This window comes from Schistocerca gregaria, chromosome 8 (assembly GCF_023897955.1).
Source record: "Schistocerca gregaria isolate iqSchGreg1 chromosome 8, iqSchGreg1.2, whole genome shotgun sequence".
In the NCBI taxonomy this organism is placed as follows: Eukaryota; Metazoa; Arthropoda; class Insecta; order Orthoptera; family Acrididae; genus Schistocerca; species Schistocerca gregaria.
In genome coordinates, this window is record NC_064927.1 from 165,228,810 (window position 1) to 165,483,553 (window position 254,744).

A 254,744-nucleotide genomic window follows, 5' to 3' on the forward strand; every position below is an offset into this window, starting at 1 on the left:
GCGATCACTCTCCTGTACACTACCGACTTGGCCCCATCCGATTTTCATCTGTTTCCAAAACTTAAATAACAGCTCCAAGGACATCACTATGATAGTGGTGAAGCGGTGCTAGCAGGTTGAGGTTGTGACTCCGTCAACAAAGGCAAACATTCTAAATTGACAAACTGTTCTCTCGTAAGAGGAATATGTTCGTCGCCGGGGTGACTATGTTAAGAAATAAATATGTCGACATAAAGAATAAAGTTGTAGCATGTTAGTAATGCTTGTGTTATTTAAAAAGCTTTAAGAGATTACACATAAAAATTGGAAGCATTAATTTTCAGCACACTCTTTTAATAATGGGCAATAGATAGTCAAAAGACGCTACGGACTTTGGACAATAATGCAAGAATTTATCTGGGCTGTGTTTCTTGTGTAACATACACTACTGGCCATTAAAATTGCTACACCAAGAAGGAATGCAGATGATAAACGGGTATTCATTGGACAAATATATGATACTAGAAATGACATGTGATTACATATTCGCGCAGTTTGGGTGCATAGATCCTGAGAAATCAGTACCCAGAACAACCACCTCTGGTCGTAATAATGGCCTTGATACGCCTGGGCATTGAGTCAAACAGAGCTTGGATGACGTGTACAGGTACACCTGTCCATGCAGATTCAACACGATACCACAGTTTATCAAGAGTAGTGACTGGCCTATTGTGACGAGCCAGTTGATCGGCCACCATTGACCACACGTTTTCATTTGGTGAGAGACCTGGAGAAAGCGCAGGCCAGGGCACCAATCGAACATTTTCTGTGTCCAGAAAGGTCCGTACAGGACCTGCAACATGCGGTCGTGCATCATCCTGCTGGAGTGTAGGTTTTCGCTGGGATCGAATGAAGGGTAGAGCCATGAGTTGTAACACATCTGAAATGTAAGATCCACTGTTCAAAGTTCCGTCAATGCGAACAAGAGGTGACCGAGTCGTGTAACCAATGGCACCCCATACCATCACGCTGGGTGATACGCCAGTATGGCGATGACGAATACACGCTACCAATGTGCGTTCACCGCGATGTCGCCAAACAAGGATGCGACCATAATGATGCAGAACCTGGATTAATCCGAAAAAATGAGGTTTTGCCATTCGTGCACCCAAGTTCGTCGTTGAGTACACCATCGCAGGCACTCCTGTCTGTGATGGAGCGTCAAGGGTAACCGCAGCCGTGGTCTCCGAGCTGATAGTCCATGCTGCTGCAAACGTCGTCGAACTGTTCGTGCAGATGGTTGTTGTCTTGCAAACGACCCCATCTGTTGACTCAGGGATCGAGACGTGGCTGCACGATCCGTTACAGCCATGGGGATAAGATGCCTTTCATCTCGACTGCTAGTGATACTAGGCCGTTGTGATCCAGCACGGCGTTCCGTATTACCCTCTTGAACCCACCGATTCCATATTTTGCTAACAGTCATTGGATCTCGACCAACGCGAGCAGCAATGTCGCGATACGATAAACCGCAATCGCAATAGGCTACAATCCGACCTTTACCAAAGCCGGAAGCGTGATGGTACCCATTTCACCTCCTTACACGAGGCATCACAACAACTTTTCACCAGGCTACGCCGGTCAACTGCTGCTTGTGTATGAGAAATCGGCTGGAAACTTTTCTGATGTCAGCACGTTGTAGGTGTCGCCACCGGCGCCAACCTTGTGTGTATGTTCTGAAAAGCTAATCTTTTGCATATCACAGCATCTTCTTCCTGACGGTTAAATTTCGCGTTCTTCGTGGTATAGCAATTTTAATGGCCAGTAGTGTACTTGACTAGGACGATTCATAGTAAGTGGGTGAATATATCACTTTCGTATTGGATTACGTCATCTAGGAGGACGAACAACGCATAATACTACTGCGGCACTATAGTTAATTTTAAAGTGACATCTCATCATCCGAGGTGCATCTCGTAAAAGCCACGAGTTCTTCTAGAAAGTGTGACACCCAGTTGTTATTTTGACTAGACTTCATCCACCGCGATGACAGTCAATTGTGGTACACTTCGGCAACTATTGCATCCGTGAACATTATCGAAAGGAGAAAATCGCCCTGTGTGGCATCTGTAAAATGTCTGCCGTGTGCCGTCAAGAAGCTGTCGCCGTCCCACTGTAGTTTTCAGTGCGACCGGTCTCGGCAGGTGGGAGAAGGTGACGCCAGTGGGGGGTCTCGGTATTTGGCGGACAGACGGGCTGTGCGAGCCCGGAACGGAGAGCTGGGATGGCCTCCATTCCGGCTGTGTGTACCGTTAGGCGTAAGGAGCGCGCCTCGCCGCGCCGTGACGTCACGGGGCTCGCGAAAGACGGCGCGGAGTCTGCGCAGGACCAAGGAGGACAGGCAGAAGTCGCGACCGAGGCAGCGGCAGCGGGCTCGGAGCTCCACGTGCAGCTACCCCATCTCATGCAACGTTTCGCTCTCTCTCTATATCTGTTTAATTTCTTCATCTATCGAAAGTATCTGGATACCTCTATGTTATACGGAACTGACCACTAGATACCACGAGAGATTCAAAAATGGCTCTGAGCACTATGGTACTTAACAGCTGTGGTCATCAGTCCCCTAGAACTTAGAACTACTGAAACCTAACTAACCTAAGGACATCACACACATCCATGCCCGAGGCAGGATTCGAACCTGCGACCGTAGCAGTCACGCGGTTCCGGACTGAGCGCCTTAACCGCGAGACTACCGCGGCCGGCTATCACGAGAGGTGGGCTTGCCAGTCCAGAAGGAGGCGAAGAGTATTGTCATTGCAGAAGCAATAACAACAGAACGGGTCATGAGGTAGTAATGTCTCCGAACTTCCGCTAGTCAGTGCATGTCGCCTGATCAATAAATCTATCAGGGACATTTCAACCCTCCTTAGGCGGCCCAAGTCATGTATTGGTAATGTGACTGTGAGTGGAAATGGGAAGGAACAGGCACAGTTAAATCATGACCAGGCAGGGCTCCGGTCCTGACGGGCAGCAACCACGGATTATTGTGGATGGTGTGATACACCCGCCTAACCCGCTGGGCGGAACAGATAATAGGATTGTGGAAAGCGCCAAGGACTGAGATCTGTTTCTGCTTCTAATTGTCATTTATCGTAATTTATTAACCTTTACATGCAAGGCGGCACATAGCCGAATCTATACCGAATGCAACTCTTTCACGGCTGAAAGCCTCCAACAAGAAATCTCAACAAGATAAAATCCAATTGAGATAGCAATAAAATAATTTAAAGAAGCAACATATAAAAGGTGCAATACCAATGCCCGAGGCCCACAATTAAATTTCAAAATTTAGAAATATATTACCATAATCTTTAAAAGCAGAAGGCCGCAGTATTTAAGCTTGAAAGATAAATTTAAAAATTAATGTTGCAAAATCTTAAGAAACAAGCAATATCCACAAGCCTAAAATTTAAAATAGCTGACAACAGATAACTAAACTCCTATGGCACTCAGCAGGCGCCCAGAGAGGTCGGTCTGCCCTCGTTCACTTAGATGAGACAGGTGGTGAGCCCAACTATACTTGATCCGTCGGAACCCAACGAGGGGACAGCCACGGACCGACCTTCACAACAACTTGCTTCACGTCAATCAATACATGAGAACTCAAACCGGCAATGTTAAAAACGTGATAATCCACAATGGAGTTTGTATTAGCTGTCAAAATCACACACCATCTTGGATAGCGACAACAGGTGAGGAAAGGAGGCTGCCTGAATTTCCGTCAGTGCCTAGTGCAGGTAACCAGAACACTAACGGCCACTAGGCAGAAAATTCCACTGGTGCACTCAAATCGTAGTCGACCAAAATAGTTAGTTGCACGGCATGGCGGCTAAATCTCAGCAGTAGAAGCACTCGGTGTGGCTCACCGGAAAACCTCCCCAACAGCAAACCAGCGAAGCGAACCATGACAACACGAATAGACGTGGCTTGGGTAGTTGAAACCACTCCTCAATTTTGACGTCCTGGGTCGGTAAACCACGAAGCTCGTAGCGATCGGACAGCTCCACACACGCTCCGACACTGCGCAGGGGCTGCCACAGCGGCCGCAGCCGACTGCACCGCGCGTAGATAACTTCCCTCGTCCCCAACAACCGACTGACTGACTCCAGACCCCTTGCCGGAAACAATATGAACCAAACCGAAGATGGTACACGGCGCAAATATCGATACACATCACTGCTGCCACACGTAGAAGGAAGAAGAACCACAACGTAACTGCAACATGGGTGAGAAACCAAACATAGAAACACAGAGAAGTTCACTAAAACGCATAGTTGGGAGAGGGCACGGCTCATGGTTGTTGTAAGAAATCGCATGAAATCAGTTGAAAGACTCTATCATGAGACCCAAACTACCACCAGAAATCCAGCTAGCACAATGACGGTGCGTAAGGATTTAGAAAGATTGGAGTACTATGGTCGAGCATCTCCTCGAACGCTACACATTTGTGTAGTCTCTGCTAAGGGAAACTTGCGGTGGTACAAAGGGTGATACCACTGAAGTGGCTGTTTGGAACAGAGTGATTTGGATTGATGAGTCGCGCTATCCCTGTGGCAACCCGATTGAAGATTTGGTTTTGCGGGATGCCTGGAGAACCTTGTCTGTCAAGATGTGTAGTACCTAAAATGAAGTACGGAGGAGCTCGTGTTACGGTATTGGAGCGTTTTTCACGGGTAGCGTGTGCTTATTGTGATTAAGAGAACGCTAAATGCGGAAAGATATGTATGTATTTTACAGCAATGTGTACTCCGTACAGTACATGGACAGTTCAGAGACGATGATTGTATCATCATGACAGATCAGCCGATCATAAAGCATCGTGGTTTGTCGGCAATAACATTTCTGTACTGAACCTAATGGAATACCTGTTGGGTGAGTTAGAACGTCGGCTTCGCTCCAGATCTCAGTATCCGACATCACTACCTCTTCTAGTATGGCTTTTGAGGAAGGACGAAATGCCGATCCTCCACATACATTGAGAGGCTTCATCGAAAGTGTCCCCAGCAAATTGGAAGCCGTCGTTGACGTGAAGGGTGCACACAATCCATATTAATGTCCATTGATGTATTGCGGACACATCTGATCACAAAGTTGGAGGTTACTTTCTGCCATTACAACTCATTCCCTCTATTTTTACTCCCGCAAATGGACAGATGGAGAAACGATTACCGCCATGTCTCTGAGCGAGTCCTAATCTCCTTTACGTTGTCCTTACGGGCCGTGGGCGATGAGTAAGGCCACCTATCACAGCATCTTCTTTCTGTAATTCTCTCCCGATACAATTAGTAAGCCAATAATCATTTACAGATTGACATTTCGCCTAACTAAGACAATTATGTAAGAATCGGAAACAATGAAGAGGAAATAGTCATTGGGAAGCGAATGAGACTGAGTCATAGACTCCACAGATGCTATTCAATAGGTATATTGAGCAAGCAGTGAAAGAAACGAAGGAACGATTTTGAAAGCGAATTGAAGTTCCGAGAGATAAAATAAATAATTTGTGGTTTGCCAATGTCACCGTAATTCTGTCACAGGCAGTGAACGACTAGGAAGAGCGGATGTATGAAATGGATAGAGTTTTGAAAAGAGGTGCTCAAGTGAATATCAACATAGGGAAACCAAATATAATAGGTTGCAGTCGATTAAAATCACGTTATGATGATATAATTAAATTAGCAAATAAAACGCCAGTAGTAGAGGAGTTTGGCGATTTGGGCATCAAAATAATTGACGGTGGTCATAGTAGAGAGAGTATAGGACATAGACTGGTGACAGCAAGAAAAACGTATCTGGAAAAGAGAAATTTGCTATCAAATGGAATGTGAAGTATTAGGAAGAGTCTTCTGAAGATTTTTGTGTGAAGTATAGCCTTGTACGGAAGCGAAATATCGACGAAAAGCAGTTTAGACAGGAAGAGAACAGAATATGGTGGTACAGAATAATGCTGAAAACTAACAGGTTATGCCAAACAACTAACGAGAAGGTACTTAGTAGAACTAGGGAAAAAAGACATTTTTGTCACAAATTGATCAAAAGAAAGGATCAGCTAATAGGACATATTGTCAGTTTGGTGATGGTGTGAAGAGTTGGGGGTAAAATTTATAAAGTGAGAACAAGGCATGAATGTAGTAAGCAGGTTAAAATGGATTTAGGTTGGCGCAGTTATGTAGAGATGGAGACAGTTTAACAGAATAGACTAAGGTGGAGAGCTAAGGCTTAAGACTGAATACCACTATATCAAACAAGGAAGTTAACTGAGACACATATCATTTCTGTGAAATGGTAGAAAAAGCACCCGTTTATGATCCTAAGAATAATAATTTAATTAGAAATAAACCAGAGGTGATTATGAACATTTTTATGTAAGAAAGAGTCTCGTGTCCTGTCGTCATACGATCTGATCCAGCATGTTTCCTATAACTAGTGCACTATGAGCAATTGTTGGAAATGAGTTACAAAGTGGAACTAGAGCTTTCCAGTGTACTATCTTTATCGTATAATTTGTTTCTCTACACGTGAGAGTTTTGTCCTGCATGTTCTACACTCATGTTCATAAATTAAGGATAATTGCAGAATGTGGTGCCACACAACGTGGCACTACACATAACTGGCGCTAATAGCGCAGGCACATAGGAAACACACACGACACAGATATGTAACATGGATACCACCATGTACACGCACACAGGCCGCACAACATGTTGGCATACTCTGGATCAGGTGGTCGAGCAGCTGCTGGGGTATAGCCTCCCATTCTTGCACCAGTGCCTGTCGGAGCTCCTGAAGTGTCGTAGGGGTTTGAAGACGTGCAGCGATACGTCGACCGAGAGGATCTCTGACGTGCTCGATGGGGTTTACGTCTGGAGAACAGGCAGGCCACTCCATTCGCCTGATGTCTTCTGCTTCAAGGTACTCCTCCACGATGGCAGCTCGGTGGGGCCGTTCGTTATCATCCTTCAGGAGGAAGGTGGGACCCACTGCACCCCTGAAAAGGCGGACATATTGTTGCAAAATGACATCCCGATACACCTGACCTGTTCAGCCTGTGTCAAAGACATGCAGGGGTGTATGTACACCAATCATGATCTCACCCCACACCATCAAAGCACGACCTCGATACAGGTCCCTTTCAAGGACATTAAGCGGGTTGTATCTGGTTCCTGGTTCACCCCAGATGAAAACCCGGCGAGAATCACTGTTCAGACTATACCTAGACTCGTCCGTGAAAATAACCTGGGACCACTATTTCAATGACCATGTACCGTGTTCTTGACACCAGGCTTTACGGGCTCTCCTGTGACCAGGGGTCAATGGAATGCACCTTACAGGTCTCCGGGCGAGTAAACCATGTCTCTTCAGTCGCCTGTAGACTGTGAGTCTGGAGACAATTTTTCCAATGGCTGGGGCAAGGTCCCGAGCAAGGCTACATGCATTACTCCGTGGCCGTCTGCGGGCACCGATGGTGAGATATCGGTCTTCTTGTGGTGTTGTACGCTGTTTACGTCCCGTACTGTAGTGCCTGCACACGTTTCCTCTCTGCTGGAATCGTTGCCATAACCTTGAGATCACACTTTGTGGCGCACGGAGGGCCTGTGCTACGACCTGTTGTGTTTGAGGAGCCTCCAGTCGCTCTAGTATTCTGCCCCTCATACCATCATCAATAAGTATTCTTTGAGCCGTTTTCAACACACAGTCACCATTAGCACGTCTGAAAACGTCTGCACACTTACTCGCAGCACCGTACTCTGACATGCACCAACACACCTCTGTATGTGTGGACTACTGCCAGTGCCACCGTGCGACGACCGCAGGTCGAATGCACCGCATGGGCATACCCCGAGGAGATTTAAATCCACAAACCGCCCACCAGAGCGTTGTTTCACCATGTATCAGCATTATCCTTAATTTATGAGCATTAGTGTACATCAACAGCTACTCTGTAATGCATCGCTGAGGTTAATTTTTGCACTGCCTACTAATTCCCTCTCCTGTTCCACTCGGAAATGGAGCGAGTGCAAAATGTTGCCTCTAACATCCCTTATTCTGTTCTTACAGCCCTTAGGCGAGGAGAAAATTGTCGGTAGCAGATACGACTGCAGTCTGTCACAAACATACGTTTTATAAGCTTCGTCTGGTGTAGAGAAACAGCTGAAATCAGTTAAATTTCCAGGTCGGGATGGAATCCCAATCCGGTTTTACAGAGAGTACTCTATGCAACGGCTTCTTACTTAGCTTGCATTTATCGTGAAACTCTCGCCCAGCGCAAAGTTCGAAGCGACTGGAAAAAAGCGCAGATGGCTCCAGCAAAATTACAGATCAATATCGTTAACATCAGTTTGCTGCAGAATTCTTGAACACATTCTCAGTTCGAATACAATAAATTTCCTTGAGACGGAAAAGCTTCTGTCCTCGAGTCAGCACGGTTTTAGAAAGCATCATTCGCGCGAAATCCTGCTTGCCGTTTAATATTGTGAACTGTGGATGAAGGGGAACAGCAAATTACATATTGGTAGATTTACCAAAAGTAATTGATACGAAGCTATACTACAAAGTGTTAAAAGAAGGTGCGTGCATATGGAATAAGTTACTAGATGTGCGAGTGTCTCGAAGACGTCTTAAGTAACAGAGCTCAGTACCCTGTCCTTGATGACTAGCGTTCTTCACAGACCAGGGTATTGTCAGGAGTGCCCAGTAATGTGATAGGACAGCTATTATTTTTTGCATACGTCATTGATCTGGTGGACAGGGCGACCAGCAGTCTGCGGCTGATGCTGATGATGTTGTGCTGTACAGGAACGTGTTGTCGCTGAGTGACTGTAAGAGAATATAAGATGAGACAAAATTTCTAGCTCGTGTGATGAATGGCAGCTGGCTCTAAATGGAGAAAGATGTAACTTAATGGAGATGAGTAGAAAAAACAAAACTGTTATTTTCGATTACAGTCCGTCGACGATACATCTAGGGGTAACATTGCAAAGCGATGTGAAATGAAACGAACGTGTAAGGCTTCTAATAGGGAAGGCGAAAAGTCGACGTCGATTTATCGAGATAATTTTGGGAACGTGTGAATGGTCTGTAAAGGAGGCCGCATATACAACGATAGAGTGACTCATTCTTTAGAACTGCTTGATGTTTAGGATCCACATCAGGTCGGATAGAAGGAAGACGTCGAAGCAACTCAGGAGCGTGTTGCTAGATTTGTTATCAGTAGTTTCACACAACATGCAGGTATTATGGAGATGCTTCGGGAATTCAAGTGGGAGTCCCTGGAGTGATGGAGATGTTATTTTCGATAAAACACTACTGAGAAACTTTGGAGAACTGCCATACATTTCACATAAGCACCACGAAGATAAGAGAGGAGAAATTAGGGCTTATATGGATGCATACAGACATTAATTTTTCCCTCGTTCTATCTGCAAGTAGAACAGGAAACGTAATTACAAGTAACGGTACTGCCCACTCCCCGACATGTACCGTATGGTAGCTTGCGGAGTATGTATATAGATGAAGGCCGTGTGGTTCGTGCCAAGAATTGCCATCTAACGCTCAGAGCATTTCCATAACACTACCGTACATATGGGACGTGCCGCTGGTAGCAGGCTGTAAGTTTACTGACTTGGCGATGTAACTGCATTCTCTTAGTGGCACACGGAGAACTGAAGTCTCACAACTGGAAATTCCTTTAAATGTCAGCCCTATAGTTCAGTGACGAACACAACACCCCTGAATTGAATTTTCCATTCTTCCACATTTATTCAGATTAACGTCTGATTCGAGCGATGAACAGTTCACAAAACATTAGGAACTGATTAATAAGCCTCATCTAATCAGTACCATCTCCCTCACGATAATATTAATACACTATGTTAGCTACCGCTTGTAACAAGGTTCACACAGTGGCAATGAGTCAAATGTAAATTTACGTCTTGGGGTCGAGATAATACTCACGACTGAAACAAGAAATTCACAAAAGCCAAAGGAATCTTAACACACTGATGTTCGTGTGTTTATAGGTAATCCAAGAATTTGAATGATACTGAAGTAAACGGAGTTAACGAGATGAGTGACACGGAGATGTTGCTCAACTGAAGTTCTTTTCAATAACATACTTCTACGTCCATAAAATTGTATATTCTGGTGAACAGTTTTAAAAATTGCAATTAATGCTACTTTTTGTACGAGAGAGAAGCTTTGGAAAGTATCGGTATGACGCTATCTAAAACGGTAACAGATGACCTGACATTGTCCAGCAACAACAGACAAGAATCACTGAAATACTTACATGAAGTCACTGACAAAACAAGTCAACAAGTATCACGTGAAGGAGAAAAGCATGGAAAGAAAGAAAAACAACAGACACACAAAATATGGAAAGGTGAAAAGAGTAGAACAATTCAAGGAGCTTTAGGAATATGTGCGAACAGGAAGATCAAAGAGGGCATCCAACATCGAAAGAACAGAAAGCACACAAGGCACACTAAAATAAGGGAAAAGTATCAAGGCAGACCAAATTCAGGCACTTCAATAAAGTTTTACTACTAGAAAGACTTTACACTTCGGAAACAACCACAATCGTTGCATCGTGTATCACATAGACAGAAAAACTAGAACCTAAAATAACCAGAAAAAAATATGTATAGACTCACAGACACGATAAAAAAAAGGCTGCTAAACGTTCTATAACAGACACAGAGAGAGGATTTTTGTTATAGTTATCACCTCACTCAAAACACCTATTGACTTCAAGAAACAGAAGAAGACCTAAGACAGGGAGGAAATAATAGGTAAATGTTAAATGAAAGAGGCAAATTCAGAAACTAAATTTAAAGTAGAAAAAGAACAAAAAACAGAAAACTATGGACAGAACAAAGGAAAAAGAAACACAGTCAAGGAATGAAGAGATTTTGGGAAGAGAAAAAAGGGAAGGAAAAGACAAAAAATTGAATAATCATATAATATTCAATGTCAAACACTGTTTTAAAAGACCAATAATATGTAATAATAACAACAACAACAATAATAATAAAAAAAATAGTGACTGACTTGCCAAATTCAAGTGGAAAAGAAATAATTAAGAATCAGTATTTTCTATATGAAGGAAGTCTTTCACCTGCGCTTTTTAACGTAAGTATAGGTTGTGCCTTAATGAAATGGAGAAAAACAGTTTAAACGCAAAGGATAATAAACTGAACACAATAAGTCTTTAAAGATGTTTACCTGGTGACCTATTCATCTAGCTGGTGACCCATCAGAGGACACGGAAGATAGACTGCAATCTGCCGTTAATAAATTGGGGCACATGAGCTCCGTCTACAGTTTCCTGCTCTCAAAAAATGAAACCAGTACATTTGAATTCATGGCAAAATAGCCACGTAGACAAGAAATAACTGTAGATAATAAAGCATTCGAATTGTATTCTCATGTTAACTGTTTACGCTGGCATATCAGCTAAAACTATAACTAAGATGAAGAGATAAAACTAAACGGGTTTTGCTTAACAATTCAGCGCAATGTTAAAGGGAAACAATAGAGTCTCAGCCGCGCGGAATGGCAACCTGGTTAGAGGCGCCATGTCACGGATTGCGCGGCCCCTCCAGCCGGTGGTTCGAGTCCTTCCTTGGGCATGGGTGTGTGTGTTGTTCTTAGCATTAGTTAGTTAAAGTTACTTTTAAGTAAGGTGTAAGTGTAGAGACCGATGACCTCAGCAGTTTGGTCCCTTAGGAATTCACACACATTTCAACATTTGAATAGAGTCCCAATTTTTTTGTGTAATTACGAGGTAAAACACGAATAATGATCAAGAACGATGAGAGAGCCATACAGAGGCGACAGCAACGAAATTCCTTAGACCGATAAATGGATATATACTGAAGTGCCAAGAAAGTGGTATAGGCATGCGTATTTACATACAGAGATGTGTAAACAGGTAGAATACGACGCTGCGGTCGGCAATGCCTATATAAGGCAATACGCGTCTGGCGCAGTTGTTAGATCGGTTACTGCTGCTACAGTGGCAGGTCATCAAGATATAAGTGAGTTTGAACGTGGTGTCACAGTCGACGCACGAGCGATCGGACACAGCATCTACGAGGTAGTGTTGAACCACGGATTTTCCCGTACGACCATTTCAGAGTGTACCGTGAATATCAGTAATGCGGTAAAACCTCAAATATCCGACATCGCTGCAGCCGGAAAAAGATCCGTCAAGAACGGGACCAACGACGACTGACGAGAATCATTCAGCATGACAGGAGTGCAACACTTCCACAAATTGTTGCAGATTTCAACGTTGGGCCATTAACAAGTGTCAGGGTGCAAACCATTCAACGAAACATCATCGACATGGGCTTCCTATGCCGAAGGGCCACTCGCGTACCCTTGATGACTGCACGACACAAAGCTTTTCGCCTCGCCTGGGCGAGGGAACAAGTTGCCTGGTCGGAGGAGTCTCGTCTCAAATTGTATCGAGGGGGTGGACGTGTACGGGTATGGAGACAACCTCAAGAATCCATGGACCCTGCATGTCAGCAGGGGTCTGTTCAAGATGGTGGAAGCTCTGTAATGGTGTGAGGCGTGTGCAGTTGGAGTGGTATGGTACCCCTGATACGTCTAGATACGTAAGCATCCTGTCTGATCACGTGCATCCAGTCATGTCTATTGTGCATTCAGATGGACTTGAGCAATTACAGCAGGAAAATGCGACACACCACACGTCCAGAAATGTCGCAGTGTGGCTCCGGGAACACTCTTCTGAGTTTGAACACATCCACTGGTCACCAAACTCACCAGACATGATCATTATTGAGCATATCTGAAATACCTTGCAGTGTGGTGTTTAGAAGAAATCTCCACCACCCTCGTACTCTAACGAATTTATGGACAACCCTGCAGGATTTCCTCCAGCTCTACTTCAGACATTAGTCGACTCCATGCCACATCGTGTTACGTCTCTTCTGCGTGCTCGCGGGGGCCCCTATACGATTTTAGGCAGGTATACCAGTTTCTTTTGCTCTTCAGTGTACACTATACGAAATGATAACAGCTGAAATAATAAAGAAATTGCTGAAAATTTATAGTAGCAACGATAAATTAAAACATGGCTGGAGTAGTGGAAAGAGCATGTAAACAGGTTGTTGTTGTCTTCAGTCCTGAGACTGGGTTGATGCAGCTCTCCACGCTACTCTATCCTGTGCAAGCTTCTTCATCTCCCAGTACTTACTGCAACCTACATCCTTCTGAATCTGCTTAGTGTATTCATCTCTTGGTCTCCCTCTACCATTTTTACCCTCCACGCTGCCCTCCAATGCTAAATTTGTGATCCCTTGATGCCTCAGAACATGTCCTACCAAACGGTCCCTTCTTCTGGTCAAGTTGTGCCACAAACTCCTGTTCTCCCCAATTCTATTCAATACTTCCTCATTAGTTATGTGATCTATCCATCTAATCTTCAGCATTCTTCTGTAGCACCGCATTTCGAAAGCTCCTATTCTCTTCTTGTCCAAACTATTTATCGTCCATGTTTCACTTCCATACAGGGTTACACTCCATACAAATACTTTCAGAAACGACTTCCTGACACTTAAATCTATACTCGATGTTAACAAATTTCTCTTCTTCAGAAACGCTTTCCTTGCCATTGCCAGTCTACATTTTATATCCTCTCTACTTCGACCATCATTAGTTATTTTGCTCCCCAAATAGCAAAACTCCTTTACTACTTTAAGTTCCTCATTCCCTAATCTAATTGACTCAGCATCACCTGACTTAATTCGACTACATTACAATGTCATCGGCGAACCTCAACGTTTTTATTTCTTCTCCATGGACTTTAATACCTACTCCGAATTTTCCTTTTGTTTGCTTTACTGCTTGCTCAATATACAGATTGAATAACATCGGGCACAGGCTACAACCCTGTCTCGCTCCCTTCCCAACCGCTGCTTCCCTTTCATGTCCCTTGACTCTTATAACTACCATCTGCTTTCTGTACAAATTGTAAATAGCCTTTTGCTCCCTGTATTTTACCGCTGCCATCTTTAGAATTTGAAAGAGAGTATTCCAGTCAACATTGTCAAAAGCTTTCTCTAAGTGCACAAATGCTAGAAACGTAGGTTTGCCTTTCCTTAATCTTTCTTCTAAGATAAGTCGTAAGGTCAGTATTGCCTCACGTGTTCCAACATTTCTGCGGAATACAAACTGATCTTCGCTGAGGAAGGCTTCTAATTCTCGTTAGTATTTTGCAGCTGTGACTTATTAAACTGATAGTTCGGTAATTTTCTCATCTGTCAACACGTGCTTTCTTTGGGATTGGAATTATTATATTCTTCTTGAAGCCTGAGTAAGCTGGTTAGGACATAAAAAAATAACTAAAATATTGTACCACTATTGGCCAAGGGACAAAGGGGTATTACAAAGTCTAGAAAGCGTGGAAATAATGGGGGAGGGGAGGGGGGGTAAACGTGTCATAAGCTCTTAAATTCCTAGAAAGGTACCAATAAGAGGAAGAATAAGAGAGCCATATTTAACGTTTCATACATTAAGAGCGCTTGCAGTAATGAAATTACTCTGACCATCAGAGCTTTTAAAGAGCGTGAGTACTTTCTTGCTGTACTTGGTGCAATTCTACACAGCCATTCTTCTCTACAGCCGTGGTGCTGTGCCGCCGCTCATAATTCGGTGTGAGAATGTGAATTAAACTTGACCCTAGCTCCAGAGCCTGCGGAACCTGCTCTTTACCCGGTTTGTGCGTGGAGGTAGGCGGACCGGACAGGCAGTAGGCATTTGGCGGAAGTTCCTCATGTTGTGACACACATACTTTCCACACTATTCCACAGTACCGTTGGCCGCCCTGTTTTCCAAATTTGCTTTAGTAATCTTCACCGTTCTGGGATACTGTTGGTAGCTGAGGAAGTTTCTATAAATCTGAATACGACAGACTTTGGCGTCATATGTACGACTGTAGTTCCACTCCACTTTTAATTTGCATAGCATTCTCTGCGTCTACGACTATGTCATGAGTTTACGTTCCTCTGGGCCCGCAGTGTGGTATAAGTCTTGTAAATCCAAGTCCACTGTTTCAGTTGAATTACTTCATTGCGATAGGCCTATTTTGGCTATTAATTGCAATTGTCAAGTTATTTGTGAATAATTTATGGAATTCTATCATTATTTGCTTCAGTATTTTGTGTTTGTATGTTATAGCTGTATCGTGTGTGTATACATTTGTACTTACGTCTAGCTGTTCATGACTTCTGTATCACATCGATGATTACTGTCGCTTATTAAACTGCTCTCTATGATTTTGTAATCTGTGTTTGTATTTTAGTGAATTCATGATAATTTGTTGGTGCTTTTTAACATCAGTGGATGCTGTCCTAGGTATTTTAGTTTGTATGTTAATTAATTTGTAACACCGTATTGAATAGCTGCAAGAACGGTGCTTTATAGTTAAAAGGCTGCTTTATATGGTCTATGGAGTTAATTGACTGATCGTTCAATCTTTGCTGCTAATTTTATCATTGACTTTGAAATATTCTTGTTATGTCTATGTTTATCCATTATCGTAATTTAAGATTTCAATAAAATTTTCTACATAATTTTTAGATTTATATCTGGTTGCTCGTTTAGTATGTTCTGTGGTTGCTTAAATACGTGCAGACTTTTAACATAAAAACAATATACGAAATTTCATTGATATCTTAAATTACGATAACGGATAATACAGACATAATGAAAGACAAAATTATCATCAAAGATTAAACGATGAATAAAGTAACATCATCGACTATATAAAGAAACTTCGTTACCATGCAGAATAGTTTATTCAACTGTCAAATATGCTATTAAAAATTCGTTAATATATAAATAATAATTAAAATACCTTGATCACCGAATGATGTGAAAAGCGATCATCAAGCTGTTACAAATTGGCTAAAATAAAAACACAGGTCACAAAATCATCGACAGCAGTTTAATAAGCGATAGGACTCATCGATGTCATATAAAAGTTCAAAATGGTTCTGAGCACTATGGGACTTAACTTCTGAGGTCATCAGTCCCCTAGAACTTAAACCTAACTATCCTAAGGACATCACACGCATCCATGCCCGAGGCAGGATCGAACCTGCGACCGTAGTAGTCACGCGGTTCCAAACTGAAGAACTTAGAACCGCACGGCCACACCGGCCGGCGATATAAAAGTCAGGAACAATTACACATAAGTACAAACCCATACACACACCGTATAGGCATGTAAATACAAAAAAATTGCAGCAAGTCGTGATTACGTTCTATGTATTATTCTAATAGAGCTCGAAAATGGCAACTCTAGCTGGCATAGGCCCATCAGAATAAGAAAATCAGTAGAGACACAGGGATTGCTTTCATATGTAGGTTATATACATACGTAACTACTATATATATATATATATATATATATATATATATATATATATATATATATATATATAAAGAGTGTTTACATAATTACCCTGTAGAAGACTAGCCATAGTCGAGGTGTTTATTTTCACATAAAATTGTTACTTTCTCAGTAAAAACTAATTACTGGGTCTGTGCTAGATCTACTTTTTGTTCTATGAAACAATAGTGAGGAGAGATCATCAAATATGTAGAAAATGTCATAAAATAAGGACACAGAACATATATTTACAAAAAGAGGTATATGTTAATGTGCTTTTGACAGATTCTATGTGAAATGGCTCTCATGAATGTGGAATAAGCCAAAAAGGCCTTAAAGAGATTTTCATTTAAGAGGTAGTAACATAACATGGCAATGTACAGTACACTGAGTAGCGTATGGTAGGTCACACTATTTTAATCGCACGTCAACGAAATTTGAATCAGTTTACAACACTTGTCTACACTAATCACATTACTATACTAAAGGAGTACAGAAGTCAGATTTTAAGTATCAGCCACGTTATTTGATAGCATTAATAACATACTGCTGGACACAAAAAGTGAAGCACCCAGAAGAATGGTCTAATGTAAATTTACACAGGTACAAAATATCGGCGGGTATGTAAATCACTACAGCTGCAATTATATGTGGCAGGTAGAACCGCCACCAGCCTGCATTAGTGATGTCCGTATTTAGCATTGCTACCAGGCCTGGTACGATATGAAACGAGTGTAAGCAGCGACAGATGTTGAGTAACAGCTTTGAAGAACAACGAGTTGACGCGTACTTGTGTGAGACGGCGTTATCAGTACCCTATTCAGTTTGAAATGGGCCTTCATTTGGCCGACTGGTCGAATCGTGCAATATCCAGATTTTTGTGGCATTCTGGTGTGACAGTGGTCAATGTTTTACTGCAGGGGAACATGATTGCAGGCATACTCATCGTCAAGGTTACAATCAACCGTATCTGAACATAAAATGCCTCCCTTAAATGTGTGAGAGGAGGGAAGCATTTTATCACTGGCGCCGACTGACTGACAGTCTCTGTAGTTCAATCTATAGCTGGACAGCGGTAATAGTGAATTCTCAATCATACCATCTGAACAACTTAATAGTTTGGGCTTCCACCATTCACAAGTACGATGACGAGTGAAAACTAGAAAAGTTCAGTAACAGTTAATGAAAGTTCACGTAATAACTTAGCTGCCACATGTGATGAGATACTCATCGACGGTTGAAACCCGGCCATCCTGATTTAGGTTTTCCGTGATTTCCCTAAATCGTTTCAGGCAAATGCCGGGATAGTTCATTTGAAAGGGCACGGTCGATTTCCTTCCCAATCGTTCCCTTATCCTAGCTTGTGCTCCGTCTCTAATGACCTAGTTGTCGACGGGACGTCAAACACTAATCTCCTCCTCCTCGCCGGCCGCGGTCGTCTCGCGGTTCTAGGCGCTCAGTCCGGAACCGCGCGACTGCTACGGTCGCAGGTTTGAATCCTGCCTCGGGCATGGATGTGTATGATGTCCTTAGGTTAGTTAGGTTTAAGTAATTCTAAGTTCTAGGGGACTGATGACCATAGATGTTAAGTCCCATAGTGCTCAGAGCCATTTGAACCATTTTGAACCTCCTCCTCCACAGCCCCCAAAAGAGCCTCTCACACACAGATTCCGAAAGACAGTAGGGCAGACTGACTGACTGACTGACTCTCTCACTGTCTCTGATTCCTTTACATGCCTCTTCCTTACTGGCTCTGACTGACTAACTTCGACTCTTACTACTTCCTTATTAGACTCGTGGTTCATGTGCCACTTTCTTTTATACAAACCTAACCAACTGAATACATCGTGAGACGTAAGCTTTACAAAATAACAATTAAAAGTCATTTGATGATTTTCGTTGCTTGCAAAAACGTATGGCCCACATACTGCCCTCCGTGTTCTGGTATTGAATTTGGAAATGTTTGCTTAGTTTCATATACAATTTCAATGAATTTTACAGTGCAACAATTTAAATTACATATTAGTTAATTATAAACAAGTTACTTTGAATAAGATATCATTATCGGCGTTTTAGGTTGCTATCAAGTGCAGCTATCATTTTAATTAATCATAATGAATAAATGTCGTAGCTTTTCAGAAATAGGGGAGAAGTAAATTATTAAGAATATGTGGTGCAACATGGCTGCACAGTTCATATTACTAAATTTCAAAGTCGGTTTATTAACAAACGGCTTACTCCACTTAGTTGCTAATAAAAATCGGGTATCATATTAATGTGAAATGTATGTACTAATTTTTGAAAGGGCAGTTTACTACTGGAACTGGATATAGACATAACAGTATAAAACCCAGAAAGTTAAAATTCGGACTAAACAGACCTCTTCAGAGAATGTTGACATGAGGAAGGAAATTTCAGGTAGGGATGGGAAGATAGTGCCATTTAAAACATCACAAGGCAAAATCGTCAAATTGTGTGCCAAGCTCATTGATAACCCCTTCATATCTGCACCTGCCTTCCGTGAACAAGTGTTGGTCTGCCTGCAACATTTTGTATCATCCCACACCACTGGTCGGAGACTAGGAGCAGTCGAAATACTGTCCCATGCTAAGTCTGCTGTTAAAGCCGCTACACAACCGGCACTGGCGGGAAGACAGCATTTAGTTCCAGCATGGTGCACACAGAGAATTTATGACCAAAATTTAAAGAGATTGTAAATGGTGCTCTGTTCAAGTATACGCCTGGTAAGTGGGTTAAGGACGGAAAAGACCCACCGGCATTCAGCTACAAAATTCGGTAAATGATGAGGAAGCAAAGGCAGTCTTGGATCAAAAGAGAACGAGAAAACGACGACAAGCAAAGGTTACTGGAAACTGGGGCGCCTGTGAAAAGATCTATGCAACAACTACCACCATCATACCCTAGAAAAAGATCTCGCTGAAAATCCGTGATAATTCACGTCATGAGCAAAATCGCGAAGTGAGTCTAAGGTTTCCATATAGTCACTTATTGACAGTCTGGTGTGGCAGTTGAAGATACACACATCAAAAAAAAGTTTCCCATCATCTCGGTTCCGAGTGTTGCGGAACCTGTACAGAAAATTGGCATAAAGATCAACATAAACACCATTTCTGCCCTTTCTTATTGCTCATGAAAACCAGATATTGCGTTGTACCACCATACAGGGAGACCTTCAGAGGTGGTGGTCGACATTGCTGGACACACCGGTATCTCTAATACCCAGTAGCACGTCCTCTTGCATTGATGTATGCCTGTAATCGTCGTGGCATACTATCAAGAAGTTTTTCAAAGTACTGTTGGTCCAGATTTTTGCACTCCTCAACGGCGATTAGGTGTAGATCCCTTAGAGTGGTTGGTGGGTCACGTCGTCCATAAACAGCACTTTTCAATTTATGCCAGGAATGTTGAATAGGGTTCATGCCTGGAGAACATGCTGGCCACCCTAGTCGAGTGATGTCGTTATCCTCAAGGAAGTCATTCACGATGGGGGTGGAAATTGTCGTCCATGAAAACGAATGCCTCGCCAGTATGCTGCCGATATGGTTGCACTATCGGTCGGAGGATGGCATTCACGTATCCTACAGTCGTTACGACGCCTTCCATGACCACCAACGGCGTACGTCGGCCCCACATTATGACAACCCTCAAAACAGCAAGGAACCTCTACCTTGCTGCACTCGCTAGACAGTGTGTCTGAGGCGTCCAGCCTGATCTGCATGCCTCCAAACACGTCTCCGACGGTTGTCTGGTTGAAGGCATTTAGGTCACTCATCAGTGAAGAGAACAAGATGCGAATCCTGAGCGTTCCATTCGGAGTGTTGTCGAGCCCATTTGTGTCGCGTGGCATGGTATCGTGGTTGTTCAAATTCAAATGTATGTGAAATCTTACGGGACTTAACTGGTAAGGTCATCAAAGGTTACACTCTACTTAACCTAAATTATCCTAAGGACAAACACACACACCCATGCCCGAGGGAGGACTCGAACCTCCACCGTGTTGTGGTTGCAAAGATGGACCTCGTCATGGACGTCGAGAGTGAAGTTGCATCATGCAGCCTATTGCGCACAGTCTGAGTAACACGACGTCCTGTGGTTGCACAAAAAGCATTATTCAACATGGGGGCGTTGCTGTCAGGGTTCCTCCGGGCCAAAATCCACAGGCAGCGGTCATCCACTGCAGTAGTAGCCCTTGGGCGGCTTGAGCAAAGCATGTCATCGACAATACTCTGTATCTCAAAAAATGGTTCAAATGGCTCTGAGCACTATGGGACTTACATCCGTGGTCATCAGTCCCCTAGCACTACTTAAACCTAACTAACCTAAGGACATCACACACATCCATGCCCGAGGCAGGATTCGAACCTGCGACCGTAGCAGTCGCACGGTTGCGGACTGCGCGCCTAGAACCGTGAGACCACGGCACCACCGCGGCCGTCCTCTGTATCTCCTCCATACCCGAACAACATCGCTTTGGTTAACTCGGAGACGCCTGGACACTTCTCTCGTTGAGGCCTCTTCCTGGCACAAAATAACAAAGCAAACTCGATTGAACCGCGGTATTGACCATGTAGGCATGTTTGAACTACAGACAACAAGAGCCGTGTACCTCCTTCCTGGTGGAATGACGCTGCTCATGCGTGGTTGTTTATATCTTTAGGCGTGTTCAGTGACATCTCTGAACAGTCAAATGGACTGTGTCTGTGATACAATATCCACAGTCAACGTCTCTCTTAAGATGTTCTGGGAACTGGGGTGATTCAAAACTTTTTTTTATGTATGCAGCTAGACGAAAGTCGAAATTTTAAATTAAACGTTTCAGAAACTGTTCACGCTGGAGGATCGTACGAACATCCCGTCGTTCGACAATACAATAGACTCCCGTATGGACGACGCAGTAATAAGCATATCTGGCGTAGAGAAACAACAGAGATCACAACAAGTAAGTCGCCAGGTCGGGATGGAATACCATTTCGATTTTATAAAGAATACTCTATGTCAGTGGCCCGTTACTTTTCATTTATCGCTAATCTCCCACTTAGTGCAAAATACCACCCGACTGGAAAAAACCGCAGGTGACTTCTGTATACACGAAGAGTGAAAAAAGGACCTGCAAAATTACAGACCAATATCGATAACATCGGCTTATGCAGAATTCTAGAACTCATTCTGCGTTCGAATACAAAAAATGTCCTGGAGACCAAAAACATTACGTCTACGAATCAACATGGTTTTAGAAAGCATCGCTCTTGTAAAACGTGGCTTGCCCGTTTCTCACATGATATACTACTAACTATGGACGAAGGGCAACAGTCAGATTCTATATTCCTAGATTTTCGAAAAGCTGTGACATGTTTGCCTCACTCCAGACCGTTAACGAACGTACGAGCATACGGAATAAGTTTCCAGATATTGGAGCCGCTCGAAGACTTCTTAAGTAATGGAATCCATTGTGTTGTCCACGACGGCGAGTGTTCATCAAAGACAATGGAATCGTCAGGAGTGTCCCAGTGAAGTGTGATACGACTACTATTACTTTCTACATACATAAATGTTCTGGCGGACAGGGTGGCCGGCAATCTGAGGCTGTTTGCAGATGATGCTACAGTGTACGGGAAGATGTCGAAGACGAGTGACTGTAGGATTACACAAGACGATTTACACATCATTTCTAATTGGTGTGATGAATGGCAGCTTGTTCTAAATGTACAGAAATGTAAATTAACGCGGCTAAGTAGAATAAACAAACCCAGTCAGAAATGTTCGGATACAGCGTTATTAGCGCCCTGATGAAACAGTCATGTCGCTTACATATCTGGGCGTAAAGTTGCATACAGAATGGAACGAGCATGTGAGGACTGTGGTAGGGAAGGTGAATTGTCGAGTTCAGTTTACTGTGAGGATCTTGCGAAAATGGGGATCTTCTGTAATCTAGGAGACCGAATATATGATGCCAGTGCGACCTTTTCTTGCGTACTACTGGAGTGTTTTGGATCCACACTAGGTCGAAATGTAGGAAGACACCGAAACAAATCAGAGGAGGCCAGATTAATGTGTTATAGGTGGGTTCCAAATGGACTCCCCGTATTAGTCAATATGCAGCCAATAACACGAGAAATTACAATCATAATGGAATTGGTTGCATCACATGACATCAGTTACACCCCGAGGAATTGGAACGCTAAGTCGACTCGTGAAATGAACGACATTCGCCGCTATTGCAATTTCCGCGACGCAAGCGTGCACCATGATGTGACTGACGTACTACGATGCTTCAAACGCTGTACTTAGGTATTGCTACTGTATCTACCCTGTCAGTACGTGGACTGGATGAAAACAAGAACAGTCTTCTCGAACGTGCTTTATTGAACTTTTCGGCAGTACTACAACGGATATAACGGTAACGAAATACCAATAGCCAGCGGCCGGGGTAAATAAAATTAATGTGTTTAAAAGGGTCGCAGAGAGAGAGATTCACGGCATTTGTACGATGCTGTACATCAATTACATGCCGGGTACAGGGCATTTAATTTAACGTATTTAGTGACTGCGACACAACTGGACCGTTGTAGATGGCGCAACGCATACATAAACGTACACTAGTACAATACATTAGTTTTCTCCGTAACACAAAAATGTACGCCGGTGTGCAATCACATGTCTCAACGGCATATCGCTACAGTGCATGTTCGAAGATATCGCCATTTGCTTGGCGACACCACCGTGCGCGCTCCAACACGGATCCACTCACGGCTGTCAGTGTTTGTGCCGTTATTGCAGCGTTGCAGCGGTAATACGGGATTTCACGTTGGCCATTGTTGTTGCAACCTGCTGATTCACCACATCTTCCACATGTCCCAGAGGAAAAAACGTTCATGGGGGGGGGGGGGGGAGGAGTGGAAGGGAGTGTGATCCAGGAACCAAGTCCATCGGTGTGGGAATTAGTTTAGTGCCTGTCGTGACAGCCTGGCATTATGCGCGGGGTATCCATCATGTAGATATAACATTATTTTATGCAAATTAAAGGCTAGGCCTTCTGTCAGTTCAGGTAAGGTACATCTCTGGAACCGCTCGTATCGTCGCTCGTTAAGAATGCCATCAACGAAATACGGGCCAACGATGTGGTGTCGTACAATACCATATCATACACTGACGTTCCACTAACGTTGATGTTCAACTCGGGGAATCTACTATGGATGTTCTGATGACCAGTAGCGCATATGGTGTAATTTGACTCCCATGGTTTGTAAACGTAGGCATCGTCGGTAAACAGTACCCTACGCAGAAATTCATGGTGTTGCCGCAGAACCCACTGACAGTGATTGTGAACGTCGTTGCCATGGAGGCGTCACGTGATATGGGTGGCATCTGTGCCTGCGCAGAATATGCATCGCACTTGTTTGAGGGATTCCCATGTGTCTCTCCATTTCACGAATACTTAATGAGGGTTTATTGCAGTGGCCGCCAGAATAGCTACCTCTGATGCTTCACGTGTTACGCCTCTACTAAGGATCAACGTCCTTGGAGGCAACCACCCTGTCGCTTGAAGGCTTCTAACAACATTCATGAAGGTAAGGCGCGTCGGATGACGTCTATGAGGGTACCACTTGGCATAGATCTGTGCCGCACATATGCCAGCTTGGTGACATTCTCCGTATCGTAATATGATGTCAACCAATTTTTCATTTGCGAATAACACGTCGAATGCCTAGGACGGATGGGCAGGTAAATTAATATCACAATTACAACAGTGACACCAATTATAGTGTACAGTAAACTGGTGCCACGTACCTGTACGTACTTCCAAACAGAACAACCTGCTTGATTGTGAGACGGTCGCCCACACAGCGCCGATGGCCGTGCGACCCGGTACACAACTACAGAGGCGAAGGGTTGACCCGGGTGGTGTAACGGGACGTCGTACAGCGGCCGGTAGTGCTCTGTAGTCTGTACGTAGATAAATATAAGGGGCCTTAAAATAAAAAAAAAACGAGCCGGAGACGTAATTACAGAAACCAGTACCTGTATGCTAGAAGTACTGACCCTGGCAGTTGAGGTACATGTCCTAATGTGACACAAGGCGGTGAATGGCTGTCTCATAAAATTCCCAGGGCTGCGATGTTAACCAGTTCCGCACGTACAGCTGGACATCGTCGTCCACACGAGTGCAGGAAAGGTTATGCTGACGTTCTCTTTGACCAAGATGACCCCCTTGTGATTCACGTCCTGCAATACAGGACAACAGCGAATGCACAGCGTTACTCGCAAACATTGACCAGTCGTCGCCAAGCGATCAAATCAAAACGACTAGGCAGTATCACCTATGGGATCATTCTGCTCGACGACAATGCAAAGCCTAATACGGCCAACACAGTCGCGGCACTCCCGCAGAAAATCAAATGGGAGGTGCTCGACCACCCTCCATACAGTCCGGATGTCTATACCTGCGATTACCCCATCTTTGGTCCCCTTAAAAAGACTCTGAGGGACAAACGATTCACCTCGGACGACGGCGTCCAGATGTACGCTCGAATCTGGTTCACATCGCAGCCCCGGGAAATTTAAGAAACAGCCATTGACCGCCTTGCCTCACAATGGGACAAGTGTCTTAAGAACCAGGGTCAATACTTCTAACATACAGGTGCTGGTTTCTGTAATTATGCCCCCGGCTCGTATCTCTTCGCCCCATTATACAGCACGAACGAGGAATTACGACATAACCGGCCGTTGTGGCCATGCGGTTCTAAGCGCTTTAGTTCGGAACCACGCTGCTGCTACTGTCGCACGCTCGGATCCTGCCGCGGGCATGGATGAGTGTGATGTCCTTAGGTTAGTTAGGTTTAAGTAGTTCTAAGTTCTAGGGGACTGATGACCTCAGATGTTAAGCCCCATAGTACTCAAAGCCATTTGATTTGAATTACGAAATTTACAGATTAATGTTTGTTGCTTAGCTGAGTGGTTACATGTTTACCTGCCGTGCACAGTGGGCTCGGGTTGGAGTTTTTCCTCCTTTCATCACCGACGCGCAAGTCGCCCAGTGTGGCGTCACCTGAAATAAGACTTGCACCCGGCGGCTGAACTTTCCCGAATGGGATTTTCCGACCCTCATTGCTACAGAATCATTTCATTCATTTTTCAGTGTTTGTGGTACGAATTGGTACCACTATTTAAAAAAAAATCTATATTACAATGCATAATTATTATGCAATATATCCCACCAGCTTAGTGATTAGTGGGTCCTAAATGATACGCTGTTGCATCTTATTTGCAGCTATTACAGTTACTACAGTTAATTTGTCAACTACAGACAGTGTAAACAGTGCAGGTTAATGGGCAAAATTACGATTTTGTTAAACTATACACTACTACCTACTTGCCTGCAGCGTTACAGATGTGTCAGTGTGGATATAAACCTACTACAATGCCTTGCTCATCGAGCTAATCCCGATGAACGTGCCCCCGATACTGGACAGGCCAAAACTGCTAGTCGCTGCAGGTTTGTATTCTAGTGTCTACTTCTTATCCTACTAATCGTACGTCTTACTATTTGCAGTCCTCGTGATAACAGTGAAAGTAAGAATACGTATGTCAACCACATCGCGATTATGAGCGATGTGCGTGTCTCACTTGCATCATGGGAAGTGCAATAGCATCGAGTAAAACTGAAGTGATATCAGGTGTTCCTGGGACCTCTGCTGTTCCTGATCTATATAAATGACCTGGGTGACAATCTGAGCAGTTCTCTTAGGTTGTTCGCAGATGATGCTGTAATTTACCGTCTAGTAAGGTCATCCGAAGACCAGTATCAGTTGCAAAGCGATTTAGAAAAGATTGCTGTATGGTCTGTCAGGTGGCAGTTGACGCTAAATAACGAAAAGTGTGAGATGATCCACATGAGTTCCAAAAGAAATCCGTTGGAATTCGATTACTCGATAAATAGTACAATTCTCAAGGCTGTCAATTCAACTAAGTACCTGGGTGTTAAAATTACGAACAACTTCAGTTGGAAGGACCACATTGATAATATTGTCGGGAAGGCGAGCCAAAGGTTGCGTTTCATTGGCAGGACACTTAGAAGATACAACAAGTCCACTAAAGAGACAGCTTACACTACACTCGTTCGTCCTCTGTTAGAATATTGCTGCGCGGTGTGGGATCCTTACCAGGTGGGATTGACGGAGGACATCGAAAGGGTGCAAAAAAGGGCAGCTCGTTTTGTATTATCACGTTATAGGGGAGAGAGTGTGGCAGATATGATACACGAGTTGGGATGGAAGTCATTACAGCATAGACGTTTTTCGTCGCGGCGAGACCTTTTTACGAAATTTCAGTCACCAACTTTCTCTTCCGAATGCGAAAATATTTTGTTGAGCCCAACCTACATAGGTAGGAATGATCATCAAAATGAAATAAGAGAAATCAGAGCTCGAACAGAAAGGTTTAGGTGTTCGTTTTTCCCGCTCGCTGTTCGGAAGTGGAATAGTAGAGAGATAGTATGATTGTGGTTCGATGAACCCTCCGCCAAGCACTTAAATGTGAATTGCAGAGTAGTCATGTAGATCATGTAGATGTGTTTCGTTCTTTTCACGTGTCAACTTCCCGTTCCAGCTTCTCTGGTTGTAATTGACGTAATACGATGCATCCAACGCCATTATTTTGTGGCTCCTCATGTAATTAACTGCATGTGGAATGATATGGGATGTCAGTTTAAGAAAAACATAAGTTTGACTTGAAACTAATATTTGCACACGGTTTAGAGTGTCGCATAGTTTTTACATTCATTAGCCCTTGCCGTACATTCATACTTGTGAATTTCGTTTGTCAATATCTGTTGTGATTCCAGAGTTATTGACGGTGAAAAGTGTAGGTGGGACAGCCTGTATATACATTATACAGGGTGAGTCACTTAACGTTACCGCTGGATATATTTCGTAAACTACATCAAATACTGACGAACCGATTCCACAGACCGAACGTGAGGAGAGGGGTTAGTGTAATTGTTTAATACAAACCATACAAAAATGCACGGAAGTATGTTTTTTAACACAAACCTACGTTTATATAAATGGAACCACGTTATTTTTCTTAACACATCTGAACATATAAACAAATACGTATTCAGTGCCGTTTGTTGCATTGTAAAATGTTAATTACGTCCAGAGCTATTGTAACCTAACGTTGACGCTTGAAACCTCTGATGGTCAGTTGCGTGTTGTAACAAACACGGGCCACGGTCGGCGAGCAGCATCTGCAGGGACATGTTTACGATGACGACCGTGTTTACGAGTGTGGCTGTAGTGCACTGTCGTGGTTTGGTCTAGCTGTCGCAGTGTCCGCGTGTAGCGCTTGCTGCTATTGTTATTCTGCATTCGTCTCCGCGCGCAGACCAACTGTAGTACACCGTGTTACCAGAAGTCTGTGATAGTGTAGTGTTGTAGGAACTGTGACCATGGTGTATTCGAACTCTGAAAAGGCGGAGATGATACGCATCTATAGCAAGTGTCGACTAAATGCAGCTGAAGCCTGCAGGGTGTATGCAGAACGGTACCCGTTCAGAGACCATCCAACGTGCCGCACATTGCAAAACATCTACCGCAAACTGTATGCAACAGGTATGGTCGTAGCACGCAAACGGGTCCGTAACAGGCCCGTTACAGGAGAAGGGGGTGCAGTTGCTCGAAAATGTCCCACTGGAAACGCGTCGACGTATGTGGTATCAGCATAATGGTGCACCTACACATTCCGCAATTAACACTAGGCTGACCCTTGACAGGATGTTCGACGGGCGTTTCATAGGACGTGGAGGACGCATAAATTGGCCAGCCCGTTCTCCTGATCTTACACCTCTGGACTTCTTTCTTTGGGGTACGTTAAAGGAGAATGTGTACCGTGATGTGCCTACAACCCCAGAGGATATGAAACAACGTATTATGGCTGCCTGTGGCGACATTACACGAGGTGTACTGCGGCGTGTACGATATTCATTACGCCATAGATTGCAATTGTGTGCAGCAAATGATGGCCACCACATTGAACATCTATTGGCCTGACATGTCATTCCACTCCGTAATTGAAAACGGAAACCACGTGTGTACGTGTACCTCAACCCTCATGGTAATGTAGATGTTCGTCAGTGAAAATGACCAATAAAAAGGTGTTAGCATGTGGACGTAATGTGCTGTTCCAGTCTCTTCTGTACCTTAGGTCCATCACCGTTCCCTTTGGATCCCTACGTAATTCGGTGCTCTCCGATACACACGATCGAACAGCGGAGGAGTGGTACTCAAGCGTCAACTTTAGGTTACAATATCTCCGGATGTAATTAACATTTTACAATGCAACAAACGACACTGATTACGTATTTGTTTATATGTTCATATGTGCTTGCAAAACTAACGGGGTTCCTTTAAAAAAAACGTAGGTTTGTGTTAAAAAAACATACTTCCGTGCTTTTTTTAAATGTTTGTATTAACCAGTTACACTAGCCCCTTTCCTCACGTTCGGTCTGTGGAATCGATTCGTCAGTATTTGATGTGATTTACGAAATATATACAGCGGTAATGTTAGGTGACTCACCCTGTATTCCCTATGTTCAACCGAACGTTCATTAGAGTGTCGTGTAAAAATTAGTAGTAAATCGGCCACGAAATTTTCGAGATTTACGGTAACAACGTTTTTCCTATATGTATTAAATATGTATTTATACATTGTGTATATAACGGTCAAACAGATTTTTTTAATGAAAACATGTAACAGCAGAACTGCCAAACGTTGGCTGATATTTGCTTTTAAATGTTTTTCATACCAAAAGTACCATAACCATTCAGAATTAGAAACACAAAAAAAAGAATCAAATCGGTCGAGCTGTTCTCAAGTGATGAACTGTCACAACTGATACTAATTTCCGACTTTTCCGGTGGACTCACCAACATTTATCTTTCATATAAACCTTTTTCTGATATTACGAACACAACAGAGATAAAAATTAGTAGAATCTGTGGTGCCGTTCTTAACTGAAGACATGTCATACATGAGGCATTTGTTGTTAATTTTCGACGTTTACGTTCGAAAAATTTCTTGTTATACAAACATTGTCCTGACAATATCGAACACAACAAAGAAAAATCAACCAAATCGGCCAAGTCGTTCTCGCGTGATGATCTTTCATACTTGCGGCAATACAATTTTATTTATATGGATTATTATTTACTTTTACTCATTGCAAGAATATAAATCGTCACATGCAAGAATGTTAGTAATAATAGGTTATATTTTAAGGACTAATCTACAGTTAATTTAACTTTTTATGAAATTTCTGTAGGAACATTGTCCAATTATCTAAGTTATTTACAGTGTAACTGTTACTGATTAATGTTATTTAACGTGCAGTTCACTTATTTCCTTTCTATTTACCATGAAGTTAACCGAAAAAGTAATTACTCTACACATAAATTTTCTATTGAACGGACAGTTTAAAGATACTATCCTCAGCAAATAAAATACCGAATTTCAAAAGCTTCTGCATCGTTACCTGGTAAGCAACAGACGCATGTTTTTCAGCGCGCTACTACCTAAGTGTGTGATTTCATTTTTGGCCAATATATCAACATCTACGCCTCCACCTACACATCTACATTTACATCCACAATTTGCAAATCAAGTGCGTGGCAGAGGTCACTTTATGTTATTATTCTTATTAGGTTTTCGTCTCGTTACAATCATGTGTCGAACGCCAGAAGAATGCTTCCATGCCTCCGTGTACGCTATAATTAGTCTGAACTTGCGTTCGCGGTCCACACAAGAGTCATACGCTGGAAACGTCTGTCTCCTAGCGTTTGAAACTTGAGGTTTCTTCAGAGAGTATTCCAGTCAACATTGTCAAAAGCTTTCTCTAAGTGCACAAATGCTAGAAACGTAGGTTTGCCTTTCCTTAATCTTTCTTCTAAGATAAGTCGTAAGGTCAGTATTGCCTCACGTGTTCCAACATTTCTGCGGAATACAAACTGATCTTCGCTGAGGAAGGCTTCTAATTCTCGTTAGTATTTTGCAGCTGTGACTTATTAAACTGATAGTTCGGTAATTTTCTCATCTGTCAACACGTGCTTTCTTTGGGATTGGAATTATTATATTCTTCTTGAAGCCTGAGTAAGCTGGTTAGGACATAAAAAAATAACTAAAATATTGTACCACTATTGGCCAAGGGACAAAGGGGTATTACAAAGTCTAGAAAGCGTGGAAATAATGGGGGAGGGGAGGGGGGGTAAACGTGTCATAAGCTCTTAAATTCCTAGAAAGGTACCAATAAGAGGAAGAATAAGAGAGCCATATTTAACGTTTCATACATTAAGAGCGCTTGCAGTAATGAAATTACTCTGACCATCAGAGCTTTTAAAGAGCGTGAGTACTTTCTTGCTGTACTTGGTGCAATTCTACACAGCCATTCTTCTCTACAGCCGTGGTGCTGTGCCGCCGCTCATAATTCGGTGTGAGAATGTGAATTAAACTTGACCCTAGCTCCAGAGCCTGCGGAACCTGCTCTTTACCCGGTTTGTGCGTGGAGGTAGGCGGACCGGACAGGCAGTAGGCATTTGGCGGAAGTTCCTCATGTTGTGACACACATACTTTCCACACTATTCCACAGTACCGTTGGCCGCCCTGTTTTCCAAATTTGCTTTAGTAATCTTCACCGTTCTGGGATACTGTTGGTAGCTGAGGAAGTTTCTATAAATCTGAATACGACAGACTTTGGCGTCATATGTACGACTGTAGTTCCACTCCACTTTTAATTTGCATAGCATTCTCTGCGTCTACGACTATGTCATGAGTTTACGTTCCTCTGGGCCCGCAGTGTGGTATAAGTCTTGTAAATCCAAGTCCACTGTTTCAGTTGAATTACTTCATTGCGATAGGCCTATTTTGGCTATTAATTGCAATTGTCAAGTTATTTGTGAATAATTTATGGAATTCTATCATTATTTGCTTCAGTATTTTGTGTTTGTATGTTATAGCTGTATCGTGTGTGTATACATTTGTACTTACGTCTAGCTGTTCATGACTTCTGTATCACATCGATGATTACTGTCGCTTATTAAACTGCTCTCTATGATTTTGTAATCTGTGTTTGTATTTTAGTGAATTCATGATAATTTGTTGGTGCTTTTTAACATCAGTGGATGCTGTCCTAGGTATTTTAGTTTGTATGTTAATTAATTTGTAACACCGTATTGAATAGCTGCAAGAACGGTGCTTTATAGTTAAAAGGCTGCTTTATATGGTCTATGGAGTTAATTGACTGATCGTTCAATCTTTGCTGCTAATTTTATCATTGACTTTGAAATATTCTTGTTATGTCTATGTTTATCCATTATCGTAATTTAAGATTTCAATAAAATTTTCTACATAATTTTTAGATTTATATCTGGTTGCTCGTTTAGTATGTTCTGTGGTTGCTTAAATACGTGCAGACTTTTAACATAAAAACAATATACGAAATTTCATTGATATCTTAAATTACGATAACGGATAATACAGACATAATGAAAGACAAAATTATCATCAAAGATTAAACGATGAATAAAGTAACATCATCGACTATATAAAGAAACTTCGTTACCATGCAGAATAGTTTATTCAACTGTCAAATATGCTATTAAAAATTCGTTAATATATAAATAATAATTAAAATACCTTGATCACCGAATGATGTGAAAAGCGATCATCAAGCTGTTACAAATTGGCTAAAATAAAAACACAGGTCACAAAATCATCGACAGCAGTTTAATAAGCGATAGGACTCATCGATGTCATATAAAAGTTCAAAATGGTTCTGAGCACTATGGGACTTAACTTCTGAGGTCATCAGTCCCCTAGAACTTAAACCTAACTATCCTAAGGACATCACACGCATCCATGCCCGAGGCAGGATCGAACCTGCGACCGTAGTAGTCACGCGGTTCCAAACTGAAGAACTTAGAACCGCACGGCCACACCGGCCGGCGATATAAAAGTCAGGAACAATTACACATAAGTACAAACCCATACACACACCGTATAGGCATGTAAATACAAAAAAATTGCAGCAAGTCGTGATTACGTTCTATGTATTATTCTAATAGAGCTCGAAAATGGCAACTCTAGCTGGCATAGGCCCATCAGAATAAGAAAATCAGTAGAGACACAGGGATTGCTTTCATATGTAGGTTATATACATACGTAACTACTATATATATATATATATATATATATATATATATATATATATATATATATATATATAAAGAGTGTTTACATAATTACCCTGTAGAAGACTAGCCATAGTCGAGGTGTTTATTTTCACATAAAATTGTTACTTTCTCAGTAAAAACTAATTACTGGGTCTGTGCTAGATCTACTTTTTGTTCTATGAAACAATAGTGAGGAGAGATCATCAAATATGTAGAAAATGTCATAAAATAAGGACACAGAACATATATTTACAAAAAGAGGTATATGTTAATGTGCTTTTGACAGATTCTATGTGAAATGGCTCTCATGAATGTGGAATAAGCCAAAAAGGCCTTAAAGAGATTTTCATTTAAGAGGTAGTAACATAACATGGCAATGTACAGTACACTGAGTAGCGTATGGTAGGTCACACTATTTTAATCGCACGTCAACGAAATTTGAATCAGTTTACAACACTTGTCTACACTAATCACATTACTATACTAAAGGAGTACAGAAGTCAGATTTTAAGTATCAGCCACGTTATTTGATAGCATTAATAACATACTGCTGGACACAAAAAGTGAAGCACCCAGAAGAATGGTCTAATGTAAATTTACACAGGTACAAAATATCGGCGGGTATGTAAATCACTACAGCTGCAATTATATGTGGCAGGTAGAACCGCCACCAGCCTGCATTAGTGATGTCCGTATTTAGCATTGCTACCAGGCCTGGTACGATATGAAACGAGTGTAAGCAGCGACAGATGTTGAGTAACAGCTTTGAAGAACAACGAGTTGACGCGTACTTGTGTGAGACGGCGTTATCAGTACCCTATTCAGTTTGAAATGGGCCTTCATTTGGCCGACTGGTCGAATCGTGCAATATCCAGATTTTTGTGGCATTCTGGTGTGACAGTGGTCAATGTTTTACTGCAGGGGAACATGATTGCAGGCATACTCATCGTCAAGGTTACAATCAACCGTATCTGAACATAAAATGCCTCCCTTAAATGTGTGAGAGGAGGGAAGCATTTTATCACTGGCGCCGACTGACTGACAGTCTCTGTAGTTCAATCTATAGCTGGACAGCGGTAATAGTGAATTCTCAATCATACCATCTGAACAACTTAATAGTTTGGGCTTCCACCATTCACAAGTACGATGACGAGTGAAAACTAGAAAAGTTCAGTAACAGTTAATGAAAGTTCACGTAATAACTTAGCTGCCACATGTGATGAGATACTCATCGACGGTTGAAACCCGGCCATCCTGATTTAGGTTTTCCGTGATTTCCCTAAATCGTTTCAGGCAAATGCCGGGATAGTTCATTTGAAAGGGCACGGTCGATTTCCTTCCCAATCGTTCCCTTATCCTAGCTTGTGCTCCGTCTCTAATGACCTAGTTGTCGACGGGACGTCAAACACTAATCTCCTCCTCCTCGCCGGCCGCGGTCGTCTCGCGGTTCTAGGCGCTCAGTCCGGAACCGCGCGACTGCTACGGTCGCAGGTTTGAATCCTGCCTCGGGCATGGATGTGTATGATGTCCTTAGGTTAGTTAGGTTTAAGTAATTCTAAGTTCTAGGGGACTGATGACCATAGATGTTAAGTCCCATAGTGCTCAGAGCCATTTGAACCATTTTGAACCTCCTCCTCCACAGCCCCCAAAAGAGCCTCTCACACACAGATTCCGAAAGACAGTAGGGCAGACTGACTGACTGACTGACTCTCTCACTGTCTCTGATTCCTTTACATGCCTCTTCCTTACTGGCTCTGACTGACTAACTTCGACTCTTACTACTTCCTTATTAGACTCGTGGTTCATGTGCCACTTTCTTTTATACAAACCTAACCAACTGAATACATCGTGAGACGTAAGCTTTACAAAATAACAATTAAAAGTCATTTGATGATTTTCGTTGCTTGCAAAAACGTATGGCCCACATACTGCCCTCCGTGTTCTGGTATTGAATTTGGAAATGTTTGCTTAGTTTCATATACAATTTCAATGAATTTTACAGTGCAACAATTTAAATTACATATTAGTTAATTATAAACAAGTTACTTTGAATAAGATATCATTATCGGCGTTTTAGGTTGCTATCAAGTGCAGCTATCATTTTAATTAATCATAATGAATAAATGTCGTAGCTTTTCAGAAATAGGGGAGAAGTAAATTATTAAGAATATGTGGTGCAACATGGCTGCACAGTTCATATTACTAAATTTCAAAGTCGGTTTATTAACAAACGGCTTACTCCACTTAGTTGCTAATAAAAATCGGGTATCATATTAATGTGAAATGTATGTACTAATTTTTGAAAGGGCAGTTTACTACTGGAACTGGATATAGACATAACAGTATAAAACCCAGAAAGTTAAAATTCGGACTAAACAGACCTCTTCAGAGAATGTTGACATGAGGAAGGAAATTTCAGGTAGGGATGGGAAGATAGTGCCATTTAAAACATCACAAGGCAAAATCGTCAAATTGTGTGCCAAGCTCATTGATAACCCCTTCATATCTGCACCTGCCTTCCGTGAACAAGTGTTGGTCTGCCTGCAACATTTTGTATCATCCCACACCACTGGTCGGAGACTAGGAGCAGTCGAAATACTGTCCCATGCTAAGTCTGCTGTTAAAGCCGCTACACAACCGGCACTGGCGGGAAGACAGCATTTAGTTCCAGCATGGTGCACACAGAGAATTTATGACCAAAATTTAAAGAGATTGTAAATGGTGCTCTGTTCAAGTATACGCCTGGTAAGTGGGTTAAGGACGGAAAAGACCCACCGGCATTCAGCTACAAAATTCGGTAAATGATGAGGAAGCAAAGGCAGTCTTGGATCAAAAGAGAACGAGAAAACGACGACAAGCAAAGGTTACTGGAAACTGGGGCGCCTGTGAAAAGATCTATGCAACAACTACCACCATCATACCCTAGAAAAAGATCTCGCTGAAAATCCGTGATAATTCACGTCATGAGCAAAATCGCGAAGTGAGTCTAAGGTTTCCATATAGTCACTTATTGACAGTCTGGTGTGGCAGTTGAAGATACACACATCAAAAAAAAGTTTCCCATCATCTCGGTTCCGAGTGTTGCGGAACCTGTACAGAAAATTGGCATAAAGATCAACATAAACACCATTTCTGCCCTTTCTTATTGCTCATGAAAACCAGATATTGCGTTGTACCACCATACAGGGAGACCTTCAGAGGTGGTGGTCGACATTGCTGGACACACCGGTATCTCTAATACCCAGTAGCACGTCCTCTTGCATTGATGTATGCCTGTAATCGTCGTGGCATACTATCAAGAAGTTTTTCAAAGTACTGTTGGTCCAGATTTTTGCACTCCTCAACGGCGATTAGGTGTAGATCCCTTAGAGTGGTTGGTGGGTCACGTCGTCCATAAACAGCACTTTTCAATTTATGCCAGGAATGTTGAATAGGGTTCATGCCTGGAGAACATGCTGGCCACCCTAGTCGAGTGATGTCGTTATCCTCAAGGAAGTCATTCACGATGGGGGTGGAAATTGTCGTCCATGAAAACGAATGCCTCGCCAGTATGCTGCCGATATGGTTGCACTATCGGTCGGAGGATGGCATTCACGTATCCTACAGTCGTTACGACGCCTTCCATGACCACCAACGGCGTACGTCGGCCCCACATTATGACAACCCTCAAAACAGCAAGGAACCTCTACCTTGCTGCACTCGCTAGACAGTGTGTCTGAGGCGTCCAGCCTGATCTGCATGCCTCCAAACACGTCTCCGACGGTTGTCTGGTTGAAGGCATTTAGGTCACTCATCAGTGAAGAGAACAAGATGCGAATCCTGAGCGTTCCATTCGGAGTGTTGTCGAGCCCATTTGTGTCGCGTGGCATGGTATCGTGGTTGTTCAAATTCAAATGTATGTGAAATCTTACGGGACTTAACTGGTAAGGTCATCAAAGGTTACACTCTACTTAACCTAAATTATCCTAAGGACAAACACACACACCCATGCCCGAGGGAGGACTCGAACCTCCACCGTGTTGTGGTTGCAAAGATGGACCTCGTCATGGACGTCGAGAGTGAAGTTGCATCATGCAGCCTATTGCGCACAGTCTGAGTAACACGACGTCCTGTGGTTGCACAAAAAGCATTATTCAACATGGGGGCGTTGCTGTCAGGGTTCCTCCGGGCCAAAATCCACAGGCAGCGGTCATCCACTGCAGTAGTAGCCCTTGGGCGGCTTGAGCAAAGCATGTCATCGACAATACTCTGTATCTCAAAAAATGGTTCAAATGGCTCTGAGCACTATGGGACTTACATCCGTGGTCATCAGTCCCCTAGCACTACTTAAACCTAACTAACCTAAGGACATCACACACATCCATGCCCGAGGCAGGATTCGAACCTGCGACCGTAGCAGTCGCACGGTTGCGGACTGCGCGCCTAGAACCGTGAGACCACGGCACCACCGCGGCCGTCCTCTGTATCTCCTCCATACCCGAACAACATCGCTTTGGTTAACTCGGAGACGCCTGGACACTTCTCTCGTTGAGGCCTCTTCCTGGCACAAAATAACAAAGCAAACTCGATTGAACCGCGGTATTGACCATGTAGGCATGTTTGAACTACAGACAACAAGAGCCGTGTACCTCCTTCCTGGTGGAATGACGCTGCTCATGCGTGGTTGTTTATATCTTTAGGCGTGTTCAGTGACATCTCTGAACAGTCAAATGGACTGTGTCTGTGATACAATATCCACAGTCAACGTCTCTCTTAAGATGTTCTGGGAACTGGGGTGATTCAAAACTTTTTTTTATGTATGCAGCTAGACGAAAGTCGAAATTTTAAATTAAACGTTTCAGAAACTGTTCACGCTGGAGGATCGTACGAACATCCCGTCGTTCGACAATACAATAGACTCCCGTATGGACGACGCAGTAATAAGCATATCTGGCGTAGAGAAACAACAGAGATCACAACAAGTAAGTCGCCAGGTCGGGATGGAATACCATTTCGATTTTATAAAGAATACTCTATGTCAGTGGCCCGTTACTTTTCATTTATCGCTAATCTCCCACTTAGTGCAAAATACCACCCGACTGGAAAAAACCGCAGGTGACTTCTGTATACACGAAGAGTGAAAAAAGGACCTGCAAAATTACAGACCAATATCGATAACATCGGCTTATGCAGAATTCTAGAACTCATTCTGCGTTCGAATACAAAAAATGTCCTGGAGACCAAAAACATTACGTCTACGAATCAACATGGTTTTAGAAAGCATCGCTCTTGTAAAACGTGGCTTGCCCGTTTCTCACATGATATACTACTAACTATGGACGAAGGGCAACAGTCAGATTCTATATTCCTAGATTTTCGAAAAGCTGTGACATGTTTGCCTCACTCCAGACCGTTAACGAACGTACGAGCATACGGAATAAGTTTCCAGATATTGGAGCCGCTCGAAGACTTCTTAAGTAATGGAATCCATTGTGTTGTCCACGACGGCGAGTGTTCATCAAAGACAATGGAATCGTCAGGAGTGTCCCAGTGAAGTGTGATACGACTACTATTACTTTCTACATACATAAATGTTCTGGCGGACAGGGTGGCCGGCAATCTGAGGCTGTTTGCAGATGATGCTACAGTGTACGGGAAGATGTCGAAGACGAGTGACTGTAGGATTACACAAGACGATTTACACATCATTTCTAATTGGTGTGATGAATGGCAGCTTGTTCTAAATGTACAGAAATGTAAATTAACGCGGCTAAGTAGAATAAACAAACCCAGTCAGAAATGTTCGGATACAGCGTTATTAGCGCCCTGATGAAACAGTCATGTCGCTTACATATCTGGGCGTAAAGTTGCATACAGAATGGAACGAGCATGTGAGGACTGTGGTAGGGAAGGTGAATTGTCGAGTTCAGTTTACTGTGAGGATCTTGCGAAAATGGGGATCTTCTGTAATCTAGGAGACCGAATATATGATGCCAGTGCGACCTTTTCTTGCGTACTACTGGAGTGTTTTGGATCCACACTAGGTCGAAATGTAGGAAGACACCGAAACAAATCAGAGGAGGCCAGATTAATGTGTTATAGGTGGGTTCCAAATGGACTCCCCGTATTAGTCAATATGCAGCCAATAACACGAGAAATTACAATCATAATGGAATTGGTTGCATCACATGACATCAGTTACACCCCGAGGAATTGGAACGCTAAGTCGACTCGTGAAATGAACGACATTCGCCGCTATTGCAATTTCCGCGACGCAAGCGTGCACCATGATGTGACTGACGTACTACGATGCTTCAAACGCTGTACTTAGGTATTGCTACTGTATCTACCCTGTCAGTACGTGGACTGGATGAAAACAAGAACAGTCTTCTCGAACGTGCTTTATTGAACTTTTCGGCAGTACTACAACGGATATAACGGTAACGAAATACCAATAGCCAGCGGCCGGGGTAAATAAAATTAATGTGTTTAAAAGGGTCGCAGAGAGAGAGATTCACGGCATTTGTACGATGCTGTACATCAATTACATGCCGGGTACAGGGCATTTAATTTAACGTATTTAGTGACTGCGACACAACTGGACCGTTGTAGATGGCGCAACGCATACATAAACGTACACTAGTACAATACATTAGTTTTCTCCGTAACACAAAAATGTACGCCGGTGTGCAATCACATGTCTCAACGGCATATCGCTACAGTGCATGTTCGAAGATATCGCCATTTGCTTGGCGACACCACCGTGCGCGCTCCAACACGGATCCACTCACGGCTGTCAGTGTTTGTGCCGTTATTGCAGCGTTGCAGCGGTAATACGGGATTTCACGTTGGCCATTGTTGTTGCAACCTGCTGATTCACCACATCTTCCACATGTCCCAGAGGAAAAAACGTTCATGGGGGGGGGGGGGGGAGGAGTGGAAGGGAGTGTGATCCAGGAACCAAGTCCATCGGTGTGGGAATTAGTTTAGTGCCTGTCGTGACAGCCTGGCATTATGCGCGGGGTATCCATCATGTAGATATAACATTATTTTATGCAAATTAAAGGCTAGGCCTTCTGTCAGTTCAGGTAAGGTACATCTCTGGAACCGCTCGTATCGTCGCTCGTTAAGAATGCCATCAACGAAATACGGGCCAACGATGTGGTGTCGTACAATACCATATCATACACTGACGTTCCACTAACGTTGATGTTCAACTCGGGGAATCTACTATGGATGTTCTGATGACCAGTAGCGCATATGGTGTAATTTGACTCCCATGGTTTGTAAACGTAGGCATCGTCGGTAAACAGTACCCTACGCAGAAATTCATGGTGTTGCCGCAGAACCCACTGACAGTGATTGTGAACGTCGTTGCCATGGAGGCGTCACGTGATATGGGTGGCATCTGTGCCTGCGCAGAATATGCATCGCACTTGTTTGAGGGATTCCCATGTGTCTCTCCATTTCACGAATACTTAATGAGGGTTTATTGCAGTGGCCGCCAGAATAGCTACCTCTGATGCTTCACGTGTTACGCCTCTACTAAGGATCAACGTCCTTGGAGGCAACCACCCTGTCGCTTGAAGGCTTCTAACAACATTCATGAAGGTAAGGCGCGTCGGATGACGTCTATGAGGGTACCACTTGGCATAGATCTGTGCCGCACATATGCCAGCTTGGTGACATTCTCCGTATCGTAATATGATGTCAACCAATTTTTCATTTGCGAATAACACGTCGAATGCCTAGGACGGATGGGCAGGTAAATTAATATCACAATTACAACAGTGACACCAATTATAGTGTACAGTAAACTGGTGCCACGTACCTGTACGTACTTCCAAACAGAACAACCTGCTTGATTGTGAGACGGTCGCCCACACAGCGCCGATGGCCGTGCGACCCGGTACACAACTACAGAGGCGAAGGGTTGACCCGGGTGGTGTAACGGGACGTCGTACAGCGGCCGGTAGTGCTCTGTAGTCTGTACGTAGATAAATATAAGGGGCCTTAAAATAAAAAAAAAACGAGCCGGAGACGTAATTACAGAAACCAGTACCTGTATGCTAGAAGTACTGACCCTGGCAGTTGAGGTACATGTCCTAATGTGACACAAGGCGGTGAATGGCTGTCTCATAAAATTCCCAGGGCTGCGATGTTAACCAGTTCCGCACGTACAGCTGGACATCGTCGTCCACACGAGTGCAGGAAAGGTTATGCTGACGTTCTCTTTGACCAAGATGACCCCCTTGTGATTCACGTCCTGCAATACAGGACAACAGCGAATGCACAGCGTTACTCGCAAACATTGACCAGTCGTCGCCAAGCGATCAAATCAAAACGACTAGGCAGTATCACCTATGGGATCATTCTGCTCGACGACAATGCAAAGCCTAATACGGCCAACACAGTCGCGGCACTCCCGCAGAAAATCAAATGGGAGGTGCTCGACCACCCTCCATACAGTCCGGATGTCTATACCTGCGATTACCCCATCTTTGGTCCCCTTAAAAAGACTCTGAGGGACAAACGATTCACCTCGGACGACGGCGTCCAGATGTACGCTCGAATCTGGTTCACATCGCAGCCCCGGGAAATTTAAGAAACAGCCATTGACCGCCTTGCCTCACAATGGGACAAGTGTCTTAAGAACCAGGGTCAATACTTCTAACATACAGGTGCTGGTTTCTGTAATTATGCCCCCGGCTCGTATCTCTTCGCCCCATTATACAGCACGAACGAGGAATTACGACATAACCGGCCGTTGTGGCCATGCGGTTCTAAGCGCTTTAGTTCGGAACCACGCTGCTGCTACTGTCGCACGCTCGGATCCTGCCGCGGGCATGGATGAGTGTGATGTCCTTAGGTTAGTTAGGTTTAAGTAGTTCTAAGTTCTAGGGGACTGATGACCTCAGATGTTAAGCCCCATAGTACTCAAAGCCATTTGATTTGAATTACGAAATTTACAGATTAATGTTTGTTGCTTAGCTGAGTGGTTACATGTTTACCTGCCGTGCACAGTGGGCTCGGGTTGGAGTTTTTCCTCCTTTCATCACCGACGCGCAAGTCGCCCAGTGTGGCGTCACCTGAAATAAGACTTGCACCCGGCGGCTGAACTTTCCCGAATGGGATTTTCCGACCCTCATTGCTACAGAATCATTTCATTCATTTTTCAGTGTTTGTGGTACGAATTGGTACCACTATTTAAAAAAAAATCTATATTACAATGCATAATTATTATGCAATATATCCCACCAGCTTAGTGATTAGTGGGTCCTAAATGATACGCTGTTGCATCTTATTTGCAGCTATTACAGTTACTACAGTTAATTTGTCAACTACAGACAGTGTAAACAGTGCAGGTTAATGGGCAAAATTACGATTTTGTTAAACTATACACTACTACCTACTTGCCTGCAGCGTTACAGATGTGTCAGTGTGGATATAAACCTACTACAATGCCTTGCTCATCGAGCTAATCCCGATGAACGTGCCCCCGATACTGGACAGGCCAAAACTGCTAGTCGCTGCAGGTTTGTATTCTAGTGTCTACTTCTTATCCTACTAATCGTACGTCTTACTATTTGCAGTCCTCGTGATAACAGTGAAAGTAAGAATACGTATGTCAACCACATCGCGATTATGAGCGATGTGCGTGTCTCACTTGCATCATGGGAAGTGCAATAGCATCGAGTAAAACTGAAGTGATATCAGGTGTTCCTGGGACCTCTGCTGTTCCTGATCTATATAAATGACCTGGGTGACAATCTGAGCAGTTCTCTTAGGTTGTTCGCAGATGATGCTGTAATTTACCGTCTAGTAAGGTCATCCGAAGACCAGTATCAGTTGCAAAGCGATTTAGAAAAGATTGCTGTATGGTCTGTCAGGTGGCAGTTGACGCTAAATAACGAAAAGTGTGAGATGATCCACATGAGTTCCAAAAGAAATCCGTTGGAATTCGATTACTCGATAAATAGTACAATTCTCAAGGCTGTCAATTCAACTAAGTACCTGGGTGTTAAAATTACGAACAACTTCAGTTGGAAGGACCACATTGATAATATTGTCGGGAAGGCGAGCCAAAGGTTGCGTTTCATTGGCAGGACACTTAGAAGATACAACAAGTCCACTAAAGAGACAGCTTACACTACACTCGTTCGTCCTCTGTTAGAATATTGCTGCGCGGTGTGGGATCCTTACCAGGTGGGATTGACGGAGGACATCGAAAGGGTGCAAAAAAGGGCAGCTCGTTTTGTATTATCACGTTATAGGGGAGAGAGTGTGGCAGATATGATACACGAGTTGGGATGGAAGTCATTACAGCATAGACGTTTTTCGTCGCGGCGAGACCTTTTTACGAAATTTCAGTCACCAACTTTCTCTTCCGAATGCGAAAATATTTTGTTGAGCCCAACCTACATAGGTAGGAATGATCATCAAAATGAAATAAGAGAAATCAGAGCTCGAACAGAAAGGTTTAGGTGTTCGTTTTTCCCGCTCGCTGTTCGGAAGTGGAATAGTAGAGAGATAGTATGATTGTGGTTCGATGAACCCTCCGCCAAGCACTTAAATGTGAATTGCAGAGTAGTCATGTAGATCATGTAGATGTGTTTCGTTCTTTTCACGTGTCAACTTCCCGTTCCAGCTTCTCTGGTTGTAATTGACGTAATACGATGCATCCAACGCCATTATTTTGTGGCTCCTCATGTAATTAACTGCATGTGGAATGATATGGGATGTCAGTTTAAGAAAAACATAAGTTTGACTTGAAACTAATATTTGCACACGGTTTAGAGTGTCGCATAGTTTTTACATTCATTAGCCCTTGCCGTACATTCATACTTGTGAATTTCGTTTGTCAATATCTGTTGTGATTCCAGAGTTATTGACGGTGAAAAGTGTAGGTGGGACAGCCTGTATATACATTATACAGGGTGAGTCACTTAACGTTACCGCTGGATATATTTCGTAAACTACATCAAATACTGACGAACCGATTCCACAGACCGAACGTGAGGAGAGGGGTTAGTGTAATTGTTTAATACAAACCATACAAAAATGCACGGAAGTATGTTTTTTAACACAAACCTACGTTTATATAAATGGAACCACGTTATTTTTCTTAACACATCTGAACATATAAACAAATACGTATTCAGTGCCGTTTGTTGCATTGTAAAATGTTAATTACGTCCAGAGCTATTGTAACCTAACGTTGACGCTTGAAACCTCTGATGGTCAGTTGCGTGTTGTAACAAACACGGGCCACGGTCGGCGAGCAGCATCTGCAGGGACATGTTTACGATGACGACCGTGTTTACGAGTGTGGCTGTAGTGCACTGTCGTGGTTTGGTCTAGCTGTCGCAGTGTCCGCGTGTAGCGCTTGCTGCTATTGTTATTCTGCATTCGTCTCCGCGCGCAGACCAACTGTAGTACACCGTGTTACCAGAAGTCTGTGATAGTGTAGTGTTGTAGGAACTGTGACCATGGTGTATTCGAACTCTGAAAAGGCGGAGATGATACGCATCTATAGCAAGTGTCGACTAAATGCAGCTGAAGCCTGCAGGGTGTATGCAGAACGGTACCCGTTCAGAGACCATCCAACGTGCCGCACATTGCAAAACATCTACCGCAAACTGTATGCAACAGGTATGGTCGTAGCACGCAAACGGGTCCGTAACAGGCCCGTTACAGGAGAAGGGGGTGCAGTTGCTCGAAAATGTCCCACTGGAAACGCGTCGACGTATGTGGTATCAGCATAATGGTGCACCTACACATTCCGCAATTAACACTAGGCTGACCCTTGACAGGATGTTCGACGGGCGTTTCATAGGACGTGGAGGACGCATAAATTGGCCAGCCCGTTCTCCTGATCTTACACCTCTGGACTTCTTTCTTTGGGGTACGTTAAAGGAGAATGTGTACCGTGATGTGCCTACAACCCCAGAGGATATGAAACAACGTATTATGGCTGCCTGTGGCGACATTACACGAGGTGTACTGCGGCGTGTACGATATTCATTACGCCATAGATTGCAATTGTGTGCAGCAAATGATGGCCACCACATTGAACATCTATTGGCCTGACATGTCATTCCACTCCGTAATTGAAAACGGAAACCACGTGTGTACGTGTACCTCAACCCTCATGGTAATGTAGATGTTCGTCAGTGAAAATGACCAATAAAAAGGTGTTAGCATGTGGACGTAATGTGCTGTTCCAGTCTCTTCTGTACCTTAGGTCCATCACCGTTCCCTTTGGATCCCTACGTAATTCGGTGCTCTCCGATACACACGATCGAACAGCGGAGGAGTGGTACTCAAGCGTCAACTTTAGGTTACAATATCTCCGGATGTAATTAACATTTTACAATGCAACAAACGACACTGATTACGTATTTGTTTATATGTTCATATGTGCTTGCAAAACTAACGGGGTTCCTTTAAAAAAAACGTAGGTTTGTGTTAAAAAAACATACTTCCGTGCTTTTTTTAAATGTTTGTATTAACCAGTTACACTAGCCCCTTTCCTCACGTTCGGTCTGTGGAATCGATTCGTCAGTATTTGATGTGATTTACGAAATATATACAGCGGTAATGTTAGGTGACTCACCCTGTATTCCCTATGTTCAACCGAACGTTCATTAGAGTGTCGTGTAAAAATTAGTAGTAAATCGGCCACGAAATTTTCGAGATTTACGGTAACAACGTTTTTCCTATATGTATTAAATATGTATTTATACATTGTGTATATAACGGTCAAACAGATTTTTTTAATGAAAACATGTAACAGCAGAACTGCCAAACGTTGGCTGATATTTGCTTTTAAATGTTTTTCATACCAAAAGTACCATAACCATTCAGAATTAGAAACACAAAAAAAAGAATCAAATCGGTCGAGCTGTTCTCAAGTGATGAACTGTCACAACTGATACTAATTTCCGACTTTTCCGGTGGACTCACCAACATTTATCTTTCATATAAACCTTTTTCTGATATTACGAACACAACAGAGATAAAAATTAGTAGAATCTGTGGTGCCGTTCTTAACTGAAGACATGTCATACATGAGGCATTTGTTGTTAATTTTCGACGTTTACGTTCGAAAAATTTCTTGTTATACAAACATTGTCCTGACAATATCGAACACAACAAAGAAAAATCAACCAAATCGGCCAAGTCGTTCTCGCGTGATGATCTTTCATACTTGCGGCAATACAATTTTATTTATATGGATTATTATTTACTTTTACTCATTGCAAGAATATAAATCGTCACATGCAAGAATGTTAGTAATAATAGGTTATATTTTAAGGACTAATCTACAGTTAATTTAACTTTTTATGAAATTTCTGTAGGAACATTGTCCAATTATCTAAGTTATTTACAGTGTAACTGTTACTGATTAATGTTATTTAACGTGCAGTTCACTTATTTCCTTTCTATTTACCATGAAGTTAACCGAAAAAGTAATTACTCTACACATAAATTTTCTATTGAACGGACAGTTTAAAGATACTATCCTCAGCAAATAAAATACCGAATTTCAAAAGCTTCTGCATCGTTACCTGGTAAGCAACAGACGCATGTTTTTCAGCGCGCTACTACCTAAGTGTGTGATTTCATTTTTGGCCAATATATCAACATCTACGCCTCCACCTACACATCTACATTTACATCCACAATTTGCAAATCAAGTGCGTGGCAGAGGTCACTTTATGTTATTATTCTTATTAGGTTTTCGTCTCGTTACAATCATGTGTCGAACGCCAGAAGAATGCTTCCATGCCTCCGTGTACGCTATAATTAGTCTGAACTTGCGTTCGCGGTCCACACAAGAGTCATACGCTGGAAACGTCTGTCTCCTAGCGTTTGAAACTTGAGGTTTCTTCAGTCTTTCTGTGACGCTCTCTCGTTAGTCAAACCTATGACCATTCGTGCTTCCCTTTTTTGAATACTTTCTATTAGTCCCATTCGGTATGGTTGCCATACACTTGAGAAATATTCTAGATTGGTCGCACATGTATTCTTTTCAGAGTGACTGTATTTTTCTCGGCATTCGATCAATGCACCAAAGCGTATCACCTGATTTATTTGTGATTTAGACTACGTGCTGTTTGTATATCATATCATCACAAAGTGTTACATTCAGATGTTTGAGTGAATTGACCAGTTCCGACACACCGATACTATAATCATACCGTACTACATGTCTTCATTTTCTGAAGTGTACAATTTTACACTTCTGAATATTCCGAGAAAGCTGCTAATCTTTGCTTTAGTATGAAATATTATGATCTGACGCAATATTCTTACAGTTCTCGAGATACCACTTCATTCCAAACAACTTCATTATCTTCAAACAGGCTGACATTAATATTCTCTATCAGGTCATTAATACACAGCAAGAACAGCAAGGACCCCAAACATACTTTTCTGGGAAACGCTTTAAGTTACTTCTGCAGCTGTGAATGATTCTGCACCCAGCAAGGTAAACATGCTATACGTTCCAGCAAGAAATCGTCGATAACATCACTAGTTATTTTCGATGTTCACTATAATCGTACTTAAGTTAGTAAGGTTTCGGGTGATACTGACAAGGGAACCTCCCCATCGAATCTGTGTTCAGTTTTTCAAGGTCTATCCACTGTGCCAACTTATAACTAAATCTGAGGGGACTGCGATGGGGAGGTTCCCTTGTGAGTCAAATGCTTTCTCGGTAACGCTTCCCTTTTCCGCGTAATCTTACTCAAAGGTCTTCCTCACGGCACAAAAATTTAGTTTACACACAAGAGGCAGTGAAATGAAACCAAGACAGATGAAAAAAAGGAAGAGTTCAAGTAGGATTCCTACTCTGAAGATTTAGTACAATGTTAATGATGCATATAGATAATACCGCAACCGCGACTTGCGTGTCTCGAACTTGCCCCAGACATCCAACCGGAGAAACAGGACTACAGTTTAACGTGGAATGCGGACAACGTGCTGTGCCCTGCGACTCCTACCAGAGGTGAAGGCAAAGTTAAAACAAAGATTCACAAATCCGTGTCCGATCGACAATCTATCCGGCAACTTCTCTGTTTCCACGCACGCTCTTTACCGCTAGGCCACCGGGACCAACAAGTATGTGAGCAGTTCATTCATAGTTTTTGACAAACGCATTTGCGAGTATCAAACGATGTGCTGTCTATAGCCGTATCTTTTGATTGCACTGATTTACAAGCTTAAATTATTTACACCGCCAAGAGACCGCGGAACGCACTGTTTGACATAAATTTCAACAAGAAACTTCGACTGGTTCCTGAGAAAAGTAGGTCATGAAAGACGGAAAACAAATGAAAAAAAGTGATATGATTATGAATTTACAATTTTCATTTTTTTCTTCACTTGTACTGTAAAACCTTGCTACTTGGTAAATTTCATGATTCTAGGTCAACGGAAAGTACGCTATATATCATGAGTGAGATTGCGAGTATTGAAATTTAAGGCATAAATGGTCCCATCTTATGACTGCATGACGTAGAAGTTGAAATTTTTTGCAATGCAAAGATCTTAGTACCTGACGTATATTCCAGCTTGACGCGTCTACCTGTTCCTGAGAAAATGGGTCTTAACAGACCGACAGACAGGCAGATACACAACAAATGGCAAAAAGAGTTTTCTCTTATGTCATAAATACCTGGGGTACAAGGCTTCGCTCAGGGAGCTGTTATGAAGTTGAATGGTAGTTGGAATAAAAAGGCCGACCGCTGTGGCCAAGCGGTTCTAGGCGCTTCAGTCTGGAACCGCGCGACCACTACGGTCGCAGGTTCGAATCTTGCCTCGGGCATGGATGTATGTGATGTCCTTAGCTTAATTAAGTTTAAGTAGTTCTTAGTTATAGGGGACTGATGTCCTCAGATGTTAAGCCCCATAGTGCTCAGGGCGATTTAGAATAAAATGATGAACTTTAAAGCAATAGTCTGGCAAAGAAACATATTGAAAACATGTTCTAACTATTTTACAATAATTGTTAAAGTATAAGAGGTAAATTTTTTATTGAAAACATGTTCTGGCTATTTAAAATAATAATTGTTTAAAAACAATATTTTTCATTTTATTATTCGGGTTATGTATGTACAGATTTTTCGAACTGCCTATTCGAGAGAAAGCTATGTATAGTTGACAGTGAGAGAATCAGAAGTCTTTGAGCTTGATGCAGCAATATTTTAAAGTTTGTCCTTGCTCTTTGTTCAAAATGGTTCAAATGGCTCTGAGCACTATGGGACTTAACTTCTGAGATCATCAGTCCCCTAGAACTTAGAACTACTTAAACCTAACTTACCTAAGGACGTCACACACATCCATGACCGAGGCAGGATTCAAACCTGCGACCGTAGCGGTCACGCGGTTCCAGACTGTAGCGCCTAGAACCGCTCGGCCACTCCGGCCGGCTTGCGCTTTGTTAATTGTAAAACTGTAATGGCAGTTCAGTAGAGTTCAGTGATTTTCTGGGGATAAATGATGTGTGTTCTTTGTACATTCCAGTCATAAGTTCGGCTTCGATGATGTTATTCGATAGCTGGTTGATGACCATTCTTGTTCCAGTACAAAGTTTTAGTTAGAGATTTCTGAGTAGTATGATCGTAGATCAGCTTTTAAGTCGCAGGAGGTGTATTTGCATTCCTGGTACTTGAACTGAATTTGGAAATTCTCTAGAGAAGGTCACACTTTCTTTAACGGTTGCCATCGTGTCGATCGATTTGTATATTCTCTCTTCACTGGCGGTTTTCGTTTGAATATTAAAGTTGATTCGTCGACAATATTACTTTTAGTTTCCTAAATTACCCTTTCAAATAGCCAGTCCGATTTGGTATAGTTGTGAACAATATTTGGATAAATTTGGTCTACAAGTTCGTTTTCAGCAGTGACTATGTTGCAGAAATCACTGTTGAGTTTATCGAGGCCGGTCGTCTGATCAGTAGGACATATGCCTTCGCCTATTTGTAGAAGTTGTTGAGCAAAATGTGCTGTTGTTTCGTCTTATGATAGTTCAACTCTAATGTTTTTTGTTAATCGCTCTGTATGTGTAGTCAGATATATGATTTTTTTAAGGCATGCACTGCTTTCGTCCGCTGTCGTTGACTTGGGGATAACTGGACATGTTTGTCGAAAATCTTCTAAGAGTATGAGTAGAGGTGTTCCCACCGCTTCAGAGTTTCCTCGCAAGTCTTGTAATGTTGTGTCCATGGCATCGAGGGATTTTTTATGTGACAGTGTGCATTCGCCTTAGAAGATAATTTTAGCACCCCGTCCAGATATTTTTGAATTTTACATACGGGGAAGTGTTTTTCCTCTGTATTCGCAGTGTTTGTAAGGTGCAATGGGCAGTTTGTCCTCCTTTCGTAAGTACGGCTGCAGTGCTCGATGATGACGGAGCATGTGCGATGTGTTGTTTAGCACGTATTTCCGCCAGCAGTAGATTTATTATAATCCCAAGTTGCACTAAGGTCTGGCTGTTTATTGTTGAACATTTATCTTCTAGACAAATGAGCGTTTCATTGAAAATGTCTTCGTTGAATTCGACGATCAGTTCAGGACGAGTGTATCGGATTTAATACAATATGTCATGACTTATACTCTTTTTGGAGGAGTCCCATAGCTATTTTGGATTCGATGGGTTACATGGTGTTAGAAATATGGCGAATAAGTCTGTCATTTGTTCAGCCCAGGCTGTGAGTGAAGTTCCTTGTGGTGTTAATTCCCAATAGTTGTCGTTTTCCAGTAGTCCTAAACGTTGGCATGCTTCTTTGTACATCTGGAATAGGTAACCGTCAACAGTCTTGGGATATGTGAAACTTATTGGTCACCGTATTTCATGTAGCTACATCCAGGGAGATTCGTCGCTGCTCGGATGTACGTCTAGTGTTCCAGTTTTCATCACTCATGAATGATCTTCTACTGGAATTCCTTGTTTTCGTCGTTGAAAGATTTTTCTTGTTACGTCCCACGTATAATAGACAGGGATGTCGCCACATACGAGTAGTAATGTTTTCGCGAGTGGATCCGTTTGACACAGTTGGTAAAAAGCTGTTAATGCTGTGTTCTGTGGCGGTTCGCTTGCAATTTTTTTGGCAGTGTCTTTTGTGATGTAAAGCTCTCTGTCCATTCTCCAAGAGTACTGCTAGATGTTGCACAGTTGGTCCGCGTTCGTGTTTGGGAAAACCGAAAGTCTACCACGCTGCTTCGTTACTGTTCATATATCTTCCCTTTTTGTACATGAGGGTCTCGTCATTTCTGTTTTGTTGTTCGCTGTGTTTGGCTATTTGAAATACTACCACGTCACTGCATTTGTTCACGTACTTACAGACGTATTTGATGGATTTCACTGGATTGCAGTATTCTATGTTTATGTGTGCTTGGAACATTTTGAAAAAGTAGTGTATTATGTGGCGCTACCTACTGACTACCTCTTTCCAGTTCGTTGCTGCCTCGTAATCGTATATTTGCTGTGAAGCCACAGTTTTTGGCCGATCGACTTTTGTATCTGGAAAAACAGACATAATATCTAATGGGATAACAGCAATCAGTGATTTTATAATGTTACTTAAAAACAGTCTTTATTGCAAATTTTTTATTTATTTTTTATTCATATGACCGGTTTCAGTTCATTCAGAACCCTCTTCAGATCTGTAAAAATAATGATACTAATTTACTATTTCACGGGAGCAAATCTTTTTCATCCTATCTAATCAACATCAAATGTACCAGACCGTACCTGATATTTCAGTTACAGGAGTTAATCCGTCCAAAACCAGCAATTTTCACATGCTATGTCACATAAAATTGGTTGGCAGAGTCCACGTCATTTATATTAATTATAACACTATTACCGACAGGTGGCGTCTGGTACATTTCTTACATTCCATTTGCACATACTGTATTCAGTAGATCTTTTTTAATTAAAAATACTTAATTAAAATATGTAATTTGCTTCCGTGAAATAGTAAATTAGTATCATTATTTTTACAGATCTGAAGATGGTTCTGAATGAACTGAAACCGGTCAAATGAATAAAAAAAAATTTGCAATCAAGACGATTTGTAACATTTTGTATCTGGGATAACCATTATATGGGGTTTTTGTATCGTCCAAGTATGGTTTCCGCGTTTTTACAGCACTCACACATGGCGAATTGAGGTTTAATCGTCGACATGATTTGTGAATCACGTTTTTCACTACTTTGTTATACAGTTCTGAACCTTGTGCACTGGGAAATTCAGCTCGGATAATTTTGTCGATATCCGTAGGATGAATTCTGTCGTGTAGCCATATGAGATTATGTAGGGCAGTCCTAGTTTGTGCCAGTCGATTGTGTACAGCCAGCATGTAACGGTTCCAAACATGTGATATTTTGTGACGACTTTAACAAATGTAATTTGTTTTTCTCGGAAAACTTGTGTTATTAGCATAAGTCGTCTCGCTGCTTGGCGACACGCCCGTATCTTAGTTGTTTTTGGTTTTTGCCCACGATGCGTTGCATGTGAATGTTATGAAGATGTTAGGTCGTTCATATTTTCTTATGTAGGTCGTGGCATCTTGAGTGAATTCGTGCATGTGGCTCGGACTTTCTATGTATGATGAGGGTAAGATTACCGTTGTTCGAATATCATCAATGTTCCCGTCATTTATGATTGCGTCTCGAAGGTGGATGTATTCTTCTGAGCGTAGTTTCTTCTGGTTCAGTTTTATGTAAGCATCTGTTCGCTTCTATTTTTTCATACATATCTACCACAAACTGTTAGAATAAACGGCGAATGTTGAGAATGTGATTGTATGTTTTACTGTCCCCAATCATTAAGTGACTTTTTTGTTTGTTTATTCGCCTGTTTTAGGTTGGATTTCCGTGCAGAAACATTAATGGATATTTGAGGGCATATTATGAACGACGTTTCTCTGCAATGCGATGAAGTCATTCTCTTCTTCGTTGTACATTTATGTTAACGGCTTGCGTATTCATTGTCCGCAATAACGATCGCGACTTCGTCTATCTGAAGTGCATTACATCGACGATGTTTGCGTTCTTCAGATGGTCTTTTGTCGGCTCGAATTACAAATTTATAGTAATGAGAAGTCATTCGCTCTAGTTTTCAACATGCGAATCAGTTGATTGTATTCATGTGAAACCCCCTGTACATCGCTGACTACTTCTCGTTTCAATTCACTGACATTTGTTGACGGTTAATTTCTGCTTCTTCATTTTCGATGAGTGTACATGCAGGAATTTCCGGTTTTCGGTGAGTAGTGATAGTAATGACCCCACGTTGTGATAAATTTGTGCTTGCGTGGAGTAAACATAATCGATTTCATCTCTGTTAGTGTTGATCGAAGTGACACCGAAAGAAGTTATTTAAAGACAGGCGTTGTACGCTTTTATGTTTTGAACAAAGTGTTTTGATTCTGGATTTTCCCGTCTCATGCAATGGAAAAATTCCATCGGAAGTGCTTACAGCGGTGGTAAACCAATTTTTCCATACCTGCAACAGAATTCTGATGTTTCTCTACCGTATGTTTCCCTGTTGCAAAATTGGCAGATGTTATCCATTTTTCCGGTTACGTCGTGTTTGTGTTTATTACATTCATTCGTCGGGTCGTAGAGGAATGTTTCATTTGTTTGGTTGCATTCTTTACATCTCCTCGTCTGCACTTTTCGTAGGGTGATATTTTCGTGGCTGTCGCAATTATTACTGTGTCGCAGTTATTGGTTTTTCAGTCCGTTAACTTTGTTGTTCTCACGGTGCTCATTCTCGTTCGTTGCGAACTTAAATGTGATTCGCTCTCTTCGCTTGTTTCGTCTTTTTAGTTATTTTTCGTCGTTTTGCTTCAGAACTGGCAAAATTTCTTCGTATTTTATGTTTGGGCGTTGTCTACAATATTAATCAAACCAACTTTTTATTTACAAATACTTCACTCGTTCCTGTTCACAGCGTTAAACGTTACTCGATATTCCCTTGGCACCGCGTTAAACACTTTCCATATCTTCCGCTACGACAGCTGCGGGTTCAATGTATTTCGTCATTCGGTAAATATCGTTCAGAGCTTGTGTATTCGTTAGACAACGTTTCTTGGAAATTACCAAGACGCGTAACTTTTAAATACTCTTTGTCTAAGACGGCCGGTGTGGCCGAGCGGTTCTACGCGCTTCAGTCTGGAACTGTGCGACCGCCACGGTCGCATGTGCGAATCCTGCCTCGGGCATGGACGTGTGTGATGTCTTTAGGTAAGTTAGGCTTAAGTAGTTCTAAGTTATTGGGGACTGATGCCCTCAGCAGTTAAGTCCCATAGTGCTCAGAGCCATTTGAACTCTTTGTCTAATATTTTCCAGTCCACAGTGCAACGGTAAACAGACGATATGTCTGCGGTTATGAATCCGCTATCCATGCTCCCGCATCGGTCAACAAACAACCCCCCATATCTGCTGCCCACTCGTATGTCGAAAGTCGCTACCTATCGTTACACACCTAAAATCTGTCTTTCGTAGAATAACAACACAGTTAAATCTTATCAATATTTTCAATTTAAGCATTCACAAATGATTTTAAGATAAACAGCAAATATTAAATAAAATCCATTCAGATTCTGAGAATTACAGATATTTATACTGTGATGCTTGACGTTATACCATAGTCTAAAACATTCAGTGACGACACTCACTCTCATTTTTGTTGTAAACTGCGACAACAGCGCTCCAGGCGGAAAGGAATCTACATTTCTTAATGCGGTATAGCACGAGTGTGAACTGAATCGTTATATTGAACATAGTTCTTTAATAGGGAGTGTACGTAGTGGCACAAAAATCGACGTTAACTAGAAAATGGCACTACATTTTTCTTCCTTCAGTTTCCCAAGGACACTGGAATGTGTCAAATTGCTCATTAGGGGATAGCGTTTTCTCCATTTTCTTCGGAAGTACAGATATTTACTAAAGAACAAAGAATAACCAGTTAGCAATGGATGACCCGACCTTTAGCAGAAAGATGTGAAGTTTTCGTCACTACACTTCCAGTCAAATCTGTGCATGTCGAAAATGGTGAACTTTTATGGAATGTGATACCTACATTACTTAACTTGCCAAATAAGAAACCACGACTGTAACTGAAGGTAAAACCACCCTGACATGATAACAAGACGGCAAAAGCAGTAGAAGTTTTTTCCGGCAAAGAAGAAACCAGTTCCACATCTATTGCTGCATTTGAGCCACAAACACCAAGAAGCTTAAATACATTCTGTTTCAAAGCAAAATCAATTACATTACAAAATTTTCGTGTATTAGGAAGTATAGTGAAATGTCACGGAAAGTGACTATGATAATAAAACAGGCAACAGAAGTATGTGCTTCTAATGAATGAAATATATGTTTAAATTCTCCTTCTTTCAGCAGAGTAAGCTGCAATTATAAATATATTCGAAAGCATTTCCTCATGAATAAATTGTAGCTTATGACAGTGAACCGCCGGCCGCGGTGGTCTAGCGGTTCTAGGCGCGCAGTCCGGAACCGCACGACTGCTACGGTTGCAGGTTCTCATCCTGCCTCGGGCATGGATGTGTGTGGTGTCCTTAGGTTAGTTAGGTTTAAGTAGTTCTAAGTTCTAGGGGACTGATGACCACAGCAGTTGAGTCCCATAGTGCTCAGAGCCATCTTTGACAGTAAACCAGTGAGATTCGGCTGTTTACATTTATTTCACCATCATTCATGTCTCGATAATTTACTAATTTTTGGAACGAAAATATGATAGTAAAATGTAAACTTTCACGGCCGGAACTGTCATGATTAATAAAATTCTTTTCCGGGCTATTATGCCGTGGTCTGATGGATTTCGCATTGTAACCCAACGTTTCGTCCCCATCTGCGGAGGACATCTTCAAGGGGGTTCGTGGCTTCTGTTAACTTCCGAAACACACACTGTCTCACTACTGACTGCAGCAAATTTTTGTTTTCGCGTGCTCCCGCGCATAGGCGTGACGTCACATGTTTTGAATACGCGAGCGCAATTGGCCGTTGTCGGTTGCCGCCGTCCGCTGTTGCTATCATCCCATGGCGGAAGACTGGTACACATCTTCTTCAGCACCGGCATCCAGATGTCATTCAATATCACGCCCTCCTCCTTCCTATTAAAATTCCTGGGGTGTTTCATAATCTCTATAGCCTCTCTGTAAAGCCTTTCATGATATCCGCTTGTGGCTGCCAGTACTTGAGTTCTATCAAAATAAATGTGGTGGTCTCCTGACTGCAAAGCGTGTTCCGCAACAGCTGATCTATCAATCTCTCCCCTTCTACAATTGCCCTTGTGCTCTTCTAGTCGTTTTTTGACCGTTCTTTTTGTGGTACCCACATATACCTCCCCACAACTACACGGGATCCTGTAAATTCCTGCTTTTTTCCAGCGGTTTACGAGCATCCTTAGCCAATCTCAGGTGTTCTTGTATCTTCCGGGTAGGTTTGTAAATCACCGCGATATTCCGTTTTTTCAATATTTTCCCTATGCGGTCAGTGACGTCCTTAATAAAAGGCAGGAAAACTTTCGATTTTGCAAGCGCTTGTGCATTGCTATGATTTTCACGCGGCGGTCTTAACGCTCTTTTTATCTCAGCAGCCGAGTAAGATACAAGAACACCTGAGATTGGCTAAGGATGCTCGTAAACCGCTGGAAAAAGCAGGAATTTACAGGATCCCGTGTAGTTGTGGGGAGGTATATGTGGGTACCACAAAAAGAACGGTCAAAAAACGACTAGAAGAGCACAAGGGCAATTGCAGAAGGGGAGAGATTGATAGATCAGCTGTTGCGGAACACGCTTTGCAGTCAGGAGACCACCACATTTATTTTGATAGAACTCAAGTACTGGCAGCCACAAGCGGATATCATGAAAGGCTTTACAGAGAGGCTATAGAGATTATGAAACACCCCAGGAATTTTAATAGGAAGGAGGAGGGCGTGATATTGAATGACATCTGGATGCCGGTGCTGAAGAAGATGTGTACCAGTCTTCCGCCATGGGATGATAGCAACAGCGGACGGCGGCAACCGACAACGGCCAATTGCGCTCGCGTATTCAAAACATGTGACGTCACGCCTATGCGCGGGAGCACGCGAAAACAAAAATTTGCTGCAGTCAGTAGTGAGACAGTGTGTGTTTCGGAAGTTAACAGAAGCCACGAACCCCCTTGAAGATGTCCTCCGCAGATGGGGACGAAACGTTGGGTTACAATGCGAAATCCATCAGACCACGGCATAATAGCCCGGAAAAGAATTTTATTAATCATGAAAATATGATAGTTGTTTCGTTAATTAACCAGAAATATAATTACGAACAAGCATACATGTTACGGCTGGCTGAAGTCGTTCCAAGTATCAGCAGGTAACAATTTTCACAGCAGTAAGTGTCGCGACTGCATATGTTAGACTGTGATTATACGCAAATATAAGTTCATGAAGTAAAGAAACCGATGGAAAAAAATTGCAACACCAAGAACTTTTGCGATATGAACGAAAGTTAACAGGCGTATTTCTGTATCTGATACATGACGTCTATTCAAATTTTGCGCCACTCGCATTAGAGTGGCGGTAGTAGCGCCGTTATGAGGATGCAAATCAGGTTTGCTTTTAAAACACTCTTTAAGGGTCATAAACTGTAGTTACCTTTAAGGCGACAATGACGTCACTGTTAGCGTTTCAATGAGTCTTATCGAGGTCAGGTGACAGGGATACGAGAAGGAGGATGTTACTTCTACGATATTGCAGAAAGACTCGACAGGAATGTAGCCAGTGTACATGATTGGCAGCGGTGGTCAAGAGAATATACAGTTGCTAGGAGTCCGGATAGAAAGCTGACGCCACCGAGAGGGAAGACCTTCGTGTTCGCCGTATGGTTCTGGAAGATCGTACTGCATCTACAGCAACAATTTGAGCATCAGTTGGCAGCATGGTGAAACACAGAACTCTTACAAGTTGGTTACTTCAAGGACAGCTCAGAGCCAGACGCCTTGTAGCGTGCATTTCACTGACCCCAAACCACCCTAATTTGCGAATCCAGTGGTATCAAGCGAGAGCTCATTGGAGGGCAGGATGGAGGTCTCTTATATTTGCTGATGAAAGCCTGTTCTGCGTCGGTGCCAGTGCTGGCAGTGTGTTGATTAGCAGGTGGTCAGTTGAGTTCCTGCAACTAACCTGTCTGCAGCCTAGACACACTGGACCTACACCTGGAGTTTTGGTCTGGAGCGGGATTTCGTATGACAGCAGGAGCACTCTCGTGGTTATCTCACGCATCCGGACTGCCAATATGTGCGTCAGTCTGGTGATTCGACCTGTTGTGCTGCCATTCCATGGGTATTTTCCAACAGGATAACGCTAGCTCAGATACCGCTGTTTTAACCCAATATGCCCTATAGTGTGTCGACATGTTGCCCTGGTCTGCTGTCTCGAATCGAGCATATGTGAAAAATTACCGGACGACTATTCCAGCGTCATCCAGAAACAGTATTAACTGTCCCTGTACTGACTGTCAATGTCCAACAGTCATGGAACTCCATCACACAAACTCACATCCGTCAGCTGTACAACATAATGTATCCACATTTGATTGCGCTGCTTTCAATGTTCTGGAGGTTACATCGGTTGTTAGTGTACTAGCATTCACAAAAAAAAACTTTAACATTGCTGATAAGTTTCAGTAACCGTCTCAGAATTATATTAGAACAAATAAGCCCTCGGTCACAAATATTGAGTCGAAATTGCCCAGGTTTCGACGCTACTATGAGCATCGTCTTCAGAATTATACTAACTGTTCAAAAACATATTAGGTTTATAATACATTAATAAATTTAAAGTTTGTACTGACTGGGAAAAGATGCAGTACTTACAAGTCATATATTAAAAAAGATCTAAGCCGGAAAGGCGACGTCATGAATAGTTGTAAGTAAGATGGCTAGCCGCTAAGGGCTGCTCGTACTTTAGTGAACAAGGGTTGCAACAAGACTTGTAAGTACTGCATCTTTTTCCAGTCAGTACAAACTTTCATTTTATTAATGTATTATATACGTAATATGTTTTAGAACAGTTAGTCTAATTCTGAAGACGACGCTCATAGTAGCGTCGAAACCAGGTCAATTTTAACTAAATGTTTTTGACCGAGGGCTTATTTGTTCTAATACCAGCATTCACGTTTGCAATGGCTTATCTCGTGCTTTCTTTAACCTGTGATCTTGGATGTTCATTACTTAAATATATTACCTGACAAATGCATTCCCAAATTTTCATTACTGTACATAAACCATTTTTTGGTGTTACGATTTTTTGCGTCGGTGTATGTACTGATATTTCGATTGATAGTGTTATCTTCGCACAGTCAATATTGTTACAAACTTTCCCTAAAGCATTGGTCCCAAAATAGGGCATTGCGCATATATTTTTAGTTACTGGAGAACAAGAAGCTTGGTTTTACGTTTTGCAGACCACGTGTATAGATTCTCCGAACATTCTCGATGCGCGTTGCATTGTTTTTTGTAGACGCGGAAGCTTTCGGCAGCGCCAGCTGTGGATCAGTAGGACGCAGCCGCCAGACACCAGCTACCAGTCAGCACCGCTGCCTCTGGCGCCGCCGCGATCTCGGTCGCGAAGGGGAGGGGGGGAAGGGGGAGCCGTCCCTCCCCCTCTCCCCACCCACCCAACGCCACATCCTTTCTCCAAGTTCAAGGATGCGGGGCTCTTGCCCCTCATTTCAATAGCGCCGGGTGCGTGCTGCGCAGGACTTTACCACAGCCTCGCTGCTCGCGTTCGTGCTTCCGCGTGTTGCCTTATTTTTTTTTAAAAAAAAAAAGATTCGTGCGACGAGCAACTGAAGATGCCAGAAGCCGAAACGTCGTGCTCTTGCCGAGAGTGCTGCTCGCGGTGAAGGACGCCTGTGTTGTTGTTGTTGGTGGTGGTGGTGGTGCTGCTGCTGCTCGGACAGCCCCTTGTTGACGTGCTAGGGTCTAGTGTGAGAAAGTGATTTGGACTTTTCCCAGCTGCACTTTGTCTCATATATGACGACGCGCGGGAGGTGAAAACTAGCAGTGAAGACTTGTGCGCGCTTAAAACAGAATCGGCCACTGGACAGCAGATGAAGATGGTTTCTTCGAAATGGAATGTGACTGGACGTCTCGCAGTTCTTCTGGTATGTTACACCAATGTTTCATTTTTAGCAAATTGCACAAAGCTACTGTCTTTACTAACGTGCACGGTATAATATTCTTACATTTATACTTAACAAACACTGCAATATGTTTGAACAGGTTTCATACTGGAATCTCCGAGTGAATTTTTTTTTAGCTCACTGGAACAGGTCGTTACCAGAAATTCAAAATAGTATATGTGTATGAAATCACAATGTAATTACAATTTCCCGCTGATGCGCGTTATAGGGATGCTAGTGTTAAAATGTGTTGCTTATTTGTAGTAATGAATATGAATCTGTTCACACCTGTAGTTCGGTCACTGTAGAATATTTCAGCAAAGATTAGTCAGTCGTCAGTTTCATAGGAAAACCATTACTTAGTTTACTTTACCAGTTTCGATAGTTTAAACTGTCGTCTTCACAAGTTAAATGAGTTCAGGTCATTGGTAAGTCAACGCTACATAATCAATAAAACAGAGTGGCATAGCTAAAATATATTCGCGATGAGTGACAAACAATTAACTCTCCAGTCTCGATGTCATATACATTACGTGCGACGAATGTCAACCCCCTCACTGATATTTGCGATCAGTGAGGGGTTGACATTCGTCGCACTTAATGTATATGACATCGAGACTGGAGAGTTAATTGTTTGTCACTCATCGCGAATATATTTTAGCTATGTCACTCATACATTTTTAGTGATGTCACTGTATTTTATTGATTCTTTAGTAAAGAACACTGCCATGCGATTCTTATTTCGATGTTGGTTTACCAATGATTTGAGCTTATTTCACTTCTGAAGATGATGTTTAAACTGTCGAAATTGGCAAAGGGAACCAAATTAAGGTTTTCTTGTGCAGCTGACGACCGACTTCTTATCTATGTTGTAGTAAATATGAACTTAAATCAACTGAGTTGTAATACAACTCAATGAACAGAAGAAAAATGACGTTTAAAGCATTACTAAACAACTTAGTGTCATATCCTGTTTTTTGTTTCCTAACTCTCTGGAAAGTTGGAATTTCCGGGAACACCTTCATCATCATTAATCGTAGCTAAATGCTAGATATTCGTTCATCGAGCAGCTGCACAAATGAACGCTGCGGCTGGCAGACTTGAAAACATGATGTTATAGTCACGAAAATTACCGATTAGTGCCGATATGTATCGAGCAGAACTAGAGAGCAAAGTGACAATACCACGGGAACAGACGGTAGCACTTGTCGTTTATATTACACTTCGTGGTCTTATTGTTTTGTTTTCCTATTGTAAGTTTTGTCACAAGTTTTTAAAAATTGAAACGTTGTTTTAATAGTTTGGGGGGGGGGGGGGGGGGGTGTATAACGGAAGAGGTGCGTTTCGGCGCTTGAAATTTTAGAAATTATGCACTGCTTGTCATATTGGGTACAAAATGTACCAACCAACCATCAAATTTCAATCAAATTTGCATAAAACGTTATCGGTGTTCATCTCGCGTCAAATTCGAGTTAAGAATCGAGCTATCGAAAATGATCATCATCTTATTCGTTACGTGATATCTGTCAGTACCAGACTAATATCAGTTTCATATGTAATCTAATTTGTTTGCAAATGGTTTCTATTGGCGTTAGACAGTATAATTCGCTCGATTTGTCATCTCAGTTACAACTAAGATTCTACTGAATGTGTTTATTGTGAAGTGCTTAAGACTGGCGTGCTTTGCTAGGAAATACCCTGTTGTGCAATATGTGTAACGAAGAATTGGTTGTTGTGGCCACGTTCAGTGGACAGCTTGCTCTCCAAACAACACACATCCTCGATGTTCTTTTTCGCGATCGTGCACTTAATCGTTCGGATATGGCTGCCAGGGCTGTGCCAAATACCGAAATTATTCCGCAATCAGTCCATCGAGCGTCGATATGCACTGTGTGAAACAGTTACCGTAGACCAACATTTTTTCGGATTGGTGATGAGCACTAAAATGTTTGTTGCGTTACTTTTTGTTTTGCAAGTTTTCATTATTATTTCCCTTGGACATGATGATGTAACAACGTTGATAGAAATCGAGCTGTGAAGTATTGTTGAAAGAGGGAAAATTAACTGTAGTGACAGTACCGTGTAGGATGGGTTAAGTGAAACATTTGCTTTATAAACACCACACATTTCGCATGATATCCATTGCCTCGGGAGTCACAATTTCTCGGTACAGTACACTCTTGGTGACAATGGAAAGGAATAGGAATTACTCGGAAGCATTTAAGTCTGATGTCAAAACCTGGAGCTAACATCGAACTATGGAAAATCTGTCGTTGAAATTCAAAGCCACACTTCATGCCCCTATTTTAGACGCTTTTAACCTAGTTTTTCTGTTCAGATCAGTAAGATAATGAAATGAAAAGCACTGAAAAATATTCTTAGATATCTCACTTGGAGACAGAGCCTTGGAATTTTCTACGTGAATTTTTACGAGATATTAGCATCATGCTTCGAGGGTCTGCGAATTGAGTTTCCAGCGCTGACGCAAAGCAGCCATAGCAAGTCAGTGACTGATCATCATTCATTTTCGATATCCGCTGCAGATCCAGTCTTATATGAGAACCACACACTCTGGTGCACTGCTCCAATATAGGTACTTATGGTATTAGTAATCTGTTTCAAAAAAAGCTACAGTTTTGTCAGTATCCTACCAACAAATCGTATCTATCATATATATCGTCTGTAACTAAGCATACATGAATATTCAACTTCGTATCCACACAAATTGTTACTGCCGAGTTGTATTCCTGTCGCGTTGGTTAAGTAGTCGAGACTAATTAAACGTGTGTTCAGAGCCTCAAGTTTTTGACGCACGCAGCCGTACACTTTCGAAAGGCTTGTTTTTGTATCCAACATTTTCTGTTGAAGCTCTTCCTGGTATCACCCGATCGTTGTATAATCCGTCGGACAAGGTGGAACAGTGCTGTGCTCTTGTGACGGGAAAGCTCTAAGCTCTCCGTTGGGCAGTCGTGGTCTAGTTCCACTCAGTCGCTTCAGGCAAATTCCAGAATAGTTTCGTCGTGAAGGCCGCGGAAGAAGCGTCCTACTCTGCGCTTGCTACCGGAGTACTAATATCGCAGTAGTCGGGAACGTAAATATGAAACCACGTTGATATGTCAATAATGTGAGAAAAATACACCGAAGAGCCAAAGAAACTGGTATAGACATGCGTATTCAAATACAGAGATATGTAAACAGACAAAATACTGAGCCGCTGTCGGCAGCGCTGGTAAAAGGCGTAAGTGTCTGGCGCAGTTGTTAGATCGCTTACTGCGGCTATAATGGCAGGTTATCAAGAGTTAGGTTAGTTTGAACGTGGTGTTATAATCGGCGCACCAGCGATGGGCCACAGCATCTTCGAGGTAACGATGAAATGGGAATTTTCCCATACGACCATTTCACGAGCGTGCCGTGAATATCAGAAATCCGGTACAACATCAAATCTCCGACTTCGCTGCGACCGGAAAAGATTTTATAAGAACGAAACCAACGACGATTGAAGAGAATTGTTCAACGTCACAGAAGTGCAGCCGGCCGCGGTGGCCGTGCGGTTCTGGCGCTGCAGTCCGGAACCGCGGGGCTGCTACGGTCGCAGGTTCGAATCCTGCCTCGGGCATGGGTGTGTGTGCTGTCCTTAGGTTAGTTAGGTTTAAGTAGTTCTAAGTTCTAGGGGACTTATGACCTAAGATGTTGAGTCCCATAGTGCTCAGAGCCATTTGAACCATTTGAACAGAAGTGCAACCCTTCCGCAAACTGCTACAGATTTCAATGCTGGGCCATCAAGAAGTGTTAGCGTGCGGATTATTCAAAGAAACATCAACGACATGGGCTTTCGGAGCCGAAGGCCCACTGGTGTTCCCTTGATGACTGCACGACACAAAGCCTTACGCCTCGCCTGGGCCTGTCAACACCGACGTTGGACTGTTGATTACTGGAAACATGTTACATGGTCGGACGAGTCTCGTTTCACATTGTAGACGTATACGGGTATGTAGACAACCTCATGAATCCATGGACCCTGCATGTCAGCAGGGGACTGTTGAAGCTGTTGGAGGCTCTGTAATAGTATGGGGTGTGTGCAGTTGGAGTGATATGGGATCCCTGATACGCTTAGATACGACTCGGAAAGGCGACGTGTACGTAAGCATCCTGTCTGATCACCTGCATCCATTCATATCCATTGGGCATGCCGACGGACTTGCCCAATTCCAGCAGGACAAAGCAACACCTGACACATTTAGAATTGCTACAGAGGGGCTCGAGGAACACTGTTCTGAGTTTAACACTTGCGCTAGCCACCAAACTCTCCGGACATGAACACTATGGAGCATATTGGGATGCCTTGCAACGTGCTGTTCAGAAGAAATCTCCACTCACTTGCACTCTTACGGATTTATTGACAACCTGGCAGGATTCATGGTGTCAGTTCCCTCCAGCACTACTTCAGACATTAGTCGACTCCATGCCAAGTCCTGTTGCCGCACTTCTGCGTGCTCGCGGGGGACCTACACGATAATAAGCAGGTGTACCAGTTTCTTTGGCTCTTCAGTGTATTTGCAGTTAGAAAAAGAAGTGTGAGCATAACAGTTGCCCTCGAAGATACAACAACTATAATGATGTATGCAGAAATGGATTTTACATTTGGGGACTACAATTCCTTGTGACACAAGGGCAATCCACAGTTAAGGGCCTTTTATTTTTTGGAAAGTGAATCAAATATATCATCAGTTTTCAACTTTGTAAAACAATAATTCCTTTCCCTTTGAACGATATGACGTCTGAAAATGTGGGCACGGCTAGAAAATGAGGAAAAAGACAATGCAAATCGAAAAATAAAATTTTCCAAAGTTTAAATTAATAACGATGTTGCAACGTTTACAGTACATCGGAAATATAGGGCGCAGGAAGTGGTGACGTTTACCATCACTCTCCATGTTGCGATATGCAACATGATTCTTGAACCTCAGAAGACGTCTCTGCTCATTGATGGTAGTGGTACACTGTATGCGCACATTGTATGCGTAGCTGATGATAGAGAAAAGAAATGAAGCGGTTGATTTCGCTACTGGCACTGCTTTTTTCCGAACAGTCCCCTACATGATCGCAAGACAGAACGTTACCTTTGGGTGTGAAGGTCATAACGACAATCTCATATCTCGGTGTTAAACAGCGAAAGGATTGTAATGAAACCCAGGATACTGGCATACAGTGCAGCGACGGGAATGTGTGCTCTTGCTTGGTTCTTCGAATCATGAAAATTAGAGCCATCTCCTGGCTTCGAATATTCTCCTATCGATGTGGGAGGGAGGGTGCGAAAGGGGGGGGGGGGGCAAGGCGCGGGAATCGTCAATGAGCAACTTGGACCTTGCTGATGCCTTTAGCAAAGAAAATTGACGATCTGAATTTTCGCAAGAGTACTGCAGTGTACTCGTCCTTGTTTTAAATGATGCTCTACGAAACGAAACGAAAATTCGAGACTTCGTTATTCGTTTCTGTGACGTTTATTGGTATATCCACTTCTGCCAGAAGTCTTCGTATTTTTGCTCCATGTTTTATCGAATTTAGTAACTGAATGATGGGAGAAGTCGATTCCTGTTACGGATATCAGAGGCAGTGGGCGTACGGTATTGTGATACTATCGAATACTGCTCATCGATCTCGGAGATTACATTATTATGAAGTTACCTTGAAAATATATACTCTAACTACAGAAATCGAAACTGTCGACATTTTTATCAAAAGTGTGCAAAGCCTGACAGAAAACTACATAAAGAGCCAAATACACTACTGGAAATTGAAATAAGAACACCGTGAATTCATTGTCCCAGGAAGGGGAAACTTTATTGACACATTCCTGGGGTCAGATACATCACATGATCACACTGACAGAACCACAGGCACATAGACACAGGCAACAGAGCATCCACAGTGTCGGCACTAGTACAGCGTATATCCACCTTTCGCAGCAATGCAGGCTGCTATTCTCCCATGGAGACGATCGTAGAGATGCTGGATGTAGTCCTGTGGAATGGCTTACCATGCCATTTCCACCTGACGCCTCAGTTGGACCAGCGTTCGTGCTGGACGTGCAGACCGCGTGAGACTACGCTTCATCCAGTCCCAAACATGCTCAATGGGGGACAGATCCGGAGATCTTGCTGGACAGGGTGGTTGACTTACACCTTCTAGAGCACGTTGGGTGGCACGGGATACATGCGGACGTGCATTGTCCTGTTGGAACAGCAAGTTCCCTTGCCGGTCTAGGAATGGTAAACGATGGGTTCGATGACGGTTTGGTTGTACTGTGCACTATTCAGTGTCCCCTCGACGATCACCAGAGGTGTACGGCCAGTGTAGGAGATCGCTCCCCACACCATGATGCCGGGTGTTGGCCCTGTGTGCCTCGGTCATATGCAGTCCTGATTGTGGCGCTCACCTGCACGGCGCCAAACACGCATACGACCATCATTGGCACCAAGGCAGAAGCGACTCTCATCGCTGAAGACGACACGTCTCCATTCGTCCCTCCATTCACGCCTGTCGCGACACCACTGGAGGCGGGCTGCACGATGTTGGGGCGTGAGCGGAAGACGGCCTAACGGTGTGCGGGACCGTAGCCCAGCTTCATGGAGACGGTTGCGAATGGTCCCTGCCGATACCCCAGGAGCAACTGTGTCCTTAATTTGCTGGGAAGTGGCGGTGCGGTCCCCTACGGCACTGCGTAGGATCCTACGGTCTTGGCGTGCATCCGTGCGTCGCTGCGGTCCGGTCCCAGGTCGACGGGCACGTGCACCTTCCGCCGACCACTGGCGACAACATCGATGTACTGTGGAGACCTCACGCCCCACGTGTTGAGCAATTCGGCGGTACGTCCACCCGGCCTCACGCATGCCCACTATACGCCCTCGCTCAAAGTCCGTCAACTGCACATACGGTTCACGTCCACGCTGTCGCGGCATGCTACCAGTGTTAAAGACTGCGATGGAGCTCCGTATGCCACGGCAAACTGGCTTACACTGACGGCGGCGGTGCACAAATGCTGCGCAGCTAGCGCCATTCGACGGCCAACACCGCGGTTCCTGGTGTGTCCACTGTGCCGTGCGTGTGATCATTGCTTGTACAGCCCTCTCGCAGTGTCTGGAGCAAGTATGGTGGGTCTGACACACCGGTTTCAATGTGTTCTTTTTTCTATTTCCAGGAGTGTATGTAACTCAGGCGTCGCCACTGTATTCTAAAGGCTAATACTTTCGCGACGCGACCGCTCTTTTCTATCGTTTGCTGTTCGTTTCACTTCCTCTTCTCGATAACTTTCAAATACTTATTCTTAGGCCGTCCTCTTCCTTTCTTTCCCAGCGCTTTCCCTTCGAGGATATTAACGACGAAAGTATTATGTCCGATGCCATGTCCAGTAAATCTTATGTTTTCTACTTGCTACGTACGTTTACTTCTCGTAAGATTTCCAGGTTCGTTTTTCTCTCCGTCCACCATGTTTTAGCCACCTCGCCGTATTCACATTTCATCTACTTTAAGTCAATTCTTTTCCAATTTACCTAGAGTCCAAATTGCACTTCCACAGAGTGGTGCAATGTATACAAATGATTTTCTGATAGCCGTATTCATGTGTTGGTGTTTAAAACGTTTTTCTTAATTATAAGTGTTTGTTTTGTCAATACAATCCCCTGTGATTACACTACAGAGATAAAATTGTGTCACGTGATGAATTTGATGTCATCATTTTTTATTCTCTTTTTAATTTGTGTCACAGTTTTCCGTACTACCATTACTTTTGTTTTCCGTTTGTTGATTTTTAATTTCCGTAGTTTAATAACGTCTGATAGGACTTGCCGCATTATATTCATTGTTTTTCGTAGTCTGCAATTATAACGATGTCTCCAGCAAATCTGATGCAACGTAACTTTTCTCCACTGTCTGTTATTCTCTATGTCTTCTCCTTCATGATGTGAAGAACTTCCTTAATGGACTCATTACATGAATTCCCCTTCTAATGATGGTCTCTCCTCTGCCTCACTGATGTTCATTTTTGAGCTTTTGTTCTGTTACGGTTGGTTAATCATTCTTCCAGTCAAGTCCTACTTTTTCATAGTTCTGTGTAGTAGGTCCCAGTTCACATTGTCAAAAAGGTTTTTGTAAGTCAGTGACGATAAAATAGGTTCACCTATTTCTATCCTTCCTTCTCTCCAATATTATGCACAAGGCCAAATCCAGTTCCCTCCTTCCTCTGTTTCCGCTAATGGTCAATGTTCTTATTGACTTGTCTTTTTATCCTGCTCTTAAGTATACTAATCAGTAAGCCTTGAAAACAAGTGAAAACAATGACCTTAAGTATGTGTGTATGTTTTGAGCGTAACCCACCGTTCATTTTAATAAAAGAATCTCTGGCACAACACTGAAAAATGGTGATGGGGTAGTATGAGACTACAAAATGTATTTTATTCAAAATGGCGATACGCGAAGTTTTTCTTAAAGTTATTGTTTGCCAAATACACTCCTGGAAATGGAAAAAAGAACACATTGACACCGGTGTGTCAGACCCACCATACTTGCTCCGGACACTGCGAGAGGGCTGTACAAGCAATGATCACGCGCACGGCACAGCGGACACACCAGGAACCACGGTGTTGGCCGTCGAATGGCGCTAGCTGCGCAGCATTTGTGCACCGCCGCCGTCAGTGTCAGCCAGTTTGCCGTGGCATACGGAGCTCCATCGCAGTCTTTAACACTGGTAGCATGCCGCGACATCGTGGACGTGAACCGTATGTGCAGTAGACGGACTTTGAGCGAGGGCGTATAGTGGGCAAGCGGGAGGCCGGGTGGACGTACCGCCGAATTGCTCAACACGTGGGGCGTGAGGTCTCCACAGTACATCGATGTTGTCACCAGTGGTCGGCGGAAGGTGCACGTGCCCGTCGACCTGGGACCGGACCGCAGCGACGCACGGATGCACGCCAAGACCGTAGGATCCTACGCAATGCCGTAGGGGACCGCACCGCCACTTCCCAGCAAATTAGGGACACTGTTGCTCCTGGGGTATTGGCGACGCCCATTCGCAACCGTCTCCACGAAGCTGGACTACGGTCCCGTACACCGTTAGGCCGTCTTCCGCTCACGCCCCAACATCGTGCAGCCCGCCTCCAGTGGTGTCCCGACAGGCGTGAATGGAGGGACGAATGGAGACGTGTCGTCTTCAGCGATGAGAGTCGCTTCCGCCTTGGTGCCAATGATGGTCGTATGCGTGTTTGGCGCCGTGCAGGTGAGCGCCACAATCAAAACTCCATACGACCGAGGCACACAGGGCCAACACCCGGCATCATGGTGTGGGGAGCGATCTCCTACACTGGCCGTACACTTCTGGTGATCATCGAGGGGACACTGAATAGTGCACGGTACATCCAAACCGTCATCGAACCCATCGTTCTACCATTCCTAGACCGGCAAGGGAACTTGCTGTTCCAACAGGACAATGCACGTCCGCATGTATCCCGTGCCACCCAACGTGCTCTAGAAGGTGTAAGTCAACTATCCTGGCCAGCAAGGTCTCCGGATCTGTCCCCCATTGAGCATGTTTGGAACTGGATGAAGCGTCGTCTCACGCGGTCTGCAAGTCCAGCACGAACGCTGGTCCAACTGAGGCGCCAGGTGGAAATGGCATGGCAAGCCGTTCCACAGGACTACATCCAGCATCTCTACGATCGTCTCCATGGGAGAATAGCAGCGTGCATTGCTGCGAAAGGTGGATATACACTGTACTAGTGCCGACATTGTGCATGCTCTGTTGCCTGTGTCTATGTGCCTGTGGTTCTGTCAGTGTGATCATGTGATGTATCTGATCCCAGGAATGTGTCAATAAAGTTTCCCCTTCCTGGGACAATGAATTCACGGTGTTCTTATTTCAATTTCCAGGAGTGTATTTCGTGTTTCACCGATAGTTCAGCACGAGAACATAAAATATATATTTGGACGTACCCTGTTTTTTATGAATCCTCAGTAAGTGAAGTAAGCTCAGATGATTATTCTTTTGTCTCTATTCTCAGGGACTGAGAGAAGTGCCGCAATAGTACGACAATGGACGCTTATTTTGTAGGACTGCTATTAAAATCCCCGTCCAGCCAACCAGATTTAGATTTTGCGTTATCACTTAATGCGGATTTTGGCATGGTTCCTTCGAAAGGGCACGGCTGATTTCTTGAATATAGGTCCCCAGTACGAGCGTCTGGTAGATGGTATAGGTTTAATCTCCCTTCCTTTCGTTCTTTTCGAGTGAATTTGAAAGTGTGCTTAGTGTATCGTCCTTCATTCTCCCACGACTGTGCCTTCTTCAGTCGCTATTCTCATGTTTACTGCTCTGCTTCACCTTCCACTCAACTATATTTATGCATATTCTGCGCTAAATAATCGATGCATTGCATACGACAAGTAGCCCAAGTGCATTTAGAATAACTATACGTCCTCAAAACCTCGCATTAGAACAACTATACGTCCTCAAAACCTCGCATCAGTAACTAATTCCTCATAAACTGGTGTTCTTCTCTTGAAACTTCATTTCAGTTTCTTCACTAGTTCTTAGGCATACGATCGTAACAATGTAAAACTGGGAGTTGTGTCGTGTATCTTAGTTCCATACAAACTGCACCATAGCCTTTTAAGGCTACTACATGACGCTCACTATTAAAATAACTTCTTTGATGCTGTTACAGAAACACTGTGTTTCTGATGACTGAGCAAAATACGACAAGAACCGAATCCGATGTACTCGACAGTTAACTCATACTGCGCCACTAAAAGATTGATCTAATTGTGAGATAATGTACGTGAGCAGAGAGGACAGTTCAAGTACATTCAGACATCTAAATGTCTGAATGTATTAATGAATGTATTAATTACTCCAAAACGTTTTTCGTAATCTAATTTTACTTATCAGAGAAGGAGAAAAGATGAGGCTATGTGTTTCTTTTGATAGCACCATAAGCGGTGAAATCAACACTACCTTTAATTTTTACTGCGGTAATACACGTTTGTTATTGTTGAGTCTTAATATTACGTCCTATGTACATAAGTTTTATTAGCAGTACATACAGAATTTTTATATCTAAGCTCACTTAGATTATTTAAATTTGTAGCGACCATATTTTACAACACTAAAAATAAAATATATATTTACTATCTTAAATAGTTTCTTAACACATATTCATCCGCTTCTAAAACATCCAAAGAAGGAATAGGTCTGCAGCTGAAAGTTTCACCCCAAAACGAGAACAACGATGTGGCTATAGTAGTTTCCTGTTCCCATCTGGATATTTCCTTTCTGTCTGCTCTCGCCATCTAATCATTTAAAAAATGCGTGAGTTGTCCTTTAGAGGATTTGATACAATGTACACGTGTAGCAGCGACAACACCTCTACACAAACACATCTAAAACATTCTCCCTTGTTTTCTCGAGGAAGTGCAGCTTCATCAAAAATGTCTTTTTAATGTAACCTCACACGAAAACAAAATATAGTACCACCTCCGGTAACCTGTAGCTTCACTTACTTACGCAGGCATTCTGAAAATACAAAAAAGTTGATAATTTTAAATTTATAAAGTATTTAAAAAATTTCTAAAGGGAATATGCATTTTTATTGTAGAGTTATCTACGCCATTGTAAAATTGAAACTGATGTTGATAATTACGATACATGTGCAAATCTAAGACAAAACTTATAACCAAAGGTTTTGCCTCCCTCTCATGTGAGCAACTGTATTCATGAACAAAATTTTCGTATAATGCAAATTTCTCGAGTAGTTTCGATGTCGCAAGTTGAATGAACTGCCCGCACACTTCGGAGAAATGTATATGGAAAGGTCGGTAGTTTCCGTAACTTTATGTAACAGCGAGAATTAAGAAAACGGACAAGGTGCAGATCGCTGGGGATGTGTAAAAGCGTGAGGCAGCAGGCTGCCAATTCGAGCAGAACGCGCTCCTCTGGAGAAAGGAGTGGTGGGTGGGTGGTGGTAGGTGAGGGAGGGGGGGAGGGGACTACGCCCGCTATCAGACGTCCTGCGCCAGGCCAGACTTTCGCTTACCGCTGCTCTGCTTGCACCGCGTAATACTCGTCACGTTTCAACACTTGTTGATGCACTACGCTGTTTCCCTTTCTCTGTATGTTTACGTGAGAGACGTTTTCCCTCTTTGGAAATGCCAGTCACATAACACTCGATCATACAGATACAGTTCCAACACGTGTACGTGACATGACAACACTTACTGAAGCTGTATTGACATCTTCAACTTTTGTAGTCCTGTCTCCCTCAGTTGCGTCTAATATTACGGTATACTGATAATTTTTACTTATGGACCGTCTGACAGCAACTGAATAAAACACGATTTTAGTGCCACACGCGTTTCGCCTTTATTTTCTGGAAGGCATCATCAGTGGCAGGTTGCGTGGACAATTTCTTACATATTACGCTCCTGTTGCAATTTTGGTGTTGTTCTTCTTCTTATGAATGCCAATTTGCGTTTTTTCTCCACATTCCACAGCACTAGGAACTGTCAGATACCAAAACATTGCATTGAAACAAGCGTTCAAATGAAGGCGAAACGCATGTGGGACTAAAATTGTGTTTTATTCAGTTGCTGTCAGACGGCCCATAAGTAAAAATTATCAGTGTACCGTAATACTTACTGAAGCATTTATCAAACTTGGAAATGTACTCGTTTCAACTGAGAGGGAGCGATGTCTGACGTTTTTAAACTATTAATACATTTTCATGCATACGACAGATTCTTTTATGTATTCAAAATTTAAGTTTTGAGTAGAGTGGAGTATCTCTGCCTGGAAAGAAACTATTTAAAAATCTTGTATGTTTCTCCAGAAAAACTGTTTTATGAATGATGTGACAGTATTTTAAAGGTACGGATAGTATCAGCAATCACCTAGAAGCATTTCAGAATAACTTTGTTGCCCATTTAAAGTGCAATATTTTTGTAGGCTGATCGAGTTGATATTGAAGAATGAGACATTGTCAGAAGAATAAAAATTGTCCATAGTATGCCCAGTATATAAGAAGGGAAGCAAAATGGCATATGGTGACTACAGCTTGCTGAATGTAACGTACAAAATACTGTCTATCATTAACCGTAGAAAATTAGTACCACTCATAGACAGCAATATACAGGAATACCAAGCTGGCTTTCGACCAGACCGATCGACAGTAGATTACATTTTCACTCTATGACAATTGTTTGAAAATCACTCGGAATATGACAATTACATCTACAGGCTATTCGTCTATTTTTAAAGCGCATCCACAGGAATAGCCTACACAATGTCTTTCGTGACTTCTGAATCCCGAAGAAACTAGTGAGAATGTTGCAAACTTGTATGGATGTGTCAAGGGCAGAAGTGCGTTTCCGAGGATTCACGCCAGAAACATTCGTAATTGAGACAGGTCTCAGGCGAGGGGAGCCTCTCACATGTGCTTCTGTACAATGTCATCTTAGAGAAAGTAATAAGGGAATGTAGGTGACAGGAGTGGGCTGGAGTACAAATGGGTGGTAATATCAACTGTCTCGCATGTGTGGATGATGTAGTACTGTTAAATGACTGGAACCATGAGTTGGCGTAAACGTGCAAGGAGATGGACAGTTACGCACAGTAGGTTGGGCTAAAAATGAATGAAGACCAAACGGAATTCTTGGAATTAGGGAGAAGACAATAGCAGCAAGAATTTCTTGAGATACGTGATATGAGGTTCAAGAGATTTCACCTCTTCAAATACTTGGGATCTGGGTTTACCTGCAACAACAGCATAGAAACATAGAAATCGACTTTAACGAAAGAGTAGCAGTGGGAATGAAATGCGTGTGTTCCCTCGGGGAAATGCTCAGCTCAAAATCAATAACAGAAAATATCAGAATGAGAATGTATAATACAGTGGTATGTATGGTTCAGAAACCTGTATCACGACTAAATGAGAAAAGAAGACAGTATTTATATTTGAAAAACAATAATGGGGAAGATTTGGGTAACCAATCTTGGGTAAAGGAGAATGGAGAAGGAGGAAGAATGAGGAAATATACCTCTTGATAAAACAACAAAAAATCCTGAAGAAGCTGAAGAGCGTAACAATCCAGTGGGCGCGCCATGTATCCCGTATGCCAGAAGAAAGCTAGGTGGAGAAAGCGCTTGCGGGCAAACCAAACACCATATGTACCATAGGACGACCAAGGCAGCGATGGAAGCGCGACCTGGCTGGGGACCTGGCAGTCCTGCGGTTTGAAGACACCTGGAAGAACCGAACAGAAAACAGAAAGGAATGGAGGCAGTTTATGAAAACAGCGTGTGGTCCTCAGGGCCTTCGATAGCTGATTATTTGTGTATGCATGTCGCTCTAGAAAAACTGATTGTTGCAGGGTAGTATTTTAAAGGTTTAAGCAGTGTCAGTCATCACCTATTAGGCGTTTAGAATAATTTTATTTCCCATAGAAAGTGCAATTTCATTTTAACTTATGAATGGGCATGGCTCTATGCGTAGTCACTTTCAATTCCCTTTTTCATTCCTTACACACGGAAATTTAAAATGTATCTCCCTTTCACCAGAACAAGCACCTGCTTAGGGGTAACAACAAATACCCTGGTTAAAAGTAGACAAAATTAAACTGACAGGTAACGTATTAAGCTATGCCATACCTATCTGATCACAGCCGAAAACTGTTACGGATAGTAGTGAAGTCGCAATTTACACGTGCAATACGCATATTGTAAAATTAGCAGGTGACTATGACACTAACAAGGTGACTAATTACTCTCGTGCCTGCGGATGTATTAATTTTTATGACTTTTATAACTACACGCTAATGTTAACTGCCTTGCAGGGGACAGAACCACATTCCATTATTAATCTTTATCTTCCACAATTACTTCACCGAACTGACAAGACAACAATATATATTTGCTTCTTATACGAACATAAAGTGATACCCAGTGCCCAGAGACGGTATTTTAATCATGCTAGGTGACCCACCTTCTGCAGAACAAAATTTTATGTTTCGAATCCTGTGCTCCCCCTTGGCGTTTTCCAGAATCTAAATAGTGCTACGTGCGACGGTTGTTTACTTCAGTATTTATGTGAAATCTTGTGTTATGTTGACAATCAGAATTACAATATTTTCCAAATTGTGCACATAAATACTTCAAATAATTATCAGATCAACACAAGAACTTACATTGCACAAATATGCAATACTTCAGTATTTATGTGAAATCTTGTGTTATGTTGACAATCAGAATTACAATATTTTCCAAATTGGGCACATAAATACTTCAAATAATTATCAGATCAAGACAAGAACTGACATTGCACAAATATGCATTTTCATTGTCAGCAGATTTCATGCCATTACCTCTGTTTTTCAATGAACATCGTAAGATTTATGATGATAACAAAATTTATTAATTGTGATCCAAAATAATTTCCTTTTTGCCAACTCCATTGTGAAACCGCTTTTTGTACATAGAGAGAAAATAATAATAAGAATGGGAGATACAACACGATATCAATCTCTACTCTCTTCATACGTTATTGATTTTGAACGACGTTAATCTACTTTTATAAGTTTCGTACTAATAGACTGTAACAAATGGAAGAACAGTGATATCAGCTGTAAATCGCTGTGGTGTCGTATTAACGTCGTTCGGAATGTTATTTGATAACTTATTCACAAACAAGCCGCCCCAGCAACTGTCGAATCATGTGATATAAATTGTTATCGTAAGACCATAACGTTCAAGAAGGCAAAGTAATCGGTGTTCCTCCAACCCTGTCACAATAAATTCGCGGGTTTCCCAGTACGAGATGATGCAATCCCTGTCATTTATCGCGTTGTTTCATCCCAGTTGTTATCAGTTGCCCCTCAATATTTTTCACGCTATACAACAAAGTCTTAACCGTATAGGGGCGAGAATTTTCGGTTTAGAAAAGGGAGCTATTAATATTGTTGTGCCTGTGAACAAGACGAGGAAGTGGTTGAACCTGCTTGTCCAGGAACTCAGTTCAGGCATTTCGATTGGCAGTACGCCGCCAAACGAAAAAAAAGTTTTCCGAGCATTTAAAACATCGACAAAGCATCGTAGATCCTACTCCAGTTTGTTGAATTCCTCGCATTCTTTGTAGGGATACTAAACATACTTTTGTTTTTTTTTCCGCAAAGGATGAACTTTAGTGTGTCTGGAGGAAGTCATGTTCCATCGCTAACCCGCCGTATGAGTGTATAACACCCCTTTTACATCGTTATTGAGAATGTTATGCTATCAGCCTGTCATGATTTAGAGCAACATGTTTCGGTACTACGTTATCCCATTATCAAATGCTATAAAACAAGCAATAAAAAGCAATACTACATGTTCTGACAACCACACAAAAATATTTATGTGGCCCTGTAGAACAGCATACCTTGAAGTTTCTATGCCATTAGGCACCGTCAAAAGTTCTCGTAAAAGCCCAGCAGAAAACAGCTCAGTCGAACGTAAAACTCTTCTTAGAACATTTCATGTTGGATTGTTGCGCTTTCAAAGCGAAGTTGTAAACCGAAGGCAGCTGCTTTCACCCTCAAAGGTAGCACTTTCCTGAGAGTGTAACAAGCGAGCATTAGACGTTCTAAAAAGAATTTTATGTTTGACAGTGCATGTTTTCCGCTGGAGTTTTACCTTTGACGGTACCTACTGGCAAAGAAGCTTTAAGGTATGTTTTTCTACAGAACCATATAAATTCTTTTATGTGGTTGTCAGTAGATGTAGTACAGCCAATTATTGATTGGTTTCCTTGTTTTATAGCATTTAATAATGGGGTAACGTAATCCTGAAACGAGTTGTGCTAAAAATATCACACATTTGACAACTTGTGGCTGATTCATGGTACAGTTGTACGACGGCGTCAAACAGATAAACCTTGCTACACAAGGTGAACTCAATAGTCACTTCGATGTACCACATCTGCGGGTTCTCTGAAAACGAGTCACCGAGAAGAGTTACCGGCAACCGCGTTGTTTCACACCACAGACAATCATCAGAAGCTACAAAGACACAGCAGTTAACTAAGTTTATTTGACTGATGAGCTTTTATATCACTTGGAACAGCGCCTTCTCGAGGTGTACCTAGAAACTAAAGAGTTTTTAGTCGAAAAGAGTCATTCGTTTTGCTGCGGTCAGTCAGTCAAGAAGTTAAGTCCGCCCCGGGAACTAATCCTGGTAATTCAGTTCGTTAACGGGTTGGATCAACCACAGATATCTACTTCTAGCTATCGGCCAGTGACGGTCAAACCTCCGAACAAAAGCGCACTGGCGTTGCTGCCAATTTTTTCGCATACGTAGGATACGAGCTGGCCAGTCCTATTCACCATCGAGTACACGTCACACCAGGTTCTCAGCCAGTAGCTGATGGCAGCCCGCCGTACTTACACTAGAGTAGCCTTGATGGCGACATTACTCTTCTGCCGTTTGCTCAGTCGACTCTGAGGAAGGTTTCGTGTTATCTTTTGGCCGCAACCATTGGCTTATAATCTAGCTGTTGTGGATACCACAGCCGGTTTCTGGCATACACGGGTGTCATTGTAGTCAATATATACCACATAAGAACGCTAAGCTTGATGTTTCTGCAGGAACATCGAGCGCAGCGTTTTTGCGTGTCTTTTGGTTCTGAACTGTTAGCATGTTTTGTTTGTCGAGTTGTTAGTGCAAACTGCAGGGGGCCAGCCGGGACGGCGTAGGAACTATTTTTATAGTTATGAATCTCTATTGAATCTCTACACGTGTGCATGAAAATACGATGCCCTTACTAAGACGCTCGTCTCGCGGAATATTCTTACGTGATTCCTATCTCTGCTAACGGTATGGCCCATATGCCATGTCCTTTTTTGTTCGGCCGTGCATCTTTTGACATTTCCTTTTGCAGTTTCAGTATACACTTGTCCTCAAATGCAGGCGAATACGCGCCCTGGACTTAACCTGACGCCACGAGAACTATCAGGGCAGAAGAAAGGTACGTTTCACCTCTATCGCCCATCTGAGCTGTTAGTGTATGGAAATTACCCACATGTGTTGGGTTCAGTAGGCCACAGAGAAGTTTAGGAGTAAATGCTCTGCCGCTCGAACACGTCCTCATGTATGAGGTTTATCATTTATAACTACAGCCCCAGCACACATTGCAGAGAGAATCGTTCACCGAATGCTACTCCTTCTCATAAGTCAGTTGTGTAGTTCCTTTGTGAATGAAGATAGCAGATGGTGAGACGGCACTGCTGGTGCTGATTCATCGTGTTCTACTTCCTCGGCAGCCCGTGGTTTGTGCTGGTCCTGCGGTTTCACGCCCCGTCAGTGACCAGATGGGACTAACTAGAGCAAGGTCAGAGTCTTGTCTCTATGTTTTCTGTAGCAGATACCATGCTGCCGAAGCTCTGACCGAACAAACATGGTGCGGCACGGTATACAAACACATCCAGAAAGAGTCCATATATCGAGATGCGATTCTAGTTAAGTTAACACAGACGACGGGAAGTATTTTGTAACCCATGAAAGTAATTTTAACGCTTATATCGGCGTAATTGTAATATCGATATTGTTTTTAATGAATTTTATGAATTATAAACTTTTTTCCGTGGCACTGAAAAGGGCCTTCGAAGAGTACTTCAGTGACGTAACGTATGTGAAGCTTGATCAAAAAGTAAAAATATAACCGCACCGTAAACAACTGCTCTTGCCCGCATCTCGTGGTCGTGCGGTAGCGTTTTCGCTTCCCACGCCCGGGTTCCCGGGTTCGATTCCCGGCGGGGTCAGGGATTTTCTCTGCCTCGTGATGCCTGGGTGTTGTGTGATGTCCTTAGGTTAGTTAGGTTTAAGTAGTTCTAAGTTCTAGGGGACTGATGACCACAGTAGTTAAGTCCCATAGTGCTCAGAGCCATTTGAACCAAACAACTGCTCCGCGGTCACGAGAAGATGCCACACCGACTTCTGCTCTAATGTAGCATACGTAAACAAATACGAAGTCGTGTACGGTCCGTGTATTTACCTGTGCCCTTGAAACAAATTAGTATGCGTCCACTATTGTACGACCACACAAGTGGCTTGTGAAGTTAATCAGAACTTCATATTGTATACGACAGCGGGAAAAATAGATGTGGTTTTCGTTTATGCCAAAGCCCATGTGGTGTTAAAGCAGCATTTCGTTCGTGTGGTGAGAGGTATTCCGATCAAGCCAAGCAGTCACGATTTTTCTTTGCAAACATTGTGTTATCTGCTTCTGTAAGTAAAGTTGACACGTTAAACACACCAAACTGTGTTTCCAGTAAAGTTATATGTTCCTTTTCCCTTAAAAATATGTATCATACAAGGGCGATAGCAACTCATTTCGGACTCTACTTTAGCAATTTAGCAAGCCATTTGCAATTTCTAGGTGCCAGTTTTAACTACCCGGCAAGATAATAAGTTTTGTGATACCGTAAGTTCAATTTATGTTTATAATATGGACAGCATCATCCTGCTTCCAGTAATTTGCAGAAACTGAGGCTTTGTACTAAATTGTCGACTAAGAGCGTAGGTAGTTTGAAACACAAAGGTGTACCCTCGACGTGAAATAAACATCCGCTGCATCAAACGATGAACAACGCTTTTATTGATTTAAAGAAGAAAATATTTCTCTACAAATTCACAACTTATTCATTTATTTTGTGGTGAACACTGTAGATTAAATGTAACGAACACAAATAAATATGCAATTCGGTTTGAACTTTTCTTCCTATTATAAGTAAAGTAATATGTTTCCATTTTCAGTTGCTCCATTTTTAAATAATAATTTTAAACTAGCATTCTTGGATGAGGGCCAGTATAACAATCACAGCATGAGAACTGAAGATGCCCACACGAAGAATTGACGGGAACCGTGATTTTACCTAGCCAGTCAATGTAACAGACACGGTACAGGCTCGTCATCGCTGAAATAAGTATCAACTCGAGTGAACAACAACATTTTGTATAGCTTAATAACAGCGTTTAATCAACTGATATTTTATCATGTGATTTTTCCACAGTTAAATTTCCCATATGTAGAATGATTTCCAGAAAGTGACTAACTGCATAACATAACTATGGGACTTAACCTCTGTGGTCATCAGTACCCTAGAACTTAGAACTACTTAAACCTAACTAATCTAAGGAGATGACACACATCCATGCCCGAGGTAGGAATCGAACCTGCGACCGTTCCGGACTGAGCGCCTAGAACCGCAAGACCACCGCGGCCGGCAAGTGCATAACAGTTTATGGAGATTTTGCTGTATTGTCCTGGAAAATTTGTATGAGAAAAAATCAGATATGACAAGGAATGAACGGAAATATCACGATGTAAATTGTGGAGCTCTTCTTACTGCATGTAGACAAAATTGAAACAGTGCAAGTAGATTTGTGAAGTTTAGTTGCTTAGTAATTTGTTTAAATGATTAGATTAATGCACGCCGAAGACTGAACGTAGTGGGCTGTGATTACTACGGTGCAATACAACACTCATGGGTCTTGAATATTAGGTTAAATGTCGAGGAACCTGAGTAATGTGTGCTGAAGTAAGATTAGGTGCTGAAAAGCAACGCCTACGATTTTTTTATGTGAAACCTATTAAAGCTTACTAAATAAAACAAACATTATTAGCAATCTGCCTCTTTAATCTTCACGTCCGCATATTTGCAGCCTTCTCCCGTTAATGAGCTCCGAGTTGTATCGTCTAACAGGGCCGTCTGTAACGTAACTATCTCGGTGCGTGAGAAACAGCTTGCAGAAATGGAGTTTAGAATTCGAAGAGTTCGTCCGCACATGGAACACCCTCTCCTTTAGCATGGCAATACCAGACTACCCTGCGCTCCGGCATGTGCAACAATCCGACGCCTTGTGTTCGCTGTCATCGATCATCCTCCATACAACCCCGGCTTGGTCCCATCCTATTTTCATCTGTTTCCAAAACTTAAAGATCATCTTCGAGGACTTCACTTTGATAGTGATGAAGCTGTACAATGTTGTGGCTCCGTCAACAAAGTAACACTTTCTAAAATCTTTAAGAGTTTTCACATAAAAACCAGGAGGTATTACTTTTCAGCACGCTCTCGTACATAGAATAAAAAGTCTGCTTCAGTTGCCTAGTGCGTATAAAAGCTGTACAGAGCGATCTGAAAAGTGCTGACTTTTATCATGTGTAGTAAGTGAGTAATGTGAGCTAATGTATTAATTTTACTACTGCCGCAGACTTCATTTTGAATGAATGAAGTGTTAAACTTACTACATATTCATCTTATAAATTCTGACATTATTTATTTAATTAATTAATTCATCGATCATATTCAACAAATCTCATCAATAAAGAGAACATCGAGACTTCTGGAACGAGTTAAAGTTACATCAACAAAAGACGAGCAAATCTTAGAAATTTAATCCGTGTATTGCATTAACAATAAAATATCACCTACTGCTTAATGATTTTCACAATTAGCTAATTCTATTTGAAAACAGAGTTGCGATTTTGAAAAAAAGTCGGTTGTCTCCTCAATTACACTGTATAACTTCTCTTTGTCTGCTATTAGTAGCGCAATATTTACTTGGCTGTAACGGTATTTTTCAAAGAAAATTTGTACCCAAGTCTGTATATACTGAGGCTTTTTTTGCACATTACTAACTGGCATGCAGTTTTGTTACAAACTCTGTTACTTCCCAGGTAGTGAACATTCCTTTCGAGCCTCCAAATATATACATTTGGACAATTTGTACAAATAGTGGCTACTGAAGCATTTTTTAATTTTTAAGTGGGAAGGAATCCAATTTCTTGCTCAATTTTAAACGAGAGCTTGTTGAATATCTACCAAGCAGAGTACATAGCTGCATTCTGAACGCTGTAAAAGAAGGCAAAGTCTGTATGAAAATTATTGGTTTTGTTTGTATTGTGATCGTGTAAATTGAAGTTCAGTAAAGCTGGAACTAATTTTTATTAAGGGAAAACAAAAATTTTTGTCAGCAAATAGTTTGGGAAGATATGTCTGAAAGAACAGACACCACGCATCATATAACTGATTCGCTTCGAAAGGCAATGAATCCGCCACCTTCAGTGCGAATGCACAGTTACGTTCGACCTTCCGCAGAACTGTCAAAGAAGCGAGCATGAAGGACATGGATGTGAACTGTGGACAGGTTGCACTAGGTGGGAAAGTGGGTCGGCCAGAAGGCGTACCAAGATAGTGCGTGCAATTGTGATAAACACTGTGTCAGGATGGTGCAGTGGTTAATGCAACTGCATAGCAAGCAGGAGGTCCCGCGTTCGAATCCCAGTCCGGTACAAATTTTTCTGCCGTTGCTGCTGATTCCGCACGTCGGTAGTTACTTCCATTTCATTTTCTTACTTCCCCTCTCCACCTTCAATTTACCTAATAATTGCGGAAGACGTCAGAGAGTGAAATACGCAAAACATTACCTGCAAGCTCTAATTATTGAGAGAATAGCCAGGAGATGCAGTACAACTCCCGCTGGGGAAAATCTGCGACTAGGCTACACTGGAAACCGTCGTTCCTCTCTCCTGTGAAAGTAAAATCGGCGCTCGCGCTGACCACCGGAGACTTCAACGGCCGGTAGAGAAACGAGCCCCGCGGACAGCAGAACGCGCCGGCCGCCTGCTGCTGGTGTTTTGCGGGCCGGTCTACCACCGCAGGCGCGGTGTCCCACTGACCGACCTGCGGGGACCGATTACCGAGTAGCGGGACGCTGAGGCGCGGGGGAACCGGCCCAGGCAGGCAGGCAGGCGAGGCAGAGCAGAGCCACGCAGAGCAGCCAGCTGCTGTCCGCATTCCACGCCGCGACCCGGACTGGCCGCCGCCGCCGCCGCCGCCGCCGCGCGACTTTCTCACAGCCGCCACTACCTCAGCCTCAGCTCCGTTACTGAGCCGCTGGGGAAGCACGCGCTCCTGGGATACGCACAGTGGGAGCGCACTCTCGTTACGCCGCATCGAATCATTTCCCGGCCGTGCCTGTGTGCTCTTCCCGGCCCTGTTGTCGATGTCTTTGCCCGTTTCCAGTGTGCAGTACTGCGGCTTGGGGTAGGAGGGTTTCTGCAATCTGAAGCGGGTAGATCCTGTCTTCCTCTAATCTTCCTAAATGGGTTGTGGATGCGTCCTAAGAGGCTGGCTCAAGGACGAATGAATTGCGCAAGATGGCAATTGTCTCCTATTCATTGCTTATAAATACGAGGGTTGCCCAAAAAGTAGTACACGGCATTTTTTTTCTTCGACATTTCTTCATTGAACGTAATGAGAATTTCACACACGAACTTTTATCTATACACCCTATTTTCCACGTAATGTCCTTCCTCTTCTATAGCCTTCAGCCAGTGCGAAACAAGGGCGTGTATGCCTTGTCGGTAACAGTCCTTGTTCCGGTGGCGGAGCTTCACTGTGAGAGTCACCTCATATTCGTCCTCAAAATATCTTCCACGAATGGCATGCTTTACTGGCTCGAACAAGTGGAACTCGGACGTGTTCAGCAGTCCTCAGACTTGTGTGATGCTGAGCATTATCGTGTTGCAGCAAAATATATTGATTGCTGTGACGCCGAAGTCACCAAAAGCGCGTCTTGAGTCTTGTTAATGTGTTGAAATATGCTTCTGAATTAATGGTAGCACCTGGTGGCATTACAAACGGCCGTAGTGGCCGAGCGGTTCTACGCGCTACAGTCTGGAACCGCGCGACCTCTACGGTAGCAGGTTCGAATCCTGCCTCGGGCATGAATGTGTGCGATGTCCTTAGGTTAGTTAGGTTGAAGTTTTTCTAAGTTATAGGGGACTGATGACCAGAGAAGTTAAGTCCTATAGTACTCAGAGCCACTTGTTGGCACCACATCAATGAGAATCACAGCTTCACAGTCCTAGAACACGGCGGTCATGAAGCAGTTGCTTTGAATTTTTTTCTACTGTGGGGAGTGGGAATGGCCTCATTCCATCGACTGTCATTTTATTTTGGGCTCGAAGTGTTGAACCCAAGTTCCATCAACTGTCACAAAAAATGGTTCAAATGGCTCTGAGCACTATGGGAACCGAGCGAGGTGGCGCAGTGGTTAGCACATTGGACTCACATTCGGGAGGACGACGGTTCAATCCCGTCTCCGGCCATCCTGATTTAGGTTTTCCGTGATTTCCCTAAATCGTTTCAGGCAAATGCCTGGATGGTTCCTTTGAAAGGGCACGGCCGATTTCCTTCCCAATCCTTCCCTAACCCGAGCTTGCGCTCCGTCTCTAATGACCTCGTTGTCGACGGTACGTTAAACACTAACCACCACCACCACCACCACTATGGGACTTAACATCTGAGGTCATCAGTCCCCTATAACTTAGAACTACTTAAACCTAACTAACCAAAGGACATCGAGCACTATGGGACTTAACATCTGAGGTCATCAGTCCCCTAGAACTTAGAACTACTTAAACCTAACTAACCAAAGGACATCGAGCACTATGGGACTTAACATCTGAGGTCATCAGTCCCCTAGAACTTAGAACTACTTAAACGTATCTAACCTAAGGACATCAAAAACATCCCTGCCCGAGGCAGCATTCGAACCTGCGACCGTAGCATTCGCGCGGTTCCAGACTTAAGTGCCTACAACCGCTCGCCGCTAGGCCACACCGGCCGGCATCATCACCTGTCACAATCCGGCACGAGAAACTTGGTAACACACAACTGATTTACGCTGGAAAGAAAATTAACTCCAATTGTGGCTACCAGGTGTAGATCTGACGGCGCTGTACACTGTGGTATAGCGGTACGACACAGTGTCATTTGATCAGCCTTAATGTGAGTTGACGTTATGACTGTCGAGAAGAGAGACCGTCCAATGTTAGTGAAGCACTTTCGTGTAAACGACATCAATTACAGTGCTGCACTGAAAGAGTATTGCCGACTGAAAGGCGCGAGGTGAAGTCCGATGACATTAAATGGTTTAAAGAAAATGATAATGAAAGTCGAAAACATGGGTGTCCTCGGTGTGACACTTGGAAAAGGAAGGCGTCCTATCCTGGTGAAAGTTGACGTAACTAACCATACTGCATATGCCCCGGGTAACGCAAGTACTCGCGCAGTTTCACGAGAATTGTGCATTCCGTGGTCATTAGTATTAAAAGTTTTGCGGTCTATTTTACACTGGTACCCGTAAAAGATCAAACGGTGCAGCAGCTGACATCTCACTATCCGCAGCAACATTCTGAATTTGCTCTTTGATTTCTAGCAAGGTTAGAAGTTGATGCCAGTGTCGGGGCAGTATTCTAAGACGTGACGAGCACACTATAGGGAGCAGTGAATACACAGAACTACCAAATTTGTTTTAATATTAAACCGCGTGTTTTGCGCGAAGAGCCATAGCACTCGCTGTATGTGAATGTGTAGTGTGGATTCACAAGTAACTTTGTTCACGGTCCGTTCCTGTTTCAACAAAATACACAATGAGGGCCTGTCAGGTATACCGTGAGGTCTGCGTGTTATCGAAATCTCCTTGTAGAGCATGAGATTCCTGAGTTGGAAGGGCGCAACTGTGTGGAAACCACTGTTTTCATGCAAGATCGGGCAGCACTTCATGCCGCTCATCCAGTGGAAGCCCTGCTTAATGCAGCCTTCCACAAACGTGAGGAAGAGATTTTCCAGACACATGGCCTTCAAGGTCACCTGATCTGAATCCATGTCAGTTTTGACTCTGAGGAAATCTAAAAAGAGCGTTTACCAGGCGCATGTTCGTTCCCTACCTGACGTGAAGGCCAGTATATAGAGACACGTTGTTCAGATTCCACATGAAATTCTACGAGCAACATTTGATCATGTCGATCTAGGGATGCAGCATCTCGTCTTTACCTCCGATATACAACAAATGGTATAAGCGGTGATTAATAATAAAATCCACATTATGCTTTTCTTGGTTGATTGACATTTGCTGACTACGTGGATATGAAAATATTTGTACACGTCTTTTTTGCATTCATAGCTCTAGCTTTGCAACTGAAGACCAAAATCGGAAACATTTCTTGTCCAGCGTAAAACGGTTCAGTATTAACGCATTAGAATATCTGCGTGGTTTCGCTGCCATATACATTCAAACCACTATGCTTATTTTTAGGTAGTGACAATAAGAAACTGTAGGACTAGTACCTATAAGTTTGATGGTGAATATATGTGATTAATATTATAGTTTACCTAAGGACACACAGAATGACATCCCCATAAATATTTTAAAGTCCGATATATCGCTAATTTGCAGCATGCCATAAAACAAAACTCCATGTTTCTATCGTGATACTTCCGTTTTGGCACACGAGGAGGCCATTTCGCAATGCCACCGAAACGTAATTTATAAAACCAGAGGCGCAGTGATACGATAAATCGCAGCAGAAATCTTAAAAATAACGACGGTTGACCGATAACGGGAAAACAACGATATCTGAGCTGTAATACTGGTCGCAAACAAGCGAAATACCATGCATATATCGCTTAAAAGCTTTACGTTCATTCCACATATCGACAAAAATTGCCAAGATTCGTGTGAAACTTGTTTACAAGATAAAAGGATCTGTCTCTACTGACGACGGAATTACATTAAATATATACAAGGCGCTTTCGGGCAAACGTGTAGCATCATAGTCAAATATATGTTGGAGTCGATGAATGCTGGTCACAAAAATTCCATTTCTCCCCGAAACTTTCTGGCAGATTAAAACTAATTGCGGGATCGACATCAGAACTCGGGAACTTTGCCTTCTGCTAGTAAGTGCTCTGCCAATTGACTGATATCTAACGTTACTTTTGCTTCTGAATATTTCCTCCGTTAAGCATGACATGCTGTGTGTTATAGGCCAGGAACTCTTCTATCGTACTATAAATTGGCCTTATTTTCGAAACTCTCGTGTTTTGTTTAGTAGGTGACGCCTTCCAGAAGTTTATAACATATTCATAATAGACGTTTCTTCATCCTATTTGATTGGCTTAACAGTTCACCGGCCTTAAGTATCGTCTATGAAACATTAATAAAATACTACAGTTTTAAATTAAAAAGAAAACGTGGAAACCAGTATATTCATTGGTCGCTCCTTTTGTCATTATACAGGGTGTTACAAAAAGGTACGGACGAACTTTCAGGAAATATTCCTCACACACAAAGAAAGAAAATATGTTATGTGGACATGTGTCCGGAAACGCTTACTTTCCATGTTAGAGCTCATTTTATTACTTCTCTTCAAATCACATTAATCATGGAATGGAAACACACAGCAAACATAAAGTAACAGCGTGACTTCAAACACTTTGTTACAGGACATGTTCAAAATGTCCTCCGTTAGCGAGAATACACGCATCCACCCTCTGTCGCATGGAATCCCTGACGCGTTGATGCAGCCCTGGAGAATGGCGTATTGTATCACAGCCGTCCACAATACGAGCACGAAGAATCTCTACATTTGGTACCGTGGTTGCGTTGACAAGATCTTTCAAATGCCCCCATAAATGAAAGTCAAGAGGGTTGAGGTCAGGAGAGCGTGGAGGCCATGGAATTGGTCCGCCTCTACCAATCCATCGGTCACCGAATCTGTTGTTGAGAAGCGTACGAAGATTTCGATTGAAATGTGTAGGAGCTCCATCGTGCATGATCCACAAGTTGTGTCGTACTTGTAAAGGCACATGTTCTAGCAGCACAGGTAGAGTATACCATATGAAATTATGGCGGTGAATCGAGGAAGTACAGTACATACTGACGAAACTAAAATGAGCTCTAACATGGAAATTAAGCGTTTCCGAAAACATGTCCACATAACATTTTTTCTTTATTTGTGTGAGAAATGTTTCCTGAAAGTTTCGCCGTTCCTTTTTGTAACACCCTGTGTAAAAATATTGTATAAAATTACATTTTTCTCTTTACCAATGAATCTTCTTGTTGTCTCCCTCTTCACAATGTCCGAGAACGAAAAAGATATCTAGTATAGCGTTTGTTTCAAAGATTTACTTTTTGTGACATCGGAATGTGAGGTTGTGGTTCATATACCGACCCACACACATCGTTTAATCAATTTTTTTCTTTGGTCACTAATTCGACTCGTTCGATGCGACTCACCACGAATTCCTCTTCTCTGCCAACCTCGCCGACTCAGAGTAACACTTACACCCAACTTCCTCAATTATTTGTTTGGTTTATTCCAATCTCCGTCTTTCCCAGCAGTCCTTAAACAGTTCCACCTAGAGCCATAGAAATTGTTCCCTGGTGCCTTAACACATATTCTATCATCCTGTCAGTGTTTTCTATATATTCCTTTCCTCGCGATTGTGCAGGAAACGCCGCGCGGGATTAGCCGAGCGGTCTGCGGCGCTGCAGTCATGGACTGTGCGGCTGGTCCCGGGAGGTTCGAGTCCTCCCTCGGGCCTGGGTGTGTGTGTTTGTCCTTAGGAGAATTTAGGTCCAGTAGTGTGTAAGCTTAGGGACTGATGATCTTAGCAGTTAAGTCCCATAAGATTTCACACAAATTTGAACATTTTCTGCAGGAAACCTTCTCATTCTTTACCTTATCACTCCATCTGATTTTTAAAATTCTTCAGTAACACCACATCTCAAATGCTTCGATCCTCTTTTGATCCTGTTTTCTCACTGTTCTTGATTCACTAAAATGCAGTTCTGTGCTTCAGATGTACATTCTCAGAAATTTCTTCCTCAAGTAAGACCCATGGTCGATACTAGTACACTTCTTTCGGCCAGGAATGCCCTCTTTACCTGCGCTAGTCTACGTTTAATGTTCTCCTTGCTTCATCCATCACTTGTTATTTCACTTCCAAGGTAGAAGATTTCCTTAAATTCATCCAACTCCTGGTCACCAATTTTGGTGTTATCACAAATTTCATTTTCACTGCTCCTGATTACTTTCGTCTTTCATCGAATCTCCCCAGGTCGCCAAATTTGACCGCATCTCAATATTATTGAGACTTCGTGGTCTACTTTCGAGAGAAGGGCGCGTGATCGCTATCTACCCCTCATATGAACTTGGTACTGTTTTGCAGAGAGTGATTCAAGATTACCTTCAAAACCGTGCAGGACCTGCACTTAGCCACTAGAAGCTGTTTTCAATGCCAACTGGTTTCCAGCACCGTAACAGGCAGGGTTTTGTGTTTTTTGTTCTTACCGTATTTTTGTCTACCCTTATATGAGTAAACCACATTAGTACCCTTCTTCCTCTGCCCATCATTTCATCGCCCCATACATACCACAGTTTCCTCAATAATGCGCTGACTCGTATCCAGAGCATTAGCTTCTTTTGAGGCGATACCATTTCATTCTACGAATCCCATCATTTGCCTCTCATCATTTGCAGGGTGTGACTATGTCTCTATGATTTTTCTGGCTATGCTCTGTTTTTACTGTTCAGATGGCCACATCGAATTTGCGTCAGGCCCTATGTAGATTGTTAGCTCTCAGTAGGAGGTTTCACACAGGCACCCTCCCGGTCGCTACTCAAATGTGTGTTCAGCTGTGTCGCGTTGCTTCATAGGGACAGCATTTATTAAATCATATTTTTGTGGCCTGTGCCACATTGGATACATTAACCATGGTATTTCGAAAGATGCCACTGTTAACGCCGATGATTAGTGTGTTTCTACGAAACAGAGAGACGGCCACTGGATGGGGAGGGAAAGAGGGCATTATGTTTAACATTTGAAGGAGTATCACATTTTCTTCTCTTCATTTTCTGCCCTTTTAATTTAATGTACTTGCTTTATCCAAATTCAAAGAATTTACTATCACTTCTTCTATGGTGCTCTATCACGGCAGGGCCGCACGGGATTAGCCGAGCGGTCTTGAGCGCTGCAGTCATGGACTGCGTGGCTGTTCCCGGCGGAGGTTCGAGTCCTCCCTCGGGCATGGGTGTGTGTGTTTGTCCTTAGGATAATTTAGGTTAAGTAGAGTGTAAGCTTAGGGACTGATGGCCTTAGCAGTTAAGTTTCATTATATATATATATATATATATATATATATATATATATATATATATATATATATATATATATAACGGCAGGCTATGTTTGGCTGTCAGGATTCTTTTCTTTTTACAAGTCGAATCAGCATTGACCGCGGCTACGTGTTTACGGCTTCCATTTTCGTATCTCTTCCTACATATAATTCATTTTCGTATCTCCTTACCTGTGGGCCATTATCGTTATTAAAGCCTATTTTTGACCCCGGAAAGCTTTACTTTCAAGGACTGTTTAGACATAATGAGTGTTAAATGTGCTTCAGGTTTTCACTTAACTCACAACAACGACGCAGTTGTTAGTTTTACATGAAAACTGTCTCTAGAGAAGTTATAAAGATAAAGTGATGAAACATAGTATCAGTGTTTGATCACATACGATTTGTTTTGCCATTGGTGAAAACTTACACATTGAACTTATATTTTAGATGATTTAACATATGGATGAGAGCACTACATAGCACATCTGCCTATGATACAGTGATGTGATGGAACATTAAATTTTGTATTATTTCCGTTTATACAAATTTATAAAACGAAGTAAAGTATTACATAGATGAGTGATTGTTAGCGAATTTTGTTTTATGTTCTTAAGATTCAACACGAGATTTGAGGTACTTTATTAACACACAGAGTGACTCAAAATACTCATTAAGTTTGCTATTTATGTTGCTAAGTGTGTAATTTATACTAAATGAGAGTCTAATATAGTAATATCACAATATTATTTTAGTTATTCATACAACTGAACTGGAATAATCTACTGTGAAATGACGGTTGCAACGGTTTGGGGATTAGTAAGTGAGGGAGAGGGGGGCAGGTAATACTATAAAACTATTTAGTAACATCGGTAAGATTTGTGACGCTTACCTCTTAGGTAATTAACTTAACGGTCCAGTAATTGTCGTTGTTATGTGTTATACAACTTCCTCATCATAGAATAAAAAAAATCGATTTCCTTTAAATCAGCCATGGAACACAACAGAAAAATTTTATTTTCTCAGATGATAACTCAACCCTACAGTTACCTGACATTCTTTAACAACGGGTTACCGATACAACTCTCATGATTGGTGTAATACAGTTTTTGATAGCAGAAGAAGCAGAAAGTCACTATATGCATAAAAGTCATTTCTATGTTTGTATCGTGTGTGATACTAACTTGAGAAATATCTGCTATGCCTTTCTATTACTATATTTTGCCCTAATGAAAAACTTAAACAGAAGGTAAATAGGAAAATCGAGATAACGTCCCGCCCAAAACGCGATCATAAGAGACAGCGCAGAACGGTGGAGAGCGCACGTGTTAAAATAATAATAAAAATAAATATCGTTTCGTTTGCAAATGAGCCAACCGGTTTTTACCCTGAGTGGTTTAGAGAAACCAGGGACATCCCAAATCAGAATTCCTGCTGAATGCTAGTCCGGTGCCCCGGATATTGCTTGATTTGCTCCGAACTGTGCCAATTCAGTGTCCCGCTGCTGAACGAAATGTCTCAGCTACGACGATACTTCTGCGTAAAATTCCTTTAATCGTACATACTTCAGCATTGGAACCATTTGTGGAACTAGATGGTGCAGCAGTTCTAAGAGCTAGATTGACACTGACTTCTGCCGGAATGTGTTGCGAGAACTTCGGAGAAACCTCCGGTTAACACGGCATGACAGTCTGCTTTCCTCCCCTCCAGACATTCGGGTGATTCCGTCCGAGTCCAGCGTAGGGGAAAGCTTTCCCTCTGCAATGATTGTACTCATCCGGTGAGTATGTGCAGAAGCTTGTATGACCCACGTGACAGGTGAACACGAAGCTTTAGCCAGGACGTTCATTAACCAGAAACGGCGGAACTTCGTCAGGAGTGCGTCACGCGATCCACCACAAATGACCTAGCTTGGCGATGCACCTATTTTCTTATTTTCTTCAAAACCTGTTGTATTTAAGGCATCCACGATAGTAGCTAGGTTTCCGCTTAACACAAGTACACCAACATACGCTCAGTGGTGGCCTAAAAGCCAAAACTGAACTCCGCGGTCAGTCTTTGAAGACCACAGCCTACATACTGATTGAGGTTAACGTAGTCTTTATAGTGCAACATATATAAGACCGCCCTTCTGATCATATAAGCGACAATCAGGCCCGACCTACCACCATGTCACCCATTAGCCAATGGCGTCGCTTGGATGCGGTATGGAGGGGTGGGGAACAGGACACCGCACTCCCGGCAGTTGTTGGTTTAGTGTCGCTATTACTAGGTCAAGTAACTCTTTAGTTGCCATCAAGAGGCTGAGTGCAACCCGATCCAATCCTCCCACCAATGATAAATTCGTGCCGTCACTGGGAATCGAACCCGATCCTCCGCATGGCAGTCTGGGTACTCAGCCATCGAGTGGTCTGAATGCGTAGTTTGTGTGTTTTTTACGCTTTTTTTAAAATAGGAAGCTTCATTCTCAATTGCCTTTTCCCCACAGAAAAACGATACAGGCAGCCTCGTGTGTAATGGAGGTGTAGACAATTCTCATAAGGATACATTACCAACTTAACATCACATTTTAAGGAGAAAAATACACACTTTCAAGATATCAGCCGCAGTAATGGGTCCCATCCGAAAATTTGTGCTGTAATCGTGACAGAACGCAGTTATCATCACCATCATCTTCGTATCCTTGCAGGGAGTCGGTTAGGATGTTCATGAACAACTTTCCTCCATTTTGCACTCTCTTGATGTATTTCTTGTCTTGATATTGTTCCTCAGTTTTCTGTTCTGGTCTTCAGATCTACCTCAATCTGATCCAGTTATGACGTTCTGAAAGTACAGCTTTTATACTGTCACACAACGGCTACTTCTCTCTCGCTCTACATCACTGCAGCCGCCTAATCTCAGTTATGTGTAATGTTACCGTCATTAGGGTTTGTCTCATCTTGCTTGTAGCTATACGGGTTGTATGTAATTATCATTTACTTATGTCGATTGCCTTACCGATTTCCGAGAATTTACTGACAGTCTGAGATACGGATTTTTAACTTGGGAATTCACAAGTATCGATTGAACTCAGTCTTTACGTGTCAGTACATGCACAATATAGTTTTGTCTTACTCGTCAGTAATAAGATCTGAAGGTAGTAGCTGTTACAGCTAAGGCAAAATGGCTTCAGGAAGAAATCGAGAAAGAAAATCCAGAATTCTCCTTTTTGACATAATTCCGTCCTTTAAAACAACACTTTTGTTTATCACTGTCAAAAGCTCTGTACAGTTTCGGCCAGTAATGTTGTGACTCTTCACAACAGAGATCCCTGTTGTATTATGGAAGTTGTCAGTCTCAGTTACTTACTGGTTATACTTATATGCATGCTTTCAAACACGGCCGTAGTTATTTCTTAACTTCGTGCTCTAATGCGGATGCTTTCAGTGGTACCTTTATTGATCATCATAAAGGCAGTCCGTTATTAAAGCGACAGTTAGAAAGTGCAACTAGCTTCTATTAGGTCTTGGGAAAGTAACAGAGTATCATGTCATTGGCTAAGCCAAGGAAATAAGCAAAGTCATATGGCAATGCTGGGATAAAAATCCTCAATGCTTTCAGCGTCTACCCCATTGGTTCTGCTTTCTTTCTTTTCATATTACGGTGTGACATTGAGAGAATTCGTGTCTTTAGTTCGTTTCGTATAAGTCAATGCCAAGAGTTTTTTTCTAGAGTGTCGTGTTGTACTTTAAACTTCATTGACGGTGAGAGAGAGAAGAGAAACCGTGAAAACTGGTGGTGGCAGGTAGCTCACGTCTCTCAGGCAGCTCCAAAGAGGCCACAGAGCTAAATGTCTGCAGCCGTCTAACAGATCACATTAAAAGTGTCCAAGAGACTCAGCTGAGATATTTTGTTTTAAACTGAGGTGACATCGACATGACATACAGTCTTCTGATTAGGAAACTTATCCCATGTCCTCTCCTGACTTTGCCAGTGCAAGGCGAGGGATGTGGCCCGAGTGTTATCGTATTGCGAGTCAGATACAAAACGCGTAGTAGAGATTAGATTAAGTTGTAACAATTTTAATAGATGTTGGGAGTGCACAACTACCAGGGCATGGAGGCGGGTTTGGGATACCAAATAAAACCCATGATGCCCGACGCTTGTGTGGTGGCGCCAGCAGTACGAGGTGCATTCAAGTTCTAAGGCCTCCGATTTTTTTTCTCCGGACTGGAAATAGATAGAGATATGCGCATTGTTTTAAAATGAGGCAGCGTTCATCGTCAATACGTCCCAGAGATGGCAGCACCGTACGGCAGATGGAATTTTACCGCCAGCGGCGAGAATGAGAACTGTTTTAAATACTTAAAATGTGAACGTTTTCCTTACTTGAACAGCGTGCAATCATTCGTTTTCTGAATTTGCGTGGTGTGAAACCAATTGAAATTCATCGACAGTTGAAGGAGACATGTGGTGATGGAGTTATGGATGTGTCGAAAGTGCGTTCGTGGGTGCGACAGTTTAATGAAGGCAGAACATCGTGTGGCAACAAACCGAAAACACCTCGGGCTCGCACAAGCCGGTCTGACGACATGATCGAGAAAGTGGAGAGAATTGTTTTGGGGGATCGCCGAATGACTGTTGAACAGATCGCCTCCAGAGTTGGCATTTCTGTGAGTTCTGTCTACACAATCCTGCATGACGACCTGAAAATGCGAAAAGTGTCATCCAGCTGGGTGCCACGAATGCTGACGGACGACCACATGGCTGCATGTGGCATGTTGCCAAGCAATGTTGACGCGCAACGACAGCATGAATGGGACTTTCTTTTCGTCGGTTGTGACAATGGATGAGACGTGGATGCCATTTTTCAATCCAGAAACAAAGCGCCAATCAGCTCAATGGAAGCACACAGATTCACCGCCACCAAAAAAATTTCGGGTAACCGCCAGTGCTGAAAACATGATGGTGTCCATGTTCTGGGACAGCGAGGGCGTAATCCTTACCCATAGCGTTCCAAAGGGCACTACGGTAACAGGTGCATCCTACGAAAATGTTTTGAAGAACAAATTCCTTTCTGCACTGCAACAAAAACGTCCGGGAAGGGCTGTGCGTGTGCTGTTTCACAAAGACAACGCACCTCCACATCGAGCTAACGTTACGCAACAGTTTCTTCATGATAACAACTTTGAAGTGATTCCTCATGCTCCCTACTCACCTGACCTGGCTGCTAGTGACTTTTGGCTTTTTCCAACAATGAAAGACACTCTCTGTAGCCGCACATTCACCAGCCGTGCTGCTATTGCCTCAGCGATTTTCCGGTGGTCAAAACAGACTCCTAAAGAAGCCTTCGCCGCTGCCGTGGAATCATGGCGTCAGCGCTGTGAAAAATGTGTACGTCTGCAGGGCGATTACGTCGAGAAGTAACGCCAGTTTCATAGATTTAGGGTGAGCAGTTAATTAGAAAAAAAATCGGAGGCCTTAGAACTTAGAACCTCGTAGTTTTGGAAGGGCGTCCAACACTCGTGGCTGGTGACGTTGTCGGGTCCCACGGCAGACCGCAGCTGCTGGCGGCTCCCGATCGCCTTCCCGCGTATGCGTCATTTTTGTTCCCTTTGGAAGGTTCCAAGCGCTACAGTTTCGCCTATATAAACAAGTCACTGTGCCAGTGCCGTCATTTCGTTCTTGTGCTTCTGATGAGGATGTGTATTAGGAATGTAGAGGCCGATCAAAAAATTACCGTTTAAGGGGCGTTGCTGCAACGTATATGCAACGTAGCGCGACTTCTATGCTGGTATGTAAGCGCCGAAATCTAGGTAAGTAACTAGTATACCATTCGAGTTGCTGGCCTTTGTGGCCGAGAGGTTCTAGGCGCTTCAGTCTGGAACCGCGCGACCGCTACGATCGCAGGTTCGAATCCTGCTTCTGGCATGGATGTGTGTGATGTCTTTAGGTTAGTTAGGTTTAAGTGGTTCTAAGTTCAAGGGGACTGATGACCTCAGATGTTAAGTCCCATATTTCTCAGAGCCATTCTGAACTATTCGAGTCCTTCCAAGGTGTGCGCGGTAAATATGGAAAGATGAACTATGGCGTTGTTATTACATAATGTTTCGCGACAGGACCAACGTGCTGTTATTATTTTCTTGGCTCGCGAAGGACAAACTCTAGTAGTAATCCAACGGAGAATGAAGAATGTATGTGGGGCAGCGTGGCTGTCGAAAACCACCGCCTGCAATGGTGCCTGAGGTCCGTGCTGGCTGTGCTTCAGAAATGTTTCAAATGGCTCTGAGCACTATCATCAGTCCCCTAGAACTTAGAACTACTTAAACCTAACTAACCTAAGGACATCATACACATCTATGCCCGAGGCAGGATTCGAACCTGCGACCGTGGCAGCCGCGTGGTTTCAGACTGTAGCGCCTAGAACCGCTCGGCCACAGCCGCCGGGTCGCGCTTCGACACAAGACGCGTATCCATCTGGGAGGCCAACCTCCAGTGCGAGACAGTCGAGCTCCGATCCTATTAGTCATCATATTTCTCACGCGATTATCGCGCCTCCGGCCTCTTATAAAAGGACCTGAAGGATCTACAATGCTTCTCGGACGGGGATGTAAATCAGGCAGTTACCGACTTCTGCACGCTGCAGGTGACGGTGTTTTACTAAACGGGTATTTTCAAACTTGCGCGTCAGTAGGATGATTGTCTCATTGCTCACGACAATAGTAAAATTACATATGAAGAGACGTCCATAATCGTACTTAAGAAACTATTGGACGCTTACACCAACAGCTTTTAACCCACAATTAAAATTCATTCTCGTTTGATATTATTAACTCAAGGTGACAAGTTCAACTGTTGAAGCATTAATCATGTCCAAGATAGTAGTTGGTTGGTATTCATAACTAAGAATTGAGTTTGGGCGTGAATACAATGTAACTTAGAAGCACAGGCTGGTAAACTTCTGACAGCACTCTAAGTGCCTTATATGCTGATGACACTCAATATTCTTCTTACAAATTTTATGTTTGTTAATTAGTCTATAGAAATGTCATTTATATTTTGGACTGTATTCTCTCTTCAAACGTAAAGTTCACGATAGTTATTTTCTCTATGTTTAATTTAATTTTATTACATATTGACCACTTGTAAACTTGCTTGATGGTTTCATTTGCTTTCTCTACAATGTGTCTTATTTTAGCAAGTGATTGTTGGCATAGGAAGGCCATGTAATCAGGAAAACTATAAACCCGTGATGCGCTGCTTGCAAACAACCTATACTGACATACGGACCACTTCACAGTTATGATTTAAGTCAGCTGTGCTATCCTGAGGAAATCATTGATTAACTTACTTTGGTTCTGAATGTACTCCCGGCGGAGGTTCGAGTCCTCCCTCGGGCAAGGGTGTGTGTGTTTGTTCTTAGGGTATTTATGTTAAGTAGTGTGTAAGCTTAGGGACTGATGACCTTAGCAGTTAAGTCCCATAAGATTTCACACACATTTGAACGTTTTCTTCTGATAAGTACTTGACTAAAGCCTTAGCCTTATTTGAGGTTTATGTTATCTCTGATTTTTGTATTCAATCTGGTAGGTACGACCGGAAGCAGTCCTTGGTTTCTCTTGTTACTCCTACTGGTTATAACTTATTTAGAAATTCTTATGGTCAGCGGTACCAGAAGCTGTGAACAGGCTTGTGACGCATTCATCCTCATGAATAACTTTAAGTACCATTTTTGCAAAAACTTTGTTCAGTGCTGTATCCTTACGAAACTGAATCATCGGAAGAGATAGAGAAAGCACAAAGAAATGCTGCATGATGCATAGCGGTTTTGTTTATACGTGCAAGAGCGTCACACAAATGCTTAACAATCTCCAGTGCAAGATGCTACAAGAAACACGCTGTGCCTCGTGTAAACGATGTCGCTCGGCATCCTGAGAGCTTACGTTCAAAGAGAAGTCTAATTTCAGAGACGTACCCGACTCACGCAATTATAGTTGATGATGAATTCAATTCACCCTCGATATGTTGGCGAATATACATGATTAAACTATGGACTACTCATGAAACATCACCAGAATTAGTGCTAAAAGCATTCTCTGAAAATTATTTCGTGCAGTTAGTTCATGAGCCCACTCGAAATGTAAACGGTTGTGAAAACACACTTGGCCTCTAAGCAACAAATAATCCTGAGCTAGCACCGCGCATCAAAACGGATACAACGATTACTGAGCACAGGGTTGTCGCAGCGAGACTGAATACCGTCACTCCCAAATACGTCAAAAATAAACGAAAAGTATACATATTCAAAAAAGTAGATAAATATGCACTGGACGCGTTGAGATGAGACAACCTCCACTCCTTCGACATTAATATTGAAAGTGCAGATCAGATGCGGGTTGAATTCACAGAAATACCAGTAGTATCGACAGAAATTGAGAGATTTATACCAAATAAATTTACAAAAGAACGAGTCGATCTACCAGAAACAACGAAAAAAGCATGACAAATTTAAGTGAACGGATAATCCCCAAGATTGTCGAAACCTGGTGGAAAATCCAAAGTGATTCTAGTCGTACGCAAAGTAAGCTATCGGAAATACACAATCAATTCCTCCTCTTGGCGATAGTAATGGAAATACTATCGATGACAGTGTTGCTAAAGCAGAGTTACTAAACACAGCCTCGCGGAATTCCTTCACCAAAGAAGACGAATTAAATATTCCAGAATTCGAACCAAGAACAGCTGCCAGTATGAGTAACTTAGAGGTAGATATCCTCGGAGTTGCGAAGCAACTTAAATAACTTAATAAAAGCAAGTATTCCGATCCAGACTGTATACCATTTAGGTTCCTTTCAGAGTATGCTGATATAATGGCTCTATTCTTAACAATCTTGTACAACCGGTCACTCGACGAGAGATCCGTACCCAAAGACTGGGAGGTTGCACAGGTCACACCAATATTCCAGAAAGGTAATACAAATAAACCACAAAGTTATAGGCACATATCATTAACGTCGACATGCAATAGGATTTTGGAACATGTATTGTGTTGGAACATTATGAATTACCTCGAAGAGAAGGGTTTATTGAGACGAAGTCGCCATGGATATACGAAACATCGTTCTTGTGAAACACCACTAGCTCTTCACTCACACGAAGTGTTGAGTGCTACCAACAAGAGATTTCAGACTGATTCCGTATTTCTAGATTTCTAGAACGCTTTTGACCCTGTGTCTCACAAGCGGCTAGTAATCAAATTGCGTGCTTGTGGAATATCGTCTTAGTTATGCGACTGCAGTGGTGTTCTCGTTTCAGAGAGGTCACAGTTCGTAGTAACTGACGGAAAAACATCGATTAAAACAGAAGAGATTTCTGGCTTTCCTTAAGGTAGTGTTATAGACCCTCAGCTGTTCCTTATCTTTATAAACGGTTTAGGAGACAATCTGGGAGGCCGTTTTAGGTTTTTTTGCAGATGATGCTGTCGTTTGTAGCCTAGTAAAGTCATCAGAAGCTCAAAACCAATTTAGATAAGACATCTGTATGGTGCAAACATTGAAAATTGACACTGAATAATGAAAAGTGTGACGTCATTCACATTAGGGATAAAAGGAATCCGCTAAACTTCGGTTACACAGCAAATAAATCCAATATGAAGGCCGTAAATTCAACTAAATAGCTAGGAATTACAATTACGAACAACTTAAGTTGTAAATAGCACGTGGAAAATGTTGAAGGGGGGGGGGGGAGGGGATGAACCAAAGACTTTGATTTATTTTCATAACTCTTAGAAGATGCAGCAGATCTACAAAACAGAGTGCTTACACTACGCTTGTCCGTGGTCTTTTGGAGTACTTCTGCGCAGTTAGGGATGCTTATCCGGTAGGATTTACGGAGTACACAAAGATAGTTCAAAGAAGGCCAGCACGTTTTGTATTATTCAGAAATGCGAGAGGGAGGCTGTCACATACATGATACAGGTTTGGGTTGGAAATCATTAAAACAATGGAGTTTTCTGTTGGGGATGAATCTTCTCACGAAATTTCACTCACCAACTTTCACCTTCGAATACGAAAAAGTTTTGTTGACGGCGACCTGCATAGGAAGGAACGATCGACATAATAAAATAACAGAAATCAGAGCTTTCTTCCACGTGCAGTCAGAGAGTGGAATAATAGAGAATCAGTGTGAAGGTGGTTCTATGAACGCTCTGGAAGGCACTTACGTGTGATTTGCAGAGTAGCTATGTAGATGTAAATGAAGTGCAAGATATTTCTTCATCCCACTTAATTCCCTTGTATTGATCATGAGCCTAAAATTGGAAAAATTCTATTTCACAAGCAGATGCTCTGACTGTCTTTCTTCGTGTGTAGTTTCTGCAAATGCTTTAGGAAAGGACTAAAAATCCGAATATATTATTTACCCTGACATTGAAGTAACACTTATTTTATACAGCCTGGGCAATTTTTAACTAACCATGGTTTTTTTCTTAGCAACTAAACGACTGGATCTAGTGCCACCTTTTTAAAGTGACGCGTTTTGTCTGCAGAGAAATCACGCATACCAAGAGTGGGTCGTGTACGGTAAAAGTGAGCCCACAGCGGTGCAGCCGATAAGTGAGCAGTGCGGGAGAAAGCACTGTGCCCGACTGGGGAAAACAGTGGCAAGGGGAAACCGCCATAGGTCTCCTCTGATACAGTAGAAACTTCGCAGGGTGAAAATAAAGGGGCACCTATTTCGGCTTATGTGCCAACATTATAGAGTTTTAGAGAAAATGACGGTCAAACTTCAGATGCGGCTTCATCGGCCCACTCGCCTATCATAAAATCAAGTGAGCGCTGTGCCTAAGGGCATAGTTTCGGAATTTCGCGCCACGTGTTCAAATGCAACCTTATGAATTTTTTCTCTTTTTCTTGTGACAGCGTAAAACACAGTTGAATTTTTGGCAAAAAAATAAGCATGTGAAATGTTATTACAAATAGACTGCATCATCACAAATCTTATAACAGGTACAGCAATGAAATGGGCGATTTGGGAGCCATGGAACTAGCTCATTACATTAGGAATCAAAAAGACCTTGCCATTGACCCAGATATCGATGTTCAGTCGAGTCGGCGTCTTGGACCAGTGAACAACGCGCTGTTGTCGTGAAGACGTTTGACAAAAATAACAGTTGATTCGTGTATGTCGTGCTCATCACAATATCGAACATGATGCTCCAGTCACGTCGGCACATACTATTAAAGTTTCAGTACAGAACTTGGGGGAAACGGGTGATACGGTTCGCAAGACGTGTGTAAGTCCAAAACGCGGGTACACACCACAGGATGTTGTTAGAGCGGAAGTGTTCAGACTTAGTCCCCGGCGTTCAACACGTAAGCGTGCTGTATGACTTATGATATAGGATCGCAGTGTAGGGCGAATATTCCACAAGGAACTGCAATACCACCCATGTAAAATTCAGATAATGTAAAAACTGAATGCGGACGACATCCCACAGAGATTACGCTTTTGTCTGGAATTGTTGGAATTCATGAGCGACAACCCGGGCCTTTGTGATGATCTACACTCCTGGAAATGGAAAAAAGAACACATTGACACCGGTGTGTCAGACCCACCATACTTGCTCCGAACACTGAAAGAGGGCTATACAAGCAATGATCACACGCACGGCACAGCGGACACACCAGGAACCGCGGTGTTGGCCGTCGAATGGCGCTAGCTGCGCAGGATTTGTGCACCGCCGCCGTCATTGTCAGCCAGTTTGCCGTGGCATACGGAGCTCCATCGCAGTCTTTAACACTGGTAGCATGCCGCGACAGCGTGGACGTGAACCGTATGTGCAGTTGACGGACTTTGAGCGAGGGCGTATAGTGGGCATGCGGGAGGCCGGGTGGACGTACCGCCGAATTGCTCAACACGTGGGGCGTGAGGTCTCCACAGTACATCGATGTTGTCGCCAGTGGTCGGCGGAAGGTGCACGTGCCCGTCGACCTGGGACCGGACCGCAGCGACGCACGGATGCACGCCAAGACCGTAGGATCCTACGCAGTGCCGTATGGGACCGCACCGCCACTTCCCAGCAAATTAGGGACACTGTTGCTCCTGGGGTATCGGCGAGGATCATTCGCAGCCGTCTCCATGAAGCTGGGCTACGGTCCCGCACACCGTTAGGCCGTCTTCCGCTCACGCCCCAACATCGTGCAGCCCGCCTCCAGTGGTGTCGCGACAGGCGTGAATGGAGGGACGAATGTAGACGTGTCGTCTTCAGCGATGAGAGTCGCTTTTGCCTTGGTGCCAATGATGGTCGTATGCGTGTTTGGCGCCGTGCAGGTGAGCGCCACAATCAGGACTGCATACGACCGAGGCACACAGGGCCAACACCCGGCATCATGGTGTGGGGAGCGATCTCCTACACTGGCCGTACACCTCTGGTGATCGTCGAGGGGACACTGAATAGTGCACGGTACATCCAAACCGTCATCGAACCCATCGTTCTACCATTCCTAGACCGGCAAGGGAACTTGCTGTTCCAACAGGACAATGCACGTCCGCATGTATCCCGTGCCACCCAACGTGCTCTAGAAGGTGTAAGTCAACTACCCTGTCCAGCAAGATCTCCGGATCTGTCCCCCATTGAGCATGTTTGGGACTGGATGAAGCGTCGTCTCACGCGGTCTGCATGTCCAGCACGAACGCTGGTCCAGCTGAGGCGCCAGGTGGAAATGGCATGGCAAGCCGTTCCACAGGACTACATCCAGCATCTCTACGATCGTCTCCATGGGAGAATAGCAGCCTGCATTGCTGCGAAAGGTGGATATACACTGTACTGGTGCCGACATTGTGCATGCTCTGTTGCCTGTGTCTATGTGCCTGTGGTTCTGTCAGTGTGATCATGTGATGTATCTGACCCCAGGAATGTGTCAATAAAGTTTCCCCTTCCTGGGACAATGAATTCACGGTGTTCTTATTTCAAATTCCAGGAGTGTAATAGTGGTCAGTGAGACCAATTTTTATGTGTTAGGCTTCGTAACAAGCAACGCGTTAGATACTGGTCACGTGAAAATCCTGAAATGCTTCACGAAAAGCCACTTCAAGTCAGAAAGTGTAGTGTGGTGCGGGGTATTATCGTTTGGAATCATAGTGCCTTATTTTTTTTAAGACGATCGTGGAAATACTGCTACTATGAATGCAGAACGGTATGTTCACATCCTGAACTTTTCCAAATGCGACAGCTCTCTGCTCTTGCTGCAACTGCAAACATATTCTTCCAATAAGAGCCGGCCACCATAGGTTGTGGCATTCGATTGATGAGCTCCAGAACGTCTTTCCTGGTCAACTCATCTCCAAGAACAGAGACATTTTCTAGCCTACAAGATCTTCTCAACTTTGAGCGTGTGAGTTATTTCTTTGAGGTCATATGAAATCCCAGATCTTCTGGTGTGATCCACCACACCCCATCCAGGAACAGGAGGATAAAATCCTGCAGCAAGTTAATCGAATTCCAATCCTAGTCCAGCAAGACGTAGTGTCTAACTTCCGTAAAAGACTTGAATTGTTGGTGAAGGAACATGGCGGCATCCAACGTGATGTCATTTTCAAGTGATCGGCATTTTAAATTAGAAGCATTTTAAATTCACGTCGTATTTCTTTCATATGGCTGTGAATAAATTTATATCGCTGTCAGAGATTTCAAAATCACCTGTTTCACTGTTGCACCTGTAGTTCATATAACTAACTGTAACTCAAAATGGATAACATATAAATTCTACTATGATTTTCATTTGTCTGCTTAAAGAGAACCAGTACATTTACAAAAACTTTCAATGTATGGCAATTCGGAGCATCACGAAAAACATGCGAAGGCACAAATACCACAGTTACATTTCGTTGTGTGAATATCATGACCTGGCTATAATTTTGAGGTAAACCGGCGCTACCACACCTAAACTGACTGCCAGAGTTTTCATAGCCCAGGCGGCCTGAATGAAAAGATCTAGCCCTAGTTGATGGGCGGGATGAATACTGATAGGTCATGTTATTATTCAGACCGTGGGAATGGCTGGACAACGACTCTGCTTGGAGGAAGACAGTGATTTGAATGGATCCGGGGGATGGTGGTAGATATCGCAACACAACTGAAAGATTTAGAAACCTTCACAAAGAGATATAGTCTGAAGTTAGCGCAGAACAACGCACTTTCATCCGAGAACAGCCTCCAGTGACATACACACATCAGGGAGGGATCGGAAAGTTTCTAGTCAAACAAACACAGAATGACAGAAATTTCATAGTACCGATTTATTTTTCAGTAAAATACCCGTGTACACTAGCCATTTGTGGACACGTTCAGATAACTTCTACAAACCATTCACATAAAAGGACTTAGATTTTGAGTCCACCAAGCGTTCACAGCAGTCCCCGTTTTCAAGAAGGGACGTCGAACAGACGTGCAGAAATAGAGACCTATATCTCTAACGTCGATCAGTTGTAGAATTTTGGAACACGTATTATGTTCGAGTATAATGTCTTTTCTGGAGACTAGAAATCTACTCTGTAGGAATCAGCATGGGTTTCGAAAAAGACGGTCGTGTGAAACCCAGCTCCACGAGACTCAGAGGGCCTTAGACACGGGTTCACAGGTAGATGCCGTGTTTCTTGACTTCCGCAAGGCGTTTGACACAGTTCCCCACAGTCGTTTAATGAACAAAGTAAGAGCATACGGACTATCAGATCAATTGTGTGATTGGATTGAGGAGTTCCTAGATAACAGAACGCAGCATGTCATTCTCAATGGAGAGAAGTCTTCCGAAGTAAGAGTGATTTCAGGTGTGCCGCAGGGGAGTGTCGTAGGAACGTTGCTATTCAGAATATACATAAATGACCTGATGGATGACATCAGAAATTCACTGAGGCTTTTTGCAGATGATGCTGTGGTGTATCGAGAGGTTGCAACAATGGAAAATTGTACTGAAATGCAGGAGGATCTGCAGCGAATTGACGCATGGTGCACGGAATGGCAATTGAATCTCAATGTAGACAAGTGTAATGTGATGCGAATACATAGAAAGATAGGTCCCTTATCATTTAGCTACAAAATAGCAGGTCAGCAACTGGAAGCAGTTAATTCCATAAATTATCTGGGAGTACGCATTAGGAGTGATTTAAAATGGAATGATCATATAAAGTTGATCGTCGGTAAAGCAGATACCAGACTAAGATTCATTGGAAGAATCCTAAGGAAATGCAATCCGACAACAAAGGAAGTAGGTTACAGTACGCTTGTTCGCCCACTGCTTGAATACTGCTCAGCAGTGTGGGATCCGCACCAGATAGGGTTGATAGAAGAGATACAGAAGATCCAACGGAGAGCAGCGCGCTTCGTTACAGGATCATTTAGTAATCGCGAAAGCGTTACGGAGATGATAGATAAACTCCAGTGGAAGACTCTGCAGGAGAGACGCTCAGTAGCTCGGTACGGGCTTTTGTTAAAGTTTCGAGAACATACCTTCACCGAAGAGTCAAGCAGTATATTGCTCCCTCCTACGTATATCTCGCGAAGAGACCATGAGGATAAAATCAGAGAGATTAGAGCCCACACAGAATCATACCGACAATCCTTTTTTCCATGTACAATACGAGACTGGAATAGAAGGGAGAACCGATAGAGGTACTCAGGGTACCCTCCGTCACACACCGTCAGGTGGCTTGCGGAGTATGGATGTAGATGTAGATGTAGAACAACCATTGTGACAAATGGTTGTCCTTTGAGGTCTCTTTTTAAGCTTGGGAAAATAAAAAGGTGTGATGGAGCCTAATCTGAGAATAAGGCCAATGACGTAACAATTCGAACTCGCAGTCACCAGAGTTTCCAGTGTTGGGGGGGCTTTGTGCGCCGTTGTGTTGTCCTGACGCAAAACAACTCAGAGCACCAATTTTCCGCACCTTTTCTTCTTTATCTCTTCCCTCAAAAGACGCAGGTGGGCGTAATAGTATGTGCATTGATAGCCATGACCTTTTGAAAGCAATCCACCAGGATTACCCCTTACGCATCCCAGAAGACCGATGCCATCATCTTACTGGCTGATTTCTGCACCCGGAATTTTTTTGGGCTTAGGGGATGAAGGATGTTTTCACTGTCGTGTCTGTAGTTTTGTCTCTGGATAATAGAGGTGAACGCAAGTTTTCGTCCATTGTCACGTACCTTGCAAGAAAGTCGTCTTCATCAGGTTCAAATTGGCGGACAATTTCTTCACAACACTGCACATGCTCCCGTCTCTGATCTGCATTCAAGTCTTTGGGGACCCACCGAGATGAAACTGCCCGTGTTTCCAAAATATCCACAACAATGTCATGAGCACGCCCATGGGGATTCAATGTGCTGCAACTTTGTCCGACAATCCTGCAAACTCGTAGCGTGCATTGCAAAAAATGGTTCAAATGGCTCTGAGCACTATGGGACTTAACAACTGAGGTCATCAGTCCCCTAGACTACTTAAACCTAACTAACCGAAGGACATCACACACATTCATGCCCGAGGCAGGATTCGAAGCTGCGACCGAAGCAATCGCGCAGTTCCGGACTGAAGCGCCTAGAACCGCTCGGCCACCGCGGCCGGTTCGTGAATTGCAGTTATTGTTTCATCAGTGGCAGGTCTTCTGCTCCTTGGCGCATTTTCCGCACTCGTTCTTCGACGTTTCAAGCCGGACACCCAGGTTTTCACTGTTTCATAAGACGGAGCGCTCACCTTTAGCGTATTCCGCCATGTCCTCCGCAATTTCCTTGGGTGCCATTCCCTTCAAATGAAGATATTCAATCACAGCACGGTCCTTAATGCTCTAGATATTTGCCATTTTGCTGAAACTACGGTGCACAACGCATCGTTGGGGCAAAATTAACAAGTTGGAGCCGCGAAATTTGACTTGCATGCCCACAAAGGGTAATCATAAAAGTAGGTGGTGTTCAGGAAGAGATTTTCACTCTGCAGCGGAGTGTACGCTGATATGAAACCTCCTGGCAGTTTGGAAGGTAGGAGACGGATACTGGCAGAAGTAAAGCTGTGAGTACCGGGCGTGAGTCGTGCTTCGGTAGCTCAGTTGGTAGAGCACTTGCCCGCGAAAGGCAAAGGTCCCGAGTTCGAGTCTCGGTCGGGCACACAGTTTTAATCTGCCAGGAAGTTTCGTTTCAGTAGGTGGTGTTGTTTGTGCGAGACATTATGGTAACTACCTCGGGCTAGAATCTTTCCAACAGCCCCTCGTAAGCACTTCAGAGTGAAAATCCGGAACCATGAGAACTAGGTTTCGGCAACAAAAGGAGGAGAAGGCAGCATTCGGCGAACTTTGCCACATGGCTGGCGCTGCTGGTCTCCTATAGTATCACCAGACGAGCGAAACGACGATCTAATCCGAGCATCATTATTAGACTGTATCCGAAGTCACGAACCGTTGAGCTTTGCCGTCGCACGACGGAGCGTACGTACGGACAATAGGTGTTCGCAGGCGAGACGGTAGCTAGTGGACCTTCCAAGATGACATTCCAGAATAGCGGCGATGCTCAGGGGTTTTGTTAGCTGGTGAGCACCACACAATAGTGTGTATACGCCTGAAAAAAGTAGGTCTTGAAGTGCCGAATCTTGACGCTGCTGTGGACGTCGTACAAGTGGGTCGCCAGCAGTCGGGAGCGGCGTTTATCTTCTCGTAACATAGAGGCTGCTGCCATCGCCTTGTCGTCCTAGAGAGGGGTCCGTCATGGTGCAATTGGTTAACGTCTTCTTCACAGCCCTCTCTCCTGTCTCATTTCCGACTGGCGTTCCGGCGCCGCAACAATGCTCTGTGAGGTTCTGTTGATCACGGTGACTGGCTCTCGAATATGGAGTGGAGTGCTACTCATTGCAGGAACTTGCAGACGTGCATTTAATGTATGAAGTGGCAGCGTATAATGCACAGAGAGCCAAACGAATGTGAAGAAGTGGGTTTAGTTCCAAGAGCCGCTATAACTGGAAAAAATTTAACGTTAAGTGAAACATGGCTATTCAAGCTACAGACAGCTGAACAAGGTTTTCAACAAAGAATTGTTCCACAGTAGAATTTGAGAACTTGATGTCAGATCGTGTGGGAGAAAATTCATCAATAAGCAGTCGGCAAACCAACTGTGAAACGCACGTTGAAAGAATATAGTCTGAAGGGTACTGGCGGGGCAGCGTTTTCACCAGTTTCGTAAAGAAGCAAAGATCTGTCGACGCTTTATGCAGCGCAGTATGGCAGTGCCGCAACTACTATACTATACGAAGGATGTCCAGAAAGTACGTTACGATCGGTCCCGAAATGGAAACGACTACGAAAATCCGATAAAGCTTTGCACAGATGTGTTGGACAGTGTCTCTAGTATGACACTAGGTAGCATCATGTCGCTCTTTTCATTTCTGAACTCACAGTGAGTGCGTAAAGATGTCTAAAAATAGTGTCTCCCGCCAAGTACGAGGGCCTGGTGAGAAATTTCCCCTGAAGTTATGCAGCCAGTATTACATAACTATCGTGCGGTTTCTTCTTCAAAACAATTCTTAGCCGCATTCTGCAGGGGCAATTCAGCCCGTAATTATCTCCCTCTGAGTTTCATCGCTGCTCACATGAACCGCTGCCTATGAAGACAACATTTTGGCACAGACAACGAGCTGTAGGCCAGTGTAGAGAACTGGCGGAAAGCACTGGTGGCTGCCCTCTATGATGAGGGTATTGGAAAGTTGGTACAACACTACGACAAATGTCTATGTCAGAACGGCGACTACGTACAGAAGTACCTGGAAGGTGTAGCTAACTGTTATAAATAAAATATTTCGCTATCAATCGGAAGTTACTTTCTGGACAGCCCTCGTATTTCGTTCACAGATGATCCTTCGGCGACGGTGATGCTGTTTTCAATTGCCGCATTAGCGATATGTGGAGTGATGGTATTTCGTACATCACGCTCGTCCAATCTCTCTTGAACACTGGAGTCCGAAAGAGCGGGGGGGAGGACGGGGGGAGGGGGACGAGCGGGGGCGGGGGGAAAGGGGGTGAGGGGCTGGAGGGAGCATTTGCCTCTTCCTGGAATTTGAGGTATCGAATTCTAACACAAGCTGTTCACGGGAAATTGTAACTTTTCCTCGGCGCGGTGATGGTTTCGTCACTGACCAAGTTACGAGGCGAATATGATGGTTCACAGACCATTGCCAAAACACTACCCCTTCAGAAAGATACCATTCCAGCACGCTGGCCCGCGGATTCAGGCACTATATTTAACGTACAATAAACATGACTGCAGAATACCTGCCCAAGATCCAGCGCTTGTTATCACATTTAATCTTTCTCCTGCTGCTGCACTAATTAATTGCAACAATAATTTACTATTTTTCTGTGGTCAAATAAGATCCATCACAGATAGCTGAGACGCCATTCAGCTTTTAATTCGCAAAGCGATCGTAGTATTCTCTGAAGAACACGGTCTTGTTATACCTTGGGTGAGTTTATCTGTATCATCTACAGACAAAAAAGAACCCGCCACGTTAGCGGAGAGCGCTAATGCGCTGAATCGTGGACTCGGGTAGGCGTGCCGGCCCCGGGTCGAATCCGCTCGGCAGATTTACGACGAGGGCGGCTGTGTCAGCCAGCCTGGATGTGGTTTTAAGGTGGTTTTACACATCCCACTAAGTGAATACCGGGCTGGTCTCCATGTTCTGCCTCAGTTCCACGGCTCGCAGATATCTGAAAACGTTTGTACTATTTCATGGCTTACACTCGGCGCAGACAGCTTCGGTGCACTAATTCCTTCCGGGGGTACTGGAAGGCAGGAGGAAAGGCATCCAGCCACCCTCTGACACTAACATTGCCAAATACATAGTAACAAGGCCGACCTCACGTTAAAGTGGGACAAAGGTCCAAGGAAATGATGATCTATAGAACAAAGAGTATCAATGTTGTTTTCTGCTCTAGAAGATAGGGAAATTTGTTAAAAACCAACGTCGAAATTTCCCTCACTTCAAGAAATGGTATCTATTCAAACTCCATGGAGTGCAACAAACCACAACATACAGTCATAGAATTACGAATTCAGCAGTCCAGCTGGTGTAGCTGCACAATAATTTGTCATTGTCAAAGTGAGGAAAGGGAGAAGGGCTCATCTTGGTTCAAACCTGAGCTAATAAAGAGTCAATTGCTCCGAGCAACTCGTGATTGTTCTGGAAAGTTTCCTTCATTTCTCTTGTCGAATTTTGGGGTGGTTTACACTTATCTCAAAGAACGTAATAAATTAAAGTTCCAAAACATGTTTTATTAATCTTTAATTATGATAGTCACTTTCAAAAATATATTTCAATAAAATCCGTGAAATTTTGCAAGCAAACAATATTATATGTGATTCAGGATGAATAAACGTATTTATCTTATCTCTCGTTTCTTGATTTTGAAGAGTACTAATCAGTGGCATTTTTGAAGGCTGTTTTTGTTAATAATGAGCAGAAATTTTTCCAGTGGCCTGATATCAATAACGGCAATTTCTGAATCTTACCCCCACACCCCTTCCACTTTCCTCAATTTCTGCGGATGTTGATGCTCCAGAAACTATTCTTTATCATTCACGGCCACAGTTACTGGACAGTGTATTTATTGTTCGTTATTAGTTGTGGTTTCAACACGTTGGTCTACTACTAACCATTCGATATTAATGTCCGTGAGCTGCAGTACAACACATTACCTCATCGCTGGATCTAAAGGATTGATATTCGCCTACAGCCAGTGCAATTCCTGGATTTCGCTCCTATAGTACTTTCGTCATTGGTGTATGAAACTCGAGTTATCTGTATCTGTAGTGTAATACGCAGCATGCTATCTTGCGAGACAAGATGATTCACACAGGGATCGAATCCGCATTGATGAACTTGGCTGGTGTACCGGCCAGACTGAGGGTGCTTTTAGGCTATTTCCCATGATCGTTTACGCAAATGCTGGGCTGGCCGCCACTTTACGCGTTATAAGCGCACTATTTAAACATTTATAATACGATCACACACGGAACAAATGTTACACACTACACAGACAGGCAGCGCACACGACTTGCCTGCCTTAGGCTACTGACGACTGCGTCAAAGCAAAATAAAAAATGGTTCAAATGGCTCTGAGCACTATGGGACTTAACATCTATGGTCATCAGTCCCCTAGAACTTAGAACTACTTAAACCTAACTAACCTAAGGACATCACACAACACCCAGCCATCACGAGGCAGAGAAAATCCCTGACCCCGCCGGGAATCGAACCCGGGAACCCGGGCGTGGGAATCGAGAACGCTACCGCACGACCACGAGATGCGGGTGCAAAATAAAATACAGTTGCCAAAAATAGTGTGCAGTCGAGGCCGTCCTAGACGCGGTTGTCATGCTTTTTTCGTTGTTTCTGGTAGATCGACTCGTTCTTTTGTCAATTTATCTGGTATAAATCTCTCAATTTCTGTCGATACTACTGGTATATCTGTGAATTCAACCAGCATCTGATCTGCACTTTCAATATTAATGTCGAAGGAGTGGAGGTTGACGCTAACTTATAGAAGAAGAAGGTGTATGAAACGCCATTTGTAACTGGCTGGTAGGCTCTTAGTTGTTTGTCTCACTGAACAACAGATAACAATGATATCTGAGACAGCATGGCATTCATTTCGTGATATAATCGAGGCAGTATTTCGTGACAAATGATTTGCTTGGTTGTTTTAGTTCGATGTGGCGCTGATATTCGTTGAACTTGACTGTTCTGATAGTCTACAACACGTAAGAAATACTACACTCTCATGGAATGTCGGACAAAACCAGCTTTCGGAGCCCTACATCGACTTGACATTACAAAAACGACTTTTTATCTTTGTTGGTGGGAGCATAATACTTTGGATGCCATGTTTCCATAGGAATAAACAGAAATTTTCTCAGACTGTGGCAGCGTAAGGCAGAAACGCGGTGTTTGGCTTCTGTTCTTCTATCTCAGTCTCAACCATCACCTAATGCGTTGTTGACAGCATCGCTCACACAAACTGTCTCTCAGAGTACCCATTCCTTCCGAACACTATTAGTGTTTTAATTCACTGGTGATGGGGGCAGTTGAATGAAATATATTTGAAAGAAATAGAAGCGTCAAGTAGGACAATAAATGAATGAGATAGAAAAAAGGATCTAATGGTGACTGAGATGTTAATCTCGTGTATCCTTGCTGATCAAAATGCTAGAGAAAACGCAATGAGACGGTCGAACGAAATTATTTTCTTGATGAGATGTGACAAAAAAACAATAAGGCAGTCTGAAGGATGATAGTTGAATTTAGGAAATAGTTTTGAACACCCCAGCAACGAATAAAAAACGACTGAGGATGCAAAGTGTCATTGGTCATTCACTTAAAAAAGAGTCGTTAATCTTTCGACATTTTAATAATTCATTTTCACGTTACTGAACGAGTAGCTACAAATGAGATGCAAGTTCCTCCGCAGGAAGTGTGCGCACTGCTTCAGACGGAGAGAAACAAGAGACACAGTGCGCAAAAATTGTCACATCTCTGCCAAACGAGAAGTCTATTCTAGTGGATTTTAAGGTGGACAGAATTATACTGAGCGCATCCATGGCGGAAAGATGCGTGTAGATTTCATGGACCATGAAACACAATACTACTAGACAGAGAGAGGAAACGGACGCAGGAGAAATTCAGCCATCTTAATAGACTCATTCGACGACGACCTGGATTTCCTGCAGTAGTAGCTGTCGCGCCAACGACGAGGCGCCACTTTCTATTAGAGACTAAGGGAAACCGTATTTCACGCAGTAGAGAGAAATGACTCTCAGAGCCCCAATGGGAGTAAACATTGATCTAAACAAACACTGATAAGAACATTTCTTATTTATTCAAATCAAAATGTCTTATCAGTTTTATAGTTATGACTCCTCACGAGTGGTCAGTATCGGAATCATTGCGGCGCCCTGCCTACACCTTCATTTCATTACCCAACATATTTAGAGTGAATTGCGCAGAGATTAATTTTCAGAAAGTCTGCTCTTTTCCGTGGGGTTCTCAAATGTAAAGGCCTTAAATTCTACTAAACAACTAGAGATTACAATTACCAGTAACTGAAATTACAAAGATCACATACACTACTGGCCATTAAAATTGCTATACCACGAAGATGTGCTACAGATGCGAAATTTAACCGACACGAAGAAGATTCTGTGATATCCAAATTATTAGCTTTTCAGAGCATTCACACAAGGTTGGCGCCGGTGGCGACACCTACAACGTGCCGACATGAGGAAAGTTTCCAGCCGATTTCTCATACACAAACAGCAGTTGACCGGCGTTGCCTGGTGAAACGTTGTTGTGATGCCTCATGTAAGGAGGAGAAATGCGTACCATCACGTTTCCGACTTTGCTAAAGGTCGAATTGTAGCCTATCGCGATTGTGGTTTATCGTATCGCGACATTGCTGCTCGCGTTGGTCGAGATCCAATGACTGCTAGCAGAATATGGAAACGGTAGGTTCAGGAGGGTAATACGAAACAACGTGATGGATCCCCAAAGGCCTCGAATCACTAGCAGTCGAGATGACATGCATCTTATCCTCATGGCTATAACGGATCGTGCAGCCACGTCTCGATCCCTGAGTCAACACATGGGGACGTTTGCAAGACAACAACCATCTGCACGAACAGTTCGACGACGTTTGCAGCAGCATGGACTATCAGCTCGGAGACCATGGCTGCGGTTACCCTTGACGCTGAACCACAGACAGGAGCGCCTGACATAGTGTACTCAACGACGAACCTGGGTGCACGAATGGGAAAACGTCATTTTTTCGGATGAATCCAGGTTCTGTTTATAGCATTACGATGGTCGCATCCGTGTTTGGCGACATCGCGGTGAACGCACATTGGGAGTGTGTATTCGTCATCGCCATACTGGCGTATCACCCGGCGTGATGTTAGTGGGTGCCATTGGTTACACGTCTCGGTCACCTCTTGTTCGCATTAACGGAACTTTGAAAAGTGACGTTACATTTCAGATGCGTTACGACCCGTGGCTCTACCCTTCATTCGATCTTTGCGAAACCCTACATTTCAGCAGGATAATGCCCGACCGCATGTTGCAAGTCCTGTACGGGCCTTTCTGGATACAGAAAATGTTCGACTGCTGCACTGGCCAGCACATTCGCCAGATTTCTCACCAATTGAAAACGTCTGCTCAATGGTGGCCGAGCAATTGGCTCGTCACAATACGCCAGTTACTACTCTTGTTGAACTGTGGTATCGTGTTGAAGCTGCATGGGAAGCTGTACCTGTACATGCCATCCAAGCTCTGTTTGACTCAATGCCCAGGCGTATCAAGGCCGTTATTACGGCAAGAGGTGGTTTTTCTGGGTATTGTTTTCTCAGGATCTATGCTCCCAAATTGCGTGAAAATGTAATCACATGTCAGTTCTAGTATAATATATTTGTCCAATGAATACCTGTTTATTATCTGCAGTTATTCTTGGTGTAGCAATTTTAATGATCAGTAGTGTAGATAATGTTGTGGGGAAGGCTAATGGAAGACTGTGATTTATTGCCAGAATACTTACAAAATGCGACACATCTACTAAAGAGACTGCTAACACTAACCTTCTCCGCCATCTTATGGAGTACTTCTGCGCGGTGTGGGATCCGCACCATACGACAAGATTGACAGAGGACATCGAAAAACCCCAAAGAAGGGAAGTTCGTTTTATATTATCGTGAAATAGGTCAGAGTGCTACGTACATGATAAGTGAATTAGGATGGCAGTGGTTAAAACAAAGGCCTTTTTTGCGTTACGGCAGGATCTCCTCATGAAATGTCAGTCATCAACTTTCTCCTCTGAGTGTGAAAATATTTTGCTGGAGCCCATATAAACAGGGAGAAACGGCGATCACAGTAGAATAAGAGAAATCAGAGCTTACAGAGAAAGACTTTAGTGTCCGTTTTTCACGATCGCTCTTCGAAAGTGGAACGGTGGAGAAATAGCTTGATGGTGGTTCGATGAAGCCTCTGTCATCCACTTAACTGTGATCTACAGAGTAGTCATATAGATGAGGAATGTAGATGTAATTGGCACCTCAGTGATGTTATCTTTCAGCAAGATAACGCAACCAACCATTTTCTCCAGATCTCTATCCCATCTCGTCGTGGGTTGACAAGGGACAGACACACCACCACTATCCAGGCACAAAGCTGAGGCGGAATGGAATGATGTACCGCCAGATGTCACCCCTGCTCATTTCTAATCGATTCCAAACCGGTTTAGAGACATACATTATTGCTTCCGCAGGTGGGAAACTCTGTCCCAAATTTCTCACCCTGTATAGCCCAAATCACCTAGAAACTGACTCATACAATTCCTTCTATTCTATACTGTATATGTAAATTAAGTAAAATTTCATTATTTGCTGTCCTTTCTGGATTTGGAATTTTAATGGCCAGCTGTTGTCGTCTCGAGGATAAAATAAAAAATCGTGAAACTACAGGCCATTGTTTTAGAGAACCAATTGCATACTGTAGCCTCTTACACGTACAAGTTTCACGATTTCGCTCAGGCAGTCGTGCCAAATTCCACGTGCAATGCAAATCGCCATTGTTTCCTTCTCTCGCATTCACTGAATGTAACTGTTAACGATACACTGTTGGAGGATCGTTAAATTCAGAAACTAAAGATGTTTTCGTAGAGGCGCTTAATGCATATTTTATTGTCAGGTCCCGCTCAAGCTTCATCTTTAATTCAGCCGTTCCGTTTACCATCTATGCATAATCACTGGAACAGTGGCACCGTTATAAAGTCCTTCTTTGTAATACGCAGCGAAGGTCGTTCATATAACGAAATGACACTTGTCTTTATCTCAGAAGAAACAGCCTCCAAGTCTTGATGTAAATTCATGTGTAAAGTAGCGTATGTGTTTCATTTTTCCGTCGCTTGTGACATTAATGTGATACCCACTTCCCAAATTAATGGTCGGGGTTGACTCCCTCTGCGTTTAGGTCAGATGAAATCTCATAACAAGGGAAAATTGTTTAGGTATCGTACCAAATATTTTAACTGTGCGTAGTGTAGTGGATCACAATGCATACCTCCAACAAGACAGCTTCCTTTTTCAGAAAAGACGAACTTGCATTCTCGTATCTAAAACAATTTTACATGTAGCTATCATCTTCTCATTTTAATAGTCCACATGGCAGGGCTACTGGGACGATTTATTTTTCTTCTCTCTTTAGAAGCACTTACCAGTGATCATAGGTGTATACTTCTGTGCTCTTTTAATATTAAATGGTATTCTGTAGGATATTTAAAAAAAATCACATATTATTAAAGGCGAGTTTTATTAAAAGCGGGAAAGAAATCTTCTATGAACCTATATCCAAAATCAAACACTTATTAAGATACAGGTCATTCTGTTCTGTGGTAGTCATCCCTCCATTGACAGAATAAAATTTGTTTCTCTGATCGACACCCAGTCCTTGACATTCTTCAGCTCTCCTTCTGAACAAAAGAAAAAAATGAAGTTGTGAGGTCGTACGTAGCAGCACTCTCATTTGGTGACACGTGTGAGATTCACGCTCATGGAACGACACATGATGGGAATGTGTGAGGACACACTACTGATTTCAAATGTCGTTCTTCTTCTTCTTCTTCATTTTTTCCTAGGAAAAAGCCTGTTTCCTTCTGTACCTCCTTTCTACTCTGATGTTGTCACTCCATCTTTATCTTGGATGGTCAACGTTTCTTTTACCAACTGGTCGTTTATTTCTTACAATTTTCACAATATTCCGTTCATCCATCCTGTTTATGTGTTCTTTCCATTTATCTTCCATTCAGCCATCCTGTTCACATGTTTGCTCCATTCATGCTTTCTCGTATGTACCACTCATCAGTGGAGTCCATTTTACACATTTTACGTCCTTTTCTAATGCTTTCAGTCCTCTACATATCTTTCACGCCTTCCCCGTAATCCTTCGAAGAATTTACATTTCCGTCGTTTCCAAAAGTCGCTTTGTTTTTTATGTTTCCGGTCTTATCTCAGCTATTTATAACTAGCCTCAACAATGTTTTTTAAATAGCTGGCTTTGCATTTTTCCTATGTGCCTATTTTTCCAAATAATCTCATTTAAACACCTTACACTTAGTTTACGCTTGTTACTTGTTCTCTAACTTCATTCTCGATACTTTCACTGCTGGACAGTTCAATGCTAAGATTTTTAAGTGTCATTACCTGTTCAATAATTTTTCCATGTATCTGCAGTCTGTAACTAACTGGCTCTACAAACACATTTGACTTTTACAGTAGATGTCACCACATTAAATATATGTAAAATGTTTGCGTGGTATCTTCACTGTTTACCAGCAGAACTGTAGCATCAGCATAACAAATCGGCTCCAGTCTTTTACCACCAGCAGCGAATAGCTTCTTAAACACCTCGTCCATGACAATATTAAAGAGCAGCGGGCTCAGAAAGTCACGTTGTCTAACACCACTATTACCCACTAAGCAACTAGTTAACCTGAAATCAATTTTTGCCTGGATGTAATTATTGGAAAAAATGTCTTTAATAGTTTTTATAAATTTAGAGGCAATTTACCGATTGCAGGGCAGGTTTAAAACGTCTGTTAACTGAATCCTATCGAAAGTCCTCTACAAATCGATAAAACAACGATAAGCTGGTCTGTTGTATTCTGAGGACTTCTCTACAACCTGTCTAAGAATGAATACAGCATCTGTGCATGAACTATCGGGTCTGAAACCGTACTGTTTCTCCGCAAGAGTTTTTTGTTTAAGAACTGATTACAGTAGACTGATCCTTGCATGATTCGATGGGTCTTTCTTATCTATTTTCTTCCACATGGTAATTGTAATACTAGTTGTCCATTAATCTAGAATTTTATGACCAGTTACAACATTGTTAACCAACTTGGTTACTTTCTCAGTCAGTGGGTGTCCTCCAGACTTCAGGAATTCGTTGGGAATCCTATCTTTACCTGAAGACTTCCTATTTTTTAACAGTTTACAGTTTCTTCTACCTCTCCATATGAAATAGTTGTATTATCATTTACCTGTATACTGATCTCTGATTTTTCTTCGTTTTCTTTTGATTTTTTACCTGCATATAACTCTATTTAATGTTTTCCCCATAATTACTAATTTATGTCGTTCACTTAAAATTTTCATGTACGTCTTTCCTCTGCAGTGCTATCGTTATCCAAATTTGTTTCTGTAACCTAAAGAGGTCATGTTCTAAATTTTTAGAAAAGATTTTCCAGTGTTCTTGTTTGTTAGCGATACACTAGTGATTTCGTCTCATTACGAGTTCTCTCCTAATCTTTATAGGACTCTTGTGTTTTGAATGTTTTATATTTCAAGCAGACACACCTCTTTTCTTTACACGTTTCTTAAGTTCTTTGCGAAACCATAGTGTTTTGTTTTGTTTTCGTCTATTCCGTTACAACTCATGTACCTAGTACATCTTGAGCTGCTACTACAGTACTTTCTTTGATTTTCTCAAATGCCTGATCTACGTTATCCTATGTGTTGATGAATTTCTTTGTCATCTTCACTGATAATCGACTGTGATGCAAATTTTTTGTAGATTCGTATCATAATGACTCAGCATTAAATTTTTCTTCTTTCAAGATCGGTTCTTTACATCTACAGCTACAAGATAACTCTGCAATTCACATTTAAGTGCTTGGCAGAGGGTTCATCGAACCACAATCATACTATCTCTCTACCATTCCACTCCCGAACACCGCGCGGGAAAAACGAACACCTAAACGTTTATGTTCGAGCTCTGATTTCTCTTATTTTATTTTTATGGTCATTCCTACTTATGTAGTTTGGGCTCAACGAAATATTTTCGCATTCGGAAGAGAAAGTTGGTGATTTAAATTTCGTAATTAGATCTCGCCGCGACGAAAAACGTTTTTGCTGTAATGATTTCAATCCCAACTCGCGTATGATATCTGCCACACTGTCTCCCCTATTACGTGATAATACAAAATGAGCTACCCTTTTTTGCTCCCTTTCAATGTCCACCGTCAATCCCACCTGGCTATGCGACCGCTACGGTCGCAGGTTCGAATCCTGCCTCGGGCATGGATGTGTGTGATGTCCTTAGGTTAGTCAGGTTTAAGCAGGTCTCAGTTCTAGGGGACTGATGACCACAGATATTAAGTCCCATAGTGCTCAGAGCCATTTGAACCATTTTAATCCCACCTGGCAAGGATCCCAAAACGCGCAGCAATAATCTAGTATAGGACGAACGAGTGTAGCGTAAGCTGTCTCTTTAGTGGACTTGTTGCATCTTCTAAGTGTCCTGCCAATGAAACACAATCTTTGGCTCGCCTTCCCCACAATATTATCTATGTGGTCTTTCCAACTGAAGTTGTTCGTAATTTTAACATCCTGGCACATAGTTGAATTGACAGCCTTGAGAATTGTACTATTTATAGAGTAATCGAATTCCAACGGATTTCTTATGGAACTCATGTGGATCACCTCACACTTTTCATTATTTATCAGTTTTGCTTCTTCCAACATGTGACCTGGTTTTGGCCGTAGGCTGTAATCATTCCCTATGTTGGCAGAACTTAATGTCCTAACACCCAACACCGACTGAAGATGGACGTTGCTATTCCTAACAATGTAATCTATTGTAGATTTATGACCACTTGTGTTCTGAAAAGTGCGTCCTTACAATCAGAAACTGTCATTATTGAGGCCAGGTCTATAGGGGAACAAGGTAAATGAACATTCACAACCAGTCAGACGTTTGAATTACGTACTGTCTTACGAGGAATGGAAACGCGGTTATGCCCCGACGCGAACCATATCCTTTGTCTTTGTGTAATGTTCTACAGTTGTGTGGGAAATTTGTCGTTACTAAATTATGGATGAACGGAACCTGTTAGAATGTCCGACAAAGTGTACAGCCTGAAAAGTTACATTCAATTCCCTTCCATACTGAACATGCGAACGCGATGACTTACTTCAATGAACGTTTGAGTATTTGCTCCTGTCTACATGCAGTCATTATGGAATTGTATTATTCGACTCTGAAGAAAGCTACGTTACCAGTAAAGAAAATGCTGGATATGGACTGAGGATCTTCAGCGCTCTGCACCTTAGACACGGAGTGTCATACGTTGGAAATGTTGTAACTGCTATGGCCAGCATCAACACCACAGGCAGTGTGTCAATATAAAGTCCGCGGAAGACTTCGGCAGGATGATAGCCCACACCATCGAGTACTGGACAGTATGAAACAAGTAAATTAGTTCCCACTTTTAAAAAAAATTTGGTTACAGGCGTATGATTACAGAACTTTTATTATACACTATCTGATCAAAAGTATCAGAACACTTACTAGTGGACTTTAGTACGGAATGCAACCACCCTTCGTCTTAACGACGGCTTGAACTCTGCTGGGATACATTCATTGAGTTATCTGGTAGTCTTTGGAGGAATGGCAGCCAAATATTCCACAGGAGCCTCAAGCAGAGATGATAGTATGTAGTACACTGGTGACTGGAGGAAAGTCGACTTGTTAACTAGTCCAAACGTGTTATGTTGGGTTCAGGTCGGAACCCTGGTCGGGCCAGTCCATTTTAGGAATGTTATTGCCTAAAACTATTGCCTAACACGTGGCGCTTTATACAGAGTGCACTGTCTTGCTGAGACAAAAAATTATCATCTCCGAACTGCTCCTCTGCTATACGCAGTACACAGTACTATAAAATATCCAGAATCAAATTTTCTCTCAGCAGCGGAGTGCGCTCTCATATGAAACTTCCTGGCAGATCAAAACTGTATGCCGGACGGAGACGCGAACTCGGGACCTTGGCTTTTGCGGGCAAGCTCTCTATCGGCTGAGCTACACAAGCACGAGTCAGGACCTCTCCTCATAGCTTCAGTTCTGCAGTATCTCCGCTCCAACCCTCCAAACTTCATTGAAGGAGTCATGCGAAACTTGCAAGACTAGCACTTCTGGAAGAAATGATATTGCGGAGACATGGCTAAGCCACAACCAGGGGGAAGTTTCCAGACTGAAATATCAGCGCACACTCCGCTGCCGAGTAAAAGTTTCATTCTGGAAACATCCTCCAGGCTGTGGCTAAGCCACGTCTCTAAAATATCCTTTCTTCCAAGAGTGCTAGTTCTGCAAGGTTCGCAAGAGAGATTCTGTGAAGTTTGGAAGGTTGGAGAGGAGGTACTCGCTGAAATGAAGCTGTGAGTCGTGGTCTTGCTTGGGTAGCTCAGCCGGTAGAGCACTTGTCCGCGAAAGACCAAAGTCCCGAGTTCGAGTCTCGATCCGACCCACAGTTTTGATCTTCCAGGAAGTTTCACTATAAAATATGTTCATGTCCTTCTGCATTTATAGCGTTTTCTCAATCGCAAAAATGAAACCACAACCTGATCGCGAAACACATGGCTATACCGTAACATCACCTCCTCCGCACTTCAATGCTGGCACTACGATGACAGGTAACGTTTTCCAGGCATAAGCCAAACCCAAAGGGTTCCATCGGATTGCCCGGCAGCGGTGGTATCGCGGTTCTAGGCGCGCAGTACGGAACCGGGCGACTGCTACGGTCGCAGGTTCGAATCCTGCGTCGGGCATGGATGTGTGTGATGCCCTTAGGTTAGTTAGGTTTAAGTAGTTCTAAGTTCTAGGGGACTAATGACCACAGCAGTTGAGTCCCATAGTGCTCAGAGCCATTTGAACCATCCATCGGATTGTAACTGGGTATAGAGTGTATCATGACTCCAAGTCACTCGTTTCCAATCGTTCTCTCTCCAGCTGCATCACTCTTTACCCTACCTCAAGTGTGGCGCAGCGCTAACTACAGAAATCTGGGTCTTATGAGGAGATGTGAGACCAGCGTACCCCATTCTTTTTAGCTTCCCCTCCACAGTCATTGTGCAAATAGATCTTATGGTAGCAGTTTGGAAATCATGAGTGATTCCTTTCGCTGATTTCGTGCCATGTTAACAACCACCTTCAGCACCGAGCGGCAGTTCCTGTTCGTCGGTATGTCCGCCTATTTTGGGTCAGATAGTGTAGTTCTGAGTCATGCTAGTTCTTGTGAGCATATGCCTGTACATCACTTGTTTGAAACACCTTACGTTACTGCCTACGGTTCTGACCTCGCTTGATCGTCATCCCTCGAGCACTTCCTGTAAATGGCGTCCCCTTTTCACGATGAGTGTACTTTGGCGTAACGTCACTCCCACCTATCCGCGTACTTCGCCGCACATTTCTGCGTCACCCTCCGGTCTGAAGGATGATACTTCTTGAATTAGTCATGACGCGGATTTTTAAGATCGAGGCTGGAGAGGTGGAAACGATTAGATTTGGATCACCAAATTGTTTGTCAATGTTCTAGACTAAGCGTCTCTCAAACATGTCTGCAAACAAAGCGTGTAGCAATGTTGGTTGAGATTAGCATGTCAGAATGGAACATTAAAGTAGATGGCTTGTCGAAAGAGTTACAACTGGAATGGGCTGTGTACAAATATCATATTCAACTATTTCTATTCTTTTCACGTCACACTAAACCATGACAGCACAAACACGACATTATATATATCACAGCTACATCATCACCGCTCTGAAATTCGCAATTAAGTGCTTGGCAGGTGGTTCACAGGACCACATTCAGGCTCTTTGTCAACCGTTGAACACTCGAATACTACTTGGAAAAAATGAATTACACAAATCTTTCCGTGCGGGCTCTGACTTCTCTTATTTTATTACGAGGATCATTCCTCCCCATTTAGGTGGACAACGACAGAATATTTGTGCTTTCTGAGGAAGAAATTGATGATTGAAGTTTCGTGAAAAGATCTCACCGTTTCGAATAACGCCTTTGTTTTAATGGTCAGCACCCCAAATCGCGTATTATGACGGTGATACTGTCTCCCCTGCTTCTCGGCAATTCAAAGCGAGCTGTCCTTCTTTTGACTCTAGCAGAGGACGGACAGGTAACGTGTAGGCAGTCTCTTTAGTGGATCTTTTGAATCTTCTAAAAGTTCTGCCAATAAAGATCAGTCTTTGGCGAGCCTTCCGCAGAACATTCTCTATGTTTCCAGTTTCAGTTATTTGTAAATGTAATTCTTAGGTATTTTGTTGAATCGACAATCCGTAAAGTTGTATTATTTATCCTGTAATCAAGATTTAAAGAATTCTTTTTAGTACTCGTGTGGAAGACTTTACACTTTTTATTGTTCAGGATCAATTGCCACTTCTCACACTATACAGACATCTCGTCTAAATTTCTGACCCCCTGGACGTTTTACTGTGTATGGCTGAAGATAATTCTTGTCGCTATATCAGTCCCCCTATTCCACTCGCAAATAATGAGTGGGAAGTAAGACTATCGATAAACCTCCGTATGAACTCTAATTTCTGTGAGTTGCTCGTCATGGTCATTTCACGAGAAATATGTGGTAGCAAGCAATATGTTCACCTATTTTTCTTTCAAACTACATTAATTTATCAGTGAAGTGCAACGCCTCTCTTGTAGCGTCTGCCATTTTAGTTTGCTGAGCATCTCCGTAACTTTCTCTCGCTTAGTATGGCTGTTAATCTAACATAGTAAGAGTTACAGACTGACGAGTGATACCGAAGAATAGGCGTTAAAAGTGTTTTGTAAGCCACTTGCATTTGCTTAACATTCTTCTGATGAGTGTCAAACCAATATTCTGCTTTACCTAAGGTACCTTTAATGTAGTGGTTCTATGCTAGTTTGTTGCAAAGGGGCACTCCTTAGTAGTCTACGGGTGTCGCTGTTTCGCGAGTAATATGACCTGACAATATGGATATTCTGACCTACTTACGCGCAGTACATTACACTTGCTTACGTTCAGCGTCAACTTCCAGTTCCTGCACCAAATCGTCGATCCTCCACGGCTCTTACTGCTGTTCACTGCAAGCATCTGGCGTTGCACCCTTCATATGGACAACATCCTAATGTAGCTTTCAGCATTATCCACTACGTTATTTATTTATATCATAAACAGTAATTGGCCCACAACACTCTCCTGGAGTATTCCTGAATTTTCCTTTACATCTGTCATTTTTGTCTCTTTAAGAACAACGATGAATGGAAAAACTAGTAGAATCCGACCTCGGGGAAGATCAGTTTGGATTCCGTAGAAATGTTGGAACACGTGAGGCAATACTGTCCCTACGACTTATCTTAGAAGAAAGATTAAAGAAGGGCAAACATACGTTTCTAGCATTTGTAGACTTAGAGAAAGCTTTTGACAATGTTGACTGGAATACTCTCTTTCAAATACTGAAGGTGGCAGGGGTAAAATACAGGGAGCGAAAGGCTATTTACAATTTGTACAGAAACCAGATGGCAGTTGTAAGAGCAGAGGGACATGAAAGGGAAGCAGTGGTTAGGAAGGGAGTGAGACAGGGTCGTAGCCTCTCCCCGATGTTATTCAATCTGTATATTGAGCAAGCACTGAAGGAAACAAAAGAAAAGTTCGGAGTAGGTATTAAAATCCATGGAGAAGAAATAAAAAGTTTGAGGTTCGCCGATGACATTGTAATTCTGTCAGAGACAGCAAAGGACTTGGAAGAGCAGTTGAACGGGACGGATAGTGTCTTGAAAGGAGGATATAAGATGAACATCAACAAAAGCAAAACGAGGATAATGGAATGTAGTCGAATTAAGTCGGGTGATGTTGAGGGTATTAGATTAGGAAATGAGACACTTAAAGTAGTAAAGGAGTTTTGCTATTTGGGGAGCAAAATAACTGATGATGGTCGAAGTAGAGAGGATATAAAATGTAGACTGGCAATGGCAAGGAAAGCGTTTCTGAAGAAGAGAAATTTGTTAACATCGAGTATAGATTTAAGTGTCAGGAAGACATTTCTGAAAGTATTTGTATGAAGTGTAGCCATATATGGAAGTGAAACATGGACGATAAATAGTTTGGACAAGAAGAGAATAGAAGCTTTCGAAATGGTGTGCTACAGAAGAATGCTGAAGATTAGATGGGTAGATCACATAACTAATGAGGAAGTATTGAATAGGATTGGGGAGAAGAGAAGTTTGTGGCACAACTTGACCAGAAGAAGTGATCGGTTGGTAGGACATGTTCTGAGGCATCAATTAGTATTGGAGGGCAGCGTGGAGGGTAAAAATCGTAGAGGGAGACCAAGAGATGACTACACTACGCAGATTCAGAAGGATGTAGGTTGCAGTGGGTACTGGGAGATGAAGAGGCTTGCACAGGATAGAGTAGCATGGAGAGCTCCATCAAACCAGTCTCAGGACTGAAGACCGCAACAACAACAACAAGAACAACGTTTCGGATTATATTTGCTAGGAAATCCTGCACCATGTCCCAAATCGCGTCAAACATCCGCAAGATCCTATTTTATCTATTGAAGAATAGTACAGAACCGTATCTAGTGCCTTACAGAAGTCAAATAGTGTGAAATAAGCCTTTGTCTGTGCTTGTTTTGCAAGACATTTGTTTGGGAAACCTACGCTGAATTCTATTAAGAAGTTTTTCCGTCTGGAAAAAAGGTGTGATACGTCATTTGTTTAGCTTTGACGTTGATGCACATTCAACCCCATTGACAGATGCCCCATCTTTGGCATTGGGCATCACGGAGAGCTTTACTGTTATTATTCTGAGAATTCACGTTCCGTGAAGAGTCACGATGCATTAAGCCTTCGATATACCTCTCGGGAAATGATTGAAATGAGAAAATAAGAAAAAGAATCAGCTCATACATTGCCGGCGTTTTTTCCAAGCACCGTGCGTAAAGTAAAGCTATTAATTTCAACATGGTTATGGTTTACTACGCATGGTGCTATTGGATCTTGCATGATGGTGCCTTCCTATGAACCTTAGATCTTGTCTATCCTCCCAGCTATATAGGGACGGAGGTGGGGAGGAAGGAGGGAGGGGGACGCTTCAGTATAACATGGACACCAAACCACTATGAAACTCAAACTTTTTCACGTTAAGAAGTCATTGACAGAGAAAAAAGACGTTAACTGCTGCAGCTGTATCCCAGGCCAAACTCTGCTTAGTTATCCGATCTTTGGATTTGTGTTTTGGGACTTGCACACTCAGTTGACGATCGCGAATGAAATAGGAAATGGAAGGTGGAAGGAAAGAATGATTCATAGGAGCAGTTATCTAGCTCACACCGTAAGATGGCATGCAGAGTGTAGATGTAGGCCTAGGTATACTATGATCAGATAGGAATACCAATGAAGTTTCTTGAACAAATACCAGATCTGTATTCACTCTCAAGCTTTCAACAATTTTCTCTGTCGTGATCGTCACATTTCCCTAGGCCGTTTGGTGCTTTATTTAATTGGCTGAATATGTCGTGGAAACTTCACGAAATCACAGAACTTTCATATGTTACGAGATATTGCATCGCTATCTGTGACTGGGTAACACTGGTCGCATCTCTGATTTCGTTAGTTGACGGGTGACTTCGCTGTTGCCATTCAGCAGCAAGCGCCTGTTCCCATACATCATTAAGGCCGTAAACGACTTGCAGACATTTGAAACACCTTCGCACTGTTCCATGGCTCACTCTAGATGCAGACAGCTGGGGTAAACTAATTCTGTCCCAGAGGGTTCGCGGTGGTGGCAGGAAGGGCATCCGGCCACCTTCTGCAACTAACACTGCCAAATCAATATTCACCAGAACGACCCCGCATTACCGTGGGAATAAGGCTTCAAGAAAATGATGATGTACATGGTGTTATAGCCCGCGCACGAGCTATAGGGCACAGCGTCGCTGCGGTGGCGATGAAGTGGGAATTTTCTCATACGACCATTTCACGAGTGTACTGTGACTATCACGAGTCCACTAAAACATCAAATCTCCGACATCGCTGCGGCCGGAAAAAGATCCTGCAAGAACAGAACCAACGACCACTAAATAGAATCATTCAACGTTATAGAAGTGCAACCCTTCTTCAAATTGCTGCAGATTCCAGTGCTGGGCCATCAACAAGTACCAGTGTGCGAATAATTCAAAGAAACATCATCGATATGGGCTTTCGCAGCCGAAGACCCACCCTTGATGACTTCACGACACAAAGCTTTACGTCCCTCCTGAGCCCATCAACACCGAAATTGGACTGTTGATGACTGGAACGATGTTGCCTGTTCGCACGAGTCTCGTTTCAAATTGTATCGAGTGGATGGACGTGTTCGGGTATGGAGACAACCTCATGCATTCATGAATCCTGTGTCTCAGCAGGGGACTATTCAAGCTGGTGGAGGATGTGTAATGGTGTGAGGCTCGTGTGACTGGAGTGATATGGGACCTAGATACGGCTCTGACAGGTAACATGGATCCATCCACATCTATTTTGAATTCCGACGTTCTTGAGCCATTCCAGCACGACAATGCCACACCCCACCCGTCCAGAATTTCTGCAGAGTGGCTCTAGGAACACTCTTCTGAGTTTCAAACACTTCCGCTGGCCACCAAGCTCAGCAGACATTAAGATTGTTGAGAACATCTGGGAAGCCTTGCAACATGCTGTCCAGAAAAGATCTCCATCCCATCATACCCCTACGAATTTATGTCAGTTCCCTCCAGCGCTGCTTCAGACATTACTCAAGTCCATTCTACGTCCTGCTGCGGCACTTCTTCGTGCTCGCGGGAGCTCTACGCGATGTTAGGCAGTTTCTTTGGGTCTTCAGTGTACTACCACATTCACCAAGTAGTTTGTCAGTTCCAGGAACACCGACCCCAAGATTGTCTTTTACTGGACCTTGCATCTCTTTAATTTTCTTGAATCGAAGACTCTGCATATTTTATTCGTTGTAGCTCCCAAGAAGGAAAGGAATGACACAGGATCATCAACGTCTGATGATTGAGTATCTCTCATACGAAGTTCATCGCTGAGATGCAGGGGGAAGAAAAATTATTTTTAATTGTTCTGGCTCAACGAAATCAGAGTCTGTTTACCGGAAACCAACATATACTGACCTATATATCACTGCACAGAGCTTTCATTATATAGCCGAATATAAAGTAGTTTTAAACACGCTGATACATGAAGCTATAACTGCTTGTGACAAGTAACACATTCTGTCGAAGATCAGGTATCTAACAAACGAATTCTCGAAGAAAGACTATAGCGATGTATGTGTTAATATTAAGTTAGCAGCCAGCCGCTGTGACCAAGAGACTCTGGCCCTTCAGTCCGGAACTGCGCAGCTGCTACGGTCGCAGGTTCGAATCCTGCCTCGGGCATGGATGTGTGTGATGTCCTTTGGTTAGTTAGGTTTAAGTAGTTCTAAGTCTAGGGGACTGTTGACCTCAGATGTTAAGTCCTATAGTACTTAGAGCCAATGAGTTTTATTAGTTCTTCATCTCTAACAAACAAAACCGCAATAATCACAGCCATTGACCTCCATGTGACATCGAGATAATTTCTGGTAACTTTGGAATTTCCGAGATCTTGTGACGTCTCCATGACACAGTTCTGATTTAATACAAACCTGACGCGCGACAAGAGCTCCGTGAAGCATTTATTCAAGAATGTCTCCGCGAAAAACTACGTTATCAATGAGGTCCTGTCGATTGAGAGTAGCAATTCACGAGAAGTAAGATAGCAAATACTGAAGAATGTACGACAGATTATCGAGTAAAATGGATACAAAAACCATATAGAGAATTTAGGACAGAAAAAAGGGATGAATGAGACATGAAACCAGACATGGCTAAAAAAATCTGTAGCAACAGTACATACTGGGTGACCGAAGAAAGTACCAGGCTGAACACCGGAAGTAAAGGTATCATGAAAATGTAAATCCCTATGGAGGGATAAGAATTGACACCTAAAGAGTAAGATGATAATTGTTTGCTGCATGACCGTTTCGTCCTGAATGTTGTTCCGTCTTATTATTTCTGTGACATTTCATGTACGCGTGTGCCCATGCTAACCTATTCCATTTGGAAGATTTTAGACCCTATTTCATTTGGAAAGATTTGATCTACATCACTGAAGGTGTTTGTTGCTGCTGCCTCTTTCTAGTTTTCTCTGTAGGAAGAATCCTTCTGTTGAAACTTCCTGGCAGACTAAATACGTGTGCTTGACCAGTACTCGAACGCAGAACCAAATACTCTGTCGACTGAAATATTCAGGCAAACCTCAGGCAGCTTCGTGATTGGCGATTCGTACCTGGATAAAGGAGTTGGCAGAGCATCATTTAGTGGAAAGACAAAGGTTTCAGATTTGACTCGCACTCTGGCAAACATTTTTGATATGCTGAGAACTTTCAAATCAACACAAACTCCGCCCCTAAGTGAAAATTCATCCTGGAAGCCTGCTGGTGTTAGAAACGGTTAGAAGCGTCATTGTTGATCGCTATGGAATGTAATGAATTAGCGGAGTACATTCTAAGTCCATGGATTCACGTAAACTTTAGTGTTCAAGTCGCAATTGAAAAATATAGAGCGCAGCTAATGTTCAATGTTTTATCGCAGGTGTTGGTGGCGGCGCTGCTTTCGCCGAGTGGGGCTTCCCCTTCGCCCTCGGCAGCACTGGACGACCTGGATCTGGATGATTTGGACCTGGACGACCCGCAGCTGGAGGACGGCCTGGAGGCGGTGGGGGTGGTGGGGACGGCGGAGGTGGCGCAGCCTCATGAGGACGAGCACGTGGGGGAGGTGATGCTCAGCGGGCACGCGGAACCCACGGTGGCACAGAAGGAGACCGACGTCTACAGGTAACCGCCAGGAACGAGCACCGATGCTGTTTCTCCAAAGTCTGCCGACAATCTAAGGGAACACAACACACTGGCGCGTAAAGAAAGTAAAGTCCATGTACTGTATCATACAGTGTGTTCCACAAATAGCAGTCATCATAGTTCTCTAGATGTATGCTCCCGAAGTCACTCCTTCCTGCTGTGTTCACAAATGGTGCGCGGGAAGGACGATTCTTTGGCATGTCTCTGTCTGCGCTCGAATCTCACTAACTTTACCTTCACCGTCTTTTCACGAGATATGCGCAGCAGGAATCAACACAGAGAAATTACAAGTATGCAGGGATGTGGCATCAACGATAATTCGAAGAAAAAAGTCTAATAAATTTGGGCTTTAAGATGCATATGTTGAGAGCTATGAGAACTTTTTCGTCCTCGATATTGTGAGATACATCTCTTCTACTGTAACTCTTAGCTTTTCTTATTGTGGAAGAAGGTAGTATGGACCAATACAAGAAAAAAGTCTAGAAAATAGTCACTAAAAGGTATAACTTAAGAGTTGTGAGGATTTCTTCAGTAGAAGAGGCATGTTTTACGTTAGCGAAGACGAGCAAGAGTTCATAGTTCTTAGGGTATGCAATTTAGAGTCCGTTTCCAGTAGATTTCTTTGCTTTGGATGATCGTAGTGCTCTATCCCTGAATATTGACCATCCCTCCTAAATCACCCTGTACATTGGTTGATTGTTCCAGGAATGAACACTCTCCAAAAAAATGGTTCAAATGGCTCTGAGCACTATGGGACTTAACATCTGAAGTCAGCAGTCCCCTTGAACTTAGAACTACTTAAACATAACTGACCTAAGGGCGTCACACACATCCATGCCCGAGGCAGGATTCGAACCTGCGACCGTAGCGGTCGCGCGGTTCCAGACTGTAGCGCCTAGAACCGCTCGGCCACTCTGGCCGACGAACACTCTCCAAATTTTGAAAGTAAGGTAACCTGTGTAGCAGATTTTGTTGTTTATTCTACTAATCACCCTTTGCAATCTGGATTGGCTACAGAGCTGCACTGTGTGATCAAAAGTATCCGGACACCTGTCTGAAAATGACTTACAAGTTCGTGGTGCCATCCATCAGTAAAGCAGGAATTCCACATGGTGTTGGCCCATCCTTAGCTTTGATGAAAACTTCCAATCTCGCACGCATACGTTCAGTCAGGAGCTGGGAGGTTTCTTGGGGAAAGGCAATCCATACTTAATGGAGTGCTGCACTGAGGAGAGGTATCGATGTCGGTCGATGAGGCCCGGCAGGAAGTCGGCGTTCCAAAACACCCTAAAGGTGTTCTATAGGATTCACGTGAGGACTCTGAGCAGGCTAGTCCATTACAGGGATGTTATTGTCCTGTAACCACTCCACCACAGGCCATGCATTATGAACAGGCACTCGATCGTGTTGTAAGATGCAATCGCCATCCCCGAATTGTTCTTCAACATTGGGAACCAAGAAGGTGTTTAAAACATCAGTGTGATAGTGCCACGTAAAACAACAAGAGATGCAAGCCTCCTCCACGAAAAACACGATCACTCCATAACACAACCGCCTCCGAATTTTTCTGTTCACACTACACAGGCGGACAGACCACGTCCACCGAGCATTCGTCATACCCACACCCTGCCATGGGATAGCCACATTGCTTACCGTGTTTAGTCACCTCACATAACATTTTCCACTGTTCAAGCGTCCAATGTTTACGCTCCTTACACCAAGCAAGGTGTCGTTTGGCATTTACAGCGTGATACATGGCTTATGAGCAGCCACTAGACCATGAAATCCAAGTTTTCTCACCTTCCGCTTACTTGTCGTAGTACTTTCAATGGATCCTGCTGCAGTTAGGAATTGCTGCGTGATGGTGTGGATACATGTCTGCCTATTATACATTAGAACCCTCTTCAACTATCGGCGGTCTCTGTCAGTCAACAGACGAGGTCGGCCTGTAGGCTTTTGTGCTGTACGTGTTCCTTCACTTCACTATCTCATCAGACGTATGACGCAAATGACACCCAATCACCTGACCATCTTCGAAGTCCTTGAGTTCCGCGGAGGGCCCCATTCTGCTCTCTCACAATGTCTAATGACTACTGACGTCGCTGATATGGAGTACCTGGCAGCAGGTGGCAGCACAATGCACCTAATATGAAAAACGTATGTTCTGGGTGGTGACCGGATACTTTTGATAACATAGTGTACATCACTCCCGTGTATTTTCTTGACTGAACATGTTTCGACATTTTTCAATATCCTGTGTTACCTCTTAGTAGGTGGCTGCAAGAGAACGCAGATGTGTGCTCTCCTCAAGTCTTCTACTGGAGGTGTGGAGTAAGTGTAACTGAGTACTTAAAAGTACCGAAACTAGTTTAACCGTTAAACACGAAATAAACAGCAACGACTGTAGTCAAGTTTAGTGTGCTCTCGGGTGCTTTACGCTAGCAACATTGCCAACATGAACAAAACTGCAGTACTTACGTTCTGGCGTGTCACTGGCTTATCTTCAAACGGTTTTTTTTATTGTGTTGGATTAGGTATTGCATTAATTTTCTTTATTATTTCTGTCTATTGTTTATCAGTGTTCATTTATCGATTATGCCTTTTATTACTTGCTCATTAGATTTTATTTTAGTAAAAGACGTTTTTGAATCTATAACAGCACCTCTGCTGCTTCATTTTTTTGGATTCTTCCTTTCCGAGAATCCACCTTTCAGGAAGACAGACTAAAACTCTTCAAACAAACGTTTTAAAATTTTTTTGTTTACTTCTGTATTGAGATGTTTAATCAATTACTTTTCTTTCTGAAGCATTGTGGTTCTTCTTCCGATACACACCATAATTTTGTTGTTGTTGTTGTTGTCTTCAGTCCTGAGACTGGTTTGATGCAGCTCTCCATGCTACTCTATCCTGTGCAAGCTGCTTCATCTCCCAGTACCTACTGCAACCTACATCCTTCTGAATCTGCTTAGTGTACTCATCTCTCGGTCTCCCTCTACGATTTTTACCCTCCACGCTGCCCTCCAATGCTAAATTTGTGATCCCTTGATGCCTCAAAACATGTCCTACCAACCGATCCCTTCTTCTAGTCAAGTTGTGCCACAAACTTCTCTTCTCCCCAATCCTATTCAATACCTCCTCATTAGTTACGTGATCTATCCACCTTATCTTCAGTATTCTTCTGTAGCACCACATTTCGAAAGCTTCTATTCTCTTCTTGTCCAAACTAGTTATCGTCCATGTTTCACTTCCATACATGGCTACACTCCAAACAAATACTTTCAGAAACGACTTCCTGATACATAAATCTATATTCGATGTTAACAAATTTCTCTTCTTCAGAAACACTTTCCTTGCCATTGCCAGTCTACATTTTATATCCTCTCTACTTCGACCATCATCAGTTATTTTACTTCCTAAATAGCAAAACTCCTTTACTACTTTAAGTGTCTCATTTCCTAATCTAATTCCCTCAGCATCACCCGATTTAATTTGACTACATTCCATTATCCTCGTTTTGCTTTTGTTAATGTTCATCTTATATCCTCCTTTCAAGACACTGTCCATTCCGTTCAACTGCTCTTCCAAGTCCTTTGCCGTCTCTGACAGAATTACAATGTCATCGGCGAACCTCAAAGTTTTTACTTCGTCTCCATGAATTTTAATACCTACTCCAAATTTTTCTTTTGTTTCCTTTACTGCTTGCTCAATATACAGATTGAATAACATCGGGGAGAGGCTACAACCCTGTCTCACTCCTTTCCCAACCACTGCTTCCCTTTCATGCCCCTCGACTCTTATTACTGCCATCTGGTTTCTGTACAAATTATAAATAGCCTTTCGCTCCCTGTATTTTACCCCTGCCACCTTTAGAATTTGAAAAAGAGTATTCCAGTCAACATTGTCAAAAGCTTTCTCTAAGTCTACAAATGCTAGAAACGTAGGTTTGCCTTTTCTTAATCTTTCTTCTAAGATAAGTCGTAAGGTCAGTATTGCCTCACGTGTTCCAACATTTCTACGGAATCCAAACTGATCCTCCCCGAGGTCTGCATCTACCAGTTTTTCCATTCGTCTGTAAAGAATTCGCGTTAGTATTTTGCAGCCGTGCCTTATTAAACTGATAGTTCGGTAATTTTCACATCTGTCAGCACCTGCTTTCTTTGGGATTGGAATTATTATATTCTTCTTGAAGTCTGAGGGTATTTCGCCTGTCTCATACATCTTGCTCACCAGCTGGTAGAGTTTTGTCATGATTGGCTCTCCCAAGGCCGTCAGTAGTTCTAATGGAATGTTGTCTACTCCGGGGGCCTTGTTTCGACTCAGGTCTTTCAGTGCTCTGTCAAACTCTTCACGCAGTATCATATCTCCCATTTCGTCTTCATCTACATCCTCTTCTATTTCCATAATATTGTCCTCAAGTACATCGCCCTTGTATAAACCTTCTATATACTCCTTCCACCTTTCTGCCTTCCCTTCTTTGCTTAGAACTGGGCTGCCATCTGAGCTCTTGATATTCATACACGTGGTTCTCTTCTCTCCAAAGGTCTCTTTAATTTTCCTGTAGGCAGTATCTATCTTACCCCTAGTGAGATAAGCTTCTACATCCTTACATTTGTCCTCTAGCCATCCCTGTTTAGCCATTTTGCACTTCCTGTTGATCTCATTTTTGAGACGTTTGTATTCCTTTTTGCCTGCTTCATTTACTGCATTTTTATATTTTCTCCTTTCATCAATTAAATTCAACATTTCTTCTGTTACCCAAGGATTTCTAGCAGCCCTCGTCTTTGTACCTACTTTATCCTCTGCTGCCTTCACTACTACATCCCTCAGAGCTACCCATTCTTCTTCTACTGTATTTCTTTCCCCTATTCCTGTCAATTGTTCCCTTATGCTCTCTCTGAAACTCTGTACAACCTCTGGTTCTTTCAGTTTATCCAGGTCCCATCTCCTTAATTTCCCACATTTTTGCAGTTTCTTCAGTTTTAATCTACAGGTCATAACCAATAGATTGTGGTCAGAGTCCACATCTGCCCCTGGAAATGTCTTACAACTTAAAACCTGGTTCCTAAATCTCTGTTTTACCATTATATAATCTATCTGATACCTTTTAGTATCTCCATGGTTCTTCCACGTATACCACCTTCTTTCATGATTCATAATTTTAGTATCACTAATTGCTATAGTACCCACGTAGAAGAATTCGGTTGCTAGCGTTAGAGTTGTAGTTATGATTTTCATATGTGCCCTCACGTAACCGTCCAGTTAATTTGCCATTATCGTTGGAGTTTCTGTTTGGTCTTAGCTTGTTGATGCTTAGGACTTACGTCATAACTCTGACCATTTAAAGATGATAAAAAGTTGTACTACTTTGTTGACTGGGGTGCCCCGAGGGGATGCTCAACAGCCTGATCACAAGGGTTCTCATCAGGTGAGCAAAATGGCCTCTTTTCAACCTGTGTACGAGAATTGTGTCTCGATTTTATCTGTTGGCAGTAGGTAACTGTACTGGATTTGTGTGTAGGGAGGCGTAATATTTGTGTAGAATATTGATGAGAAAAGGGAGCAGGTGAAAGCCAGTGATGGCATACTCTAGAACAGCGTAGAGGACACCGGTTATAACGTTCCCAGCGAACGGCCGATTCACTATTAATAGTGTCTCATGCGCTAACTTCATGAGAAACTGCGGAGGGCTATGGAATTTAATTCGCAACCGTGTCGCAAAGGTGGTCAGGAACTTTACACCACGATCTCACCTCCCCTATCCGGCCAAATACCGGTGGTAGAAATATTCGCTCCCACCACGATTCGAACTGACTTTTTTCAAGGGGAGCGCCACCTTGCTGGTATGCACTAGCGACATAGGCTGCAAAGGCGTTCGGACATAACAATTCACTTTCGTTTCTGAATATGAGAAGATTACAGTAGCATCCTAAAATCTAATGGAATAAATGTTTGCGATTATTTTTAATCCCTTTTGTGTGAATTGTGTTGTTGTTGTTGTTGTGGTCTTGAGTTCGAACACTGACCGAGTGAGATGCGCAATGGTTGCACACTGGACTCTCATTCGGGAGGACGACGGTTCAGATCCCCGTCCAGCGAGCCCGATTTATGTTTTCCGTGATTTCCCGAAATCGTTCCAGTCAAATGTTGACATGGTTCCCTTGAAAAGGCCAATTTTCTTTTCCATCCCTTCGTAACCCGACCATGTGTACCGTATCTAATGACAACGCTGTCGACGGGATGCTGAATTCTAATCTTCCTTCCTCAGCAATACTGGCTTTAAGTAGCTCCATGTGCTAGTTATCCTGTGCAAACCTCTTTATCTCTGCATAAATACCTTCATAGCCTACATCAGTTTCAACTTGTTTATTGGATTCTAGCACATCGCCTCCCCCTGCGTGCTTTACTACCACATATCCTTACTATGCGGAACTGGAGGGTAATTCATGCCTCAGTATGCATCCTATCAACCGATTGCTTCATGTAATCAACTTGTGTCACAAAGTGTGTGACTTATCTTGAAGGTACCTGATAAGTTAAAACGGTGCGCTGCAACGCGATTCAGTGGTTTCAGCCTCTGCCGGCCAGGTGTCAGGCACGCACTTAGAGTCCAACTTGCCACGGTCTGCTGTCATTTCTTTCCAAACTCTGCAGACGCTCTCCAAAACTGTTGGAGCCTCAGAGAGAAGGGATATAACCAGGAGTCTGCTTATTCAAAACCTCAGGGCTGTTCCTGAGCAGTAATTCTCTTCCTATAAGCAAGGGCAATTCCAAATGTTATTAGCTGATGATCAAATCTTACTTGAAGGCAACGAGACTGACCAATAAATAGTCACGTAGCAACTCTACAGCTCAGTTTTAAACTACAGCGTAAAGCTGCCCTTCAACAAATCTAAAAAGATGAAATTCAAGTGCAAGTACCCAGTCCATTCAAAGATTGTAACTGACAACGACATAACCAATTACGTTAGCAAATTTAACTATCTAGTATGTTCTGATATTCCACGATCGATATGGGTAACTGAGAAACTGATTTGAAAAGTTCCAGCTGATGTATGCCATTGTAATCAGAACGGTTACCAATAAAACTAGAAACAGCACACATGTGAATTCTGACTTACAACGGGCTTTACGGAAACCTCTGCCTTGAGATCTCTCATTTTTGTGGAATCTGAAGACCAGTGCTCGGAAATGTTTCCTATAGAAGTAGGATGCAATTTCCATAGAAATTCGAAAAAAGTTGCCCTTGACATTTGGAAGATTTTAGACGCTGTTAAGCACAAATACGAGTAATTTGCCATTTATTAACATAATCGCCTTTGACTGCCGTCCTAGTAGTCCGCAGCTCGTGGTCGTGCGGTAGAGTTCTCGCGTCACGCGCCCGGGTTCCCTGGTTCGATTCCCGGCGGGGTCAGGGAATTTCTCTGCTTCGTGATAACTGGGTGTTGTGTGATGTCCTTAGGTTAGTTAGGTTTAAGTAGTTCTAAGTTCTAGGGTACTGATGACCATAGATGTTAAGTCCCATAGTGCTCAGAGCTATCTGAACCATTTTTGAACCGGCCTAGTATAAAACACATCATAACCATTAACTGCGTAAGTGTTCTTACCTAGATAATAGAGTATGTCAAAGACGTCTGCATCAGAAACCTGGATGAAAATCAGGAAACGACTTCAGCACATATTTGCATCCTCTCTGGGGTCAACTCTGTTCCACAGATTTTAGCCAGTGCCACAAGAAAGAGTGAGTAGGACGAGAGCAGCACTAGGCCATTTCACAGGCTAACTCCTCTTCATCGGAACAGGTCCCGGAACGGTGCCAACCTCCGCCGCGTCATCGTCAGCCGAAACGCGTCACTGGGTGGGGATATGAAGGGGCACATGGTCAGTACATCCCTCTTCCTGCCGTTGTCAGTTCTCGTAATCGCAGCCGCTATCTCTCCACCAAACAGCAGCTTAATTGGCCTCACAAGGGCTGAGTGCATGCCTCTTACCAACAGCGCATTGCAGACTGGACGGTTACCCATACAAGTGTTAGCTAAGTCCGACTATGCTGAACTTCGGTGACCCGAAAGGAAGTGGTGTTCCCATTGTGGCAAGGCCGTTCCTTTCATTAGCCAAGACTATATACTAAAACTGAATGCCCCGCTCCGCCTGTCTGTAACCACATCCAGACATATTTAGGCATCGCAAACCGCTACGCACTTATACAAATCCCAGAAAAGAACATGCTGAAGGTGAGAGATATATATGGAAAATTAAGGGAAAGAAAACGACGAAAGAATATCGAACCAAAATAGCAGGTGATAGGGGAGAAAGTACTGAGTCAAGACATTCAAACCCAAGTCAGAACTTCGTCGTATCGCTCTGTAACACAAAAATCACAACTAACTTAAAGTTGAATTGAATGCACCTTGCACACAATCCCAAATGCAGTATCAACGATCTAACAAAGAAATATGGATCAACGTACGGTAAATATTAGCAGCAACAACGTCACGCCAGTTCCGGACTATTTTCTCTGTCTCAAATCGAAAAGGAACGCTGTCAGTTGGATAAAGGGTCAAACAACCTATTACGTCTTAACAGAAGGAAGTAAGATTAAATAACGTCTCTGGTTCTACAAAAAATCGCAGCACCATAATTAAGACAAACGGAAGACTACAAGAACAGACATGCAACATCCAATATAAGTGAAGTAGACTTGAATGTACGTTGTGAGGTTTCTGAACGAAATAGTTGTTCCTGTTGTAATGTAAATTTTTAGCATCTGTTGTTGAATAAATTTGATATTTTATGAAAAATATCTTGCTAGCCCTTTGGTTTGGTAAATGCCAGGTAGCTGGTTCGAGTCTCTTTTACTTTTATTTAAATTCCATACCTATTATTAGATGGGAATGTTGATTATGAAATATTAAATTTTTTAACAAAAATAACATCTTTTATTTTAATTAAAAACACATTAAAATAAATTTTCATACCCACAAATAAAATGCTTTGTTTGTAAAGGAAGAATTGTATTAATCAATAATACAGTGCCAGTTTCTACAAGCAAAAGAAAAAAAGCTTTACTTTTTCTCTGCTGATCCTCATATTTAACCAAATTTTAATTTTAAAAACTCGCATTTTCATTTCAGTGGTAATTAAAAATATGTTATTTTTATTCAAAAATATGATACAATATTTTTTGATGAACGTTCATATTTGATAATAAACATAGAATTTAGGTAAGGGTAAAAAAATATTGCAATCTGTAAGGATGTAACAAGCTGCTTCGTAAATACGAAGCTAGTACATTACCAAATAGTTTCTTAGGAAATATTGCATTTATTTAGCAACGTGTCTTACAAATCTTTTACTTTGACATCAAATGCAGTATTTAAGTAAGATGAGTGAATGATAAAAACTTTTGTTTTTCTCATATAATGTTGAGGATTTCTTGTTTTTCGTTCATCATGTTTTGGTTAAACTCGTTTATTGACTCTCCTCCTTCATTGAAGACGTAGTTTATAAAACAATATATCAACCATGCTAGTGTTCTTTCTTGCGCACTGGAAAAACTTTGCGTCTGTGTAAATTATTTTATTCCTGTTTATTTCGCTGATAGCAAACTGGATATTTTAAAATTTATCCATTTGAACAGACCTGTAATTTTGGAGATGCCTACAGTTCGGTATATAGCAGTGTGAAACATTCCACAGCACTGGCAGTATGAATGATTAGCCAGTTTCATTCTTCATTAATGAATGACAAACTACTTGAACTTGACGGTGCTCGAAAATCTTCTGGTATTCAAAGGTAATTTTTTCTAATTTAAGGGTTTTGTCGTACTGTTGAAGGAAATTGATGTCTAGGCAAGACTCTTATAACTATTAGAATAAGGAAACAGTTACTGTAGGGTAAGACACCCAAACAGGCCCTATTTGCTGTGGTGGCGGAATGCAAAATTTGTGAAAACTTTGCGTAACTCTGTAACTATTGGAGAGCCTCTGCACATGAGTCGTAGTAATTCTGTCCACAAAAAACCTCATATTATAAAACAAACATAACTTCTTAAGAAGCATCAGACAACTGCAGGGTGCGATTCCCTCACTCTGTCTACTTTTGCTATTCCTTTTTAATACCTGATCGTTTTAAATCTGATTTTTTTTTGGTCTCAGTATTGTATGTTAATATTTCTCTCTTCTAAAAGATAGGTTTAACTATTAGTGTATTGCTCTATTCTGTGATTAGCCGATATTTGGTCCGCAGCTTTTGCTACCACACCTGGGAGGTGCGTCAGGAGTCCTTGCTACTACCGCAAGTGCAACTTCGCCAGTGTTCTGGCCTTCTGGGTGGTCATAAACGAAAATTTGCGAAAATTTGTGGCGTCGATCAGAAACTACCACTGCTAGCCGCTCACGGCAGCCATGCTGCCCAGAATTGAAAAACCAACGCACTGAGTCAAAGCGCCTGTCCTACTATTTCTCAGTTTCGAACTGTTTCCTTACCGTAAGAGTTTCAAGATTATAGTCTCAAACAGTCTTAATGAAGTTAATGGAAGACAGTCTGGAAACACATCACGAGAAGTTTGAAACTTATTCAGCTCCTTTGAAATAAAGAAGTTGTAAGGTGTACAGCCAATAATATTTTTCCAGAATATGTTCCATTATATTAACTGGATACATTTGTTAAATACACACATTCTCGGCGTTAGTTTCGTTTGTTTAATGTAGCCACCGTACGTGTCACTTTTATTGAGTTAAGACAAAAGTTCCTTAGTTGAACAAGCAGTTTCGTTTCTTCTTCGTCGGACAGTGTATGTAATCATTTATCTCCTTCTCTTCTGGAATGAAGAGGGAGAGAGAGAGAGAGAGAGAGAGAGAGAGAGAGAGAGAGCGAGAGAGAGAGAGACAGAGAAGGAAAGTCGATAATGGTAAGAGGAATTGTACGTTTACAAACAGAAGTACAGAAGTTTCTGTGAGGTCTAGGGGTGTTCAAGATCGCAGGCGTTGATAGCAGGAAGCAGGCTGCGTATCTGGACCGCGACATGACGCGGTGTTAGAGGCCCAAGGTAAAACATAGCCCTGACGTACACTATTCGCCACCTTTTTACCGGCCGCACCTTTTCATCCGAGGATCATAAGTCTTTTGTTGCCGATTATTTCACTCGCCACGGCATACATCGTCGAAACAGTGCCACCACAGTTCGTGAGATTAACGTTGTTTCATGGAAATACCTTTCTAACTACTGTTCTGTTGTGAGCTACTCACCGTCTCTAAAGCGGTGAAACTTTCATTGATGATAAGAAATTATATTTGTTTTATATCGGGAAGCGTCACTCTCGTTTACGACATTCGGCCATTAGCTATTTACATTATTCAGCACTGGTGCTGCATCTAAACTTCTATGTCCAACAAATACAAATATAATTTAGTAGTCACTGTCTTAAGTTGTAGAAGAAGATAACAACGGTATTCTAAAATAATGTGCTACTATGAATAATGCTGATAACTACGGAATAATAATCTCACAATACTTTCCACATTCAGTACGATACATTCCAAACGAATATCGTTTCGGTTTTTATGTATGTGCTTGTAATGGGGATAAAACAAAGCAATGCATTGCTGTGTGGCAATTTTGTCTCCTCTTTCTACCAAGTGAGGCAGCACAATGATAAGACACAGGACTCGTATTCTGGAAGATAATGCTTCAGATTATAGTTTTCTTGCTGTTTCTAAATGACTTGCGAAAAATGCGAGGATGGATCTTTGGGCAAGGACACTGCCTATTTTATTCCCAATCCTACCCCCATCCAAAATCGCGTTCGTAACTAATGACCCGTTTGTTCACGAGACGAAAAGCAAATGGTTCAAATGGCTCTGAGCACTATGGGACTTAACATCTCAGGTCATCAGTCCTCTAGGACTACTTAAACCTAACTAACCTATGGACATCATACACATCCATGCCCGAGGCAGCATTCGAACCTGCGACCGTAGCAGTCGCGCCGGACGAAAAGCACTTTCCTCAAACATATTGTGCTTCCAACAAATATCTACGGTCCACAGTCAAAAATTTTCGAAATACTGTACAGAGAGCACATAAGAAGCTGGAAATACGAAGAGCTATATTCAAGGTGACTTAGGAACTACGAAAGATATATAAAATACACTGCCTGACAAAAAAAAAAAAAAAAACTCAAGCAACGAAGACTTAGTCTGATGTCCATGTAACTTCGTACACGTAAACACCAATAACGGGTATGTTGCAAAACTCTGTGATAGGTTGAACGACCACCAGAGTGGATTAGTGTTTTTCTCGTTTTGTATTGCTATTAGTCGTGGTAGGGTATATAAGGCGGGTGACCAGCATTAGATTTTAAGTGAGCCTTGTGAACGACTACTAGTGTGAGATAGCGGTATCAGCGCTGATGTAGTTTGCTAAGGGCGCCATTCTGGATCTTATGTCGCCAGCTTGCCGAATCGTGTAACATGTCGCCAACTGGTCGAATCGTGCAATTTTCAGATTTGCGAGGCATTCTAATGCGAGGTTGGTACAATGTAGAACTGCGTGGGAACGTAAGGGCAATCATAATCGCCTTTTTTAATTTGCAATTTTCCGAATAAAATGATATGTATATCACTTATAAACTCACATGGGAAGTATTTTATTTTATTTTTTAAAAATAATCTACACTGGTTTTAAATGTTAAAATTTTTACGTGCACTACTTCAAGGTCTAATAAAAACGGTAATTTTTTTGTGTAGAATGCTGTGGATTGCCGTGTTATAAAGGTTAACAGTGTTGGTCATGTCCAGAAGAGGATGGGCACCAGGTTGAGGAAGCTGAAACAAAGTTTGAAAGACAAGAAACTTTCTGATGGTAAACCATAAGAGGCAGACTGACGGACAAAATGATTGATGAACTACAGCCGTATTATGACGTGGCCATTAGAAATAATACTAAGGATTTGTTGAAAAATAAGCAGGCAGTATGGGCTATCTTCTTCCACAAACTGTCAACTGATGAAAAACCAGTACACCACCTCTGGACCTGATTCATGGGGCAATTACTGCAATGCCTAGTACTCAAATAGTTCATACAACCATAAACATTCCATCCCAGCAGCAGTCATGGATATCATAAAACCTATTTACATAGGCCTGGCAAATCCTGAATTACTGAAGTGTCTGCATGGTCAGACTCAGAATCCCAATGAGTCATTCAGTAATATTGTATGGACTAGCTTATCAAAAAATGTTTTTGTTGGAATGAAGACACTAAAGTGGGGGGTCAGTGATGGTGTTATTGCTTTCAATGGTGGTAAAATTGGTAGGGTGAAAGTGCTGCAGCATATGAGAATTAATCCTGGAGCAAACTGCATCAGAGATCTTGAACGGATGGACAAGGTTCGCCTTCATAAAGCAGAGTATGCAGCACAGATGTCTACTAAGGACTTCGAAAGAAGAAAAGAAGGAGAAGCTTGGAAAAAGATCAAAAGGATGATATACAGTATGGTGCTTTCGAGTGAGTAGAATCGCCGGCCGGAGAGTCCGAGCGGTTCTAGTCGCTACAGTCTGGAACAACGTGACCGCTACGGTCGCAGGTTTGAATCCTGCCTCGGGCATGGATGTGTGTGATGTCCTTAGGTTAGTTAGGTTTAAGTAGTTCTGAGTTCTAGGGGAATAATGACCTCAGAATTCCCAAAGTGCTCAGAGCCATTGTTTTGAGTAGAAACGAAAAATTAAGCATATATTAAATGAGTTACTGTCTTTTGAAACTTTAGAAGCCGTTCCTGAAAATTTACATTTTCTGTTTCATTTTTCCCTAAATCTCAGAAACCACTTCGAGTAGAGCATTCAAATTTTCAGGGAGTCGTAAAATGCATATCCTGAATCCACTGAACTAAAAAAAAAGAACATAATGTTATATATAATTAAAATTATTTAGGCTAATGTACAAAAATGGTTCAAATGTCTCTGAGCACTATGGGACTTAACATCTGAGATCATCAAACACATCCATACCCGCGGCAGGATTCGAACCTGCGACCGTAGCGGTCGCGCGGTTCCAGACCGAAGCGCCTAGAACCGCTCGACCACATCGGCCGGCGATAACGTACAAAAAAAGTACACAAAATTTTAACTGTGAAATTAAAAAAATGTATTTTCGAATGCAGTGGCTGAAATGCAATTGTAGTTCAGTAAACTCAGAATATACAGTTTAATGCCCTGTAAAAGCTTCATGTCAATGGCTACAGTGGTTCCTGAAATACAAGGAAGACAAGTCACTAAATTTAACATTGCCGGGATAGGGCGTTCCAACGCCCCTTAAGATTGCGGTCGACACGTCTGGACACCAGTATGGACGGTCGTCACATCGTAACCCTTTCGAACCTGCGCCTACCATCCGCGAGCAAATAAGGGTACACCTGGAACATTCTGTGTCATCCCGAATTGTGCTGTTGAAATATAGCATTACGTCACCGCCAAATGACAGGTAACACATAAGAATGCCAAATGTCGGAGATTAGTAATGTGACTGGACCAGGGGATTACTGTCGCACGTGTAGGCTGCCGTCAACACCACAACAGCAACGGCTGCGTTTGGACTGGCGCCGTGAGCGGGAGGCTTAAACTGCTGTGAATTGCGTCGTATTGCGTTAAGCGATGAATCATTCTACTGTTCTACCCTGGATGATCATCGTTGGGTATTGGGGAGACGGCCTGGGAAGGGATGCTATTCTTCTAATGTCCTGGTTTGATGGTGGGGGGAGTTACCTGAGTTCAGGACACGCCTGGCAGTGACTGAGGGAACTCTGACGGCACCGCGGTGTGCGACGGCCATCCTGCTTCCTCTCGTGTTAACACCTCATGAGACAGTAACGTGAGGTCACTTTTCAATAGGACAATGCTCGTTCACGCATGGAAAGTGTCTCTAAGATATGACTGCATGATGAGGAGGTACTTCCGTGACCAGCTAAATCTCAGATCTATACGCGACAGTACGTGTGTGCGACTAACTCGTATCATTGCCAGTGTCCAGGATATCAAGCACCAATTATAACAGTTGTAGGCCAGTTTGGCTCAGGAGAGGAGAAAACGGGTTTCTAATTCTCTTCCCAACCGAAATAGGCCAGAAGGAGTGCAGCTTCATCTTGATAAGTGTGTTCATAATTATAAGTTCTCTATAAATTAAACTCGGTGTTGTGATCACTGAAATTACATCACTACTTTCTCAACCGTGAAGTCTGATTCCGCTTCTTCCTCCCCTTCCGGGTGCTTAACTTTTTTTGTAACTGAGTATACGTATTTTGCCTTTCTCATGCGTCATTGATGTTAGCCCTGCTGCATATACCACACTGCGCTTTAGTTACGTACAAGTCTGCATAATAAAACGCACTTTGTAATTCACTGATCGAGATTCCTCGAATCTCTCATCTTATAATGCGTATCCCGCTTTGTTGCTATGCAACTGACACTTTGGTTGCAAATGACGTAGTTCAAGAGTGTAAATACGTAGGTTTGAACTTTTATAGTGGCAACACTGCTGTGGAGACACTACGCAATGGAATCTACTATGTTCGCCGATAGCACACGTTGTTGACATGCCTACCTTACCTATGAGCAAATGGACTCGCCTGTCCCACGTCACTGGCGTGCGCACAATCGAGGGAAACACAGCCACTTGTGAGCGAGCGGTCTAACGTAACCGTGTCACTGTGCTTTCGAAACAGGAACAACGGAGTTGGATCAAGATTGAACATGCCAGAGGTCGTACAACACGACAGTGTTATAAAGGTCTTCAAGAGGCGTGTGGTGTACAGAACAGTGGCTTGTTGGGTAATAGCCTTCAACGAAGGTCGGCAAACTGTGGTAGACATGCATAGGGCAGGTTGTCCTAGCGTCTCTGAAGAAGAAATGCATGCTGTTGCCGCGTTAGTGGACAATGATCGACGCCATACGATTCGTGAGCTCGCCTACGAAACCAGATTAGATCATACGACTGTGCTTCGCATCCTGAAGAAACGCCTGGGCATGCGAAAAATTGCATCAAGATGGGTTCCGCATTACTTGATGGAAATGCAGAAATGGATGCGTTACGTCGCTGTTCAGACGCACTTGGAGCGCTATGAGCGAGAAGAAGAGACTTTTTTACGCCGTATCGTAACACTGGATGAGACATGGGCCACATCGTATGAGCCAAGACTGAAACGCCAATCCAACGAATGGCGTCATTATGGGTCACCGCAAAAGTCGGAAGTGCGTCAGAGCCCCAGTATGGTGAAAGTTATGGTGATTCTCGTGTACGACGGATGGTGTTACCCTAACGCATTACGTTCCTCCACCGCAGACCGTCAATGCACAGTATTACTGGTCGTTTCTGGAGCATCACCGCCGACCAGCTTTGTGAAAGAAGCGGCGACACTTTCTGCAGAACCCATCCATCATTTTGCACTACGATGTGCGGGCGCATACAGCGCAAGCTGTGGCTACTCTGTTCGGTCGATGGAACTGGGAAGTACTGTACCATCCACTATACTCCCCGGATTTAAGTCCTTGTGACTTTGATTTGATTCCGAAGATGAAGGAACCACTTCGTGGCATTCGCTTCGGAACTGTTCCTGAGATTCGGCAGGCAGTAGACCGCTCCATTCGCACCATCAACAGAACAGTCTCTGCTAACCATATGCTACGCCTTCCACATCGCTGGCAGCGGGTTGTACACATCGATGGCAACTACTTTGAAGGACAGTAACAGGTGCAAACATGCAACTCCTTTGTATCGGTTGTGAATAAATAGTTGCCAATATTTAAGTTCCAATCTGTTGTCCATGAAAACATAATCTGAGGATTATGACTCAAGAAAATGATAAAATACGATGATGTATTGTAAGTGCTGAGGGTTCACATAAAGTGCTTTCAGACCCACTCGTGATGGAAATGTATTATATCTAATGGCAATAGACCGAGCTGACCTTTCTGACGTAGAAAATGAAACTGGTATCAGTGACCATGAGGCAGCTGTAGCAATATATGATTACGAAAGTACAAATGGCAGCTAAACCAAGCAGAAAGCTGTAGATGCTCAGCAAACCAGATAATGAGGCAGGTGTTACATATCTCAATGCAGACAGGACAGGAGCATGTAGAGGAACTACGGGTCAAGTGTAATGGAATGCCTGACCATGTACTTGATGAATATGTACCAAGTACAACAATTCGCGATGTATTGAACCCTCCATGGTAGGCAGTCGCTGCAAAGAAACTTCTAAAGAAACAGAGGCTATTGTATAGTACGTGTAAAACAAAGCATAATGCAGTAGAAAGGCTGTTAGTGGCACAAAAGTTTGTTTCCAGACACTCACGGTCGAGACAGGAACTGAGATCGAGGTAGCAAAGCGAAAGCAGAAATACGTAACTCCATTTTCAAATAGGAGTACCCGGGAATAATGCCCCATTTTAAGTTTCGTAGCAAACATGAGTGAAATAGATATTAGCGTCAGTAGCGTTGGGAAACAGCTCAAGTCGTTAAAACTGAAGAAAGCTCCAGGGCCTGATGAAATAGCTATCAGACTCTATACAAAATCTGCGGCTTTGTCTCGCTCCATAATATACGGAAGATGCCTCAAACTAAAATTTGTGCCTGATGATAGGAAGAAAATACAGGTCACACCATTGTGCAAGAGAGGCAGTAGGGGGGGAGTGATCCATGAAACTACCGTCCAATATATTGGCGTCTATTTCTTGTAAAGTATTAGAACATGTTTTGAGCTGAAATGTAATGAGGTATCTCAACAGAATGATTTCGTCCGTGCCAAACAGCGCTGATTCCGAAAACATGTCACACTTTTCTTTTCATGAGATACTGAAAGGTAGTCAAACTCATGCAGTGTTTCTTGACTTTCAAAAGACATTTGACTCAGTACCAAGGAACGTACATACTGAGTTTAAAGTGAGATTTGTGAATGGACTGAGAATTTCTTGGTGTGGAGGACACAACATGTTACCTTGGTTTGGGAGTCAAAGACAGATGTAAAAATAACGTGGGATAGCCCTATGGAAGTTTGTTGCAATCCGTGCTGTTCATGTTTTATACTAATGACTCTGCAGACAATATCAAAAGTAACCGCATTCTCTTCGGAGATGATGCACTTGTCTATGATTAAGTACTGTTTTAGAAAAGCAACATAGATATTCATCAGATGTTGACAAGATTTGGAAGTTGTGCAAAAATTGGTAATTAGCTTTAAATTGTCGTAAATGTAAAACTGTGCACTTTACAGAACGAAATCAAACATTGTAGCCCAGCTTATGACTGCAGTATCATATGCCAATCCATGCAAATACGTAGGTGTAATAATTTGTATGGCTATAAAACGGAACGATTACTTAGTTTCAACTGTAGACAAAGCAGAGTGGACTGTGATTTATTGGTGGAATGCTGGGGAAATGCAATCACTCTGCGAAGGAGACTGTTTACCCCATCCTAGATACAGCATAATTCTCAAATGTGTGGGATCTGTACCAAACAGGCGTGACAGTGGATACTGAACGGATAGGAAGAGCTGTAACGAGCCAGACTACGAACTAAAGTTGTTGTTGTTGTTGTTGTGGCATTCAGTCCTGAGACTGGTTTGATGCAGCTCTCCATGCTACTCTATCCTGTGCAACCTTCTTCAGCTCCCAGTACCTACTGCAACCTACATACTTCTGAATCTGCTTAGTGTATTCATCTCTTGGTCTCCCTCTACGATTTTTACCCTCCACACTGCCCTCCAATGCTAAATTTATGATCCCTTGATGCCTACCAGCCGATCCCTTCTTCTAGTGAAGTTGTGCCACAAGCTTCTCTTCTCCCCAATCCTATTCAATACTTCCTCATTAGTTACGTGATCTACCTAATCTTCAACTTTCTTCTGGAGCACCACATTTCGAAACCTTCTATTCTCTTCCTGTCCAAACTATTTATCGTCCATGTTTCACTTCCATACATGGCTACACTCCATACAAATACTTTCAGAAACGACTTCCTGACTCTTAAATCTATACTCGATGTTAACAAATTTCTCTTCTTCAGAAACGCTTTCCTTGCCATTGCCAGTCTACATTTTATATCCTCTCTACTTCGACCATCATCAATTATTTTGCTCCCGAAATAGCAAAACTCCTTTACTACTTTAAGTGTCTCATTCCCTAATCTAATTCCCTCAGCATCACCCGACTACATTCCATTGTCCTCGTTTTGCTTTTGTTGATGTCCATCTTATATCCTCCTTTCAAGACACTATCCATTCCGTTCAACTGCTCTTCCAAGTCCTTTGCTGTCTCTGACAGAATTACAATGTCATCGACGAACCTCGAAGTTTTGATTTCTTCTCCATGGATTTGAATGCCTACTCCGAACTTTTCTTTTGTTTCCTTTAGTGCTAGCCCAATATACTGATTGAATAACATTGGGGAGAGGCTACAACCCTGTCTTACTCCCTTCCCAAACGCTGCTTCCCTTCTTGCCCCTCGACTCTTATAACTGCCATTTGGTTTCTGTACAAATTGTAAATAGCCTTTCGCTCTCTGTATTTTACCCCTGCCACCTTTAGAATTTGAAGGAGAGTATTCCAGTCAACATTGTCAAAAGCTTCCTCTAAGTCCACAAATGCTAGAAATGTAGGTTTGCTTTCCTTAATCTATTTTCTAAGATAAGTGGTAAGGTCATTATTGCCTCACGTGTTCCAATATTTCTATGGAATCCAAACTGATCTTCCCCGAGGTCGGCTTCAAGCAGTTTTTCCATTTGTCTGTAAAGAATTCGCGTTAGTATTTTGCAGCCGTGACTTATTAAACTGATAGTTCGGTAATTTTCACATTTTCAACACCAGCTTTCTTTGGGATTGGAATTATTATATTCTTCTTGAAATCTGAGGGAATTTTTCCTGTCTCATACATCTTGCTCACCAGATGGCAGAGTTTTGTCAGGACTGGCTCTCACAAGGCCGTCAGTAGTTCTAATGGAATGTTGTCTACTCCCGCGGTCTTTCAGTGCTCTGTCAAATTCTCCAAGCAGTATCGTATCTCCCATTTCATCTTCATCTACATCGTCTTCCATTTCAATAATATTGTCCTCAAGTACGTCGCCCCTGCATAGACCCTCTATGTACTCCTTCCACCTTTCTGCTTTCCCTTCTTTGCTTATAACTGTGTTTCCCTCTGAGCTCTTAATATTGCTTCTCTTTTCTCCAAAGGTCTCTTTAATTTTCCTGGAGGCATTATCTATCTTACCCCTACTGAGATAAGCCTCTATATCTTTACATTTGTCCTCTAGCAATCCCAGCTTAGCCGTTTAGCCATCTCATTTTTGAGACATTTGTACTCCTTTCTGTCTGCTTCATTTTCTGCATTTTTATATTTTCTCCTTTCATCAATTAAATTCAATATTTCTTCTGTTAGCCAAGGATTTCTACTAGCCCCCATCTTTTTACCTACTTGATCCTCCACTGCCTTCATATTTTATCCCTCAAAGCTTCCCATACTTCTTCTATTGTATTTCTTTCCCTCCTTCCTGTCAATTGTTCCCTTATGCTCTCCCTGAAACTCTGTACAACCTCTGGTTAAGTTAGTTTATCCAGGTCCCATCTCCTTAAATTCCCACCAACTAAAGAGCACAACAAAAACAACATAGAAGAAAGGCAATACACGAATGGTCACAGATTTGTGTCACGACATTCTGCAAGAAATGAAGTGGCAGGCTCTGGAAGGCAAACGCAAACTATCTCTGCAAGGCTATATAGAAAGTTTCTAGAACCAACCTTACGTGATGAATCTACCAATATACTAACACCTCCTAGGTATCATTCCCACAGGGATTACGAAAGACAATGTAGAATGATAACAGTGGGTACAGAGGCGTTTAAGCAATAGTTTTCCCGCGATCCATACGTGAATTGAACAGAGCATGTCTTAATAACTGGCAGAATGGGACGTACCGTGTGTCACCCACTTGATATTGTTTTTCAGTGTGTGGATGCAGATGTAGCTTAGGCGTAAATAAAGATGTAGCCGATGCGCGAGCGTGTGCTCAGTGTGGTCCGCGGCTGTGCCGGCAGGCTGGTGTCTTCGGCGATGCGCCAGCCGTCGCTGCGCCGCCAGCTGTCGCAGATCCTGCCCATCGTGCGCGCCATGACGCCGGCGCAGCGGCTGGCGCTGGCGGCCATGCTGTCGCAGGCGGCGGCGGGCCGCGCGGCCGCCGCGGGGATTCCCCTGGGCGGAGCGGCGAACGCGCCTGCGCAGAAGCTGCTGCTGCCGCTCAGCTGGGACATCGCCAACCTCATCACGGCCAGCGCCGCCGAGGCCGACGGCGGCCGCCTGCTACGCGACACGCAGGTCAGTCTGCGCGCATGCTCTCTTTGGTGGTATTTACTAAAATTTTACTGGTCTCTGTAAAAGCGAGATGAAACTGCTGGAACTGAATGAACGTTCCTGTCAGTGCGAATAAACTAAAGAAAGATATGAGGCAGGCATAACAAACACAATTTTAGCGGCATAATTGGCGACTATGTAGGAGATGAAGTATGCGAATTACGCTACTATGGAAGGACAATAAAGCATTACGTACGAAGAATGGAGGTCGTAAGCAGCACGTTGACAAAACAAAAGAGAACGTTGTCAGCTGTACGCAGCAGACTCTGAAGTAAGCGCAGCCACAGCCTGGATATGTAATTTTGGAAAGACAAGACCGCTTTAGTTGTATGTCCCATATTTATGGACACGACAGGTGTCACAGCGGTTTACCTGCATCGTCAGATGCAATCTGTAAAGACTGATAGACAATAAAACGTTACGAAATTGAAAAGTGTGTAGGCATACGGGAAGAACACAAAAATCAAGTCATGTTCCGATCGAGGAAAAAGACGATGATGACCCAGCATTCATCATCAGACAGAAAAGAACATAGGACGCTCCTGTCATATCTACAAAGGACGGAAGCTAATAAAAGGAGATACCAGTAAGAGACTACAAGATAGGTAAAAAACTAATAAATTACACTCACCGTGAGTATCAGTATGTGATGAGTTAGCTGAGACCTCATAAACGAAAAAGGTGTTTAAAATGCAGACACTAAGTGATCACCTATGTGAATGTGAAACTTCAAGAGCTAATGGCCCCTTATTTGCCTAAAATGGATTAAAAAACATACCGGTAAAGACCCCGTTATTTAATCAAAACTCGTAGTTTTTTTTGTAATCATCTAAAAAAATGGTTCAAATGGCTCTGAGCACTATGGGACTTAACATCTGTGGTCATCAGTCCCTTAGAACTCAGAACTACTTAAACCTAACTAACCTAAGGACATCACACACATCCATGCCCGAGGCAGGATTCGAACCTGCGACCGTAGCAGTCACGCGGTTCCGGACTGAGCGCCTTAACCGCGAGACCACCGCGGCTGGCTGTAATCGTTTCTCGCTGGAAAATGACACTGAGGAAGTTAGACCACAAGTAAGAAGTAAAGACAGAAACAAACTGGCGACGTGCCAAGAGGACTCGTGCACTGATGGCTTCGCATGAACTTACTCATGTATGCAGGCAGTGCATCCATTCCGGGAATCGAGGATCTCAACGATTTCTCCCGGTTATCGACATTGCTACTAGCAAGAGATCTGTCTTGGGGATTACAAGATTTTCGAGAATGTTTTAATTTTTAAATCTGAAGTCGATAACAAATCACAAAATGAATATTTTTTCGCGTGATATAATTATAAATTAACAATTTTCTTATTTTGTTCCTACACTTGTACAGTGCAACTTCAAGGGGAAGTAGTCTGTAAGTTTTACAGTACTGGCCATTAAAATTGCTCCACCATGAAGATGACGTGCTATAGACGCCGAATTTAACCGTCAGGAAGAAGATGCTGTGATATCCAAATCATTAGCTTTTCAGGGCATTAACACAAGATTAGCGCCGGTGGCGACACCTACAGCGTGCTGACAAGACGAAAGTTTCCAACCGATTTCTCATACACAAACAACAGTTGACCGGCGTTGCCTGGTGAAACGTTGTTGTGATGCCTCGTGCAAGGAGTAGAAATGCGTACCAACACGTTTCCGACATTGATAAAGGTCGGATTGTAGCCTATCGCGATTTCGGTTTATCGTATCGCGACATTGCTGCTCGCGATGGTCGAGATCCAATGACTGTTAGCAGAATATGGAATCGGTGGCTTCAGGAGGGTAATACGGAACGCCGAGGTGGATCCCAACGGCCTCGTATCACTAGCAGTCGAGATGACAGGCATCTTATCCGCATGGCTGTAAAGGATCGTGCAGCCACGTCTCGATCCCTGAGTCAACAGAGGGGGACTTTTGCAAGACAACAACCATCTGCACGAACAGTTCGACAACGTATGCAGCAGCATGGACTATCAGCTCGGAGACCATGGCTGTGGTTACCCTTGACCCTGCATCACAGACAGGAGCGCCTGTGATGGTGTACTCAACGACGAACCTGGGTGCAAAAATGGCAAAACAGCATTTTTTGGATGAATCCAGGTTCTGTTTACAGCATCGTGATGGCCGCATCCGTGTTTGGCGACATCGTGGTGAACGCACATTGGAATCGTGTATTCGTCATCGCCATACTGGCGTATCACGTGGACGTTACATTTGAGATGTGTTACGACCCGGTGCTCTACCCTTCATTCGATCCCTGCGAAACCCTACATTTCAGCAGGATAATGCACGACCGCATGTTGGAGTTTCTGTACGGGCCTTTCTGGACACAGAAAATGTTCGGCTGCTGCCTGGCCAGCACATTCTCCAGATCTCTCACCAATTGAAAGCATCTGGTCAATGGTGGCCGAGCAATGGGCTCGTCACAATAGGCCAGTCACTACTCTTGATGAACTGTGGTATCGTGTTGAAGCTGGATGCGCAGCTGTACCTGTACACGCCATCCAAGCTCTGTTTGACTCAATGCCCAGGCGTATCAAGGCCGTTATTACGTCCAGGGTTGGTTGTTCTGGGTACTGATTTCTCAGGACATATGCACCCAAATTGCGTGAAAATGTAATCACATGCTAGTTCTAGTATAATATCTTTGTCCAATGAATACCCGTTTATCATTTGTATTTGTTTTTGGCGTAGCAGTTTTAATGAACAGTAGTATAATAAGTGTTTGCGAGTATCGAAGCGTGTGATATAAATAGCTGTATCTTTTGACTGTATTGACTTAGAAGCCAGCTTTTCTATACCGCCAAGGGACCATAGGCCTTGGTATATGAGAAAAAATTCATCTTGATACGTCTACTCGTTCCTGAGAAAAAGAGTTCTTAACAGACGGACGAACAGACAGTCTCATAAAAAATCACAATTTTTTTTCAAGTAATACATTTACAAATCAACGATTTCGGGCTTCCTTCTGTTGGCTGTACTGTGCAACCTGGCTTCTTGGCAAATTTAGACATTGTAAGTTAACTTATCAAAGTATGTTACATAAATGGCCGTAGCTTTTGATTCCACTGACTTAGTAGCTCCTCTTTTTCACATCGCCAAGAAACCGTAGATCTGATTGTGTAAGATATACTTTGACTTCGTACTCTACACGTTCCTGAGAAAGAGGGTTTTGAACAGTCGTACAGACAGACAGACAGACAGATAGAGGGACGAAAAGCAATGTGATTATATAAAGATTCCTTTTTTACCGGTTGGGTTACGGAACCCTAAAAAAGGTAACGAAATTCGGATGTTTTCGGACAGAAGTGTATGCTGTATTGGCCCCTGGAAATGTAGCTTTGAACAAGTTGTTTGGGATGTATTGTTCCTCGTGAGAATAGTAAGAGATGTGGGTGTTCGGGTCCCAGCGTGCGGTCTTGCTTAGAAAGCGGCTTTCTGTGTGCATACAACAGTGTGCCTAAGGCATCCGGCTACTGGCAAGATGCGAATGGCCACAATGCGGGCGCTAACCAGACAGCAGGTTTGCACCTTAAAGTGCGTCCGGGCTTTCTCCCAGACCTTCTGGTTGGTCTTCATCCAGGGTAAGTTCGAGGAAAGTGGAACCAAGACCAACACAAAACTCACGATATTACTGAGTTCGGTGAGCTTTTCTGGTTCTTTGAAAGGTTGATCCAGGTTTGTTTATTCGACCAGACGACGGTCCAGTCGCGTCCCTTTACATTGCCACACTCGTATTTCCTGGACGTCGAACTCAAGTTCATTACTGAACTCTCCCGTACTTACTATGTGATTACCCATTTTTTCTGTATTCCTTAAACTGTTTACTGTTAACTCTTGGTTGCTATGTTACTCCCTGTGTGATATTTTTCATTGCTAAACCTTGAACATCTCATATGCGCAGTTCATCTTTTCCATATCTCTGTAGAACTGAATTCCTTTTTTTAAATTTATTTTTCTTCTCACAGTATTGAGCACTGTCATTATATACTAGAATAACAGAAAAAGTTCAGCCGGACGTATGAGTCAAAGTACTCGCTCGTATACTGTGTGACACCTCCGGTATACAACTCAACACGTTTTCATTACTTTATTAGCAGACAGCAAAGCTCGCAACAAATATAGTGTTATTAAAGAACACGAGCAGAACGGCTCTTTAGAAACATCAATTTATTCGCTCACCCTATAGAATTGAGCACTGTGCGCAGTTTAGGAACAGGCAGTTAGTCAGAAGCTCATGGTAGAGAGGATACCAACACTGGGTAATGTCGCTAAATGAGTAGTACTTATTGTTAATTATTAACTAAAGCCGCCAAGTACAAAATACAGTGGTCTCAGGGACTCTCTACATGTTTACTGGCTACATAACCCTAAATTCCTAACATTATTATTTAACGATTAACTAAAACAAATGACATTTGTAATGCGAATTCACTTACGTACACGCAGATTTGAAAACATTTATTTAAAGTCTGGAATGACTACGACTTGAACAGAAGAGAGCATTAGCTGCTCAGACATGATCTTGCTAATACAATCACGTCGAACTCAGCTTCATATGGTATTAAGATGTAACTCTATGACCACTACTCAGTCCGTACTCCAGTAATAAGCTACACATCTGTGTCTGATCTCGCAATATTTGCTATGATTAGGTGTTACCTGCCGAATATTACCACTAGCGTCTCAACTTGCATGGGATTAATTACAAGGTGCAGTGCAGTATAAAGTCAGTATTCCATCATCAGTCTACGTTACTCCAACAAGAGCTTATTTTCCACACATAACAATCTGTAAGCAGCAATATAATGTGGCAATAAACTATTTGTGGTAGCGACTGACTAGTAAAGCACAAGACGGTTCTTTATTAACTACATCTGCCCCCTATGCCACTACTTCGCCCGGCGTACGTCGTTCGGCGTAGTGAGTGGAAAAAGGCTGTTGCTATGGTACCAGATTTTTATGAAGAGGAAACTTCTAATAGCTACATTAAACAATAAACCCAGCAGTAAACTACGCCAACACTAATCATATTCATCCACGTAATAAACATAATGTACTCTACATCTGGTAAAAAAGGGGTCGTTTTCTCAGCAGCTCATTATGTGCCTCCAGCAGCTTGAACAGTCCCCTGCTGACACGCAGGTTGCGTGGATTCATGATGTTGTCTTCGTACCCTTATACGTCCATCCGCTCGATACAATGTGAAACGAGACTCGTCCGACCAGGCAACATGTTTTCAGCCATCAGCAGCCCAATGTCGGTACTGACGGGCCAAGGCGAGGCGTAAAGCCTTTGTCGTGCAGTCATCGAGGGTACACGAGGGGACCTTCGGTTCCGAAGGCTCATATCAATGACGTTTCATTGAATGGTTCTCACGCTGACAATTGTTGATTGCCCAGCATTGAAATCTTCAGGAATTTACGAAAGGGTTGCACTTATATCACGTCGAACGGTTCTCTCCAGTCGTCGTTGGTCCCGTTCTTGCAGGATGTCGGAGATTTGATGTTTTACCGGATTCTTGATATTCACGGTACACTCGTCAAATGGTCGTACGGAAAAATCCCCTGTTCATCGCTATCTCGGAGATGCTGTGTCCCGTCGCTCGTGCGCCAAATATCAACTCCACTTTCAAACTCACTTCAGTCTTGATAATCTGCCATTGTAGCAGCAGTAACCGACCTAACAACTGCGTCAGACATTTTTTGTCTTATAGAGGCGTTGCCGACCGCAACACAGTATTCTGCCTGTTTGCATCTCTATGTATTTGAATACACTTGCGTGTACCAGTTTCTTTGGCGTTTCACTGTGTATTCAACTGAGTTCTACTTTAAGATTTTCAGCACATTCTTCCTGCTGCAATTATTTTGGGAAATTTCTAAAATTGAGGACAAAGTATAAGATATTGAGGACACTGGTTATCCTCAATCAGTTTTAAAGGAATGAGGGAAAAGCATGAAAACTGAGGAGAGAGAATAAGAAGTTGAGGAGATTTGTTATCCTCGATCAGTATCAAAGGAACTGAGGGCAAAGCATGAAAATTGAGGACTGTCCCCAGAAAATGACGACGTCTGGCCTCCTTGGTTTAATGACTAAAAATATAATGGGAGATTTTCATTGTTGTGGCTTTGGACCTTGGTGGTGGAAGGGGAGAGACGATGGTATTAAAAAAAGAGGTGGCATGAAAATAAGTTCCGACCAATCGCGAAATGGAAACTACATTGGTGATCAGGAATGTCTTATTTGTTTGGCTCTACCTTGTAGCTCCTTCTTTACATAGTCGCCGTCACAGCTAGAACATCTGCCTCACCGTCGTACCAACTTTCCGATACCCTCGTCATAGAAGGCAGCCGCCTGTGCTTCCCGCCAATTCTCTACGCTCATCTATAGCTCGTTGTCTGTGCGAAAATGTTGTCTTCATAGCAAGTAGTTAATGTGAGCTGAGATGAAACACAGAGGGAGGTACAGCGCGGGTGATCAAACACTTCCCATCGAAAATGGTGAAGGAGCATTTTCATTGACCCCGCAGATTGCGACCGAGAATTGTCACGAAGTAGGCACCGTATGACAATTATGTAATGTTGGCCGCACAACATCAGGCGAAATCTCTCACCAGGACCTCGTACTTGGCGGGAGACTATTTTCTAAGCATCTTTATGTACTCACCATGCGCTCAGAATTGAAAAGAGCGAAGCGATGCAACCGACAGGGATACTAGAGACATTGTCGAATACACATGTGCAAAGCTTTATTAGATTTTCACATTGGTTTCCGTTTCTTGATCGATCGGAACAACCTTTCTAAACATCCCTCGTAAGAATGCCAGGTTGTTGGGCTGGAACTGGAATGGTGCGAGATCGAAGACTTCATGTAGAGACAGTGGAGTGCCAGCTTGTTGAAATGAACGGTAGTCTAAAGCCGGCGGTAGGTGGCCAACGTCTGTTTGCTGGAGGGTAGGTCCAGCTGGCGCCTCGTGTGGGCGTGATCTGAGGGCGCTGACTCGTTTACCGCTGCAATCTCTGCTTCCAAATGCATACCGGCGTCGTAGGATACTGAAACGCTGGCGTTACAGGTGGGAGGAGCGCCGCAGGCTCAGGAGCTGAGGCGACGGATGGGCGGCGGCCCCAGCGGCTCCCGCCGGTCGCCACCCCCGCCGCCCCCGCTGACCAGACCAGTGCCGCCGCCGGTGGACCTGCCCCCACCACCAGGGAACAACAGGAGGAACGGCCTCGTCACTACCGGTGAGTTCTGCATCTGCATCTGCATCTACATGTGTGGTCCACAAGTTACAAGCACTGCATCTAGCAGTGTATCAGTGTCACTTTACGCCAGTCCTTTCCCAAAATTGTTCGTCACTTCTCCATATGCAGTCGGTGCGTAGGATGGCATGCCTCCCCATAAAGGCTCATGTATCTAACTGCTGTCCTCATTGCGCTAGTTTTTTATTTGGGGAAATTTTCTGTTTCTTTCCTGTTCGTGCTCTCAATAGTGTGCTTCCAAAAGTACAATCCCTGACAGAAGAAACTGAAGCACCCGGAACAGACAGTCGGATGTCAATGTAAGTTCATATACCTACACAATACCGGCGAGGATGTAAATCCTCTGTGACAGGCATAGCGTCCACTAGAGCATGAAAGTGTTTTTCGTACTAAGTGTTGCTACGAGGCCTGGAAACGTGTATAGGAGACCTTAATAGCGTCAGATGTTCTACATTTACGTGCATAAACTGCAAATCACACTCAAGTGCTTGGCAGAGGGTACATCTAACCACCTTCACAATTCTCTATTGTTCCAAACTCGTATAGAGCGCGGAAAGAATGACACCTATATCTTTCAGTACGAGCTCTGATTTCTCTTATTTTATCGTGGTGATAGTTCCTACCTATGTAGGTCGGTGTCAACAAAATATTTTCGCATTCGCAGGAGAAAGCTGGTGGTTGGAATTTCGTGTGAAGATTCCGTCGCAACGAAAACGTCTTTCTTTTAATGATGTCCAACCCGAATCCTGTATCATTTCTGTGACACTCTCTCCAGTATTTCACAATAATACAGAACGTGCTGCTTTTCTTTGAACTTTTTCGATGTACTCCGTTAGTCCTATCTGGTAAGGATCCCACACCACGCAACAGTATTCTAAAAGAGGACGGACAAACGTAGTGTAGGCAATCTCTGTCGTAGCTCTGTTGCATTTTCTAAGTGTCCTGCCAATAAAACGCAGTCTTTGGTTAGCCTTCCCCCACAACATTTTCTATGTGTTCCTTCCAATTTACGTTGTTCGTAATTCTAATACCTAGGCATTTAGTTGAATTTACGGCTTTTAGATTTGACTGATTTATCGTGTAACTGAAGTTTAACGAGTTCCTTTTAGCACTGATGTGGGTGACCTCACACTTGGCCGGCCGCGGTGGTCTCGCGGTTCTAGGCGCGCAGTCCGGAACCGTGCGACTGATACGGTCGCAGGTTCGAATCCTGCCTCGGGCATGGATGTGTGTGATGTCCTTAGGTTAGTTAGGTTTAAGTAGTTCTAAGTTATAGGGGACTGATGACCACAGCAGTTGAGTCCCATAGTGATCAGAGCCATTTTGAACCTCACACTTTTCGTCATTTAAGGTCAACTGCCACTTTTCGCATCATTCAGATATCTTTTCTAAATCGTTTGGCAGTTGACTTTATTAGTCGATAAACGACAGCGTCATCTCAAACAACCGAAGACGACTGCTAAGATTGATTCCCAAATCGTTTATATCGATAAGGAACAGCAAAGGGCCTATACGACTACCGTGGGGAACACCAGAAATCACTCCTGTTTTACTCGATGACTTTCCGTCAGTTACTACGAACTGTGACCTCTCTGACAGGAAATCACAAATCCAGTCACATGACTGCGACCATATTCCAGAAGCACGCAATTTCACTACGATTCGCTTGTGTGGTACAGTGTCAATCTAGAAATAGGGAATAAATTTGAAATCCCTTGTCAATAGCACTCAACACTTCATGTGAATAAAGAGATAGCTGTGTTTGACAGAAACGATGTTTTCTAAAGCCATGTTGACTGTGTGTCAATAGACCGTTTTCTTCGAGGTAATTCACAATGTTCGAACACAATTTATGTACCGAAGTCCTGCTGCATATCGACGTTAACGGTATAGGCTTGTAATTTAGTGGATTACTCCTACTACCTTTCTTGAGTATTGGTGTGACCTGTGCAACTTCCCAGTCTTTGGGTACGGATCATTCGTCGTGCTAACGGTTGTATATGATTGTTAAGTATGTAGCTAATGCATCAGCATACCTGGAAAGGAACCTAATGGTACACAGTCAGGATCGGAATACTTGCTTTTATTAAGTGATATAAGTTGCCTCACTACTCCGAGGATATTTACTTCTACGTTACTCTTGTTGGCAGCTTATCTCGATTCGAATTATGACATATATTTCGAAACTATACACGAGTGTTTTTACAAGATTATGAACACAGCTTATTCCTGAAATACTCCGCGAGGCGGTGAATTTGATCGAGTGATAACAGTATCTGACTTCGTCTTTTTTTGTGAAGTGAGTGATCACTGTGAGTGACACGGAAATGTGGGGTATTCGTGTGAGCACCTGACGGAGTTTGAAAGAACTCATTGTAGGTATGCATTTGACTGGCTGGTCGAATCGTGCAGATTTGTGAGCCTTTGTTGGACTGCATGGAACCGTGAGGAGAGGCGTACTCATCGTCGAGGTTGCGTCCAACCAAATCTCAGACCCATAAGGGAAGGTCTCCTTACTACGCATCGAGCACATTGTAACTCCTCCACATACGCACCTCCCATCCGAGGACAAGTAATTGACCCATCGGATAATTCTGTGGGATCCTGCACCATTGATTGGTGAATAGCAGCAGCCAGACTAGGAAATTACCGTTCCACATGGAGGCTGCCTTTAACACGACATCAGAAACGGCGGCGTTTGAAGTGACGCCGTATCTGGGAAGCAAGGACTGCTAATGAACGGCGTTGCATTGGGCTCAACGATGAACGACGGTTCTGCAATACTCTGGATGACCACCGTCAGCGAGTATGGGGACAACTGTATAAGTCACACCATTCTACTCGTACCAGTCTTTTGGAGAAGCAAAGCGGTGTTACTCCTGGTGTAATGGTGTGGGGAGCCATGGGGTATGACTTCAGTTCACGGTCGGTGACTGAGGGAATTCATGACAGCACAACGGTACATCACGACCATCCAAGCACTCATATGTTAACTCTCATGTGACAGTATCACGGTGCCATTTTTCAACAGGAAAATGCTCGTCCACGCATAGCACGTGTCTCTATGATGTGTCTGCGTGATGTAGAGGCACTTATGTCCCAGATCTGTCGCCGATAGCACATGTAGCAGTTTAGTTAGGACGTCAGGTCCTTTCCAGCATCCAGGATATCACGGAACAATTACACTACTGGACATTAAAATTGCTACACCTAGAAGAAATACAGATGACAAACGGGTATTCATTGGACAAATATATTATACTATAACTGACATGTGATTACATTTTCACGCAGTTTGGGTGCATAGATCCTGAGAAATCAGTACCCAGAATAACCACCTCTGGCCATAATAACGGCATTGATAGGCCTGGTCATTGAGTCAAACAGAGCTTGGTTGGAGTGTACAGGTACAGCTGCCCATGCAGCTTCAACACGATACCACAGTTCATCAAGAGTAGTGACTGGCGTATTGTGACGAGCCCATTGCTCGGCCACCATTGACCAGATGCTTTCAATTGGTGAGAGATCTGGAGAATGTGCTGGCCAGGGCAGCAGTCGAACATTTTCTGTATCCAGAAAGTCCCGTACAGGACCTGCAATATGCGGTCGTGCATTATCCTGCTGAAATGTAGGGTTTCGCAAGGATCGAATGACGGGTAGAGCCACGGGCCGTAACACATCTGAAATGTAACGTCCACTGTTCAAAGTTCCGTCAGTGCGGAGAGGAGCTGACCGAGACGTGTAACCAATGGTACCCCATACCATCACGCCGGGTGATACGCCAGTATGGTGATGACGAATACACGCTCCCAATGTGCGCTCACAGCGATGTCACCAAACACGGAAGCAGCCATCATGATGCTGTAAGCAGATAATGTATTCATCCGCAAAAATGACGTTTTGACATTCGTGCACACATGTTCGTCGTTGAGTACACCATAACAGGCGCTCCTGGTTGTGATGCAGCGTCAAGGCTAACCGCAGCCATGGTCTCCGAGCTGATGGTCCATGCTGCTGCAAACGTCGTGGAACTGTTAGTGCAGATGGTTGTTGTCTTACAAACGTCCCCATCTGCTGACTCAGGGATCGAGACGTGGCTGCACGATCCGTTACAGCCATGCGGATAAGATGCCTGTCATCTCGACTGCTAGTGATAAGAGGCCGTTGGGATCCTGCACGGCGTTCCGCATTGCCCTCCTGAAGCCACCGATTCCATATTCTGCTAACAGTCATTGGATCTCGACCAACGCGAGCAGAAATGTCGCGATACGAGAAACCGCAATCACGGTAGGCTACAATCCGACCTTTATCAAAGTCGGAAACGTGATGGTACGCATTTCTCCTCCTTACACGAGGCATCACAACAACGTTTAACTAGGCAACTCCGGTCAACTGCTGTTTTTGTACGAGAGATCGGTTGGAAAATTTCCTCATGTGTGACCGGCCGCAGTGGCCGAACGGTTCAGCTACGGTCGCAGGTTCGAATCCTGCCTTGGGCATGAATGTGTGTGATGTCCTTAGATTAGTTAGGTTTAAGTAGTTCTAAGTTCTAGGGGACTGATGACCACACATGTTAAGTGCCATAGTGGTCAGAGATACTTGAACCATTTTTTCCTCATGTCAGCACGTTATAGGTGTCGCCACCGGCGCCAACCTTCTGTGAATTCTCTGAAAAGCTAATCATTTGCATATCGCAGCACCTTCTTCCTGCCGGTTAAATTTAGCGTCTATAGCACGTCATCATCGTGGTGTAGCAATTTTAATGGCCTGTAGTCTACATTTGCTCGCGAGCTTCTCTCAGGAGAGGACACCGTTGCTTTATAACACCATTCTAAACCGAATCATTGCATGCACACACGCCACACAGCGTGCAACGTCATAGTGATCACTGGGCTCATACTGCCAGATTCTTTCTAAATCTGACTCGATTTTGTAATCACTATAATGATGTCACATGACGTGTAAGTGTTTGGCGTTTCATTTCGTTTTCTCTTCCCCTTCACTGTTTTGTCAGTTTATCAAGGATGTAAAACTTTACATCGTAAAAAGTATGTCTGAGTACATTTATTGCCATTTTCAAGAAAATTGCTCCTGCTTTAAGACTGGGTTCTCATATTGTTGTGTCGCGCAAACTTTTGGCCAGTGTTCGAAGATTTCTTTATCTGGGCGTTGTAGATGGGTGGTGTAGCTGAACTATGTATTGTTTATTTAGCCAGACTCTGTTACATCGGACCACGAACAACACCAAAAAGTATCACAAATATTGTCGATTCTTATGCGTCCTTTTGGTTCAGTTATGGACACATGAGAAATTACGATCGGGAGAGTGCCACGTTAGATATAAACAAGTTTAGGAGGAACAGTAAACATTTTAGTAGGAGTCAGTATAGACTAATCCGAGTAAGACATTTAATAAGCATACCCAAAACTTTTATTGGTTAAGATGCTCTTCTGCGTATAGAGTTAATTTTTCATTTCGGTTGTTGTTTTAAGCCTCAAGTCGTCAAGTCATGATTTAGTTCATGTAACTGAACTTTTCAACTGTGAATGTGACAAACGCCAAGTGGTAACGCCATAAAAGTTGTAAGTTGCGTCTCCTTTTGAAACTAGACACGAGTTTTCGTACACAGGTTGTCCTTGAAATACTCCCCCAAGCTGTAAAATTAATCCAGAGATCTGACTTTCAAATAGCAACTGGGGATAGAAAATCTTACGCAACACAGGAGGAAATTAGTCGAAAATAGCACAACTGAATGGTGAACATGTAGATGTACTGCAAACCACCTACTATACGGCCTCAAAGTATAGTACCTTCTAGCTTCGATCTGTGCAAGCAAATGTTTTTATCGTCTTTACCTATATTTCCCAAGGCCTGAAAACACTGATCTTATGTGGCGAATGCGATTAACTGCAATTAGCTCGCTCCAGCCACAAGGTAACTTGAAGAACTGCATCAGCATGAACTTCCCTATATTTGCTGAAAATCAATTATTAACAATAAATACTAGTGAGTGTCAGAAACACTTTTCCTTAGTAAACCAAGCACAAAAATTTGAAAATGGAGACAAATACACTTGGTGGAATTCGCAGTTCCAGGAAAAGATTTCAGATAATGAATTCTGGAAGTCGAATTGTCGAAATTCTTCCAATCCATATGTGGCATACAGCAAACCAGTGCTTAATAGTATTGGTTAAAAGCAGTCTTCGTTTGCAATTTTAGTTTTTTATTTTTCAACTACGCGTTTCGCCTTATTTAGGCATCTTCAGGTTGATCTTAATTTGGTATTTCTTAGAACGATCCTTTAGACAGAGTAGCCAAAGGGCATCGTCGAATACATCACGCTAACATCGTCTTCGTTAAACTCAGTAAAAACTTTTCTATATGGGCGCAAGTGACTCCAAGACCTGCATAACACGTTCCCGTTCACAGGAGCTCCAGATAAGTCGTTCCAGCATGTCGGAGTCTCTGCACTTTCTGCACATCTTGCTCTAAACACCTTTGTCGGATGTTCCCTAAAAGATGAATGCGCAGGAAGGGGCATATTTCGCGTTTCGCAGCCAGCTCGTTCTCCTGATCAGACATTAACGTGTGGGTCATGGGGGAAGTGAGATAAAACATCTCGCACTGTAGAGGAACCCCTGCCAAGAATAATGGTTGCCTGTCGCTTCATTTGAAAGAAAAATGAAAAAAAGGGGAGGTGCATTATGGTCACGAAGACGACGTGGTCGTTAAGGATGGAGCATTAACTTTGACTGGTTAATAATGGTGAAGGTAATAGCTAGTGCGATTTCAAAGGAACCCTCCCAGCATTCACCTGGGGAGATATAAGATCATGCAAACTTAAATGTGAATGATCGGACGGGGATATCAACCACCGTCCTCTCAAATACAAGTCCAATGTTAAAGCTCTGCCTCGTCTCGGTCGGTGACGTTGTGTGAACAACACGGGGATTGTTGAAGCAGGTACAGCAGGACTCTAGGCGATGATGTGCTGTCTGCATACAATTTGGGGGACGCGGACGCCACGTTGGATACCTACAAAAATGTGTCTATGTGCGTCTGCAGGATATCGTGACCGTTGTCATTGTAGGTAAAATCTTCTAGGGTGTTAGGTCGCGTCGTGTTCTTCCAGCCTTGAACACCAAAAGATCATGATGAAGATCCCAGCAGAGGTGTCGAAACGACGATTGTGTAGAAGAAATTGAAGAGGAACATGACTTGGCCTAACTACTTACAAGATTTTACCATCAACAATATGTCTACTTGGAGATTCATCCTACTCACCTAATGAACAGTAAAGCATTTACGTATCGTAGCGTACATGAAAATCTCGCAGAAACATCCTGTCCAGTGGCGCTAGCGTGTTGGATGTGTTTTCAGTTGCAAATGGCCCGCAGTTTCGGAAAATGCTATCCAGTCTTAGCCTCAGAACAGAAACCGGAGATACTGGACAGTATGATTTCCCGTGACTGACTACAAATTTTACTTTGAAACTCAGTTTTCCTGTTTCTTGAAGGGAAAACAATGTAATTGCCTTTACGTCCGTCAGTTGCATTGGTCTGACACTGAAACGGACGCTGGCAAGCGGGAAACCCCACCAGGTGGTGGTGGTGGTGGTGATGCTGCAGTAATGGGCGCCTGCTACCGGCAAGACTAGGTTTACGGCTTCCCGTTCTCTGCTGGCCGAAGTTCCGCTGAGCAGCCAACAGCTAGCGGCTGGAGGCTCCCACGAGCTGGTGCGGACCTGAGAACGCTCCCCTTAGCCGCTCCCACGATCACGATCGCCCATGCGGTGCTGGAGTCTGCAGGTGGTGGTCACGTAGTCCTCGCTTTCCCGCAAGTCACGGGATTGTTGCTTCTCATAAAGCGAGGGCTCATCAACAAGTGACGTGCATCAGTTACTTCTTGCTGTGGCAAGAGCATTTACAGTGAGGTGATAAAAGTCATGGGACAGCGATATGCACACATACAGATGGCGGTAGTATCGCGTAAACAAGGTATAAAAGGACAGGGCTCTGTCGGAGATGTCATTTCACACACACCGCCAGCTTGGAGGAATAGCCAACCAGCTTAGACTCCACCGAACAACAGAGACCAATCTGTCTCTGTCAGGCTGAAGCTAACTGGAGCTGTCATTTGTACTCAGGTGATTCACGTGAAAAGGTTTTCGACGTGAATTGACTGACTTTGAATGCGGAATGTAGTTGAGGCTACGCTCCTGGGACATTCCATTTCGGAAATCGTTAGGGCAGTCAGTACTCAGAGATCCACTGTGTTGAGACTGTGCCGAGGATAGCAAATTTAAGGCATTACCTCTCACCACGGACAACGCGGTGGCTGACGGCCTTCACTTAAGGCCGAGAGCAGTGGAGTTTGCTTGTAGCTGTCACTGCTAACAGACAATCAACAATGCGTGAAATAACAACAGAAATCGAAGTGCGACATAGCAGCACGACGTCCCTTGCAGCGCCTCTCCTGAGCTCTTCACCATTTCGATTGGATCCTAGACGACTGGAAAACCGTGTCCTGGTTAGTTGAGTTCCGGCTTCAGTTGGTAAGATCTGATGGCAGGATTCGAGTGTGGCGCAGAGCTCACGAAGCCGTGGACAAAAGTTGTCAACAAGTCACTGTACAAGCTGGTGATGGCTCCATAATAGTGTGAGCTGTGTTAACATAGGCTGCACTGGGTGCCATGGTGCAGCTGAACTGGTCATTAACTGAATGGTTATGTTCGGCTACTTGGAGACCATTTTCAGGCAAACAACGAGGGAATTTTTATGTACGACAATGCTACAGGTGTTTGAGACTGGTTTGAAGAACATTCTGGGCAAATCGAGCGAATAATTTGGCCACCCAGATCGCCCGACATGGATGCGATCGTACATTTATAGGACATAATCGAAAGATCAATTCGTGCACCAAATCTTGCACCGCAACACTTTCGCAGTTCAAATGGTTCAAATGGCTCTGAGCACTATGGGACTCAACTGCTGTGATCATTAGTCCCCTAGAACTTAGAACTTAAACCTAACTAACCTAAGGACATCACACACATTCATGCCCGAGGCAGGATTCGAACCTGCGGCCGTAGCAGTCGCACGGTTCCGGACTGCGCGCCTAGAACCGCGAGACCACCGCGGCCGGCCACTTTCGCAGTTATAGGTGGCTATAAAGGCGTAATGAATCAGCATTTCTGCAATGGACGTCCAGTGACTTGTCCATCCCACATTGAGTTGCTTCAGTACGCCGGGCAAAAGGTGGTCCGACAGCGTATTAAGTGATCTCCCATGACCTTTGTCACTCCAGTGTAAATTATACTGCATAACAATATCCGGAAATCAGATGGCAGGTCACTTCTAAGCAAAGGAGGGGAGGCTGAAGGGCAGAAGTCACACACAGAGGACTTATATAAGGAAACAAACTAGAGGATAATGTTACAGAAAGAGAAGAGGAAATTGGTGAAGATGAGACTGGAGGTATGATACTACCACCGGAATTTGACAGAGCATTGAAAGAGCTATGTGGAAATAAGGCCCCGGGAGTAGACGACACTCTCTTAGAATTGTTCAGATCCCTGAGAGAGCCATTCATGACAATATTATAGAAGAATGGAAAAAGTGGTAGAAGACGACCTAATCGAAAATCAGTTTGGGTTCCAGAGAAATGTAGGAACTCCCGGTGTTGTTTAGTTTGTATAAAGCGCAAGCTATGAACGGAACCAAGTAGAAATTTCGAAAGTGAATCAGATTCTAGGAAGAAGAAATAAAAGCTTTGCGGTTTGCCGATGACATTGTAATTCTGTCAGCGACAGCAAAGGGATTGGAAAAGCAGTGGAACGAAATGGCTAGTGGCTTAAAAAAATTGTAAGATGAACATCAAAAGCAATAATGTAATGTAGTTGAAATAAATTACTTGATGCTGATTAAATTAAATTAGGAAGTGAGACAATAAAATTAGTCGATGAGTTTTGCTATAAGGACAACAAAAATAAATGATTATGGCCGAAGTAGGATGTAATATACGGACTCACAATGGGAAGATAAGCATTTGTGTTAGAAAATCTTTCGTGAAGGTATTTCTGGAGTGTAGCCATGTATTTAAATCAAACGAGGATGGCCGGCTTAAGTGGCGGAGCGGTTCTAGGCGCTACAGTCTGGAGCCGTGTGACCGCTACGTTCGCAGGTTCGAATCCTGCTTCGGGCATGGATGTGTGTGTTGTCCTTAGGTTAGTTAGGTTTAAGTAGTTCCACGTTCTAGGGGACTGATGACCTCAGCAGTTAAGTCCCATAGAGCTCAGAGCCATTTGAACCAAACGCTGATAATAAACAGATTACGATCTTTTCAAATGTGGCGTTACAGAAGAATGCTGAAGATAAGATCGGTAGATCGAATAACAAACAGGAGATAATGAATAGATAGAGGAAAAAAGGTGTTTGTGGCACAACCTGACTAAAAGAGGGATCGGTTACCGGATAAAATGTCCGACTGTTGTGCAATACACTGTTTTTATCATATAGCTCAAACATGTTTCAGCACCTTATGGCATCGTCAGTTGGTTTTCTTTACTGAAAACTGTAAAATGAAAAACCTGATTTAAGTGATAATAAATCTATGAATATTAAGAGTACATGCAGTTTTATTTGCTGTTGTCATCTTAATTTTACCTTGTAGTGTTGTGGAATACCTTCTGTACATTAACTGGTACTGGTAGCTTGTCACCTGCAGCTAAATGACGTCTATGTGAATTTGACTGTCGAGATATCGCTTTATATTTCAACGTAATTTTATTTCTTGAAGACATTTCGCCTCTATATTTGTGATTAATTACTTTTAGCTTTTGCAAATTATTTTTCGTCTTCATTCCCAAGAATTTAAACAACCTCGTTTCTAAATAACGATTTTCAACTTTGCCAAAACACAATGTAAATGTTTCTGTTGAGTGTCCAGTCCCAGCTACTATTCTCTTGTTCTCAAGTTAGTTTGCACCAAATTTGAATTTTGTTCTGTTAAATCCTTTTAATATGTTGAACAGTGTATCACTGCGCTGTGAAATGTATTCGTTTATAATGTTTTGCTTCTCCTAATACCTTCTGTATGTGAATGATTTCTTCTGTTGTAAGTTTATGATACATTCAGTGGTTAGTTATTTTCACGCATTTTATTCCTACTCACAGTAATGTTTCATTCATTATTAGTTTTCCCCCGGTTTTCCTTGGATGTACTCAATTCTATTATGAAACGCACCATTCTGGTTTGACTTTTAACGTGGATAACTTCCCAAAACATTATAGAAATATAACCATCGTGAATACTCGTCACTGTTTGTTGAGCGACAACGTTATGATTCTGTATTTCTACCATTCAAAAATCTCACACAGTGAATTGTTCTTTTGACAGATAAACCAGAAGGTGCGTCTGTACTGATGTGAAACCGATAGTCGCGATTAAAGCACCTTCATACAGAATGAGATTTTCACTCTGCAGCGGAGTGTGCGCTGATATGAAACTTACTGGCAGATTAAAACTGTGTGCCTGACCGAGACTCGAACTCCGGACCTTTGCCTTTCGCGGGCAAGTGCTCTACCATCTGAGCTACCGAAGCACGACTCACGCCCGGTACTCACAGCTTTACTTCTGCCAGTATCCGTCTCCTACCTTCCAAACTTTACAGAAGCTCTCCTGCGAACCTTGCAGAACTAGCACTCCTGAAAGAAAAGATATTGCGGAGACATGGCTTAGCCACAGCCTGGGGGATGTTTCCAGAATGAGATTTTCACTCTGCAGCAGAGTGTGCGCGGATATGAAACTTCCTGGCAGATTAAAACTGTGTGCCCGAGACTGATTTAGTTTTTCCATCATGTGGGTATTAAAACTGTTCCCGCCGCTGTTTGTTTTGTTGCGCTTAGCTCCTGAGAGTAGTTCAGTTTGATTGTGGGTGTTCTGTTTTATCTGTGGGGCATGAATCTCAAGTCTGCTTGTATTTGTGTCATTTGGTGGCTTCACTGAATGTGAGTGGTGGTGTCGCGGTTTCGTCTTTCTCAAAATTGTGAAGTCATTTGTATGGTTTAAGCTTAGTGTGGTTGGATACAGAAAATTTAGTGTGATGTCTGTTTCTGTTTCTAGCGTAAGTGAATTTTTGGCCGTGAGTTGCTTATTTTATTGTGTTGTTGATGAATGTGCGCATGTGAGTCGTCGTTCAGGCAGATTATGTCATGGATATAACACTACCAGTATATAAATTTATGGTTTTCAGGTTTTATTATGTGCCTGAAAATCTTCCTCTCTAAATTGTTCATGACTACAAGTGTGTTAGCAAGTCGGACAAAATAAGTGATCCATTAGCTGTCCTTCATGTTGGAAAATTTGATTATTTGTTGAAGACAATGTAGTTTGGTGCTCTTGAGTATGGTTGCTACATCTTCGATGTGTGTGCATGGTGTGTTGCCATATTCTTTTTAGTCCTTGTGTGGTGACGTTGATTGTGTCATCTAACTGTATGCAAGTGTTCATTGATGTAACATGGGCTTATTTTTCTGAGTAATTCTTTTTATTTGGCCATTTGTAAACGTGTTTTAATGGTGTTCTGTGTTTATTGAATGTTTTTCTGTTACCTTGCTATGAATTCATTTATCAATTTGGTTCTATTTGTGACAGTAGTTTGGAATTTGAAATTTCTTTACATCGGTGTGCTCATATTCCTGTCCACAAAACAAAGAAATCAAAAAGTGGTTTAAAGAAAATTAGTTGGATTTATTCGGCTGGTCTGTTCATAGCTATAGCTCTGACCTCCAGCTTTAAAAGAAGTCGGCTACAATTAAGATTATGCTATGTCTCAATCTGAGAAAGACATATCTGAGAATGAACTTCTAGAGCGCAACATTGTACGGAAGTGAATCATGCATTGTAGAAAAACTGAATAAAGGAGAAGAAACACGACTGAAATGTTTCACGGAAGGTTGCTGAAAATTAAGTATAGTGATAAATAAGGAGGGGGGGGGGGGGGAGTTCTTCAGAACCGGCAAGGACAAGAATATTTAAGAAACACTAACTAGAAGAAGGGACAGAATTACAGGACCTAAGTTAAGACGTTAGGCAATAACGTCCATAGCTTTCTGTAACAAAAATTGTTTGAGAAGATAGAAACTGAAATATATATAACAAATATTTGAGAGCAATGGGTATAGGTGCTACTATAAGATGAAGAGAAGCGATCGTCACGTTTGCATCAAACTAGTCGAAAGAAAATGTCGAGGGTAAGTCAATAAATAAGTTGCAAACGTCAGTTTACCTTATACAATGTTTAAAATACGCGCGCATGTTCTGCCAGCTACACACGTTTATCGGGCAGACTACAGAACGTCGTCTGGCACCCAGAACGAAAGAGTGCAAACGACAAGAAGAGCGTCCGGTCGTACGTTTTGGGATGTGTGCAGTGTATGGTGTCAACTGTACATCGCGGACAGGTGTTCAGTTGGACCCAGGAGATTAACAACTGTGTACACGGTTTTAGAAAGCATCGCTCGTGCGAAACTCAGTTTGCCGTTTTCTCACATGATATTCTGCGAACTATGGATGAAGGGCAACAGGCAGATCCATAGTCCTAGATTTCCTTACAGCATTTGCCACGGTGCCTCAGTGCAGACTGTTAACGAAGGTTCCCAGATAGGTCAGTGCCACGGTGACTTCTTAAGTAACAGAACCCAGCATGTCGAGGCGAGTGTTTATCAGAGACAAGGGTATCCTCTGGAGTGAACCAGGGAAGTGTGATAGGACCGCTGTTATTTTCTATACACATAAACGATCTGGCGGACAGAGTGAGCAGCAATCAGCGTTTGTTTACTGAAGATACTGTGGTGTATGGAAAGCTGTATTCGTTGAGTGGCTGTAAGAAAATACAGGTTGACTTAGACAAAATTTGTGGTTGGTATGATAAATTGCAGCTATCCGTAAATGTAGAAAAATGTAAATTGATGGACATGAGTAGGAAAAACAAATCTGTAATGTTCGAATGCAACATTAGTAGTGTGCCGCTTGACAGTCACATAGGTTAAATGTCTAGGCGTAACGTAGCAAAGCAGTATGAAATGGAATAAGCAAGTGAGGGCGGTAATAAAGAAGGTGAATACTCGACTTCGGTTTACTGGGAGAGTTTTAGGGAAATGTGATTCACCTGTAATGGAGACCTCATATAGGACACTAGTGCGTCTCAGTGTTTGGAATCAACACTAAGTCGGATCAAAGGGAGGCAACGAAGAAATCCAGAGGCGGGCTGCTAGATTTCTAGCTGGTAGGTCCGAGCAACACAAATATTGTGGAGATGAGATTAGAGACATCAAGGCTCATACAGAGGCATACTGACAGTTGTTCTTCCCTCGCCCTGTTTGCGACTGTAGCAGGAAATGAGTAGTAGTGATGCAGGGTACCCAGTACCAAGCACCATACGGTGTAGGGATGTAGGTGTAGAATAAGGGAAGACAAAGCCTCGATGGCAACTGTAACCACAGTGCACTGTGTGGAACAGATCTTCCGTAATGACCGACGTGTGACGGTCCATGACGTAGCACGTGCCGCAGGCTGTTCACATGGAACTGCTTACAACAACAAGCATGAACAGTATGAGTTAACCTTGGGCACGGTTGGCACCGCTCGTGTTGACTGAGAAAGACAGAATGAACGGAATTCGTCTGTCCTTGTAGCACCTCATTCGTACTCAGAAATAGATGAGGATTAAAAAAAAATGGTTCTAAGCACTATGCGACATAACATCTGAGGTCATCAGCCCCCTAGATGTAGAACTAGTTAAACATGACTAAAATAGGACATCACACAGCCGGCCGGGGTGGCCGAGCGGTTCTAGGCGCTACAGTCTGGAACCGCGCGACCGCTACGTTCGCAGGTTCGAATCCTGCCTCGGTCATGTATGTGTGTCATGTCCTAAGGCTAGTTAGCTTTAAATAGTTCTAAGCTCAAGGGGACTCAGAAGTTAAGTCCCATAGTGCTCAGAGCCATTTGGACTATTTCTTGACGTCACACACATCCATGCCCGAGGCAGGATTCGAACCTGCGACTGTAGTAGCAACGCAGTTCCGACTGAAGTGGCTAGAACCGCTCGGTCACAGCGACCGGCGAGGATTTCATGGCACGAATTATATTCAGGGGCGAGTCTTGGGTTCACAATTTTGAAGTGAAACCGAACAATCGTCTGTGGAATGAAAACAATTTACGTCCCAAAAAACAAAATAGTTCAGTGAGCTCACAAGTGTTTGCTCGTCGTGTCTTGGATTAGTCAAGCTGCTATACCGATGAAATTCCAGCCTCACGGTGAGACTGTGAATGCCGCGTCGGTTTGCACGACTCTGAGGGAACTCAGACAGGCCATTCCCCTGGAAACGACGTGCCCTCCTGACAAGGGCAGTATTTCTTCCGGATGTCAAACCGCGCCCTCACTCAAAAAAAACAAACGCAGGAGCGATTAAGAACATTTCACTAGGAGCTCCTGAAAAATCCGCCTTACAGTCCCGACATAGCCCTCAGTTACTGTCATGTGTTCGGGCCCTTTCACATCTCGCTGTCTGGCATTTTGAAGAAGAAAATACTGCAGCGGAAGAGGTTACACGCTCGTTACGACTGCTTTCGAAAGACGTCTTTGCTGCAGGCTATCAAAGACTTGAAGAGACGTGGGATAACCCTCTGAATGCATATGTTTAAAATGTAGTAAAGTGAAATAAATAAGTTGCAGAAAGTTACTTTATCATGGCTCCTATCCCGTTTTGAACTTATTTAGTTACTTACCCTCGTACTTAGATAACCGCTGGTTTCGAAACGGGGAGGAATAATTGCCTGGAGACTTTTGATAAGAACGCCTTTGGTTTTACATTGGCATGTTCGAGTAGGTAACTGTTTTGCAGTGTAATTGTAAATCACTGAGCTAAGACAGAGTGTGTGTTTCTATGGTCTACATGTGAAGTGAGAAACTAAATTCCCGGGGAAATTTGACAAGAAATTATTGGCCGTTTGTGGGGAAGATTAATGGATAGACTATAAAGTACGTCCTTTGAAGTGGGCTCTGTTATCCCCACTGCTGAGACATGTTCTGTACAAACAGAAACAGCCTCAGTATATTGTGTGTCATTTTCTCGCAGAGCACGTCTGTGTAGAACCAGTGTTAGAGTTGGTGGTGAAACAACATTTGCAGCAACCGACTGGGAGAGTTGCTTCCAAGCCTCACGGAAGAGTATTTCGTCCACCAATGTATCTGAATTCTGACGTCGAGACCAGCTCAACACCCTTCAGAATTAGGTGAAAGGAGCTGTACCACTAAGTACTATGCCTAAACTATTTGAATGATGGCAGCGCTTCTCTAAGGTCCACCTTCCGCACCTGGGTAGGCAGTACTACAGAATGAACTACTGGTTAAGTCACCATCTATTCTTTTTCTGTTACGATCAACCAATCATCACCAGATAATACGAAGTTGTATGTTACCCAGTATTTTATCATTCTCAATGTCGTGTCAATCAAAATAAAATAAATAATCATCCTACGTCGTAGACATTACCATCATAAGTGAAATACAGTAATACAATTAAAAAATCGAGACAGACTGTGACATTCACGTTCTAGGCTTCTGTGTCGAGTGTATACGCAAAGTACACTATTCACTATCACATAAAACCTGCATATAACACGGTACTAAATATTAAATAATAATAATAACAATAATAATGTATGTTGAATAGCGCGAAAGGAAAAGTACGTCAGTGCGGAACATTCATGATACACACACACACACACACACACACACACACACACACACACACACACACACATATATATATATATATATATATATATATATATATATATATATATATATATATGACACGCGCGCGCGTGCGAGCGCACAAAAACAATAATAAAATTTATTTTAGCGTTGGACACTAGACAATATTGCACTACAAATAAGTTAAAAGTAGTTTCTGCCCATCATTTCCGACAAAGGTTTTCAGGAAATTTCTCTTGTCTGCACAGCACATACGGAGACTGTTAGACCCATCCCACCTATTCCTAATTGCCCTCGCTCCCCTGTGCTCTCTATTGTACCAACAGCTTTCCTGTCGTTCACATGAAAAGAAACGACGCTTTATAACGGGACGGATCTAAACAGCTTTTTCCATCTCTTGCTGCTGAAAATGCTTAGTATAGAAAAAAAACGACATACATACAAACATACATTAAACGTGTCTGTATTGTATTACCCCACAAATAAATTATGAAAATCTCCATCCGTTTGGTTCCGACCTAAGGTTTTGAGTGTTATTCTTCGTTCGTAAGGAAAATGCTGAAGCCCAAACCTGTCCCAAATGCAAATATTTCCATTTGGGAATCTCTCTTCTGCACTCCTAGCTCGCTGGGATTTGGCCGAAAAGAACTGAGCTCTGCAAGGGCAGCAACTCAAACAGCTCACCCTAAACACTTGGTCAGAGAATGAAAACTTAAAACAAAATGATGATATGTTTCTCAGGTTTTCAGCTGTACGTTAAAACTCAACTGACATGATATTTCATCGTTTCAAGTAGACGCTATCTTCAGATACGAAGCTTCTGATATATTCAATCGGTTTGATTTTAGGATACAGGCTGACTTCTCCGAGAAAGCTTACACAACCACGAAATAAATAAATAATTGACAGCTGTAATACGTGGATAACTCAGTGTGTCTGAGATGTACCGCTGAACGTCATGGATTACGAGAAGATGAATTTGTTAGCTGCGAATTCCACTGCGTCGTAAATCAATTTTGCCATTCATCAGTGATGTTTTATTCATTACTAGCTTACAAACCCAGAGTACTCATTTTGCCAACTTTCTATTAAAAGTTAAAACAAAAATGAACTGTTTTTGTAGTGTAATATCCCGGACAATATGTGTACGCAGGGCTCAGTTGCTTCGCCTGTCTACAACACGATTTTGCAAATGTCTATATGACAACGCCTCTTCAGAGGCGTATAAATAGCAGCTGTTTAAGCCTGCAGCTGTTTGCTGTTTACAGTTGAAAACTGTCGAAAGCGCTGACAGGTATCTGGGATTTCCTTAAGCAGTCTCGACTGTAAGTGTGTTTTAGTGATAAAGAATAAATGTATCAAAACTTCACGCACGATGCGGCATTTCTTCAGTCATCTCAGCGTTTATCACGTCATATCTCTTGAACTATGAGTCGTACAATGTCATATTTGCAAAGATACATTCAGCGGCATATGTGGATGCTGTCAACGAAATTCGACGCGAATAGAGTTAGTAGCAAAGAAGTAATAAATTCAAACGCCAAGCAAAATGCGGCAGTTTTTCGCGTATGTTCGTCTTTATAACTTCATATTTCCTGAGCTATATGTAGTACCATGATATAATTTTGTAGGGGCAAGTCGGCCGCTGTGGCAGAGCGGTTCTAGGCGCTTCAGTCCGGAGCCGCGCTGCTGCTACGGTCGCAGGTTCGAATTCTGCCTCGGGCATGGATGTGTGTGATGTCCTTTTGTCAGCTAGGTTTAAGTAGTTCTAAGTCTAGGGGACTGATGACCTCAGATGTTAAGTCCCATAGTGCTTAGAGCCATTTTTATAGGGGTATTTAACGGCATGTGTGGATACTGTGTCCGAAATTTATCGCAAATAGAGTTACTAGCAGAAAAGTAGTAAAATGTAAACGACATTTTTTCGGGCAACTCATTGCATATGACATCATATCTCCTGGAGTATGACAGGAAGGTGTTTCTTCACCCCCACAGCGATTGTTGGCTTATACACTCCTGGAAATGGAAAAAAGAACACATTGACACCGGTGTGTCAGACCCACCATAGTTACTCCGGACACTGCGAGAGGGCTGTACAAGCAATGATCACACGCACGGCACAGCGGACACACCAGGAACCGCGGTGTTGGCCGTCGAATGGCGCTAGATGCGCAGCATTTGTGCACCGCCGCCGTCACTGTCAGCCAGTTTGCCGTGGCATACGGAGCTCCATCGCAGTCTTTAACACTGGTAGCATGCCGCGAATGCGTCGACGTGAACCGTATGTGCAGTTGACGGACTTTGAGCGAGGGCGTATAGTGGGCATGCGGGAGGCCGGGTGGACGTACCGCCGAATTGCTCAACACGTGGGGCGTGAGGTCTCCACAGTACATCGATGTTGTCGCCAGTGGTCGGCGGAAGGTGCACGTGCCCGTCGACCTGGGACCGGACCGCAGCTACGCACGGATGCACGCCAAGACCGTACGATCCTACGCAGTGCCGTAGGGGACCGCACCGCCACTTCCCAGCAAATTAGGGACACTGTTGCTCCTGGGGTATCGGCGAGGACCATTCGCAACCGTCTCCATGAAGCTGGGCTACGGTCCCGCACACCGTTAGGCCGTCTTCCGCTCACGCCCCAATATCGTGCAGCCCGCCTCCAGTGGTGTCGCGACAGGCGTGAATGGAGGGACGAATGGAGGCGTGTCGTCTTCAGCGATGAGAGTCGCTTCTGCCTTGGTGCCAATGATGGTCGTATGCGTGTTTGGCGCCGTGCAGGTGAGCGCCACAATCAGGACTGCATACGACCGAAGCACACAGGGCCAACACCCGGCATCATGGTGTGGGGAGCGATCTCCTACACTGGCCGTACACCTCTGGTGATCGTCGAGGGGACACTGAATAGTGCACGGTACATCCAAACCGTCATCGAACCCATCGTTCTACCATTCCTAGACCAGCAAGGGAACTTGCTGTTCCAATAGGACAATGCACGTCCGCATGTATCCCGTGCCACCTAACGTGCTCTAGAAGGTGTAAGTCAACTACCCTGGCCAGCAAGATCTCCGGATCTGTCCCCCATTGAGCATGTTTGGGACTGGATGAAGCGTCGTCTCACGCGGTCTGCACGTCCAGCACGAACGCTGGTCCAACTGAGGCGCCAGGTGGAAATGGCATGGCAAGCCGTTCCACAGGACTACATCCAGCATCTCTACAATCGTCTCCATGGGAGAATAGCAGCCTGCATTGCTGCGAAAGGTGGATACACACTGTACTAGTGCCGACATTGTGCATGCTCTGTTGCCTGTGCCTATGTGCCTGTGGTTCTGTCAGTGTGATCATGTGATGTATCTGACCCCAGGAATGTGTCAATAAAGTTTCCCCTTCCTGGGACAATTAATTCACGGTGTCCTTATTTCAATTTCCAGGAGTGTAGTAAGGGATGTGTGTACCAAGTTGGGTGAAATCGGTCCATTAGTTTAGGAGGAGATGTGGATGACACACACACACATTTTTAGTAGATCTTGATGTTATATGCTAGAATGCATTTATGCATGTTCTACACAAACAGTGTGCATATCGGTAGCAAATCAGATATGCCTTTTTGCCGACAAGGCTGTTACAATGATTTCGTACTGTGTGGCAGACTTCCAGCCACCACCTCCGCCGCCGCCGAAGATGCACCGGCCTCTGACGCCGCCCCCGCCGCCGCCTCCGCCCGCGCCGCACGACCTGCCTCCGACGCCCGCCACAGGAGAGCAGCACCAGCAACAGCTGCCGACGACGTTTCGGCCTTTGCCCGCTAGGCCGCAGCACCGCCTGGAGACGGCCGACAACGACCCGGAGCCGCAGTCGTGCAACTTGGTGGCCACCGACCTGTGTCTGGAATCCGACGACTACCCAGAGTAAGACTGCGTGATCTTTCAGTAACTACTTCTGTTTTAGCCGCACCAAAGACGGGAGGATTTTGTTTTCTTTTGTTTAGGAACCATCCTGGTTTTCTTTCAAATGGGATTTGGAAAATACGACACAGCATTGCTCGTGTTGTTCAGGAGTATAATGTAATGTTTCTTCGGACATGCGAAGCAACTACAGCCGTCAAGAAATACTGGAAATGTACTCGCAGCTGTGAATATGAACCACCTTCGGCTGTATTTCAGGCATTTCCGAAGGAAAATGGCATCACACTTCTTAATAACACAGGCGCTTCTATGTCGAATGTATTCTCCAATACCAGACCCTCGACTCTGATAAAATGTGTTCTTCCTGGACGAGAACATACATAATGTCAAATGTTTTTTTATTCCAGTCTTTGATCACAATATGAATTCTTTAGACGATGACCGGTTTCAGTTCGTAATGACCATTCTCAGATCTTTTTTACACCATGTCCTAAACTGATAAGGCCATAATGGCATCGTCAAAAATGTTGAAATGTGTGTGAAATCTTAGGGGACTTAACTGCTAAGGTTATCAGTCCCTAAGCTTACACACTACTTAACCTAAATTATCCTAAGGAAAAAGACACACACTTATGCCCGAGGGAGGACTCGAACCTCCGCCGGGACCAGCCGCACAGTCCATGACTGCAGCGCCGAAGACCGCTCGGCTAATCCCGCGTGCAAGGCATCGTCAAAACATATAACCAGCATAGCATCGTCATATAGATCTAAACTAAGTTGTAGAAGTGGCAGCATCGTAAACACAGGCATTATTGCAAATGTGGACGATGCGACCTAATCTACATCTTAGTTTAGATCTATATGACAATGATATGGTGATTATATGTGTTGACGATGCTATTATGGCCTCATCACATTAGGACATGGTGTAAAAAAGATCTGAGGATGGTCATTACTGACTGAAACCGGTCATCGTCTAAGGAATTCATACTGTGATCAAAGACTGGAATAAAAAACATTTGACAGTCTTGGATTACTGTTTGTATACGCGACCATGTCGCAGTTGGTGAAACATACATAATGTACGAGTGCAGGTTGTGACACAAGGACGACGACGTACGGGAGTTTGTGTCTGACAACGATTTGTATGCGTACAGCCGAAGCAGTAGTGGTCTGACTTCCTGTGCACCGTGTCCTCCTCCACATGAACGCTTGTGCGACCTGGTATCTCGTTGTTAATGGGAAGTACATGACACAACGTTGTCTACATGCCATTAACATGAAAGATTCGCCGCTTTGACGCCATTGTCACACGCTTGACACGGATGAACGTCGACTGATGTATGGATATTCTGCTGGGGTGTGGCAGTTGATTCAGAAAACCCTTGCCTTTCTTCTACGTACGGCTCCCCATGCTATTGCACTGAATTTCCAGATGTGATTTTTTCCCACGTGCGAAGACTAACACAACTCTATGAAAGGGCTATCGATCTCTTACTTGTTCCATGAGGGAAAGTGTTCTTGATTTGCGGACAAAACTCGCTTTACCTTTCTCATGCACAATCCGAGATATCTCAATACTATGCTAACTTTTTGGGTCTGCCTTCTTCGACCCATTCCCCCCCCCTCCCACCCCCGTCCCCCTCATTGCCACCTCTCTGCAACAAGTCTCCATCTCTGAATGAAGCACTTGTGAAACGATTTGAATTCACGAAGTCAAGGGACACATGGCACTGTATGGTATTATCGTTTACTCTGAGAGATCCATGTGGGCCTGAAGATGGCATAGTGGAATGCCGAAACTCTTGCCGTCAAAGTAAATAAAATAACGTCTTAGTTACACGGCTGTTGGAGAATTTCATTGATGCTGACAATTGTTTAACCAGGGGATGTCCACTGTTCATGATGGATCAACAGAAACAAATTTTCACTGTTGTTGTTCTAATATACAGCCGAAGGTATTTGATATTCGCAACTGCGGATACATGTTCTGGACTAGAAAAGCCAAAAGAAGGCACGACTTTGGCCAGCAGAGGATCTGAAATCTGTTTCTTCAAAGTCAAGTCATGCGTCTTAATCTTTTACAGCTGGTGCGGTAATGTTTTTCCTGAGAATGGTAACAAGTTTTAGAAACAACTATAACTGCACAATTTTCTCCAATTCAATGGCGGTTTGCGAGCCTGTTATCACTTGTAGTTGAATATGAAATAAATCCTCCTCGCGTATGAGGTACTCGTCATCATTGGTTCGACAATGCAGTATTTGTAATTTACAGCAACCATAATAAATTGTTCGACGTCACAAATCCAGAAAAGGCATTATTTTTTTCCAAAGTAATTGAGGTATTGGGACATTCGTGGTTACAAACCTGGAACCCTTCGGAATCTCTACCGCAATCATGCAGACTCTGACTTCGCGGTAATAACAACTTATATGAAAAGGTGTATGTTACGGCTGTTGCTTAGAAGAGCATTTGAGATTCACGCTGATTGTCTCGAAACGTCGTAATAAAGATGTATTGTATTTTTTTATGTCGTAAGAAGAACTGCGCTCATTGAATAGCAAAGTTATATTTAGAAATCGTATTTATTTTTTATTTGGTCGGATTCAGATAGTTAAAGAACCCTTCTTCAGAAACGTCCTTGTTACAACGTAAACTGTCAGTTCAGAATTTTGGCAGCCTCAAAAAAATGGTTCAAATGGCTCTGAGCACTACGCGACTTAACTTCTGATGTCATCAGTCGCCTAGAACCTAGAACTAATTAAACCTAACTAACCTAATGACATCACACACATCTATGCCCGAGGCAGGATTCGAACGTGCGACCGTAGCGGTCGCTCGGTTCCAGACTGTAGCGCCTAGAACCGCACGGCCACTCCGGCCGTCTTTGGCAAAACATCTAATGGCAACATTTGAGTCAAGGAGTTATAAAGTGGCTTATTGTGTAGTTCCTTGTTGCCATTAGTTCCTTTCTGTCGAGGAGGCTGCATAAATCCTAAAGTGACCTATTACTTTGTAGCAAGACCGGATCCGAAGAGAATTCTTTATAAAACGACCCTATACATGTCCTCCTATTTCTGTACAATTTTGAAGCGTTAAAACGTCTCTATACGCGACTGTATAATTCACGGGAAAAGTTTACTGAATTTCTAAAGTTTTATACACAGTCATTTACATATATTTGGAAAAATAATGGTGCTATAGCACTTCGTACGCCCGACGTTACTTTCACGTCTAAAGATTACTCTCTACTGAGAATGACTTACTATGCTCTGTTTGCTAGAAACTATTCATTCTAATAACACAGCTGATACGATATTCCGTGCGCTCTTATTTTGTTTAATAGCAGCAGTGCGGAAATGTATCGGACATACTGTATTCCTGAAGTCAATAAGCACGGTATCAATGTTGGCGCAGGCATCTCCTGCTTGCTAGGTGTCCTGGACGAACAGAGCGTGCAGGGTTTCAGAAAGCCGTTGTTTTCAGAACATGTTGATACCAACGGAGGAGATTTTCGGTCTCCGGAAATGTCATAATACGCGAGCTTAAAACGCACAAAGGCATACTTAGAAGATTTATATGACTCTACGGCAGAGCATGGAGGTTCAGTCGTAGAGGATGAACAAGAATGTGATGAAAATCGCTGGGATCGAACAAAAGAAAAATGGAAGTTGGAGGAAGCAAACCAGTATCTGAAGGAAAGGAAAGTGGCGGACAGAGATCAAATACCATCCGAGGCGCTGAAGGCCTTAGTGAATGATGCTATAACTTGAATTACAAATCTGATCAATAGAATGTGACACAGGTATCTGACCTGAGGATATCCGTAAGACCATAATTGCACCCTTACGAAAGAAATGCTACACCAATCAATGTAAAGATTATAGGACAATACGTTTTATATAACAAGTTGCAAAGGCTGTGACCAGAACAGTGCTGAGAAGAATACGAAGGAAAATAGAGGAGTATATAGGGGAAGATTAGTTAAGATTTAGAAAAATCTCCGCACCAGGTAATACCCAAAACCAACGACACCAATCGTCTCCTCACGACCACGAACTGCTACTTTTTTTGGTGCGCTCGCACGCCCAGCAATATTGCGTTTATAATTTATTTTACTCTTTGACAATATCTTTTCCCTGACTAGGACAGTGTGTCTACTTACAAAATGTTAACATTCAATGCGTATTCTCTTTGTTAAATAATAAATAGCATTTATAACTTGACAACATGTTTACAAGAATAATATTCAGCACAACTAATAAAACAAACTTCGAAAAACACTTAGAGAATGTATGATCATCCACAGAGTTGTGGTGTTATAGACTGTGCTGCAGAAATGGTGGAAGAGCTCCAGGTAATGATGGAGAATACTCTTACAGTGGCTAAAGACCTTGGTATAAAACTTAACATTGACAAGATTTAAGTGATGACAATGGGAAAAGAAGACGACACGGTTAATATATCACTAGATGGAATGGTATTAGAACAGGTTCAGTCATTTCAGTATTTGGGAGGCTTGATAACTTCCAGCTGAACTTGTACACAGGAAGCCAGTCGTAGAATGTCCATGGGAAAGACAGCTTTCGTTAGAGTGAAACATTAACTGACAGGCAGAAGCACCACCATTATGCTTAAGAAGAAGTTCATCAAATGTAGTGTGGTGCCTTCTTGTCTTGAAATGTGGACAGTCAGACAGAAAGATATGAAACGTGGCTGTGGAGGAGAACGGAGAAAGTGAAATGGATCGGCAGAACGAGAAATGAGGAGATGTTAAACACGGTAGGAGAGGAGCTCTGTAAGGATATTACAGAAGAGGAAAGCTGATGGACATACATTACAAAGCAATTGTCTACTGCAGAGAATCAAGGAGAGAAGAGCAGAAGGAAAAAGAGGGAGAGGAAGAAGATTTGGGATGCTAGAAGATGCCTGTTATTCTGACGTTCGTAGGACGATTTAAAGGAGGAATCACAGTTCAGTGAAACAATTTTGGGAAAAGAGTTTAAGTGTTTCAACCTCTCCTCTCCAATTCTTCGTTTCGATGGCATTATGGTCACAAAAAATAAATTAGAATGACTGCTTAGGATCTGTATCACAATGAATCCAATTAGCAGACCTTTACTCGTGTGGTGGCAACACTTGTCCTGCCTCAATATGGACTACTCTTAAGGACGAAATTTTTTTGGACAATATAGCTTGTAACATATGAGTCTCTCAGTTATTGAGGTCATAATCTCTGCACGTAGAAAAAGAAAATATGCTATACAGACAAGGAAGTGCTTTATTTTCACGCTACATCAGTTTTTTTCTGCTGGGAAACAGACATGTATAGGACATATACTGAAGCACCAAAGAAACTGGTATAGGCATGCGCATTCAAATACAGAGATATGTAAACAGGCAGAATACGGTGCTGCGCTTGGCAACGCCTATATAAAATAGAAAGTGTCAGCCGCAGTTGTTAGATCGGTTACTGCTGCTGCAGTGGTAGGTTATGAAGATTTAAGTAAGGTCTAACGTGGTGTTATAGTAGACGCTTGGGCGATGGGTCACAGCATCTCCGAGGTAGCAAATAAGTGGGGATTTTCCCTTACGACCATTTCACGAGAGTACCGTTAATATCAGGAATCCGGTAAAGCATCAAATCTTCGACAACGTTGTAGCTGGAAAAAGGCCCTGCAAGATCAGAGCCAACGACAACTGAAGACAATCATTCAGCGTGACAGAAGTGCAACCCTTAAATTACTGCAGATTTCAAGTGTCAGAGTGCGAATCATTCGGCGAACCATCATCGGCATGAGCTTTCGAAGCCGAAGGTCCACTCGTGTACCCTTGCTGACTGAACAACGTAACGCTTTACGCCTCGTCTGGGCCCGTCAACACCGACATTGGACCGTTGATGACTTGAAACACGTTGCCTGGTTGGACGAGTCTCGTTTCAGATTGTATTGAACCGATGAACGTGTACGGGTGAGCAGACAACCCTATGAATCCATAGACCTGAATGTCAGCAAGGGACTGTTAAAGCTGCTGGAGGCTCTGTAATGGTGTGGGGCGTGTGCAGTTGGAATGATACGGAACCCTTGGTACGTCTAGATACGATTCTGATACGTGACACGTACGCAAGCAACTTGCATCTATTCATGTCTATTGTGCATTCCGACGGACTTTGGCAATTCCAGCAGGACAATGTGACACCCCTTACGTCCAGAGTTGCTAGAAAGTGGCTTCAGGAACGCTCTTCTGTGTTCAAACACTTCCGCTGGCCGCCAAACTCCTCAGAACATGAACATTATTGAGCATGTCTGGGATATCTTGCAATGTGTTTTCAGAAGAGGTCTCAGCCCCTGGTACTCTTACGGACTTATGGACAGCCCTGCAGGATTCATGATGTCAGTTCCCTCCAGCAATACTTCAGACATTAGTCGACTCCAAGCCACGTCGTGTTGCGGCACTTCTGCGTGCTCGCTACACGATATTTGGCTGGTGTACCAGTTTCTTTGGTTCTTCAGTGAATAAGCGTACCACCTGAGAGTCTTTCTTATGTGAAATGTTCAAACGAACATCTTGGTTACGCATGGCATTATCTCTTAGGCCTTCATGTTTTTTCATGTACTATCAATGGACAAACTTAGAGTACTTATTTAGAGGATACTTTAGGTGTCGCGTTAGAGGATGGGCCATTTTGAGAGTTGCGAAACATCCAATTTATGCACTATGGGCCAGCTCCTCATTTAATTGTTTCTTATGCCTGTCGACTTCTACACAACAGATTCCATAGAAAGAGGTGAACTAATTCCCTCGTTTATAACTTATCAGGACCTAAGCGAATTAGATTTTTATTAATGGGTGCATTTGGCAGCTCTTGTGTATTAAACCGCAGTGGGTGATGCAGAGACTCTTGGGCTCACATTGTACAACCTGTGGAGGCAACGCAATACGCCACGGACAGAGCAGCGCATCAGGAATTCAGCGGGAGGGCGGCTAAAATGTCACCCAATACCAGTTTCTGGTTAACTAGGCAACTACTACCACGATCAATGAAAGAATTGATTTTGATTATTTCCTACCGCTATTAAAGGTTTAACACAAGAAGTCAAGCATTCAAGTGAGAAATCGAGAACACTGTCCCTCACTGATGTCGTTTCATGCAAGTCACGCGCAAGAAACGCCGATAGTTCCGGCCTGTTAGGCGAGGTGGAAGGAAGACGTAGAAAATACGTTCAACAATTACCCCAGCCCACATATTCCGCCTGCACCGATGCTGGTGATTCGCTGTCGCCAAACAATGCTATGCCACAGATGACTGTTATGAGAGTTGAAGATACCACTCCGCTTAAAGGTGGCCCATCTGCGAATAGGATGGATGACAGCAATCCCGGAATCGTGGTTGCCTGGTGAAGAAACCAGTGACAAAACTGCCCTCGGTGAGGCAATTCTGACTCTAGTAAGCCCTGCACACCCTGTATGTGATAAGCGTAGTAATAATTGTCATGGAGGACGTTCCACACGGCCGTCTGGCTTACCCTGTACTGGCGGGCCAACTGCCCGGTACTGACATAGCGGTCGCGTTACACAATGTTAATTACATTTTCCTCCAAGTCTGGAGTCCGAACTTTTCGGTTACGTCCTTCATGATTTACTGCTTACTGATACGACCCTGTCTCAGACAAACGGAGAAGCACTGTTGTAAACATTGAATGTTGTGGTAGTTCAAATGGTTTAAATGGCTCTGAGCACTATGGGACTTTAACTGCTGAGGTCATCAGTCCCCCAGAACTTAGAACTACTTAAACCTAACTAACCTAAGGATATGACACACATCCATGCCCGAGGCAGGATTCGAACCTGCGACCGTGGCGGTCGTGCGGCTCCAGACTGTAGCGCCTAGAACCGCTCGGGCACCCCGGCCGGCGTTGTGGTAGTTGTCAGCGGAGATAAGTCTCCTAATACAACCTTGCTGCTCGCCGTCCGCTGCCATTTACCTTTCCATAAGTAAACACCATATCGACAAGCACTCGATTCGAATACGGAACCAATGTGTGCAACTCTGTATCACATCCACTACAAGGTGAGTCAGCAAGAGAACCGAATCGGACGCAGCATTAGACTACCAATTGCTAAGGCAGGAGAGGGCTCTAGGGCATGACATATGAGGAACTATACCACCCTCTAGGAGGAAACCATGCATACCGTAACTGTGGCTGTATGGTATAGCGTGTATTAGACCGCAGTCCCCGTAGCAAATTCTGATTGAATGAATGGTCTGTAACACGGAAACCATGCGTTTCCGGATAGAAGTTCATTAGACCATTTTTGTTGCGTATCCTCTCATCGATCAATCCCCAGAGTTTGTATACGGTGGAAAAAATCGCCCTGTATAAGCCGCACATCCAAAACATAAAGCTAATAAAATAAAAGTTAAAGTTTCCGAGACCTGTTGTACCAGCATTGTACTGCAGTTAAGGAAAGATTTAGACCTTTTGTTGCAAAATAGATGGGCTCAAAAGTACCCTTTTAATTTTATATTGAATTGAATAGACTTTCTTACACATAGAGTTCTGATTTTTATTTCTGTAGCGCACACTGATGGAGTTTTTACACATTCCTGCAGGAATTTGGTTGACGATATAACAAAACAACGAGAATGTAAAGCTTATCTGAGATTAATTGGCAACTCGCATGAAGCCAGTTTAATTAAATATGCGTCAACGAATATGGACCCAGAATATCAACCAGGGTGTGACATCACAAAACGTAGTGTAATAGCGAAATATATAGTTCGTGTGATAAACACTAGAAGCAAATTGTCTTTTTCGGAATCTTAAATATGTAACATTGTTATTGTTTCTTGTAAGCTAAGAAGCTTTCTATTTCGCTTTCTGAATCTTCTCATTTTAGGACCAAGGTCGTGAGTGAAATGCGTTCACGGTACTGCAGAAAGAGGTGTACATCGTAAAAAATGAGAATAAAGGACGTTGTAACTTATAGGAAAAAGAGATGTTAACAAGAAGGAGCAAATATGGAAACTACGACACAAAGGAAAAAGTCAGGAAGCCCGACTCTTGGGAGAGATGGGCGGCCTTTTTCTTCGTAGCTTGCGGTCGTATCTTTCTTCCACAAACCGTTCCGCTGTTGTTCCTCAGCCACTGCAGATCGAGCAGTTAATATCTTCATACTCTCTGTAAAAATAGGAAGATCTGTATCTGTGTAAAGCAATGTAGTGGCCGAATTACTTTCCTACGTGCAAATCCCTTGTGAAGCAAAGTAACAGCAGAGTGCATATTTACCGGGTGAGAAGGCCCTTCTTTGGTTGCATCATCAGTCTTTCGTTGGTAACATAAACTGCTGAAGAAAGTTTTGCACCCCCTGTGAACGTGGGCGTCGTTACAAGCGGAGAAGATAATGAAAGACAAAGTCACTGTGTTATTGTTCTGATCGTCAGTCCGAAGACTGGCTTGATGCTGCTCTCCACGCTAATCTACCCTGTGCAAGCTTTTTCAGCCCTTTCCTACCGCAACATACTTCCACTTAAACCTGCTGCCCATGTTCTAGTCTTAGTCTCTTTCTATAGTTGTAACCCCCAACATTCTGTTCTATTAGCAAACTGCCAATTATCTGATGCCACAGAATGTACTAAAGTTATGTCATAAATATTTTTTTTCCAAAATTCATGTTAGTATCTACTCATTCCTTATTCCACCTATAGATCAAATTTTCAACTTTATTCTCTAACATGACACTTCAAAAGCTTCTGTTCCCTTCTTGTCTGAATTGCTTACCGCCCATAATTCACTTTAATATAAGGCTACATCACAGACAAATAGCACAAGAGAAAATTTACTAACGCTTAATTTCTCTTTATTATGTCATCTCTATTTCGGCCATTATCACTTAGTTTCTTGCCCAAATAGCAAAACATATCTGCTAATTCTAAATTCTCAATTCCTAATGGAATTCACTGAGCATCGCCTGATTAAATTCGATTACACTCCACAATCCCTATTTTACTGTTGTTGATGTTCATAGTAACCCTTTCACACGTGAATTTTTCTTTACATGGTCACGCTCTAAGTGATATTTAACTATTTTAGATGCAAAATTTATACGAAACTATGTACCCACTTTGAAAACATATTTTGGATTCATTTTGTGCACTAGAATAACTAATTACAAAATATTCTGTATTGTAATAACTTTTAAAATGATTCTTAAATAATTACCATACAAAATCACAATAACAATATTCAATTATACAGTGGAATATAGCGACACAACAATTTCTGTGTATTATGGTGGTAATAAGCTGCTCTGTATTGCTACATTGACTTGCTAATATTTTCATAGTGATGCCCAACAGTTGGCAGCACTTGTTTATGATGAAAACATTGAACACTCACAAATATATACCTCACGGTTATATTGGGAAAAATGGTCTGCTGCAGGTAAGACACAATGAAAGTTAATGTACTCAAAAGACGCAATTTGTTCTGTTCAACTGTTCTTCCAACTCTTTCGCCATCTGTGACAAAATTACAGTGTCATCGGCAAACCTCAAGTTTTCATTTATTCTCGAAGAACTTTAAATGCATTTTGAAATTTCTCCTTGGTTTCCTTCACTACTTTCTTAACTTACTCCTTTTTCGACTGTGGCTATCCTATTATTTTCCTCCACTGTTATAAGTGTAGTCTAGTTTCTGTACAGGTCGTGAAAAACTTTTCATTGTTTGTATTTCACATAAGCTAGCTTCAGAATTTCAAGGAGCGTAGTCCGTTCACTTTATCAAAAGCTTTCTCGAAATCTTCAAATCCTATAAATGTATGTCTCCCTCTCTTCAACCTGTCTTTTAAGAAAAGTCGTACGATCAGAATTGCATTGGGTGTTCCTAAATTTCTCCAGCACTCAAATCTTAACCGAGATCTGCTTATATCAGCTTTTCCATTCTTCTGTACACAGTTTCTCTCAACATACTGCAAGCATGACTTATTAAACTGTGGTTCAGTAGTACTCACACCTATTAGCGCCTGTCATCTTTGAAACTAGAAACAATACATTCTTTCTGAAAACTGAGGGTACGTCTCTAATACCTTGCACACCAGGTGGAAAAAATTGTAATGACTAACTTTCTCAAGGATCTTAATAATTCTGGGCGAATGATGTCTACTCTAGGGTCCTTGTTGTGAATTAGAACTTCCAGTTCTCCAATCCTGTGCCGACCTCTTCATGGCAAGCACTTAGCCCCAACGTCCTCAACAACGTCTCAAATATGTTCTAATCTCAAGTCTTCCACTACTTTTTTAGCCCTACTACGACACCATGTAACACAGTGGAAGGTATACCCTTATGTCTTAACACGTGTTTTATCATTCTGTCTCTTCCTCTCGTCAGTGTTTCTCACATACGAGTACTTCACATCGCAGAATCAGCGAGGAAAGGGAAAACACTGAGCAGAAGAGCGGACGTGACAGTAGAACTTTTGTTAAGAGATCAGTGAACAAGTTTATGTTACTGAAGAGAGCCGTAGAGAACTTTTCGCTGGCATATATAAACCAAAGGAACGAAGACTGTATGGGGTTGAACGTGCCGTCGAAAAATGATCACTGGAGCCGGGATATGCGACCAATAAGAAGTCGCTGGAGGGCAGAACGCCTTCGGGAGGTCGGACAGGAAAGTCATCACAGAAAGCGCGACTTCCCCAGCAGTTCCCATCAGTAGTCACTTACCGTTAAATTCAGTCTATTGCAGGCCTCTCGCGGCACGGAAGCGATGCCACGCAGAAAGATTGCCGGGCAACGAAAACGCCGCAGCCGAAAGACGCAAGAACGAAATTCCTCGGTGGCCCGGACCGCAGAGCGGAGAAAGCCGGGACACGCTCCAGTAAGTCCCGGCCGGAGCGGCGCTTGCGTGCTGGTATCCGAGGCAACCCGACAAAGCAAAGCGACCACCGGGAGCTCGCCTGTGTTTAGATACGGGACAATGGACCCGCGTCCAAGATGAACACGCTTTCGACTGGTTTGATGCTGTCCTCCAATTCGAGCTAGTCTTTTCGTCTCCACGTGAGAATTATAAGGAACGTTTCTATGGCGCCAGTTCAGATATCCTACCATTTTGCCCTCCATGACTCCTTCTAAACACGAAGATGTAAGATGCCTACTCCGTTATTCGCATCCATCGCGGCCAAGTTTCAGTCATTTTCACGAATGATTGCCTATTGAAGTCGCTGGGTCTAAACGATACATATCGAACGTGCGATCGGAAATCGATCATTCGACTCTGTCGGGCGTTATGAGTATGTCTACGTTGGTCACTACAGCAACGACAAAAGAAGACCGTTACAAAAATACTTGTAATTGCAAAGGAGACGACTTACGTTACTCGTCGTCGGTGTTGTCAACAAGTGAAAATCCATTACGGTGGTCTGGCTAGATAATTTGGAAGAGTCGAACTATGTATTCTTCCTGATACTCGTTAGTTTTACGCACTGTCCGCAATGACGTTGTAAAGGTATCTCAGCATCGAAACTGCTCTTGCGACGTTTTACACATTTCGCACCACCACAGTCTACACAGTCCCTTCTTTCCTCTTCCGGTAGTACTCCATATTTGCGACAAAAGTCTAACAATTTTCTACGCTGGATAAACATGGAATTAGATTCTTCCGCGTGAGAGAATCCGCCGTAGAAATGTCAAGAACACCATACATACCACTCACTAACGACATAAATCGTCTGGGTTTCCCTAGCAACTTGCAAATATTTCGCGGAGGTATGTAATTTAGAGCAAGTAAGGGAACGACGGAAAACAGATAAAAATGACGATAACGGTTATTGATCACAATGCCCGCCATTGGGGTCTCATGATCGATTTATCTCAAATGTTCAAATGTGTGTGAAATTTATGGGATTTAACTGCTAAGGTCATCAGTCTGTAAGCTTACACATGATTTAACCGAAATTATCCTAAGGACAAACATACACACCCATGCCCAAGGGGGGCTCGAACCTCCGCGGAGGACCAGCCGCACAGTCCATGAATGCAGCGTCTGAGACCGCTCGGCTAATCCCGCGCGGCGATCGATTAATCTCTCGTTCGATACGTATCGTTTGGTCCCGGCGACGTCGATAGGCAATCATTCTTGGATATTACCCAAGTTTCTCTCTAGAATCGGCCATGTTAATAAAACGACAGCGATCAGACAAATGTTTGTGCTGCACAGTGTAGAGTGAGCATCTTATTTCCAAAGTACAAGCACCTGAAAGCTAAAAATGGAACTATGTGCCTGCCTGTACATGGCCTATAAAAATCGTCACACTTGCTATTAAAAATCTTCACACATTTATTTCTAATAGATGTGAAAAGGATTCGAAAGGAGACACTGACTTCATAGAACTGAAAGGTTTATTGTCTCTAGTAGAGGACACAGTATACGTTACAGAGTACACGTAGTGACGTTCACGCTTATTTCGGCTTGTTATCACTGCTTCGAGGTAACCATTGCTTCTAACCATCTTCGCTAACACCCCACTACCAATATTAACAGGTTCTCAATCCCGTCTTCGAACGCTGCAACATTTATTGAATTGAAACTTCCTGGCAGATTAAAACTGTGTGCCGGACCGAGACTAGAACTCGGGACCTTTGCCTTTCGCGGGCAAGTGCTCTAGTTCGAGTCTCGCTCCGGCACACAGTTTTAATCTGCCAGTAAGTTTCATATCAGCGCACACTTCGTTGCAGAGTGAAAATCTCATTCTGGAAACATCCCCCAGCCTGTGGCTAAGCCATGTCTCCGCAAAATCCTTTCTTTCAGGAGTGCTAGTTCTGCAAGGTTCGCAGGAGAGCTTGTGTAAAGTTTGGAAGGTAGGAGGCGAGGTATTGGCTTGGGTAACTCAGTTGGTAGAGCACTTGCCCGCGAAAGGCAAAGGTCCTGAGTTCGAATGTCGGACCGCTATAAGGGTTTCGCAAGCACCTTATGATGTGAGATAAAGTAAATGTGTTACTTTACTCGCTTCCATTTGTATCTAGAGATTGTGCGCAGGAAGTACTTCGATCGAGGCACACTATATTAGCTCAAATGCGTAATTTTACCGCCTCGATGAGTTATTAATCATAAAAGCAAGACATTGTGGCGCTACAGCCTGCAGCGATTTGAGATCGAACGGTCACAAGAACTTTTAGAATACGTAACTCAGTCACTAAGACAATTACTTCTATAAATACATGAGCCATTCACTTTTCGGTTTTGCATTCATTCAATTGGCGTAATAATTTTATACCTTCATAAATATTATGTTTTTATCAACAGAACTCCGAGTTAGGGTCCGTTCTCTTTCATTCTGTAAGTTATAGCTTCCTGTTCCGCACTTATTCGGGTAGCACACACAAACTGGTGTATTGGTGCAGCTCAGCATTAACCACTGGGCTACTTATAAGTATGTTTTCCTTTCTTCGTGTTGTTTTGGTCTAAGGTGTCCGCCTGCTTAGCTGGGTGGTAACGTGCTTGCCTCCCCTGCACGGGGCCCGGCTTCGACTCCTGGCCGGGTTGGAGATTTTCTCCGCTCTGGGACTGCCTGTTATGTTGTCCACGTCATCATTTCGTCCTCGTCACCTGCCGCAAGTCGTCCAATCTGGCGCCGAGTGAAATAAGACTGGCACTTGGCGGCCAAACCCGACTGGGGCAACTTGGCCAACAAAAATGCCATACGATCATTTAATAATTAATTAATTAATTTTTTTTTGGTCGAAGGTAGAAGAATGTGTTCGCTTCGTCTACTACGGCGCCAAGTTTGCCGCTGTTCTTATTTCTTCTACTTCTCATAGGCGTCAGTTACATGTGGTTTACTTTTAATGTATATTCTGCGTTAATAGACCGAACGGGCCATTATTTTCAACAAGACTTGCAGTTCTTCCTCATTTCCACAGAGAAGAGCAGTGTAATACGTGAATCTTGTCCTTCATATAGTTTCACGCTAAATTCCAGTCATATTGTTCAATCTTTATTCATTTCTTCTATTTGTTCTTCCATATACACGCTGAACAGTAGATGAGATACACTGTATCCCTGTTTTACGCCCTTATCGATATGACAGCTACTTTTTGAATCTTCTTCCATACTGTTAATATTTATTTCTTGTACATTCTGTACACTGGTGTGAAAACGTAAGCACGTAACTAAATTTGGCGTGATATACCATTGCCAAGTACCATAGGCCGATAGCTCTAAACACTACGGGACTTAACATCTGAGGTCATCAGTCCCCTAGACTTAGAACTACTTAAACGTAAGGACATCTCACACATCCATGCCCTAGGCAGGAATCGAACCTGCGACCGTAGCAGCAGATCGGTTCCGGACTGAAACGCCTAGAACCGCTAGGCCACAGCAGTCGGCATAGCTCAATGAAGCTTGAGCCATACATGCAAAGAACTGCTACAATATAGTACAAAAAAACGCAGCTGAGATAACTACATAACGAGATGAATGCAAATGACTCTTTTTTCGTAGACGATAATTACAACCAAGACGCCCCAATTTATGGTGGTTCGTTGGGCATTGCGAAAAGTTGCAAAGGTTCTTAATAGACTGTGTAAGCACAATGGACCGCGAAGCATGCTCTGCAACGTATTCCCAAGGTGACCACAATGTTGGTGAGTAGTTCTTGTGGTGGAGCGTTCCCTTTGTCCACCAACACGATTGACATCTGTTCGGTGGTCGTTGGTGCATGTGGATGTGCTAAAAAACATTTTCCCTACTCACACCACACGAGCTCAGTGGAATTTAAGTCAGTGGGACGGACAGGGCAGTCCATTCGCTGAATATCCTCTCGTTCCTAGAGCTCCTACATTTGCTCTTTTCGACGCGGTCTCATATTGTCATCCATAAAAGGAAAATCAGGGCCAAATGAACCCACGAAGAGACACGCATGGGGAAGGGGCGCCGCAATAACGTTGACTGCTGCGTGAACAGTATTCAGAGATTTGAAGATCAGTATGCCCACCATCACACCTTAACCGTCAATGTGATTATGTTCCGAAACATTTCCAGGTGCATTACTTACCCTCATTTGACGAGACGTGGGAACATGTAATCCACCGAGGAACATCGTCATTTAACGAAATTGTTCTTTCTGTTGGACTCATTTCCCGTTTCTTTCGGTTATCTTCTTTATCAAACGGTAGCATTTCTTTGCATGTATGGTCTAGTTTCGAAAGTTAGTTTCGCCCTTACGTTTTGCACATCCTTGTATATATGATCCTTGTACACTCCTGGAAATGGAAAAAAGAACACATTGACACCGGTGTGTCAGACCCACCATACTTGCTCCGGACACTGCGACAGGGCTGTACAAGCAATGATCACACGCACGGCACAGCGGACACACCAGGAACCGCGGTGTTGGCCGTCGAATGGCGCTAGCTGCGCGGCATTTGTGCACCGCCGCCGTCAGTGTCAGCCAGTTTGCCGTGGCATACGGAACTCCATCGCAGTCTTTAACACTGGTAGCATGCCGCGACAGCGTGGACGTGAACCGTATGTGCAGTTGACGGACTTTGAGCGAGGGCGTATAGTGGGCATGCGGGAGGCCGGGTGGACGTACCGCCGAATTGCTCAACAATTGGGGCGTGAGGTCTCCACAGTACATCGATGTTGTCGCCAGTGGTCGGTGGAAGGTGCACGTGCCCGTCGACCTGGGACCGGACCGCAGCGACGCACGGATGCACGCCAAGACCGTAGGATCCTACGCAGTGCCGTAGGGGACCGCACCGCCACTTCCCAGCAAATTAGGGACACTGTTGCTCCTGGGGTATCGGCGAGGACCATTCGCAACCGTCTCCATGAAGCTGGGCTACGGTCCCGCACACCGTTAGGCCGTCTTCCGCTCACGCCCCAACATCGTGCAGCCCGCCTCCAGTGGTGTCGCGACAGACGTGAATGGAGGGACGAATGGAGACGTGTCGTCTTCAGCGACGAGAGTCGCTTCTGCCTTGGTGCCAATGATGGTCGTATGTGTGTTTGGCGCCGTGCAGGTGAGCACCACAATCAGGACTGCATACGACCGAGGCACACAGGGCCAACACCCGGCATCATGGTGTGGGGAGCGATCTCCTTCACTGGCCGTACACCTTTGGTGATCGTCGAGGGGACACTGAGTAGTGCACGGTACATCCAAACCGTCATCGAACCCATCGTTCTACCATTCCTAGACCGGCAAGGGAAGTTGCTGTTCCATCAGGACAATGCACGTCCGCATGTATCCCGTGCCACCCAACGTGCTCTAGAAGGTGTAAGTCAACTACCCTGGCCAGCAAGATCTCCGGATCTGTCCCCCATTGAGCATGTTTGGGACTGGATGAAGCGTCGTCTCACGTGGTCTGCACGTCCAGCACGAACGCTGGTCCAACTGAGGCGCCAGGTGGAAATGGCATGGCAAGCCGTTCCACAGGATTACATCCAGCATCTCTACGATCGTCTCCATGGGAGAATAGCAGCCTGCATTGCTGCGAAAGGTGGATATACACTGTACTAGTGCCGACATTGTGGATGCTCTGTTGCCTGTGTCTATGTGCCTGTGGTTCTGTCAGTGTGATCATGTGATGTATCTGACCCCAGGAATGTGTCAATAAAGTTTCCCCTTCCTGGGACAATGAATTCACGATGTTCTTATTTCAATTTCCAGGAGTGTATATGTGATATAGGATGTACCTACATCTTGCACAATTTTACGTGCTCGGACTTTTTCCTCGTTTGTTGTATGTTACGAAAGTGTGGCGAGTATTCGTCTTGCTTCCACTGTCAAGTTTAACGTCAAAATCGTCTCTCCCGTGAATTTATCTTTCCTGAAGTCGCGCTGATCGTCTGCTAACACATACTCACTTTTCATTTTCATTCTTCTGTGTTTTATTCTGATCTAGAATTTTGAGACATGATTAGTTTTACATACTAAAATTAAGAGACCCTGAAAAATGAGAAGATGAACGTATAGGGTGACACACTGGAGACACATGCTTTTTTAATAAAGAATTCTCGGTTAATTTGAAAATGTATTCATGTTTTTGGGCATTAGATTAAAGCTCATTATTTGCTTTGTAATGTAGGGCCGACGTATTTGTGAAGAATAATGTCGTCGAGGTGATGTTCATCATTTCGAATGCACGATTCAAGTCTCTTGTCCAAGTCTCCCAACACACGGACCAATGTCGCTGCAGGTATTGCAGCAATATCTTTAATGATTGCAGTTTTCGTCTGGTCTGGTTGTAGACATGGATGCCTCTTGACGTACCACCACAGAAAGAAGTCACGCAGTGATAAGTCTCGAGATACGGCAGGAACATTGCCGAAACGTGAGATAGTCTGTCCAGGAAACGTGCGTCGAAGAACTTCAATTGAAGCGTTCTTGGTCTCTCGTATAGCGCCACATCGCTTGTACCATATTTTAAAGGGATTAACAGTGACTGAAGCCCCATTTTCGTCGAAAAAATATGCTCCAATAATGCCTAAAGAGCCAAGAGTACCTTGGACTGTGACTTTTCCAGAATTTACAGGACGCTTGGCCATAAGCTGTGATCGTGGTCTCGCGGGCGCGTTCGCTTCCCGAGGACGGGGTCCCGGTTTCGATTTCCGACGGTGTTAGGGACTTTCACCTGCCTCGAGATGACTGGGTGTTTCTCCTGTCCTCCTCATCTCATCATCATTCATGAAAGTGGCGAGAAAAGGTTGGGAATTTGTACGCTTGCTGATAACTGCGCAGTTGAGCGCCCTACAAACAAAACATCATCATCATCCTCATCATCACCAATAAGGTGTGAATGCTCAAGAGCCCAGTGATGCAGATCTCGGTTATTGACGACCCCGTTTAAATGAAAAAGAGCTTCAACGATCATCAATAAAATCACATTATCACTGAAAATCAGTTGCATTCTGCAAGCATAATCTCCTGGTACAGAAAAATCAATTGGCTTCAGCTGTTGCACAGCACGAAACCTGTACGGATCGAATTTCAGTGTGTGCAAAATTGGTCTAACCGATTCACGATTAACTGCTAGCTCATTAGGACGACTTCTATCTGAACGTACTGTGCTTCTGTCGCTTCCCTTAGCCTTGCAATATTTTCTGGCACCGTTCCACTGCGTCTCGGGCATGAACGCTTCTCGTCCATTATATTCACACTTTATCTGAAATGTTCCACAAATCTAAGGACTGTCTTACGACTCGGAACAGCTCCGTGTCTACGAGACTGAATTGTGCAGCTGTAACAGACTCACCACTACTAAGGAAACGGTCATAGACGCACGAACTATATTGCAAGTTCCACTGTTCCATAGTAAATCAAATGGTTTATTGTGTGGAGAAGGACTACCTCCACCGTGATCTTCTCCCACCACCGCGCTCTCAGCAGTTGAAAACCGTCCGTCTTCCGCGTGTCACCCTGTATATCATAGCAGAACCAAAGAAGTTTCATTGTACGTGCGTCTGCAACGGGTATCGCTTGAATGGTAAGGATACTGTTAAGGAGCCCAGTGGTGAGACATCCTGTGTTGTGTGTTGCAGCTCTGCGATCCTGGCGAGCATCCGGCGCAGCCAGGGCTCGATGGACGCCATGCTGCTGGACAGCGGCCAGCGCTCCACCTCGCCGGCGCCTGCTGCAGACAGGTAGGACACGCGCTCTGGGCTCGTTCTCCGTGTTCGTACTTCACTACACGTGCTACACTCACGCTCATAAATTAAGGATATTGCTGATACATGGTGAAACAACGCTCTGGTGGGCGGTTTGCGGGTTTAAATCACCTTGGGGTATGGCCATACGGTGCATTTGACCTGCGGTCGTCGCACGGTGGCGCTGGCAGCAGAGGTGTGCTGGTGCATGTCAGAGTACGGTGCAGCGAGTAAGTGTGCAGACGTTTTCAAACGCGCTAATGGTGCCTGTGTGTTGAAAATGGCTCAAAGAACACATATTGATTTCGTTACGAGGGGTCGAATACTAGGGCGACTGCAGGCTGGTCAAACACAGCAGGTCGTAGCACGGGCCCTCCGTGCGCCACAAAGTGAGATCTCAAGATTATGGCAACGATTCCAGCAGACGTGTCCAGGCGCTACAGTACGGGACGTGCACAGTGTACAACACCACAAGAATACCGAAATCTCTCCATCAGTGCCCGAAGACGGCCATGGAGTACTACGGGTAGCCTTGCTCTGGACCTTACCACAGCCACTGGAACAATCTCCTCCAGACACTCAGTCTACAGACGACTGAGCAGACATGGTTTATTCGCCCGGAGACCTGCAAGGTGCATTCCACTGACTGCTGGTCACAGGAGAGCCCGTAAAGCCTGTTGCCAAGAACTCAGTACATGGTTATTGGAGCAGTGGTCCCAGGTTACGGTCACGGACGAGTCCAGGTGTGGTCTGAACAGTGATTCTCGCCGGGTTTTCATATGGCGTGAACCAGGACCCAAATACCAAACTCCTTAATGTTCCTGAAAGGGACCTGTATGGTGTTCGTGCTTTGATGGTGTGGGGTGGGATTATTATTGGTGCACGTACACCCCTCCATGTCTTTGACAGCACTGTGACAGGTCAGGTGTATTGGGACGTCATTTTCCACAAGTATGGCTGCCTTTTCAGGGGTGCAGTGGGTCCCGCCTTCCTCCTGATGGAAGATAACGCTCCGCCCCACCGAGCTTACATCGTGGAGGAGTTACCTTGAAACAGAAGATATCAGGAGAATGGAGTGGCCTTCCTGTTCTCCAGACCTAAACCCCATCCAGCACGTCTGGGATGCTCTCGGTCGACGTATCGCTGCACGTCTTCAAACTTCTACGACACTTCAGGAGCTCCGACAAATACTAGTGCAAGAATGGGAGGCTATACCCCAGTAGCTGCTCGACCACCTTATCCAGAGTATGCCAACCCGTTGTGCGGCCTGTGTACGTGTGCACCGTGATCATATCACATATTGATGTCGTTGTAAATACGCAGGAAACAGTGGCGTTTTGTAGCACATGTGTTTCGGGACGGTTTTCTAAAATTATCACCAATACCGTTTACTTACAGATCTGTGTCGCGTGTTCACTATGTGCCTATGCTATTATTTGTGTAGTGCCACGTTATGTGGCACCCCATTCTGCAGTTATCGTTAATTTATGAGCATGAGTGTAGAATAGACGCTGTTACGAAAGCAGTTGAACAACGTGAACACTCTGACTTCTTTCGCTTCAGAACGCCAAACATCTGCATCTCATTATGAAACTGTTTGTTGAGCGATTTTTTTAACCTTCGCTTACAATGCCTGGCTAAGCTTTATCAGCGATGGATTACAAGATATCTACTGCAATCGTACCCCTGAGACAGCCCGTCGATGCTCGAAATTGGTCAGTTTGACTGAGTCGCTAGGACACAGGGAGTACGAGAATGTATGCACATGATTACACCTTTGTCAGTCTGAGACACAGGCTGAAGCAATGAAGGACGGATGGAATTTGTCGAGATTCATGTCACACACCGTCAGCTGATACGATTAACAATAAGTCATGGACCATACATCTAACAGCGACGTTAAGCCAACAATTTACAAATATCCAATGTTCTGTTCTTCAGTTCATGTTGTATAGAGATGGAATTTCATACACAAACACTGTAATTGAAAATTTTCTTGTTCCTGGTAATGATTACCAACAATCGAACCTCGCATTAATAACAAAGATTTTCAAGACACTTGACGTTATGAAACATGAGTTTTTACAAATATTTGCAAACTGCGGATCACTATCTGCTGGAAACGGATGGAACTGTTTCCACAGTGTCTGTGGACGAAGTCATTTCCCTATAATTAATTCTGTAATGGCTCCATTTCGGAATAAAGAGACAGGTAAGTCACACCGTACAAGATTTCAACTAAAATTCTACAGGTAATTGTAATTAGACAAAGAAAAAAGCTAGTTGTTACAATGATTATGATACACTCCATTATTTGAGAGACATGAACAATGATTAAACGGAGCGATAAACATAAATTACCTCTTTTGGGATTTTGATTCATTTTCAACAAAATCTGTCCTTGTCCTAGCCCTTGAAATAATAGGTTTAAAATGCTGTGTGTGTGTGTGTGTGTGTGTGTGTGTGTGTGTGTGTGTGTGTGTGTGTCAGTCCTACAGTTCCCCTGGATCTCGTAAAGATAGCGAGACATTAAGAACTGAAAGAGTATGTGCCGTTTCATTTTACCAATACCATTTTAAATAGGCCCAAATGAGATTTTCAGGTGATTAGAATGAATAAATGTAGACGGAACACGTTTTAATGGGTCATGGCTGAACTACTTTCGTTTTCCTTACAATTTATTGCTGTTTGCCTCTAATGCTGATTAACTTGTGCAACTAATGGATACATTTCACAGAGCAGTTTGTAAATTAGGCCTGATAATTAATCATAATAAGAGAAAAATATTATGTAGTCAATACACAGAATAGAAAATGAAACAAATTAAAAGTTAAATCATGGAACCAGTTGGTGAAATTCCGTGTTTAGCTGAAGACAGCAACCAGCTCCACAGGAAAGGAAACAGAAAAATGAGTAAAATTGCCCTGGAGTCCTATTAAAATAAACCAGAAATTCAAAACTAAGTTTGTGCTGCGAGACTCTTACATGTTTTGACTTGTGGCTGTGAAATATGAACTTTTAATGCGAAAACCGTTCAAGATCTGAAGCTTTATCAGTGATTAGCGGAGAAATGGGTATTACAACTTGCTAGGAGAGAAAGAAAAGCCAATGAATGTGACATGGAACATTCTTGAAATTTCCGAATGTTTGCTGATATGAACTTCTTAGTTCCTTTTCTTATTAAGAACCTCCTCCTGAAGTTTGTCTTCTTACTTACTATTCACCATGTTTAGTGACCAACAACAGTACAACTCCCTTAGGGCTGTCCGTAATTTTTTTCCGTCTGTCGTTTTAGGCTCGTTAAGAATCAAGTATTGAGCAGTATCCGGCAGAAAGATGTCTTTCTGCTTCCACATTTCGTAACCTCGTACTATCACGGTGCGACACTGCACTGCCATCGAACGCCTTTTGCACGTCAAAGAACACGCTATCGACACATGTCCTTATCCATTTTCGTCTCATTTACTTTTTTAAAAAAAGATCTAATATTTGTTGTAGAACAAATTCCTGCCTGTATTGCTGACAGAAGATGCGTAACCGGAACTGAAATTATGGCACAAACTGTTAGTCCCTTGTAACATCGCAGAACAAATGATCTCGATGAGTGATTTATGTTGCTATGTTAATGACGGCCTTAAGTGATAACAGACGGATGGTATCGACAGGTTAAACATCTGTAAAGTCATTTGCGAGAAGCGGAGTTTACAGAACGGACGACAAATTATACTGCTACGAAATTCACGGGGAAATGAAAAGTTCGGTGAAATTAGAAACTCCGGAAGAAAATCGCTGATGGACGTAATTGTCTTTTAAGGTGGATATTATCCGAGAAACAGTGTAACAGGGCGTGTCTTCTTCGTGGCTTCTCGTCTGGACAACGGCTGTTTACTCCGTTTGCCACAGAGCTGCTCGTGAGTAACGATTTGCAACGGTCTGCAGTGGACATTTCATAACACGGTTTCTTATCTGGGACAGGCACCGGTTGCGTTTTCTGGGGTTTCGACGTCCAATGTCGTTTGTAATCTCCTTGCTCACTGCAGATATTCGAAAAGAATTTCCGCTCGTTTCTTAAAAAGCCATTTGTACCCTACATCTACATCTACGTAATTAGTCTGCTATTCAAAACAAAGTGCTTGACAGGGGGTTCAATGAACCACCTTCAACCTGTCTCTCTACCGTTCCACTCTCGAACGGTGCGCGGGAAAAAACGAGCAGTTAAATGAAATTAATGAAATAAAAGCTCCCAAAACTTATTTTTCCTGGTCTTATCACACGTTTTCACAGGATCAGAATGTTGTGCTGGCTTTAGCAATGTTAGCGGTAGAGGCTGGCCACATGCCCTTTTTGTCGCCAACTCGTCCCCCAGGATGGAGTTTCACTGCACCTGTTCTTATCCCATGGGAAAGTGTCTGAACATTTTTGAAGTGATTGCGAATCGTGTAACTCAGACGTGTCGTAGGTACCAGCCTGGTATTCATCTAGTTAGGACGAGGGAAACCGCCTAAAAACCACATCCAGGCTGGCCCCAACACCGGTCCTCGTCGTTAATCCTCCTGGCGAATTCGATCCATGCCCGGCGCGCCTCCCCGAATCCCGGAAACGGCCTGCTAACGCGCGCGCGGGTATGCTGGCAGGTAACTTCTCGAAATCCTTGCAAGAGGATATTTTAACGAATGAACTCTCCGTGACCATCAATGTGAAAAGCTGTAATGATCGCACGTAAGCAGTGGGTGGCTATAACAGATATAAGGTGAATGTTTTCCGTAAATCGTCCCGACGTCTAAACCCCACCGATCATAAGTGTCCTGTTTTAAACCTGACACGTCACTGCTATTTGTTTGTCATGTCTGCGCTTCTCCCTTGTCCACAGACTTCGTTAATATCTCGACTCGAATTCCAGACCGTCACTGTGTATCGTGTTGTGAGAGTACTTACAGGTAGAATTGTTGTGCAATAGTGAAGAAAGGAATGAAAATTATGATGTAAGTGACACCTCGACGTTTCCGGAAACGCACAGCGTGGAACGAACCAGTGGTAGGAAAAGGAATAGGTCGTACTCTTTTGAAAGTAACCAGTCCAGCTGTAAGTTCATCTCTATGTGTTTCCGTATGAAATTTAGGCCTAATTTGCCTCCCGCTCTCTAAAAAGCCTAGATATTATAAAAAGCTGTGTACCCACAAATTATTATCCAAGTCGTATGCTAACCCTTGACTAAACAAAACCTAATCTGAACTGAACTGTAATTGGTCTCAGTATAACTTGTATTTATATTAAATGCGCAATGAAATTCAAACAATTATCTGGTCCTAATCAAAATTTCCATTTACATCGCGTCTTGACAATATTGTTGCAGATTTCTCGAAAGCACAACAGCAAACAGCAAGAAGGCAGCGACTAAACTAGGTATCTGTTTCTAAATACATATTCAAACGGCTGCACGTGGTAATAGGTAATGAGCAAAAGTGGGTTGGGGTCAGAAACTATTTCTACGAAATGATATTCCAAGAATGAAGTATCCAAAAATACGGAGTAAAACTTAAAAATTTTGGTACCTTACTCATGTGAAGATGAAGTAACGGAAAACTAACTTTACACCTCAGACCGGATTTTATGTGCACAAAAATTTTCCACATTCTTCCCAGAACCTATTTGACGATGACGGTGATACTATACAAAATGTCCTCCGTGCGAAGCCACTTTATAAACTACGCTTTCTCCTCACAGTGAATTTGACGTTCGTATTTCACGTGTCAAGCAGGGTAACTGTGAGCCTCTGCATATCGGAAACAGATAAAGACATCAAGGAAACTTTCAAAGCTGCTTCAGATAGGGATCTTAGGAACATATGCTGAAAAGTTTTAACCATTTGCTGTGTATAGACGTATTCCGCGGCTTGGTTTTGGTACGAGAAAATGCTAGAAAATCATTTTTGGGGGTTTTCTATGGAACCGCACATGAACTAATAGTATGTCCATAGGGCCCTAAAGGCCCTGAAGAGCACATGAAATGCAAAAAGAACCACCAGATTTATTCCATTTATCTAAGCAGTAGGAAGTGTGTATTATTCATACTTTGATCATGTACTTGGTGTTTCTTTCTCTGGGGTACACAAATGGTCCCTATCCCAAGGGCTACCCAAAACACGCTGTCGCACGAGTACCGATTTATTACTAGCCTAGACACTCCTTGACAAGCAATCAACTGAAAATGTGTAATACAAGATGGTATGAGGCAGATGCATAAGGTAACCTGTTTCTTTTTCTCCAGAGCGAATTGTTACGTTAACTATCACCGAAGTTGCCCTGTTATATGTTTCCATGGTTAGTCCTCTTGCTGAGTGAAAATAAGACTGGCACACATATTTCAAAATCGGCAGAAAATACACTTCTTTTGCACTGTCACGTTTCATATCATTGAGAGAGCACGAATTTTCTGATCATCACGACCTAAATTTGTGCCCATTGGTCTTTCCAGATAAATGAAGTACACTGATAAGCCAAAACGTCCTGAACACCTGCTTAATAGCGTGGTGGTCCACCTCTGGAAAGCAATACAGCAGTGAATCTGCGTGACATAGATTCGACGAGTCCTCGGTAGATTTATGGAGCAATGTGGCACCATATGTTTGCACAAGTAAATTATAGTATAGTGTTTTGTGGGTGGGGAGTTGACGTCCTATAACTTACCAGGGTGTCATATCGGGTCCAGATGAGGCAAATTTGGTAGCAAAGGCGTCAGCATGAGTTTACGGTAGCACGATTGTGGCCTTGTCACGTACGTTGAGGAAGAAATCGTGTATGAAGAGATGGAAATGGTCCTCAGTAATGCTCACGGTGTCCGTAGCTGTCATAGTGCCACAGATTGCACGGAGCTCCAGAAGCAACACACGAACAGCCGATCAGCTTCACATGTTTCCAAGACGTTCCTTTGAAGACGCTGAGCAATAACAATATGTCCGTTTTTTAAAGTCACTTATGTCAGGGAATCTCACTCTGCTTCACTTATTCGGAAAGAAAGGGACGATCGGTAGCGAAATGGCAGCCACAGTGAAAATCCGATGAAGTTATGCACAGATGTGTTGGGCAGTGTCTCTAGTATGCCCGTCGATCACGTTACGTCGTTCGTTTTAGTTCAGAGAACACGGGGAGCACATAAAGATACGTAGAGCAATAGTGTCTCCAGCCAAGTACGAGGGACTGGTGAGAAATTTTGTGCGCTTTCTTCTTCAAGACAATTCTCAGCCACATTCCGCAGGAATGATGATCGTACAGCGTTTTCGTTGGGAAGTGTTTCATCCCCACAATGCAGCCCGCAATTGTCTCCCTCTGAGTTCCATCTCTGCGGACATGAACCGCTGGCTATTAAGACAACATTTTGGCACAGACGACGAGCTGTAGGCCAGCGTAGAGAATTGGCGGAAAGCACTGGCGGCTGCCTTCTATCATGAGGATATTGGAAAGTTGATACGACACTACGATAAACGTCTAAGTCGGATCGGCGACTATAGATATAAGTAGTTGGAAGTTGTAGCTAAGTGTTGCAAATAAAACAGTTTTGATTTTGACTGTCGTTTCCAGCCGGCTGGAGTGGCCGTGCGGTTCTAGGCGCTACAATCTGGAACCGGGCGACCGCTACGGTCGCAGGTTCGAATCCTGCCTCGGGCATGTATGTGTGTGATGTCCTTAGGTTAGTTCTGTTTAATTAGTTATAAGTTCTAGGCGACTGATGACCGCCGAAGTTAAGTCGCATAGTGCTCAGAGCCATTTGAACCATTTTGTTGTTCCCATTTCCAGACCTATCGTTCCTTAGTTTCCGAATAGCCCTCGTATATAATTTCCTTCCAGCGTCAAGTGCCCACAGTATCACCAGGCGGTATTTAATCTCGCGTTTAGCAATGAACATAATGTTATAACTCATCACTGTATCCATTTATCACTGAAAATGATCGTTCCTATCAGAACCTCTTCACAATCGGTAATTACCGTCTCAGTAAATGGATGCCTCTTTCAGTGGAGGCATAGTTTTCATTTTGTGTAATTGTTATACACTCATGCTAATGATAATGCTGATACATGGTGAAACTACGCTCTGGTCGGCGGCTTTCGGCTTTGAATCACCTCGGGGTATGACCATGCGGTGCATTTGACCTGTAGTCGTGACACGGTGGTGCTGACAGCAGTCCACATACGGAGAGGTGTGTTGGTGCATGTCAGAGTACGGTGCAGCGAGTAAGTGTGCAGACGTTTTCAGACGTGCTAATGGTGACTGTGTGTTGAAAAGAGCTGTCATCTTGGAAGAGTACCTTGAAACAGAATATATCAGGCAAATGGATTGGCCTGCCTGTTCTCGAGACCTAAACCCCATCCAGCACGTCTGTGATGCTCTCGGTCGACGTATCGCTGCACCTCTTCAAACTCCTACGACACTTCAGGAGCTCCGACAGGTTTTGATGCAAGAATGGGTGGCTATACTCCAGCAGCTGCTTACCATCTGATCCTGAGTATGCCAACCCGTTGTGCGGCCTGTGTACGTGTGCAAAGATGATCATAAGCCATATTGATTTCGGCGTACATGCGCAGGAAACAGTGACGTTTTGTAGCACATGTGTTTCGGGATGTTTTTCTCAACATCAGCAATACTGTGGACTTACAGATCAGTGCCATATGTGTTCCCTATGTGTCTATGCTATTAGCGGCTGTTCCGTGTAGTGCCGTGTGGCACCACACTCTGCAATTATTCTTAATTTATGAGCATGAGTGTATTTTTATTCCTGCCAAATTTTCTTTCAGTGGCCGACGAGCGTGTTGGTGAAAATATGGACTTATGAAACCGTCCATAAATTTGCAATTCGATGGGGCCATGAGTTTGGCATGGTGTTGGCAGTAGTGTAATAAACATCGCTATGTGATATGACGATCCCATCCGACTCGTGCTTGTTTCAGACGGCCGGATTCGCCCTTGGCCGCTGCGCTGACGTCATCGCAGACGTCGGAGTCCGGCACGGCGTCGCTGTGCGCGTCTCGCACACAGCTGGCCAGGCCGAGGCGGGCTCGCGCCACCAGCGGGCAGTGGAAGTTCGTCGTCAACGTGGGCGAGTACACCCAGACGCTGCGCCTCGACCTCTGTCTGTGAGTAGCCGGCCGAGCGCAGTTCCTCACCTCACTCCTTGATCGAACCATAATATCATTTTTGTGTGTACATTGGAGTCAGCATCTTATTGCGTGTCACCAATTAGAGTAAATTTGGCATTAGCTCCACGTTTGGCATCTCGCTTGGATACAGAAAGATTTATCAATCGCAACAGATGAGCTGGCCGACGCAGAAAAGGAGCACGCAGTTTCCGACGACGCTGGGGTCTCGCAGGCGACGATATTTCGTGGGGAAATATTTTCCAGCACTGTTGAACCTGCCGACTGCCCCTGTCCACTCGAAAGAGTGCAACTGTAACCCATTTATGACCTCCATCTACGTCACTTTTCATCAGTGCCAGGTTGAATTTAATTTCACGACAAACAGCAGAGCCACGTAATAATTGGTTATGCTTATCATGTTGTGGGCAACGGCCTTGCCGCAGTGGATACATCGGTTCCAGTAAGATCACCGAAGTTAAACACTGTCGTACGTGGCCGGCACTTGGATGGGTGACCATCCAGCCGCTGTTGCCATTTTTCGGGGTGCACTCAGCCTCATGATGCCAATTGAGGAGATACTCGACTGAATAGTAGCGGCTCCGGTCAAAGAACATCATAACGACCGGGAGAGCGGTGTGCTGACCACACGCTCCTGCTATCCGCATCCTCCACTGAGGATGACGCGGCGGTCGGATGGTCCCGATACGCCACTTGTGGCCTCAAGACGGAGTGCTTTTATGATGTAAGACTACGTAGCAGTTACGTATAAGCAGTGATTCAGTGGGTCTGTTGCTTATCGTCAAATTAAGTTTGACTTCGCATTTACATAGATAGAGATGAGAACTGGGTTACAATAGCAGCCATTCGCATGGGGAAGGGCAACGTGGCGGGTATAACTGCACTGCGTAAACATTTTGACCCGCACTATCGTCACCTGTGAAACACTAAAGTGGCCTGAGACTGGCCGTATTGTGCGACCACCAGTACATCTCTCGCAGTTGATGAACATTTGTGTTTTTGTCCGAGTCGTATGTGTAACTGACGTCCATATTTTCTAATTTAGTCTAAAGGCAGTGGAGATGATGCCAAATATTTTTCAACGGTTGATTCTATGTTTCTAACAGAAAACCTACCTTTCAAATTGCATCGTCACAATACCAAACACTCACCACAGTAATGACCTCCTGAAGAAGCTAGTTAGCACATGGGATACCCAACCGTCAGAGTTGCACAAAGGATCCTATTCGACGGCAGCACATGCCAAACAAATAGATATACCACTTAAATCCTCTTGCATTCAACAACTCTATACACGCCCGAATGTTCCGTGTTCAATCCAAATGCGATGTAACTAATCGTTCAGAGGCTTTAATGACTTTCGATGCATTTGGGCAATGAAATATATCAATGGAAACACGTGAAAATTTGCGTCGGACCAGGTCTCGAACCCCAATTTTCCGTTTTAGGAGAGTGGTCGCATTAACTTCTTCGTCCATCCTAGCGCTCTTTCCTTCCGACCCAAATTGCCAGCCTGTTAGTCACTGGCACCTACCCATGAACCCCTTACTCGCAATCCACATCAGGCATGGTGGACATCCGCACTGAAAGACAGGATCGTTGCTCGTATTCACCTTATTATATGTATGTCTATAAATGCCGGATCGCTTAATGTAATCAGGAACTGCGAGTAAGGGGTTCATGGACAGGTTTCGCTCCGTCAGTGGTGGGTAACAGGATGGCAATTAATTCGGGCAGAAAAAAAGCCTGCTCGAACGGGCCGCCACAAATTTTCATCTGTTCCCATTGATACTGACAATCTGAACCACAGGAGAGAACTAACAAGTGAGCATCTTAACACTGGGAAGTGTTTTCTAATGTCGCCAGTGAAATCATCACCACGACTCAATTAGCAAGGGAGCGTAAATGGGCTGTCAGTTTGGATCATTTCCAGCGGTGAATCCAACCTTAACAATAGGTTACAGGGGGTGCGAAGAAGGGTGCAATACGTGAGACACGGGAATCTCCGAATCAGATATGGAGTGGTGAGAGTCACAGATAATTTAATAAAATGAGGTTTCCTTCCAATTAATAGCCACAACGTGAGCGACTGCTGCCAAATCCAGACGACAGTTAATTCCCGACATTACTCTCTTGACCCAACACGTCCAACTAGTGAACCAATAGCAGGAAATGTAAATGCATCCAACAAGGCTTGATAGAGATTAATAATGTCTAACTCTCCGTGTCTTACAAATTTGTTGTTGAGTGTTTGCTAGCTTTATGTTTTGCATGCCTTCATATCGTATTTGTCTCTGTCATAATATGCATATTGTGTTTTTATGTGTTTCTGGTAGAGAATCGAAGCATTTGGCAAGAATCATAAATGTTTTATGTTATGCTAATTGATTTTTCCGTCACGTCTTGTTGGAACAATATCATATTTACGGCTCAGAGAGAAATAGCATTTTCTTGCACTAATATTTGCTCGTCACTATTCAGTGGCCTAAAAACCGAAAACTGATTCGTAATTAGCAAATATGAGGGCTCTCTGGAAAGTAAGTGCAGTAAACGGAATTAACTGTCACACATTAGGTCAGTGTGTTTGGCGTGCAATGGCAAGGAAAGCCACAATGTTTCTCGTTCGCCTACAGCAGCCTATCAAAATGTGCATTCCGATTGCAGTTACCGTCACTTGTGAAATCCGTTCCGCAGTAGGCTATTAGCACTGTTGATATTCATTAAGAAATTTGTGCTGTATATGGACTGAATGGGGAGACTGAAAGCGTTAGGAATCGGTGGTGTCGTTTGTGTAAGAGTGGAAGGAGGAGTGTTCACGATGATGACAGAAGAAGTCGGCAACGAACTGGCTCAGAAAATTGACAGAAAATTCGGGAAAACCGACATTTTATTATGTCAGAGCTGTCGGGTAATTTTAGTAGATTTCTGATACTCTTTTGCATGAGATAATAACCAAACAGGTGTACCACAAATTCTGTGGTCCTTGGGTTCCAAAACTTTCTGTTGGAAGAACATGAATGCAAAGAGAATTTGTGTACTCATTTAGAGGTACCAAGTGCTTAAATCAAAATGGTAATTATGGAGAGAAGTAAACGAAGGTGTAGCTTTCAGAAATTTCTAATAAATTTGATTTAACGAACGGTTGGTCGTCGTATTAGTGGAAAAAATTATTTGTTGTTCATCCTTAAAAATTATTTTAGATTATTGAGGAGAAAAGATTTAATAGTTTATTCCAATACACTCATTGAAATTCTGAATTTATTGGGGTTGAAACTTGTACAGAAAGGAGGCTGCAGTTATAAAAGTCATAATAAATGAAACAGAGGTTGTAATTGAGAACCGAGTGAGAAAGAAATGTAGCAGATCTCCCGTGTCATTCAGTCTGTACACAGAACAATTAGTAAAGAAACCTGTTGCAAAACTGAGAAAAGTAATTAAAGTCCAGAGAGAATGAGTAACAATTACGATGACATTGTCATTCCATCAGAGACCCAAAGGACCTGGAAAATCAGTTGAACGGAATAGATAGCCCTGAAAGCATGTTGTGAGTATCAATAAAAGTAGAAACTAGAGGAGTGTCCTGGAATTAACTAAGGTAATGGAGACAGATATAGGTAGGAGAATTCAGCGCTAAATGCAGTAGACAATGCTTGTTATTTGGGCAACAAATTAACTGACATTAGCAGAAGGAAAATAGATGTTGAATGCAGACTGACCATGACAAGAAAAATCTCTACTGAAAGAGAAAAGATTACTGTTAACCTTGAACTTTAATTGAAGAGTAAGGAAGTTTTTTCTGGAAGTATCTGTCTCGAGTGTAGCACTGTACGCATGTGAAGGGGAACACCAAACAGTACTAAAAAAACCAAGTAGAAGTTATTGAAATGTAGCAGTACAGAAAGAGGCTGAAGATTGGAAGAGAATATAGGGTAACTGATGAAGAGGGAGTTCATTCGAAATGAGGAGAAAAGTTTATGGCATATATTTAGTAATGAAAGGGAAAGATTGATAATGACACATACTGAAGACGAGGAAAGTATGTTTTGTGACTATGCGTGTGTATGTGTGTGTGTGTGTGTGTGGGAGGGGGGGGGGGGGGTGGGAAATAGGGAGCGGGAGAGACTCGAATAGGGGGGAGTTGTAGAGGGAGATTTCTTCAATAAAATGATAACAAATCAATCACAAAAACGAGAATGAACTTCAGATGTTCTTTTGTTAATGATTTCAAATCAAGAAAGGAAGTGGAGCTGGATTGGACACACTCTCCGAAAAAGCCAGGATGTTATAGAGAGACGTGTTCTCTGCTAGGACACACAGTGAAGAAGGAATCGAGGAAGACCAAGGACATCGGGAAAGAGGACAGTACAGGAACACGAAGAGGCCAAGAAAGAGAAGGAAACGTTTGCAGAGCTCAAGAACCTCTCCCGAAGCCGAGTGCTTATGTGATTACGTAGGCTTTCCCTACGTAATAAGTCTTGAAAGTCTCTTCGGGTTTGCTGCCGGATCCTAAAATCATCGAGTGCTTATGCTCTGCATAAGAGCAACAGGCAAGTCTTTCGCTAATGATGATAAAATAAAAAGTGACTTAAGGGTTTTGGCTTCGGTAACAGCTGAATAAGGTGTCACAGTAAAGATATGATCAATAACAAAGCCCTCTGAATTGACATCAGTATAAAAAAAATCATCAAAAACATAAACCGATTCATCTTGGGTTGTTTTCATGAAAGCTTACTTTTTGTGTCTGTGTTTGTTTTAGCAATAAAAAATATTTCGTAAAAATTTCATCATAAGAGAACACAATTCATTATTTTTCTCCATGAATGAATGTTTGAGGACACGGCGGTATAAACAACAATATATGCAATTAAGGTATGAATTTTTGAATGTAATAATCACACTTTCAAAACTACACCTATTTTCAGGCAACATTTACGTGTTGTTCAACAGAAAGACAAATCCACATACGATGGTTAAACAACACTAAAATATGTATAGGTGAAGAAAAGACAAGACATTTTTTGTTGTTGTGCTCAAGGCGGGTAGATGCGGGGGAAGTGTGCGAGACGTGACAAGTGCTTTGTGTCAAGCGACAGAATGTAGAGTACCTTTCACATGGCAGCTGCATCCATTTTTGACGAGGTGTGTTGTTGTGATTGACAGAAAGCCTCGTGAAAGCTGCGGCCTGCTACCGGACAACGTGGAGTCGCGCTGCCAACAGGTATACAACTACCACCGCCTGCTCACCTGGGACAACGAGCGAGGGCTCCACATGGATATCTTCAAGGTACCTACCGCTCGCTTTACTTCGCCAAAAACATAATCCAGTCGTGCCTTTTACTATAGCACGTACTGATATGATACTACGTAGGCTTTTCAGGTTGCCGACCTGCATGACTTCAGGTAGCTTATAAGCGAAACTGTTACATACTAAGTTGGTTTCTGTAAGGATCAGGATATAATTTTTGCACGAGGAAAAAGTGGCTTCTTTATTCGAACAAGCGTAGCGCGTCAACAATACTACATTTTAATGTTCAGTCGTATTCGCGTAGCGCTGTAACAAAACTGTAAACATCAACATATAGCCGATAAGGATCGAAACCAGTAATCGCCTCATTTAAATCGCAGCTGTGACTGATATTATTAATGAGCTATTTTTAGTAGAGCTTGGCAGAAATCAGTATCGATTAACGAGATTTGCATGTTTATTCTTAATCACTGTTTTCCGGGCCACAGTAACGTTCTTGCGCGTAAGTTATTGGCCAAAAGTGGGATACCAGTCCTTGGACATCACCTGTGTTCTTGGACTTTTCCTCCAGCAGACCTCATGTTCTGCCCCACTCATACGTACTCTCAAAGGGGTAAATTTTGAGGATGTTCAATCGATTCAGGGGAATGGGACGCCATTTCCAACTAAGCTTTCGGGAAGGCGTCCAACAGACTCTGCGTCTAATGCTGCTATTGTGTGTCAAGGAAAGGGAAGCATGTTGAAAAGTAACACGACAGCAGTTTTTAAGGCCATTAATTTTTTTATTTCGAGGCAATTCTGAATCTTGCTATTTGCAAGGCTGAGGGACTACGTGTCTTAGTGTATTAGTACGTGACTGGTTTTCGACGTTGAACTGCGCCCTTACGCCATGAAAAGTTTCAATAAAATCGATCAACATAGTGGTAGTGCATGGATAGTAGCGCAAATATGGATTTGCGATCGATCCAAAAACGTCATGTAGGTAGTTTGACGCAAAAGAAACAAGACTGATGCTGCCACTGAATTTCTCGCTTCTCTCCCTTCTCTCCCACCGAGTCATCAGTAAGTTTTTACATCTTACCAGATAACACTCCGTTCACTTCATGCTTCCTCCTCGCCTGAATATGAGCGGCACTTCAAATAAGTTGAATGAACGTCTTTTATTGCTTTTACTATGTTATTTCGAACACATTTCGCTAAATCGCAATCACATTGTGGCGCTCGTTTCAGACTTCTCTGTTTCGAGTACTAGCCATGGGATGTATCTGCATTTCAAAGATGATGAGGACGTCCAACTTCGTTTTTAAGCGCTGTCCCTGTTGAGACGCACGTTTAACAACACTGTCATGTGTAGCTAAATGAAGTTCATGTCTCACCTTCATGTACAATTTCAGCAGAACAGTGACCGCCATCGATTCGCTGTGAAGGTGTTAGCGATGTGAAAAGCTCATTTTGTAGCGATCTAGTTAGAATCAATGCATATACGTATATACTGTCTGTTTTAACATGACCCAACTAAGGGGTGTACCGTACAAAAAAACTGTTGCAGGTGAAAAGTTGATAACAGTAAAAGGGTCATTTAACTGAGCTACAATTAGCCACATCCTAACGGCCACTTCCGCATGGCAGGGTCAACTTTGTATTATCGTGTGGGAACTCCCTATTTTTATTTCATATTTGGATTCTATGCAAAAAAATATACCAATGGTTTGTTCAAATCATTTTTTCCCATTCGTCGTAGATGGCTCTGTAACTGACAAGTATTAAGTGTGCCTGTTTTTGCAATTAAGAACTGACGCATTTGATTCAGCATTTCATTTACTACATACATGTAAGCCTTTGACTTTTAACGGTTGATACTGATGTTCAAATGTTACGAAGGTGTGGCAAATGTGATTCTACAGTATACATAATATGGTGAGACACTGACTTCTCTGACAAATAAGCTACTTGTATGGTAACGTAATTTTCTGCTCCCGTCAGGTTTGATTGCGATGAGCCCCCAAACCATCCGAATGGTTGATTTCGGAGACCACTCTCGAAAATCGCAGTCACAATGATTGATTTCGGTGTGTGTTTCCATACAATTGTCATAACACTCGCGCTGGGCACTGCGCATCTGCCTGCAAAATAGAAACTATGACCATTGCAATAAGGTAAAATGGTCATGAAGTGATAACGACAGACGCACATGCCATGGATACTCACCGAGATCAAGTCCCCAATGGTGAGAGGCAAGGAGACTCACCGATATCGACACCCCAATGGGAACAGAAAACTATTTCATCCAAGTTGTTGTTACTGGATCACGCTAACTGCAGTTTGTAACTGGATATGTTTACATTTACATCGTAAACGAAATCTAAAACCAAAAGTGTCGGCCCTTAATTGCAAAAAGAGGCGTACTAGATATTTGGCGATTGCAGTACCACGTACCGCGAATGGAAAATAACGATTTAAGTGAACTGCACCTATTTTGGCTGTAGAATCGGAATCTGCAATAAAAACTGGGTGTTCCCATTTGAAAATATAATGTTGATCCCGCCCATGCATGAGGGGTGGTTAGAAGGTGGCAAATTGTGGACAGACACATGTCCCCATTACTAACATTAACTTTTCACCTTCACCTAGAACATTTCTGTTTTGTACTATCCGTCGTTTTCGAAATTTTAACTGTATCGCTACAATATGAATACCATATATATCGATTATTTCCTTTCAGAGAGAGCGTGTGAACTGTAGCCAGTAACAGCTTCATTCCGTTTTTTCCTTTTTCTTTTCTTCCCAATACCTCTTCATTCCTCCCTGCTGTCTGACCATTTCCTCCCCGTTGTATCTTTCAAATGGTTCAAATGGCTGTGAGCTCTACGGGACTTAACAGCTGTGGTCATCAGTCCCCTAGATTTAGAACTACTTAAACCTAAGTAACCTAAAGACATCACACGCACCCATGCCCTAGACAAGATTCGAACCTGCGACCGTAGGAGCCGCGTGGTTCTGGACTGAAGCGCCTAGAACCTCTCGGCCACAACGACCGGTTGAGGCTTGTTCAGGCATTCTTGTTTCTGATTATATTTCTGAATTTTTATGTTCTCAGTTCCTTATTCTGAATTTTTGCAGGTCTTGTGCTTGTTTCATCCAGCTGGTCTCAATTTTCATAGTAAGTCTCTTTTCATTCATCCTACGTATTTGTCCGTAGAAGTATAGACGTCTTCTCATACACTGATCTGTGACGTTGTCTAAATGTTCATGGAGTTCCCTTATAGGTCGTCTGACCCAAGTTCCGTCTAATAGAACAGCACCGTTAATTTTTCTAAGAATTTTTCGTTCTTAATTTTCTTCGTAATGAAATTTTGTCATTACTCTAATTACAGTGGTTTCTGTCACATACAAGGCTTCAGCCACGCGGGATTAACCCAGCGGTCTGGCGCTGCAGTCATGGAATGTGCGGCTGATCCCGGCAGAGGTTCGATTACTCACTCGGGCATGGGTGTGTCTGTTTGTCCTTAGGATAATTTAGGTTAACTAGTGTGTAAGCTTAGGGACTGATGACCTTAGCAGTTAAGTCCCATAATATTACACACACATTTGAATTTTTGAACAAGGCTTCTCGTAAAAATAAGTGTTGTACTGTGGTGGTTTAACGTTATTTTTTTATGTTGTTACCTGTCCGTACCCCAATTGTAGTGTGAATATTTTTTCTGTATTGGAGATTGTGTTCAGTCCTGGGGTTGGATGGTTTTTCCTGTGTAATTGAAGTGAGCGATCTGTGAGATTTTTCCATACTGTGTTTTCAGTAGGAGTTTTCCGCTTGATATGGTGCCCATGCACTGAGTTTTTTCGTAGGAAATTAGTAATCAGGTTTTACAGGATATTTCATGTAGTTTATCTACTGCTATTTTAGCTACATCGTCTTCGTTGGTTAATGTAGCCCGGTCACCTGGAAAGCCCAAGCATTTCACAATGACTCTTTTCCCTTTCTACTTTCCAATTTGGATAACTTTGACACGGTTTGCCTATTCCCTGATTAATTTTTTCCCTTACGATACTGAACAAAAATTGCGATAAGCTGCCTCCTTGTTGGCTCACGTGTGAATTTCAAATGAGCTGGATTTCTCTAACGAATGTCACTTTTAAGGCGATTCCCGATTATGTTTGCTAGATGATGGCTCTAGTTTTTCTATCGACTCATCATTATTCTGTGTTTTTTAACCATGTTTGTCTGGCAACAGAATCATAAGCTTTTCGCCGTGCGGAGTGGCAGCGTGATTTTAGGCGGCATGTCACGGATTGTTCGCCCCTCCCGCCGGAGGATCGAATCCTCCCTAGGGCATGGGTGTGTGTGTTGTTCTTAGCATAAGATCGTATAAGTTAGTTTAAGTAGTGTGTAAATCTAGGGACCGATGACCTCAGCAGTTTGGTCCCTTAGGAATTCACTCACACGTTTGAACATAAGCTTTCTTTGAAATCCAAAAATGTGACTATAGTGTTCCGGCAGCGTCTGATGTGTAATATGGTTTTGAGGTTTCAGATTTGCTCTTCCTGAATACCGCGTGATAGTCGTCAATTCTGGATGTGCTTGCGCCTCATGTCAGTTCAGTAAGGCTTCAGAGTGAATTATGTAAGTTATTGGAATAACTGAGATTCCTTTGTAGTTCTTCGGATCTGTTTTGTCTCCTTTCTCGTGGAGTGGTTACATGAAGGCGCTCTTTCATTCTTTTGGGTTTTCACTGTTTTCCAGACTTCTGATAAATTTCTGTAAATTTTAGGTGTTTTGTTTTTCTGGTCCATTTTCCATGATGCTGCAGTAATTCCATCTTCGCGAAGTGCCCAGCTGTTTTTCGATTATTTGATTATTTTCACTACTTCTTTGTGTGAGGATAGAAGCGAATCAGGATTTGGTGCTGGTTTTGCAAATGGGGTGGGGGGGATGGGGGGGGGGGGAGAGGGGCAGTGTGTTTACCTCGTAAATAAGCGTGTACGTGTTTTGGTAATGGTCTAAGAAGCGATGTGCGAATGTGTGACAGTATAGGTACACGGCTAACGAAATGCGAGTTTCTCCTCACAGTAGCTGCCGGTTTCTTCTGGGTCTGCTCGCCCGGGCGTGACCCCGGACACGTATAACACTTGAATGTCGAAACCACAACACAGACAACACAGCACAAAGGAAAATTGTGATTCGGGCCCTGGTACTTTCCGAAGGTTGGGCGAGGGGCCTGTTATTGTGCAAGTTACATTCCGAACGTGGCGGGTAGCTTACATACTTGGAAGGTGCTAACAGCATGCCTGCCGCTGTGGCCGAGCGATTCTAGGCGCTTCAGTCCGGAAAGCCACGCGGCTGCTACTGTCGCAGGTTCGAATCCTGCCTCGTGATGTCCTTAGGTTAGTTAGGTTTAGGTAGTTCAAAGTTCTAGGGGACTGATGACCTCAGATGTTGTCCCATAGTGCTTAGAGCCATTTGAACCATTTCTTTGCTGACAGCATACATTGGGTAATTACGTATACTCAGCCTCAAAAGAAACTGTACCAATATTATTAAGGAAACGAGCTATGTAGTGGCTTCTAGAGTATTTCAGTCATCGTCAGAAAACCATAATTTTGCTGTTTATCAGTGTGTTTAGGGAAAAATGACACATACTCTTCCAGGATATAGCACTCTTCAACACTGGAAAAAAGTTATTTTCAGGAATAAATACTTCATTTCGTAAGTTATTATCCAGGGCGATAAATTTCTTCCAGACAGCGTGACGTTTCTTCTGGAAATGTACTTTCATTCAGGTTTCAAGGCACTACGTCCTGTTGTACCACACATTAAATGTTTCAAATGGCTCTGAGACTATGGGACTTAACTGCTGAGGTGACGAGTCCCGTAGAACTTAGAACTACTTAAACCTAACTAACCTAAGGACATCGCACACACCCATGCTAGAGGCAGGATTCGAACCTGCGACCATAGTGGCCGCGCGGTTCCATACTGTAGCACCTAGATCCGCTCGGTCACCACGGCCGACACACATTAAATGAATGTCATTCTGGTCTCTACAGCGAGCAGTGCTCGTTTTACGACGGACATGTCATATACCTCGCAATGGACACGCGAAAGAGGACTGTGTAGCAGTACACACTATGGTGCTGCAGGCAGTTATGAATATTAATGAGTTCACAAACTCGTGCATCGCACACGTTATTAATTTAAGGCCTTGCAGCGTTGGAGGTATTCACTTCTGATCATTGGCTTCGCACCTTATACTTGATTAGCAACCTCTGGGAGCTGTTAGTGACGCTGTAGGATGACGCTGACCTGTTGTTTTCTGCAGGTGCCCACGTGCTGTACGTGCCAGGTGACCGCCGTGCACCCGCTGCTGCAGCGGCCAAGCAAGCAGCCGACGCAGCAACAGCAACAGCAGCAGCAGCAGCAGCAGCAGGCCGGCGCCAAACACCACGATGTCGACAACGACGCCGACGCGGCGGCCGCCGTTCCGTCCCGGCTGCCATCCATCACCACCCCGTCGGTAGGCACTTCAATAATATTAGTGAAAAGTATGACTTGCCGGGCGAGGTGGCGCGGTGGTTAGCACACTGGACTCACATTCTGGAGGAGGACGCTTCAAACCCGCGTCCGGCCATCCCGATTTAGGTTTCCCGTCATTTCCGTAAATCGCTTCAGGCAAATGCCGGGATGGTTCCTTTGAAAGGGCACGGCCGACTTCCTTCCTCAACCGTTCCCAAGCCGATGGGACGGATGTCCTCGCTGCTTGATCCCCTCCCCAAAATCAACCAACCAACCAAAAGTACTACAGTCAGACATCAGTATTATGATATGTGGTTCCATGTTCGAACTACTGGTTGCTTATGAAATTATATAAATCTGAAAAGGATCATCTTTAATTTAAAATAGTCGTATCACCTGAGACATAAACGATGAATTTTAAACGCGAAAACAATTTAATTTGGTCTTCAGATGAATGCAAAAATAGAAATATGTATTATTGTTAGTGTTAGGAAGAAACGACAATGCAAAGAAAGAACTCGGAAACATCGTAGATTCATGTTACGAGGGTAATCCCAAAACTAAGCTCTTCTATTTTTCATTAGTAAATAGACCTGTTTATTTCTACAGTTGTTTACATCATTTTACAGCTTGAAGATTTAGCTATTTTTTCACATAATCACCATTTCTGTCGAAGCATTTTTGTAGACGCGGTGGCGGTTTTTGTATGCCCATGTCATAACAGATCGCCGCCATGATGTTCAGAAAGTAATGGACCTCTTCTTTCACCTCGTCGTCGGAGATGAATCGCTTTCCGGCCAAATTTTCTTTTAACCTAGGGAACAGGTGATAGTCACTGGGCGCCAAGTCAGGACTATAGCGTGGGTGGGTGGTTATGTTCCACTGAAACTGTTGCAGGAGAGTAACGGTTTGCCGAGCAATGTGTGGGCGAGCGTTGTCATGGAGAATGTGTACTCACTTACTCAACATTCCTCTTCTCCGGTTCTCAATTGCCCGTTTGAGTTTTTTCAGAGTCTCACTGTGCCTGTCAGCGTTATTTGTGGTCCCAGCGACTCAGCTCCGACGACTTTCTGAACAGCACGGAGGCGGGCGGGTATGTCATGGGCATACAAAAACTGCCACAGCGTCTAAAAAAAATGCATCGACTGAAATGTTGATTATGTCGAAAAGCAGCTAAATGTTCAAGCTGTAAACTAATATAAACCATTCTGGAAATAAACAGGTCTATGCACTTATAAAAAAATAGGAGCCCTTACTTTTGGGGTTACCCTCGTACAAAGATATTATATCGATTCTGGACGGAGGAAAAAAGATGTCTGGGAGGTGATCTAAATATCTAAGAGTTCCAAATGACATTCGGTTCGCTGATCTAAATATCTAAGAGTTCCAAATGACATTCGGTTCGCTGATCTAAATATCTAAGAGTTCCAAATGACATTCGGTTCGCTGCCCAGCTTCTGGAGCCAATTACGTCAACTGTTAATTAGAAATAATGCTCTTAAAGCAAATGAAATAGAATAATTAAAGTACTGCTCTTAACTGTAGTATTTGAAAATCAACAAAATTAGAGGTGCACCATCTCCAGGAATGTAATTAAAAGAACATCACTGTTGCTTTCGTTTTGATATGAGTAATCAGCTTTAGATCATGGTTAAATTTGTAACGGTTACTCTTTACAACTTAATAAATAGTTACATCCTGACCTGCTTAAACCAAAACCATAACGATTTTACACCACGAACTAAGATGTCAGAATAATAACATTCGCTTTATTTTACGAGTAATAATATCAGGGTCGCTTTCCTGGTTGTTAAGAGTTAATGAATTGGAGGCGAATGGAACTTGATTATTTATAGGGGTATTTTGGTGTCTTTACCTGGCTGTGTGCATCCGGTGTATTGGAATTAAGTGATCCAGTTGTCACCTAACATCGATGAGGTTGGAGCGTCTATGGGCACCATACTCTACCTGCAAGTTTCTGTAGCCAGGATGGAAATGACCAGGCGTTTTACATAAATTACTCTGATTTTCATTATTTCCAATCATGACCAAAGCCTTGAGCGACCACTCCTGCATTTCATGTCAGTCATAGCGACAATGTCTCCCACAGTAGGATAAAACTGAGCTCTTGTGCCAGGCGTTCTGCAAATTTCTTCATGTGTCTGTTCTTCCTTTTGATTCGCAAGCTAGGATTCTCTGCATCACAAATAGAATTTGTTGGTAACTACGTTGTTGTTAACCAGTAATGGACTCTTTTCTCCTGCTAAAACACAATACCTCTCTAAAACTGGCCAAAGTAACGTTTAATATGCCACCCTCTGCCAGAATCTACAAACCTCTGTGTCCTACACGGCCATAAAGCTATAACACTAGTAGACGGAGGTCTGATTCGACCACTGCATACTATGACTGACCCTGCAAATCAGCGACGAACGTGAGACCGTCCTGCAGTTACTATGGCGCCGTGAGACAGTGCTTGGGTCGTTTGTAGGAACAGCTCTTTTTTCTTAAACTGCCACTCACAATACACGAACTTCGGCCCTCAACAAATAGTGTACGGCACTAGCGTATCAACAAACTAAAGTCTGCTGACCAGAAACATGCTTCAAAGTTAACCACTGACTTGACCTGTAATTAAATTTTAAGCTTAGTCGGAATGATTCCGTAAGAGATGACCTAATTAGTCGCTAGGAAGAAATTATAAGGCGCAGTCAAATGAAAAGGTTCATTTCCACTTACAGACTTTATTACGGGTTAGAGCTATATACAATGGCTGTTGAGACAATTGTCCCACCCTCGCAGGAGATGGCGAATGTTCTGGAACAAGAGATCCTTAGGTTGAAAACGGATACCATCTGCTTGCTGCACTTCTTCGTCCGATTCTAGTATTGGCCCAGGAGGTGTATCTTAAGTGGCCCAATAATGTGGAAATAACAGGGACTCAAGTCAGGGCTATAAGCTGCCAACTGTAGTGTTTCCATTTCCACGATGACAATGGTGTTGCAACATGAGGCCGGGCATCGCCGTCCAATAAGATGATGCCCTTTGTGAGGTTACCGCTGCGTTTATTCTTGATTGCTAGCCGTAGCCGATGGAGAACGTTGCAAATATTTGTTGGCGTCTATTGTTTCTCCTTTGGGAAGGAACTCCATTAGCAGAGGCCCCTGCTCATCGAATAGCACAATCACCATGACCTTAGCAGCTGGTTTTGTGGACCTGATTTTTTTTGGTTTTGGCGACCCAGCACTGCATTCTCTGACGTTTGTAATCCGGCTGAAACAGTGGGCATCGGGGTTTATCTCCGGCAATAGTACTGGAAAGAAAACCATCGCCGTCGTTCTGATATCGCGTCAAATGATTCATTGATGTTCTCATTCTGGTGTGTCGCTGTTCCTCGGAGAAACATTTCGGGACCTAGTGAGCACAACCTTCTGGTAACCGAGTCTATTGCGCACAGTTAATTAATTATTTTGTGTACAGGAAACTTATCTTAAAGTGGCACGTTCCACATCATTACGAAATGTCGTATTCACGAACTGTGGAACAAGGATTAATGTACCGGGTGATCAAAAAGTCAGTTTAAATTTGAAAACTTAATAAACCACGGAATAATGTAGACAGAGAGGTAAAAATTGACACACATGCTTGGAATGATATGGGGTTTTAGTAGAACAAAAAAAAAAACAAAGTTATCAGGCCTTTTTTTCTTCGAGGAAATGCGTGATTCTGGTTTTGTAACTGCTACCGTGACGAGTGAGAGGTACGCCGATATGTTACATAATCACGTCATCCACAGCCTGGCTGATAAACACCTGCGGGAACGTATGATGTTTATGCAGGATGGCGCTCCACCCCATATTTCTAGACGCGTGAAAGATTTTTTGCGCGCGTCATTTGGCGATGATCGTGTTCTCAGCCTCCACTTTCGTCATGCTTGGCCTCCCAGGCCCCCAGACCTCAGTCCGTGCGATTATTGGCTTTGGGGTTACCTGAAGTCGCAAGTGTATCGTGATCGACCGATATCTCTAGGGATGCTGAAAGACAACATCCGACGCCAATGCGTCATCATAACTCCGGACATTTTTTACAGTGCTGTTCACAACATTATTCCTCGACTCCAGCTATTGTTGAGGGATGATGGTTGACATATTTAGCATTTGCTGTAAAGAACATCATCTTTGTTTTGTCTTACTTTGTTATGCTAATTATTGCTATTCTGATCAGATGAAGCGCCATCTGTCGGACATTTTTTGAACGTTTGTATTTTTTTGGTTCTAATCAAACCCCATGTTATTCCAAGCATGTGTGTAAGTTTGTACCTCTCTATCTACATTGTTCGCCGATTTATTCAGTTTTCAAATTTATACTGACTTTTTGATCACCCGGTATGTATGTATGTATGTGGCACCCACACGCCACTAATAGCACGCAAGGTTATCCATCTATCACTCTGAATCCAACAGTGAATAACAGCAACAGGCTCATGAGAAATACTTTTCATCACCTTTTCGGATCGCGCATCATCCGTCAGTGTCTCCCTGACACCACGGAAACACCGACGCTACTTGCGCACTGTTTCGTCTGAAACAAACATTGCACCGTAACACACCCTGCATTCTTCCGTATATGTCCGCTGGACGGACATCTTCCGCACAAAGAAAGCGTATCACACCCCACTGTTCTTCCTTGGTAACATCCATTACTGACAGCTCCAATGGAGTGTCACACGGCGCCACATCTTACCTCTGGGAGTGAAGGGAACAGTGATAAGTAACCAACTTCTGCTAACGAACTACACTACACCCATGCCCAACAAATGCAACGTTTATAATGGCCTACACATAGGTGGATATAAACAGCATACAGGACTAACGTCTCCCTCAACATGTTGTCCGCATATCTGCATCAGGACCTCTTCATTTGACTGAACTTTATAGTTAACTGAACGCAATGAAACGTGAGGGAATTCCTCTGCACCTTATGTAAAAATGAAATTGAAAAAAAAGAAGAAAACACTTTGATACAATATTAAATACAGCAATCAAATAATAAATCTCTTAGCAGTGTAATTTAATGCGAAATAGGAATGTAGTCACCTGACACAACACAGTTAACTCACGTTACCCCAAAAGTAGGAATTGTAAATAGAAGAAACAGTTTCACTCAGAGAAACGTATCGGTACACAACTACAGCATTCAGACACATACATATAACATAAAATAATTTGAACTAGAGTCTCGGTACAGCGCAGTGGGAACGTTATTTTAAAAAAGAACTGTTAATTTAACTCTTTTACCATTCTTCGAACGAACAACGTGAACTTCGTTCGGTGTCCCTTTCCCTTCTAATTCCGTTTCCCATTCTCTGAGGATCCGCCGCTGAGCCCAAATTTAATGAAAAACTCTTCTAAGAGCTTTCCTACGAATCTTAGTGTTGAATGTGTCTGTTTTAGAGTTTTCTTGATAATTTATACTACTTTTGGGCTTAAAAAACCCCCAAACAATTTGAATTTTATACACTCCTGGAAATTGAAATAAGAACACCGTGAATTCATTGTACCAGGAAGGAGAAACTTTATTGACACATTCCTGGGGTCAGATACATCACATGATCACACTGACAGAACCACAGGCACATAGACATAGGCAACAGAGCATGCACAATGTCGGCACTAGTTCAGTGTATATCCACCTTTCGGAGCAATGCAGGCTGCTATTCTCCCATGGAGACGATCGTAGAGATGCTGGATGTAGTCCTGTGGAACGGCTTGCCATGCCATTTCCACCTGGCGCCTCAGTTGGACCAGCGTTCGTGCTGGACGTGCAGACCGCGTGAGACGACGCTTCATCCAGTCCCAAACATGCTCAATGGGGGACAGATCCGGAGATCTTGCTGGCCAGGGTAGTTGACTTACACCTTCTAGAGCACGTTGGGTGGCACGGGATACATGCGGACGTGCATTGTCCTGTTGGAACAGCAAGTTCCCTTGCCGGTCTAGGAATGGTAGAAAGATGGGTTCTATGACGGTTTGGATGTACTGTGCACTATTCAATGTCCCCTCGACGATCACCAGAGGTGTACGGCCAGTGTAGAAGATCGCTCCCCACACCATGATGCCGGGTGTTGGCCCTATGTGCCTTGGTCGTATGCAGTCCTGATTGTGGCGCTCACCTGCACGGCGCCAAACACGCATACGACCATCATTGGCACCAAGGCAGAAGCGACTCTCATCGTTGAAGACGTCACGTCTCCATTCGTCCCTCCATTCACGCCTGTCGCGACACCACTGGAGGCGGGCTGCACGATGTTGGGGCGTGAGCGGAAGACGGCCTAACGGTGTGCGGGATCGTAGCCCAGCTTCATGGAGACGGTTGCGAATGGTCCTCGCCGATACCCCAGGAGCAACAGTATCCCTAATTTGCTGGGAATTGGCGGTGCGGTCCCCTACGGCACTGCGTAGGATCCTACGGTCTTGGCGTGCATCTGTGCGTCGCTGCTGTCCGGTCCCAGGTCGACGGGCACGTGCACCTTCCTCATGCCCCACGTGTTGAGCAATTCTGCGGTACGTCCACCCGGCCTCCCGCATGCCCCCTATACGCCCTCGCTCAAAGTCCGTCAACTGCACATACGGTTCACGTCCACGCTGTCGCGGCATGCTACCATTGTTAAAGACTGCGATGGAGCTCCATATGCCACGGCAACCTGGCTGACACTGACGGCGGCGGTGCACAAATGCTGCGCAGCTAGCGCCATTTGACGGCCAACACCGCGGTTCCTGGTGTGTCCGCTGTGCCGTGCGTGTCATCATTGCTTGTACAGCCCTCTCGCAGTGTCCGGAGCAAGTATGGTGGGTCTGACACACCGGTGTCAACGTGTTCTTTTTTCCATTTCCAGGAGTGTAGATATAGGTAACTCTTACAGCTTAAATATCTCTGGACACACTACTGAGATACCGGTATGGCGTTTCCGCCCTTGCCGTGTAGTGTGGCTACACATTCGTGAACTTGAAGACAGGGAAGTGTTGTATTATCTTTAACGGCTTTTATGTCGTCTCGTTGTTTCTGTAGAGCTGTGCTATGGGAAGCAAGGAGAGGATGTTGGGTGGCGGCCGATATCCTCGTTCTGTAAAACAAACTGCACCAATTAATAATTAGGTTCTTTATTAATAACAAAAGAGCTGTGGTACGAGCTATCTTCTGTATAGCCGATGTAGCCTCAACGCTGATGAAGTCCGCTGTGTTCGCTACAAGGTTACTGTGTGCTGCCTGTCTCTGTGCTAGAGGCTAAGTCTGCGGATCTGTCTCGATTACCCGCCGGATCTCATACAGCGTACAGATTCGAACTAACTGGCGTAACAGGCTCGAACTACACTACTGGGCATTAAAATTGCTACACCAAGAAGAAATGCAGATGATAAACGGGTATTCATTGCACAAATATATTATACTAGAACTGACATGTGATTACATTTTTACGCAGTTTGGGGTCATAGATCCTGGGAAATCAGTACCCAGAACAAACATCTCTGCCCGTAATAACGGCCTTGATACGCCTTGGCATTTAGTCAAACAGAGCTTGGATGGGGTATACAGGTACAGCTGCCCATGCAGCTTCAACACGATACCACAGTTCATTAAGAGTAGTGACTGGCGTATTGTGACGAGCCAGTTGTTCGACCACCATTGACCACATGTTTTCATTTGGGGAGAGATCTGGAGAAAGCGCAGGCCAGGGCACCAATCGAACATTTTCTGTGTCCAGAAAGGCCCGTACAGGACCTGCAACATGCGGTCGTGCATTATTCTGCTGAAATGTAGGGTTTCGCAGGGATCGAATAAAGGGTAGAGCGACGGGTCGTAACACATCTGAAATATAAGGTCCACTGTTCAAGTGCCGTCAATACGAACAAGAAAGAACCGACACGTGTAACCAACCAATGGCACCCCATACCATCACGCCGAGTGATACGCCAGTTTGGCGATGATGAATATACGCTTCCAATGTGCGTTCACTGCGATGCCGCCAAACACGGATGCGACCATCATGATGCTGTAAACAGAAGCTGGATTCATCCGAAAAAATGACGTTTTGACATTCGTGCACCCAGGTTCGTCGTTGAGTACACCATCACAGGAGTTCCTGCCTGTGATGCAGCGCCAAGGGTAACCGCAGCCATGGTCTCCGAGATGATAGTCCATGCTGCTGCAAACGTCGTCGAACTGTTCATGCAGGTGGTTGTTGTCTTGCAAACGTCCCCATCTGTTGACTCAAGGATCGAGACGTGACTGCACAATACGTTACAGCCATGCAGATAAGATGCCTGTCATCGCGACTGCTAGTGATACGAGGCCGTTGGGATCCAGCACGACGTTCCGTATTACCCTCCTGAACCCACCGATTCCATATTGTGCTAACAGTCATTGGATATCGACTAACGCGAGCAGCAATGCTGCGATACGATAAACCGAAATCGCGATAGGCCACAAGACGACCTTTATCAAAGTCGGAAACGCTACGGTACGCATTTCTCCTCCTTACAAGAGGCATCAGAACAACGTTTCACCAGACAACGCCGGTCAACTGGTGTTTGTGTATGAGAAATCGGTTGGAAACTTTCCTCATGTCCGCACGTTGTATGTGTCGCCACCGGCACCAACCCTGTGCGAATGCTTTCAAAAGCTAATCATTTGCAGATCACAGCATCTTCTTTCTGTCGGTTAAATTTCGCGTCTGTAGCACGTCATCCTCGTGGTGTAACAATTTTAATGGCCAGTAGTGTAACTGACTAAACTGGCCCTCGGGATCGCGGGGGTGATCCCAAATACTGGCGGCTGAGAGGGCTTTAGCGGAGTGTTTCCATCGAGTCTTGTTGTTGGCCTTCATCGGCACTCTCGTTACCTGTATAACGCATAGTGCGCAGGCGGCAGCGTATGCCAGCTCAGGAAGAAAGCATTTCACGAGACAGTGACAGTTTCCGATGTCTCCCTGAATATGCTTTTACTGCCATCTGCTGGCTGTCGCTGTAACAATATTAGGTACACAGTGTGTGAGGCGACAGATAATTGGTAGGTCCTGTTCCAGGCGTCAACTAGAACAGACGTGTATGCTTGGCCAAAGAGCTCGACATGTGTACTGGAACTACTCCGCAAGCTGTTCATAACGTCCAGCCCAATACAAAAGTATGCCCATGGTGTTTAAGCGAGCGATGGCCTCCTTGTAATTAACGGGCTGAATGCAGCTACTTCTCCACAGGAGAATTGGTAACAAATCAGCATTGTCTTCTACAGTTTCAGATGGAGCCTTGAACAATTCGATTTCACTAAGTGGGATATAAAACTGCAGACGACGTTTAATTAAATCTGTGTTTAATCTTAGCACTTGGTATCTATTCACTAAAGTCATTTATTCAGTGATGTCTAATTAAGGATTCATTTTTGTAATTAAAACTAATAATTAATTCAATTAATTAGTATGTAACAGCGTGAGGCAGCAGATGGCAGTAAGAGTACAGTCAGGGAGAGATTGGAAGCTGTCACTGTCTCCTGAGATACTTTCTTTCCTCTCCTCAGGCTAACGACCGTGTAGCCACACTATATGGTAAAAGAGGAAACGGAATACCGGTATCAATAATGTGTTCAAGGATAATGAAGCTGTGAAATTTACCTGCATCCACAAAACAGAAATTATTTGGGGTTTTTATTGCCCAAACGTGGCAGAAATTATCTAGCAAAACTATGAAGTGTTAAAAAATTCATGGGAGAACTCTTCAGAGCGTTTTAAATTCAGTCTGGGGTCAGGTAGAGTGACGGACTGATCCTCAGAGAATGGAGAGAGGAGTTAGCAGGGAAAGGGTCACGGAACAGAGTTCACGTTGTCGATTTGAAGACCGGTGTAAGAGTAGACTGCCTTTCTGGTCTCCTAATTTCTTCGGAGAAAACGAAGTACAGAAGCAACAACCGAACATTGGTTCATTACCTAACAGTAGAGTGCGGGAAAACAGAAGTGGAGACTTCCAGATAACTTGGTGAAGTAGTGCACATAAGGACGACCGAAGACGTCTACGACAAAAGGAGAGAGACGAAGGTAGCTGCTTGCAACAGAATGCATTCTCTATACAAGAGAAAGGCAATTTCAATAAAAGCTGAAATTAGGTACTGTAACACTGTAATGAAAGCCAAATAGATGCACCCAAGTGAGTGCCTCAAAGTGACAGGGAAGGCTGTATTAAAGAAGCTGAGAAGCTTGAGCACAAGATTCATCCGAAAAATAGTCAGTCATAAGGTAACCAACGGACATTATAGACCTCGAGGAAGAGAAGACGTGTACGAGCTAATGAACATCTGATGGAGCAGATTAAGGAAGGACTACGAAAAGTTCTCTCCTCCAGAGGCCTACAGCTGCCAGAAGAAAGGCAAGAATACTATATTTAGAACCGTGCAGGTATCCCGTCAGCTCCAGTGACCTTCCCACCCTTGAAAGGTTTCAGTTGCTTTTCACACATTTCAAGTATTTCAGCATCGGCCATTCTGTCGCTCGCGCAAGGATTTAAAGGGGGTATTGCAGTGTGATCTTCCTCTGTGAAACAGTTTTAGAAAGACGAGTGGTATTAAAAAACAGAACACTCTATGTTTGTATTATAACCTATCCATAACATTTTATTCACGCGAGTTCTGTTTCTTTTTTTTCTAATTTTATAATCTAGGCAACACACACATCAAAGAAAGTTTCGCGTCACCTAGGTTCCGAGAGTTTCGGAACGAGTAGAGAAAATTGGAATAGAGAGCTACATAAACGTCATTTCCAGCCTTTTTATTGCTCATGAAAACCACACATTGTATGTTGTACCATCAGAGGTGGTGGGCCACATTGCTGTAGACATCGGTACCTCTAATACCTAGTAACACGTCCTCCTGCATTGGCGCATGCCTGTATTCGTCTTGGCATACTATCCATAAGTTCATCAAGGCACTGTTGGTCCAGAATGTCCCGCTCCTCAACGGCGATTCGGTGTAGATCCCTCGGAGTGGTTGTTGGGTCACGTCGTCCATAGTACGGCTTGTGAGCGGTGTCTCTCTCTCCCGCAGTCGGCGCCCACGACGCCACCGCCCAGCTTCCTGCCGACGCGGCACGGCTTCCGGCGCCCATCCACGCACCCTGTCACCGGCTCCCCAGGCTACCTGCCGCCTCGGGGGCCGCCGCTACCGCTCGCCGACCACGGAGGCGCAGACGTCGACTCCCGTCTCAGCTGGCTCAAGCGCAACCGCTCATCCCTCTACAACAGGTACACCGCCTCTCTGCAGCGCCTACAGTACAGTGTGTATTCTCTGTACGTCACAGTGATTTATTCGTGTTTTGAATGGCTGAAAGGCAACAGCTCTTACCTCATCTTCCTGGTATACCAATTTTGGACTATCAGAAAAAGTAGAGGGTTTTTCGTTAGCTGATAATATTAATGACATCTACGTTGTTTTTGTGAACTTCTAAAACGCTGGAGTAGCTCTGAGTCAGCAATTTCTGTTAATCAGTACAACGAAAAACCGGTCCAAAGTTGCAAATTTTACTTTTTTTTATTCAGTCGACGACTGGTTTCGGGCCGAGACCTATTTTCAGATTATGGTAACAGTAAAAAATCGTATTTTAGAAGATGTGAAAACCATGTCAACGTACAGTTATTGCACATACAATAGCAGTTCCTTGCACATTTTTGACATGGCCGCGTGGGATTAGCCGATTGGTCTAAGGCGCTGCAGTCATGGACTGTGCGGCTGGTCCCAGCGGAGGTTCGAGTCTTACCTCGGGCATGGGTGTGTCTGTTTGTTCTTAGGATAATTTAGGTTAAGTAGTGTGTAAGCTTAGGGACTGATGACCTTAGCAGTTACGTCCCATAAGATTTCACACACATTTGAAAATTTTGAACCTTTTATTGACATGGTTTTCACATCTTCGGAAATACAATTTTCGATTATGTTACGATGATTTGAAAATGAGTGTCGGTCCGAAACTACTCATCGAGTAAAAAACAATAACATTTGCAACTTTTGAGTGGTTTTTCGTGGTGCTAAATTGTTTTTCTTTAGGAGGGATATAACCTCATGACAGTATTAAAAAATTACACGGGTTTTCCAAAGGTTTGTCATTTAGTTGCCTATAAAATCTTGTTGTGTTCTTCTTCAAACTTCTTCAGTGTTCGACGTTCCGATTCCTCTGCTAGAATCATCGTCAGGAACCCATTGGTGTCTCTGGATGGTTGAACATTGCCAAAAGGCAATGTCACGTGCACTTACAGAAGGCTATTTTTTCGCGCTCTTTCGGAGAGTACTTACTGTTTAAAAATCTAGAAGTTGCTGTTGGTATGCCGTCGTCATTGGGTAGATACTGAAAGCGGATAATGAAGGAGATGGGGAATCACAAATATTATTGTTTTTTCATTATGAATAAGTTTGCCCATTCTTTATTTGGGTAGAATCGTACATCCGACCCGGGTTTCAGAATGAAAATCCCATAAGAAAAAGTAAAGCTAAGAGGGATTCCTCGTAAAATTAAATTTGTTGTATTTTCTACATGACTGATACGACTTTCTCCTACGGAATTAAGGTATAACCTGATTTTCACATTTGTATGGGATCTTTTTATGTCAATTAATGTTTCGAAGATCCCTGTCAGCTTTTTTCTTTTCTCTCCATTTTTTTTCGCCTGTAGGTGGGCTTGCATCCCTAAACCCGGTTCATGTGCACCCTTTCATGCAAATAAAGAATTTGTCAACTACAACTGTAGATGATTTATTCAGTAGGAAAAAATTTAGTAAGAATCGTGGGTGTCCTGATAATTGTAAATTATTGTTGTTGTACCACCTCGGTTGTTTATCTTCTTCTCTCGCCGTGGCTGGATGTTTATTTGCGTGGTGGCCACGAAGGCAGAAGCCTATAGTCCTAATCGCTATTACAGTTGTACGGCAGAGTAAACTTTTCAGAGTAAACTTTTCAGACTTCCGCCTTTAGGTCGCCTGTAATAGAAGTTTAACATTTTTTTTATTCAATTTCTAATGTTGACGTTCACTTATGTGCTGGTAAAACTATAAAAAATAAGGTTTCTCCTAATGTGAAAACATGTTCCAAGGTACAACTCTGTAATGCATCTAGGAAAAATTATTCTGCTGGATTTTAAAGTGTTGCAATCGAGAAAATCTTGTCAATATTGTATTTAATCACATATCTGTTACATTATTACACTACTGCATAGCATTAATCAGTAAGCGAAATAAAATTAAGATGAACTATCATCAAACACCAGCTGAAGTTAAATTATTTTGAAATAGAAATTCTTAGAATCCAAAACCATTTCCCTTTTTTGTAAAGGGTAAAGTTATAATGGCATTGAAGAAACTCATTTCATTTTCAAGTACTGCATGTCCCACGGTGAATGAAGTTCTTTTCCAACCTACAAGATGGCACACGATCGACTAACTATGGCTTAACTCACGACATGTAAATAGTTCTAAAAATGTACAGCATTTTAATCACCACAAAGTTCTGTAGCTGCTAATAGTTTTAATAGAGTACGCAACACACAAATGTGTGGAACGCAGATTATTTACAAATGTTGCATAAAACGGAACCTCATGTTCAGCAACAACGAAAAACTACCGAAAATGACTAGTGTGCATTCATCCATGTCATTCCAATATCAGTCACTCGACTGAAGTACCGACCAAATGAAATCATGTATATTAAGGTACACTATCCTCTAGGCATAACACTTTCTCTTCCTTATTGTTGGATTTCAACTACTTCCCAACATACAGATGAATACGATAAAGATAGAAGAAAAGTAAATGAACTCTTTTTCTTATCCTCTCGATGCCTATCTATACAATTTCCACAGTTTTGGAGACCTGAAGAGAGACATTCGTGGCCATCGATTTGCTTGGACCACGGGATGCATGTCTGGGTACAGTCATGGTTCCGTAGGCAACAGAAAACATGTTTCCGTGAAGACAGTGACCGTCCTGTCTGACAGAGGGATCAATACATCAGTACACTCTAAGATAATGAAAAAGAACCAACGCACTACCAAGGGATTATCCGAAAAGGATGGAAACCTGTAGATGTGGTATACATGTACAGACATTCGAATGATTACAGTTTTAGAAAAATTGGATGATTTATTCAAGAGAAAGAGATTGGCAAATTTAGGAAGTCAGTAACGCTTTGATCCACCTCTGGTCATTATGGCGCCGGTTATTCGTCTTGGCACTAGTTGATAAAGTTGCTCAATCTCCTCCTGAGGGATATCGTGCTGAATTATGTACGATTTGCGCGTTACTTCGTCAAAATCCCGACTTGGATGGAGTGCACTGACCATAATGCGCCAAAAATTTTCGATTGTGGCGAGATCCGGCAACCTTCTTGGCCGAGGTAGGATGTGGTAAGCACGAAGACAAGCAATAAAAACTCACTCCGTGTGCGGGTGGGCTATATCTTGAAAGTATCATAGATAAAATTGTTCCAAAATAGTTATTCAACAGACCTGCATCTGACTGCACCTCCGAACTTGTTTCGTGCACTCCTCCATTTTGCCAGTAATGAAATATGTATTTGACTCAGCAATCAAGATTAAGAGAATAATGCCGTTTGTGCAATGGCATTAAGATGGTAGTGAAAAATTAACTTTTGGCCCTGATGTTTACTTAATTATATCTTGACTTGAATAGTGCAAGTTGTGCAATGGCATAAAATTAGTTATTTGAAATAAGTTTGCTCTGATAACTTTAGTTATACCAAAATCGATTTCAAACCATGAACTGCGCAAATATATTGCATAGAGGACTCATTTTATTTACGTTCTTTCATTGGTTGGAAACTTTACTTTATTACTCATTTTCATACTCAATACAAGGAAAGGATATGGATTATGATTCAGGCTCTTAGATTTAAATACAATATATATATATATATTGTTAAAAATTTAAGTCATATACAAAAACTATGATTTTCAACATTTTCATACACTTACTGCGTCAAACCTTGGACATTCAGATCCTAACTCTGTACATTATCCAACAAAACCCACAGTGCACTTACGTTTTTGCCATCTGTCTAGTTTTCATTCAATTGCCCCTTACACATATCCCACAGGCATGGAAATACTGCTCTTTGGTAGCGGTCGGTAAGGGTGTTCGTCGTGACACACTTTCTGTATCTACATCAACCACAGTATACAGGGTGGTCCATTGGTCGTAACCAGGCTAAATATCTTACGAAATAAGCGTCAAACGAAAAAACTACAAAGAACGAAACTTGTCTAGCTTGAAGGGGGAAACCAGATGGCGCTAAGGTTGACCGCTTTGAACGGCCTGTACAGTTCTTCCACTGGGCACAGGAGAAACTGCGGGACGATGACAGATTTTTTGCACGCGTTCTATTTAGCGACGAAGCGTCATTCACCAACAGCGGTAACGTAAACCGGCATAATATGCACTATTGGGCAACGGAACATCCACGATGGCTGTGACAACTAGAACATCGGCGACGTTCGCGGGTTAATGTATGGTGCGGCATTATGGGAGGAAGTGTAATTGGCCTCCATTTTATCGATGGCAATCTAAATGGTGCAATGCATGCTGATTTCCTTCGTAATGTTCTACCGATGTTGCTACAAGATGTTGCACTACATGAGGGAATGGCGATGTACTTCCAACGTGATGGATGTCCGTCACATAACTCGCGTGCGGTTGAAGTGGTATTGAACAGCATATTTCATGACAGGTGGATTGGTCGTCGAAGCACGATACCATGGCACTTTATCTGACGTCCCCGTATTTCTCTCTGTGGGGAAAGTTGAAGGATATCTGCTATCGCGCTCCACCTACAACGCCTGAAAACATGCGTTAGGGCATTGTTAATGCATGTACGAACATTACGGAAGGCGAACTACTGTGATGTCCGGAATTAAAAAAAAAAGGGAGGGTGGTAATTTTTTGTTTTTGTTTTGTTGAAAGGAAAGAAAGAAAAAAGGGTGAATAAAGGTGAAGGGAAGTGGTTCTATTTTACTGGAATGAACTTATTGATGGACATCACAAAAATTTATTTTACCTATATTTTTTTACTCATCGAAGAAGACAACACAACACATATAAAAGAAATCATCACACTAATATTATCCACAGAATGATCGTTTCACAAGACACTTTCTAGCTCGACTGACTCTTAAGACTGGACAAGACTCGACTGACTCTACTCTCTCTCTGGACCACCGCCTCTTCACGTCCCTCTGGACCAGAGATTTCACTGTGATTAGCACGCCGATTATTTAATTAATCGTACAGCCGCTGGGCGCGCGCTTGGCGCGTCATTTAAATGGGGTTGAACGCACACCGCGAGAGGCGTGGGCTAGCGGTGTCTTACAGGTATCGCCACACAACTCGCTCTTGAGAGGAATGTCTTTACACTTATTGCCAAATGCATTGAGGTTGACGGCCATCATTTTGAGCATTTATTGCATTAATGTGGTATTTACAGGTGTTCACGGTCTAACAACATGCATTCTCAGAAATGATAAGTTCACAAAGGTAGATGTATCACATTGGAATAACCGAAATAAAATATTCAAACATACCTACGTTCTGTAATTTAATTTAAAAAAACCTACTTGTTTCCGACTGTTTGTCTAAAATAGTGAGCCATTTGTTTGTGACTATTACAGCGGCATCTATCACATAGCTAAAAAAGTGGTCCAACTAAAACATTCATATTTCTTTACGTACTACACTTATATGTAATAAAAAATGGGTGTTCTTATTTAAAAAAAAACGTAGTTGATATCCATTTGACCTACGGCAGCGCCATCTAGCGGGCCATCCATAGCGCCATCTGGTTTCCCCCTTCAAGCTAGACGACTTTCGTTCTTTATAGGTTTTTCATTTGATGCTTATTTCGTGAGATATTTGGCCCGGTCACAATGGACCACCCTGTACATTGATCACATTCAGTAGGTTTTCATGTCCTCTAACGAATAGCGAAGCTGAATGCATCCGTCCCTCTGACAGGCAGGTGATTTTCCAGTAGCTGGTTTCGTGCTGCAGGTACCCTCCGCGGAGGCCGAAGCCGCACGTCATCTCCTCCGACTCGATCCGGCGCGGCGCCACTACGAGGCAGCCGCAGGCGCCGTCGCCGCCGACTCTGCCGACGCCGCCGGACGCCGCCACCCCCAGCCCTGACGGCCTGAGCGTCGGCGCCGCACCGGGCCCCCACCGGCGCGTCAACTACAGCTACCACCCCATCATAGACTACATCCGCCAGCAGCAACTCGCCGAGCAGCCGGCGGCGGCGCTGCAGTCGCGCTCCGGCGAGGGCTGGACGCCCATCGGAGGAGGAGCCGCCGCGTAGGAACAACTGCTTTCGACGTCCACTGGAGACATGCAGTCGTGTTCACGTGCCACTTTACGCGGTCAGGGGCCCTCCACCACGTAGCTGACGCTGCAGTGTTGGTATCCGGCGCATGACGCAGTTTGGAATATCCTTAAGAAAAGCCAAATCAAGGATGTAACGTTTTCGAACCTGGCTGAAAACTGACTCTATATATCTACTACTGTGCAGATACAAGAGGTCGTGAAAACAGAGACAATTGTTTTCTCCTCTACTTAAACAAAATGGAGCCTTTACCGGATTATAACGTCAAAGGTTCTTTATCAGGCAGTGTTGACAGACAAGCGTTCGTATAGCGTTTACTGCCACTACGGTTAAACACGCTATAGCTGAGGCGCCTTACAGCAAAGAAAGACATGGGAATCTAACGTCTCATCTCACTTTATAATGTATCAGTGCTCGTGGACGTTACTGAGATAGCGCTTTGGGCATTACGAGAGAAAGGATGCACGTAGTAGATAAACCCAAAACTCTCAGCGACCTTTTTCTTTTTACCAGTAACGATAGCTGTTGGTTTGCTCATGAATTATTCAGTGAAGAAGCTGGAGAAGAGACACCGTAGGGATCTACGCCGTTGGTGGTACCATTATTCTCACTTTATGTGTTTCTTCTAATATTAAGAACAGGGTGTACTTTTTGCTCCGAATTGGAGTGTGTAGTGTTTTGGAACTTCTTGGAAGATTTAAACGGGGACTCTTAATCAGAGACATGATCTTTCATGGACAACGCTCTTACAGACTGATTCACCTCTGGCCGTACGTATTTTCTATTTTTCAATTCTAGATCTACAGCTATACTCTGGAAGCTGCTTTATGGTGCGTAGCGGAGGGTGCTTTGTGTACCACTGTTACTTCCTCCGACCTTTCTCCACTCCAGTCGCAAATATTGTGTGCAGGAAGAACGATTGTTTTAAGGTCTCGTGTAAGTTTGAATTTCTTAAATTTTATCTCGGTATATATATAGTAGGAGGAAGCAATTTATTGGTTGTCTCTCCTACTAAGGTACGATCTTTGAATTTTTGCAGTATACCACATTGTGGTGCTCAACGCCTCTCTTGTACCGTTTGGCACAAAAGTTGGATGAGCATCCCTGTAGCCCTTTCAGGCTTCCCTGGGATATCCGTTCTCTCAGAAGTGCTAGTCCAGCAAGGTATGCGGACGAAATTTTGTGAAATTTGGAAAATAGGAGGGAGATATAGGTGGGCAGGGTGTAAGGATAGGATCTGAGGTTGACTTGGATAACGCAGTCAGTAAGATCATTTCCTGCAGAAGGATATGGTTCTGGGTCCGAATTCCCGCCCGTTACATGTTTTTGGAGTGCCACAGAGTTTCTGTGGCAGTGGTTCGGACTTCCGTTATCCAAAGATAACAGTTGAAGCATTACATATTGTATCAGAGTTTAGTCTAGTTACCCCTCTTTCTATCGTTAAGTGATGCATCTACAAGCGATTCGTGATCGCATTCCAGGTTGTGAACGATTGAAATGCTAAGCGATTGCGTCTGTACAGGTGCATTAAAAATAACTGTAACTCAATGTTTTGCGGTTCATAGGCGGACGAAGTTATCGGCAACATACGTCGTTGGTGTGCTTTCAGTTTATATCCTAATACTATTACATTATATCAAAGAAAGTGATGACCAACCCAAGTCCAGGTTGTGAACATTGGAACTGCTGAACGACTGTATCTTTGCATGAAGGTTAAGTATTGTCTAAGATCATTTATCAGTGTTTTTAGAGATAGACTCAGTACAAGACGAGGTACAACATTAGTGTTTAAAGTTGTCACTATTCTGAAAGTGTAGCAGCTGTATTTCCAGTAGTAACAATTAGGAATTTCATGGAAATCAAGGGACTTGTAAATGTTTTAGTAAGTCATTGATAGTTGTATATTGGCTTTATATTATTTATGCAGCAGCACCGATGGTGGTGTTAGAAACAGTGAAACTGCTCCTCTACAGATAAAAAATTCCACGTTGCTAAGCTATACGTGGTAAAATGAGTTCTTTGATCATCACTCTTGAAGGATTTCAGTATATTTATGCTATAACCAAATGAAATTTGTAATCAGATGTAATATAGTTCTCAGACTATTGTGTTCACTATTTTGTAAAGAGGTCAATGTCCTCCAGTCACAAATACATGAACCAATATTTACAGTGATCATAATTACGTATGTGCAATAAAAACAGTATTATAGCTGTAATGGATGTTAGTCATAATCCTTTCAGGACTTGTTATCCTGTGCTTTGTTTAGAGAGAGTGACGTAGTGAATTTATCAGAAATGCTGTTACATATTATGCACAATGTCTCTATGAAACCTTCTGTATATGAATTCTAGTTTCCGGTAATACGGTAATTGATGCTTGTCTATTAATTAAAGTTAATTTATTGCAATTTGTCAATCAGCAAGGAAAATATATACTTCACGTTAACAAAAACTGCTTTCGAGTCAAATCAAATCGTTATTTGAGACTTAAGTCTTTCACGGTTTTTTGTTTTGAAATCAGTAGACGTAAAACTTAGCGCGCTTCACGTTAGAAACAAAAGCATGAATCTTCTAAACTGGACAAAAGCGAAAGCAATGAAAGTGTTACGCACGTTCTCTTTTTAAGTTCTGCGTGTAATAACAAAATTTCCAAATTGTGTTACAATGACTGTTGCTTCAATAAAGAAACCTGCTCTTTTTTATTATGTTGAAACATTAAATGATTTTACGAATTATTTTACTGCAGCAAATTTCACTGCTTGATATGGAACTCTTTGTCGAAGACATTGGATGAAGGAAACAATGATGGAGAACCGAAAGACAAGTAATAGCGGAAACTTGCCATAACTATTTCAATAAAGACTTTTCCAAAATCTATATCCAAATGTTTTTTACAGACTTATGTTTTTAGATCGCATACTATGACCGTTGGTGCTGTAACATGAAATGAACGGAACATACGTTTTAAAGAAGATAGACCTAAGAACGTTGGATCTGCACTGTTTATAAAGTTTGTTTACAATTCATCTGCTTCTGAGTAACATAACCATCGCGTACGAAGAGAGCACTTTTGAAAAATGAGCGCTGTAAGTGTCCTGTACTTGCTACTATGCAATCTGTAAGTAACATATAAATAATGCTCTTCACAAGCGCGTGATCAAAGTCACAAGACATGTCACCTTTAACAAATAATTTCTGATTCATCTCAGAGCATCAGACTGCTGATACAACGAAATAAGGAAAATCTTATGTGGGAGAAGGATGCATAATTTTAAGGACATGAAGACAAACAGGCGCGTGCTCCATATTGACTTACCGCGGGAACAACAGGTACAAATTTCACACATAAAACCAGTTAAAAATTTGATTAGTATCAACATTACCGCTACACAAGCTTGGTGATTCTGGTCAGGATAATACACAAATGAATGAAAAGAAAACTAGGGATCTGTTGTACGTCGACAGGTTTAACAATAGAAAAGGTAAGGGCGTCACGGAAGCAGTTAGAATGTCACATTTTATAATGGAAGCAACAATTAAGAACTACTGAAATACTTTCACATAATTTCTCAACCTAGACCAAGTTCGACAACTTGAAACTGTGGAAGACGTTTGAAATATTCAGAAACATTGTTCTACGCTATAATGATAGATGAGTATTATAAAATACGTACGAGAAACAGGAGAGAACATCTGGACTATAAGATTAAAAGAGAAATGCTCTGATTAAAAAGAGTGTATGCTAGGGATGGAACCTCATAGTTGCACTATTCCATCTCTACATCGAAGAAGCAGTGAAGGAAATTAAAGCTAATGGAGGGGGAGTAAAATTCAAGATTCAGCGGTATCAATTAAAAGATTCGTTGATGACATTGTCGTCCTTTATAGAAAGTGAGGAAACACTAGAGGATGTTCTCAATGGACAAAAAAGTTTACTGAGTAGGGAATATAGATTGTGAATAAAACAGAATAAGACGAAAGTTAAGAAAAGTAACAAAAACTACATTATCTACAAACTTAACACCAAAACTGGAGACCACGAATTGAAAGAATTCTTCTGCCTTAGAAGCAATATTAGATATGAAGCACAAAGCAAGGAGGACACACAGAGAAAGACTTACACAGGAAATGAGAACATATATATATGCACACACTGAGAAAGAAATGTTTGAAAATTTATGGTTAGAGAGCTGCACTGTATGGAAGTGAATCACAGACAATGGGAAACACAGCAGAGGAGAATCGCAACGTGTGAGCTGTTGTTTTACAGAAGATTACTGAAAAATATGTAGCGTGATAAAATAAGTTATTAAAAGGTTCTCCACAGAATCGGTGGAGATAGAAATATGGGGAAAACACCGCCTAGCCGGCCGTTGTAGCCGAGCAGTTCTAGGCGCTTCAGTCCGGAACCGCGCGGGTGCTACGGTCAAAGGTTCGATGTGTGTGTTGTCCTTAGGTTAGTTACCTTTAAGTAGTACTAAGTTCTAGGGGACTGATGAACTCAGATGTTAAGGTCCATAGTGCTCAGAGCCATTTCAATAACTTGAAACACCGCCGAGAAGAAGAGACGAGTCGTAGGATGTGTATTAAGGTGAGAGGTAAAAATTTTCATTGTATTAGAGGGATCCGTAGAGGCTAAAAGTTGTGGGGATGACAGAGTGTAGATTATGTCCTACAAATAATTTAGGATGTTGGGTTGAAGTGCTGTCCTGTGACGAAGATAATTGTGTAAGAAAGAAAATCTTGTCGAATCGTGCCAAACCAGTCAAAACACTGAAGGCACAAAAAATCCTATAGGCTACATTATAGAAGATTCAAAAATTGGGGGCAAAGGCATGTAACTGATAGTAAAACAGAAACACAGCAGTGAGTCAGTCCTGCGCAGTGGGAACGTGAGGAACAGTGTGTGCGGCAAGATAACAATGTATGAAATGTTTATAGAACATTACGCGTATAAAATGACGACATATGCAACTTCTGCAGGAGCACATCATCAAAATAAGGAACAAAGATGTGTAAACACTCGATGGACACTACCTAGGGAAACCACCTCTCCTTTGGTCAGATAGTTCGAACTGTTTTATGTGTTATCGTTTACTGAGACCACGGAACTACTTTAACATATGTCAAAAACTTATATAAAAAGCACGAGTTTTTTTAAAAAGAGTGCAAACTCTAAATTTACGTAAAATACAAATGATGTATCATCCTGATGACTATGTCATTATGATATAATTATATATCAAGTCCATTAAAATGTTAAAGAGGATTGTTAGAGGATTGTTAGACAATGGTGTCACCGGCATCTGGCAGTAATAATGTTTACTTGAGTTACTGAGTCACTTTTGTGGATGGTATGCACCTCTGGAGAACAGGAAAGTATATACTCCGGCTCGTCTGCCGTACTGCTACACCCGAAGGTCTTGAAAGATGTAGAAATAAAAGTTAAGCCAGAAGTCGTTGTGTTCATTAAGCAGGCACTATGACTCTCTCTTATTGTGGCAAAAGATTTCCGTTTATTTCAGCATGTTTAAGATATAACTTCATGGTAAATTTTCTAAACTATAGTGTATATAACCCTACTTACGTGCTGTGACACCCTAGACATGAGTCGAAAATAGGCCAGCCAGTATCCATCTGCACGGGGGCTATTTAGGCTGGCTCACGAGTGCCAGAGAGCAGTTCCCGCACAGCCTGCAACATGCTGCAAGGATTGGGTCATCGGCTTATGGATAGAACACAGCTTCCTCAGGTGGGCCTCTAAGTGATCAGCGACATAGTCCTTGAGACTCTTAAACTTGTACTTTTGTCCTTCTAGCCAATAAGATGGTGTAAGACTGGAAGCTTCCATCCTTGTCAGACTCAGATATTTAATTACTATTGGCACTCTGTAGCTAAGTACTCAATAAGAGTTGTTGAATGTTTGTTGTACTTGACTGAAGCTTGAATTTTGACTTAAGTTTTAATTCTGCAGTGAGTTTTCCGTTGTAATCTGAACTTATTAGGACTTGAAAACACTGCTCAATAAAGAGCGTCTCACTACAGAAACTTAATTAATTTTTGTATGAAAGCCCCTAAAACTTTAAGATAGTATTCACTGAGGCATGTATAATTCTTTCAAGTACCACGGTATCAATTTATTTACTTTGTAAGTCTGGAAGTTAAAGTATCTACGTTATCCGCGAACCGTCATGTATTTTGTTTCGCTTACAGAAGGAATAGCATTTATTCAGTTTCACTTACTGAAGAATCATACTTTCATTTGTTTCATTGTGGAGAATACTTTTGTGGAAATTGTTTTCAGTAAAATTTTGTTTGTTCCCCATAAGTGATTCGTGCTATGTTATCTACAAAGGCCAGTACATTTATTTCTGTTCCTATTTTACTTCAATCTTTTGCTTCACCTGCTGCGTCCACCGCTTCATGTATTACAATGTTGAACAGGAGGGGTGATACTCCATCTTCTTGACTGACTCCTGTTTTTATGTCAAACGCCTTGGAATACTCTCCGTCCATTTTCACTGCCCCTTTCGAACTTTCCAGTGTCACTTTCACAAAATTTACAGTCTTCTTCGGTGTTCCGAATCTCTGCATTTTTTCCAACAACTTATCTCTGGATATACTGTCATAGGCTTTCTTAAAATCAACAAACAGTATTGCCATCATTTTGTTGTACTCCCAATATTTGGACATGGCCTCTTTCAGTATGAGTAGCTAGTCAGTAGCTGAACGATTCTTGATAAGTCCCTCTCTTTTCTCACTTATTATCTCTTTTAAGTATGGTTCTAATTTTTTCTGGAGGATCTTGTAGAACACTTTATAGGCGGTGCTGGTTAATGAGAGGCCTCTATAGTTCCTGCACCGTTGCTTGTTGCCCTTTTTATGAATTGGTATTATTATCACTTCTGTTCACTCCGCTGACATTCTTTCTTCACTCCAGATATTCGTTAGGAGTTTGTGGATTTGTTTCGCAATTTTTATTCCGCCCTTTTTGATAGAGTTTATTGTCTCTTTCATTGTCGGCGGTTCCGTGAATGGATCTATACCCTGATAATGAGATTGTTGCTCCATTTCTGCACTTCTGTCTTCAACATTTAGAAACTCTTCATAATATTCTCTCCAAATTTCCAAACCACTGGATCTTTCCAGGGCTGTATTTCTACTTTCATATTTTATGCCTCACATTTGTGGTATATATCTTTTTCTGATCTGTAAAAGTATCTTGCTTTCCCTGCACTTCTATGATCCTCTGCTCTTTTGACTGCTTCTCTACTTTCGTTGCAATAGTCTTGTAGGTGCTTTTCTTTCGCTGCTCTATTTCACTTATTGCTCCCATTCTTCGAATAACCATGAATTTTTCTTCTTTCTTCTTCTTCTTTTTCCGGATACTTCTAGTGCGGCTTCTTCCACATTTGTTTTTATTATTTCTCAGTGGCTTTCAATGTCATGGTTGTCTTTAATTGTCGGAACATAACATTTATTTGGCAGCTTAATGACAAACTCCTGTGCTTTGCCGTTATCCTTCAATTTTTCTATGTCAATTTTTCTCCCCCTTGGCTTTTATAACTATTCTTTGGCATAACCCTTAGGTTGACTGCACTTGCACAGCTTAGTAGCCTCACTCCATTATCATTACTTTCAAAATGTAGGCTTTCAGTCACAGAATTCCTTTCCAGATGATTGCCCTTCCAACTTTAGCATTTACATTTTCCACAATGAGCTTCATGTCATATCCTGGTGTCTCACTAATTACCTCTTCGAGAATTTGATACAAACTGTCTTTCTTTTCGGCCTCCGCGTCCTCGATCGGAGCATATAATGCAACTATTGTTATATTTGTGAATCTACCTTTTAGTCTTAAGACAGCTGTTCTATCATCAGTCGATCAGTCAGTTGGAAATCAATTACTGCCGCTGCTAACTTTTGCTGGCCATAAAACCTACCTGTCCGTTTAGAGTTTTCCTGTTCCTCGCTAGATAATTTCTTGCAGTGCTACAAGATCCATTTCCTATCTGTTAAACCAGAATACTGACAACTTCAAGCATTGCCAAAGTCCTAATGTTCCACTTCCAAATCGTAAGTCCTTGTTTGTAAGCCGCTTTCTATATTCCTTATTTCTATTTTCCTCCAGGGCATTTTCCGGACGTTCCGTAACAAGTTCTTTTTTTATGGGACGGGTTGTTAGCCCAGTGCCAAACTCCCAACCTGGAGGACCGGCCCATTTATTTTTTCACGGTGAGTATTCTACTTCGTCACTACCCTGTCCATAGTAAAGCTTATTTGAAATATGTAATAGTCCTCTCGACGTATGGAATATATTTAGTGTTTTCATATCAGATCAATGATTAAACTGCGATAAGGCTGAAACTGCACTTCTTTGGCACCCTTGGCTTTCATATGTATCACCTTTAACTGTTCCTTTCACAAATGGTTTCACTACAAAAACTATCTACCCCCAACTGATTATACTACTCATCAACAGTTTCTAATGCAGCAGCATATTGTTCCAATTTGTGTGAAATCCGTTTTTCCTATCTTTTCTTTCCTGATAGGCTCGCAGCTCATATGAGGTCGAAGAAAGACATTACATAAATTCTTCCAAGTTTATGCAGCTTTTTTACTGACAATTTATTAATTAGTTAATTGTGGAAACAAATAAACTGTGGATCTTCTAAAATACTTACTTTCTTGTCGAGCGGTTTTTGGCTTGCGCGTGCATCTTATTTTATTTGATAAAATTTGTGTCTACATTGGTATCTATACAAATAAAACAACTGAGAGCAAAATCCTCATCCTCTTAACATATCATGTTTGTACAATTTGAACCTGTCATGAAAATCTTGGATATTACGTATAGTATATTGCCTAGTAGTAATACAGGGGTTGGACAAAAACATGGAAACTCCAGAAACACAATACTTTATCATTGTGTGTATTGTGTATAGAACTGTGGACCTAGAAACAACGGCGAGGCTTCGTCCTGCGTAGCGCTCAGTGGTCCACAACTCCACAACACGCCACAGCAGTCCACACACCCCACCGCCGCCCCACACCGAATCCAGGGTTGTCTCCAAAGCAGACTACCAAAACTCATTACTATCGAGATCTGGCGATAGTGGTGGCCATGGTAAATGTGACAATGCATCTTCGTGCTCAACCAGTAATGGACGATGTGAGCTATGCGAAAAGGGACTGTATCGCCTTGGAACGCAGCATCACCATTATGATATTGTGGTCTGCACTATAGAGACTGGTTTGATGCATCTCTCCATGCTGCTCTATCCTGTGCAAGCTTCTTCATATCCAAGTAACTACTGAAACCTGCATCCTTATCGTCCATGTTTCTCTTCCATACACGGCCACATTCCACACAAATACCTTCAGAACAGACTTTCTGACACTTAGATCTATACTCGAAGTTAACAAATTTCTCTTTTTCAGAAACGCTTTCTTTGCCGTAACCTGTCTACATTTTATATCCTCCCTACATGGACAGTCATCAGTTAAATTGCTTCTCAAATAGAAAAACTCATGTACTACTTTAAGTGTCTCATTTCCTAGTCTAATTCCCTCAGCATCACTTGATTTAATTCGACTACATTCCATTATCCTCGTTTTGGTTTTATTGATGTTCATCTTATATCCTCCTTTCAAGATACTGTCCATTCCGTTCAACTGCTCTTCCAGTTCCTTTGTTGTATCTGACAGAATTACAATGCCATCTTCAAACCTCAAAGTTTAAGTTTCTTCTCCATGGATTTTAATTGCAACTCTGAATTTTTCTTTTGTTTCCTTTACTGCTTGCTCAATATACAGATTGAATAACACTCCCTTCCCAACCACTACTTCCCTTCATGCCCCTCGACTCTTGTAACTGCCATCTGGTTTCTGTACAAATTGTAAATAACCTTTCTGTCCTTACCTCTGCCACATTCAGAATTTGAAAGAGAGTATTCCTGTCAGCACTGTCAAAAGCTTTCTCTAAGTCTACAAATGCTAGAAACGTAGGTTTGCCGTTCCTTAATCTCTCTGCTAAGATAAGTCGCAGGCGCAGCATTGCCTCACGTGTTCCGACATTTCTACGGAATACAAACTGATCTTCGCCGAGGAAGGCTTCTAATTCTCGTTAGTATTTTGCAGCTGTGACTTATTAAACTGATAGTTAGGTAATTTTCTCATCTGTCAACACGTGCTTTCTTTGGGATTGAAATTATTATATTCTTCTTGAAGTCTGAGAGTGTTTCTCCCGTCTCATACCTGTACATCTTGGTCACCAGATGGAAGAGTTTCGTCAGAGCTGGTTCTCCCAAGGCTATCAGTAGTTCTAATGGAATGTTGTCTACTCCCGGGGCCTTGTTACGACTTAGATCTTTCAGTGCTCTGTCAAATTCTTCACGCGGTGTTATATCTCCCATTTCATCTTCATCTACTTCCTCTACCATTTCCATAATATTACCCTCAAGTTCATCGCCTTTGTATAGACCCTCTATATACTCCTTCCGCCTTTCTGCCTTCCCTTCTTTGCTTAGAATTGGTTTTCCATCTGAGCTCTTGATATCCATACAAGTGGTTCTCTTTTTCCAAAAGTCTCTTTAATTTTCCTGTAGGCAGTATATATCTTACCCTTAGTGATATATGCCTCTACATCCTTACATTTGTCCTCTAGCGATTCCTTTTTAGCCATTTTGCTCTTCCTATCGGTCTCATTTTTGAGACGTTTGTATTCCTTTTTGCCTGCTTCATTCACTTAATTTTTATATTTTCTTCTTTCATCAATTAAATTAAGTTACCCAAGGATTTCTGCTAGCCCTCGTCTTTTTACCTACTTAATCCTCTGCCGCCTTCACTATATCATCTTTCAAAGCCACCCATCTCCTTCTACTATATTTCTTTCCCCCTATCTTTTCAATTGTTCCCTAACGCTCTCTCTGAAACTCTCTACAACCTCTGGTTCTGTCAGTTTATCCAGGTCCCATCTCCTAACATTCCTACCTCTTAGCAGTTGATAACCAATAGGTTGTGGTCAGAGACCACCTCTGTCCCTGGTAATGTTTTACAATTTAAAACCTGGTTCCTATATCTCTGTTTTACCATTATATAATTTATATGAAACCTTCCAATGTATCCAGGTCTCCTCCATGTATACAGCCTTCTTTGATGATTCTTAAACCAAGTGTTAGCTATGATTAAGTTATGATCTGTGCAAAATTCTACCAGGCGGCTTCCTCTTTCATTCCTTACCCCCATTACATATTCACCTACTACTTTTCCTTCTCCTCCTTTTCCTACTACCGCATTCCAGTCCCCCATGACCATTAAATTTTCGTCTCCCGTCACTATCTGAATAATCTCTTTTATCTCAGTATGCATTTCTTCAATCTCTTCGTCATCTGCGGAGCTATTCGGTATATAAACTTATACTACCGTGGACTTCATGTCTATCTTGGCTACAATAATGCGTTCACTATGCTGTTCGTAGTAGCTTACCGGCGCTCCTATCTTTTTATTCATTATTAAACATCACCATAGTGTAACAAATATTGTGCCATTGGATGTACCTGATCAGCCAAAATCAGCAGAGTAGCCATGGGGTCATATAATGGCACGATATGGCCGCCACAATCATCACAGAAGTCCCGCCACGTTTCTTTGTGGGACGTAAACTCGACCAGAAATTTGATAAAGTGTGAAACAAGACTCATATGACCAAATGAGAATCTTCCATTGCTCCATAATCTACGTTTTATGAATTGACACCACGTTTCCCAGTCACGGGCATCTGCATCACTGATGACTGCTTTTGGAGTTGTAACTTGCACGTGCGCAGCTGTAGTCCTCTTACCTTTCGCCACAATGCCCATCAATGAACGTGTCACGGTAATCAACACATACATTCGTCCGCGTTGTGACTTAACGGATGAGTTTTCTCCGCATTCCAAGAGTGCAGTATAAATATGATGCCTATTGAAACTTCACTCACGTCGGCTGCCTTGGTTACGGAAGCAACCACCATACAAGCACGAACAATTTGCTTACGGTGAAATTCACTTAGCTACGACGTAACCCAGTCACATTAACGCAGAATACTGTCCCGACCACGAATGAAACTTGCAACGTATTGAGGACATTGCACAGGTGCCGTTCATGGTAAAACATGACATCACAACCTGCAGGTTTGGCTAATCTGCATTTATGTTCGTTCAATCATGTACTTCTCTTGGTGCTTCCATTCCTGCCCAACCCCTGTAGTAGCAATAGTAGTAGTAGTATTCATCCACGGATCGCATTTATGAAGGTACTGGATGTGTGATGGTATTAAGATTTGAGAACAAAAAACGTAATTCGCACAGTCAGGCGTTTGCACACGTACAGGTCTAGTTTGACAGAGAGGGAAGGCAGTGGGCCGTGACCTAGCAGCGGAAACATCTTGGCGTTTGTCTTAAGGAACGCAGCGAACCCAGAGAAAACCTGAATCACGATGGCCGGATGGATAGAGAGTGGAACCATTATCCTCTCTAACATAAGGCTATGATTTTTAAAACAGTGCTACCTCGCTCGATATATCTTTAGTGTACCATACTACGTTCTCTATTTCGCGACGAAAATGTATTCTCTTTTCCCACATCACGTATATGCACAGTGACAAGAAGAGTCGGGTGGATTGTGTGGGCGAGGAGACCAAACAGCGACGCCGTCATGGGATTAGGGAAGGACGGGGAGGAAGTCGGCCGAGCCATTTCAAGGGAACCATCCTAGCATTTGCCTGGAGCGATTTAGGGAATCAATGGAAAACCTAAATCAGGATGGCCGGACGCGGGATTGAACCGCCGTCCTCCCGAATGTGAGTCCAGTATTCGGTGGAAACTTGGAAATTTGTGGTAAGGAATATGGGACCAAACTGCTGAGGTCATCGATCTCTAGGCTTACGCACTACTTAATCTAACTTAAACTAACTTACAGTAAGGACAACACACACACCCATGCCCGAAGGAGAACTCGAACTTCTGACGGGGGAGGCGCGCGAACCGTCGTAAGACGCTTCAGACAACACGGCTACCCAGCGCTACTGTTTTTGTATACATTCTTGCAAACATCTCATTTTATAATGTAAACAGTACTACACTGCAACTACACTGTTTGTTCACTTCTTAATACCGATAACTCGACACGTTGCGCCCACTATCAGGCACAGGTGGTGATATTTTGTTTCTGTTTTGTGTATCGTAATATTTGCTTACCTGAAAAATTGAGCCTGCATTTCTTCATAATGATGGAAAGGTTAAGCTCAGAAAAAAGGATATGATGTTAGTATTATCCATTGATTTCAGAGTATTTTTATGAGGTTTTCCTGAAAAAAAAGAAATGTTGTGCAAAAGTATATTGTAAAATAAGATAGTTATTTTATTATTATTTAATTCTGTCATATGTCATACCGAACATCGTTGTGTTGTAACTACGTAATTCATCACTATATAGAGTGTAATGTTTAATAGGAACACGTTAAATGCTTTTTAAGATAAGGTTGTTTTCGTAATCGTTTTAATCCCCTTCGTCGATTTACTGCATAGTTTTATTTCCTGGAAGAAAATGGTGTTTCGGGTTTTATATTTATTTTGTCTTGGTAGATTTAAGTTCAGTTTAGATTTTGCTCCACCGTCATGGATGGGGCTGTTTGTATGTTAATTGTCAATATTTTTATGTTCGTTAACGTCTGGTAAATCACTTCATATAGTGTATTTAAAATCAGTACATGAAGCTACATTACTATTTCACCTATGGCCACTTTCTGCAGTTTGAACAATGTTTCTATTTTGTGAATGTGCTCTTGAGAATGGAATTCCAGAGCAAAGAAATATACGTGCTTACGAACAGTATGCAGATAAAGGCCACTGGCTGTTAAACATGACAGAAAGCTAGGGACACAACAATCTGATAGCTTTCTCTTTGCAAGTACTCACGCAGCTTCGAGTGAGAATCAACATTCATTCCTTGGAATTTTGTTTTTTAAATGCAATTGTCGAAAGCTGTAATTTACATTTTATTTAACAGTGATATTTTCCGTTCTCAAAATGAAATTTACCGTCCTTGCTCGATGTAACATTATTGAACGTTGACCAGTTGGTAATCTCAAATTCTTCTTCTGCAAGGCGTTCTCGGTTATCTTTTTTTTTTTTTTTTTTTCTTTAAACCTTGGTGCTAAAGATGTTAGCCGGGTCAGTATCCCACCCGACTGTTCTCAGTAATCGTTCTACTAATCTGTTATAGACTTTTTTCAGTGATATTCTTATCTGCAATTAACTTTAATAAAAGAAACTCTCACCTGTGGAGATTGATGTATTATTAGTAGAGTATAAGGCAGCGTTGTAATTCGTATTCTGTATTCTGTTGTTTGTTACGGTTCCGCACGACCGGCAGCAGCACGCTCTAGAATTTTTTTGATTCTATTATTATCTTTTATTTTATTTTCTGCCTTGTCATCACAGAAGTTTTACGTTAGGCGCACCTACTATGCGCGAGACGTATTTTCGTTTTGTTTGCATTGCCTCGTTATTCTCGGTGATTTCTCTCTTCGTGGTTGTTACTTAGCTGCGAGGTTTTTCTTTATTTTTGCGTGTTGTGAACGCTCTAGGTTGTAAGCTTTTATTTCTTCACGTCGATGAGAAACGACTGTGATTACTTTGATACATTTTCTGGAAGCAATGTGTTTGTTGTTCTTTCTCAGTTTCAGCTGGATCAGCGCCACTTTCACTCTCTCTATTCGCTTTCCAGAGGTGACTTCGTGCTTTCAGGTGTTACCGAGTGATCCATAATATTTTCCATGTTTGTATTATTTTTTATAGGAACCTGACACTGATACGTCACTTTGTGCCTTTTCTGAAATCAAATGTGTACTTCACTATGTTATATTCTTAGAAATCTACACCGGAATCTATAAATTTCAGGCTAATAACAGAAGCGCAATGTCACTGTTCCACGGCCAAAATATATGCTACCGTGTGCAAAACGTTTTATTGTCATTTGCTTCGTGAAATACCGTTCTAAAAAGTGTTTTATTACACTTTAGCATTTTAGATGAGACACTGCTTTTGTGTGAACTCCTACACCATTTAGGTACCTTCACTTTGACTCTTTAACGTACGTATTAGAACATATTGTGATCTCTGTGTAACAGGTCGCATGAGTACGATTGTATATTATGTAGAGATGGACTGAATCATGTGCGCACTTCCACTCATCGTAAGACAAACTTTGGTCTGATGAACAATCTGAGTGTCTCTCAAGTTCGATGTAGATAGATCCTGCATGAGGTTTAATGGGTTTTTGTACCATACTTTGGTAAAAACACAAACCAAACTTTTAGATAGTGGAGGAGTTTTTGGATTTTTTTTTGAGTCTTCAGTCTTCTGACTGGTTGGATTCGACCCGCCTCGGATTCCTCTCCTGTGATAACATCTCCATCTCGGACTATAAATTCCGCCCAGCTTTCTGGTGTACTCAGTTATTGGCCCATGTATCATCCTGCGATACAGCAAAGGAAGCGTTTCCCTAGCGATCCTAGTTGGTACGAGTAGCGTCGTATAGTACTTATTTCTCCATTTCCGTTTAATCATGCTGAATTCATTCTGATGCAGTATATTTCAGGCCCATACATTACTTGAGACTGTGAAGCACAGGTGTATGCGGTAACCCTGTCTCTCGGATCAATCCACGAATCGTTTGGAGTCGACCAGTAGCGTGATAAGGGAAGACACTTTCTTCACTTACATGACGATGAGCTCGTCGAAGAATATCTGTCTTATTTTGGCATTCATTGTTCATATCGTTTACCCATCTTTTCACCTGTAATGCAGATTTAAGCCTCTTGAAGACAGGGATGGCTCTGTCGTACTACACGTACTCTGGCACGTTTAATTTTCATCCTCCTTCGTTCTTTTCGTTTCGAAAACATCGCCATAGCACTACATACTTCATCAGTTACAAAAAGTTCTGTTCTTCTTGTCAGACCGAGCGAGGTGGCGCAGTGGTTAGCATACTGGACTCGAATTCGGGAGGACGACGGTTCAATCTCGCGTCCGGCCATCCTGATTTAGGTTTTCCATTGATTCCCTAAATCGCTCTAGGCAAATGCTGGAATGGTTCCTTTGAAATGGCTCGGCCTACTTCCTCCCGGTCCTTCCCTAATCCTATGAGACCGATAATCTCGCTGTTTGGTCTCTTCGCCCACACAATCCACCGGACTCTTCTTCTCACTGAGCATGTACGTGATGTGGGAAAAGGGAATACATTTTCGTCGCGAAATAGAGTACGTAGTTCAACATCTGTGGAATTATTAGTCCAGCGGTCTAAACCACGGGAGTCCAACCGTTTAGATTTTTAGCTTACCTAGGAAACATTGGGAAAAACGGTGCCGGAGGCTCAGTTGGAGGTATATGGCTGGCACATTTAGGTAATTTACACTGACAGGTTCGACGCAACCTGGTGGCGTTGCAGGCAAGTGAAGCTGTAACAACAGTATGTAAGCGAAGAAGACATGGACGACTGATCACCCTGGCGAAGATATGGGTTCCAAATGGCGAAATCCATTGAGATACGAGACTTCGACAAAGGGCAGATTGTTATTACACAGAGCCCGTGAACGAGTATCTCGAAAATGCCGAATCTGGTCGAGAGTTCTCCTCCTACTGTGGTGAGCATCTACGGAAAGAGGTAGAAGAACAGTGAAGCTATCTCTATGTTCTACATGATTGGACGTCCAAGACTTCACAGAACGTGGGGTTTGGAGGTCTGTCTGCTCTGTAAGGTAGGATAGATGGTGATGTGTGGCATCTCTGCCGAAAGAGCACACTGCTGGTGCACGGACAGTTATTTCAGGACACACAACTGATCTTACGTTGTTGAACAAGGAGCTGTGCAGCAGAACACCCTTGCGTCTTCACTTGTTGAGCCAACGACATCATCAGTTACTATAGCAGTGGGCATGGGACCTTTGTGATTCAATGATCAATCAGTGGAAACGTGTCAGCCCATCGGGTGAATCACACTTTTGCTACATTAGGCGATAGTCATCAACTCCGTGTGAACGGCAGTCTGGTGGGAGCAGTACAGTGTTATGGGAGACACTCACTCACCTGTGCTTCCATGGGACGTGTGGTAGTAACCGAAGACACGATGATAGCTGCGAGCCACTTCCATCACTTCATATTTGGTGTCTTCCCCGAAGGCGACGTCGTCAACAGCAGTATAAGACCCACATCTCAGAGCCAGAACCGTGCTAGCCAGAACCGTGCTATAGTAGTTTGAGGAGCACTATAGTGAACTCAAGTTAATGTCTCAGAGACCAACTTCGCCTGATATAAATCCTATGGAACCCATCCGGGTCGCCATTGGCCGTCAGCGGCCGCTATTCACGCGAATTACACGACCGTTGCGTAGACATCTAATGCCACATAACTCTAAAAACCTACCAAAAACTGTCAGATCGCTGATAGGCAGAATTAGTGATGTATTACGTTCCAGCGACAGATAAACAAGCTTTTTATGCAGGTGGTCATAATCTTTTGGTTCATCACAGTATTATTTATTTATTTATTTATGTTTCTTTATTCTAAAATAATGAAATTTACTTAATCGTTTTATATAAAAGTAATTAAAAATCGTAGAATTAATGTGACATTTAACTTTG

At 43.0% G+C, this 254,744-nt stretch overlaps 1 protein-coding gene across 3 annotated transcripts; it reads left to right on the forward strand.

The window, feature by feature from the left end:
* Positions 1-59,526: 59,526 nt before the first annotated feature.
* Positions 59,527-239,781, forward strand: LOC126284333 (neurotrophin 1). 3 transcript variants are annotated; one of them, XM_049983182.1, is made up of 12 exons: positions 59,527-59,874; positions 129,460-129,701; positions 150,806-151,049; positions 151,696-151,717; positions 158,219-158,389; positions 178,838-179,096; positions 198,641-198,742; positions 207,688-207,873; positions 213,055-213,178; positions 219,457-219,651; positions 230,736-230,932; positions 236,732-239,781. In XM_049983182.1, the coding sequence occupies exons 1-12, from the start codon at positions 59,821-59,823 to the stop codon at positions 237,033-237,035; spliced, it is 2,100 nt and encodes a 699-aa protein (XP_049839139.1). In that variant the 5' UTR covers positions 59,527-59,820; the 3' UTR covers positions 237,036-239,781. The 3 variants fall into 3 exon arrangements, with proteins under 3 accessions (XP_049839139.1, XP_049839137.1, XP_049839140.1); XM_049983180.1 differs by lacking the exon at positions 151,696-151,717 and having other exon boundaries at positions 150,806-151,082; positions 158,221-158,389; XM_049983183.1 differs by lacking the exon at positions 151,696-151,717 and having other exon boundaries at positions 150,806-151,082; positions 158,221-158,389; positions 236,715-236,962.
* The last annotated feature ends 14,963 nt before the right edge of the window (positions 239,782-254,744 follow it).

What these genes read in the sequence shown, in the direction of transcription:
- LOC126284333 (XM_049983180.1), top strand. Translation starts at nt 59,821, where the DNA reads ATGAAGATGGTTTCTTCGAAATGGAATGTGACTGGACGTCTCGCAGTT. An exon ending in AAGGAGACCGACGTCTACAG is followed by an intron (nt 129,702 to 150,805) that starts GTAACCGCCAGG and finishes CTGTGCCGGCAG; the next exon opens with GCTGGTGTCTTCGGCGATGC. An exon ending in CTGCGCCTCGACCTCTGTCT is followed by an intron (nt 207,874 to 213,054) that starts GTGAGTAGCCGG and finishes TGTGATTGACAG; the next exon opens with AAAGCCTCGTGAAAGCTGCG.